Below are 288,358 nucleotides of genomic sequence, written 5' to 3'. Positions count from 1 at the left end.
CTCTTGATGTTAGTGCTCTGTTCCTTTACTTACAAGGCTAGCATTTCCCCAAAACACTTGCATAGCTAAAGAAGCAGGAAGTTTTGTTAGAATAATTTGGCTGGAAGTCAATAAGACTTTTTTTCACAAGTGCCTTAAATCACTCAAAAATGTGGCTGCTTTCATTTTTCTAAGTTTGATGTAAGAGACACAACTCAGCTTGTGTCAAGATATCTGTGCTAGCCTACCACTGCTTGTGCTAGTCTAGGTAAATCTGGTTCAGGAACTAAAAGAAACTGCACTAGTAAAAGGCACCTTTGTTGCAGTATCTTGTATTACTGTCTGAAGGTGCAACCATTGAAGGAAAAACATCACATCCAGTCCAGCATGCACCAGTGAAATTTTTCTGATGTAGGCCGTGGACTCCTAAGTAGCTCAGACACTTTTGAAAATACTGCTCTTCATCCAAATAAAGTAAAAGAGCAGCCAATATTCAGAGTAAGTGGCTTTGCTAGTAATGTTCCTTAATGCAACCTCCCACATGCTTCACCTTCAGTGAGTAACTCCATAACTGAAAAGTCTGGAGATGGTCCAAACAAAACAGTGTGTTTTCCATTAAAAGTAGAAAAAAATTACACAGCATATAAATTTACTATGAAACCATGTTGTTTCCTATGAACTAACAGTGACAAACGTGTGATTTTAATAAAGAAAAACATGATTTCATTAGTTAACACTGTGTGTAAGTCAAGCATACAATGAAAAACAAAGCAGATCCAGTCATTCATCAAAGAATTGTTCATCAATAAATCTACATGAACCTTTGCAATCACACTGCCAGTCTGGGTGGTCTTCTGCCTCCTCCTTCTTCCCTAACCATGCCCAGCCCATTCACAGTAGGATTTGCCCCCAGAGTCAGTAGTGGAGCAGGGTGCTGAGAAGGGCTGTGGTTGTGGTCCTGGTGCATGCCCCTCTCCTGGGGGCACAGGGCCATCACAACACACAATGCAGTCACTGTACCATCCTGTGCCTTCCTTTCTGGTCCTGCCTCTAACCCAGAGATGCCGGACACAGTCAACAAATGCAAGGAATAATAATATAAAGAAAAAGAAAAAAAAAAGAGGAAATACAGCCAGCCGAATAAAATATTGTGGAAAGACTCCAGAGAGAGAAATTATGTCTGGCTCTACCACAGATTGTATACAACTAGGCAATTAGCCTTTGGTATCTAAGGTTTCCATTACAGTAAAGGATTTGTGCCCTCTGCTTCCTTTCCACCATGATATGGGAAATACCTCTTTGTAATGTGTTTTTGCAGAACCCAGAGCAATAAATGAACATGTTCATGGGAAAGCATTTATACCAGCAAATGAGGCCATTTCTGGATCAGGACTCAAGAGTCCCTCAGTTAAACAACTCAGTCACCCGGCTGAGTGGGTGTCAACTCAGGCGTGAACTGGTTAGTAATCTATTTACCTCATTCTTCTAGAAGAGTTTAGACAGGAAAGAGGGAATTACATAGGAATGCAGTTGGAGAACAAAATCTAGTAATGAAGGAAGAAAGCAAAATATATGTTCAATGATTATAAACTAAGAGGAGAATTTGAGAAAAAAAGGTAAAAGTAAAGGATTAAATGTAAAGGTGAAAAACTCCTTGTGGTTAAGCTTTGCTGAACCACATCCAGAGAACTAATGGTCTGCAAGGCTTGATTTTCTGCAGGACTGGAGATGAGGAAGCAATCAAAGGACCTGCTGAAAAGTAGGATGCTGAAGTAGTGTTCATCAGGAAACAGCTATATTTCCTGAAAACCTGAAAGGCTTGAGTTAGTCAGCAGGTTTATCACTTAAACAAATCCAGACCCCTACAGCTGCTGAGGAGGGTTATGGAAAATCAGTGGGACTATGTGGTTGTGTGGAGTGCTGTTAAAGGGAAGCCTGTGGTGCTCTGGAGGAGAGAGGAGGGAATGGGCTTTGCCAGAAAAACGGAGCAGAGCCATTCAGCTTCAAATATAACTAAAACACAGGTCAGCATTTGTTGGAGCAGACTTAGTTAACAAGCAATCCATTATGGAGGATCTTGGCTGGAACCTACAGCATCAAACTCACTAGTGGGTGAGATGGCTGTTGGATGGGAGCATGAATCTGCAACGCTCTGTGGAAAAATAGGACCTGAATTTTCCCTGTTTTTCTCTCCTGGGTTTACGGTCCTTTCAGGCACAGTAATTCTCCAGGGCCAAGTAAGAATTTTCATTCATAAATATGAAGGTGAAATGTCTAATCCAAGGAAGAGAAGATTGAACTGACCCTCTGTGGGCCAGCTGCAAGCTCACTGGGGCTGATTTCCATCACACTGTGTGCGGGATAGAGCCCAAGCCATCCAGCTGCCAGTCCCTCTGTTTCCTGTTGTGTTGAGTTCAGTTGGACTTACTTCTTTCCTCTCCTTTGTGACAGATGGAAGTGTGTTCCTTGCTTCCCTCATCATAGCCAAGGCCATGGCCACAGCTATGTTTTGCTGAAACATTCAACCTGACACTCTCCTGCTGAATTTTATTGTAACAATCAAGTTCAGAAAGAAGGTAATATAGTTGTTCAAAATCAGCCTCACGTCAGAGTGCTCATGTCTCTGTAGACACAGACAGAATGGATTTTCCCCTGAAAGTGCACACAACTGAAATGGGAATGGGACATCCAAGAGAGACAAGGTTGATACTATTAGAAGGGATTACCTTCCAGCAAAACTGAAGTTACAGAGTCCTAATGGTCTCAGGGCACATGAAAGCCTTCTCATTTGTTTTGCAGGATCATTGAGTTCAGGGGCCTGCTGCCTTTTCCCAGGCCAGTAAAGGTGATGGAAAGGAAGTCCTGCTGACTTCAGAGACTTTTGGGTGGGAACATCCCTGCCACAGAGGAAAGCATGAGTCTCACCAATGGTCCCAGGGGCTGAAGCCAGCACAGAGTTTCCCACAGTGCCCAACACCAGATGCCTCCAGATGGGACATTTGGGATGTTCAGGATGTCGATACCCACTCAGTCCTTGGACATCTCCTTGGAGGCAGAAAACAAGGTGCCACATCAGGTGTTTAACTGGAATGCACAATGCCAGCCATTTTTGTCCACTTCATAAGAACAGTTGTCCGTGAGAGCAAACAAATGCTTTTCAGACGGGCCAGTGGCCATTCTTAGGAAGGAAGCAGTATTTCTCTTTCATGAGGTCTCCATCCGATTTGCTGCAATGTTCGGTGCACTGGTGGGAACTACTTCTGTAATAGGATCATTTACTTGTTTGTACGGTTTTACAGATGGCATACTCTGGAAAAATCAATTGTCACAGGTTTAAATTCTTACTAAAATAGATCCTCTAAACTGTTTACAGAACCATACTAGATGAAATACAGAAAGTGGTGTTGGTATCTTCCATACAGTTATGATCTTGTCTCATTTCTGTGTAAATGCCAGACAATCCTACCGCAATCAGAAAATCAATTCCAGATGTGTGTCTGTAAGACCAAGATCAAAGCCTGGACACTGCTTCTAATCTTTTTCAACTGGGAGTTAAACCTGTCTTTGATGTAATCTCTGAAAACTCATGAAAATAGAAATGAAGACCAAAGTCCATACTAATATCCAGCAAAGTTCTCTTGTGCAGAGCACTGGTATTAACTCTCTGAGCTATCTCTGTGACAGCAAGTGATCAGGGCATGGAAGGCTACAAGCATGGCAGTGGGTCACTGATAATAGTTGGGTGTGCGTTGGCCTGGAACCTGAATTTCCTACTGTCCTAATCATTATCCTCATAAAACATCTGCTTTTTTTTTTAACATAAAGATGAAGTCTGTCGTTAGAAATTATACTGATGCAGTGGCAGAGATTTCCACAGAAAAGCTTTCCACATTATTTTAGGTAGAATTAGTGTTAATGATGGGGAAAAATTTAACTTGTTCACAACCAGTCAGAATCCTAAACCAACACTGCAAATGTGTTTCAGAGAAACATTCCCACCCTACTTCACAATCTCCTACAAAACTGCCACCGCAAATTGTGGGCCATTCACAGCATACATGTTTATGAGACTTTTCAGAGTCAGGAGTAAGTAAGTAAGTAAATGTTCTGGTTGTCAAAAAATTGGAGCTCTGAAATCAGATAGTGATCTACATTCAGTGGGGGTAATGCCTGTTTCCTGGTATATTATCCTGTCTGAGAAAGCAAGCGCGCACATTTGGAGACCCAGTTGTATGGTAGCACCCTTGTCAAGAGACAGAGGTATTGTCAATACTATCAAAGGTAGGTTTCAGAGTGAGTGGATCAACCTGCTTTTCCTGCAGTTGTTTTTAAATAGTGTTGGACATTTAAAAATCCATGTTCCTAGAAGCTAACTACTGAAATGCATTTACTTTTCAATTTTTAAAAGGTGTTTCACTATCCATTATTCTTCTAGAAATCAAAAGAATAGCTGAGGACAACACTAATTTACCATTTAGTTTGATATTCACCCTTTTTAAACGCTACATGGTCAGGTATCTAGCTACAATAAATTTTATACTGGTATACAATGGTTTTCTTTAGAGTATTTATTTTTCAGTAAATAAGTTGGTGTTCAAAAGTAAAGGGAAAAGAAGGACTACCAGAAATACAAGTGCAGTGTTTGGCATGTAAGTTCCTTCTTCACCTCCAGTTTGACCATGTGGTGAATTGTTCTCAGGAGGAGTTTCCAAAGTTTGTACATCTGATGAAGGGCAACTCACTCCCTTGTGCAAAAATCCTCACTGGGTCGTGATGTTTATTATAAACAGAGGTCATGGGATGGTGCAGAGAGAGGAAAGCTTAGGGAATGTACAGGAGACTGGCTGAAGGATGCTTTTGGCATTTGCTCTTTTGGCCAAAGGGATGATCTTAATCAGATGAAGAATGCTCACAGCTCAGGGCATGAAGATGAGCTGTCTTCAGAAAATACCTAGAATTTCTGACCTCCAAGAATTATTTCGGGGAGTTAGAAGGAAGGTCCCAGTGTATCACCAGCCCATACAAATCCCAGAAAGTGCCTCTCCCATTTCCAGCTGCAGCAGGAGGGCTGAGGAGATGGACCCACTCTGTGATAACTTGCCCGCAGCAAACTCTGAAGCAAAAAAACAGCAAACTCTGACAGATTAAACAGAAATAACACAGTTGAACGAGGGTGGGCTGCTGGAGGTCTTTTCAGAAATGATCCATCATACATTAGCACAGATACATCAGGAGAGCTGACTGCATTTCCTATCATTTTGTGCATAAGCACTAGTAGTTGATGTGGTAAGAGTAGAAATGAACTGAAAGATGACTGTGGGCAAGGGGTGTCATTACAACATTCAGAGGTGTTAACTGCAGGAAGGGGAAATTCTTGGGAAAAGGAGTGCAGAAACCTGTAAGGAAGAAAGGGAAACTGAAAGCAGAGCCCACACAGACGGAGGATTTTTCTGTCTGATACAGGCAATGGTGTCTCTACAAAGTGGTTTGAGAACTATTGCTTTGGATATTCCAATCCAGTGCACACACTGTTTGCACCCAGGCAAATGTCTCTCTCATACAGTTGTTTAAAACAACTTCCCGTGACTTCACAGGTGTCTTTTTCCACAGGACTTGGCACTACCCTGTCTCTGAAATAGTTGCTAAAATTTCACTACAAGTGAGGAAAACAGCAAAACCAGCAAAAAGAATTTTTGTGTGTTTGTTTACAGTATCATTCATCACTACTACAGGATGAAAACAGCTTTTAAGTCCTATGCTGACACAAACCAAACACTAGTGGTCAGGAAATGCTTGTGAACCCAACTGAAATCTGAGCTTCCAGCAGACCTAAGAGGGGGAAAGGCAGGCAGGCATCTGTCCTGAGGCACCTGAGAGATAAAAAGAAACAACAATGCAGCAAGTAGAAAATGTCATCATCTTCTACTGAGAAATCTTTGGACCTCAGAGGACCCTAAAGCACTTAAAAACCATCTGCCTCAGTGCCAACCCCCCAGGATAGTAATGACTGCAGACCTTTGAGAAACAGACCAAGCCTTGTGTGTAGGAGGATCCACAGCTGTTGTCTCCCTGGTGAAACAGGAATATGGAAATCCACTGACATTGCATACCTTAGCTCTGTGTCCAGAACAGGTAGATTAATCATCTAGTCTATCTTCTAAATTATCTTGAAGTGAATCAAAACATGTGCTCCTGAGGAAACTGCACAAAGCATTATAGGCATGTGAGCTGTGCTGTAAAAAACTATCCTATTATTTGGGGCTTCTCACATTAACAAGTCTCTTCCTGCAGCTGGAAAATACATATTTCAGCAATGTGATGGCCAAGGGATTATTGGAAATTCTTGTGGGATGGATTCTTGCAAGAAGGGGTGTTATTAAGTGACCTTTCTCTCATAAAAGTCTAGAGGTGATCTGGAAAAATCTAACTGCCTGGAAAAACTCCAGGCTGCTAAAACTTAGCCTGACCACTGCAGAATTGTCTTCCTAAAAAACAGAGGAGAATTCCTCATTTTCCACCAGCTAGAGATGCTGATTGCTTCAGCTCTGTTACCACAAAACAGGGCTCTTCCCTCTCCACTGCTTCTTCCCCTCATCTTTCTTTGACCATGCTCCCCATTTTCCAAATGCTTCCTGACTCTGCTCTGCCTGTCAGTTCTACTCCCTGTTACATTACTTGCTTTGACCAGTGCTCCTTCAGGTTACTTTCCATTAGCAAATTTCTTCTATTGCTGGGTCATATTGTCTGCAAGAGCAGGACCTGAAGATGAAGGAATACTCAATATTTCTGACTTTCAGAACTTTCACTTAAGGGACACATTTCTCCATTTTGAGTTCAACCCTTAGTCTTGTGAAAAAAAAAATCAGCTGTAGCTCTGGATGTTCCAAGCACAGTTCTTCAGGAACATTCAGTCTCAGCATTTCTTTGTGTCCAAGTGTTGTGAGAAGAGCAGAAGCAGTTTACACCATCTAGGAAGAAACACAGCTGCAGAAGGTCAACTTCACATGACAGCTCTCAACAAATTAGCTGCTCTTGTCTATCTGAAAACATGCTTATATTGCTATCTTACTCTCTTCTCTCTCTCCCTGGCGTCTTGTTTCCCCCATCTGTTGCATGTTGTCATAGATACAGGGCATAGATACATAGATACATAGATACATTCTGTTTCCAGAATGCTTCTGCAGCACCTAGTACCATGAAGTCCTAACTTTACAGAGAGCCCTTGGATACCACTGGGATTTTTGCAGCAAATTTATATCTCTTACATTAGGGTAAAAGGATATGTTTTGAGGATTTGTTCCAGCAGGAAGAAAAAAGGTTTGCAGTTCTGCACATGTGTAATGATCATAGTAAAATTATGCTATTTTTTATCCTAAATAAGCCTACCTCACAGAAAGAAGTATCTGGGAGCCTCTTGTATGCCTGTCCTTGCATGTTAAAGTGAGACAAAAATCCTGTTGTCAGAGAAATGGCACGCTAAACTCATGAGCTATGTACTCAGTGGTTTGGAGTGTCACATGTGAGGTTACTAAGCTCTTTAAAATATTTTTGAACAAATAGACAGTTACTCCTCCGAGGACTCTGATTCAATTATAAAACTGTCTTTTGGACCAGTGAATATATGAATAAGGCAAGATATTTTCTGCTGTTCTCTGGATTCCACAACTTGAAATAATCTTGCTGGAAAAACTAAGTCGGGACCGTGGGGAGCGGTTAATGTGAGTTTGGGAAGATAGATGATAGATGTGTAATTCCTGGCCGTCTTTTCCCCACAGTAGTCTGTTCATTTTGTTGATGCACATTAGAATTTCTCCCTTTTGTATTCCTTAAGCTTTCCTCTTCTGTAGCTGTATGCTACTAACAAAGATGCTGCAGCCTCAGAAGAAATAGCTGCATAAATATCCCCCATTTATCAGATTCATTTGACTGTCTGTGACAGCCAGTTGTACTGGTTTTAGCGGAACTGAAAGAACAGCTAACTGTGACCTGGGCAAGGAGTCCCAGCTTGTCCGTATTGTAGGGGTGGAGTCACTCCTGTAGTCAAAGGCAGAAGGGTGGCTGTGTGCACGCAGTGACTGTTCAAATAATAGGGAAAGTCTGAGGATTACTTCATAAAATTCATTCAAGACTATTCCCAGCCCACTTCCTATCAGCAGTCTGGTTAATGAATCAAAATGCTTTGAGCTAGTAACTGTTTTCCATGAAACTGTTCTGGGATGAATTTTTGGCTAGTCACGGAGGCCCTTTGGTCAGAAATAAATTTTCTGAGCAAAGAACTGGTATGGGAATTTTATCACGTTGCAGTGGTACAAACATATGCAAAGATGAAAAATTTTTCCCAAAGTGACTCTGAATAAGGGAAAGAGTAGAATTACCTCATACCAAGTCACTCCTTACAGTCACATGCCTTGAAATTAAAACTACAGGAAATCATTAGCAGGTTTGGTAATAACCCATATTACTTTTAATGAAAAACTTCTGCAGAGCTACAACCACAATTCCTATTAATCAGCACAGCCCCATCAAAGTCACTCTTCAGTTTCTGAAACCCAAGGTTCTATCCTGGAGAAGACCACTGGAAAGACAAGTCATCTTATCCTATGTCGTCCTAATAGCATAGATCCATTCTACAGGTCTCTCTAAATATCTAACCAGTCAGGAAAGGCACCATACACTGCAGAACAATTTCAGTCATAACTCGCATGGAAGTTATGCTGGAAAAGATTCATTATAGGTTAATGCAAGATTTCAAATATTTCACGCTTAATGTGTGTAGGATTTCAAGTAACTCTGAAATAAATTATGGCCAGAGACAACTGATTGCCCTTTGGGCTCCTTAAAAATTGATTAGCTCTCACTAAGGCAATCTTTAAGCACCAATTAATAAACTTTTTTCGGTTATTTGTATAAAAGCCTCCATGAAAACTGTGACAAATATTTAATTTCTAAGCCTTCTTAATCTGCAAAAGCCCTGATTTCACAACAAATGATTGCTGTTCCTACTTACCTGGAGCTCATGGCGTGATTCACTGATTTCAAAGGAACTGTTCTCCAAGTAAAATAAAACTTACACTGATGAAAGAAGGCAAAATCTATCTCACAACCCCTGTTACTTTAAAAAAGGATTATTTTTTTCATAAAGAAGGGGAAAACTGGCTTCAGATTCGTGGGGAGATAGCAAGTGTGAGACATTTTCAGACAGTTGCAATGCAGAAGTCAGAGCCAGGATGGGTGAGGCACTGTGCCTGCCAGGCACATAGGCAGCAACAGATATACACTCCTCCAGATGACAAAACCACCTGCCTTGGCCTTGGAAAATGCATCTGTACTCTGACTAACTCATTAAACCTACCCTGCCTTGTCCTTACTGATCTGCAGTAAAGTAAAAGCAGCCTGTTCACTGTTACAGAAGGAAAGAACATAAAAAAAGGCAACAAGGTGGTTTTAATAACTCAGCTCACAAAGCTAGGAAAAACCCCATCACACAATTAGAAAGTCAGATTTTCTGCACATCAGTTCAGATTATTAGAAAACACTCTGTGGAAACCTCATGAAGAGGTGTTTTGGAGTAAACTAGTTTCCAAATTTTTCTCCACACAGTTGGGTGCACTACAAGCTTTTAAGGACTAACCATCCTGAATTATCACAGCAAAGTACCAGGGATGCAGCTGGACAGGGAGGACCTTCAGAGACTCACTGTGACAAGGGAGGGGTTAATAGCAAAAGTTGGTATGAGGGCTGAAAATTGGGAGGAGAAGTGTTGCTTTTTGGGGAGCATGAAAGAGAAGGGCTTTTCCCCCAACTTGTGATCAGCCGTAGGCTGAAGAGAGGAGCTCCTGTTTTGCCATATTGCTTTTTCTTAGTTAAATTTCTCTTGAGAAAGGTGTTGGGTTCTCTTTCCTTCTGTTTCCTTCTGCTTTGTTTATAGTCCCTTTCATGAAAGCCCAGGAGCACTGGCTGGGGCATTGCTGTGGAGTGGTCCTGCAGCTGCACACCATGGCTTTTCTCAAGTTCTGCATACAGCATGGCACTGTTTTGGTTTTTTCAGCTGCACCCTGCTTTTCATCCCCTCTCTGCTCACAAATCCCTCCACTATGTGTCACTCATGATCCACAGCTGGACAGTTTGTGCATCCCGACCTTGAAAATTGAGCCTCTGACATGTTGGCTTCACATTGTCCCTGTCCAATTCCTGCAGCCTCAAGTGGTCACATATCATCCTTCAGTTCATGGGCTTTTAATGGACCAGCACCTGGAAATCATGGGATATACAAGACCATTAGCTTCCATGTTGGGTTTTGCTGTATTTTGGTTTGGATTGGTTTGGTTTTATTTTTGTTTTTTTGGGGAGTTTTTTTGCCAGTTAGATTTTTCTTGGTGTAGGTTTTCAGGGCTTGGAGAACTTGGAATAGTGCCTTCTCTCCTCTCTCCCCTTTCCCAATATATGCTGCTCCATTCAAACGTATCTGCATCAGCAGGCAAATGGTTCAGCCTGTTGCCTGGTGTGACCTGAGTCTCGTGAAAGCTGGGACTTTGCCAACGAGCCACTTTCTATATCTTTTGGGCAGAGATGTAGCTCACACCATGGTTAATGCCTTGTACTAGTATGTTTCCTCTTGCAGTCAGAAACTGAACTTCTCCAGCAAAAGGAAGAAGCCTGATGAGGAGTAAAAAAAAGCCTTTACACAAAATGCCAAAAAGTATGAAGCAGTGGGCTGCCCAGGATGGATGATCCCCCCTTTGCATGTGATCTACTTGTAATAGCATAATGGAGATCCTGAGCCATTTGCCCAGTGGAACAGCACAGTCCTGCTGTTTGACCTTTCAGCATCTTTTGCTTCATTAATTTTCCGTATCTCGCCTCTCTTTGCTTTTATCTCTGGATTTTTCTCTCCCTCTCTTGTTTCATTCTTGCATTGTGCAGGAGAAAGCCCGGTGCAAAGCTAAAGGAGCAGTACAGTGGTTGTGACTTGTTCCCATAAAGACTTAGTGCAATGTAGACACACAGCAATAAAGCTGCTGGCTTTCATGGGTGTATATGTGTATTTCTTTCTTTTTTTTTCTTTTTTTTTTTCGCATTGAAGAACATGTGCTAAGTTCCTGTGTGAAGTTGGCCAGTTCTGAATTTTCTCAGGGTGTTTAGCACATTAATTTGATTATTTTGTGACACAGTCTTCAAAAACTGTCCCTGATTGTCTTATCATTTTAGTCAGACCATCTGGATAATGATATCTGTGGGTTTTGCCACTGTAAGACAGAGCAGGGATTTACTTGTCAGTTGGATCATTGCATTATTTTGGCCTTAGGCAAGAGACAGAGGAGGAAAAAAGGAAGATATTCGTTTTACATGTGCACACAGACTTCCAGCCATTTTCCATTTTCACCAGGAACTTACTCTGCTATTTTTCACCTACCTTGACGCTCCTTTGCACTTGACAAAAAAAAGATGCTTTCTTTTTAAATGGCAACATGATTGGGCTCAAAGACCCTAAAGTCAGGTCTGGAACAGCCCTTTTTGCTGAAATAAGGACCCTTCTGGCATTGCACCAATATTTTCAGCATCTCCAGATCTGCACTACATTCAGGATCAAAAAATATTCAAAATATTTTAGAAATTGTTCTTAATTGATGGAATGAAATAAACTGAAAGAGTAGCTCTCTGTAATATTCCTAGTTTGGATGAAGCCAGAAATTATACACACACCAGAGATCAGGTACAGTCATTTCTGTACATTTCTGGAAAGAACAATATTGCAACCTTTCGGGCTTTTCTGCAGTAGCCCTAAGGATTTCTGTCGTGCTTTCTGCTTTTCACATATGCTTCATTTTAACGTGATCATTCGATATGAACCCAGCAATTCAAGTTGCCTTTGAGCATGTGACCTTGTTACATCTTTTAAAATCATATATAATATTTAAGTTTGACATGAACTTAATGTCATTTCTGATTCACCTAATCATCTGATAAGAAAATAAATGCATACACCAGTGCTTTTTCTGTTGTGTCCCAAAGTAGTTATGTCAGATTTTTTTTAACCTTTGGCAACTTCTTTCTTCAGCATTTTGTAACTTCATATTGATAGGAGTTTTTTGACATAGATTTTTGTAGGTAATGAAATGTTCTGTAACAGTATATGCATACCATGAGACATTCAAGAAACGAGTAAGGGAATATATTGAGACACTAAAACCCTGTGGTGTGAAACTCAGCATTAAAAACATGTACAACTGCATCTGTAGTTATGTCAGAATTTTAAGGGGTGGCACAACCTCTGAGCAAAGAAGACCATGCTTGTTACACACAATATTTTTTGAAGACCCATGACTGAATGCATTGCTTTGGTATCAAAGCTCAGAAGTAATTCTAGACCCAGACTTCCACAAGTTACAGCACTGCATTAAAATCTATTAATAGTTTAAAGCAATGCCATTAGGACATTTTTGCCTCCTGCTTGTCCCTATTTCATGTATTCTAGACTTTTTCCAGTATTTCCCTATCAGCTACAGAAACGTTCAGAGCACATGTCCAGACTCGGACTTAAACATCAGCATTTGCTAAAGTTGTAATCTGAAACTGAATGAACTGGAGCCCTGTGTTTGAAACTAGATGAGGAGCTTACTTTGGTTACTTTCACTTGTTTAGTGCTATACCCCAAGTAATCCCTGTTCAATCAGGTCCCCTGTAGCCTGCAGAGAGCTAAGCGGTCAGATCTTGCAAGCTGCCCTGAAAGCCCCAATATGTGGTTTTAAACTGAGTTCATTGCACTTTTCTGCATCAAGGGCATCTCCGTGGTAGTCTGCGTAGTAAGATACAAGAGTCTCCCTGACACAACTCATACCTTTACAGACTTATGGACAGACTGTCTTTGCCCTCGTATTTCTGGGGTTTGTTGTGGAGTAGCAGACAGTTCTCACAGAGTACTAGCTGGGGGCAGTCTCTGCAGCTTGCAGTGAGGGCATTTACTGCTGTTTTCTTAAGGTAATAAGCAGCAAATTTTTTAAGTTTGTAGCTAGCAGCATCGCTAGAGCTTTCCTCTCTTCCCTTTGGAGGCATGCCCATCACTTTCAGTAGTGTGTGGTCCAGAACACCGTGAGAGGTGAAGAGGTGTCTATTACTTTTGCAGAACTTTCTGCCCTCTGGTCTCCGAGAAAATGCTTTCTTCAGGACCTTGACACAAAAGCAGTAACACTACAGAAGTGAATAATTTGAAGGAATCTCTTGTTTAGCATGGAGGTTGCTGACTTATTGTTGCCCCTTGGGATTTCTTTTGGCTCAGCACAAGTTCAATCCTCCAATGCCCTGAACATCTCCTGCCAGGAATAAGCCACGTTTTCTTTTCAGATGACCACATTGTTTTACAGAAGTACTGGAAAATTCAGTCCGACAATATTTTTTAATTGTTTATTTCTAAGTCTCCCTTGGCCAGTGGCTAGAGCTGAGGAACAGTGGGCATCCAGGGCTGCAAACATGAATAGCTTCACAGACAAAGCTTACTAACAGCTTCCATCTTCTGTGGCATGAAACACAATATGTGTTCCCCTCTGGGAGATGTACTTCCTCTACTCAAAAGACATTGTCCCCATTGTTCGAGCCATGTCAAGTCACAGAGGCTGTGACCCTTCTCTTGCATCACAGCCACCACTTGACCATAGATGGGACCTGCCAAACAAGGACTGTAAGACCTTGTTCTTCTGTCGGTGCTGCCTGCAGGAGCCCCAGTGCTTTACATGCTGGCCAGGGAGAGCCACTTCTTTTTTGCACTAAAAAATGCAGGAAGATCATGTCTTTAGGTGAGAGTTTCTCTCCCACCTGTAGCCAGCCAGACCTGAGCTGGAAATTTCCATGGCATCCTCACTGAAAAAAGCAGTTGGGAAGAACTTGATCAGGTACGTGGGAATGGAAGTATAGGCTGCGGGCATGTATCTTCCTGAGTTTTTGCCTGCTGACAAAGTAGGACACAGTGTAAGTTACATACACACAGATGATGACCTGTAATGGAAACATGTTTCAGAAACACAGGACAGGCATTTGGAGCTCATATTTTTTAAACAAATCCTACCATGCCTCTGTACTCTGTACATTTAATTAGGAGAAAAGTACTGGCTGAAGGCCTGTTGTTTTGGGTGTTTATTCTTTTTTAGAAAGTCAGTGCACATTACTGATGCAGAATGAAGGCATAAGGCTTAAGTGAGTCCAGGTTGTCCTCTAAGGACTCTTACTTCTATCAAGGCTTTCTTATGTTCTCTAATAATAAGTAACCTGGTACCAATACAGCCTTAAATGGAATATATATTGCACCTCCTGGCACACAAGTGTCCTGTGAAACTTTTATGTTCCCCCTATAGTGGTCATTTCCTCCTCCAGCTAGTCAGCAAGGAAACATTTGCGAAGTCCAGGGACATAATATCATCAACAATTTTATGGACCTACTGCTTCCCTGAGGGAAAAGGAAAAGATCTCACCAAAGGATACACAAAAGCTTTCAACTCCCATTTTTTATTAAAAAGATCCCTCTTTAATAAATTAAAATATTTTAATAAATTAAAATAATTTTTAAAAATGAAAATAAATTTTAAAAAATTAAAGAGCTTGATCCCTTAAATGTGGAGAGAGTCCCACAGGGAATAGAGTGAATTCCTAGATCTGCAAAATGCTGTGGGGAAAGATTTGCTGGCTTCCCAAGTGCTGGGGGGCCACAACAGTGCCTGCAAAGGTCAAATTCTACCAGTGAGTTAAGGCTCTGTAAAGCTCCAGCAAAGCATCTGAGCACATGGTTGAAATTAAACATGCATTTATGTGTTTTTCTGAGTGAGGGGAAAACAGTAGAATTGAGGCCAGTGATAAGGAAAAGTGATATTTTGAAGCATAATATAAAGGCCTGATTAAGTCATTTAGTTATAAACCTTTTTCTTCCTTTTAGAAAAGTACTTAGTGAAATTAGGCTCTGTCTCTTGAAGAAAGTGCATATCTTGCTAACAGATGGTTCTTATTTTACAAAATACCTGTTGAATTCACCGTGGCTTTTTAGAAATTTTCTCAGACATACAGTTTTATTCTTCACACATATGGTTTTATATTTCTCTGCCACTGCAAGAACACTGCAAACCAGTAGACTCTGGATAGAGACCTGCTGTTCTGTATTTCAGAAGACTGTGTCCCACCAAAACTGGTGGTATTTTTTTTCTCTGTCTCTCACCAAAGAAAGAGTAACACACTACTGAGTCCTCTCCTACTCAGGTATTGATTTTTGCAAAACATTTAAGCGTTTTTTATCATCACTGTTTTCCATTATTTTTTCCACTTTTAAATTTTTCTCCAAAATTAGTTATCAAATTTGTAGTCTCTTAGTACCCCACCATTTGTATTTTATAGGATAAGGCAAAAAGACATGTGAAAAGAACATGCTGGAGCCTGTTTCATTATTCAGCATCCTCCATTTTCTCTTGGAGACTCCTGACCACACACAGAGCAGTCATTAGGAGTCTCCATAACTTAATGCCAGATCAGAGCAAACAGAGTGTGCACACAGCTTTGGAATGGAAGATTTCAGTGGCACAAGCGAGGGACTGTCATGCCCACAGGACTCAGTCCAGGATGGAGGGTTTGATACTATGGGGATTCCATGATGTTACTTCAGCTGTGTTATGATTTGGCCCTGCAGATGTTCACCTCTGCAGCATCTACTAGGATAACAGAGCTGCAAATACCTTGCCTTTTACGAGTAGCCTCAGGAGTAGACAGCAGGGGCAGCATCAGGTACATTATTGTCATCTTTGGCAAAAATCTGAGATTTTGTATTGGATGCCTCCATTCCTGTTGCATCAGACACTCTGGAAACACCAGGCACATCTGTCATCTAGTCTCATCTCGCTGAACATCAGAGTGTTCCATGTGGTCACTGGTGAAAAAAAGTGTGTGTCATTCTTCTTTCACAACAGGCTGGAGAGGAAGTGTAGTGAAACTTCACAAATACCCAGGAGTGGATATGGAGGGATAATTTAAGCAGGACTCATGATTTTCAGACTCTACTGGCAGGGTTCCTTTGTTCTCAGTATGCTTTAAAAGCATGCTTCTCCAACACCTTGAGTTTCTGTACCTTGAAAGAGCCACAAAAAACTTAACAAAACTGCCTCTTTCCCAACTTTTTTATGCAGTTGAAAACTGGCAGCCAAAACAATCAGCAAAAAGAGTAGGACTTGAGAATCTTTCTACACAGACCCAATGATGTGCAGAAGTACTGATCAAAACATTCCTTGAACATGAGCCATGTCTTAAGGCACATAATTCCTTTACAGAGTGCTTAATAGATAAAATACACCTAGAGGCTGCTGCTCTTGGGCCATTGTTGCTTGACCCCTGTGCCCAGACTTCACTGGGATCACAGATCCATTAAGCTGAGTGCTGGAATAATGCAGAGTAAGAGGCAGCCTCTCCAAGAAATCTTGGCTTTAAGATCTAATCCCAAAATTAATTCTATGTGGATAGAACTTTTATCCTTGTTCTGGCCAGGACAGGGTTAACTTTTACAGTAGCCAGGAGGGCATGGTTGGCACCCAGAGGTTATTCTATACCACTTTGGATCATTGTCAGGGGTGGGGGGAAGGCAGTCTCTTCCAGGGAGAAGGAGTCCCTGCCAGGTCAATGGCATAAGGAGTGGTTGGGTATTGTCTGTTGTCAAGGGGTTTCTGTGTGAATCATTCGCTTCTTTCCTGTACCGTCTGTCATTAGTATTGTTGCTGTTGCTGTTTGTTTTCTTATCTCATTGTTGTTTCCAGTAAATTGTTCATATCTCAGCCCATGATCTTTACCTTTTGTGCCTCCAATTCTCAACTCCAGCCTGCCACAGGGGGAGGGGAGGAGAAGAGGGGGAGCAAGCGAGCAGCTGATCATGGTTTGGAGAGTCTCAGTGGGAGCACTAAAGTGTGGCATACCATTCCTAAACCGCAACAGCCTTGTGTGCTCCAGGTTTTACTTGGAGCATTATGTAAGGGAAACTGTCCCAAAATAGGTCAGTCAGAACAAGACCGAAGCAAATGCCACATACTGGGCCGAAAAGCACATCAACAATAAAGCAGAAGAGAAACAACTGGAAATGGAGTAATGTACCTTAGCTTTGCGCATTATCCATAGGCCTCAGGCTTCTCCTTGTCTGCTGGTGCTGTGGACTCCTGATCAAACTAGGAGCTCCAAGTTTCTTTCAATCCCTTTGCTGAGCTTCTTGAAGATCAGTCCAGCCCGTGCTCCCAGACCTTTGGGTTCTGTTTGTGTTTTATGTGGATTAGTTCAGAGAAAATAAGATTATCCCTATCATTTTCTCATATGCTGTAGTTTCTCACCTGTCCACTGTGGTTCGTCTTTTCCCTTCTAGTCCCTGGATTACTGACATGGAGTACTGTTGTTCAAAACATTGTTCTAAGCCTTGAGATCATTTATCATGGTCATTAAAAAGAAAAAACACCCAACCATCCAAACAAACAAACAAAAAGCCACAACATAAAAAGCCACAAACAGCAACAGCTTCTAGTTTTCCGCAGTACCCTTCTACTAAAGAAATCCTTGACCTCTTAAAAAAATCCATTTAAATTTTGGGGAAGACATTACTTTTTCCAAGAGCCTGTCCTCCAAGTGTGCAAGTTGGCTTCTTCAGATAAGGACAGCATCCAGCTTGCAGCAGCAAATTTCTGTTTCTGCAAAGGGCAGCATAGCCTTCAGAGGCTTAATTTAGTGCCTGCAGATGTGACCCAGCAGCAGTAGCTCCAAAGGAGATCAAAGCCTTTACCCACAGAAAAAGGCATCTTGCTGATAAGTCCCTGGACCTCCCTACCAAGGGAAGGGTAAGAGCAGCATATGTCCCTGCAGAAGATCCTCTGCATGGCTGTGTTTCCTCATCAGGAAGCAGGGCAGCAAGTCAGGACACTAGAGGGAACTTCAGTTCTCTCCTGTTGGCACTGGCTAGCACTGTGTAACCGGGGACTCTGGGTCATGATTAAGTGAGGTATTCACGCTTGATTTCCTAAAACACATGAGGCTACAGGGAGAAGTTACTTAGTCTTTCTAAAAAAGATGGATTCAAAAACACAGCCTCGAGGGTCACATTTTGAGCAGTACAGGGTTTTGCAACCACCCTCCAATGTATGCTCTTGCTTTATTTGTGAAGCAGAGGGAGGAAAACTGCTTTTCTTTTGCTCATAAATGGTTTTTCTGGGCAGATTAGATTAGTCAGGCATGGTGAAGTCCCATCTCCCTTATTCTGATCAGAACTGTCTTGCTAACAGTTCCACATCTCCATAACTGACAGACTTGTAAATATTTATGAGCTAATTCCGTGCCCTAAAATGCAACGGCTGTTGTTTTTAGAGCCCGTAGATGTTGCGTGTGGCCTGAGCCTGCTTGATTTGGCAGACATTGCTTCAAGCTTGAGAGCACACACTAAGACACACAAAGTGTGCTGGCAAAATAAAATGTGGTCCAGAAACAAAGAATGAAATGAAAGCTGTAAACCTTTATGATTCCCCTCCTGGAAGTGGTATCAGTTAGCCGAGAGTCAGTTTTGTCTTCCTCACAGGGAATGCAAGGAGAACTGAACTGAAGGAATTGGCAAATGACCTTCAGTCAGATCTTCCTCCTGACTTTTGCTTTTCTGGCTCTTCTGATTTCATTCTCCTCCCAGAAAAATATTCTGTGGCGTTGTCTCCCTTGTGGCAGCATATTCTCTGGCTGTGATTTGAGTGTGCATCATATTTTGGCAGACCAGCATGCTCTAAAAAATACACGCCCCAGCCAAAGCATCTGAAATCCACAAACCTGTTGTCACTTTCCCAGCCCTTTACTTTTTACACCTGTATAGCTGTCTCGTGTGTGATCTCTGCCCATGAGACTGCACAAGCCATGGAGCTCAGCACTTATAGCTCCACTTGGTTTTTTGGGGGAGAGAAGCTTACTTCTTCCTGACATTTAATTCCATGTACATAGATTTCTGTTTGGATTTTTTCTTATGTCTGTGAGTTTCTAACTTTCTGTGCTTCCCTCTGATAAAGATGCAGCCTTTAGCTTTATAGGCAGCCAAGAGCTGTCTCAGCCTCCACAAACCACTATGCTACTGAGTGCAATGCTTAGCCTTATCTTGTCCTCAATTTGCTGTTATGATGAAAGGGTGGAGAGCAAAGTAGCCTGACTTGAAGAAGCGCTGAGTCCTGTGAGTTATTGCCTTGCTTTCTCAGGATCTGAAAAGAGGAGAGAGGAGAAGTCCGTTACTAAGGACCGTGAATATTTTGAGCAATCGGTGTGAGATGCGCCCCCACTGCTCTTCTCTCTCCTTTGCATAACTAACACTGAATCAGAGACAGCACAAAGGTGCCCAGCCAGGACCACGATTACGGATGATGAAACTTGTGCGGTCCAAACCACTTCCAACTCTGCAGCAGTGTTAATTTTGCCCAGTATTCATCAAACAACAATGCTTTATGCCCTAGGACACCTACATTGCTTTGTCACTGCTTTTTCAGAGAAAGCCAGGGAATAGCCAGTAAAATTATATATATTAGAATGAAAGAAAGCAACAGATATCCTCACCCTCTGATGTCAATGGGAATTGGTCAACTGACCTGAATGAAAGCTGGATCAGACCCCAGATATATAATGGATGCATATAACAGGTAGTTTTAATGACACGTGAGCTATTTTTGTTTGCATTTAACTCGAGATCATGAGGACAAGTAATTAAAAAAAATCAAACCCAAAGTAGGTTGAAGAACATGGTTGAACCTCTTTCAGAGAACTATCCTGTTTTGTAGTAGGTTTTTGGTTTCTAATCAGGTGTTTATGGGCAAGTCTCTGTCAAACACTGAACTTTTGTGCTCAGAGAGGGATAAACTGCACACACCCTTAGGGAAAGCTCTGTTAAGTATTCTCACCTATTGGCCCCACAGCAGCTCTCAGCAGCTCATACAAAATACACACTAGGGATTAATTACTAGCTTGATCCCAATCCATTCACAATAGGAGTAGATTCTTTCTTTGTTCGCCAACAGGCAGACTATCTCATTTTGTATGAACCTCAAATAATGAGTTGGCTGTGGTGGGTCTCACAAAATTTCCATTATGCTACTTTGGGTGTATGTTTGATGCCTTTGTTTGGACAGAATTAGGAGAATGTTTTTTAGACAAAACTAGGCTTCACTGAACATTGCTGAACAAGTCACCATGGCTTTAAGACCGTTTGCTTGTTCAGGCTGGAGATGTGCTAGCTAAAACTAAGGGTAAAAGAAGTTGGACTCAATGATCTTAAAGGTCTTTTGCAACCTTAACAATTCTGTGATCTCCATGGCCCCAGCACCTGTCATCTTCTGGGTCTCCCATGGGGCTGGCATTATACATCTAACTTAACTAAGTCCTGGGGCTGATGGTTTGCCTGATTGGAGCCATGAGTTACAGCATGCCCCTTCCCACCACTGCAGGTTTAGGTGACAAAGACCTGACCTAGCAAGGTGCTTGGTTTCCCCATTTGCCCTCCTCCCCTTGTATTGATCAGTGCTGTGTCACAAGCACTAGGAGGCAGGGAACTTCCAGTGCTGTCCTGTCACTTTGACTTGGGAGACTTACAGCGCAAATTTGTTCTGGGGTAGGTGGCAAATTGCTGCATTTTGGCCTTATCAAATCACGTATTTAATTTTAAAGAAGACAAACCTTCTAGGAAGGGCACTTCCCCAGAATTTGCTGTAACCTATTAATTCAACCACTCAGCAGATACCAGGAGGCTCTTCTTAATAAACGTACCTCTGAAGCAAGGGGAAAGAGGTGTCCATCTGCCACCAAAACTGTACATCTCCCAAGAAGATGTTCCTTAGGCATCATCAGACTATTCAGAATCTCAGCTTACCAGAACTTTCTATATCTGGGATTTGCCAAACCGTTTGGATACAATCATAAATTTGCCACCAGAAGATCTCTAATTACATGTGAGGAGCTTCTGGGGGAGGTCAAGTACAGGTCGTTCTTATATAACTCCAGTATGAACATGCAGCAACTCAAAGAGCTGTGTTATGTGATCAAAACTGCCTGGATTCAAAGCAACATAGATGTTATAAATCTTTGCCTTGCATAATCACTGACATTATGAAAACCTTGCTGTCAACAGGGAGGGTGGCATTTTCAAGCATGTTCTGAGCAAGCCAAATTCTCCTGCTGGTGCCAAAAAAAAGGGAAGTTCAATTTCAAGGGCCAGCAAACAGCACTAAATACACAGGGGAAGGGTGAAGGATGAGTCTCATATTTCTGCCCCATTTTTCCTTCCCCAGGAAATGGGGCGGATCAGGAAATGATCCCTGCTATTTCCCACCATGTCTGTTACTCGGTAACAGCATCAACACACTTGCTGCTGCTTGGCTAGGACAAATTGTGTTCCTCAGAAGGAGAGAAAAGCCTTCCCAAAAGCAGTCACACCCGTCCTGGGGTGCCTTGCAGATGTTGTCCCGCAGTATCACAGTGCCTCTGCAACATGGATTTGCTCCACAAGTCCTGCTTCGTCCTACCAGCCAGCCAAGCACTGAGCCCAAAACAAACAGCAAGAAGCTTCTGCAAATGCAGAATTCATGCCAGCACTGGGGTTCATGTCCTTGCTGGGGCAGCAAGCCCTGGGATTACTGGTTTTCTTGGCTGTGGGTGGAGCTGCCTGCTGATCCAGGGAGCCATCTGCAGATGAATCACGGGTTTCCTTGGAAAAACGCTGGCCCAGGGGAGACAAGGCAGCCAGTTGCTTAGGTGGATGGTTTCAGGGTTTGGAACTGAAAGAATCGCATTTGGCCTCAATTATTTGAATCTAGGGGACTGAGAGTTTCTAGTGACTGAATAGAAACAGCACTTGCTAAAAAGTGCTGCTGCTGATACTGTGTTGGTGTTTCACAAGTTGTGGCATTGCCAAATCTGCGTAAAGAATATTAGGTGATACTGAAATGTTGGTGCACCAAATCGTTCAGTGCAAGGGTAGCCTTAGGGACACAAATGGACTTCAGAATCTTGTGGGGTGTGCATTCAGCTTTCAGCACACATTTCCCTATGGCTTGCTCAGAGATGAGGGCTACAAATGTATGTTTTCTTAATTTTAGCTTGGAAAATGGTTGTGTGCAATCCCAGCTGGCAGAGTAGGATTGCAGGGTCAGAGTCCCAAGTTGAAGTGCAGGTAATATATGAGGCTTCAGTCTCGGCCTCTAGCAACTGTCTCTGCAGGTAAGCTTGGTTCCTTGCTCTGTATCCACTGGTCTATTTGTCATTACACCTTCCAGTTATTTCCCTGCAATGTTTAGCAGTGTTGCATCTCTGTTAGCTGGAAAAGTGCTGAAGACTTCAAAAGTTACTGACACAAACCAGTGGATAGCAACACCTCAAGTTACACCATGAAGAGTTTTTTCCTGATCCTTTCAGCACATATGCACATATGGCATTTGCCCGTTGAAGGACACTCAGGTTTTGGTTCAGAAGGCATTATAACGTTATCCAAGACACATTAAAACACAGCACATGAAAACAGCAATTGAACACTTTTTCATCCAGTTACATGCAAGCGCCAAAATCAGGCCAAACAATTATCCTTCAGGTAAGAGACATCTGCGATATGAGTCCAGATTTTACAATCCAGGCCCTTTTGCAAAGGAATGTCACAAAAGCAGCAGTAAACCAGGCATCAGGACAGACATTTAGTATCTTGACTCCAACTGTCACCAGCAGATATTTTAAGAAAAGCACCAGTTCAGGTCACATCTACATCCATAAAGTAAGTTTTTTCTTATGTGTTTCTCTAAAATGTTCTAGAAAACAGCACTGTGAAGCACTGAAACCATCAAATTTAATGAAAATTGGCAGGCATCTCCTGTGTGAATCTGTCTAATCTCTGCTTTGTATTCTTTTTTTGCTTTAAACTTGTTCATACTTTTGGCAAGTGTAGCCTCATGTGCATATAACTGTGCCCTGTGCATGATTTTTTGTGTCCTTGTTGTTAAGTTCATTGGAAGCCCCTTCATTCCACTGTTGGCAGAAGCAGTGAAAAATTATCAGCCCCACTAAACTCTGAGTAAAGTTAGGAGGATTGCCAGTGAAGTCAAACAGGATCTCAGAGTCCCAAAAGGATGAACTGTGCATATTTTTATTGTAGACAGAGATACTTTCATATCACTTGTAAGATTTTAATCTAACATTTCATCTCAATTTATTTTTAAAATTTTCTTGCTAATAGATAATCCTTTGTCTGGATTGGCATAAAAGGGCAAATGTGTAGTAGCAGCTACTTGATTGCATAGTAGTTGTCCAAGAAAAATATTTGTGCAAGTCTTGCTGAGTCAGAGTATGTTTCTGAATAAGCAGTGTGTCCCTCTCATTGTCAGGATTTATCTCATGCAAGCCAAATCCTGGCTTGTCTTGTGCACTCAAGGTAATAGAGTACGCTGTTTGCAAAAGAGACAACAATCCTCAGCACAGTGTATAAGTATCATAGTGTTGTGTTTGTATGTGGTGTGTTACACAGTAAAATAGATTGGCCAAAAATTTTATTGCTTTCTCTAGACAGGTGCCACCTGGTACCCAGACAGTATTTCACAATTTTTCACATCTGAGATTAATGAGAGGACAGATCATTAGCATGCTTTGCTGTTGACTTGAAGATCTGACATGTAAGATATACTGATACCAAGTCATCTTGTCCATTCCCCTGCCAGTCCACGGCTGTTGGACTGAGACGTGCTACTGACACCAAGCTATAAATCAGAGCAGTTTCTCTTGAAATGTAGCCGAGCAGCAGCCTAGCGGCACGCAGATCCTCTTAACAAAACTCATCAAGGTGGGTAATGACACCCAAACCCAGATGGCCTTTTGTTGTTGAAGGTTTTGATGTGAACATTTTGTACAGTCCTCTCCAGGAGCTCTTTCTAAACAAGATGCAGCCTCCCAACCCACATAAACACTTGCAGCTATATTGCAGCTCAGGTACCCACCACAGGTAAGGATAGTGCTGATCTGTGCAGGGGGCACACAGCCAACACCTCTTCACCACTGTAAGAGTCATGGAAACATGCATCATGTTTGTTGGTGCTGCCCTGCTCCACAGAGAGGCAGTGTTCTGGACTCTGATCAGATGAAAGTGGTGCAGCGCTGGGAGGAAAGGAAGGGGAGAAGGGTTGTCATGCTTCTTGCCTTGAGAAGAGCACAAGGCAAGGGGAATTCAGGGTTTTGGAGTACTAAGAGAGAAGGTTAATTCCAGAACAGAAGAAAAAATAACAAAGGCACTGCAAGTAAATCCCAATAAAATCTGAGGTACTTCAGCATGGGACTGAGTCTGCCTGGTATTGCATCCCTCAGGAAAGTGGCATGTGCCTCTGTTGAGGAATGACCCTCTCCTTGCTGCACTTTCCATGCAGTGATCCTGTGTTACTCCATCTTCTCCCAGCCAGCCACAGGAAGTTCCCCATCTTCACAATAACCAAAGCCCTTCTGTTCTTCAGTGTCACTGCTATGAAGTTAGCACCACTGTAAATAAGAAGTTAAATTTAGCACAGCATGAGCTCAATGTCCAGGGGGTGAATAACCCCTATTCATTCATCTGGCACTCTTCATTTCTGCACAGATCCCCTTTTCCATTAAGTTGTTTGTTTACATATTAGTTTGCTAGCCTATACAAACTCCCAAAGCGTAACATCTCTTTTACATAAGAGTCATGGGGGAGGGCAGATAAACATACAAGTGCCTCAGGGTGTTCACTCATGCCCAGTAGAAATGTATAGTGTAGTTATCTCAGAGTCAAAGTAAACACACTGGCCTACAAATGGCATGAGATTTAAAGCATCCCAGCAGACAGAAGAAAAATATTTCTTCAATAAATATAATCAATTAATTAATAGATAACATGATGGTCCAAATCTGTCATAAAACATTCTGTCTATCAGTTGCTGATGGAATTCTTGTTTACTTAATACCAAATTTGTGGGAATTACAAAATGCTGGGTTAGCACAGAAATATGTCAGTGGTATAAAGTATGACCTTTGCTAAGGGCTACCACCTCCTGCACTGAAGAAAATTGTAGGTACTGGTTTTAAGGGCAGCTTTGAACTTCTCAGATATTACCCTTTTCACAGTTACCTCTGTACCATAATATGGAGAGATGCCTCTAGGGAACGCTCTTGGCTACACACTGAAAGACTGTATAAAAAAGGCAGTTTCTAAAGATTTTTCAGTGAATTAGTGCATAATTTCTCTCCCAAGACTGAGAAACTTGCAAAATATCATGACATCCATTACATCATTCTCTGTCTTTGGTGGAGTTGGTAAATTAACAGGATTTTTTCTCTTTTTTTTTACTTCTTGTTAATAAGAAAAATATCCTAGTCCTGTATTTGAATACCACTGGAAGCCTCAGACTTCTTTATGAAATATGAAAAGCTATTTCACATTACTTCAGATCTCCATACCAGCAGCAGAGAGGGGCAGCAACTCCGACATCACTGTAAACTTCCTAAAGGCCTCTTATGACCTCAAATTTCCTTTGAGGATGTGAGATGTCATTACATCCAGCTGAGGATGAGAAATTTTAAACTGACTGGAAATCGTTCAGTGTTTTGAAAGATGAGGAATTTGCATAGAAGGGTGACTGAAATCTCTTTCACCCTCCACACGAAGCATGTTTCCTCACACTACCTGTTCCTATACACACATACACAAACATAAGGATATGCATTCACAAAATCACAAATAAAAGCCAAGGAAAATTAAATTATCTATTATATGCTTCTGCTCTCTCCAGTCACGTTACTCTCATTGCTTCATGCAGGATAGCTGATACTACCACTGAATTACCCAAAATACTCAGGGTGACTCATGGCACTGAGTCCACTTGTGCTGTCTGGTTTAGGTGACCTTAGAGGGGGTTAGGAGGGAGGGAAGCCTGGCAGAGACTGTACTGCTGAAGACAACAGGTTCTATCATGGGATCAAACTGTAAACCAGGCTAAAAAAATGTTTCTCTACAGACTCAAAAACCACTTCATTTTCTGATGGGAAATGAGGGTACCACTTCTCCTTGTGCCTTGAAAAAACTTGGCATGTAACAGTCAACCCTTCTAATATGATTCAATATGATTGAAAGGGTAAAGTAACTCTTCTCCTAGTTAACTATTGACTTTCTCAGTGAGGACAAAATTTACAGAACACTTTTTTTCTAGGATTTCTAGTAAGAATATTTGCAGAAAACACTTTATAACGTATTTGGAAAAAGAAAAAAAGGAAGACTACTTCATGGTTTGCCTGGCTAATTGTAGTCAGAAAGTTTGGGTTTATTCTCCGTTTCTGATTGTTAAATATCTGCAATTAATTTTAAAATATTTAGAATTCCCATAGGCTTAGTGAGTGAGTTCATGTTTGAGAATCACTTGCAGAATATACCTTTTCAATAAACCCGTCAGTAGGAAACTCATCTCAACTGTTTTCTGTAGAGAACAAACTCAATTGCCTTTTGATTTTATATCACATTTTAATTCCCTGCACATCTAGGTGTGAGATCAGAATCCAGGCACAAATATCAGCAGATATTGGGAGGGAAGCATATGTCATTCCCACCTATGTGAGACATCTTTCACATTGGGAAAGTAGTCAAGGGGCTCCAACTCACATTGCTGTAAAAATGTCCTCCTTTCCCTTTCTCCCTTGATCAGGCTTAACGTGTTCTCAGAATGTGAAGTCTCTTAATGTGTTCCTACACAGTTTAACCCATCAAAACAATATGCCTTTGAGCACACAGAAGTTGACTTATTACTGCAATTGTCTGACATACAACAACTGTGATATTAAAGCTATAATATGAATATTTTAATAAAATTAAATGCATCCATTTTCAGAAGACAAAACAAAGCAACACAAAACCATGCTGAAGGAGGTAGAAAACAGAGAGAATAGAATTAGTATTATAATTTTTGATACCTCTTTATTTTATAAAATATTGCACACATGAGTTACACAAGTTGAGATGAGAAATGTTCATCTCTGCTAGGGATGTCTTTCAAAGCAGTTATTCATAAAATGTATAACATACAATTACAGAATAGTAACTAGTATGTACCCTTGGGGAAATGAGACAAGCTGTATATGTGTATGTGTATGTGCTGCAAATGCTCTAGGCAGCACACTTGCAGAGGGAATGGGTACCTCAAATGGGCTGCAAATCCTCTTCTTCTCGGGGTTCTCTTCAAGTGCCACTGACTGCAAGGCTCCCTCTGGCATCACTGGGAATGGGAACCAAAGCACCAAAAATGTTCATTTTAAATTAGTATATTGGCATGGCCCTTGCACAAGAGTAACATGAAAATTCATGAAGCATTTCATATTTTTTCGGCCAGTCCTAGCAGGGCTAGATGTAGACAAGTGCTCTACGCTGCAGCACAAACATGTTCAAGAATTAACACAAAAATGTCCATATTTGGTTCATCTTCTTTATCTGCATGAATTATAAATCTAAATTATAGAAGCAAAATATTTTTGCTTCCAAACAACTCCTTGAGTAACAAATTTTCCTTTCTCTTCTACTCTCCCATAACCTCTTTGTTTACTCCCATTCAAAATTATTTGTGTTATGCGATAGTGGTACAGAAAGTCTGGAAGAATCCAGAGTAGCACACTGTATAACACAGAATGAAGACAGCAGAAGTCTTAAAAAAAGGAGGAGAAAAGATATTTGTGAAAGAGGGCATACCAAGAAAGCAGTTCAACCTTCAGCTTTTAGCAAGCTAAAAAATATACAGCGGGAGGAAACAGTAAAATCCAGCTACGCGCCAAGGTAGCAGAAGTTCTGCCTACCATTTAATCCTCAAAGGACACCACCATTTAGGTGCTAAGCCCTCCTGCTGGATTGGTACGCAGAAACAGTTACCATCCTTGGAGAGCATGTTGCCAAGAGCCTCTCAGACTCTGTCTTGAAATGATCTCTTTCCTCTTGCAACGCAGGGAGTATTTTCCATCCTGAGCTGCAGTTACTGACTATCACACACTTCTTTGCCTGCTTATAATGCAAAGGCTGGAATGCTGGACAAGGAAAATCAAATTTTCCACTGTTGTTCTGAATATGGGGTCACTGAGATAAGGGTTTGGGCTTAGGACAATGTGATGAAAAGGACTATCCTTCCACATTTATGTGAGTCCTTTTTTTACAAAGAAGGTGAGGGAAGCTTCCAAGCATGTGACATTACAGAATCTAACAAGAAGACAGCTATGATTGTGGTTTCAAAGTCATCTCACTGGGAGAAATGGAGAGTGAATGACTGAAGTCAGCACTGGGATTGTAGAAGGCAGAAAGGCAGGCTGTCCTCCATACTGCAGAAGGCTGTGTTTGTATACATTAGCATGTGGTGCAAGTTTTGCAACCTGTTACCATGCCCTTTGCTTAGTGCAAGAATCATTCCAGATCAGGAGGAGGTCCTAGGTACTCGGACTCACATCATGACCCACACACAAGATCTGACCCTGCCCTCTCTAAAGACAGTGACAGAATGCCTGCTCGCCTCAAGCACTGAAAGGATCTCTAATGTGCACCCTTCCTTACAGAGATGGAGCAGATGCTGGGCTGCAAACTAGGTCTCAGCTCAGCAGGTAAAACCTGTACTCAGAGGAATACAATTTTCTCTGGCACTAAAGCATGAATTACAATGTGGAGGACTTTTAGCAAAGAAACAACATTTGGTGTTTAGAGGTTGGCTGCAGACTATATGTAACTGAGGCAGTCTCATCTTTGCCCTGCAGATGAACAGTCTGTAAAACTTATTGGGTGGAGTGTGAACTCCCACTTTTTCGACCTTCTCCTAACTGGCTGGTTGTCTCTGAAGACCACTAATGGCAGATATCCACCTTCCTTATTTCTGTGCCTCTAAGATGTAGCACAGGGAAGGGTGGCCAGCAAACATTGCAGTGCTGCTGTCAGGAAAGGAAAACCACAAATAGGAGGCAAAGATTGAAAAGGAAAAGTAGAGAAATAATTAACATAATCTGCCACATTTCTGCAAGAGGACCTGCATTGCTCCCTGCTTTTTGCACAGTGACGACCATACTGGATGTAGAGGCAAATAAATACACATCAGACACATATGAGGTGCAGGACCAGGTCTTTGGGATGAATTTCTCCCTTAGCATCAAATTGCCTCATTGCTGTAGAGGAAGGCAGGAAAGCTGGGATGCAATGCTTAAGGAAAGCTTTTGGGCGAGACCTTAACAAAGATGAAATGAACCTCACTGTGGATTCCCACTTTTGAAAATGGAAGGCTTCATGCTTGACAGGAGTTTGCCCATCTGTGTAATATGAGATGCAGGTGGCTGTCAGTGGTTCTGCAGGCTCCTGTTTCAACTCTATGAGTGCTATTGTCATGCAAGAAGGTGAAAGCTAAAAGGAAGAAGAAAGGGGCCTATGGCTTCAGAAACATCCTTTTTCTGGAAAAGGATAAGTATGCAAAAACAAAATAATAAACAGTATGCAAAAATAAAATAATAAACATATCCCCAAAATAAGATTGAATTCTGCAATCTTTTTTTAAACCATACTTGAAAACATATGAGGAAGGGAAGAAAAAGGCAAAAGCCAAGAGCATAAATGCAGAAAGATGTGGACAGACCCGTTAGGAAGGGAAGTGTCACCATTGAAACATTGGTTGGCTTTCCCTGGGGAACTCTGTGCTCCTGGAAATGCTTAATATAGGTACACCTTCACCAACGTAAGGAGTCTTGGCTTGGTGGCCAGAGGTCAGCCCTGTTGTTTTGGAGGTACAGTCCCACCCAGGGAAGTGCTTAAGGGGAAGCAGTCCACCTCTTGCTTGGTAGAGGAACAAGGTGTTTCTTTTCCCCTGAAGTGGGATTTGTGTGAAGCCACCATCACTAAGGAGCTCATGGGCTGGTCCAAGTCACCTGGATAGGTTGATACAGGAGACAAGGAAGGAAGTGCAAGAAAACACACCCCTCAGACCGACATGTTGGCCACAGCCCTCTCGTACATGCGCTCCAAGATGCGGTGGATGCTAGCGAAGCCCGGCCGGTCAGCAGGCAGCTTGCTCCAGCAGAGACGCATCAGGTTGTAGAGCTCCAGGGGACAATTGTCTGGGCAGGAGAGGATGTTCCCATCCCTCACGTAGTAGATGACCTCTTCATGAGCCATCCCATAGTAGGGCTGCATGCCATAGGAGAAGATCTCCCACAGCACCACTCCATAGGCCCACACATCAGACTCTGTGGTGTAGCGGTTGTAGAAAATGGACTCGGGGGGCATCCAGCGGATGGGGATGGCATCATTCTCGTTTGCTTTGTAATAGTCAGCTGAATACATGTTCCTTGAAAGACCAAAATCGGCAATTTTGACCACCATGTTCTCCCCCACCAGACAGTTCCTGGTGGCCAAATCTCGGTGGACAAATTTGCGCTCAGAGAGGTATGCCATGCCAGCAGCAACCTGCTTGGCAATGCAGAGTTGGCTGGTGCAGCACAGTGCCAAGGGGTTAGGGAGGCGAATCCTTGTGTCCAGACTGCTGTGTACCAGGCTGCAGAGGTTGCGGGGCGAGCGGTCACGCAGGTACTCATTTAGATCCCCATAGGCCATGTACTCGAACAGCAGGCACATCGGTTTCCCAACAGCACACACACCTGGAAGAGGACAGATACACCACACAGGTCACTTGGGTAGCAAAGAGAGTTCTGCTGTGCAAAACCCAAAAGTTCCAAAAATGCTTACACAAAAGGGAGACTTTCAACCGTGCATGAAGAGCCAGGGAGAAAGGTAACCATGCAAATACCATCAAGTCTGCATGCATCCATCATGCATGCTCTCTCTTTGAATCTCCTTCACAAGGGGTCTAACACTGAGCTCTGTGGGAAATGTTAACCAGTCATGCACTTGACTGATTTGTCTGGACATCCCAGGAAAAATGTATACTTTTGGAGCTGTGTTTAATTAAGAGCCAGATCGTGCTTAAGTTAGCATTAACAGAAATATTGCCTCTTCCCAGGAGCAACTGAAAGGGCATATTTTCAGGAAATAACCTTTATAGTTCTGATCATGTTATTTTTTAATTCTTTTATTTTTTGTCATTTTTGTACTAATTATTATAATTATTACTAACACATAGAGGCAATACATATGCAGAAACACTTCAAAAGTAATCACAAGAGGCATGTTCAAGGGTTCAGTGGGATACTTGAAATGCAAAGAGACTTCCACTACAACCTCTTCTGGATTTGTCTCTTTTTTTTAAATAGCTCATGGAAAAAATGTCAGTTGCAGAAATTACTTTTGGCATGAAAGAGACTCAAAAATTAAAGAAAGACAAAGAAAAAGCAGACATCAGAAAGGAGACATTTTCCATATCTGATAGATGCAGAACCTAGTTCCACTGAAGGGCACATGCTTGGTTTTACATGAGCTTTATTGGTAGGCCAGCATCAGTAGAAGACCACAATTCCACCAGCATTACTGAGAATATAGTGATATGGTAAAAATATTTGTGTGCCTCTCATTAAATTGCTAATGAGCAAAAGCCAATATTTAAAATGTATGTGTTTTGCTTTCTTAAGGCCATCATTTAGCAACCGGTGATTCAACTTACTTTGAAATTTGAAATTCTGGCTGATAGCATAACATTTATATCTTTGAAGATAAATAGATATCTATTCCCAATGTGATGAAATCAGGATCTGACAAGCATGAGAAGTATATGTGAGAGATTTACCATCTAAGCGGTCTTCAACAATGTGGCTGTTTTCTCCACAGCCCCATGATGTGATACTAGTTTGTTCCTGTACCTTTGCCCTTTCCTGACCTAAAACGTGTTGAGAATAAACATAAAGTTTATTTGAGTTTGAGGCATTTCCTGACTTTTCATTTCTGTAGTCTAACTACCTGTATCAACCCAGATTTCCCAAAACTGTGGTTTGTCTATTTCAAATCTAATTCAAAAATACTGAAATAAACTAAGATCTCAGCTACCTGCTCACAGGTATGAGATCTGCATACAACAACTTAGAGCAGGATTGCCAGGTGAAGGCGGCCAGCAGCATCTACTTCCAACAAAAATGGCAATTTACTGAAAGAAAATTTGGTCCACAGCTTTCTTCACAGAAGAATGCCATATTAGCCAAGCTGCAACATAAAGACTTTCAAAAAGAAAACAGTAAAGCAAGGTTCCTTTCAGATGAGAAGGGAAAGGGAAGGGGAAGGGAAGAGGAAGGGGAAAGGAAGAGAAAAGGACCATTTTTGTGGTTGGCTTTTTTTGTTCATTTGTTTAATTCTGGTTTTTGAATGCTGGTGAATGTTCAGACATCACAATAGTATGGGACCCATAAAGCTAACAAGACTGATGCCTATGTTTTTTAAGTACCCATAAAATAAATCACAGCTCCAGGAAGTTCATGTCTTCACTGTAAGACATCTGTGTCAACGTTATTGAAGTGGAAGCAGAGCTAGGCAGCAAGATTGCCAACAGAATACTAAATGCAGCATGAGGAGGATTTAATGTGATGCACCGTCCTGTTAAGACAACAGCATCAGACCCACATTTCGAGCCTCCTTTTGATGGACAATTTAGCAGAGCATACAATGGCACATGGAAAACGTCAGGTGTTTGCAGGAAAAATTTTATCTTTCAAAAATAGACCAGCACAACCACTTGCATTTAGCTCCAGTCACTTGCACCCCCAATAGCCCCACAGAAGATTTGCAGAAGGTGGCACCCTGTACATGGGTGCCTCACTGAGATACCTAAAAGCTTGACAATATTTGGATTGTCAAACTCTGCCATGAGAGCTGCTTCCCTCTGAAAGTCAGCCTGCATGTCTGCGGATGCTTCCTCCTTCAGCATTTTCACTGCCACCATTGTGAAAGGCTCATATGGCAGCAACCCTGGGGCCCTGCAAGGAGAGGAAAAAGAGGAAAGCATCAGCGGTGAATGCATACACTCTAAATGTAGGTTCTGTTTCTGATGCAAAAGGATGCACTGACAGGAAAAAAAAAAAAGAAAAATTAAAAAAAAAAATTTAAAAAATATGGGGGAAAGCCCCAGTACCAACTAAAGGAATATTAAATACCATCCTCACCATTTGGGCATGTCTGCATTGCATATTAGAGAGATGTATAATTTGGTTCAATGGGGACTAAATCCAGTATAACTTTTTTTATTACTATTCTTTCTGCTTACAGACTCATTACTGTAACTGGTAAAGACATAAATAAGTAACAGGTTGTTAAGCAACAACCTCTCCCTAGGTTGGAGGTCACACCCTAAAGTTTATAGAGGACAGGATGGACTCTTCAGTCCAGACAATTCACTTTTGGGGTGTAATGACTGAACTTATCAGAGTTAAAAATAAACCTATTTTATATGAAATTGATGAAATAGTCCCCTTTCTCCTACCTGGCACAATGGTGACTTTGGTACATCCATTTACTATTAAAGTGAAAGTACCAATTACAGTAAGTATGTCCCCCTGGTTTTGTAAGGAAAAAAGCCTTTTGTCAATATTTTCTGTGTACGTGTGTGTGTGTGTGTGTGTGTGTGTGTGTGTGTGTGTGTGTGTGTGGCATATCTGTGCCTGTAATTCAACAAGTTATAAACCCATTAGCTAATTTCAGCTGAACTTATTGTGGTGTAGCTGAGGTTTATAGAAAATAGTTATACTTCAGCAAGTTCTGTGGAAACGTGACAGGACAGAAGGGACAAAACATACCTGTGCCCTGTCTGAAGAACAAGGTAATCTGCAAATACACACATGTTGTGACACTGGTGAATCTTCAGCTAGAACTTATAGACAAATCCACAGGAAACAGAGCTTCCTGACTTAGAGCAATCACAGACTTGTTTTCTTACCCGCAAGTCACTGCACCCTCAAGATTAGTTAGATGGGCTTGCCAAAGATTTAGGTGTAGCTGTTGCCAAAGAAGAGTAACTTTCTACTCTTCAAACATGCATCAAACCTCAAATGTACATTTTGTTGCCCACGCAAACTCTTCCCAGGGGCCATGCAGATAAAGCACATTCCTTGTAGGTGGCCAGCCAGAGCCCATGGAAAATAATGTCCATTTATGTGTCGTGTTACTAGACCATTGTTCAAATGCCAGGTTATTTTACTGCTCAGTAGCACCAAGAGGAGACTCCAATTTCCAAAGCAAACTTCCAGTTTTGTTGTCATTTACTTCAGACATACGGCATTTGCAACAGTTGCACTTGGATGTTGGAAATGTCAAATGTCAGTGGATGGCAGGGGGTCCTTGAGAAAGGAATCTCACAGGTGGCTGATCACAGCTGAAAAACTCAGGCAAGGAGGTCTGGCATGCCAGAGCAGAGGATCAGACTCCACAGTTGTCTGCTACTGCCTCCATTGTGGTGAAATGTCTTCCTTTTTTTTCCCCCATGCTGGTAGCAGTGTCCAGTCTAGTAAAAGTACCAGCACCTACCAGCTGCTAAAGTCAGCACTCAAGTCAGCAGCAACAGCCTGAAGAAACCAGTAGAGCATTCAAAAGTAAAAATAGGAGGGCTTTTATCTCTTCCAAACAGTCTCATAGATTACCACTCATCATTGACTAGCAGAGACCCAGTGCAGTGCCAAAGCAGGGGCAGGTTTGGTTTTGCATGCTTTGAACAGAGAAACTCGCCCCAGGCTGATGTACGCCCAACCAACTTCACTGAATCCTGTAGTGTAAACTAACCTAAATATAACTGAGATTAAGCTGCACAAAGTCTTTAATTTGGCCTTCGGGCAACAGCAAAAAATTTCACCCTTGGTATCTCATGCTAATTCAACCCAGTTCTTAGCAGACCTGGGAAACTCACACTGATCTGGCAGAGACAGAGACTGTCTGAACTCTTGGCAGACCACTATCAAAGTTGGCCCATTTGGTGCCCAAAAGTCAGTCTTTGCACAAGGGACACATCTGCAGGGGAGCAAGGGGAAGCTGCTGCCTCTGCACTGGGAGAATTCAGGTGGAGGTCCAAAAAGTGAAGTGTTTTCTAAAAAATAGGCAAATTCTCCTCTAGAGAAAAAATAGATTAATTTTCTTCTAGAACTAGGGAAGCAACCAAAGAAATTATCTTGGGTTTCCTTTCTTGCAGTTAATTAAATTCTGAGGAGAAATGTCCATTGTTTGTGGACAGGATGGATAGCCACAGTCCTTGATTGTTTCACCATCAAAGGATTTATGCACCAGTGGCAGCATTTGGTTTTTAGGTACCTACCGTTCAAAGAACTAACCAGTGGTGCAGTTAGGAATTTCACCCTGAGCCTATCTACAGAGAGTGCCTGACTTAAGTTCCAAGTCAGGTTTTCTTTCCAGAGCATGAAAAGAAATGAGTAGTTTGAACCTGAATTTGAGATTGGCTCCTGTTCACATCTTCCTTGGCAGCACAGCTGGGTAACTTCTGTTAGATCATTAAATGAGGCAATTAACATCTACTGAGTCTGGTGGAGACCCACCTTTTCCCTATCCTTTGGTTAAATTTGTATGTGGGCAGCAGAGTGCTCTGAACTGGCAGGGGCTCATTTTGTCATTCTTTTTTTCTGTTTTTTGGTTGGGTTTTTTTGTTTGATTGGGGTTTGTTGTTGGTTTTGGAGGGGGCTTTTATTTGTTTTTATTGATGTTGTTTTCTTGGGGTTTTTGGTTGGTTGGTTGGTTAGGGTTTTGTGAGGGGTTTTTGTTGTTTGTTTTGATGGGGTTTTTGGTGTTTTGTTTTGTTTTTTAAATTAACATCCCTACTGTTTTTCAGCTCTATTTGAGACATCAGGTCAAAGTAACACCCTTTACAGATGGAGAGAACACCAGGAGACTTCTGTCAAGAAAATTCAGCCTTAGAGACCTGCTTTGTCTCTTGCAGGAACAACGAGCTATGCCTTTGCAGTGGAGGCCTACTAGCCTACTAGCTCAACATCCAGGCTTTTAGGCAATCCTGGCCTGCAGTGTTAGCCTGGACAATACAGCTCCAGCTCTGGCAGAAAACTTGCATGCTGGTCTGCATTGAACTGGGTAAATCTGGTGCTCTGGTGGCTTGAGCAGCCAGTGTGGTTCTCCCAGATGCAGAGTCCAGGACCCAGTTGGAACTGACCTGAGCTAGGTCCTGAATTTTTTTTTAAGCATGGTTACTTCCTCATCCTTCCCAGTGCGAAGCCATTCCTGGTGAAGACAGCAGCCTTTCAGGAGAAGCTAGTAAATGATAGCCAGACACTTCCTGTCCTAACATGTTGCTTGACCCAGGAGTGAGTAAACACTGAATCAGGACTCACAGCAAGCCAACTGGCAAAGGCATTGCTGGCACTGTGTGCAAAGCTGTGTTTACAGGAGAGGGAGAAACATGAGAGCAGGAGAAGTAAGAGTATTGCTAAACTTAGCTCAAGATGACCATTTAACACACGTAGGAAAGTACATTTTATCCTTCTGAGATGGGAAGGCAACAATTTGAGTTGTGATAGCTTCAGTAACCTGTAAGGATACGCAGCTTATGCTACTGGATCAGCAGTCTGCACTGATTCATCAGAGATGCACAGAAATGCCAGTGGCTTATTATAAAGAATTAAAATAATTATAAGTAATCATAAGGCCTTGGAAAAACTTTGGACAGAAATATTAATAAAAATAAGGAATTTCCTGAGAAGCAATATTTCTGTGGCTCCTTTCTTGAGCCACAGAGAGCAGATGTTTCTCCGGGTATGGTACTCTCCACTTGCAAATGCTGGATAACATCTGATGCTTTATTTTTCACCCCATCTCTTTCTCTCTGTTTCCACTGTCAATAATAAAAAGGTTTAATTAAAAGAAATTGCAGCTCTGGGGCAGATGAAATCCACATAAAAGGTTCCTACACCACTTTAGTATTTGCTTAACCCAGCACTTTTAGCAACATTTGAATGCCCTTTAAGAGGTTCTGCTTGATATCTATGAGAGTCATTTCCAGTCCAGAAAGGTCTGAGCAGCACTTATATCACATTAAAGCTCCCAGTGCAGGTCCAAAGTGGCACTTGGCAGGAAGACTGTCTGCCCTGCTTGCACACCACAGCATGATGAAGACTCTTGTCACACGAACAGGAAGGTGGTGCACCACAGGGCACCCCGAGCATTGTGCTGAGGCTGGAACAAGACATGCCCTGTGCCCCTGCACCGGCTGGCGTGCAGTGCCCCACAGCTGTCGTGTAGTTTCTACAGTTTTGTTCTTGTTTCAAGCTCAGATGCATTCGGCCATCCAGGCTAACAATCAATCACAGGCTAAGCATCTGTGACTTTCCCACTGCATACCCTTTGAACTTTGTTATTTTTAGCTCGCTCTGTATTAAACAAAAGTATGCCTGCATTTCTTCCATTAGAAATAATTTATCCCTTCATTAGAAAAATAAATCCATCACAGCTATTGAAACTTTTTCCCAGCTGCAACACATTTAACCTGAGCATAGCTCATTTCCTAGCAGATACTCTGACAGCATAACTATAAACATTAAAAATATCTACATTATGACTGCTTTTTGCAAGGAGAGGCCTTTGTCTTTGAAGTCAACAGAAGCAGTTTCACAAGGTACATCTTGACCCATGGTGGGATTCTGATATTTCCTTGGATTTTTTTGAGGTCATTGTAGACTAATCCAAATACAGCTACAAAATCAGCCACATCCCCTAGTTGTTAACTGTAAAGGACTGTCCTGAGTAAGCATAAAACTAGACAGTCTCTACACTTGCTTGCAGGAATTTGGAGATGAGACATCATGAGGAAACCAGTCCAAAGATTGTCCTGCAGAAATTATGGATTCTGTCAAGACTGTCAAGACGCCTTCCATCCACCTTAGTCTAGGAAGTATTGGGTTCATCTTTGGGTTTGTCAGTTAAAGATTTTTCACATTTCAAGAAGTGCACGATCTCACCTCCCGTGAGACTTAACAGAACCAGAATTTCAACTAATGCTTCAAATTTAAAACAGGTAACAGTGGCTGCAACTTCCAAAAATGAAAAGTGAATAACTAAAGGGGACACTTTAGAAGACAAGAAGATAAGGGGATTAATTTGTATGTCTCAAACAACAATAGCCAGATGGCTATGGAGCCAACCAAGGTGCCATATGGAGCTAGGACAGCATTTTTCTGGGACAAACATCCTTGTTCTGGCTCCTGGAGATAAACACAACAGCATACAGCACAGGCATAGGAATTAGGTCAAGAAGCAGACATGGACTGTAGGGTAGGATTAAGACCACCCAAGGCCCCCAAAGATCTCTGACCCATTTCCAAAAGAAAGAAGAAGAAGAAAGAAGAAGAAGAAAGAAGTTCTGGAAGAACGGACTGTGCATGCTAACTCATTTGCATAAAAGTAAGAAATTTATCTCCAGGGCAGGGAAACTTATCTATAAAAAGGTAACCCTAGAAAGCCTGTGCGCATGCACCCTAAGACCCTAAACATCCCATCAGCTGAAATGATGCTGGAGCCAGGGCTGGCGATGTCTCTTTCTTCCTTTCTTCCTTTCTTTTCCCCTCTTTAATCCAAATCTCTTTATCTCACTTCCTTTTCACACTATCCCTTTATTCAAAACCCTCTACTGTGTGCTTATATAAAAAATTAGGGACTATAACATACCAATTTCCATGCCAGGTACGTAATTCACTTATAAAAATTTGTAAGCTTTTGTGGACCCTCTGACTTTTGTTGTTCCTTTCAGCCACAAGCATCTACAAATCTTAGGTCTGCCCTTCCCCTTAAGATTGGGACACCACAGACACACACAAAAAAAACCCTATTGGCCTAGGTTGGGTTGGTTTTTAGGGGATTTTTTGGTTTGTTTTGGCTTTGGCACTGAATCAAATTGAAACTCAGTTAGGACTGAACTGTAGCATGACACATTGCCTTCCATGGTAATTACTGTCCAGTGTTGGTGTTTTAATGGAGGTCACCACACACAACTTGCAAATACTGGGAAATGCAAAAATTTCACAATAGGTCACATGTCACAGGCAATACTCTTGGCAAAAACAATGATGATAAATTTAGCTAAACTTTTACACTACACTTTGGTATGTGTGTGAAGCATTACTACTAGAGAATAGAACAAAAGAGAAATTTGTGACAAAAGTTCAACAAATATCAACCAATAGCAGTGGACAACGGAAACAATTATTCAAACCTGGGTGTACCATTTGGTATACATGCATTTGATCTTGGTTTAAGTGAAAGAATAGATGAATGAGTGATTTCCAGTGCCAATTTTTCAGAGGTACCTCCAGATAAAGAGAACTGACACAGAGACTGCTTACCTGGCTTGGAAGACTCTCCCAAATGCTCCTTCCCCAATATCTCTCACATATTCTATATTATTCCTGGGGTACTCCAGGCTAAGCAATTTTGGATTGAGGAGAAGGGGCATGCGTTGGTACATTGGGTTGGGGTGCAGCCGGTCCAGAAGTAGTTCAGAGGGCAGAGTGGTGAGCGTTGGTGTCTCAGACTCTCTGAAACAAGGGAATGGTTTTCGGTCAGTGTGTGCACAGCCTTCAACCAGAACATAATTAGCTGCCTCTCCTCCTGAGCTTATTTTTTCCAGGATGGAAAAAGAAGGTACAGCAGGGCTACTGCAAGAGCCTTGCAGCAATGTGTTATGCCATGTTCCCAGTCACCAGGCCACCTTCAGCTCTGGCACAGGAGTTCGCCAGAACTTGCACTGGGCTGCCACAGGCAAAGAGAGGGCTACTCCCCCCTACCAGGCATTTGCAGGACTTTGCTCTCAGAAACAGGCAAACCCTCTTTCAAAGCATCATTTCTTGCATTTAATTAATTCTCAAGCTTTACCTTTTTTTGGATTTCCACTGCTTTCGGTGGCGGCAGCAAACCAGGGTGACAATGCCGAAGATCACAACCAGAGCAAAGCTGGAGATAATCGATATGATGACAGTCATGGAGTACGTAGGGGAAAAGGGAGGAGAAGGGGGGAGATTTAGAGTCTCTCCATTTGGTTTTCTTGTTCCTAGTGATAACAATGCTGTAATGCAAACAAAATCAGAGGGTTATGCCTCTGCTAGTTTATAGAGCTTTCTCTAAGAGGAATTTATGGAGTTAACCCAATGTCCTGGGAATCACTGACACTACAGATACATCCAAATGACTGCATGAGAGAACCATACTATGGAAACCTGGTTTGCAGGAAGCAAAACACACTTGTGCTTGCCAAATGTGAAAATCCAGGATCTGGTAAAGAGCAAGACGTGGTTCTCATTCAACTGGGAACACAGTTTTGGTATGGAATGATTGCAAGAGTTACAGATGGGAGATCACATTTGATGGCCTCAACAGTATTCAAATATAGTTATGTCTGCACTGGGAAAGATCAATGGTCTACAATGTGAACCACAATGTATCATGTGTCCTAAAAGGAATCTGCAGGGAGGAGTGTAAGACCAAGTAAGTACACAGTGATACTTTCCTGAAATATCCTCTTGCCTCTAACAATTTACATCTCAGCGTCTTTATGGGGCAAATATGGAAAACACACTTGGCTTTATCATTAGAGGAAAAAATCACATAACTACCTGCTGAGAATTTTCTGAGACATTCTAGAAAATGGTACTCTGTATATGCAGTGATTGAGAACAGAAAGAAATTTAAACTCTTCTTTTTAAGGCCAGCTAAACTGAAAATTACCTGTGTTCACTTATGTCCATGAAACCCCTGTTCTCTGTGCAAGAAGAATTGTCTTATTTCCAAGCACTGAGATCCAGAAACTGTGAATCTCTGATAAAATATTTTTCAAAAATTATTCTGTTGTTTGGACAAGAAATAACAGAAACACTTAGTTTCAACATCAGAGAGAAAAGATGTTTCCATCTTTTCAAAAAAAATTTTTTTTAGTTGAAATTGGTTTTTATATTATTGAAAAAAAATCACTCAAATTAAAACAACTTTGAAAAATAGCCCAAAACCCTACCTTCAAAACACAGTGTGGCAAATCCATTTTTTCGGAATACCACAGGAAATTTTATTCCATCCTTTGGCATTTATATAATCTACAGCAAGGTGTTCAATTTGCCTGTCTTCATTTTCCTCTCTTTAGGGGCACATTATACCTTCTGGTCAAAAATGCTCTTTGTGAATCTTTGAGGAGACCCAGAACTAGCTGAATCCAGAAGGAGGAACAGGTCGGTATACTCAGGATGCAAATACCTCGTGTGGCACCAAAACAACCGCAGTGGCAGAAATCGTAGATTTGAGTTGCCTACCATCTCCACAGGGAGGCACACTGCAGTATTCCCAGGTCACGGCTGGGTCCTTTGTGTAGCACCAGGGACGTTCATTCTCACCTCCTGGGTTGCGACAGTAATTCTCAGCATCAGACAGCTCAGGAAAAACCTGAGGAGTCCTCCTGTGCAAGTGGGGAGCCTTGGGGGAGGAAGCAAATTGGATTAGTGTCGAGGACCGAGAATCGGAATGGGAACGATTTCAGAAGTGGAAAAATATGTACAGCAATTGAACGGACTTTATGATGCAGACTTTATAGTTATTATGTATATACACATTGTATGTTTCCCCAGAATTTGCATCTTCCGGGCATGTCCCGGCTTGTTCACCTCCCTGCTCCTCTGTTTCTCTGCCGATTGGCTGGAGAATCTGCAGAGAGGAGACAGCCCCCATTCGCCCTTTCCTTCCCCGGTTCCTCCTGCGCTCCTCCCCTTTTGCCCGTGTCCCTATCCTGGTTTGTTCCCCCGCCTGTCTGTCTCATGCTCCACCCTATGTTCTGGCGTTTTCCCCTCCGGAGCTGATGAAAAACCTCGTGCACTCTGGAATAAAGGATATACCTGCATCCTGCCTTTGTGTCCCGGGCCCGTGCTGTGCCACGGCCCCATCGCCCCTTTAGGACCACGGCAGGTTAGTGTTTAATATATAATTTTTCTGCTGTTATTAATAAGATACAAGCAAATAAAACAAATGAGTGAAGACAGGCAGAACTTTTCTTGAAGTAGCCTGACAGAATGACAGAGAATGCATCTTGGCACAGGAAGGGGAACATGCAGATTGAAATATGATGAGATTGTAAAACACCAGTGAACTCAAGAATGAAGGCAACCTGTCCCCTGCTCAGCCCTTCCACTGAGACTGGGCTGCCTGGCTCTAGGAAACATGTTGGAAAAGCAGACCATGAGCACAGCTCTCAATTTGGTGGATGTCACACTAGTGCGCACCTGGTCACTCCATTTCTGGCAGGGAATGCCGGAGGCCGTGATGTTGGCCCAGCCCTGGTAAAACTGGCCATTGCCACTGTAGCAAGTCCCTGGGAGGGAAAAAACACCAAAAACATTGGGTCAGGACTCACAAGAATAAATTTCATGTCCTTACATTAGAGCATGTGACAATTAGCATCAGATCTAAAGCACATAACAGGACAAGACAACTGCAGGCTCGGCACTGCTTAGCCTCTTGTTTACACTTAAATGGATTTTGAGCTTGATGCATAAGATCAAATCAGGTAAAACTTCAAAGAGGGAACTGGAGCTCTTTCAGATTGAGAAAATAGGCCATATGCCTGTAATGGTTGAGCTGCAACTACCCATGCACAGCACTTCCAAGCAGAAAGTGCAGGCACAACCACACTGAACCCACCCATGCCAAACCAAGGCAGAAGGCAAATTGCAGCACCAGTTCCATGATTCACAGCCTACGCTCTTAGAGGGGGACTACCAATAGGAATATGCCCATGTTCCTCTTGTAGATAGCAGAGGGCTGGGATACATAAAGTCCCATGATGGTATCCCTTCTCCTGCTTCTGCACAGTGCTTGTCCTTTTTGAGTATTTGGAGACAGCCTGTGGTTTCCAGCATATGTGGAAACCATACACTGAAGGCAACTATGATCGGAAAGAATAGTATCAGTATAAAAACAATGTTCTTTCTAATTAAGAATGTGTAGTTCACTTTCCATACACAAGGCTTGTTCTGGCTGCAGAAAAATTAAGCAGAAAATCTTGAGAGGATTTTACTACAGGAATATGGATAAATGTAGACACCACCCGTCTTCATAGGAGAGTTTAATGCATGCTGGCATAATCTACGAACCAGGAGGACAGCATAGGAGATGCAGCCTTACACACTTCAATACACGGTAGATAATCTTTCGTAAACTCAGCTGAGCAGGGGCCAGCATTCTGATTGACAGCATGCATTAGGGTCCGCTGCGTTATTAACCTTGTTAGACAAACTAACAAGCCAGCAAATACTGTTGTCATAATTTTATTTTCTATTATGTTCATAAACGTGCAGCTCAGGAAAAAAAGAAAAGCCAGAGGAAAACTGATGTGTTCCAAAATAATGATTTCTAAGCAAATATTTTTCAGTTTCATGTGAACTCTTTATAAGTTTCCATCCAAATTTGAGGCAAGGCTGTGTGTTTTAATTTATCCCTGCAGATTATCCTCTTTCTCCTGTAGGAGGACCATAGTCCATGCACTATGATGACTATCTGCTCTTTTCTTGTTGCATCACCCACTGCACTCAGGATTGCAGTTATATTTTGTTATAGACCCTTAGCTTTCTGAAGTTTCAACAGGCATCAGGCACTACACATGAGTAGGTAGAAAAATGACCATTAATGAGTTTTTCCAGGTGAGTGAGCTTAAACAAAGGATCAAGTTCTTGTAATCCAAGGCATCCAAACATCCGAGTACAGGAATGACTGTGGACTTCATGAGAGCACTTAAACCCATCACAAATAAAAAGTAAAATGCTCTAAAATGGACTTCTTTGACTGATATGTAAATGACATTTATGGCTCATATCTGCAACAGCCTAGCATCCCCCACATGACATAGCTCAGCAGAGGTGTAAAATCTTGTTAAGCTGCCCTGGTACATACTTGTGTACCTGAGCCCAGAATTTTACATGTCTCACATTCAAAGGAAAGGAAAGCAATGCCTGGAACATACTTCATGATGAACATGAGAAAGATTTCTGCAGATATCTGAAATAAATGTAAATGCGACACCCTAGAGGATCAATGTGGAGAGTTTTAGGGGTAACAGCACCACTAAGGAAGCAACCCTGAGTCCTTTGTACTCTAGAAAATGCAGATGCTTTCATAGGTGGTCTTGCTACAATAAGGACAGGGGAGAATAATAAAGGTGGTCCATCTGAATTACAATGAATAATTTGATGGCAAGCTAGAAGACAGTTTGGTTCATGTTTCCCAAACCCTTGTGCATACAACAGAGGCTCTAAAGTAAAAAAGAGGGGGCAATATTACTAAAATGTTGCTGTTATATCTTCCTGATTCATGATTGAATATTGCACATCTGTGCAATGCCACTCTGAGAAAATGCTGTGAAAGCTGAACAGAAAGGTCATGCCTTTACACAGGACACAGAAGCTATGTCCTGAAGTTGCAAACATCTCAGGGGAGCCTGAAACCACCCCATGAATGCAACACTCATTGGCTGGCACCGCTGTCTTGAGGTCCTTGCATCAGGGAGGGGATGGCTGCACCTGAAGGCTGTAGGCACCAGGCAGCACTGATGGAGAGATTCTTCTTTTTTTCCAGTGGGACAAATTCAGTGGCTGAGCTAGAAACTGCAATTGTGTGTCAGTGGAAGAGCTAGATGTGAGTGTTTCAGCCATGACCAGCAGCAGGGTGAGAGGCTGACAGAAGTCATAGCAGCACCACAGGAAATGTCTTGGTCTCACCATTGGTCATGGGGAGGTCACATGAGAAACAGCCAGACTTCAGAGATAATTTGAGGAAAGTGCTGGGACCTTTTGGGTATTAAGGTCTTGCAAGGCCAGCCTGACCTAGGTAACCTAGTGTGCAGCAGCATATAAGGCTAGGATAACCTCAGCAGCAGTATCAGAAATACCAAATATGGGTAAAGCAGAACTAGAAGCAATTGGTAGAGAGAAAAGGAAACAGCTGAACCTAAAACCACCATTCCACACCCACCGTCTTCAAAAGTTACTAGCCCACATTCTCCCCAGCCTCTGAAGAGCTGGAAATGTGTTTCCCCATGCCTTGGATGTGGCAACTCAGACATTCCCTGGTAATCACCAAAATTCAGCCAACCAGGCCAGAGAAAAACACAAAATGACTGTGCAAACTGCATATTCAATGAAGAATATCATGTCCACCTTTAAAAATACAGAGCCTGGAGCAGTCTACTTACTGGTTATATTCTCCTTCTTAAAATCTGTAAAAAGATAAGACAAGATGTAATGAGGGATTTTCCAGGATGCAGTATAAGTGGATGCTTACTTAGGAGCATGTCACAGGAAAAAGTTCTCACCCTATCAGTGCTTAAACAGCTTGTTTCTTTGCAAAGGCACCTGAATGGCAATTTTGCCATCATTAAGACTGTTTTATGAAATTGTTATGACCTTTTCAATAAGGATCCAGGTTTTATTTACTTGAGAGATTTTTCCCACACCCCAGTTGGGTGAGACAGGCAATCACCCAATGCAGCTGCCACAATTCCATGCACAGGTGCTGACAGGACAGTATCCATTATTGGCTTTTACTTTAGCTGCAAGTTATGGATCTCATCCTTCCCCCCTCCCTTACCAAGGACAGAGGTCTCTGGACAATGGGCAGCATGTGCCACCTTACCAAAGAAAGGGATGTGGGTGCAGGAGCTGGGGTCCTCATGCAGGCTGGGCAGCCTGTTGCATTCAGGAAGAGTGAGCAACATCAGCCCTGGCTTGTATATCCCCTTCTGAGAGTTTTCCTCCATTGAGAGCCATTCCTTAAAGCAGTAGAGATCCTTTACAGCAAGGCAATTCTCTCTACATTATTTTGCAAAAAACAGTGAAATACAGCAGTCAATAGCTTGATAACAATAGCTGCACTTAGCAGAGATGTGCAGGGGTTATGCAGGCTGACAGAAATCCATTAATGGAGTCACACATCTTTAAAGCCAGTCTGTCTGGCTCATAAACCATAAAGGAAACTGTATGAAATGTAAGAGCTTCCTTTAGGAAACAAACAAAACCACATTTTTAATAAAGCAGGGTTATGCTCAAGACACAACAAACATCACAGTCTGTTAGGAGTTCATTCTCATCTTTTCATACAGATTTTTTGATGTTGTCTACTAATAAACATCAGAGAATCATAGAATGAATTGAGTTGGAAGAGACCTCAAAAATAATTTAGTTTCAACCCCCTTGCCATAGGCAGGGACACCTTACACTAGACCAGGTTGCTCTAGCCCCATCCAACCTGGCCTTGGACACTTCCAGGGATGTGGCATCCACAACTTCTCTGGGAAACTTCTTCCAGTGCCTCACCACACTTACAATGAAGAATTTCTACATAATACCTAATCCAAACCTACTCTCTTTCAGTTTGAAGATATTCCCCCTTGTCCTGTCATTACATACTCCTGCAAAGAGCCTCTCACGTCTGAAGTTTGAAATTTTCAGTACATTTTGAAAATCTCACCTGTCTTTTCTAAATTAACATGTCATCTATTAAAAGCAAGAAGTGAGCTGCAATTCTTAGTCATCTTAAATAAAATATTTGCCTGTATTTTTAATGTCACAGAATCACTCATTCAATTATCTTCTTTTCTCCACAGACAACTTTCTCTTTTTTCTCTGTCAGCTGTCTGCAGCAAAACCTTTAGAATGCCTGGCAAAAAAGAGACTTGTCTATGTATTACCTACCACATAATAGTGTGAAACATCCACTGACAAGAAGTGCTTTGGATGTTTAAATGGGCCTTAGGTGACAAACTCTTTGTGAAGAAGGGCAAGGCAAAAATATCTGCTCTAGGGAAGGGAGGGGAGGGGAGGGGAGGGGAGAGGAGAGGAGAGGATACACTGTACTAGAAAGTTTGTGGACTTGTTGCATTGGTCAATTTATCACTCATTTGCTTATTTATGCGGTCATTCTTGAGAGTTTGAGTTGAAAAACCAATTTTGTGCAGAGATTACTTTTACTGAGTTCAGCTGAAGTCCTTCACAGATCCACAACTTTTCCAACCATCCCACAGTGATTCAGAAAGGCAGAAAGGTACTGTTGGGGTTCATGGGGAAGGATTTAGCCAAATTCATCACCTGATGCAATCTGCTTAATTATACAATGGTTTTGGCAAGAGCAGAGGGCCATGACATTTGGAAATGACTATCAACACTCCAAATACTCTAAAGGACCTGAAGGATGCAGGTAATTGGAAATTCTATCAGGGCAACAGCTTTTCTGCAACACTAATGGATGCCCTTCAAGTCTGCAGGCTGAAGCCATCAAAGCTCAGCTGCTCTTTGCTTGGTTTTAGCCAGTGCTGGTTTATTCTTTCCTCACTTCATGGAAACCAGAATGCAGCCAGATGGCATAATTTATCTTTTTTATGTTAAACAACACGTGGAACAGGAATGACCTTCTGAAGTAAAGAAATGCTTAGATAGGGAAATGAGAAAAACTTGCATTTGCTGAGACTTGGGAGATCTGGGTTGAATTAGCTCTGTTCACCCCTGGAGCCTGAGCATCCTTAAATAAGCCCTTTATTCAGTGTTCAATTGCAAAACATGAAAGACCCTTCCTCTGCAATGTTGTCTGCTTCAGCATTAAAGGAATGTTATCTTTACCACAAACCCACCCTGGATGCATGGTAAGGCAGACAGAGGGAGTGAGGGTCGGTCTCCTCTAGCTGTGTTCATACCATTGTTGTAACACTTAATGCTGAGCAGCGAGAGCTTGATGAGATCATATGCAAAGATAACTTCAGATTATTATTAGAAGTTTTATGTCATGTAAATGACACATGGACAAAGAACAGTAATGGCAGAAGAGAACAAGTGTGCCAGTGGTGTTTTTAGGGACCACAAGAGACTATTTAAGAGGAGGTGGAGACACTTAGGCCCAAACAAAGTGAGACATTTTCCAACAGAAGACAGTTTCCTGCAGCCTTGTCACTTCATATCAGCAGTGATTGAAATGGAAATTGAGAATGTTTCTTTTGCTATCACAATAGCAGCCAGTGGCAAAAGGCAGATGTAATCAAGAATTATGAAATGAGACATCACTTTTCTTAAAAACTCTCATTTTAATCAATTTACATCTTAATTTACATGAAGTGAAACTTTTCCCATGTTGCTTTTTTCTGTTTCATTTCATATTGTGTTACTCCCTGATCACTTTTATAAAAGCTTTACTTAGTCTATCAGTTGTTATTCTTGCTAGATAGCTCCCAAACCAAATAAACATTAAAAAAATGACATGGAGTGAGAAAAACTGGTGCAGAGAATAAATAGCAAGACAAAACTACGTGAAAATATGTCAAGGGGAATATGTCCCTCAAAAACTGGGACAATTCTCCCACCTCTGAGATGGTTAAATTTTTACTTATGAAGTATTTCAGCTGAAAACTTGTGTGGTCTAGCCAGTGTCTGCAGAGAGGTATAAAATTGTCAGTAAAAAGTAATCAAGATAATTGGAAAGTAACCAAGACCACGTGAGATGTGTTAAAGAGCCCCCAGACCCCTCTCAGCTGTTCAGAAGTACATATTAGATGTCTGAGTTTTCAAAAGGAGTATTGGGCTAGGGCTTTGGAAGAACTGCTGTCCAGCTGATGCGCTCTGGGAACAAGAATTGGGAAGGATGCTGTTGCAGGGCTTTTGTTATGAAGAAAGCTGCATTAAAATTGGGGGAGGGGGAGGGGAGCAGGGGAGGAGTGGGGAGGAGGGGGTAATAATCAAAAAAAACCCCAGCATTGACTCATGGATTTGAAGAAGGATGATGCTAGGCAAATCCATTAACATTTGGACATATTTGCAAATGCTGTACCTGTTAGCTCAAGATAACTGCAGATTTATGTTGATTTGTGTCACTCTGACTTTAGAACTGCCCCAGAAGAGCAAGCCTTCAGTCACTCACCATGAGTTCTGGTCCTGCAGGGTCAAGTTTGAGTAGCAGTAAATGAAGCAAGACCCTGATCTAACTGAAATGCTTTGTGGAGCACTGTGCGAAATCCTTTGCTGACAAATGTGCTATACATGTGTGGCTGAAATATAAATACTGACACACATCTTGAAAAAAGACACAGAGATCATGTACTTAAGGGCACAGTGACAAAGAGCAGAATAATGAGGTGGCAGGGAGAAGTCTGCCAGTAAAAAGCAAGTTTCAGTACTTGGCTGCATGATCATCTGTGGATACTTGCACATATGCTTTTTTTGTAGCATATATGCCACCACTCTGTTGATGGTGGAATACTGAACATCACAGATACCAAATAGAAAACTGAATGTATAGTTAAGCTGCATATTGGGGTTTTCCTCTGTGCCTTTGTTTTAGGAGACCTTAAAGGAGGAGCAACCAGTAAGGTCTGGATTACAAAAACAATGTGCTGCTATTGCCCTGAAAAGCCCCTACATAACTGGAAAAATGACTGCCAGTAGACCATATCTAGCCCAAGTCCAGCTGGCACTGTGCTTGGCATATCTGCACAGAAGACTCGTATTTTAGTTGAGACAGTAGAGTTGGGGCTGCTCTTACGACAAACAGAGATCTAAATAAAGTTTTAAAATGTGTTTCAAGGAAGATGAGAACAAAGCACTGCACTTCAGGCAAGGATGTCAGTTGCCCAAATGTGAAATGGGTAATGACTAGTCCTCCAGAGGGTGAATATGCTAGCAAAAAAGAAAGCTTCATCCTGGTATATCTGTGAGGGGCTGTCCTCAGCAAGACACACCAAGCAATCATAACTCCATTATAGTCAACAGCAACAGAACTTGCATCTGGCCAGAAAAGCAAGAGCTATGTGCAGAGCTTGGAAAAACCTGGTTTTTCTAGTCAGAGAAATGGGGAAGATTTAAAATCTCACTGCAAAGAGGAAGGGAAGAAACTCGCCTCCATGGCCCTGGTGGGAGGACAAGGAATGAGGGAAGGACTGCTCAGGAGGTTGCATGGGGAGGGAGCAGTGTCTCTGCCTCTGGGATGTGTGCACAAATATCTGTCAGCAGTGGATTAGTGAGAGATGCTTTGGACTCCTCAAGGTCCCTGTCAGCCCAGTTTCAATGGACATTTCTCTGCATATGGAAGGATATAAGAGCCAGACTGGAGTTTTGGTTTAGCAGGTACAATTACAGTGTCAGTATCTCTGATGTCGTCTTCTTTTGTTTCATCTTTGTCTTAGTGCAAAGTGCTAAATGATTGCCTTGGCCAGATTTGTTGCATACTCTGGGGCTGTATTTAGTCAAAGTTCAAAATAAGCAATTACTTTTGATAGTAATAGTAAGTACAGACTGACATAGGAAGATTTAACTGATAACAGTATGTTAATTATTTAAACCAACTGTGTAATTTGAATGAATACTTCTTTTCAACACTGTCCACTAAATGTCTGATATTATACAAAGGTCTGGGCCTGAAATTCAGTCCGTACCCTAGAAATGAGCACAGACAGAGCTGAATCAATCATCTCTGGGTGTACAGAGAAGAGAGCAGAGGGAAAACCTATGCAAACCTAGAGGGCCCAACTTCACTTAATGCTACTGCAAGCCTGGACAGTCCGTCACCACTCCACAGCTGCCTACATATCCCCATGAAATGAAAGTGAAATATGAGCATTTTTTTCTTCATTTACCTGCACACTGGTTTTGGAGCTGGCCCAGCTCCGGAGGGATTGCACTCCTGGAAGATGTAGTTACACAGCAGAGACTCAGCAGCCGGTTGGCAGAATGAACTCACCATTTTCAGTTCAGTCCAGGCAGTGTGCACAAGCAGCTCTTGGGTCTCCTCTGGGTCAGCATAGGAGGAGTTGAAGAAAACAAGAGCATTCTTCGCCAAGATAGCACTGCACACCTCACCTCTGTAAGTGCTGCAGTAACCTGCATCACCCTTGTACAGCTTGCTGTTGAGGACAAGAGCATACACACATAGAGTAAGCTCACAGCCCTAAATAGCTGCAGTCTCACAATGCCTAGGCTCTGTTTCTGAATAAAGTGGAATGTGTAAGGCTAACAGAGGGCAGAGGAGACAGCAGACAGTTATAACCACTAAAACCAGCTAATATATTCCAAAAATGAAACTTCTGCAAAGTACCCTGGTGTGAGCCCTAGTGAGTTCCAGGGATGAGGATCTGGCCAAGTGTTGTGAACTTTATAAAGTGTGCGAAAGACTGAGAAATCAAATACAACCATGGCCTAGCGTGGCCGCTCACCCTCTCCCTAGGCCCAATGGGAAACCATTTTATTTTCCCTGCAGTAGGCGTCAGCCATGCTTCTTTTGCAGCCCTGTTATAACTCAGGGTTTTTTGCTCTGCTGTCTAACAACTGTTTAATTTAGGATGGATTTGATGAGCAAGAGCCAGAAAAGTCCAACCCAACATGTGCCAGGGAATTTTTCACAAGGTCAGACCAAACTCCTGCCTGCCCCTCCTCAGCTCCTGCACCCCTCCTGACGCTGCCTCACTTCCACACGTGTTTAGGTGGGAGACACAGAGAGGAGGAAGGCACAGGTCTCTGAATTTTTCTTCCTGGTTCTTCCCTGCAAGGTCCGTCTTCTCCTCTCCTAACCATATCTCCCACATTGCAAACTCCTGTCACAAAGGATGGAGACAAAGCTATGCGGGAGCAATAAAAAGCACAGTAGGTCCAGCTCATTTGAGGGCCATTTGTTTATCTTTCCTGTGATTTTTGCATCTAGGAGATCCCTCCCTTCTTCCCCACAGCCATGAAAATGGAGCTGCAGGGCAAGGGAGGTGCACAGGTCAGCTGTAGCTGTAGCTGCCACAGTCACCCAACAGCAGCAAGGTCTGTGGGTGAGGAGGTGCCCTCTGCCTAGGCAGCCTGTGGGATGCAGTGTCCTTGGCGTGGGAGGGAAACCTGGGATAACAGACTCCCTGTGTGTGGGGGATGGCCAAATGGGGGATGGCCAAATGGGGGAGGGAGGAGGGCGGGGTGCAGCTGTCCCCACTGCTCATTTGGTCAGTGTAACTGGGGTCAGGGAGTTCAATTCACAACATGCCAACCATTTGGAGCAGTCAACAGAGCTATTTGTATCTTTGCCTTGTATTTCTTTCCCCTGCCGAAATAATCACCCATTGTTAACTCTGGGTTTTCTTGCTGTTTTTTCTTCAGAAAGCTGGAGATACATGGACAAGGAATTACACAGTATGGTCACATTTCTGCTTTTCAAATGCTGCTCTTTACAGATGACACTCCCTGGCCCTGTTTCAGCTACTATACTTTGGGTTCCATTTTTTTTAAATTATATTTTTTTCTATTTTGCGTTGGCTAAAAAATACAGGAAGGCACCAACCCCTTGAGTTATTACCAAAATGGCAGTGATGCTGTGACACCCTGCATCATCCCAGGCTCCATGGACACGCCTTCATGTGACACAGGTGTCCCCCAGCATGCTGCACCAGTCTCACAGCCCAAGACATCACTCTGGTGTACAGCATGTTGCCCCAAAGCAATGCAGTGCCCCCAGCACCCTGATAGAACTGTTCTTGGCATGCAGGTTCATGTTATTTACATTTTCCAGATCATACCCATTGTGCTTAATCTGAAAGTTGCTATGGAGAAGTAGCAACAACGTTTTTCTCACACTGCCTTGTCGCAGAAAAGGAATTTCATGCAGTGAGTGTTGAGAACATCTGTGGGACTGAAGGGCTCAGCATTTGAGCACTGTTCCCATGCCTGTCACACCTTCACAGGTGCAGGTGTAAGGCATAGGTCTGCCATCATCACTGGGGGTCACTTACAGACTTCCTGAATCAATCTAGCAAGCCCCTGTAATGGAGAGGCCTTTGCAGTGGGCCTGTGTCAGCAGACTGGCAAAGCCATCTGCTCAGACTTTCTCAGGCCCTGCTGATTTCTCTGAGGGCCAGAAGCTCCCAGCCCACCTCCCAAGCTAACCCTCTCTTTTCCTTCCAGAGCGATCTGCCACTGCAGCATGTAAAAATATGGTAAAACCAAAAATCCAGCTAAATTGTTCAAAAATTATTACACAGAGGTGCATTTCTCATCACATATAAGTGGCTTTACCATTCATAACTGCTTGGAACAAATTTAAACTTCTCTTGCCCTAACCTGGTCATCACCAAACCAAATTACATTTACTGACTGCGTATATGCAGGAGTTTAACTTGCAGTTAAGCTTTGCCATGTAAATTTATCAGGTCAAGAGAAGTTGTGGATCTGTACCTGTGAACAGAATTTACTACAAAATATTCTGCCCGCTACCATATTTCAAACACCCTTACTGTTGTGTGATCCATTGCTTGCTTGATACAAAATCATCCTTATCTACCTGAGCTCAGTCTCCAATTATGCCTCTATAAAGGAGCTCAGTGTTCCCTTCAGGTGAACCTCATCTGCATGCCTGGCATACAGAAACCCTCTCCCTTTATTTGAGCCAAACTAACCAAATCCCCTTGGTTCATCATTCTTCTTCTCCCTGGTCCAGAAAAAACTTCCACAAAGCCACAGAAAGTCATTCTTACCTCCACTCTGCCGAGAAGCACCAAATCCAGGAATTGTGATGAACCAGGAGAAAGAAGAAATGGAAAAGATATCAGTGACACTTCATTGCTCCCTCTGAGATGTGTAAGTTGGCATTTCCATGATAGGAAATCTATCTGAGAACGTAAACTCTCTGAAAAAGAATGCATCTAAATTCTGTCCATTTTTTTGTACCTTCTTGTGGGGAAGAAATATTGGGCAACACTGGATGCTGTAAAGAGAGAAGGAATGAGGAGGAGGAAGTGCATTGTTGACTGCAGTGCCAGCTGAAGTGGACTGTTGCACCCTAAACTCACATTTTTACCGTGATCCTTTGGGTCCAACATAACTAGCAGGTAGCACCCTCTGTTTAAACTACCCATGTACTCATTACTTCAAGCAGCAGCTGTAACAGGCAAGAGAAACTAGGGCTGGAGATGCAGCACTGTCACATGACGGTGCCCCCAGCTTGCCAGTGCCACAAGGAGCTGTGCCAGCCAAGGACCAGGACACCTCTGCCCTGGGACTCTTGTGAGATGGAACAAGGCTAAGGCAGACTCCTGATCAGGTCTAGGAGGCTGTTCCTCTCCTGCTGAACACAGACAGCCCAGAGGAGAGCAGTGCAACCCCTCCCACCAGCCCAAAGCACCTGCCCTCCCCATTGTATTTGTAGCACCTGCCCTCCCCACTGCATTTGTGGGACAGAGACTTGCCTGGGCTAAAAGCGGAAGTTGAAAAATACAAAAACGTACAGTTGAAAAATACAAAAAGTACAGAAGTTGTGAAATATAGCATCAAGTGCTGAGCCTCTTACAAGGCAGAGCTTGCTGCTAGGTTTCAATGCCCAGTATAAGAAAGAGCATGGTTATTTTCTCAACAAAGAAGCAGCTAAGGCACAGAGAGATGAACAGGTGCATGCCTGGTTAAAAGCAGGACCAGGGCTATCATCCCATATCCTGTGGGATTGCTCTTTCCTCTAACTACATCTCCCTGACTGTCCAAAGAAGGAAGGCACAAGATGCCACCTTTTTCTCTGTGTGCCAAATGTTGTTAGCTAGCTCTGACCTTTGGTATTTCTTCCCTTTGGAACATCCTTTTCACATTTAGGAGATGTCTCTGGAAGCAGAGATTACTCCAGGCAGGGTGGGATACTACTCTGACAGCAACCTCCCTGCTTTCTGGATGCAACCCCCTGTGAAGCTAAACTGTTCAAAGCTATTTTCACTTTGCTGTTAGGTGATACCAATGCTGGGTCATGGCCACGACTTCCTTCACATGGATGAATTTACCAAGTGCACTTCTGGGACACAAAGTACAAGACAGCATCAAACATTCAGGAAATGACAGCTGTGGCAGTTTCCAAAGTGTAAGAATATATGAGGAAATAGCCTGGTGGGGGATGCACTTGTACTCAAATTTAAGCCCCCGCACACCATCAGCTCTCCAAGGCTTTCCCTCTTCCTCCAGAGTACTTTACACCCCTTTCTTCTCTCCCAGCAGAAAAGCTAAGGCTGTGATTGCAAGAGTAAAAAACTAATCATCCCTTCTCTCCCCGCCTACCTGAAATGCTGATGGTTGCTGCTGCTTTTGCGGCTCCAAAAGTTTTGCTGTGTTTGTTCGTGGCAAGGCAAGTGAACAGGCCAGGTCGGGTGACGTACACCTGCAGTCTGGAATCAACCACTCTGTCCTTGACACTTTCCATTATAGACCCTGCAGAAACCTAAAAGAGTGAAAAGCCCCGTGCAGTGATATTTCCAACAAAGGGGAAAACAAGCAAACTAAGGTAAAATCTAAGAGGTACAGCCCTAAGCATTTAAATTAGCAGAGAAAGATGTGGCAAATAGATGGAGGTGGCAGAGAGCTAAAGCCACTGGGGTTACTTTTGTGCTTTTATAGCAGCTGACTTCACAGACAAAAGTAAATGTTAAATGTCTCTCCTATTTCACACTTCCGCAATATTTTTGCAATTATTTGTCAGTTCCAGAGGGCCACAGCCACAATTTGGCTCATGTAATTTATCTGGCTAATTACTTCAGGACTTCTTGTAGTAGATTGTTTGCCTCTTCATGCCTTAGCAAGGAAGGGCACAAGGTGACTTTGTGGACATCCGCTAGACAGAGGAAGAAAAGAAAATAGTTTGGAAGTCATTGATACTGGATTAATATAAACCACTGCCACACTTTCAAAGCAGTCATGAGCAAAGAAAGTGCTATGGCTCCAACGCTTCTGCAAATATCTCATAGATTTTTTATCTCACAACTGGAAATATGGAAGGGGCTGCAAATGTGGTGATTTTGGCCAGATCAGAAATTCCCAGGTAAATGAGCTTGGAGCCTGCTAATTTTGGTCAGTTGGGCTTGATTTCATCAAGTCTTTCTTACTCATATGGAATTCATTAAAGTAGGAGGGCATGGTACAGCAACTTTGCAAGGGCAATAGGAAGGAGCAGCATTGCCTGCTTTAATCTTCATACTGAGAGGAAGCATTGAATGTAATTCAAATGAGATGTGGTTAACTGTGGATCCCAGAGGTGTGACCTGACTCTAAGAACAGTGATAATTGTCTCCCTGGATCCATCTCAGCAAAGCACTCTACCTATGCCTCTAATTGAGAAGACAGAGATATCAATCTGACCTCCCAGAGGGTTGGTAGAAATGTGCTTTCAATGAGATCTTTCAATGAGATGAAATACCCATATGTATTAACAGCTATAATTGAAAAGCAAGAGGGAACATATCAGTGCTTTATCACATCTTTTGTAAGCAGATTGTATCCTCTCTAAAAAGAAAATGCCAAAAAGAAAATATTTGTTTTGCCTCACTCAAGTTCAACTTGGAATTGTGGTAAGAGAATGTGCATGGGAAGAAATCAGTAAATAATAAGACCAGAACAGATTGTAAGTGTTGCACCAGGTATGCCAGTCACTGTGCTAATACAGGGGTCAGTCTTCTCTCACTTCTTGATCTTCAGACCTTGGGTGTACCATGTCTGGCAGCACTGAACTGTGCCTGGTGAGCACAGGGAACTTGGATTTTTTGTTACAGCTTGGACGCAGAAGGAAGGGGTTGCTCAGGTAACTGCAAGCAGTATGTACCATATACCACGGAAAATCACAGGTGAACATGTAGGGTAGTGGTGCCTAGGATTTCCACACTGGCCAGCTGTGGTTTTCTCTACCAGGAACCTCAAGATATCCCCTTTAATTTATTCCCTTCCCTTTTCAAATACATTTCCTGAGATTTTGTTCCCAACAGATCTCTTTTTAGCCCTTAAAATACCCCCTCAGCCACCACCAAACCAGAGACTTCTTCACATCTTCACACCTGCTTCATTTATTCTTTGGAGTGTGAGAAATCAAATTATAAGGCCCATGATGCCCTGTGGTGTGTAGCAAGAGGAAAATGAATTGTATTTCTATTTAGGTAGGCAAGGCAACTGCTGCACAGAGAAGTTTCCATCCTTCTCTTCAAGGGAAGTTCAATAAGCTCAGCAAGAATCCCATTCTTTAAGCCTCAGGACAATTACAGGTCAGTGTTCAGAGACCATAATGCCACAGGAATGCTGCATCTTCTGATGACTCACTGCTGTTGTGAACCAGCCTTCAAATGCACGATCGACGGTCCACCCACTTCCTGATGGCTTTCCCAGAAACAGGCTCTCATTAAGGCCTCCTTGCCATATTTAAAATGAGGCAATTTGGACCACTACCCTCCTGGGACTGGGCTATGCTTTGCAGAGCAGGGATGGGGCAGAGCAGATATGACCAGCCAGGCAATGGCCCCAGGCAGGGGTTGAACATCATGTCACACACAGGGCTCCACACCCAGGGATCCACACACAGAGATCTGGGCAGAGCACAGGTCTGTGCTCTGGAAATACTCTGCCCCTGCCAGGTACCCCAAATCCCTGCAAAAGGTTTCAATCCCAATGGGAAAGAAGTCAAATAAACACTTGCAGTTGTCTCAAATTAACTTCTGTCAAAAACCATGTCAGAAACCACTGAGGATCCACAGTTCTCTGCAGAGGTTGATCTGATCCCTTTGCTGTTCTCCGTACCAACCTTGAGAGAATATTAGCCCTAATCAGACTGGAGCACACCATAAGGCTTAGAGGAGGTAAGGAAGGCAAGACAGCCTGCTGAGTAGCCCAGGGGCCTTAATAACATATTTTAATATGTGGAAAGAAGGAATACAGACCAGGATGGTGATAGACCCCTGAAGTAAGGAACTTGAATAAGAGGATTTATTGGTCCTGTTGGGCAAGCAAATCATGAATGGTCATGGTCAGCCTGTGGTCAGAAGGACAGGAGGTCAGTGAGGAAGGGTGGATGAAAATTGCCAGCCTGTAGTCAGAGGATGCTCCATGTGCCTCCACAGCATCACACCCTGGGGCTCACATGCTTTAAAAAGCTGTTGAAAGACCACAGAGAGTATAAAACACCTTCACCCCACCCATAAGAAGACTAGAGGAAACCCATGGCAGGCTCAGGCTGCAGAGCTGCTGCAACTGTGGTGCACTGCTCACTCCTGCAGAGGCACTATTGGGTATCAAGCAGCTCTTCAGTTCAGCTGAAGTGAAAACATTGCAATAGCCTACACACAGGCATGAAAACCATACAAATTCAAAGCAAGCACCTATTTTAAATGGTCGGGATCATTAAATCATGGAACAATTTCCTGTGAGATATAGTGGGTTTGCATCTCTTGGTGCCTGGCACTGAAGGAGTGTGTCTTTCTTGATGACATGCTTCTAGCCAGAAACAAATCGGTGACATACTTCATTGCATCACCTAGGTTAGTCTAGAAAACTTTAGGTCTATTCTCTTCTGCAAATATGCTGTGGAAATATGGCTATTTTACCTTAAGACAGTTGGCCCTATCTAACTCCTTGGTTTTTGTTATTTTCTCAAATAAGCAATTTTGCCATATTTTTGTTACAACACTAGAAGAACAGAAAGGGAAGATAGCTGCAGAAACACTTAAACCCACAATAAAGTCCTAGAAACCCTGGCTTGGAGGAAGGTTGAAAATGTCTAAACCACCCTGCAGCTTGGGCTTTCCAGATCCTAAAAAATTCACTCATGTGACACCCTGAAGAAGGGGAGAGTGTTTTTCAGAGGAGAAAGCTGGAGCAGAGAGGTGAAGTGGACTCAACTAGATTGCACAACAAGGTGCTAAGTAAGGCAGGAATAGAAACCACTGGTGCTGGCTCCCAGCCCTGCATTTTAATCCCTGGGCTGTGCTTCTGTCTGCTAGAATTGCTCTAGGGCCAAAAGCATGAAAAAGAGGCACTTACAGCTTTCCCATTTTCCAGCCAGGTGACAGTAGGGACTGGAAGGCCAGTTGCCGTGCACCGCAAGGTCACCACAGAACCAAAGGTGATATTTTGGGATTCAGGAGCCTTCAAGATTCTGGCAAACACTGCAAGAGAAGACAAAGGTGCTAGTTGAACAGTAATGTAAAGCTGAGTCTGGTGCTGGCATGGGGGTGCTCCCTCCTCAGTATGTCTTGATATAAGCCACAGCTCCATGAGTAAAAGAAAAGAATAGCACAGGCTTCCCAGTTAGTTTTGAGAGAGGGATGAGAAGGAGAAAGAAAGTGATCAGAGTGGTTACATTACAGACCAAAATTTTACCTCTGGAAATTTCCACATCGATTCAATGTAGAGAAGGTAATGTGCAAGAAAACCAAGGGCAAACTCATCAGTAGCATGCAAACGGAACAGCTTACAGCAAATACCCAAAGTTACCATGCTGCCCTGCCAAGGGTGACCTCCTGCAAAATTTGCTCAAAACCATAGAGGAAGACTATCAACGTGGACGCTCACCATGAAGGTTAAGGGTCAGACAAACTCCTCAGTCTGATCGCAGTGATTAGGACTTGCCATGGAGTGCCGCAAACAGCAACATTTTCATTGCCGAGACAAGCTGCCCTTAGGGAAGAGAGTCTAACATCGAGCTAAGGAGGAATGGTCAGCAAAGACTTAAAGAAGTTGAGATTACAGTAGGAAAGTAGATTTTTAAAGTGACTTCTCATTTCTACTGCTATTGCTTCTTTCATGGCAATAGGATTGCTGGGCAGTTTAAAGACAAGTGCTCTCCTGTCCCCGAGAAATTTTATTTTTTTCTTTGGTGGGGTGGAAATAACAACTGAAGTACTTTTACTGAAAACCTGCTTCAATCCAGAATCACTATTCTGATGGTCTTCACAAGCTGCTGTACTTGGATCACATAGAGGAAAGCAGAGAAGAGATATTTCCCACCTGGAACATTTGAGTTTTGACCCAAAATTTTTAATAGATATGCCATAATGTCTATACAGAAGCAAGTTGAATAACTCTGCCATTTCTTACTCCAATTTCTCATGCTTAGTGAGTAACATCTTCTGGACCGCAGAGCAATGACTACAAGTCTCCAACAGAAACTTTAGTAGGCAGAGGAGTTTCTCTTGGAATTGTCAGACAAGCCTGATATCTTGTTTGCCACTTTTTCTATCAGTATGTTATCAACATATCTGATCAAGTCACAGTCTTCTGTGTCTCTGTCTGCCCTATTCAGAAATAGAACATCTGATCCCAATATTTGGGACAGGAAGGCTTTGCAAAATTTCAGTTGGAATGAAAAAAATATGTGCTTTCCACATAGTCCTTTCACCCAGTTCTGACCTGGGATGGGACTGAGATTTGTTTTAACAAAAAGCCTAAAACCAGCTTTTCCTCATGGATAGGTAACACTGGGAGTTAATTTCAGCATGCAAACCTTTTCTTCTTAGGAGCACAGTCATTCAGTAGGCTCCTGGGCAGGGTTTTTTAGGAAGATTAAATTTAACGTCACTGAAGTGAAAATGGGGGGAGGATAAACATTATACTGAGTTTGTTAATTCTTCTGTGTGTTCCAAGCAGCATCACTCTCTGTGCTCAGTACCACTTGCTTAAAGTCAAAGCAGAGCAGCATCAGGCTTCTGCGCCCTACTACATCTCAGCGAGACAGCAGCTATGAACCTCCATCACTAACGAGTAAAGCTGCAGTCACTGGCCAGGGACTTTTCTGATGAATATTAAGTAAAACGAAACCTTTGCCTGAAGTTTTTCTTCAGGCCATTAGCACCAGATGGTTATGAATTCAGACCCGAGTGTTACAGGCCAAGCTCGTAATTACTTTTATACTTCATTTGGAGAAATACTAAACTTTGGGCCTATCCCCTGGCAGCAGTTACATTCTCATGGCTCCTGCTGAAGCCAGCACGTTAGATCCCAGAGTGGAATGCAGCCCTTGGTGTTTTTCTCATGCTGCTCAGGGTGGTGTTGGGATCCTGCCCACGTGATGACTCTGCTGCTCAGATCCTGCTCAGCTTAGTTAATACAAAGTGACTAACTACCAGCACTCAGTCATGCTGGCACATATGTCCTCCTCCTCCTAGCAGTACTAGCTGCTCTCCCAAGATCTGCTAGGATCTTCAAACCAGGAATAAAAAACGCACACTTCGAAAATGACAATAGCACAGGCAGCATGCAAAGCCACAGTGGGTGCCGTGGTTGGTCCAGCTTGTGCATGGCATCGCGCCTATGGAGAGGCCAGAAAGCTGCAATCCACTTCTCAAGGTCCTCCCACTAGCACTGATCACAGCACTTCCTTTAGTAGCCTAGCACGCTGCTGGCCCGAGAGTTGTCCGCCAGCATAGGGAAGGCAAAGGGCCAGGCCATTCAGTCTTAAAACACCAGATACAGGGATAAAAAATCCAGTAACAGCTGCTAAACATTCACATGTTTCTTGTGGGAAGTACTGCATGGAGGAATGGCTAAATAAAATTTGGCCTATAAGGAAATAAGGTGATTTCCAAAATGTTATTTCCAAAGTGTGGAGAAATTGAAACTGCTGCTATCCCTTGTGCCACCATGTTTACTTTCAGGACCTTCAGAACTGAAGTTACAGATTTAATTCCTTAACATTTCAAGTACTTACATTTGCATATTTTCAAAAAGTATTTTACTTAAAGTTTAGCTATTTAGCTTAAGTACTTAGCTGTAGATACTATTATTGCAATAACCGGGGGGTGGGGGGTTACATTATTTTATTTTTAAATGAGGCAAGGGCTGGACTCCCCAGGTCCCAGCAGTGACAGCTCATTGACATGCCTAGAGGCATATTTTCTAAAGGGAATTTTCTTAATGACTTTGGAAAACAGTATTAAAAATAATAGCATCAACTATTTCTCAGCCACATCACCCATGGGTGAATGATCAATGCACTGCCATTGTTGTCAGACTTAGGTGCTGTGGGAAAGCCAGGGTGGGTTGTGTAAGAGCAGCCAGTGTCACCTTCCACCCATGCAGAATAGGGTAAGACCCCAGGATGAGCTCAGAGTCCATTTTGGCAACTGCATCAGCAAGGAGATCTGTCCTGTGGTTAAATGGCAGAACCCAGCCCCCAAAACTCTGATTTCTATTTTTTTTCTCTCCACTGAATTACACAAAGAAAGAAAGAAGCAAAGGCAAGGAAGAAATACCAAATCTGATGATACAGCTGGTAGGAAGAGGTGGGTGAAAGGTAGGAAGAGGAAGAATCAGGGAATAGTAATAAATGTTTTTAAAATTCACATTATTTGGTGGGCTCAGGACATTGTTTTGTTCTCATTTTTTCCTCAGAGTGAAAATTCCCAACAGTCAGGTGACTTTTAGCTGCATTACTTGTACTCCTTTTCTGGATCCTCCTGAATGTGGATTTTGGCAGGACCTTTGCCTGTTTAGCCACATTGTCACTAGGTTAGCAACATTCAAATCAAGACCCCCAGGCTCTCAGCACTGGATTTACCCAAAGGCATGCCAAAAAGCAGTTAGGAAAGGCAGGCAAAGAGGGCTTTATTTATTTATTTATTTATTTATTTAAGTGGAAAATAAAACAGAGGAGCTGTAAATGAAATCCAGTCAGCTAAAAGCCAAGCCAGCATGTCAAATTTCACTCCCAAGCCCCTTAATAAACGTCCCTTCTTTTACAGCCTGGTAAATGATGTGCTGTGCACTGCAGGGCTTGCTAGGAGGTATCTGTACCGCGGCCAGCTGCTCTTGTTTCTGAGAATTGCATAACATCATCCAGTCCAAACAGTAGGGCTTTAATTCAGTCACAAAATTTTTATATCATGAAAAGATTAAAGCAGCACCCCCTTCCTCTGGCCCCTCTCTCCCCTGCCCCCACTTTGAATGGCTGACTCTTTCCAGGTGACTTTGTTTTCCCATTGCCTTTGACTGAGCTGTGTTTCATTTCCCGGGTTTGGGGCCTGATCCTGCAATCCTGCCAGATGCCTGCCCTCTGTCTGGATAAGGCCTGTTTTTTTGTTAAAGCAGATTGGATTGGGTCAGTCACAGACAGACAGTTGCCTAGGTGGCCTGGGACCATGCTGCTGCTTTTGAGAAAGTACAAAGTGATGCCCAGAGCATCAGGACCATTCAAACACTCGTTTTGGGGCGTGGGGTAGGTTGTATTTATACGAAGCCTACTGTGGCTTTGGTAAACTTCAACTTTCAGAGAACATGAGCAATACTTACTCAGGTACATGAATTAACCCCACCTGTAAACATTCACGTGTGTTCATGTCCAAGAATTTGTTGTTAGTCCTGGCACAGAGTAAAGCATCCCTGATAGTCCAAATCAAGATAAGACCACCAGGAGCTAAACTTGTGTTGGCAACCACCTGGCTACAGTAGGTGCACACTCCCTTCCCATCACAGCCCAAGCCTGCCCTTACCTGTCAGCCAGACCCACTTTGTCCATACTGCCAGATCTGATATCTCAGCCTGCTCCCCTTTCCCCAGTGTTTCTTTATATCATGAAAAATGGCCTTTTGGGTGACTGCAACCAGGTCTTATGTTTTGGGGTTTTTTTCCAGCTAAGCTGCAAAACACGGTGGATAAAGGCAAATTCTCTATGGAAAACACATTTTCCTCTGGTACAGCTGGTGCCATGTTGAGATCCCATGTGTCTACATTGCTGCAGGAATAAGCTATCTATTGTCTCAGAAACTTTCCTGGTAAAAATACCCTGGTAAAGACTTTGCACTGTGCAAAATTCATATGTAAGCACTTAGGAGCAAAAGTGCAAGCATTTTTTTGTTTGTGTTTGCCAGTGTTCCCATAGCTCTTTCATACTTTGAAGCATGAGAGATGGAAATAACTTCTCTACAGAGGATAATGTTCTCTGGGCTGGGACTTTGCTTACTAATCCATAAAAAATCATTTATGCTTGCCACCTATATGCTCTGAAGAACCATGAACTTGTGCCACTGTGATCACAGTCTTTTGCCAATGAAAAGTCCAGTTGTCTAAATCCCCATTCAGATTCATTCATCTCATATCCATTCACACTTCCTGACAAGTCTAAACTAGGCAGTCAAGGAGAGGTAACAAGTAGAGGGGCTACCATTTCCTTCCCACTGGTGAGAGATGAGGGAAAGTCTGACAAATACATTTTTAAGCACATAGAAAGCCAAGGCATTTGTGTTTTCTGCCATGAAATAACCTGTGTAAAATCAAAAAAATCCTTGAAATGCTAGGGCCAAGAACAGGCCACACACCATGTTCATGGATCAGAGGTCACAGAGACAGCCATGCCAAGCTATGCAGCAGCTAGTCACATTCCAAGAGCCAGGGCTGAACAAGCAAGGCACAGTCTCTGCAGCTGACATGACAGGACCAAATCCCAGCTTGGTGAACAAAGAAATTCTTCAGTAAGGATGGTTAACAGCTCCTCTCTCAGCAGCAGCAGCAGGCTCTGCACATGGCTTACCACTTCCAAAACTGACAGGTTAATAGTTAAATCCCAAGATAACCATGAGGTCAGTTTCACTTTGATCTCCAACTATTTCTTACCAAAAGGGCAATATTTATCTTTTCTGCAAGTCTACCAAGTAAACATGAAGAGGAGCAAAATGACTCAGGCAAAGCTGATGTGAGACACTTCCACTTATCTCTATCAAATTGCTTACCTATTTTTATTTAGTCCATGTCCAAACATGCTTATTGCTAGAGAACTATGTGTGTATCAGTTATCAAAAGAAAAAGAAATGTACAAATGCAATAGGAAATGCACACAACCACTGTATTATTTCTCAAGGAACAGCATGATTAGGTATGGGCCCAAAAAGAGCAAGCTGAGGAAGAGCTGTAAGCAAGCAGTACTTCATCACTCACTTGCCCCTCACCCTGTTATCATGGTTACCTGGGAGGATAACCTTCCAGTGCATCTGAAATATCCACATTTTGTACAAAATCTCAAAATTTCCAAGCTCTTCTGGCTCCTGATACATGATATGGTTGGCCTGATGCTTGTAGTAGTCCTTAATACATCATGCAGCACAGACCAGCCTGCACAGCAATACATAGGTACTCAACCTGGAGCCTGAGGCTGTGAGAGAGACAGCAGGGACAATTTAAGATCCGTGTGGAAGGGAAACAGAGCAAAGCACATCATCTCCATCCTGAAGCATATCCCTTCAGATTCAAAGCTCTAGTGTCTAAAATCAAAGAAGGTTTTTCTTAGCAAGGCAATAACTTTTCAAGGTAACTTCATGCTAGGATGAACTCCCAGATTTATGGATGGTGGGACAATTTGCATCAGCAGAAGGACTCATGTTAAACACAGCAGTCACTAACTTCTCAGCTGTGAAAGACTTTACATCGCATGTAGATGTCTCTGGAATCCTAAAAGGAGACATCTCAAATATGCAACGATATAATAACCAGGAGTAAAATGTAAGTTGATAGCTTATATCCTGTGTAACTATATAAAACCTGTTCTGTACAAGTGTTCATCTCTATATACAGAGCAAACACCAGATTCAAGGACAAGTGAGGATAGCATGTTCAAATTACTTCCCAAGGAAATGAACAAGGAAATTCTTTTCATGTCAGTACTGGTCTTATATATGTATTTCGTTTCTTTGAAGGAAAGACCCTTTTAAGCCTCCCCATGTCTCTTCTACAGTACAGAGACATATCGTGTGCCATTTAACTCTGACATTACCCATTACTGTATGTGAAATTAGAAAGGAAGTTCCCAGCCTCCTGAGTCAAGGAGCAATTCCTTTGCTTATTCCATTTGTGATCACAATCCACCATGACTGCTGCCAAGGCTACCAGTCTGTCTGGAGGTACTGAGATATCCACAGCTATACACAAGTCTCTCTCTCCCTCTCCCATTCTTAGGAATTGAGCAGGCCATTATGGGAATCTCTGGGATACCCAAAAATGAGATAAGTCTTGCAGTATCCTGACATCTGGTCTCCACCAAAGGCTAATAGCAGTGCCGTAAATCTAATTACATGCCATGTGAAAAGTACTTCCTTTCATCTGCTTTAAAGTGCTGCTAGCAGTACCTGCTAGGATGTTTCTTGTTTTGCGTGACAGCAATTATCCTGTTCCCTGCTCACCTTACCCATCAGGCATGCTTGATTTTCAATGCTGAAGACTCAGCTAGTCCCTCCTACCTTGGAGATCCATCTTTTTCCAAATTCTCAGCTCCCTGTCGGATATGCCCTTTTTGTGAGGGGCTAGCTGAGGCTGCAGTCACTTGAGGATAGTTGTCTCAGTTTGCTCTGGCCCCCTTTATCTGATAGCTACAGATACTCTTTATCCTCTACTGTCTTTGTTGCTGTGCGGAAAGCACATGCTTCTCAGCTAGCCAACAGTTTAAAACACAGAAGAATTTAATCTGCCATATTTATTTTTTTCTTAAAACCACAACTCATGCAATGATGTAATAACTTCATATATTTTTTAAGTGCTTTTCCAAACTCTTTGTTAGAGGTAAGAGTTTTTTGCAAGAAGAAATAGCAGGTTCAAATGCTTCTTAAAGAAGAATTGTGTGCTTATGCCTTGTCAGAAGTCTCATGCTCCCTGGAGGCCTGCACTGCAGCTCCTCAATGCAGGAGGCCACCCTGTGACAATTACTCAAAGACAGCGTGCACCTCCTGCCAGTGTCACAGCAGAGCAAGACTCAGGAGTAAATTGAATATCTCATGCTTGTTTGTTCATTTGCCGAAGGTCTGGGGCTGTTTTCTTTCTCCTGCAGCTTGCCCTGTTACCCTGTAATTAGGGATATGGTTGTATCTGCAGCATCTGAGATCCTTGGAACGACTATGGTGAATGCCGTAGGTAGGAGAAGATTTAATGAGATATTCTAGGCTTTCAGTTACACCCATGCCACCCTGCTGAGGCCAGTCAAATACCTTGGTGTAATTACAGGCAAGCTTGTTCTTTCCCTGTAATGATGCCTCTCCCAAAACCTCTTGCAATTTTTAACAGCAAACTGCAGCATTCACCACTTGCTGTTGTAGGACACAGCATTTGCTGTTGTAGGTACATACACGAGCATCAATGCAGATAGGGAAGACTATCCTGTCCCAGAGTTTCTTCCTCTATTCGCAACAGAGCCAAAGACTCTTCCTCAGTGTTGGCATCAGAATTTCCATGAGTAAATTTCACTCAATACTTAAATGAAGATCTATAAACTTCCTTGCCAGTCTGCTATTTGGCAATTCACCTCACCCAAAACATCCTACCTCAGAAGATGGCATAGATAAAAATTCTGATTTCACCTTGATATTTAATCTACAGGAAATGCGGCAAGAGTCATGGTCACAGTGCTGACAGACTGCTTTGGTGGTCTCTTGGTATCTCCCTTTCCTACATAGTCTACGCCAAGTACAGACAAGTTAACACAAAACTGTAAAAAGCATTCTGGATGGCACATCAGGAGTCAGCTTTTATTTGAAATAGAAACCGTCTCTGAATTGTGGGCCATCCAAATTGATAGATTACCTGCACTAAATACATACTTTCATTCCTGTTACTTGAATTTTGGTCTGACTTTCTCGTCTGTTGATTTATCTATGGTGCAAATTTGTCCCAAGACTACATAAGAGGTCCAAAAACCGGATGAAGGAAGCTAGTGCTTTACACTTTATGGGATAGTCAGTTAACTAAATACCAAAGGCATTGCTTTCTATTGTCAACCTCACTGCTGTCTCCTCACTAACACAAGAGTTAGACAAAATTGTTTTTAAAAAATCAAAAATCTAAACTAATTCTGGCAGATCCTTCCGTCTGTAGGAATGATTCTCCGAGGAAAACCTTCCTATTTTTAAGGCTAAGGCGGTTCTCAGAAGTGGCTTATAGGGGAACATTTTTGTGGCCTGTGGCAGGGTATTATTTTAGTAGCTAGTAATAAGCAATAAAGTCTGGGCAGGAAAAGACTTCAATCTGTCAGAGTTGGAATGTAAAATCAAATATCTAAGTCAGGGGAGTGTGGGGAGCATTGCTTCTTACCCTTGTTTTAATTTGATTGCTTTGTGTGCTGTCACATAATAACACAGGATGAAATAGAACAGCTACACTTCAGCAAAAAGGTGAATGAAACTGACTGGATAAAGGAAGGATCACTAGCCCCAGCTGACCCCATTCTAATTGTTAGAAATTGCAGAGAAGATTTGATCCAAAAATCTTGGTAAATCCATGAAGAATCCAGTTCGTTTCTTGTTAAACATGCTGGATCTTCCAGCACTTATCCTGGTTAATTTGTTTATTTGTTTCCTTACAGATTTATAATTGCTAATTTCTAGACATGTCTCTGTAGAGTGGCGGCTTCAAAATTAAACCTTATCACACTGTATAGTCCAAAACTCCTGAATTCCACAATTCTCTGGTGCCACAGGCTGAAGATCGAGCTCAGTTTCACGCAAGTCACAAGATGGAGGTTCATCTAACTCTGTACACAACCAACAGGACTATCTGTGTACCCTTTCCTTTAACATTACGGTTCATGTATTTATTCCTTTTTTCTTTATTTTTCAACATTAAAAATGCATCACTGGGCAAACTGGGAAGTCAAAGGTTTCACTAGCTGCGTACAACACCTAAAAAGGCACAACAGGAAGGTTGTTCTTCATCCTTAGGGAAAGAAAAACCTACTGCACACAAAGTCCCAGTGGACTACTCACACTTTCTTTCTGCATCAAGGGACTGCCACACACATGCTTCTGTTGGATTGGAAGGACACCTCTCGGAAGAACATTCTGCCTTCAATTCTGTTAGTGCCCAATCCATCACAACCCTTTGTGCATTTCAATGACAATAACTCCATCAGTTTCCAGAAAATGGTCTTTTCGTAGCTGAAGCTAGAAATAAGGCTAAGGATGAAATGTGTGGCTCATGGCTTTATGCCTCATTTTTTAACAGTTGTTACATCTAAATGGTAAGAAATTCATGATCAATTTTTCAATTTCCTTTGTGACTTTTTTATTTTGAAGAATGAAGAACATATAAGAGAGGAGCCCATTCTACTAATTCACAAGATGGCACTTTCCTTCTCCCAAGGAGAAAAGGAAACATTCTCCAAAACAAAGCAAAAAATAGAGCACATGTCAGGCAATGAAGCCTGTAAATCATCACAAAATGTAGTGATTTATGCTTGTTCATCAGTAGATACTTCCTATTTGATGCAGGAATGACATATACTTTGAATACTGGTTATAAGCACAACATCTGGAAAAGATAGCAAGAGATTAAAGCAAAACTATTCAGTGGAATTTATTTCCCATATTAAGGGAAAAAAAATACCAGGCAGCTTGTCTCTGTGTCTGAGTGACAGGCATGCTCAAAGCTGGAATGTTCCCATGCCTCTCACCAGGAAAGAGCTCACGGCTTTGAATTTAGTCTTTTAATATCACATAATTCATACACAATGCATATAAAGAACATCATTGTGATACATTTCAAGACCACAGAGGGTGTACAGTTTAAGGCAGAAGGCCCAGAAGCTGAACCTGAGGAGCTCGTGCACAGCTTTTATGAAACCGGTCCTATTAGTGGACTGTATCAATGTCACTGGAAATACCAATGAAAACCAAAATTCCTCCTGTTCTAGAGCCTATGCATGAAGGAAAAAACAGACAAAGGTCTTGCAAACACTACAGATTTCAAATGCTCAGACAAGGTCTAAAAAATACATTCTTGGCACAGCTGAAAAGTCTTTACCCTGCCCCGAATTTTCACTGACATCAATGGGAATTTCTGCACTTGAGGACAACTCTCAACACAACTCTTAACAAGGCAATAGCTGCTCTCATATTTATTTCTAAAGGAGTGATCTTCAGGTGAAACTGGATGGAACATCTTAGCCATCTCAGCCAACATCTTGTAAATAAACTTCAGCTTCAGACATCTGTGTCTGAAGGTAAGCCAGGTAAGCCAGCAAATGCTTCTATTCTACTGTAGTCCTGAATCTTGGATTCATCCAGGAATCCTTCAGCCAGAGATTCATTTTGGGCATCAGTACAGCAACCAACAGGAAATTTTTAGAAATCCTTTGGCAATGTACTATTTCATTGAGTATATAAATGCTCTTCTACGGTTTGCAGAAGTGTACATTATCAAAACTGATAAAGTAGTGATTAAACATCTAGTTAGCAAAATCCTTAAGGTAATAGAAAATTAATACAAAACTGCAGGTCAGAAATGTGGCGTCAGGAAATTAAAAACACATTTCCTGGTAAACAGCCAAGATTACAATATCGTTCCTTTATCTCAGTGCATATATTACCTTTTGTAGACCTCTCTGGATGTACATTAGCAAGAACAAGTCACATTCACACACTAATTTTAACTGACCCAGCAGACTGATCATTGCTTATTTGTTTCACTTTGCATAGTGTGGAGTAAGGCTTGTTTCTGCCTATTGCACTTCTGCTTCATGCAAGTACTTTTACTAGTCCTTTTTTTCATAATTTGAGTGGGTTGTAACTAAAGGAATCAAATGGGGAAAAGACAACCCAATACAATTATACAGCTTCTGCAGAGCTGAAAACCAGAACACTAGTGGAGAAGCACTTCATAGTGACTTCTTTCTCTCTTCCACTCTTAAATCCAACTCTCTCTCTCATTGCCTTCCCTTTCATCTCACCCCTTTATCCAAAACCCACTGCTGTGTGCTTATGTAGGAGGTCAGGAATTAGCAAACAAATTTCCATGCCAAATGTGTAATTTACAAATAAAACTTTGTAAGCTTTTAGGTTTTGCAAACTCTCTGACTGTTGTCATTCCTTTCAATGAGGATCTATGAATCTTGGGTGCTCCCTTCCTCTTAAGGGTGCGACACCACACAGGACTGATGCTGGACCAGTTAAAACAAAAGCTCACAACAGAAATCAGATTCTGCATGATCTAGATTTAGCTAGGTATAAATATTTGCACTGCTCTTTGAATGAGCACTAGCCTTGGAATTAAATATTCATAGTTATCAGCCATGCTTAGTCATTTTATTTTAATATTAAACCACACTGTGCAGAGTGGTGGCTCCAGTGAATACTAGCACCAAGATTTAAGGAAAAATATTGTAGTATTATTAGAGAAGCAATTTTCACAAGTTTTGTGAACACAGTGTATGCTCAAACACTAGTACTGGAGTGTAGTTTTCCTGCTTTGAGTAATTTTAGTATATTATTTACTTGGAGTTATTTTAAAATGCTGCTACTAAGGGGGTAGGAGAGACAGGAGGAGAGGGATACTAAAAGTAATAATAAAAGAGTTATGTGAGGGTGATGTGCGTGTGTGTGTGTACCTGCATGTGTACACAGGTATATGCATACATATGTATGCACGCTAAAGATCCATGAGAATTAATCTGAAGTACCATGAGAGGAAGGAATTTGAATACACAGCAAGCTGCAGTCAGATATAATAGCTTTGGATTTGGGAAGCTAAAAACGTAAACCAAGCATACATCAGTCTAGTTTGGGTGAGAGCCTGAAATTAGATATATTATATAGGTGTTCTACCAGAGAAATAAAGGTAAACCTGAAGAACAGCATTTCTTTGTTCACCCAACACACGCAGGGAATATGAGGGCATAGCTTGTATGGGAGCACTGAGTTCCCATTGATTAATTAGGAATTAATCTTCCTCATTTTAAAAAGAGCATTCATATGCTCTCCTTTTCAAGTAGAATATTAGTGTATTATTTTACCGTTCCTTGAATGAACAGGCCACTGCATAATTCTGGAGATGGGGACAAAACAAGATATCTACCTTAGCAGCCTGGATTTTTGGTGCAATTCCAGCCTGCTTTTAGGTTCCCTGACTGGCTTTGGTAGGTCTGGAGCAATAAAATCTCAGTGCCTGAGGCCCAGGGAGGGCTGTTTGTGTGCATGGCACCAAGTACTTGCCATTTACAGTTTAACCCTTGATAAGCCTCTGCCCATTGCCTCAGTGACAGGGGCAAAAACCGAAGCTGTTCACCTCAAGATCCAACCGTTTTCATTTTGCCTCATCACTTTTAGCCTGGGAGAAGCATAGCTCTGAATCTAGACTAAGAATAGCTACCTTCTGTATTTAAAGCTATTTAAGGAATTTCTGACACACTCGAAATCTGTATGTATAAATATTAAAAAGAGAAGGGGAAAAAAATCCACCTGAAAAAATAATGCATGTTTTAGGGAAACAGCAGACCTACAGTAATTTGTAGTTGGATCTAATATACCTGATCCTGCTCCCAGGTGTCAATGGTCCTCTTAGAAATGAGGTTGCACCCAGGCCAAATGTAACCCACAACAATCTTTTGAAGCTTACTAGGCAAATGGAAACCCTTCTGCACTTTCTAGAGTATGGTCATTCTGAATCAGAAATAAAAATTAGTTCACATACTGAATCAGTCATTCCTCCACCCACTCTACAAACCCCTGCAAAACCCTAATTCTCTTACAGGGTTCAGGAAGATAGAATGCCTTGTTGCCTATGTTTGGGTTCCCCTACAGTCCACAGATCTCAGCACTCTAAAACTGTTGATGATTTATACCACAAAGCAAATATCTTCTCTACATAAGAGATGGACACTGAGAGCATAAAAACCGGAAACTGAAAAATCAATCTGGTGTTCAGTTTAGTGTGCAGAAAATGTTCAAGTCCACAATGAGGAAAGCTCTCCCTCTCCCTCTCCCTCTCCCTCTCCCTCTCCTCTCCTTTCCTCTCCTCTCCCCCCCTAAGATCTTTTTGTTGACATCAGTGTAATACTTCAGGTTAATTCAAGTTAACCAGGTATGATGAGGAGCTGGCACATGGAGCTGGAGCCTGGTGCAAGGGTTACTCACCTTCCACTACAACAGTGGCGGGTTTCGAATAGGCTGTTCCCAGACTGTTCTTGGCTACACAACGATACTGTCCTGCATCTTCTCTCTGAACGTTGTGTATCCTTAAGTTCCCTGAATCAAGGACAGCAATGCGAGCAGTCTCCTGCCAGAGGAAGGAGCAATTGAGGTGAGGCCTCTACATGCAGGCTGCACACAAGCAGAACCAAATAACTGTTTACAAACGGCTTATATGCATGAACATTATTTGTGTTGTCCTACAACTGAAGGATTTGGGGCCAGCTCTTCCCTCTCAGCTTTGTTATGACAAACTCACCCATCCCTATTTTTGCAGATTTCTGAATTATAGCTTCAAAAGAGCTCTTATTTATGAGAACACTCACAAGTACTTTCATCAGCATTTGTCCACGCTTAGTGCAATAAGGATATAAAATATAAGATACAGATGTCCAGAGAGATGAGCCCTGGATTTTCCAAATGCTTGCTTTCTAGCAACTAAAAGTTACAAATACTATAACTGATGATAATATTTAACACAATACCTTTAAGAAATAATTACCACTACTTAAAAATCATTCTCTACTCACCTTTACAACTGTTTCTCCTTTGACCCATGAAACAGAAGGTTTTGGATTCCCCATTGTAGTGCATGGAAGAACAGCCTTTAAGCCTTCTATTATTTCCACATTTACAGGTGGTCGGGTTATTTTGGGTCCTAAAATTTCAAAAGTCCAAAATTAAAGTTGAAATGAAGCTAAGAGATACTACAACAAGACAAATTCAGAAATTACATCAAAAATTTTGATCTCTTTCTGTATATTGCTGAAAGGTAGAGCAGTCTTACTTCATCATGAACTGCCCTGGAAAGAAAGAACTTTCTTCAGCACAGCATTAAGTCTCAGTTTATGGATGCAAAAGCAGTTAACTTACATGGGTTATTTGTTTTCCTGAGTGGAGTTTGATGGTCATTTGAATTAAGGCCTGGGCTAAAATCCAAATTCAGATAAGAGTACTTCCAGTATTGAAGAATGTTTGCATTCCAGGTTTTGACATTCTTCACTGTGTAAACACTGTCTTGTATGAAAGTTCAGATCTGGATTGAATTGATTTTGAAACAGTTTTAACCCAGGCTTGCCTCTAGCTCAACAGAAAGGCATGTAAACTCAATTAATATCCCGAACGGAAGGATTTATAACTATGCTAATGAAAAGAAGAAATGATCTTTAAAAAAAAAAGCAATCAAACTCCCTTAAAGTTAATAACGGATAAATTTAAATTTATTTTGCCCAAGGAACCATATGGCCTAGCTTACTCTGAGCAGGGAGTAAAAAAGATTGTCATCTCAGTATTTTGGGAGACCTGACATTTTGACTCCCTTGCGTGATACTGAACCAGCAGAAAAACAAGCTTCAAGAGAGCATCACCTCCTAGCCCCCACCTGCCAGTGACTGGGGTGCTGTAGAGCTCCAGAATTACCAGACCCGGAGGGTCATGCTCATTAGCACAAAAAAATCCTTTCCTACAAACAGATGCTTTAGCCAGACTATACCTCTGCTGCCCTTTAAAGTGTTTGTGTTAGCAGTTGCAGCCATATGAGTTCAGTTTCACCAAGTTCAGAACCTACATTGCCCTTTGCAAGACTAAGTACTTTGCCTTCCATGTAAGACGATGACGTTTACCTCATGGTGCTCCAGACCGTTCCACACTACTACTGAGAGCACCTAAACATCATTTACTTGCTTTTGCCACCATCAGGCAGAAATCTGCTTAGTGAAATTTTACATTTAATATTCACAAGGGATTTATACAATATTGCCATGGAGGTCTAATTTATCAAATTGTGCCTCTTTTATGGAGTTTGCACAAAAGGCATACTTCAAAGTATTGGGATTTATCCCCTGATCCTAGCACAAGTGTGTGTTACTCAAAGTGAATAATAAGCACAGCATTAAGTTAAGATATGACCCATTATGCTGTGTCACTGCCTCAAAGGACTGCACCCAGCCTCACAAGAACATGAGTCTGCCCTGAACACGGATCATCAGGGGCCATACCTGGGGGTCTGCTCAGACTTTCAATTAAATACTCACATGGTGTTGGGAAGAAATTGCATTCTCACTTACGCATTTTCACCTGGAGAGCCCCACAGCTCTGTGCAGCTGCTCCAACCCCGTTATCTGCTGTGCAGCAGTACACCCCATCATCACTGTCCTCCACGCTCAGAATAGTCAGGAGTTGCCCGTTCCTCTGTATGCTGTACCGCGTGTCGAACAGCCTGCAGGGCACAGCACAGATCGTCAGGGCTGGGAGAACAACAAGGGACAGAGAGGGGGAATTGCATTTGAATCTACAGATGACTGACACTACTACAAATGGCAGTAAGCTTTACCTTTTATTTTCAACCTGCAGGGGGAAGGAAAGGTGCTGAAAATGTTGAGTTGGGCTTTAAGATTCACTTAGATTCTCACTAGACCATGCAGCTCCTGACTGCCACTGGTGTAGTGGCAATTCTTCCTCCATCCAAATATCGGTTAAGTAAGTAGGTATCATGTTTTGGTTTCTGACTGGCTAAGGACAGGCATGAGCACAAATAATCTTTTCCAGCTGGGTCCTGTTAGCTGTAATTGTCCCATGCAAAGGAAGGACTGCTTATATAGGAAGTAGAACTGACTGAAGTTGTTTAAAGAAACCTCCTTTGGAATAAAAAGAAAAGCTTTTTTCACTGAACAGATAAAGTTACACAAAGATTTATGCTGTTGGGAAAATAGACACAAACAAAAAAGCATGTATTTTTGTGTCTACCTCCAGGAGCGGTTTTGTCTATTTTTTTGGAAAAAAACCAAACCAACAAGCAAAAAACCAATTTGAAACAAGCAAAGGAATGTGATGAAGCATTCTCAAGGTTAGAGGATTCAAGGAGAGCTATAGTTTTAACAAAGCAGGATTTAACCTGGAGACTTCAGAGAAGACAAGAGAAGCCCTGAAGCTGGAACAATACAGATGTAGGATATTGTAACAAAATATGTAGAGCAAAGACCAGTTCTACATGTGAACATGATGGGGGGGGGGGGGGGGAGGGGGGGGGGGGGGGTGGGGTGGGGGTGAGAGCAAGGGAAAAGCAGAAAGGTGATGAGAAGTCAGAGGATTGAACTCTTGATTTTCATTACAAAACTGCAAAAAGTATAAGAAAAGTTCAGTAAAAAACATTTGCACAGCATTTCATAAACTCCTTTATGTTTGATTTTCACACCGTCATAGACAATTTTTGGAAGCATTTTCATGCACCTGAACTTTGATTCTGATGAACAGTAGCAGAACAGTTCTGACCTAAGGATTGTCTCCCAAGCTATCACAAATATCTGACACCTAAATATGTCCTCTTTTGTTCTTTTACTGTTAGAAATTGTAGTGTAGTCATTGAGTAATCTGAATGTGTCATTTACAGGCACATATTTCCTTTCAACAGCCTTTTGCCTTTCAGTCTTATATCTCTCTCCTCTTTTTCACCATGGGAAGAAAAAGTGCCATGAACTCATCCATAGTGTAAAAGATGTGCTAACTCTATACCCTTCTTTCCCTGAGAAAGGCTTATTGTGGACAGCCCTGTCCTAGGGCTTTTCAGTCAGCACAGGGCACCTGCTGGTCTCCTTGCACAAGTTTTGATGCCAAAAGGAAAGGCACATCCAGAATACTAGTGCTGACAGAAGTCTCTGTCCTGGCCCTATTCCCATCAAAGTTGAAAGTTTACACACTGTTTTGTTTTGAAGGTTAGCCTAGCTGTCTGTTCAGGGTGCTGAGACTTGGCAAGAGAAGAAAATCCTGTAAATAAAATAACTGATATTAATTGCTTGCAATAAGTAGGCCCTTTGAAGTTTGATATATACACAGAGGCACAGAAATATATTTATATGGAGGTTTTTTCAGAGAAAAAAGCCCACCGATTTGATCATTTTCCATTCTGCAAATATTTTCATCTGAGTTCTTAGAAAGTAGCAGAAATATATTCAGTTTATCCCTTTCCCTGTCTTTAGTCTGAGCTTTTGTACCCAGCAGTACTGAATATTAAGACACAGAGCTTCGTGAAAGTGAAATGGTTGCTGATATTAATGTTGTTCCAGAAGCCTTAGTAAAGGAATGAAGCACCTGAGCTCTCTGTCCTTACCAGCAGAGATGTTTTTATCCGTATTTTCCTTTTCGGTCAATGTTGTGGAAAAGGCACTCTATCTCAGAGAGAGAATTGGATGGCTTTTAGAAAGGTATGCTGGGCTTGTGGAAGTGGGGATTGTGGTGTGAAATGGTCTGGTTTTCATGTTATCTTAGAACACATAGAGAGTGACCATTTTAAAGATCTGGGGAGAGAAAGGCATGGCCCTGCATGAATGGCGTCCTCTCCCAGCTTTGATTTTCAGTCATGGTGTCACTGATGGGGAAGGGATTACGAGAAACATGACCTGATTTGGCAATAACATCCATGGAAGTTCAGACCTCCATATTGCAACAAAGCCAGAGTCAGAGGATTAAGCCCAAGGTTTTGCTGAGGTTACAGGCAATGAAAAAACTGATTTCTGAAGGCTAGCATGCGTATGTGTAAGTTTCTGCTTTCTTCCTATTTTAAAATTATCTACCTCCTGCTACCACTGACTTATTTGGAGTTTCCCAAGGCAATGCTTCAAAGGCTCTTTGGATGCTTGACCACAACAGTGAGAATCATGCTTCAGGTGACCATCTGCCTAACATGGACATCTCTTGTAGAGAATCGGCATTAACCAACAAAGGGAGTGCTGTAATTTTCCTTTACAGAGGGAATCACTAACAGCAATCTAGAATAAGAAACATGTGAAGGCATGTGGTAGATGTAATGTGATTTCAGAGCTGGAAGATCAAGTACAATTTACTTTCTAGAAGCCTGTCTATGGCAACAGAGCAAAAGCAATTATAACAACTTCCATAAGACATTTCCAAGACTGCCACCTTTATCTGCATCCTGATGCCTGGTGGTTAATGTTTGAAAGTGTAACAATGAGAAGCCACTTTCCTGGGGTCAGATCCAGAACTAGAAGCAAACAAGAATAGCATAGAATGACCCCTTCCACGCAAAGTTCCCAAGAACATTGAGACAGGCAACAAGTCTTGCAAAGTTTCTTTTCAAAGCATCCTCCCACTTCATAAACTCATAAACTGAGGAACAGAGCAGATTGAACTGTCTAAAGCTAGAAAGAAAATTCTTGCATAGCTTGGAGCAGAAACCAACAGTCTTCAAGCTCAAGTTTGTGAAGTTGCTCTTATCATTCTGTAAGGAACACAGATTCCTATATAATTACAGCTACTCACCCTCTACCCTACCACAGACCTATTTTTATAATTCCAGATATCTCCTTTATCACAAACGAAAGCACTGCCAGTTTTGGCAGGAGATGCTGGAGCGGGTTGGGGCTGCTCCCTACCTGATGGGAATGCTGTTGCGTGTCCACGTAATCTCCGGCTCAGGATACGACTCCACTACACAGACAAACTTGGCCACGTCCTCTACTAGGGCATCCACTGTTTCCAAAGGAGTGGTGATCAAGGGAGCTGTGTGAAGGAAGAGAAAACGAGAAAGCCTTATGGTGTCTCCTGGAGAGAGGCACATAGACTGTCAGACACCTTTGGTGGAGGCAGCCGTCCCTGCAGGGTCACTCAATGGTATTTTGCTTTGTGATGTCTCCACAAGGTGCAAGGCAGAGCAAAACAAGCTCCAACAAGCCCTATGGATCCTATGTTTCTAAACCTCCTCTCCCCCAAGGTTCACAGTACTAGGTGGCATACTGCAAGAACATAGATGAGGCTGCCCCTGTGCCAGGCTGCCCCCCTGGCATTGCGTAGGCTGGAAGTGCAAGGAGCAGCACACCAATTGAAGCCAAGCTGACCTGCCCCCAGAGTGGGCAGAGTGCCTCTTTATTATTGCATAATGCATGAGATTTGGGCTTCTTCGTCATTATTACAGGATTTGTTCCACTCAACTATTTATCTTTTTTTTTTTCTTCAAACATCAAACCTACTATATAGCACTATATTTTTCAAAGCAAGGCTCACGCAGTCATTAGGGTCCTTCAGATTTTTGTCATTACTAGTACATGTTCTCTTTTTCTCACTTTTTCTAGACAAGTAGCACAGGAGTTAGAAGTCTGATAGCTGTGCCCAATGCTTATTATCAGACCTGTTATCATACCTGTTGTGATACTCGAATGCATTTTTAGAAACACTTGCTGTCGCTCCAGTAAAAGACTTGAATCATAGCTGGAAGGGATTAAAGCATAAGCCTAGTGAATCACTTTCCCTGCACAATATGCATTGCAGGCACTGTCTCCAAAGACACTTGAATAACTTTTAATCTATGGCTGCAAGGGACACACACCCATACTTGTTGGACTGGATTTCATTGATTACTGTGCTGACATAAACTAATTTCATACCATATTCCTAAACACCACCTTGAAAATGCATAATGGATGCAGGAGTCTTCTTATTCCTCTCTGACTGTAACAGTATGTGGCATACTGTTTGTCTTTTCACAGGAGAATACCAACTGCTGTTTATCTACTGGCCCTCCTTAGTATACTAAAGTTTAATTCAGGCAAAAAAATAAATTATAACAATTTTACCCCTCCCTCCTAAGAAAAGGGAAAAATAGAAGACACTCAGATTTCAGTGATTGAGAATAATAGAAAATCTACACCTCAATGCTTTTTCAATTTACATGGGAGTCAAAATTAGAATGTCTTTGGAGTTCTGCTGGAATGAAGCTAGAGGAAGAAAGGAACAGCTTCCACTATCAGGTTTATGTAAAAATCTAAACACTTTTGACATTTTATTAGAACAAATCTGCATCAATAATATTTCTATATTTTATAACTTCAAGTTGCATCATTGATTACCAGTAATGACTGTACTTATATAAATCTCAAAACTATAGCTAAGGTAGTACTAAATATTATATTAAAGAAAAATTAATTGATACAAGTCCATGACACACTAATTGTTTAAGATCACTGCTTCAAATTGTATCACTCTTCAATGTATTGGGTCATTTTGGGTTACATTAGATAGAAATAATCTCTCTATTGCACCTCAGATAAATTCTATGCCAGTGAAACCAAATGGAAGATTTCCATAAAGCCTAAGTTTTCCTACTTTGAATGTTGCCTTAGAAGAATAACCCCCACTGATGGCTATCATGACTACTTCAAAAGGGACATTGCTATTTCGTGACAGAGTTTATTGGGTTTTGATGGCATTAACCCTGGAGTTTTGCAATCTAATTTCATATAGTATGTTTTATTGCTGTTGTCCGCATGCCTTGGTCTCTGGAAGGATGCTTCTCTAACCCTGAGAAATGTAAATTTTTACAGTAATGATAATTCAAAGCAACCAGTTTTATAACTGTTGTCTGCATAAGCACAGCCATTCTCACAAGGAATAAAGTTACATTTGTACCAAGAGTCAATATGCATAACTACAGTAACTTATTCTTTTGGGGAAACAAGACCCGTCAGCTTTAATAATGGCCCATCTTCGCGAGCGAAGATTTGGGGAAAGGTCTTTTACCTTTCCAGGCTGCGCAATGGATTTTTTAGGTGAGACACAGCCTGCGCTGAACTGAGCCCACCCTTTAATCCTAAGGTTCATCTGCCGGGGCCAAGCAAGCTTGGACAATGGCAGTGAGGTCCTCAGGACGTAGGTTTGTTTAGAGTGTCCTTCTCATAGATGGATGGCCACACAGGGCTAACGACCTCCATCAGGCCAGGAGACCGGGATTTGAACCCGTGGTCGCAGCAGTGAAAGTCCTGCACGCTAACCACTAGGCCACCAGGGGTCTCACAGCTTTACCTGTTAATAAATTATCTAGAAACAGTTAAATACTTTTATGCTGTGTCTTTAATTCAGTGCATGACAGAATATTGCCTACACCTGGTCTGATCTGGCACCTCCCAAAAGACAGCATACAGCTCTTCGGTCAGAAGTCTATAAGGCTCTTACTTACAGACGATATCGCCCAAACCAACAGCACAATGGTAAAAAGAAAAGGAACTTCTTTACAGCTGTCTCCCCAAATTCTGAATCCTCAAAGAGCAGCCATGACAGCAACAGTGATGTGGTATTTCCTCGTATGCTGTTTTTTACCTTTTGTGATATTAAAATCAAGTGGAGTGAGCAATGATGCCATTTTGTTGTGACACTGCAACGGAGCCCCAAAATGGCTGAGATGGTGCTTGCTTTTGCTTCTAAAAGCCATCCAAACTGCTCAGGTGTTGCTGTCAGTCCATGTTTTCTTCAGAAAGCACTCAAAACTCTCAAAACTTAGGATGCCTACGCTACCAGATTTTAACATGGGAAAATAAAATCTAAACAGTGTACGGACATATCTATCAGCATATAGAAATGAAGCCAATCTTTTTCATGAGTATCCCTTTGGGTTTTCTGACATTTTTAAGGTAACCCTGTGGCTTTAAGTAATATTGAAAATCAATTAACTTATATATGTGTAAATCCACATAGGTGCCCTTTCTCTGGATGTCAGCTGTAGTTTCCCGAGATAGCAAAATGACCCAAGGCTGGTCACGGGACTACGAGAAAGCAAATCCCCTCCCATCCCCAGCCCACCAGAAGCTTTCAGATTGCTTGGCTTTGGATTTGGATTCACACTTTTGAAACCAGACAAGCCAGGCAAACAAAATAATGCAGAAAGCAGAGCCAGTCCCTCCTACAGAATTGCAGACACCTAGAGAAATTGCAGTTCCTCTGGTCAGAAACTACTCAGTTGTGTTTCCAGCTAATGCTGCAGGACCTCTATAGGGCCATTGGACTACAGTCACCTTTCAGCTTCTCTCAGGGAACAAGCCAATTCATCCACCTGATGCGATGTTCTAGAATAGGATATGTGTCTGTTCATTGTTCTGTGACACCAGAAAAAAAAAAGGTATCCTTGTCCTCTTTGTTTTTCTTGCTTCTCGAATCCTGCCTTGCCACAGCATTCAAAAAGACTAGGGTTCACCAACTTATTTTAGTGCCTTAGGAAAATATTAACACTTTTATTTCAAAAGGTTTTTACGAAGGAGATACCTTTTTTTTTCCATTTTGAGAGCAATCTGACTAACAATTATAAAAGCACAGCCCTGCAAGAGCCGCAATGTTTACCTAACACGTGAATAAGATTTTGGTTTTTTTCTTGAAGCTGCAATGTTTCTAGCATGCATTGAATGGCTTTGGACAATCATTGTGCAGCAAAAATTATTGCCCAAAACATTATCAGATGGTGTGTCCAGAAGACCATGGTTGCAACTGGTACCTCAGAGAGTTTCCTAAACAGATTTTTTTTTTCCAGTTCTTTTGCTGGCTAAAAGTGTGTGTGCATATGTCCATATGTGTGTGTGCTCATAAGATAGGAAGAAGGTATAATATCTTCTATATTATATCCTATACAAATAATACATTTGTATTTATATACATACGCTTTGTAAAGACATAATAGCTATTTACTTCTTTTGAAGTTTTATGTACCTATAAGCGTACGCACACATGCCAAACATCACAAGTCTTGGGCTCTGCAGCAACAGGTACTACCAGCCATTAACTCTTCTGAGCTTCCTTTAACATGAGAAATACACATCCCACCCAGGCTGAACCCAAAGATCCCCCTGCCCATGACAACGGACTACGTGCACTTCATAGACAAAGAACCTTCAATTCCAGACATGAGTATCAGAATATTTTCACTGCTATGCTTCTAAAAGCAGTGAAGTGATCGCTAAAAGCAGAGCATTTTTGTCTTTTCTGGGAACGCTACAGCACCACCCACCCTGCCATTACCAGAGACACCCCCCTCTTTGGAAAACCTCTTTCAGCAAGTGACAGAAGAAGAAGACCAGGGCAAAAGCCCCACCAAGCAAACCTTTCAGGAGTGTCTCAGCCAAGCTGAGGGCTGCCAGGGTGAGGACATGTACCAGGGGCACCTTCAGCAAGTCATTCATGTTTGATCCAGAAGGCATCCGGCTCCTTCAGGCAAGGCGTGTGGACCTCCCAGCCGGCTGCATTTCGGAAGCAGTGCTCAAGCAGAGCTTCTCTGTTAGTGACAGAGTGGGGTCTGAGGGATCTAAGTATAATCAGGAATTCTCCCACCCAGTGGTGATGATGGACGTGGCCAGCTGGTGCGTATCCACTTTGGTCAGTGTGAAAGCGTGGGGCTCATGAAACAAGAGAAAGCAAATCCCTTCTGAATTCCTTCTAAGCAAACAGAGAGCAGTACAATGGGCAAATACATTTCCAGGGCAGTACCCTACCCCAGTGCTGCAACGTCAGCAGACCTTCATTCCAGCACCATGTAAGTGCAGTAGCGGAAAAAACGCTTGCCCCTAGATTTTCCTTCAGCTTAGTCACCCTCTTTTCCATTTTTTCTCCTCTCTCTCTCACACACACTCCCTCTTATTATAACCTTTTAAGATTGGCTGCAATATGCCACCTGTTGTCCTGCTGATAGCATTTCTTTTCTTAACATATGCATTTGCTGGAGCGGGAGAGTTTGGCATTGGTGGTTGAAAGTGCCTTTCTTTGCCAAGAAGGTTATCAGTGTTTGAGAACCAGTGCAGCATACTGAAAAAAACAAAGCCTTATTCTGAAAACAGACCCCAGAATAAGTAAATACCCACAGCAGAAGTTAAATTTATAGCATAGGAGAAAAGGACCATTCCATTTCAACAGCAGCAGCAGTCCAGGGGAATTGGGCATGGGTAAAGGCATTACTGTAGGGAAATATGACTGTTGGACATTGATACTAATCTTCGGAAATATCTTATTAACCACGGGGTCTCTGCCTAGGGTGAAAGACTGAAAAGCAGTTCTCATTTTCTAGGAAGATTTAGAGGAGTATTAGAGTCAAGCAGATCCCCTGACTCACTCTGTCTTGCCCCATCCTACACAGTGGTTTACATGTCACATTCTTATTCCAAAATATCAAGTCATTTGTACTGCCTGTTTTTCCAGCACATATGTATTTATACGAATAATGTTTGCAAAGGGGCTTACCACTGTGGAAAGGCTGATGTGGGGGCAACATCTGCATGAGCAGAAGAGAAAACAGTGAATAATCAAGCTGGAAAGAACCTAATTGTTGATGATGCTCATTGAACATGACTCCAAATAGATTTCATCATGTTATCAGCAGAGTGCATGACAGCTTTACACTAAATTACGTGGTTTGAGGAAAGGGAATGCACAGTCAAACATACCACAGTAAAAGGTACTTTGAGATCTAGGTAATTTTTTTTATGTACTGAAATTCTTCATTTCACCCACTTCTTAGCAGTCATTTCTGTGTGAATCCCCATGATTTGGCATGGCTTGATAACGGCAGTGTTACTATGGGGACATGCCATGGCTCTGAAAATGAATAAAGCCCAAAACACTCACAGAAGATGTCAAAGATATTCCAGGAATACTGGAACTAGCAATGACAACAAAGAAAACAAAAGACAACAATGAAACAACAATATTCCTACCAGGCAACAGAGAAATCCTGATTCATGGCTGAACTTACAAATATTTCTTTTGTTCAAGTCCAGATATAATCAATTAATCTGCTCCATAGAAATGCAACTTGGTCTTTTAGGGTAAAATTCTCAAATTTTTCGAGGCTGCCTGTATCTGAGAGGCCAGCAGCTTTGAGGAGGGAAGCAGCAAGGGTGCACTGAGGTTAGTGCATGCAGGGACATGTGGGTGCATGCTTTTCAGGAAAAGACCACACAGTACAGGTTTTCAGGCTCTCTGCTGGCTGGAAGTGGGCTTGGAGCCGTGACATGGGAGCTTGGGATTTGAAGACCACTTGTTTTTTGTGTCTGTACACATCTGCTACCTTAGCAGGTAAGGGTGCGCTCTTTTTCCTGACTTGCCTTCAGCAAGGCACAGACAATCTGGGTGGTTCTTGGAAAGCATTTACCTGCCAGACTTCAGATTGAGGTAAGGCTGACTGTCTGGCAGTTCGCTGGATCCTCTTACTTGCCCTGTGACTGAGTGACATTTGCTTTCTTCCAGTCCTCAGGCACCTCTCCTAGTCACCATGACCATTCAAAGGTTTGGTATGAGGTCCAACAGCACACCCTTTTTTGCTGGCTCCTCCGCCTCTTGTATAAGAAAGTTATCATCAATGCTTTCCAAGTACCTCCTAGATTGTTTGTGCCTTACTGAAGGCAAGTCAGAAAAAGAGCACACCCTTACCTGCTAAGGTAGCAAATCTGTACAGACACAAAAGACAAGTGGTCTTCAAATCCCAAGCTCCCGTGTCATGGCTCCAAGCATACTTCCAGCCAGTAGAGAGCCTAAAAGCATGTACTGTGTGGTCTTTCCCTGAAATGCATGCACCCACATGTCCCTGCATGCATTACTGCTTCCCTCCTCAAAGCTGCTGGCCTCTCAGATACAGGCACCCTCACAAAACATTTGACAGTGAAAACCACTGACCACTTGGGGCTGCACACAGGCCTTCTTACACAGAAATGAATCGAGGTCACATTGCCATAGGGTTGTGGTCACGCCAGTGCTCCCAGTCCACCCCGCCCACTTTGCCAACAGTACCTAAAGGCAGCACAAGCTCCTTTGTATGTCACGAAAGAGCACCTTTGACAATGCATGCCAGCACTAGGGGAGGAGATAAACGTCGTTTTAGCTCTTTTATTACACATTGTAAATCACTTCTTTACAGGGATCCTGAATGGAAGCAGCTGTTACAGTCACTGGCTCCAAGGGGTTTAACCCAACTTGCAACACACATACAGCCAGTAAGGTATCGTTGCTTGTGTCAGAAGAGGGAATGCTGTACTCAGTGTAACATGTAAACGAATAAGCTGTGCTGCTGCTATTCTTTACCCTGCACTTGAGGCTTTTATGTTTAGTGTTTTGGGTTTTTAAATGAAGGAAAGGCTTTTCTCTATAGTCTTTTAGGAAACACAGACCCATCCCAAAGCCCCACTTACTGTGTTTAAATTGGAGGGTTTCAGGCACATTTGGCTTGGCCTCTACCCTCAGCCATCTGGACCAGTCTCTGATCTCCTACTAATATTTCAACACTTACTGAGCTCTGATGTCTGAATCTAAAATGGTCCTCCCTTTTTCTCTTGAGATTTTGTGGCAATTGGGAAACCTAAAGTTTGCATTTATTTCTTGCTATCATCTTGCTGTAAAGTTTCCTGTAATTTTTCAGCCCATAGGATCTGACAGTACTGACTAAGGACAATCTAAGCTGCTGTACTATGTTTTGTGGTGGGGCAAAATTTTGTAGTGTTATGAGATGTAATTACTGTAGTGAAATGGTGTAAATACTGTAATGAACGAGGAAGATCCCTTGTCATGCATCTAGCTAACTCTGCACAGTGTATATAACATAGAGTTGAATATTACATTGAATGAAGTTATTGCATAATATATAGAATTAATTTCTCTGCTGGGAGACCTACCTCCTCTTTCAGCTTGTTGCTCACATTATCCAGTCCCACACCACAACAAGGAGAAAGACCCCACCTTCAGTAATCCTCTCCTCCACGAGAAGATAATGCTGTGACAGTGCTGAGCTGGGCTGAGCCGGAGATGCCCCTGTTTGCCCAAAAATGGATGCCACAGGAAAGTTAAACCGTTTTTCCCAGCCTCTGATTTCAGTTTTTATCTTCTGCTTGCTATCAGAAGAGTGCAACCTGTGGGGTCAGGATGGCTGCTGACACAGAAAACCTGCTCTCCATCACATGGTACCACAACCCAGCAAGTGAGAAACAAGACCTGCATTTAGAAACAGTTATAGCATAGCCCTGGCTTAACCCCCCAGGGAACAGGGGGAAAGAGGGACTTGGTGGGGATTCCCAGGCCATGGGAACTGCATGAAGGAGAACATCTCCCTACAGAATTCCTTCTTGCAGAAAAAAGGAGGTGCTTCAGGACAGCAATGCATTAGGTATTTAATATATCCCATTGATTTTGATCCCAAAATACTGCATCTTGTAAAATCTCACTCCCAATAAGAAGTAAAGTCAACTTCATCTTGATTCAACAGTAATACTGGTGGTTACTGCACAAACACAGTCACTACAAAATAAATTCTGGCTATTTAATAAGAGAACTCCTGTGAGTAATATTTTAATTATTGTCAACACCTCTTTAAAACAACCACAAATAAAACCAAGGAAAAGCACAATGAAATAAATATATGTACAGCGATATCTCGTGTCAGATTGAAAAATGCACAATTTTCGATTTTTGCCTGTCATTATTTGTTGATCTTGTTTGTTGTTTTAGATTGTGGAGTAGCAAAAGCCAAGAAGCAGGAGTTTATAGGCATGCCACAAGCAGCCAACCAATCTGGTTTCAAACATACAGCTTCCAGCACAACTGGTTTCAAGTGAAGGTCTGTGGTCCTGTACATAGTGTAGAAATCAACTGTCCTGAGTGATCATAGAATCACAGTCCTGTAACTACCTTTTCCTTCCATCACTATGGCATCTCTGAAACTCACAGCACCTCTCTGCAGCCAAATGGGATCCAAGAGGTATTACAACATATGGGTGTGATATGAGGAAACACTCAAGTTTCAAAAGTACCTGCACCCATGCAATAGCATGTCTGCCAGTGGAACTGGACACCTGAAATGGAGCTGCCGCATCCTGCCAGCTGATGGCGGATTGCCATGAGTGGTTGCAGGAGGTGTGCAACACCCAAGTCCCAGGGGCATCCTATCCCCTTTCATTTCACTAAACCGTGAGCAGCGTGCTGCAACATGCGAAACAGCTCCACGAGCTTTTTCCAGACAAGATAGCTTTTTTTTCTGTTGCTGTGATAGGAAGAACTTCGCAGCACGTGCACCTGAGGAGTAACTGGTGACATTTTTAGACACTGTACCATATGCTGAAAAGCATTTTGGGGGGCTTCGACTACACTCATTAAAAATGAGGAATTAAATTCTGCTCTGAGTTAACCCCAGGCAACCCCACTGACGTCAATGGAGTGTAACTGAGAGCAGAAGGTTGCCTGTGATCTTTATTTCTTAGAGTTCACCTGCTGCTCATTTGAAGCCATAATCCTTGGTGACATCCCAGTCATTTCTACAGGAGAGAGTCTTGCACTGCAGAGATGTGGTCCCAGTGTGAACTTCACTTAATGAGCAATTCTTGGCTACAGTGTATTGGACCATCCCAATATCTACCTGCTACAGGAGTCACATTGGCTGTTATTTAAAAACTGTTGTGTATTATTTGGAAGCACCACAACTAGCATAGCATGTGTGCGGATGTCTCCTTAATCAAATGGCAGATCTTTATCCAAAAGATGCATTCAACACATTCATTACATTTAAGAGCAAGCACTGCAATAGTGATACGTACCCAGATGACACGAGGCAAGAAATGGGAGGAGAACCAAAGACACAAACCTCAAGGAAATGTCCTTAGCAATGCACAGCTTCCCATGGAAAATGGGCCCCTGCATCAGCTGCAGGGGGACTGCAGACTTCTGCTTTCTGCAAGAACCACAGCAGCATTCTGTGCCCCTGTGAAGCTTTTGCAGCCCTGCAAAAAAGCCTGTGGGGCACTCAGAATGAGAGGAGGGAGCTCAGAAGCCCTTAAGATGTTACAAAAGAGGGATAGGTATGGGATTTTGCATGTGCTTGATGAGCTAGGGAACAAAACTAGACAGTGAGAAGAAAATTCTGCAGGTTCCTCATAACAGGCGGCATTTATGACAGGCATGAGATGTTATGCTCAGACTGGTGACCTGTCACTAGTGGGGTTCTGCAGGGCCCCATCTTGGGCCTTCTGCTCTTCAACATCTTCCTAAATGACTTGGATGCAGGACCAAGTTTGCAGATGATCCAAAAGTAGGAGGAGCTTTTGACTCCCTCGAAGGCAGGGAGGCCCTGCAGAGAGACCTCAACAAATTAGAAGACTGGGCAATCACCAACCATATGAAGTTGAACAAGGGAAAGTGCTGGATTCTGAACCTGGGATGGGCCAAGCCCTGGATGTTTGTACAGAACTGGGCAATGAAACTCTGGAAAATAGTGCCACAGAAGGGACCTGGGGGTCCTGGTCGATGACAAGTTGAATCAGAGTCAGCAGTGCCCTAGCAGCCAGGAGGGACAACTGTGTCCTGGGGGGCATCAGGCAAAGCATCGCCAGTCAGTCAAGGAGGGGATTGTCCCAGTCTGCTCTGCACTGGGGTGGCCTCATCTTGAATATTGTGGCACAATATGAAAAAAGATATATTAAGCTATTGGAGAGTATCCAAAGGAGGGCAATGAAGATGGTGAAGGGCCTTGAGGGGAAGCCATATGAGAAGGAGCTGAGGGCACTTGGTGTGTTCAGCCTGGAGAAGAAGAGACTGAGGGGAGACCTCCTTGCAGTTACAACTTCCTCTTGAGGGGAAAAGGAGAGGCAGGCACTGATCTCTTCTCTGTAGTAAACTTTGACAGGACCCCAGGGAATGGTCTGAAGTTGTGTCAGGGGTGGTTTAGGTTGGATATTGGAAAAAGGTTCTTTAGTCCTTTAACTTCTGTGGACTTGGGCTGATGGCCCTGTCCCTGCCTGTTGTTCATGTAGCACCATTAAACATGTTTGAAATAAGGGCAATTTGCATAGTTTGTAGGCCTGCCCCTACAGCCCAAATGTTTGGCCAGCATGATGTCCTTCTGTCATTTAATGCAATGTGAGTAATTAATTAATTGTTATTAATCAATTAATTAATTAATTAATTGTGCTTCAGCTGGTCAGAAGATAATAAAGACAGGGGTCAATGGTTTGCACCTAAGCTGAAATTGCCTCCTAGTCAACTAAACCAAAACACTTGCACTCGAATATCGTACAGGTCAGAAGCTACCCTGGATAACTCTGCAAGTAGCTGACACTCAGAAGGTAGGCTTAGAGCCCTTTCTAAGAGCCAAGGACCTGCCAAGGAGCAGTGACTTCTCCAATACACACCTGCCCTGCCTGACATGCTGTTCCCAGAGGACGGGTAGAGGGAAACATTTGCCCAGGTGAGGCTCCTTTCTCCCCTCTACCTCCTTCATTGCAACCCAGATGGAGAGGGGGTTTCTGGTCACTTCTTCAGCACATTTCCACTTTGGACCTTCTTTCCCCACCAGTGGCAGATTTGCTATGGGCAGGTGGTCATTGGGGAGAAGTTAGTCTTAGGGACACCTATATGAGTTCAGAAGTTCCGCAGGAGTAGTAAGATACTTAAGCATCCTTGTAGTGGTGGCCAAGATTTTACCCTGTCCTAGAAATCACTTGGCAAACAGCACCGAGGTTTGGTCCCCAAAATAGTTTACAACTCGATCAGTCAGTTCTTCCAATCAGTGCTTCCATGGAAAGCTTTTGTTTGGACCATTTTCATAATATTCACCTTTCTTCTGTAAGTAGCAGTAGCAACTCTGGAGCATCCAGCCAAATAAAAAATTCACTGGGTCAAATTCATCTCCTCTGACCACTGCAGCAGGCATGTAGCACAGCTGGAATTCCCCCTCCCCAACACCATGTTTAATGCACTGCAGCTGCTGAGCAGTGCCTGACGGCACGTCTGGAGGAAGCAGGGTCTTTCCCATGGCAAGATCCTTCTGTGGTTGCAGACTAGGTTCTGCCAAACTGCAGAGCCATCCATGCTGCTTGGACAGGCCACACAGCTCCACAGAGTGCAATCATCTGTGCCCTGGGGCCCTCTCTGCCCCACAGCAAGGGATGGATCATCACATTCCAAATCCATGACTCTTCCCTGGCCACTTGGGGACATGGGAGATGCCAATGAGGTATGCACAAAGACCCACTGCTCTCTTCGTAGGGCCTCAAAATCCCATTTTCACTGACATCAGGGGCCCAATTCCTACCTGGCTGATAAGAAAGTTGAAGATGGAAGACAAAAAAAGCAAAATGGACATGAATTTCAACAAAATGCCTGCCAACTTCCAACAGTGTAAACTGCTATCATTCCCTTGACAATAGTGGAGCTATGCCAGTTTGCCCTTGCTTGAGAACTTTATATATTTGATTAACATCACCGAGACTTCAGCTTTTTTCTTATCTGTGCATCAGAGTTTCCCTATGCAGTTGTTATTCTCTGTGAACACTCTGCTCTCCTATGCCCTAACTCCAGCTGAAAAAGAAGTGGTTTAGCCCTTGAATACATTTTAAATCAAATCTCTGTGAAGACTTGTGCCACACAGACTGTGTAGACTCTAAATTAAAACTTCAATGGATGTATCTTCCTACTTTAAACCAAATCAGGCCAGGAGCCAGATTTTGCATTTTGAATATGAAGTTTCTGTTAAAAGTCTGAATCTTTTGTAATGTGCCATGCGTAAAGCAAAACGCAGTTTCTTTTCACCAGGCCTAGAAGAAGTGAGAAGGCTCTATAATAGCAACCACCACCACTAGTCTACATCTGTACTATGGATCCACATGAGGTGGACAGCCTTCCAATAGCCTGCTGGCAAGGGCCCATTCTAAAATGCAAGCCACCCCAGAGAATTGTTTTAACATGGCCCAAAAGTGTGCCAAATAAGCCACTCAGTAATATGGACCTGGAGCTTCTAGCACTGGGAGCATGTCCTGCTGTGCAATCTACAGGTATATATGGAGCTACAACGTCCCAAAGTCAGGGACCCCCTTTTAGTGCAGCAAGGAGAGGTTAGAATTTTAGTCCAGACCAAAAAAATGTCTTTGGGATATCTGAGTGTTAGGCTTTTCTTCAGTTTACATGGACCCCAGAGCTGTTCTCCCCATTCATGCCAGTGTGCTTTTCACACCAGCAGGAGTACCCAGGACAGCCCTTCACAAACAACAGTCACTTTCCTTTCCACACCCAGCGGAGTTGGGCACTTATTAGGCAATTATGTACAGCTCTCTGTAGAGATCATAGCCCTAGCTCCAGGGGCTGTTGTCACCAGTGCCAGATGGGGATGCTGGTGCCATCCAGTATGCTTGTCCCAGTAAACTCCTCTCAAACACTGCTGCCTATCACCGTTAGCTCAGAGGTATAGGACAATAACGCACCCACACTTTGGTGGAGGCATTGTCTTCTTCCCACTCAGTTCTCTCCTTTTCCTCCTATGAGCAAGGAAAGCATTGCACCATCATGTAAGAGGCAACATCACTCACTAGCATTGTCAGGGGTCACACAACATGGGATGCATTTCTTCCAGAAGTTCCCTGGGTGGGAGGAAAGCATGCTACTGGGTAATGCACTATTTCATCTCCCTAGATACTGGGCCAGAAAAAGGAGGAATCACTCATACCTGTAAAGCCACAAAAGCACACAGGAAGGTTGCACAGAGAGTCAAGGTGCATATATGGGTGCATTACAGCAGCGACCAGTTTGGTCTATGGATTTTTGTTTTCTGTTTTTTTTTTTTTAATATGCATGATTTTGAAACTGTAAATGTGTGGTAGCACATTTGTTAAGGCACTTCCAATGACAGATGCATGACAGAGGCTCCTGGGGGCTTGCTTCTGGCATGTCAGAAATGCATTCCAGAGCTACATTGTTCAAAACATTCAGAGAAACAAAAATCCCTGAATTAGGCAATTCTGTCAGGCTGAGGAAAGCTGAAAAGCTGAAAAATATATTTTTGAGAATACACTAGTGTCCCTCAGGCATTCAAAAATCATGAGTCAGGCCTTAAAAAAAATCATAGTTGGCTTAAACATAATAGTTTGGGGGGGGTTAGTAACCTTGTGTTGTCTGCACTGTTAATGGTCACATTTTAAAATTCTTCTGGAAAAAATGGAAATTGAACTGTATTTTGTAAAAAAAGCAGAGATTCTTACATAACCTAACAGCCCTAGGGGCTGAGGCATTAAACAGAACACCAGATAATGTGATAAAATCCCAACGGTTGGAAATGCTGGAGCTAAACTAACTTGTGTAGCCCTGCCATAGGTTTGGGAGGTGGTTCGAGAACCCACATCCACAGGAGTAGTATTCTCTGGTGGAGTCATTCACAGACATAATTTTTCCAGGCTGCAGTTTTTCGATGGCGGCTGTCAGAAATTACGCGATAGTTCTGTTTCAGTCAATGGAAAAAATCTCTCTGAATAGGAAAAAAGAGAAGCCCCTGAGGAACACACTTATGCAGTGACAAATGAACTAGCAGAACAAAGAATGGCATTTCAAAGGACCTTCTGAGGTTTTAGGGGCTTTACTTAGGGAGAATGTCTCCCATTGTATTTGAATAAATGCACCGTATTCCTCTAAAACTTGTCCCCTGTGTATCTCATTGTGGTGACATTTATGTGTAGCATTAGGTTTGGCTAAAATACATTTATTTATTGCTAACAACTTGATTTTTAAAGGGGCATAAAGTTTGGTTCAAAAGCCAGAAAAAATCTCAGCTTCTGACACTTTTATAACTCACAGAATCAGAATCACAGAATCACAGAATAACCTGAGCTGGAAGGGACTCACAAGGATCATCGAGTCCAATTCTTAGCCCTGCACAGGACCATCCCAAAGAGTCACATCATGTGCCCAAGAGTATCGTCCAAACACTTCTTGAACTCTGTCAGGCTTGGTGCTGTGACCACTGCCCTGGGGAGCCTCTTCCAGTGCCTAATCACCCTCTGTGGGAAGAACCTCTTTCTAATATCCAACGTAAACCTCCCCTAACACAACTTCAGACCATTCCCTGGGGTCCTGTCAAAGTTTACTACAGAGAAGAGATCAGTGCCTGCCTCTCCTCTTCCCCTCAAGAGGAAGTTGTAACTGCAAGGAGGTCTCCTCTGCCTCCTCCAGGCTGAACACACCAAGTGTCCTCAGCCACTCCTCATATGGCTTCCTCTCAAGGCCCTTCACCATCTTCATTGCCCTCCTTTGGACACTCTAATAGCTTAATATCTTTCTTATGTTGTGGCACCCAAAACTGCACACAATATTCAAGGTGAGGCCACCCCAGTGCAGAGTAGATCAGGACAATCCCCTCCCTTGACCAGCTGGCGATGCTGTGCCTGATGCTCCCAGGGTATGGTTGGCCCTCCTGGCTGCCAGGGCACTGCTGACTCTGACTCAACTTGTCATCAGCCAGGACCCCCAGGTCCCTTTCCATGGAGTTGCTTTCCAGCATCTCATTCCCCAGTCTGTACGTACACCCAGGGGTTGGCCATGGGCTTGGCCCATCCCAGGTTCAGAATCCAGCATTTTCCCTTGTTCAACTTCATATGGTTGGTGATTGCCCAGTCTTCTAATTTGTTGAGGTCTCTCTGCAGGGCCTCCCTGCCTTCGAGGGAGTCAACAGCTCCTCCTACTTTTGGATCATCTGCAAACTTGGTTCTGTATCCAAGTCATTTAGGAAGATGTTGAAGAGCCCAAGATGGGGCCCCGCAGAACCCCACTAGTGACAGGTCACCAGTCTGATGTTACCCCATTCACTATCACCTTCTGTATTCAACTTGTGAGCCAATTGCTCACCCAGCCCATGATGTGTTTATCCAGCTGTGTGCTGCACATTTTGTCCAGAAGGATCCCATGAGAGACGATATCAAAAGCTTTACTGAAATCCAAAAAGATTACATCAACTGGCTTCCCTTGATCAATTGGGTGGGTTACCTTGTCATAGATGGAAATCAGGTTTGACAAGCAGGACTTTACTCTCATGAAGTTGTGTTGGCTCTGGTCAACAACTGCGTTGTCTTTCAGGTGTTTTTCAATACCTTCCAGAATAATCTTCTCCATCACTTTACCAGGCACTGGAGGGACTGACAGACTGACAGACCTGGAGTTCCTGGTGTCCTCCTTCTTGTCCTTCTTGAAAATCAGGACAACATTCATCAGCTTCCAGTCAGATGGGACTTCTCTGGATTCCCAAGACAGCTCAAAAATCATCAAAAGGGGTTTTGCAATGACATCAGCTAGCTCTTAGAGAATTCTGGGATGAATCCTATCAGGACCTATAGAATTGTAGGAATCCAGCTGGAGCAGCAGATCTTGCACAATTTCAGGGTCAACAGGGAGTTTATCATTCTCACAGTTATGGTTCTCCAGTTCAGGGCACTGAGACACCCTTGATCCATCATCCATGTTGAAGACAGAGGCAAAGACAGAGTTAAACCCTTCTACCTTGTTCTGTCCCTGTTTGTGTGGTGACCATCCTCATCCTGGAACATGCTGATGATATTTCTATACTGCCTGTTGCCATTAATATAGTTGAAAAAACTCCTTTCTTGTCTCCCACATTTCTGGTAGCGTCAACTCCAACTAAGCTTCGGCTGCATGAATTTTCTCCCTACAGCAGCAAGAAGCATCTCTGAATTCTGAGGATGGATCTGGGGTGGGTTCCCAAGTCTTTAAGGATGTTACCATGCACTTTACCCTGGGAGAAACACTTCCCATATTTGACTGGGGACAATTCCATATTTAAAAATAATTCCAGAAACATGGACTTACCCTGAATGTCATATCCTCCACCTGGTTTGTTGGGTTTTTTTTCTGGAACACAGTAACTATAATCCCACCCTTGGTTTGTTGCCCTCTATCACACAGTGACCAAATTTACAGCATGTTTTTCAGAATGCTTTTATCAACATTTCCAGCAAACATGCTTCATCACAATTTCTTTGCCAAGTGATGCTGCATCTGCCATGGCTCCATTACGAAACACAGAACAACACATGCACTTGCTAAGAAAAGGAATGAGGCTCTTCCTCATCACTGTCCTTTAAAAGGAAAGGTGCTGCCAGTATAGCACTCTGTGCTGAGGCAATCCTCATTGGCTGCTCCCTGCCTCTCAGAAGCACAGAATTATGCAATCCTTTCTGTGCAGCTGCTATTCGAGCAACTGTGGTAATGTCTAGACTCTCTTCTGTCTTTGAGCTCAGAGGCATTACTTTGCCCCAGTTCAAGCTCCCACAAGGCTTGATAAAAGGTCTGTGACCCTTCTTGTGTGCCAGTCAAGAACTTATATACATCAACCTGGTCCTCCAGCATAGCAGGATTTAGGCTGTCACATACAGTACCTAACATTCAGTTAGGTAAGAGACTAAGAGTTAGGTGCAAGGACTAATGAAGACCTGCTGTTTTGTGGTGATGACTCTGGTGTTCTCTCTGAGGCTGTACTACCTTCCTGTGACTATGCACAGCCTTCACTGATGTTCGCCTGGGATGGGACACGTTCCTTTGCCTCCATTCTACAACTACTGGGCCTTGACATCAGCACTGGGGGAAAGGAAGAGGGACATGTAACCAGAGATGAAATAGTGTGACTTAGCACAAGTTTTATGTGTGTTATATGTGTAAGGAAGGAATTAGCACAGCCAACAGTAAAGAAAGAAAATGAGAAACAAGCCCATTCACAGCAGACAGAGAAGGGGAAGAAACCTAAAAGATGTGGAGTTGACTAGGGGTGTGGGAAGAAGCTGATTTTAGTCTTGAAAGATGAAGGCATTCAGTGGGCCAGAAGATGGTCTCAGATGAAGGGTATTGTGCTAATGAAAAGAATTAGTGCTTGGTGATACCTGGCTGAATGATACTTGGTGTGTTTACCCTGGCATCATCAGCAGATGCAACCAACCTACCTGCTCTGTTTGGGAATGGCATCTCTGCAACCCAAGCAGGCTCACCCAGACTTTTGCACTGAGTGGCTGCACATCACATATTTCCAGTGCTGCCTACACTTGGAGAGGTCAGAAACCTACTCTGAACACCACTGCAAAAATAAGCACCTTAATTTCTTCTCAGTAAAAGTTCAGAGGATCATGTTTGTGGCATACAAGCTAAAAAGCATAACCTGGGAATCTCAAACTGAGAAACTAAGGACCAATCAAGGGTGCTTGAAGTCAACAGGAAGTCTGTTAGGACACAACCTACAATACATCCTATGGCTTTTTCACCATCCTTGTGCCGGTAGTCTGAGTCTGCTTCCAGCCTGCTGTTTTAGGAATGCTCTTTAACTCCTTGCTTCAGAATGGAGGCATTAATCTGTAAGTATCCACATGAATCACTGGGCATCACCAGCAGCCAAGTGACTGTGCAACCCATTCAAGAGGCAGTGATTAAATCTTGCCATAATAATAGCTTCTCTACTTATTAGCTGCTGTCCTGTAAGTTACCTTGTAAGCAGACATTTTAGCACTAGACTGAGAGTGTGGGAAAAGAAACCTAGCCAGAAAATCCCTGACTTTTGTGGCTGAAAGTGCAGGAGCATTTCCCTAGTGGTACCAAGCACCATGAGACAGCAGAAACACAGGGCTCAAGGCTCAGACTGCTCTGTGTGGGACACCAGAACAGCAATGAAGAAGTCTAGTATATTTTCACCCTGTTGTAGGTAACTGGTGACCTGGGAGCCAATGAGCATGGCTGCTGCCTCTTTCAGGGTCTTCCAAAAGACACCTTTCCCCCAGCAGTGTGGACATTAAGGGCATGAAGCTTTACAGTGGTACGCAGCATAGGAGGAGCTATATCACAAACACAGTATTCATGATGAACAAACCCTGAAAACCAGACAAAGGGATAGTTCTAAAACATCTGCCAAGGTGCCAAAAGTTTTGTTGTAGTGATGCCCCTTTATTTTGAAGTTTATATGCATTAAAAACATATTAAAAAATAAAGTAGCAGTTCTAATAATAATAAAATATATAAGTTGTTATTTGGAAGTGGATTACAAAGATCTGTTCCACTTCTTTGCAGAGATATGCATTCATTTCAAAAGGCTTTGAATTACAGCTGGGAGTCATCTACAGAAGCTCTTCCTATGTAAGTTTTTCTGTGCATCAAATACTGATCCTACAGAATCTCATATAAAAAACTGGCAATGAATGAAAATGCAAGGAAAGACTCCTGATTTGAAGTTAGATTCTTATTCAATCTTCAGATAACCATTCTTTAATGCTGTGTTAAGTGTGTGATTTTATCTAAAAGCTATCACATTTTAAAAGTCATTTAATATGGATCATAGAACATTGCCAAGTTAAACCCTTTCAAACACTAAGAAAAAAAAGTAAGGCCTTAAAAAGAAAAATGCAGTCTGGGACTAATTCCCATGAGATTTTTAGAATACAAAGCCTCTATTATATTAAAAGTACTGATATTTCACAGGAATAGGTCATGGATAATCTTGCTTTGATTTAATTATGCTTTTATTTATAGTAGTTTAAATCCAACTGTGTTTGGACTACTAAAACATCTGCAGGGTGGTTTCAGGTTGAGGAAAGGCAACATGAATGGGGTAATGTGGTGCAGTGCCCATTTGCTGATCTGAAAAATACCCTCACTTGGTACAAAACACGGCATCCCCTGTGGACTGGTTTTAAACCATAGTCCCTGGCAATGGCAAGTGCAAAGCCTAAAGAGACTCACTCTGTGCACCACAATTAGACAGAACTTCAGGTATAGATCTAAAATTGTGCACCTTATTTACCTCCAGTTAGCTCACTCTTTCAACAAGAAAGAGTATGAGTCAGAGCATCTGAATTTCCAGGGACAGAGGAGCAATATATTCCTCATAGGAGCAATTTTAAAAGTCCTGTTGCTCAGAGGAGCAATATGTTGGGTATGTGCAAGTTACTGAACTAGAGACCATTTTAAGAAGAGCTGAAGATGAGCTTGGGAATTTACAATCAAGTCAAAAGCAGGTAAGAAATTAAATTCTGCTGTAAGGTCTTTTTGGAAGGAAAATTCTGCCTATCTCCAGAAAGACCCATCGCTGTGTGAGTTCCCTCCTGAGCCCCTGTGCTGTCTAAAGACACAGAATTATCTGCTTCCTTTGCATACGCCCTCCACTAAAAGGATAGCACTAGGCCTTGGACATTATTTACTATTAAACTCCTACAGAGTAAGACATTCATTTCCAAAAGGGTCAAGCTTGAGCTGGTTGAAGACATTTCATGGGGAACACCCAGACTTGGTCATGTTTTCATTCCTTGTTGTGGATCACAGCCCTTAAGAAATATTGTTCAGTGATGTGAAATTACATACAGTCTGATGCGTGTCATAAATCTCTGTTTTGAACATGTGGTCTTAAGACCCATCAGTACTCCAAGAAACCAGTATCTAGCAAGTGGATAATACTGGGCATCCAGAATACAAGGATTAAATCAAAACTATTAAGATAATAGGTCTGGGGCCTTTTTGTCTCGGAAATGGTCATTATTATGAAATTTCATTAAGAAAGTCTGTTTTCCTATGACAATTTTTTTGTCAGGGCATGTTCTGTTTGGTTTTTTAATTGGATGATTCTGAACACTCTGGTATGAAACCACAAGGAAATCTATGCACAGGTTGTGGCAGATAATGCTGTTCTTCATGGCTGAAGAGCCAGGCCATTGGTAGCACAAAAAAAAACCTGTGAAAAAAATAACACAATTTGACATGTCTAACAGGAAAAAGAAAATCTTGACTGTTGGGACACCAGTTCCTCCCAGTCCACCAGGATAAACTGCAGAGTTGACTTGAACTGGATGGGTCCTATTCCTGCAGTCTCCGTCTGTGTTGTGCCTGGCAAAAACATGACAGCCTTTCTGACACAATATAATGATGCTGAAAGCCTTGTGCAAGTAGTCACTGGGATTTTTCATAACTGTTTTCATGCCTCCATCTCTGATTTCCTTCACAGGGCATGATCCTGTCAAGGGCACAGAAGGGGAATAAGTCCATTCTTTCAAAAGCAGAGAATCTGGTTTGTTTCTATATTACTGTTTATTTTATGACAGTGTAACAAAGCCTGTAAATGTTGTTAAGCCAGAGTCAGTATTAGCAATGGAAATCATTACTACTGCTTTAACTGACATTTTGTTAATGTTACTGTAGAGCTGTCTCATGAGTCATGACAGGATGGAAATTAATTTGTCACTGCTGTAGGTCTCTTTCTTTACTATAAAGCTAGAGTTTCTCCTCTTCATCTGCTCTAGTGTCTGTAATAAAACTAATAAACCAAAAACATGCTTGAACATCCTTGTATATGTTGCCTTCTCCATGGCCAAGGCATTTTAAATGTTGTTTTGCTTAGGTAATGGAACAGTCATGTGAAAACTGAGGCCCTGGAGAAGGCATCTAGCCTTTGAAAAAGTATATTCTTACAGTCTTCACAAAGAAATTTGCTTCTGGGGACTTTATGGTATAAAAGTCATGCCTCCTGTCAATTCACAACACAGCCAGCTGTCCCTGCCCAAACTCACCTGCCAGCATGGCAGTGTATAGAGCCCATGTGGTCCCCTTGGCAGCCAGCAGCAGATCTTCATTCCTTCTTGTGATTCAGAGGCTTCTTGACAATAAACTAAAATACAATGAGACTATACAAAGAATAAGCAAGAAGGTGCATATTCTACCTGGTGACCACAGAAGGTCCTTGCAGCTATTAGGGCTGGAGCATAACGCATATGAGGGAAGGCAGAGGGTGCTGGACTGGTTCAGCCTGGAGAAGAGAAGGGGAAGGATGGACCTTATGAACGGTCATTATGTAGCACACAAGAGGCAAGAGGACATGATTTGCAAAAAGTGTAATTCCGGTTTCCTTATTAAGAAAAGTTTTTCACCTTAAGGGTGGTCAGTCACTGGAAGAAGGACTTGGAGATGTTGCAGGATCTTCAGCCCTAAAAATACTAACATTTTGATGCCACAAGGCACACAGTAATCGGTCCTGCTTCATGCAGGGGGTTACACAGCCAGAGATCCCTTCCTATTTCATTTACTCCATGAGTTAATGAAGTCTTCCAAAGGTTTGTTGGTTTAGTTCTTTGTCTGAAGAACTGGTTTCTAATGCCTGTTAAGTTTTTCTGCCTTGAATTTAGGAAACTCACAAAGTTTCAAGAAAAGTCTTTGACCGACTTTCCACATAAGGGCCTTTATTCTAAAAATTCCAGCAGGAGAAAATAGGTAGATTCTGAGACAGAGAGTTTTAAAGAGGAAATTCCTCTTCAACTTTTCTTTGCCTGTTAGAACAGGAAATTCTTCTATTTGTGCAACCATTTTGCCATTGTCTGCAAATATGTTCGGCCTTTTCTTCAGTACACCCAGACTACAGCAGCCTGTTCAGTTTCTAGCCGGTGGTATAACCTGCATTTTCCAACGTGGATTATGACTGAGACAGCTGCAAACTTACCTGACTTCATCTGGCACTCTCCAGATCTGCTTCCAAACTCTCTCAAGAGTGAGTAAGTAGGAGTGCTCATGCTCAACTGTTTCTACTGAAGAGCTTTTTCTCATTTTCAGAGCTCAAAGGGGCCTTTCTCTATTGTTATGGGATTTTTATTTTATAAATTAAATTTAGCCTTTACAGAAACTTGAGTTTGTTGTTAAGTTGGAGGAGTGTACTTTGGGGGAGTTTCTGATGTTTCAATGTCTGAAAGTGACGCAGTCAGAAAAGCTGGAAGAAATTAGACTCAAAATGAAAAACAACTTTTCTTGAAAACAGACTCCATCAGTGAGGTCTGAGGAAGCCTAAGGCTCTCATCCACATGTGCAGGAATCCAGCTTTGTCCCTGGGGAAGTATGTCTACTTTCTGTGACTGATGAGGAATCTTAGCCAATAGCTTTCCTGCCTTGTACCTGAAGAGCAAGACCTGAGTCCACAGCACACCTCTGCCTGCTGTCTTTGCCCAGGCTGGTGTATGGCTCCATGGCCAGAGCATCCTTGAGAAGATGACAGCTCCCTTTCAGCACCATGCTATGCTCTCATAGCAGCTTGCACATTCAGCATATGCATCCAGCCATGAAAGGACCTGTGGACATAGAAGATGTTAGACTTCTTTTCAAAGACTTCAAACATGTATTTTAACACTTTAATGTTTCATTATGCCAGGATGTGCTTTGACAAAACACAGAGGAAACAACAGTGCGCTTTCTGTTTGCCAACTCTATTATTTCAGGTGAAATTTCAGCTCTTGAAACCAAATCCTATTGTGAAACTCCTTCCAAAGGGCTTTCTGTGAGCCTGATGCATATTCTGCAAGTTCTGAAGCAACACAATACCCGCCTCATGACACGGGTAAACTACACCACTTTCCTCATTTCACCATGACTGTCTGGTTTTAAGCACTACAGCAATACCGATGTGTATTTGAAAGTTGAGAAGAAACAGAACATTGACAGCCTACATGGTGTATTGGTCTACAACAAGGCTCTCTCACTTCAGGCAGAACAGTCTTATCAGAGAAGGACTTGAGAAGGAAAACACTGACTAGTACATGACAAACAGCTGCTCATCTTAGGGGCTAGGAGGGGTTGGCATGACTAATTTCTATCCCAGTAGCAGTTTCACTTAATTCAGTTCTCCTGGAAAATTATTGGACCTGAGGCTTGTTCCCAAAGCTGCATCAGGTTTCTCTAACCACTGCATGAGAAAAGGATGACCATCACACCAGCATGTTACCCACAGTTTTCACAGTACCCACAAATTAAGACCTGAAGGGCATTTTCTCATATTTACTGAGCAAGACTGATAGACATCATGTCCTGGCTCTTTCTTATCTTTTCTTCCATCTCTCCAGTCTTCAGTCTCTTGACCCATGACTTTCACTGCACACACCCACACACATTTTCCTAAATAAACAGATCACATCACTACTCAAAATACACACAGAGGAAGTGAGAAAAGCTACAAATCTCTTTCAGTAGATGTTGCATGTTGGCATCTGGACTTGTCAGAGGTTGAATGCTGTGCTGCAGAGCCGATGGAAACCAAGAGTGTACTTCCATAACACATGAAGATTTGCTCAACTAAGTAAAATGAGAAAACCTAAATTCTTTTTGTAGGTCACAGATTATTTCTGTTGACTTGGCATGAACTACAACAAAGAGCTTTAAAACAAACAGGATTTGGCTCCTAATACATTATTCAGGAATACATCATCTTGCCTCCTTCAGCTACAGAGAGGTTTAGCCACCCTTATAGACTGAAGCAATAGAGCAGAGCACATTCAACCTGAGACAGTTTCTAAAGCTCTTGAAACACCTGTTTTTCAGAAGTGCTTTACTTTTTCGTGGGTGTATAGACGCTGTAATTGAATGACAACGGAAAGCTGTCCAATGTGTGATTCAAGTCAAGGAGAGCTCTCTTGCAAGTTGACAAGGCAAATAACTAAGTCTTCTTTGTCACTTTTATCTTATCGACTTAGTAAATGTTCTCCTGGGTGGGAGAGAATGAGAGGACCGCCTAAGATATAAATAAGGTCTGAGATCATCCCTATTGCTTCCTCAAACTGTCTTTAAGCAGGCAGCTTGTTCTTTGTGACCATTACTTCTTGGCTTCTTGCATACTTGCTTTGCTTGTTAGAAGCAATGATTTATGAGATGGGGAATGTCTGTCCATGAGCTATTCCATGGAGATCATTAAATCAAAGGCACAAAAGACTTGTCAAATGTTAACAGTACTCAACCAATAAAATCTGACACAGGTGTGACTCAGCAATCTAGATGCCATGAGCATTTTCAGTAAACACCAGCTCTGATTTTCATCTCTTCTTCTGGTTTCTCTTTACTTAGACCCCTTTCATGGAGTATCAGCTATGGAGGGCAGGAAAACTGTTATATTTTAGAAATAGATGGCTGCTGCCTGAATTTGTGAGTAAAACACTGGTGCTAGTAGCTTTCCCTTGTGAATACAGAACAATTTTAATTCCCCAGGAGGAATCCCTCTCCTAAGCCATGTCATATATAGAAATTATATAATCTAAATATTAAGTTCTTAGGTGGAAATAAGTATCTATTCCTTTAAGTGTCCAGCACAGCTTAAAACCATCTCCAGCAGTTTGTTCTTTGTGAACATGGTGACATCTCGTGGTTGAGCCTGAAACTGTGACCAGTTCATAAACAGAAACAAAGTTTCTGCAAGGGATAGTCTAATATTTTTACATAAGTTGCATTGTTTTGGCTGATTCCAAGAAAAGAGGCCACAAGTAGATACTAAAAAATTAGACGCTAAAGTTAAAAAGCAGAAGGTTTGTTTTTAAAACAGCTGTTGCTAAAGTGGCCAAACAGACTCTGAAGTCTGAAGCAGTGCAGTTCAGGAAGTCAGTTTCTGGCAAAGCCAGCAAAGACTCAAATCTGCTCCCACCCTCTACTGCACTGTCTTCAGATAGAGGTAGGTGAAGTGATTGTCTGGGGGATGCTGACTCAGTGTGACTCCCCAGACCGCTGCAAGGGCACTTACACGTGCACTGTCCTAGACCACTGGTGTGATCTTGCACGCCTAGAAGATTAGTTCTGGTTATGCCAGAGAGCATTTTCAAATGTTGGCTAAATCAAGAATAAGGACAGCTGAGTAACATGTGACATTCAGGCCACAATAATCTCTTTTTTCACTAAAAATCTCAACTTCTCCAGACAAGGAGTTTTAACAAAGTATGTGTTTAGTATGTACATGCAATTTTTATTGTGGTTTTGGTTTTGGGAGGCTTTAAGCAAAACCAAGCCTCCTGACTGTGAACACCTGAAATATTTCGTTCAAACATGCTGGAGGAAGAATGGTCTGATGTTTTATCCTTGTTTTTCCTTCTCCATTCCTCACAGCAGAGCTCTTACTGATCTTTAATCGCTTTTCTGATAAGAAAAATGTCCAGATTTTACAGCTGCTGTGTTGTATTGATTTTTTGATCAGTATCTTAGGAAAACATTACTTAGTGCTAAACTTTCTAAGTATGTCTAACTTGGGTACATTTTCTGTGATTCTAGCCAATGAAATCCTATTATGCAACAATTTACTGTAAGTGAGAAGAAAGTGAGAAATGTTATTATAAAAACAAAAACCCCAAAACCAAACCAAAACAAAAACAAAGCACAAAAAACCACAAACAAAACCCCAAAAATAAACAAACAAAAAAACTCCCCACCTCTCTGCATATAGGGGTAAGTCATGTTCATGTAGCTAGCTCCCAGCCATTCTGCACAAGATATAAAAAACCTAGAGCAGGGGCTGAGTCTGAGCTCACCAAGGCATATTTGCCACCTGTCTGGTGAAGGATACTGTGGAAAATATTCTTGCATCTAACTTCAGTTAACTAATCTGTTTCAAGAAAATTTGGAAGTTGGTCCTTGATCTTCTTCTCCTTTATGTGTGAGTGGGGATTGTTGTCCCTCTTAGGGTTGCAGTGATGCTAGAGGCTTATGAAGAATGACGGAAGATCAAGATGGCCATATCTGCTTCCTCCACAAAGCCAGAAATAAGCAGAGTTGGGACGTTGCAGAGGGCTGAGGAGGACAGAGGAAGTGATTTTGAGGCTGTACTGCAGGCAACTCAGTGAAGGGTTTTTCACCAAAGACCTGAAAACAAAGTCCTTGCTAAAAGGCTGTGGAAAAAACAAATTCAGAGATTATAAATCCTGGGTTGCTGCTGACCCTCTCCTAGATGTAGTGCTGAGAAGGGCATTCTCACTGAGCAGTGATCCCAGGAAGGAGTCCCATGGGCATGGCCAGACTTACCTTTCCTCACCCCTTGGCAGGAGATGAACTCTCATGTCAATCAGGAGAGTCAAAACAGCACAGTGGAAGCTGTCATGAAAGGGAATAGACCAGGACATGAATAGGAGATTACTAATTTGTCATGGAGCTACTCCAACTCAGCCGTACAAGTTGTCTCTTATGGGCTTCATGGAAAAAGACCTTTTTTCCATGAAAGTGGTACTCACAGGAAGCAGGGGAAACAAGAAACAGGAATGTTTTTAGCACCAGTAAAGATTATGTCATCAATTTCTACCTCTGCCAAGCAGTGAAAAGTGGACCAGGTGTTCACAAAACAGCTATATATTATGCATGCAAACTACATATAACAATAGCTGCTGTGTTCACACATGGACCTTCTGGCTGAACAGAAGCACTTGGCAAAGGCCAAGCCCAGGGAGCCTACAGCCCCTCACCGCGGGGCACAGTGAGTCCCTCATGGGTCTGTGTGCCCTATGCAAACTGCAAACTGCTGCACAGGCAGCTGCCCTTCCCCTTCCCCTTCCCTGGCTGGCCTCCATCACTGGCCCCTGGGAAAGTAGCCTTCAAAACATATAAAGCCAAAACATGCTCATCTAGATATAGGCTCACATTTCTAAACCCTCTCTCAGCTTGAGACAGGAGGAAGATAACCATGTTAGGAAGGTGACCATCTCAGCACGCAAAGAACTGCTGAGACAGAGGAAAGTTCTGTCCCTTACAGTCTTCCTTTAGAAAGACAGTTTTCCCTTTCCCTTAAAAGAATCATATTGATGTCTCTTTTGGATAAATTATCTGGACTAATTTCTGTTTTGATTCAGCATGACCTCTTTCTTCCTTTTTCATATAATGTCTAGTCAATTCTATGAATACACTGACACCAGTCCATGTGCTGGGGAGCAGGTCCAGTATTGATCTTTGACCATCAGAACATGCAAGAATGTTTTGCCTAGAGCCAAGGTAGCCTTTGTGGATAATTAGGTGTGAGGCTTAGTATGAGGCTCAGGCTGTAATTGCCGTCCACATCCCTGTAGTGATGCCTGTTACACTGCAACTTAAATTCCCTCTGAGACACCCTTGTTACTGTTGGGGATATGATGCAGGAGGCAAACTACATGAGGCAGAGGGGTTATATAGTGTAGTACAACACGAGAAGTGTTGCTTCCTCACTTCAGTGCTTCCTGAAAAAAAAACAAACTAACAAAACACAAACCAAACCAGGGATTTTGTGAGGGAGACTATTCCAGTTTTCATATGAGCTCGCAGATAATACTGCATTGAATGGGTAGTTACTTCTTTCACTAGCCAGAGGACATTGTCTGTTTCCCCTGAAAAGAGCATTCCAAAGCTCAAAGTATTTACCCCAGAGGAAAAGGCTGGAGATTGTACTTCTGGTCACTCCTATAAATGCTTAGGGTGCCTTGGTCTCAATACCAGCCTTTCAGGAGCTGCAGAGAGTGTTTAGTCTAAGTCAGACTTGTGCAATGCCTCAGCTCATGCTGGGTCTGCTGCATTTTAGTTATTTTGGAATGGGTTCTCCTAAGAGCATAAGAACTTGCAGGCTTGGAGAAATGTGAGCAACCTTTGGAGGGCAGGAAGGTTTCCCTTAAAAATATGTGAGACTTCACTGTTTACAATCTGCATTTATAACGTGTCATAAAATCCATGCTAGCCCCTCCCGCTGGCTTTTCACCCCAGCTTGGCTGAACCTTAATGATGCCCACAACAAGAGGCTCTGGCAGGGTGCAGGGCCACCCACAGCAAACGTTGCCATGTAGGCTCCTTTGATCTGGATGGCAGGCAGACTTTGTGACAGAGGAAGCAACAAGAAAATGTCAAGCTGTCAGCTCTGGCCAGAAACAAGCTTCTAGTGAGTGGAGTGCACAGCCGGGCAGAGAGGCTACTCTCCAGGTTTGGCCACTCTCAGATCTCTGAGGTGCTCTCTCCACTCTGTAATTTAGTTTCTCATCCCTCACTAGTTGATCTCAAAGGCCTGTGGGGGAAGGGATCAAAGTAAAGCTACTGCAAAATGTTGTTTCAACTCATAAAGTCCCTGACAAGGGAAAAATAAGAGCAGAAAAGAGAAATCATACAAAATTGGGACTGGGAAAATATCTATCAATGGATTTTGGATCAGCCCTTCAAAGCCATCCATAACTAGATTTTGTCCTCATCGCTTTCAACATCATTCTCTGTCCCTTCACCTGAAGTGTTGTGACACCAACAATTCTGATGGATAACTCTGCACATCTATTTACCAGGGCCCCAAATGCAGGACCATTTCCTGCAGCTTAGCTGCAATAGAGGTGATAACATGCTGCAACCAGGCAGACAGAAGAGGGGACAAGAAAAGAGAAGGACAAAATATTTTCCTGTATCTTCAGCTGACAAGACTGTTTATTCTTCCAGCATCCCGAAATGGAGAGGAAGAAGTCTCAAAGAAAGAAAGAGTGTTATTGGGCTGAAACAAAAACAAATTATTATTGATCTTTAAATGAAACCGATATTTATGGAGTCAGATTCCCTTTGAATAAATATAATTTTAAAGTGTTGAAATAGCACAATTTGATAGCTCATGCTTTCAAACATCTATTTTCTTGCAGTCTCAAAACAGACTAATATTGCTTGAAAAGACTTCATGGGGAAATGCCACTTCTTGTTGCCTACTCTGCAGTGCATCACTTTACCCTGAGGTAAACTATGAGGACATATAAGATTATGCCAGCAGGCAGAAGTAGCTGTTTTTTTGACTCTCTTTGCTTCATTTGTACTGCTTATTTCAAATCACTTGTGGGTGGTATAAAAAATGTTTAATGATCTCAGTGACTGGTAGTTGCTCAGATTCTGCTCAGAGCCCTTGGGCACTAGAGTAGCATCAAATGTCATCTATAGTATGTAAATATTTTACTATTTGTAGCCTCCATAATTTAAAACTTTTCTCGTATCTATCTCTGACCAAAAAAAAAAATCATAGAACATGCAATAATGGCTTACAAGTTCCTTTTTTTTCTTTTTTCCCCCCCCAAGTATATTATAAAGCACAGCTCTGACTGACTCCTTACTTTTAATCAATCTTCATCAGGCATTGCAAGCATGTCGTGTTCAGCAGAATCAGATGGGCAATCATAGAAATTGATCTTTTTCAGGTTTGGATCACATTTTAATTTCTATTAGGACTGCCCAAGAAACTGCTATTGCTTGTGATCTGCCAGCAGTTTCTCCAGAGCATCACCAGAGGGTAGCAGGATGCTTTGCTGCAGCGGCTGCTCCTGGGTTGCAATGCTGAGCTTGTACAGACACCCCACCTCACCTTGCCCCGCATTTGTTCTCTTGATCCACCTCCTGAAACAGTAAATGTTATTTACTTTCTTTATTCTTTTGAAAGACAGCACAGAAAATTGGGACTGAAATCCCCACCAGAAGACTTTAAGTTCTCACTCTTACATGGCAAGAAGTGTGCATTGGGGCTCAGATTTAGTGGGAAGACCAGACTCACTCTTCACACACTCCTGAAATAGCAATTACCATTCTCTGATCCTCTAGTTTCAAGAGCAAAATCACTGAAATAGTACCCTGTCTTCTACACTTTTCAGAGTTGCCTCTATGGAAAGCAGTTGCTGGAATGCTAGTTTCCATCATGCAGTTTGCACAGCTTTGCGCAATTGCTGCTTATTTGTGAGTACTTGCAGGACCCAAGGTGCCTGCTTCTTCACAGCAGTGCAGACTTGTTTTCTTTCTCGGCATTGATGGTGTTAGAGGGCTTCCCACCTAGAACCAAAATGGTTCTTGTCAAGAAAGTAAGAAAGTAAGCAAAGGAGAAAGTCAAGGATGTCTCCCAAGAACTTCAATGCACCTAAATCGCTTCCCACCCATTGGCATAAAGGTAGAGAACACAGTGTTCATAGGTGCATGTTGATACTGCTGCGTTTGCAGGCTTGGTTTGGGAACGTCTAGGAACAGCTCTGCAGAGGGAGAGGACCACCCAGGGTGGAGACAATCAGTTGATCTAGCAGCTACTACACCAGTCTGTGTGTGGCTTGGCTGAACCAAGTCCTTCCTAGGTAACCTTTTCTCCCTGGAGGAAAGGGGATATTTTCTCCACCACGTAAAAGAAAAAAATTAAAAAATGCTATGGGCATTAGTTGATGTTCAGCAACTGAATCATACAACCTTGACCTGAATCGTTGTGGTCAGTTTCCACTAGATGATGCTGCAACCTCTCCAGGGAAAAGGGGCTATTGCTGTTAGAAGGGAAAAAATACATTTTTAATTTTAACTATAAATTTAGCTGAAGCACTGTTTCTGCTCATCCATTCATATCCAAACCCTAGTCTTTCATCTTATACTAAGGGTACTCTAAGTGAAGTATTTTGCATAAACAACAAGATGTTTATGAGCCCAAATACTCAAAAGGATATTCAAGCCTGGGTGGCAGCAGATTTCCAGTGCTAACCTGAAGTTCCAGATCTCTTCTATCATCCTACTTTCTTCTGCATGAGACATTATCTAGAGTATCCTAATATCAGAGTTTGGTGGTCTATTTCCAGCATATGTCTGCAGCAGTCAAGCAGGGCAGATGTCCAAAATACTGCTCCATTTAGCTGGAAGCTGAAATGACTCTTCTGGTAAATCTATGAAGTGGTAGCAATGGGGCTTATAATTTTAGGAAAACAAACCTAAATTGTCATCTTTCATGTTGTAGTCATTGGGGAAAAAATGAGAGGGAGGGAAATTGTGCGCACATCCTCTGTGACTTTCTTAATGACGTTCTCATTGAGAGTAACTTCTGCCAAATGCTGTTTACTTTTTGCTGTCAAATCTGTCTGAATTAATCATAAGCAACTCGACTGAAAAGTCAGACTTGTTCTCCTCTGCTTGCTAAGCGACACACAGATTGAGTGCAAGAAACAGCCTGCCAATAGCTCCATCAGGAATCCTGTGTCAGTACAACAGCTGAAAAATAGAACACACTTTGCCAAGTCTCCATCTTAGCCCATGGTCTCTCCTACTGCTCTCCCATGGGTACAGTTATATGGCCAGAGTATGGAGAAGGCTTTGTTCTGCAGAATTCTCATCTGTGTAGATGTTCTTGCACTGATGAAAGACTCAAAACAGAAATAAGGCAAGAATCTTATTTCAGCCCAGGCTGGTGACACACAGCTTAGGACTGAGAGAAATTAGGCCTGAATGGCAAAATATATGAATTTGGGAGGCTGCATGAAGCCAGACTAGTGGAGTAGGGAGTGGTACACGAGATGAAATTAATTGTGGCAATTTCCAGGATCTCAAAACTGTTACAGGCTTTAATGCAGTCTTCATGGAGTAGCTGGACTCTAGAAGAAGCAGTCCTCAGTCTCTCATCCTGTCAACACCTCCTTTTCTACAGTGATCTGTTTGATATAAATTGGTGGTATTTTTTCTGCCCTTACAGATTAAATAAGGAATTCTTCTTACCACTATTACTTACAGTTATGTCACAAAAAATAAATGCACTCTGAAACACAGTTTTTGTTTCCTCTCTTCTTTTCTCAAGACATCTAAGTCAAATGTGTTTACGCTAAGGTTAAAATGTCTGATTTGTCCTTGTACCTTCCAGGTACTTCATAAGGTGTTAGATCCATATCTGCCCAAGTCACGTGGTCAGTACTGTAACTTTCAGGAACTGGTTATAGCTGTGAAGATTTTCAGCTGACAATTCTTGATGATGCGCAAAGTCTTTTTGAGCTTGACCAAAATACATGACTTCTCTGTGCTCCAATTCACACAGCTGCAAAAAGTGAAGAACTCAAGCGAAAGTGAACCACCTTCTTTGAGGTCCCCATTCCCGGAAAAGCTGCTGACAAATGGGAAGCATAAACAGCATTTTTTAACTGTAAGCATAAAAAGAGAAAACTGGCATGTTAAGTGATCTCAGATGCTTCCACATGAACAGCCAAAGCAGTGCTCAGGAAGCCCTTTGTCTCCGCTGTGGGTTATGTATATCCTAGGCAACCACTGTTGCTTTTTTATCTCCCCATGCACTTTTTACGTGAGAGAGGTCTGTATGAGGATGAATTATAGGAGACAAAAGTTTTGTGCCAGCTTTTCACCATGTGACTCCCATTGGGGGGACATTATTGTCACTGTGTTTTCTCCTCCCTACCTGCCTAACTCCTCTATTTCAGAGAAAGGAACGAGGAAACTTCATAAACCAACACACTGGGACAGAAACACTGGGGATTAACTGTATCATGGTCTTAGAAATCTAGAGGATTTTGCATAGCCATCCTCTGCCTTTGCACTGCTAATGCTTTGTCTAAAAAATCCTTGTCAGTTTGACAGAAAGAGCTAATTCTCTGCAAAGACATTTTATGATTTAACTGACACTAGTATGGTGAAAATCTGTTTGTTCTCTGCACCTCAAAATCTCTAAGCCAAGTATCATGGCTGTGATCCAGACAAGCTTTTAGTATGAATGTACACTCTAAGCATGTGCATCAACTTATCTGATGCAAGCACTAGCATAAATAAGAGCTACCATAAGAGAAATGTTCTCTGGATTGCATATGTAAGAATTCATCTCATCAAAATGGATGCTGAATATCCGCTTTACATGCACTTTGCATTGTTCCTCACTTGCACGGAAAGCTTCTTTAAGAATTTTTTTGCAACCAAGTAAGTGGCAGCAAAGGGAAACAGATTAAGAAATGCCCCTGAAAACACGTACAATTTCAAGTTACCATGAGCTTGTATAAAGTCTGTACAAACCATTTATAAGTTAGCATAGTGAGGCTTGTTCTGCATTATTTTTGGAAACTGGGTGGGGTTCCTCCACTGTCATTTCCAAATCTCTTCTGCTGTCTGTACAGGCCTCTCAGACTATCCCATCTCTTGGGTGGTACATCCAGGTCTGTCTGCTATTCCAAGGCTCTGACATAACAATTATGTTTAAACAACACCTCTGGGAGTAAACTTTCCTTCCCTGTCTGTCTTTAAGATGGTTGGGAAACAGACTTTCAGCTCTCAGATATGCACAATGCTCTGTTCTTGCTGATTCTGTCCAGGTTAGCAGGATGCACAAACACACTCAAGAATACAACTTCTGCAGTGACAAGCTAGATATGGCTTACAACAGAACATGTCTTGCTGCATTAGTAAGTGGCTTGTTTTATGATAAACTGTAAAGCTACTCTATCACGTTTGTTGTACTTTGAGGCACCTGAATGAAACAAGACTTTCCACTGTTGAACAGCTGTGTTAAAAGTACTGACCTGCTTACAAGCAGGGAAACATTCCAGTTATGTAAACAGCAGAGAATTAGTTTTCTGCTCTGCATTCCTAGAGTAAGCTGGCTTTAGCTGAGTCCATAACTTCTGTGTGTGCTCTTCCCTTTGCTGTCTCCACACACATAAATTGATCTCTTTAGAACCACAGACTGTTGGTCACTTAAACAAGGGGTTTCAATGTGTTCTTGTAAAAGCCAGCAAAAGATTTTGAAAAGACTTTGAGTGACCAGCTCTAAAATGCATTTCCAAAATAAGCAAAAACTGCTATGCTGGATGAGGCCAAATGCAGCAACCATTTCCAAAAGCAGTCACTAATGAAAGTTTAAGAAAACCTTACAACAGAACCAGTTAAAACGCCTTTGTTTTCTCCTTCTCCTTCTCTCTTTCTTCTTCTTGTCCTTCTCCTTCACCTTCTCCTTCACCTTCTCCTTCTTCACCTTCTCCTTCACCTTCTTCTCTTCCTCCTTCTCCTTCTTCTAAGTTTAGACTTGAAGTACTGAATTCAATAGAGTTTAATAGCCATACATAGTTCTCTTCCTTGAACCTACTGGACCTATTTTAGCCCATGCTTATCACTGTCCTCCACCATGTTCCATCCTGGTGATTTTCAGAATCTAACTTCTGTAGTGTGTATAACAGAGAAGAGGTCAAAAAAAGGGGGGAAAGAACATAATTTTGTTGGTTTAAATTGGCTGCCTCACATTTCCAGTCTGTTGTCTTTAGCCCTTGAATTATTAGCTGTACTAATTCTCCATCCTCTACACTTCTACTTTATATAGTTGCATTCTCAATCATTGTGTTCCCAGGAGCAAGAGTTATTTCACATATATGATCACTTTTCTGTTCTATTGTTTTGTTTGACAATGAGATAAGGCAAGAAAAAAGGCATATAATAATATTGATGTGGCTTCATAACAGGTTTATATAGGACTGCAATTTATTTACTCTGTTTTCTCTCTGTAGCTATGAGAGGAAGCTGAAAGGATTCCTTTCTTATTTTTCCCCACAACATATACAGGAATTTGAAATTCATGAAGTGCAAGAATACTGTCACAACAATGCATAGAGGGCTCTGTTTCCCCTTCATTTGGATTGGACCTCCATGTGGACCACAACAACAGAAGGCAAATGGAAATTATGTTTGAAATAAAAATACAAATCTGGGAGTCTTCTTCTGCAGCTCAAGCTCATTTCTTCACTCTTCTATTTAGGAATGCTGTCTGCAGTGTACATTGCAGTCCAATTCTACATCCATCCCACTAAACTGACTCCACCCTATGAACAAAAATGTTATAAATTTTCTGGTTCATTGCCTTTATAAATTCAGCTTTAACAAATAACACTGGTCTTCTAACCTGCAATGCAACTGCTTCACCTTGTCTTGACTCTTTCAGATGTATTTCAGGCAAAAGACAGAGCAGCACAGACAGCTTCATTTCACCTATTTGATAACTAGTGTCTGCGTGGTCCTCAAAGTAAGGCTGCTCTGGAATGTTAGAGATAGTGAAAGCCTCACATAACTAAACAAACAGCTCAGAATAATAAACTGATACATGCAATTTCCTGTATTGTCTCTTTGGAGTCAGTGGACTCATGAGGCTCCTAAGTGAGCAGGAAAAAGACAAATAGCTCAGCCAAAAAGAGACGTATCATCATAAAACAAACACTCTGCAAAAGCCGTGTCAGCTGCAGTGGATGTTATTCCATCTTTTCAATCTGCAATCAAAATTGAGATTATCAGGAAAAAGAAGTGTGGGAAGTTTGAAGGATGTGTGTGTCAAGGCATGCTCAGAAGTAGCAGTTCTACTTTGGCCCCAGCATTAGCATTTATTCTGTAAATAAAGTGTGGAAAATACATTATGAAAATGCACTTTTCAGGTTTCATATCACATAAACATATGGAAATGGGGGCCATGGTCTCAAATGTTGAATACTGTCCTCATTCTACTCATAACAGGGAGAGTTGCACTGGTGGGTGCATTATTTTGCATGATGGAGCTTATCTGAGTAGCAAGTAGCATTAGATACTGCTTGCACTAATTATTGAAAAATTCATGGATTCATGGAATGACAATGAAATGCTTTCTCCTTATGTCTCTTCTATTCCTGATGGATTTTCTTTTTTAAAAAAACTGCATGGAAAAAAAAAAAAAACACACACACACACACACAAAAAAACACACACACACAAAAAAAAACACACACACACACAAAAAAACCCCAAACTGATCCCTTTTCCAATCTGGAGATGAAGTCTGATGCTTTTTAAAGAAGTAGCAAATGTTTACTTAGCCACACTGTGTTTGGCATTTGGGTGTAAGACAATAAATCTGATGCGCAGCTTAAGCTGACTTTAAAGGACTCTGTACATCCACATAATGCTGCACTTTCACTGAGTTTATAAATAAAATCAGAAGAATAGCATGAAGCCAATAGACCCACAAGCCCCTATTTCTATCAACATATATACTTGTCAAGTGTTTGGTAAGCTACTATGAATATTTGTTGGTCTAGTTAAAGAATCCAGCAATATTTGTATGGAGTAGCTAGCCAAGTGAGAGGCATAGCTTTAATTCAGACTAATCCAATCTGTGCACGTATGTAGCAAGACTAATTATGTCAGCACTCCTTATTCATAACTTCTGCCTCACTTAGTGCAAGCAATTTTGTCCGAAGAGTCAAAAAGACAAGCTAGCTGCGTTTTTTCCCAGCCTCTGAGTAACCACTTTTGCAACTTGAATGTATCCCTAAAACTTTTCAAGTGGTCTTAAATATAGGATTAAGGTAGCAGTCAGAGATTGCATGTTTCCCATGGCTCTCTGAAAAAAAAAAGGTGTTCTAGACACAATACAAACTTTAAAACATTTGGAAGGCAAAAGCAGCAGAGCTTGCCAGAAAATGACTGTTTCACAACAGCACTCAAGGTTTCAAAACTTGTTTTCAATGTGTGCTAAAGGAAAAACAAAGCTCTTCCAATGTTTTCAGGAGGCAGAATCATAACAAAATGGATCTCCCCAGACACAGAAGTTCTCTGCCTCTCAGCAGCAAATCTCTCACGTTCAGCTCAAGAATGCTCTCGAACTGTACGTAAGACTTTACCCAAACTCATGTTTTGTTAAATGAGGACATTTTGAAAGCCTTTGGGTACATCTAGTGGGTCTATCAGCTTTAAACCAAGTGTCACCTTCTGGATTTGACAGAAGCCGAAGGTTCCACCACACAAGCCCCGGCCCAAAGGCAAAGGTGACAATAGAAACACTCCGGATATGATTTTTTTTGTTATATTTCTTGGTCTTTTCTAAGTCCTACATTTATTGTCTGAATATAATTCTTCCTGTTTCTCTTGAAAATAGATTTAAAAAAAAATCCCATGGTGAGGAGAACATGCAGAAAAACCATGGCAGAAGAGCAGAGCCATAAGCTTTCCAGAAAGACACATGCACATGCTGCTTTTATTTGTTCTCATAGTGTAACAGCACATTTTGTATGTTCTGCATACTCACTCATAGGATGCCAGAACTTTTGCTGATGAACTTATCATCTTGCCATTTAACCTTTTGCCACAACTATGCAGACTATTTAACAACCCAGGCCAAGGAAGTTAAAGTTTTTAGGCATACTTGCACAGTGATCTTAGCATTTTAATGTGTAAGTGGTCAAATCTTTCTATATTCAAAGCCCAGAAAAATAAATGAGCTTTCCCATTTTGCTTCATGTGACTGTTAAAGATTGTTTAATGAAACAACAATCATTTTGACTTTCCAAGGTCATGTGCATGCTAGTGACAGAATTCAAATATAAAATGTCAATGCACTCTTAATTAGGTCAAGATGTCTGAACAAAATTCCTTCTGTCCAAGGCATCCTCTTATTCCATGTGTAGGATAATTAAAATAAATTATGCCCATGAGAAAAGCCATGCTCTATCATCAAAATCCCATATATCTAGATAAGTTTCAAATCCCTCCTTGTTTTGTTCAGATAAAGTTCATCTGTCTTTATTTGCAATTGATCTGACTTTGCTTATGCTTAGTGCAGTGGGTTATGGGGCTTTTTTGCCTTTGTGCCGTCCATGATTAGGTTAACATCATTGAAAATAGCAATGCTTAGCACCCTCTGCTTTCCAGCTGCCCTCATGCTCTTTATCTTAACCTTTCAGGACTTTTAGGCCTCCCATATTTGGCTATCCTTAAGAAGCAACAATTTAGAGTGATCAACAGGTCCATCTTCACCCTGAGGTTACAAGGTGAGGCAATGATTAGATTGCACACACTTTCCTCATAGGTATAGCAGTGGACAGTAACTGGTCTACTCTGGCCTCAAATCGGGAGGCCTGGAGACACACCATCTATAATGCTGCTGTTTCCTTTGAGAACACACGCAAGATCACTCTCGAGGAGAAAAGACAACGCAGAAAGAATCATGTCTTGCAGAATATACCACCTAAGGAGTTTTTCTGCTGTGCCTTTTGCAATCAGATATGTCTATCTCTTATTGGCCTCATTAGCCACCAGCGTGCTTGTAACAAATGTGGATAGAGCCTTCCTAAATCTTCGTTCATGAAACCTAGCCATGATGACTCTGGGGAGATGGCTTGAGACAGGCAGTTGTGCCAAAGACACTGGAAGAGGATGAAATGCTCTATTATTTATTTTTCTAATAGATACTTCATTTCCTGTTCTTCCTTTTCAGTGTTTACATAAGAAAGCACCTCCAGCTCCACTGCATTCTATGGCAAAGTCCACTAGTAGTAATCATGTGCACGCGTAACAGTATATTCAACACCAAAAAGAATAGTTGACCCTAGCCTTTAAAACTGGAAAACCACCCTCCCTTCTTTCCTATCATCTGGAGTAAGAAAACCAGCCTCCAAATGTAAGAGCAACTGTTCCTCTTACCCCTCACAACTTTCCAAGAGTTCATCATCCCTTTTCTACTCTGGGTCTTTCTGAGCAGTTGTCTGGGGGGGGGGGGGCAGTTTACACTGGAGTTTTAACACTGCAGGAAAACATTCCCTTACTATACATACTCTTACATGTGCTTGCAGGAGAAATAAGCAAAAGTAAACAATGAAAGGGAAGGGATGAAATGAAGACAAAAAACTTTCTTTTTTCCATTTAATGGAGGGGGGAAAACCCTAGTTATATTTGTTATTTTAGAAGGTTCTTGCTTGCTGATTTGTACCATATGCAGCTGATAATAAATTTTAAAAATTTGCTTTAAGAAATTAGAAGGTTTTAAACCTCACACTACCCTTTTGTGGAAAAAACATTTTTGTATTTTTGTACCCTTTTATTAAGGACAAAAAGCAATTTCCATTATTATCTCCATTTCAGTTCTGCAAACTTTACTTTTTGAATTAAACGTTGTACTCCTATAAATCCAACTGTTTAATGACTTCAGAGTGAATTTTAGCTGTCACTGAACTTGGCTTCGATTTCAAGGGTTTTTTATCATGTATGTCTTTCTTGACCAGGATTACATATCTGGACAGGAGAATTAAATGCATGTATGAATACCAATTTCTTTATGACTTTCTGTAGGCATGCTGGCAACTCTTGCAGCTGTGAACTTGAGCTTGCATAGGTCAACACAAAGTAAAGAAGAGAAACTGATAATTTTGGTGTTCATAAATCTATGGGAGTTTAAGAAACACACACAGTAGCATAACTAATTACTTTTTTAAGGACACCACAGTAGTAAAACTCGCTTGTAGATTTCATGCAGCATTAGGCTTCCTCTTCCCTCTTGTCCATACAGACTTTTTTTCAGGGTTTAACAAGTACAGGGAACTTCAAAAAAACCATGTGAATGTACTCTATGCTCCATTTTCTAACATTAACACTTTCCCAAGTTGTAATAAACAATGTGGATTTGTAATATACTGTATTTTCTCTTACAATTTTTTAAAATACAATAATATTACACTCCTGATCAGTTTATTTTTACAAGTGGAATATGAAAATCTGCAAAATTCCTGCTCATGGAAACTGGAAAACTCTTCAATGCAACAAGATACTTTGACTTTCTATAGTTCTTGAAGGCCTTATTACCTAAACGAGAAGAAATCATGGAAAGATTTTTTTTTTCAGTGATTGTGGTAAGAAGCACCATATTCCTGTTTCTTTCTTCCTCTAATTTTAAGTAAGATTTCTTTCAAATTTTTTTTATCCAAATCACCATGTCTACTTGAAAATTACATGAACAGTGACCAGAGAAAAAGAAAGTAAGCTTCTGCTAGCGTGGACCTAGCACATAGAAGCAGAGGAAAAAGGTGATCTTTAAGAAAAAAGTATCATTTTATGTTTGGATGCTAGTGAAGCTGGTGTGCTTTAAGGTGACTAATTACAGTCTAGTTGCTATGGGTACTGACTCTGTCAATTATCTTTGAAGAGTTAACTTATTCTGTTTATCTGGAAGGACAGGGACAGTCACTGCTGGGAGCCCGTCCATTCTCGAAGATGGACTGAAGACTATGTGACCCCCACTACTTTCATCGAGTAATAAAATCGCTTTTAAATATCTCACTCTTTCCTTTTTAAGTGATGTGGTATGATACAACATGTAAACACCTTAACCAGCTCTATCAAGCTAGTGTGACTCATGGGCTGACACTTGCACATGCACAAACAAAACAACACAGCAACAAAAAGAGAAGCAATTCTTGTATATCTGGAAAGCAAAAAATGTGTTCCTTGTAGACTGATCTTGCAAGTGTGTGTAATCGATTGAAAATAAATAGGAAAAGTTTATGTTTATAAACAAGAAACTTTGAGTGTAAAAGACAGTTTAAGCTGGGGTGAAAGAAGCCATTGCTTTCATTCACAAAGAGAGTTTTCAAACCAATTATGTGCTCTTATGACACTTTTGCTGGAAGACATTTTAGGGATTGTATCTAACATGGAATTCTGTCGTTTTGTTGGCTCATTCTGTGAATAATGGTGTCTTAAAGATATGCACAGAAATTGTCCCCGTTTTCTTGGTGTATATGTAAGAACAGTCTGTGTCTATTCCAATGTGGAATTTAGAATCAATGTAGAAGCCTATGGAGGTGCCATCTGCTATTTGGAGACCTGAAGGCGCTATTTGAAGGATTGGAATACAACCTGGTTACTAAACACTGATATCACAGTATTGCACTGATACGTTTAAAAGAGGGAGGAAAATCAAGAGTATACGTTTTGTGTGTACATTCAAATGATGAGGAGGGAAAATGCAAATGCTAACTTTGGAAGGAGAACTGAAACCACCAATGGGCAGGAAAGAAAATAACAAAACAGTACCAAAGTGCCTCTACATACAACTCATGATACAGGACCTTCAGTTCCTACCTAATGGCCATTAAAAAGCCATGGAACTTCCCTCCCAACATGTGAGTAGGCATGATTTATAACTTGTTGGATAACTTCTCCACACTGCCCTAAGTGATTCCATCCCATGTTTCTGGTAAAAATGTGTGCTTAAATCTTCGACTCATATAATTTTTAAAAGGTTTGATCTAAGCGAACTTGAAGTTGATTGATTCTCTTAAAGGTCCAAGAGCCATAAGACTTATACTACGATCCACCAGGCTATTATAACTCATCTAGAAAGTGGGGTTGTAGTATCCCCAATGATGAAGAGTGCTGCAAAAAGCAATAGATTCTAATTGAAGCACTTGCTCATGCAGTGCTATTTAGTGTATGGCCCTGATGACAGCTCTGTAATCTGGAATGTCTGAGAATAATTGCTGAAGCAGAATGAAGGTCTGCTCTGTTAGCTACCCTCACTCAAAGCTCTTCCCTCCCTAAGCACTTCTTTCCTTGCCCACGGTACTTGGTACAGAGAAGGCCTTTGTCTTCAGCGATGACAGAGACAACATCACAGCAAGAGAGTGGAGATCCTTAGACCAACTCTATCCAAAAACTTGGTGTTTTAATGCACAGTAAAAAAGAAGTTTAATCACATGAACTTCAGTCAACACAGGACTGAAGGCCAAAATGAAATCATACTTTCTTTAAAACATAGTTTCAACTACCTGTGTCTGCAACAAGAACAGAGCACAAACATACATATAAGTAGAGTAGCTTTATAAAATGAAGGAGTAGTACCACTAAGTTAACTAGATATGACTTTTCAACATGACTTAATTCTTTCACACCTCAGTAGAGAAAAATCATTTATTCTTGTTTATGTCAAAAATAGGCTTTGTACAACACACAATAAATTTATTCTACATCTTTTTCCCCAAGACTTGTTAGTAAGTAGTGACAGTACTGACACATACAGCAACTTTTTCATAGTATTACATGAGTTTTTAGTACAAGTTGCCCCTTGACAAAAACCGCACAACTCATCTTCTACCATACACTTTGTAAAGAGATAGTAATTAACTTTACTGATGTTTTTTCTGGTCATAATCATCCTTTTATTTCCGTTGAGGATCATACTTAACTTCTTGAGAAAGTTCATAAAATGGCAAACATCAAAAACAATAGAAATAAGAGCAGGTTCCTTTAACTCCCTCTTCCTCCATGGTCATGCAATACTGATCTACTGACACATATGCAGAAAATATTTGTGACAAGTAGATAAATATAAGACCATGGAAAAGGTAAACAGCAAGATATAGTTCCAGACGTGATTACTGTACAGAGACCAGAGTACACAAAACATATAGCTCATCATACTGATGTATCTTCCTGCACCAGGTGGAGAGACTTGGGGCCAATCACGGACACATGTATGTGGAGACAGAAAGACAATTCTTTCCTCTGTGCAACAAAATACAGGTATAACATTTAGGTGATTAGCTTCAGACTCAAATCTGGGCTTATGAAATGGTGTCAACTGCCACGTCTCCTTGGTTTCACTGATTTCCAGAGTCAGTCCAAATTTTGGGGTCTTTCTTAGACCTTACTATGACAAAATTTCCATCAGTAATAAGGATGAATTATGCTTGAATATGCACATAAGAATTAGACCCAGAACACTCAGTCTCAGTTTGAGTTCCCTGATGTTTTATTCTGCTTTGCTGAAATTTTAGTATTATCTAGCCTTTGTTAACCACGCAGGAAAGGAGACACTTTGGACGTTAACAATAGGAATGTCCCTTCAACCAGAAAAAAAGCCACGTGAACCGAATAGGTCGGACCGCTAAAAGAAGAACTAAGCTTACTCCAAACACTTTTTTAGTTTAACTGCTGCAAACACATAGACTTTTAGTGTGATTTCAAGTGGGCGAGGGAGCCAAACACAGAACCCAGCACATGCTCCTTTACGTTTGCTTTATCTTCTGATGGGCTGACGAAAGGGACATGGCATACTTCTGTGTGTGACTTCAAATAAGGGTTTGTAAGCTCTTGGGGTGCTGAGTGTACCTGCTGTTAGTACAGAAAAGATGCAGCAGATGTCTGGAAGAGGACAGGATGGAGGTTGACACTTTTCCAGCTGTCCCAGTATTGTGACATGACTGCTGGCTAGGATGCCCCAATGCTGTCCTCATTAATGTGTAAAAGAGGTAACTGGACCTTTATACTCCTCTAGCTCTCATGTCAGTTTTTGCCTGCTCCCATTTTAACATCCTGAGCTCAGTGTTAATTATTTCTGCTGTCCCCGAAGTTAGCTAAGGAATTCATACTTTTTTCTGTAGGAGAAAAAAGAGCATGTTCTTTCCCCAACCTTGTACATTTTCTTCCTCTTGGCACTGTGTTTTGAAGAGCTCTTTGTCCTAGATGCGTATCACAGTAACTCTGAAAGCACTTCCATTTTTCATGTCTTCAGTCCTGGCTTGGCTTAATTTCAAAATAATATTTTTTGTAACATGTATATGTACTCTCAGACATAGGAAGAATGAGTTTATATGAATATAATATGAGCCATACCAGACTAGACTAAGGATTTAGTTTTGAATCTTCTTTTTAACTAAAACATTTTAGGAAACAGTTTAAAGCTGGCAAGTGTAGTTAATACTGTCTTAAAATCTGTGATAGACCACTCCAAATTTTCAGAGATGGAAGAGATACCTTTGTACTATGTTGGAGAAACTGGCACTGGAAGGATTTTTATTCCACAGTTTTTCTGCACACAAACTTGTAGTATCCACTGCATTATTATATAGCTTGAGTTCAGTTGCTCAGGTGTACACCAATGTGTGAAGCATCTCCTTTTGAAAGAGGCCCCTGACATTTTCACTTAATTACCTGTGGTTTTTTTATTAGAAAAAATAGTGAAATCTCTCTCAATGCATCACCTCTGTTTTTTCTCATAACATACTATCTATCCTACTCTTTTGCCTATCACATCTCTTTTCAGTTATCTCTTCCAGGATGAAGATAATTTCTTGTCTGAGAGCAGTATTTTCATCATAATATCCTAAATACACATCTAAAATATGTTATATTCATACATGACACTAAAAGTTGTATGAATTCTAACGAGGAAACTGTGTCCTTGGAGACTGGAGTCCTTTCTTATCCACAGAGAAAAGTCACATTTGTCCTGCTTGTGAGTTTCTGCTGTAATAAGGAAGAACTGTTCCACATCCCCCAAACCTTCTTTCCTTGACTCCTTAAAACTGCAGTACCTCTGGAAATTACTGAAGTCCTCATTCAGAAAAGCACTTTCCAAACATCCTTGTGAAGACCATTTCTTAGATTCTTTGGGGCCCATTTGATACAGTGAAGAGAGTTCAGAAATTTATTCTCATTCTCCAGAGCACCATCCTGCTTTGCTGGGTTAGTGCAAATCATCTTGTGAAACACATATGTGCAGTGAGCAGTACCTATGCAATGTAAGGAAGCAGAGTGAAAGACTGATGGTGCTTTTGTATTTCAGCACTACAATACACAGCATGTTTTGAAAAAGCAACATGAAATAGCCTGTCTACCAAACCTATTTTTTAATTGTGCCAGCCTATTAAGGAGCAAAAAATGCCATAAACAGGCTTCACCCTACAGACCTTGTTTGTAGCTTTTCCTGCCACACTAGAGCCTGCAAAGTCTCCAGTTACCTTGAATATGAACCTCTCTTTTATGATCAAAGACATCTTCCACATTTTTCCTATATTCACTGTCTGCCTAGATCTTTACAAAAATCATACAGCACATACTTCAGGGTGCAGACTATGACAAAATATACTCACTTTAGCATGAATGTACAATGTACTAGGCCAAAGACAGACTGATTTGTGCTTATGAACTCTGATGAGCTTAACTTAAAAGTATAGTCAACATCTGCTGTGCAGACGGAGACCAGCAGATGTTTTGATTTTGCCTACCTTTTTTTTAATCTTGGAAGCTAGCCATATGATATTCTTATTGTGCACTGGGCTTGTCCACCAGTAAAGACAAAATTCTTATGACTAAACTTTGTCATTGTCTGAATACTAAGAAGCAATATGAATCTTGTTGGTTTTTTTTTTTTAAAGCTTGAACTAATAACCCATAACTTGGCTCATTAAAATGCTTGTTTGCTCTGCTGAAGTCTAAACCGCCTAGACCTCTGCCTGAAAGAAGAAACTTTTGGCAGACTGACTCTTCTCCTCCTACGTAATAATCTTTTTCCAAAGTCATGTGTACAGATATTTTGCTCTCATTTAAGGGCCATGTATTCTCTTCAGTGTGTGTCAGAACTCCCAGAGGTGTCAATGGGATTTGCATGTATAAATCAAAAGTGACTGCCCTCAATTTGTTTTGTGTTTAAACAAAGTTTATGTGGGAAATCTGAACTTCAAGTTTCTATTCCTGAACAATTTATCTTGAAATAATTAAAGCCAGTGAATTACTGATATTCAAAAGGATTGTGAAGTATCTATCCCAGCTTTTAAAAGTAAAACAAATTATAGTGTAAGAGATTAATCTCCTTTTTTCCTTTTTTTTAAGAGTATTCTTATATTTACAGAAAATTCTTTGTTTCTTCAGTATGTTTCCTCATGTTCTGCTTAAGCCAAGAGCTGAGGCCTAAAATGGAGGAAAAAAAAATCCACTCAGTTTTTATGAATAAGATCTTAATAGCTTAGCTTTGGTTCCTCAATACCGAATGTATAATGCATCCTGATCCCTCCTCCATGCTCCTTTCACTATTGCCACTTAAAAAAAAAAAAAAATTAATGGTCAGAAACTGCTGAGACAATGTGTTCCAGCAACACATTTTAACATAGGGAACTCCCCACAGCAGACCCTGCTTTGCGACAGGACTGCAGGCTTGCCTGGTCTTTGTCATAGTTTGGGGGCAGTGAATGAAAAGCGTAGTTAGAGCTGCAAGCAGGTAACGCACTACAGTGAAGGTTCTCAGCTGTGAGCAGAGAACACACACTCCAGAACTCAGGAGCTGGACCTGTCCTTTCTGCCCTTCCTCCCAAAAGGCACAGGAGGAAAGAGGAAGAAGTAATTTCCCCTTCTTTCTCCCCCTTTCCTAGAATAGCTCTGCTGCTTTCACTTAAGCCACCAGGACAGGATATAAGCTACCAGGGACTGGCGTTTTTCCGATACTGCATCAATCACTCCCCTGTGGCCAACTTCAGGGGTCATTTTCTGAGATTGGAAATATTTCTACTCCTACTCTGTAAATACTATTCCTGAAAGCTTTGCTCTTTATATAGAGCCTTAAACACCCCCCGCTGAAATATTGCCTAACATCTGCAAAGGGAAGTGGACAGCACCAAGTAATCCTGTACCCTGGCAATGGCTGAAAGTAAAGAAAGACTAGCTCTGCTACCTACATATTGTATGAGGTTTCCCCACATCAACACTGTGCACTTGAGCACAAAGAGAGTCTTAGAAGCAGCTTAAGTAACATCAGGTTCTGACTTGTGTTCTTAAGCTGTCATCTTATCTCTAGCTAAAATTTAGAATGCTGAAAGCTTTCTGCAGAAGACTTAAGAACACACAGAAGACATTCCAGTTGTGGCTGTGTTTCCGCTGTGGCAAGAAGTTGTTAACAGAACATCCTCACTGTAAAAACAAAAATTACCTGCATTCCTTCAAAAATTGTAGGGTATGTGATATTGCGGCGTTGTCTCTGCAGGCACAAATACTGTGTGGGTTGAGTACAAGGATATGTTCTGTCCAGCTGTATTTGGGGGAACACAAAGGGGGAGGAATACATTGCTTTTCTTCTCCATATTTGGAAAGATGCTTGGCCATGTTTCATTGAGTAATTCAAGCAAAAAGCTATTTGGCTAAAGGACAGCAATCCTCAGACTGTTTGTTTGCAGAAGGGTTTTTAACTGGGGGTAAAGATTTCCCTTTTGTTTAGTAAGCAGGGTGGTATTAAACGACCATATGATCTTGTGGGGAGACAGTAAAGAATTACTGGAATTCATGAAGTCTGTGGATTTTAATAAGACAATCAGAGAGATACAGTAATGTGATTGTAGAAGCAGCTTAAGTGCTGCTCTCAAGCTTTCCTTAAGACCAATCAGCCCTCTTCTGCCACATGACAAAGGCAGTTTATTCACAAGATCTAATGTTTTTTCGTTACCTGCTGGTTTGTAATGGAATAGAGTCACAGTCCAGCATCACCTTCTTATGCACACTGTCATCAAAAGCCACATGAAACCTGCATTTTCTGTTCAAATAATGAAGCCCAGGGCAGATATTTTGACCGTCAGGGACACTTGAAGTGGGAAAAACTCCTTCTGCTCTCCATTTTCCCATCTGCTACAGATAAGTATGAACCAAAGCACAAATAATATGCATGAATACAACAGGGAAAAGACCATCAAAAGAAGAGGGCTTAAGCGCACCAACATGGAAAGGATTTGTAAAGAGCTGGCAGGCAGGCTCGGAGAAGGCAATTTCATTACAACAGAGATTTCCCCTGGAAATGCTGCTTTCAGAAAAGCTTAGTGAACATATAGTGAACAGAATGCTTGCTGTTTACACACACACACACACACACACGACCTCCACCAACTGCAAGATGGTTTTTTTCTCTTGCAAGCACAGCCCCACAGAAAAAATTCCTTCTTGAGGATTTCACTGGATGAATTCAAGCTTTTAAGTTAATACCAGACATTTTTCTATAGTTTTCTTAAATCACATCAGGAACACACTTGAATACTTTGGCTGCCCTCACTCTCTCTCTTACCATTAGATCGTGCTTACTACAGTTGCTGATACTACCTTCTCAGAGTGTCTTGTAATGCTTTACTATCTCCTCTCTGCACAACTAGATTGAATGTCAATGAATGTAAAGAGAGCTACCTGTGTTATGTACAAGGGAAAACATATGAGAAGAGTTATTCACTATATACAGATCACCGATTCTTTTCAAAGTCTTTCTCATGCTAATTATTCAGGGACTGAAAGGAAATTTCTCCTCACTATTCAAATTTTCCTGGATTTTGCTTCACATCAGTACCATGCTAGAGCCTCAGTCTTGCATACACAGTCACAACTTAGCTGTTCACCTATTTACTCCTCTTCTACTGTGAACTCCCTGTGTGACAAATATGTTTACATCTCACACTGATGACTTCACTCTGCTGCCCTGTACACATACAAATACAGCTTTTCTTTAAACCACTAAGAGCTTCTGTGTAGCATGACTGCAGGAGCTGCGTGACCCAAGAGAATACACATTTTCACAAATTGTACATGTATCGAGGATTAATGTATAATTGCCCTGTTGTTTTTTGCATTCATAATTTTGATGAGATCACTAAGACTGACATTAACTGCTCTGTTCTCACAGTTAGTCACCCCTGATTGCATACTGGCAGTACAGGAGGTACATATGAAAGCTGGCCTTTGATATTAACTGTCTTTCCTTTGCTAAAAGTATTTCCAATACATTTTCCTTTCTTTTGCTTCTGAGTCCTAATATGTGTGGCATTTATAAATATGAATCTGGCTTTATGCAAACATGCAGAAAACAACAGAACTGGCAGTTAGTTTCTCAACAAACTAAACCAGTCTAGAGAAAAGTACTTTTTATGATCTGAAAACTCAGGAGTAGCAGCAGTACCTCATAACTGCAATGGTCCACTACAGTTAGGAGCATCTTGCAGAAACCAGACTCCTCTTGGCTATACTTTTCCATTCTTTCATTCTGGTTTGTGCAAAGACCAACATGATCTATAGCCCAGTACAGTGCAGAAGAAGGGCATTGTAAGATCTACTAGTAGTGTGACTCAGACCAGAGTGGATACAACTACAGCATCATTTCTTTAATCTTCCAAAGACCAACGATGCAAATCAACTTTCTGAGAATGTTGGTGGTTGTAGCAATTTTCAGCTACCTTTCCACAACAAAAAGTTTGCGGAGTAGCCCAAGTGTGACATTATATCCTTTACTTCACTAAATCATTAGCAGAAACTGGTCTGTCCACCAGCTATTCATCCTTCAGTACCAGAACTACTCTTCACATTTGACTCCGTAAGAGTGTCTGATTGCTATCTTCTCTTCAAGCACTAAGTAGCAGAAGTACACTTTCTGCAGAAGAAACAGATTTTTGTGAAGCACTTGGACTACTACATAAAGTAAAAAAATATGTTGGATTCACATATCAGATGCATCCTTTCCCTAATTAAATATCTTCTGTCACTTAGTCTCCTGTCATTTGCAGCCGAATTTGAGTATTGCTGGAAAGTCAAAAGGACAGTATTGGATCAATTTTCCACCACTGGGAGCCCCAATGAATAAGAGTAAATAATTCCATTACATGTAAAAGCGGGGTTTGACTTGCAAATGTACCAATGTACCTCTGTATTCCATAGCACTGTGATATGTCAACAAAAGTAAATTAAAGGAGAGTGAAAGAGTAGAAAATGTATAAAGGAAGGAAAAATACCAACTAAAGGCAAAGAGTTGCAATCAACATGTTTACATGGCTAATCTATCCCAGGGGAACGTTTCTGAGACTGAGTTACTCCTGGAAATTGAGTTGATTAGGTAGAAAACTGTTTTATACTAAACTAAGGGCTAAAATAAACCGAAGTTCTTCCCTCATAACAGTCTAGAGAATTAAATCTGTAGTGAGGTTGGCTGAAGGAGTAGTGGGTCCTGAGTTTGGGCAGGAGGTCTCTTCGGGAGGTTTTCTCTCTTCCGAAGTGATTCACAGACAGCAAGACAACACAGGAGCTCTTCCAAGAAATGGCTTGTAATCTCTCACACGTGGCTTTTTCACGGAATTTGTGAGGAATTTTTCATAACAAGCACAGGTTATTGTCACTCTTGCTACATCCATGTATAGCTCTCTATATATTTATGCACACATGTCGATGTACATATGCAAGCGCTGTTCCTACCTTTCACGCACACACCCTTGTGGACACCCACCCCTCTGTATCCAAACACCTCACCGACACTTCGGTGAGACGTACATCAATAAAGTATTGTACATACATCTTGAAAGTTGGAAAACTGATCCACACATGGCTGAAGCGAACAAGAGAGTGAAACTGTGACAGAGCCAGGAGCGGGACCAGAGCATTCGGACCCTTCAAACCTCCCAGCCGCAGGCGCATCCTCCGCGCAAAACAAAGGACTAAATTAACCACGATTAATTCAGCACGTGTCAGTGCAAGCCCTTGCTCCGTACCGGCGAGCGGCAGCTCCAGCCTGCGCGGCGGGGAAGCGGAAAAGGCGCTCCTCTCTTTTCGGGGGGGGGGCCTACCCTTTCGCCCCCCCTTCTCCCCTCCCATCCCCCACTTCTCGGAAGCCGGGCATCGCTTCGCTTCGGCTCGCCGCGTTTCCAATGACCGCCAGCTGCCGGGCTGGCCCCCGACAGCCGTGTGGGACCCATCGGGGCGGGACGAGGCGGCGGGAGGCGGGGAGGGACGGGGGAAAAACGTTACCGAAAGGCGCGGGGGGGGCAACCGAGAGGGGGGCGTGCGAGGGGCAGCGCCTCAGCCGTGGGGGAGGCCCGCGGGGGGATTAAAGGGCGCGGATACCTGCGGGGGCCGGCGGGGAGGGAGGAAGGGAGGCAGGGAAACAGCGACAGGCCGGCCGCCCCTCCGAGCAGAGAGGAGGTGGGGCGTCAGGGGGCGACCAGCCGCTCTCCTCCCGCGGCTGCCGGCGTGTCCCCGTGCCCGCCGCCCCGCCATGTGGACCCTGGTGGCTCTCTGCTGTTGGGGGGGGCTGTCGCTGTCGCTGTCGCCGTCGGTGCCGCAGGGCCGGGCGGGCGGCCCGCCGGGCGCCCTCTCCCGCGCCCCGACTTTGGCGTCACCCGCGCTGGCGGCGCCGGCGCTGCCCGATACGACGGAGAGCAAAGTGGAGAAGCTGGGACGCGCCTTCAAGCGCCAGGTGCGGCGGCTGCGGGCGCGCAGCGGGCGGCTGGAGCTAGTGTTCCTGGTGGACGAGTCGTCGAGCGTCGGGCCGGCCAACTTCCTCAGCGAGCTGCGCTTCGTCAAGAAGCTGCTCTCCGACTTTCCCGTGGTGCCCGCGGCCACGCGCGTCGCCATCGTCACCTTCTCCTCGCGCAGCAACGTGGTGCCACGCGTGGATTACATCTCCCGGCGGCGGCCGCAGCAGCACAAGTGCGCTCTGCTGGGACGCGAGATCCCCGCCATCGCCTACCGCGGCGGAGGCACCTACACCAAGGGCGCCTTCCAGCAGGCGGCGGTGAGACGGGGCGGCGGGCGGGAGCTGTGCCCTGCGCTGGGGGGCCTGGCACCGCGGTGCGGGGGTGCGGTGTGGTGAGGAGTGCGGTGAGGAGCGCGGTGAGGAGCGCGGTGGGATGTGTGTTGAGCGGTGCGGTGAGGGTGAGGTGAGGGGTGCGGTGAGAGGAGCGAGCGGTGGTGCCGTGAGGTGCGGTGCGCTGTGGCAAAGCGAGGTCTCTGCAGCGAGGGGAAGCGCGGCTCAGCGTGCGGCGCCGGAGTGCTCGGGGTGTTGGGGCGTGACGGCTCGGGGTGTAGTGTGCTGGGCAGTGCGTGTGTGCCAGTGTGGCTCTCCGTGCCGTGCGAGAGTGTTCAGCGTCTAGGGATGTAGGGCTGTATGATGGGGTGTGGAATGGTGTGGTTGGGACGCGGAGTAGTCTGGTCAGGGCAATTAGTCATTATCTTCCCGTGCTGTCGACGCCTGCGACTCCCATATTTTCTGCTGGCCTTGCAAACAAATGTGCGAAATTCACTCTCTGAAGGGGCATGGAGCCCATATCTCTATTTCAGAAGTGATATATATGAGACAACTCTGGCATCTGAAACGTCTGCCTTGTCTTATGGTGGTGGGACTTGGGTACCCAATAGCTATCAGCAGTCAGAGATACCAAATACTGTCGCCAGGAGACTGCTTTAGTTGCTGATGACTGACAAAGCTGCCCTTAAGTGTGTATATTATACCAGTAAATAGAAGCATGTCCAGGAACATTTTCAGACCCTGGAACACAATCATCTGTAGTGTTGTCATACAGACCCATGGCAGAAGTTTGCTTTAGGCAGCTCCTGGGCGTGTATTCGCACTTGATCATGGTGGGGAGGCTTCCAAGTAGATGGTTCATGGACGGCCAGTCCACTCTGGAAGCTTTTTTACAAGGCTGCTCCTTGTCATTTGCCCTGTGGGTGCAGGAGCAACCCCCAAAGCAAGTCTCATTTTCTGGGTTTTTTGCATCTAATTTCTGGTAGTGTTCTGTAGCGGAGCCTTGGGTGTACTTGTCTTGAAACATCTTATGCATTCTCATGTAGGGTTGAGGAGTGAGACTGCAAGAGGTGCATCACTGCTGGGCATATGAAATTGGCAAAGCTTATTCTCTTCTTCACATTTGGCAGGAGAAAGCAATTGTCTAATGTGCTCAGAGCTGCACAAGTCAAACCTGCTTTAGGAAAACACATCCCTGTATTAATTAGATCTTCTACTTGAAGTTATGTTTCAGTATAGATCCACACCAGGAGTGTTGTGTGAAATAGTTAAATGATACAAGTTAAAAATAACAGTTGCAAACAAAATATGAGCTTAAGAAATACCATCTGTTTTCTTGATACAAAATCTTGACTAATGATATCTTTAAAGTGAAATAAACAAAAATTCCCTTCAGAAACCTGCAATTTAGTTTCATTAGCCCAGCTAAACTTTGTGGCTGCAACAGCATGACTGTCATTTTACACTGTGATCTTATAAGAATGTGGGAAGAAAAATATTCACATGGTGACAGGGAGAACTGCAATAGAATGACAAGGTTAAATTCCAGTCTGCTTGCTGGCTCTTGATTAAAGATACTGTACTGTGGTTTTGTTCAGTATGATTTCTTCATGTCAGACAAATTAACATCTTCAGGAAACACTCTCTTTTCTAGACACTTTTCTGAAAATGACTGTTCTAAGTTTAAAATACTGCTATTGGAAGATCTCTATTTAAAGTCTAACAAAGCTGTTATTCCCTCTGGACTCTTAGACTACTGTCTTTTGTTTTTAACTGTATTTTGGTACAACTGTAATTATTTCTTCTTTCACTTTTCTAAAATGTCACTTTTTTTTTCTTATTTTACACTTTAATATGGGTTTTCTTCTGCTTCTGACCAGAATTCTCTGCTTCTTTTCCAAACTCAAAAGTCTCTGTGAAGCATTACAAAGTCCTCAAAATAGTATCAGTTATGTGTTCTAGTAACAGAAAATGAAGCAAAGTGCACTGTTAGAATAATCCCAGCACTTAAATCGTCATGCAGCACTCTTGATTGCTAAAGTGATTAATTCATGCCTGTGACAGTTCTACGGAAACTACTGTGGAGGGAGAGAGATAAGTGAATTCTGCAAAGTCATCAGGCTGGTTAGAGTTAGACCTGGGAACACCAGTGAACAGGAGCAAGATAGCAGTTGTTCAGCAGGTCTCAGAACCCATGGCAGCAAAACCGTTCATTTAACACTGTCCTAAAACCAGAACTGCTCAGTTTGACAAGCTGCTGCACAACCACGTAATGTCCATCTTCTTTGAAAACATAAGGGAGTTCTCCTTGGCACTGTAGTTTTGCATCCTCTCCAAAGGTGCTTCACAGAGCAGAGCTTCTCTGTTTTGTCAGAGCTGTCCATGCTTATTTTTAACACTTGGGCCACACTTTGACATTCCTACCCTGCAGATTGAAGATAAATTCTGTGATGTTTACAGAAATAGGCTGAATGTACCACAAGAGACAGTGGCAGGAGACGCCACCTTGATCCGGAGGGCTGATCAAGGTGGTGTCAGTGTTTGGTTTTGACACCCTGTTTGGGAATTTCGTGCCACACTTGAGCCAGCAAGTGCTTATGTTCATCAGTCTTTCTTTTAAGGCACACGCAAACCGTCTAAGAAAGGGGAAGAAACTGAGCTCACTCATGCAAAACTCTCTGGCTTCAGTTTTTCACAGCATAAGTTCGTGGGACAGCACAAACTACATGCAGCTTATGTTAAGCAGATTGCTTATTGCATTATGCTACAGAGATTGCATATATTGCATATATGCTACAGAGATGTTGTGACAGTGAGAAAGAACCAGAGCAGAATTGAAAATACAAACAGGTTTGAGCAAGCATTGGTGCTGATGACTAAAGAATACGTATAAACCCCAAATATCTTAGTAGTCATAACTTCTGAATTTCTGAGCTGGAGGCACCTGTATTAGAGCTTCTGATCCTAAGAGATGACCACTGCTATCATCAGCACTGTGCCTCATGGGAGGGATGTGCATTTGTTGCCAGATGAGTTCTGAAATAGAAATCGGGGGGTCATCATACAATGTTGGAAGTTTGATGGGGTGTTCTTGTCTTAGCAGCCAAGACTCCCAGTTACATATACACCAGCATTGATGTGCCATCTTTATTGATGAGCAGTTTAAACATCCTGAAACTGCACTGGTTTTTGTGGGGTACTCCATGTTGCAAACTCTTGACAAAATAACATCTGCTTCTAAGAGGACCGACTTGTTTCTGTCTTTCAGTGGAAGTAAAATGGGAAGCATTTCTCTTCAAAACTGAGCTGGAAGTTGTAGGTATGCACTACTGTTGAGCAGAAGTCATAGATAGCACTCAACCAGCCTTAGACGTGCCAGTTGTTCTAAATAATCTGGCAAAGTGGTAGCTGAGGGAGGCTTTGGGAGTCATTCTGTGTTGGTATAATAATTGTTGCATTAAAAAGTCTACTTGCTTTTGTATTTCACCATCACTCTATTGAAATCAGTGGTATATGTAAGCGGAAGGTTTGTCACAGCACCTACAGAATAAGGTGACACATTATATGGTCCCTGAAATCTGGTTTTGAATCTAATGTGGAGCATGACAAACAGCCAACCAGCATGTCAAATCCAGTGTTCTGTTGTTGTCCAATTAAAAAACATTTTAAAAACCCCCTCAAAAGAATGTAAGCACTTATCAATTGAGAATAAACAGTTTTAATGCTTATTTAATGCTTGTTTAAATAAATAATGATGGCTGTGTTTCTTCTGTATGTCAAAATCATGAAAGTACAAGATGCAATATTGTCGCCCACTAGGAAAATTAGCTTTTAATTTCAGTGCATTTGCAGATTCAGAATCTCATTTTCAAATTAAAAAAAAACAATTAGTTGGCACAAAGGAAATTGAAAATCTTTTCACAGAATCACAGAATATGCCACATTGGAAGGGACCCACATGAATCATCGAGTCCAACTCCTGACCCTGCACAGGACCATCCCCAAGAGTCACACCATGTGCCCAAGAGTATCATCCAAAATCTTCTTGAATTGTCAGGCTTGGTGCTGTGACCACTTCCTCGGGGAGCCTATTCCAGCATCCAAGCAACCTCTGGGTGAAGAACCTCTTTCTAATCTCCAACCTAAATCACCCCTGACACAACTTTAGACCATTCCCCGAGGTCCTGTCACTGGTCACCACAGAGAAGAGATCAGTGCCTGCCCCTTCTCTTCCCCTCAAGAGGAAGTTGTAACTGCAAGGAGGTCTCCCTTCAGTCTTCTCTTCTCCAGGCTGAAGAGCCAATTGCCCTCAGCTCCTTCTCATATGGCTTCCTCTCAAGGCCCTTCACCATCTTCATTGCCCTCCTTTGGACACTCTAATAGCTTAATATCTTTCTTATATTGTGGCATCCAAAACTGCACACAGTATTCAAGGTGAGGTCGCCCCAGTGCAGAGCAGAGCAGGACAATCCCCTCCTTCAAGTGGCTGGTGATGTTTTGCCTGATGTCCCCCAGGACACAGTTGTCCCTCCTGGCTGCCAGGGCACTGCTGATTCAGATTCAACTGGCCATTGACCAAGACCCCCAGGTCCCTTTCCAGCCTCGCATTCCCCAGCTTGTATGAACATCCGGGGTGGCTCATCCCAGGTGCAGAATCCATCACTTCTCCTTGTTAAACTTCATACAGTTGGTTGTTGAGGTCTCTCTGCAGGGCCTCCCTGCCTTCGAGGGAGTCAACAGCTCCTCCCAGTTTTGTGTCATCTACAAACTTGCTTAGTATCCCTTCCAGTCCTGTATCCAAGTCATTTATGAAGATGTTGAAGAACACAGAGCCCCAGATGGAGCCCTGTGGAACCCCACTAGTGACAGGTCACCAGTCTGATGTTACCCCATTCACTATCACCCTCTGTGCTCAACCCGTGAGCCAGTTGCTCACCTGGTCCATGTTGTGTTTATCCAGCTGTGTGCTGCACATTTTGTCCAGAAGGATCCCATGAGAGACAATATCAAAAGCTTTACTGAAATCCAAAAAGATTACATCAACTGGCTTCCTTTGATCAACTGGGTGGGTTACCTTGTCATAGAAGGAAATCAGGTTCGACAAGCAGGACTTTCCTCTCATTAAGCTGTTCTTACCATGTACATGGTTCAAGGTTTTTTTATTTTAAAAAAATGGTGCCCTCACTGAGAAGATGAACATTCAGAATCATGTATGTTGTGTGTTTATCAAGAATGCGTTTATGGGTTTTTATTCCTATAACCTCTGCAAAACGAGCAGCTGATAACAAGAGAGCAGCAGATTCTAGGCTGATGATCTTTGGCATCATGCTCTAAATATCTTAGGTCAGTTAGAGCTAACTGATTAGATGACAGCGTTGGGGCTCTCTAAGTTTTAATATGGCCTTGACGGTCTGTATTAAAGATACAGCAGAAAAAAATGAAGTCAGCCTGGTTTACCTCTGTGGTCACCTCTGAAATTGCAGAGCTATGAGGTAGAGATTACTGGTAAAATTGAAAGTAGAGTTCCTGTCAGCAATCACTAGTGTCAAATCTAAATCTAAAACACTACACTTTTAATCAGTGTAGTGTTTGTGAAAAGTACTGGTCCTGGATACTGCAGCCTTGCATGAGATTTGTTCACAAGATTAATGCATCAGGGTCAGAGGCAAGGTACATGTCTGCACATTGTTCATTGTGTTTAGACCTGGCCTGAAATGTGGCTGCTTTAAGAAACTATTAAGTAGTTAATTTTTTCTCTGACTTTTTGGCCTGGGCAGGCAAAAAGTGCTCTGCTTAGCATCATGTCTGGGGCTGCCTAATCAGGATTAATATTTTCTTAGGTCGAAAACCTGTTTTTTGGAAATTGATCTGTTTGTGCTTCCAAAATTGTGTCCTGAATTTGGGTCTAAGCAGAAGTTGTGATTTGGAAGTCTGGTGTTTAGCAGATTAGCTGCTTATTATCTTCCCTTTAACTTAAGTGCAATTTGTTTTTAAAATGCTAAAATATGTGCCTTATAAGAAGCACTGAAGGATTCTGCTACATATCCTTCAGCCTCATCTCTTCATTGAGGCGAATTGAGTTTATGACTGTGAGGTAGTAAAGAGAGACAGCCTGGCTTCAGGCACAGACTAAAGTGCCTCATCCTGTGAGTCTGTACTCCAGTAGAGAACACTGGTAGGGTCATCCTCATGTGCAGTGCCTCTATATGGCAGTTCTGCATTAGGTGTGCTGAAGCCCTTTATTCCGGTGCTACCCTCTCCACTGAGTGTGTAGGAGGCTGCAAATACATTGACACAGCACCTGACTCTATGCCCTGCATTAACCACCTGCTTAACCTCACTATTTTTTCATGTTCTTCTTTCTCCGGTATCCCCAGAAGGAGTACACTTGGTAGTTCTGATGAATAAAAGGCAAAAAATACTGGTGAGTGTTCTGTTCTTCATTGCTTTTTAAAGCATTGTTTTTCATGGCTTGAAAAGTCACTTGCCAGTTCTCTTTAATGTTTTGTACTGCCCCCCCACAACATGGGCTTTATACCTTTGAACATACTGCAACAGTATGTTCATGCTAGTACTAGGGATAATGCAAAATATTGTATAAAAAGAATTATTATTCGATGGAGTGATTTAGACTACTTTCATGCAAAATTCATGGCTTACTAAAACCTGGCTTGTCAGCATTCAGGTTACCATCTATGCTTATACTTTTCCACAGCTCCTGGCCAAGGAATTTGCTCATGCAACTTTGAGAATGGCAGATCAGCCCACAAACGTTACTGTTCTCTTGTTGTTCATTGATTTCTGAGTGCTTATTATGGCATATTGTTTATTGCTTGTTGCACTGCTGTGAGTTTGATCAGGAGTATTCAGAGATGCTAGTAAAGTAAGATTGGGTTTTCTTGTGCAGCCGCACCCCCACACTCTTCTGCAGAAGTTTAGAAAGTATATGAACCTGAAAGCTAGGCAAACCAATATGACACTTAAAGAAAGTAATCCATTCTGGAAGCTTTTCAAGATGACAGCTATAAGAGTGCCAGCATCCACTGTGTTGCATATCTACCAAGACAGACCTCCCTTAGAAGGCACACTCTGTATTTACAGTATGGTACTACAAAGCCTTTAACCATTTCAGGAAGTCTTCCATCATCCCCATATCACCATTGGCAAATCAGAGCTCAAATCAGTCCAGCAGTTTAATTACCTAGGCAGCCTCATCTCCTCGGATGGTAAGATTGACAGAGAGATAGACAACAGGTTAGCGAAGGCATATAGTGCTTTTGGAAAACTCCATAAAAGAGTATGGCATAATAAACACTTGAAGAAAAGTACCAAGATCAGTGTTTACACAGCCATAGTGCTCTCTGCTCTCTTACATGGTTCCGAATCATGGGTCATCTACCGCCACCACCTGCAACTCCTAGAACACTTCCATCAATGCTGTCTCCATACAATCCTAAACATCCACTGGTCAGATTATGTGACCAATACATCTGTTCTAGAACAAGCAGCAGTCACAAGTATTGAGGCCATGTTGCTGAGAACACAGCTGCGTTGGGCAGGGCACATCTCCAGGATGAAGGACCACCGCCTCCCTAAGATCCTGCTTTATGGTGAACTTGCCACTGGCTGCCACAAGAGAGGAGCCCTGAAGAAAAGATACAAGGACTCCCTGAAGCAACAACTCAGCCTTGGCCATAATGATCAGCATAACTGGTCTACTCTGGCTTCCAGCTGGGAGGTCTGGAGACAGACCATCTATAACGCTGCTGTTTCCTTTGAGAACGCACACAGGGTCACTCTCGAGGAGAAAAGACAACGCAGAAAGAATCGTGTCTTGCAGATTATACAACCTAAGGAGTCTTTCTGCTGTGCCTTTTGCAATTGGATATGTCTATCTCGTATTGGCCTCATTAGCCACCAGTGTGCTTGCAACAAATGTGGATAGAGCCTTCTAAATGTTCGTTCGCGAAGCCTAGCCATGATGATGATCACTACAAAGCCTTTAGCCATTTCCCAGTGTAACATACAGAGGCAGAAGCAAGAAACTAGGGATATTGCTGCAGGAATTGACACAAATCTTGCTGATATAATATCAGAACTAGCTGCACAACAAATTAAATCTTTCACAGCCGTGGTATCTGGATGACATCATCCTAAATGTTTCAGGAATAGAGATTCCTTTTCAGGATAAAACCATTTTTTGTTGTTGTCTCAGGGCCTTTGCCGGAGGGGTCTGATTATAAGTACCTTCTGATCCCCAGTCCTTAAAATTAGCACCTTCACAAAGAAATCAGTCCTAGCATGTGCTTTGCTCCAGAGATACGAAGACAAACCGGAAAAGCTACACAGTGATTTGTTCCGAGAAATGGAAATAAATTCCCAGCATTAAAATTTTGAAGAAGTTAGGACAAAATAAGTTGGTTTATTTTTAATGAATTTCCTAGACTTACGAGAGGTCTTTACAGCAAAATACAGCATGCTTAGCAGTAGTTCCTAGCACGAACTTCAGCATTAATATTCCATATGAAACTTATTTTGCCTGTTCTATGATACATATTTTATCCTTTGTCCTCCCGTTCCACGTGTTACTGGAATTTGTAAGTCAAATTTTGCAGTGAGACAAAATGTTTGTGGTGGTCAGAATTTTCTGACTGTTCCAGCTGCAGAAATTAAAAGCGCTTAGCAACAGGTAGGCTCTTTATATGACCAGGAACCTCTTCAAATCTTGGAGCAACTTACTTCTCTATGATGTTAACACAATTCAAAACAAAGGCTTTTGTTAGAATTTTGATACTCCCTTTGGTTCAGGGTCTCACTGGTAACTTCAACCAGGAAGACATGAGCAGCAGTCTTTAAAAAGCTTTAGCGTTCAGAGGCGTGGTGCTCTGCTGGGCATATACAGTATAAACACGTAATCAGGGACTCTTATTTATCCGCAGACACTCCCCAACACCCACCTGGTCTGGGACAACTCTTAGCAATGATAACTTTGTGTTAATGTTGCTCAATTCTAGCAGTCCTGGAGCAAAAAATATATATATATATATATTCAGAAGATAATTGAGCAGTGGCAGCTGGCAATAGATGGGCAAGATTATGAACTGTGTTTGTCCTTTTGGAATTGATTTTGCTATTCAGCTCTTTTTCCCCCTACTTTTTTTAAAGTAATAACTGTTTAAAGCAAACACAAAAGAAACAAATATTTGGCAGATGTACTAGTCAATAGTGTTGTGAATGCTTGGTCTGAAAATACATGGAGATAATTACATATTCAGTAAAATATTTTTGAGTCCCTGTTTTTATTATTAGCAGAAGACTGGAGCAGTACTGGAGAAATCAAGTCACAGCTTTGTTACTTTAATGATGGAAATTGCTCACAGATAAAGAAAACTAGGGTTTTTAGTTTTTCAAATCAAACTGATATCTATTAGCAAGATGATATTTTGAATATGGCACACAACATAGCAGCATATAAGGGCCTCCAGCAATTTTTCGAAGGCCTGATAAAGTTGTTAGAAGGTTGTATAGCACAAAGACCTTAGAAAATGGCTATGTACGTAACATGCTTTGTCTTTTAATGCCCTGTTTAGAAGACCTCAGAATGAGAGAAAGTGAAGGATATGTTTATTAGTTGTTTTCTGGAAACTAGGTACATTCGATTCTTTCTAGTTCAGGGCTCAAAACTGCAAGCCACACAATTTCAAGTCACCAGATCCAACAGTCCTCACACAACTGTGCAAGCCAAAATTCTATGTCATAGTTCCTGTTTTTGCAAAGCCAGTAGTGATTTTGAGTTATTTGTTTTTTCTTTAGGCTGCTCAGGACTGTGTCCAAGTTGGGTTTTGAGTATTTCTGGGGATGGAGATCCCATAAACTCTCTGGGAAACCTGTTTCAATGGTTTATCTCCCTTGTAGTAAAAATGTTTTTTTCAAAGAATCACAGAATCTCAGAATATGCTGAGTTGGAAGGCTCCTACAAGGATCATCGAGTCCCACTCTTAACCCTGCATAGGACCATCCCCAAGAGTCACACCATGTGCCTGAGAGTATCATCCAAACACTTCTTGAACTCCGTCAGGCTTGGTGCTGTGACCACTTCCTCGGGGAGCCTATTCCAGCATCCAAGCAACCTCTGGGTGAAGAACCTCTTTCTAATCTCCAACCTAAATCACCCCTGACACAACTTTAGACCATTCCCTGAGGTCCTGTCACTGGTCACCACAGAGAAGAGATCAGTGCCTGCCCCTTCTCTTCCCCTCAAGAGGAAGTTGTAACTGCAACAGTCTTCTCTTCTCCAGACTGAACGAACCAAGTGACCTCAGCCACTCCTCATACAGCTTCCTCTCAAGGCCCTTCACCATCTTCATTGCCCTCCTTTGGACACTCTAATAGCTTAATATCTTTCTTATATTGTGGCACCCAAAGCTGCACACAATATTCAAGGTCACCCCAGTGCAGAGCAGGACAATCCCCTCCTTCAAGTGGCTGGTGATGTTTTGCCTGATGTCCCCCAGGACACAGTTGTCTCTCCTGGCTGCCAGGGCACTGCTGACTCATATTCAACTTTTCATTGACCAAGACCCCCAGGTCCCTTTCCATGGAGTTGCTCTCCAGCATCTCATTCCCCAGTCCGTATGAACATCCAGTGTTGCCCCATCCCAGGTGCAGAATCCAGCACTTTCCGTTGTTCAACTTCATATGGTTGGTGATTGCCCAGGCCTCTGATTTGTCCAGATCTCTTTAAGTGGAATTTTGGTATTTAAATTTGTGCTTTTTGGCTCATGCTACCAAAATTCTTTATACATCTTCTTTACTCCTCCACTCATTAGGTATTTATATATATACATGGATCTAGGTATATGGAATATTTATGTACATAAATTATATATATATTTATGTATGTAATTCAAGTATTAATATATACATGGATATGTACCTTTTGCCTTCTTTTCTTCATCTGAACAATTCTAGATCTGTCAGTCCTTCCTTAGATGACATGCCTCTACTTGGCCTTTTTATCTGCGTGCTTTCATCCATAGATTGGGAGTGTCTGAGAAAGTTGTAAAATTTACTGAGGTGATACTTTGCAGTTACTTAGACCACTATTTAAATATCCAGGTTATTTCTATAGATACATCTTTTCTCTGAATTATGAGTGCATTTTTTGCTAGGGAAATATCTAATGAAAGCTTTAAAATTAGTTAATTTTTTTTTCTATCTAGGTGACAGCACTAGAGTGGCTCTAGAGCTTGTGTAGCAGTGCAGAAGAAAGTAGTAAAAGCTTGGAAACCAAAACCTCTGACTGTGGAATATCTTTTAGTTCATTTCATTGGAACAGTGAAAATAGCAGTGTTCAGTGACCAAAAGAAAAGGTGGTAAAATCAGAACTTTGTTGTTTTAGAGACGGAGTACAAGACGTATAGCTAGCTCTTTTATATAAGGGAATAACAGCATTTGTATCATCATGGAGGGGAACTGTACTTGTCACCCCCTGGCTTTGCATTACTCTATTGAGTGACCAGGTTCCTTAAGGTTGCTCTGGATTCAGCGATAAGATGCCTCATCTCCACCAAAAGCTATGGTTGATTCCGGTACTTGTTATTCTTTTGTTTATAGAATATTTATTTGCATAAAATTTTCTGCCAGATTTGGATCTTTCTACCTGCAGGAAGGATGAAAGCAAAGAAATCTTGAAACAAAGGTTGAGTGTTGCAAAGAGATTTAGCATTGCCATTTCCTTTGTGAATGACATGCAGATCTGCTTCTGAAGCCATCCGTGATAAATTAAGACATACTGTTTTAATATTCAGATGAATATATAGGTCAAATCTATGCAGTGCTTAATAATTAATATGTTGTATTACATATAGTTAAATTAATTCTGTTATATTATAAAATGGGAATTATTCCTTTTATAGTGAATAAGTAATCCTCTGGGAAAAAGGAATAATCTCATTCTATTCAGAAATCATCCCCTAGGCTGTAAGTTTTATGTTATTCCTAGAGTAAAAAGAAATTCAGTGTAAGTGGTCAACTGGTATAGTTGAGCTGAATGGCTCTTTAGTGGAGGGCTTTCTGTTTTGCTTCTGAGGTGCATTGGTGGTTCTTCCTGACCTATAACAAAAAACATTCCCTTAGGTAGTGTATTTCCTACAAGGTGAATGCTTGGATAATGTTATTTTGAGGGCTGGGTTCCAACTTAAGCATTTTAAGGCAAGCTTCTCCTAGCAAGGATCCTGGAGCTGTCTAACATTACCTAAGGCTTAGTTTGTAAAGTGAGAGAGGTTAACTCATTTCAGTTTGTTTCCCTCTAGACAGATTTATTAAAAGCCAAATCTGTATGGTCAGAATCTTCTTTAAAAGCAAACCACAGAGTAAGGACAGGGATCAGGCCCAAGATCGTATGTTTACATACTGGATGCAGATGATGTAATTGAGGCAGTAACAGAGAACCTTTGACAACATCCTTGCTGTGTCTGTCAAGTGACTGAAGGAGTCTTTGCCCTTGGATGCCTCTTGCCTCCTTGTATTACAAACTCCATGTTAATGTTAAAAACACTAAATTTAGAGGTTTAGCTGTTTTTGTGACTGTACTAATGGGATTTAACTTCCCTTACAGTAGTGAATTTCTAGAGGAGGATTTTGTACGACAACTCTTTTGTTGCACAAGGCTTCATTTTTTAATTCTAAGGGGTGTTATTGGCACAAAAAAATGGGCAAGTCTGCCAGATATTTGTGGACACTAAACAGACACTGAACACAATACAGATGGTAATAACTTTTTGCTAATGTGAAAGGAATGTTTTAGTTAAGATCTGGAAGGTTTACTGAAACTGACTGATCTATCACTCCTGTAAAGAAGTGTAGACAAGAAAATAGTTACTAAAATGGTAAAAGACTAGGTATTTCTAGTGACCCCGTGCATTTCTTGTCAATCATCAAGAGCACTAATTGTTTTGTTTTGTTTGTACTTACCCCTTATTAATTTATAGCATTGACCAAATGGGCTGTGTTCTCAATTAAACGTCATTCAGCACTGTATTTTGAGTTATGGTTTGTGCTCAGTTTCATTTGACGGTAAAATCAAAAGCAGATGTGGATATTCATACCAAAGAAACAGGTTCTCAAGATCCTTTTAAATTCCTAGTGCCATTTAGTGGGCTTTTAAACTGTATTTAGTGAAGAACATGATGATTTATGAAGGGACTGCAAAGCCTTGTCATGAAAAAAAGTCACCTTTATGTAGATACAGTCCATGAAGTTGGCAGGGACTGGTGAAATACGTGGAATGATCTCTGTGTGTGTTCATAAGTTTAGGGGTTAAGTGAACACACATTTAAAAATATATGATATTTCTGTTGGGGAAAAGAACAGCTTTCAAAACCACTTTCTGGAAAGGAAAGGAGAGAAGTTTCTCCGAATAGAGGAATGTGAGTCAGGGTTAGAGGAAACAAAAATTATCTGAAATGCCACACAAATATTGGAGAGAAGAGGTAGAGTAATGTGGAGTGATACCTGGATTGTCAGCAGCTCTGGATGGTGGCCTGTGTCACTGTGCCTTCACAAAAAGAAACAAAACACTAACTGGACCACCAGACATACACAAATTATTTAAAAATAGACTTTGGTCTCCCCTCCACCCCATGTTGAATGTTTTTTTCCTTCCCTCGTTATTTCCCTCTGCCGTTATACAGCAGGGATTCTGTGTCTAGAGTTACAGCTGTGAGACATGAGGGCCAAACTGTTCAGTGGTTTTGTTTTGTTTTGATTTCTAGGGGCAATATGTAGCAATCTTGTCTGTTTGTCTGTCTGTTTCTCTATTCAGATCCCCTGATGCCTGAATATTCAAGTCTTCGTGTAGCAGGAAGACAGCTTCATGCTCTTTACCTGTTAGCTCAGTTTGTGTCTGTGTGTGACAGAAGTGCTGTCCTGAAGACGTAATTGCCCTTTGAGATGCAGAGAATAAAAAGCTGTTTGCTGATTGCCTTGTCTGAAAATCATGTAGCTAAGGTGTATTTTCCCCTCAGAAATGGTCATTTGCTCCTCAAAAATGATCTTGTACTGATGCTTCCCACTTACTCAAACCCCTCATCTTTTAAGAGGGCTTGGTAAGCATTTGTTCATGGGATCAGGAACTTTCTTGATCGCATGGAAAGATGTGGAGAGTTTGTGTTTCAGCAGTTTCAGAGGACATTTTTCGCAGTCTAATTTTGTAAAGCAGAGACCCCTGGTAATTTACCAAGCAAAATTAAATCATTTATGAGATCTCTGTTGTCCTGGCTAGACTACTGAGGCACAAGCTAGTTGGTTCATTGTCCATGCAGACATGTTTCTGTATTTAAAGAAAACATGGAAGTTTGATTACTATCTATTATGAGTATCAACTGCTGAAGAACTAGGGCAATGTGTAATGCCATCCACTACCTTCACCTGCAAAGTTTGTGCACTTTTGTGTTATGCACAGGGAAACAGATACTACAGAAATTGCAAAGCTACCTCCTTCCAAAATTAAGCTTTGTTCCCCTTTCTGTGCACGTTATGACATAATCACCAGTTGAAATGGTATGCTGCTAGAGCAAGCTGCTTGTAGGGGGGATCTTCAGAGAATTGCACTGGCAATCTCTGTTATGTCTCTTAACTCTGTGTAAGTTGTGGTTTTTCCTCCGTTACACATATTCCACAACTTGAGTGTATTTGGGGCATACTTTTCCACCTTTATTATGTGATTTGCAGATTGAAAGTTCTTTCTTCAAAGCTCAGAGATGCTGTGGTTGCCAAAATCAAATAAGTATGGATGGAACATATGTTTTTTTCATCTTGTTTTTCAAAAAAAAGCCCTTTTCACTGAAACAGCGTGAGACCAACATCCTGAGTGGAGAATTTCAGCCTGAATACTTGGAGAAGTTGGATAGAAGTTTAAGTTGCTTATATTCTATTTTAAAATAGCACAGTTAATGCTAAATATGTTAATTTTATGTTAATTATAAATAGCACTACCCTCTCTGCCTGCAATGTCCCTTGTCTTACAGCATCAGTTTTACAATGCAATTTTAAAATAAGGCACTTGTACTTTTTTTCCTATTTGTCTTCATGTTGTCTTTTGTCTTGTCTTTTTTCTTCCTGATTCTTTTCATTCTAGCTTTCTACTTCATTCTAGTTTTTCACTTCATTCTGGTTTTCCACTTATGACTTAAACAGTGTGAGGAACAATAGGCTTGATTTGTGAAGGGTATTTTTGTCCAAGAGAATTTGGTTTCACTCCCTTTGGGTTTTGCATAGAAGCAGTAACAAAATCAAGTCCAACAGCAAAACATTTGCTTGGCAGTCTCTCAGGCCACAGTGTCAATGGTATATGCTTTGATTTGCGGTCTATGTACTTGTTTTTGTGTAGTATCTACCTGAAATCAGTGAACTGACAAATCAAAATCAAATGGTCCTGAAATCAAATCGTCTTGGCCTGGCTTACTGAGAAGGGGTATAAGAACTCTGCAGGTTAATTAGACCCACCTAGACTGTATGCTTTTGTTTGAGCTCAAAGGCAGACAATTTTACTTCATAAGTTTTACTTTAAGATTTTGTAATAAAACTACTCAACTCAGGTCACCTCCATTTTTGGAATTTGTGTTTGTTACGGTGACTTAAATACATTTACCTACTCATCATACAACAACATGATTTTTGGAGTATCATTCATAGGTCTATCAAATGTGGTCTTTTGTATTGATTGTATCATGGTACAACCTATTATTGAAATAAACATGGTAGTAATTTGCCTGCTACCAAATTGAAAGTTGGAATCTAATTCCTTCTACAGAAGTTCACAAAGGAAGGAGAAAGTACACCTTCACAATCCCTTGCTTTAGGGTCGTGGTCAGCACCTGACCACTGGTAGGAGATTGGTAGTGGTCCCATATTTACTCAGACTCTGACAGACAGTGGCTAATTAGCATGGTAACTCCATGGTTTCTAGTCCATGGCATGTCAACATTGCATTTTTGGAGATGCTCTGCCTGTCATCCAAAACCAAATGTACTTAGAGAGTAATTAGCAGTAGTGCACTGTCAGACTAGAGGGATGAAACGGGCAGGAATCTGTGGCGTGTGTTCTCACTCAGGCACTACTGAGTAGCGTCACAAGTGTTTTGTGTGAAGTATTAGAAAGAATGATCCTTAATCGGTAGACGGCAGCAGGGTGGAAGGGACTACAGGCAGTTTTGATGCCATAATGGACAACCTAAAGTGATGCTAGCAAACCACTGTAAGGGAGAAAAGGACAATTCAGCAGGGATGATGGGAAGTGCTATGATGGGGTTAAAATAACCAACAGTCCAAATGGTTGTTGAGAGGGACTAAGAATAAATCAGAAGTGTGGTTTATAATTTAGTGGATCGAAACGTAAGATTACGTTAAAATATGTTAGATCATAGTTTGGGTCTTGCACTAGATTTTCAATGTTTGGATTACCTGTTTAAGCAGAAGACAACAAAGTTGCTAAAGCATTGGTCAGAATCATTGCTGTCTGATGCATGGGTGACTATCAGTCAATGTAAAAAGTGTCTCATTTCAGATGGTGTTGTGATTTCTGTGATTTTGCAGACTGTGACTGACTGCAGTGTAAATCAGTGGTTGGCCTTATTTAACCACAGGCTCTGCTTGCAGCTGGTTGACCTTTGTTATAGTGGGAGATCTTGCAAGGGCCTAATTTATCTGTATAATTCAAATAAAAGGAGTCACATCATGAGGGAAGTTGTGTCCAGATCAGCCACTGTTAACTCTTTGCTGACGTGTGCAATTTCATTTTCTCTTCCAGCAAATATTGCGGCATGCCCGTGGAAATTCCACAAAAGTGATATTTCTCATTACGGATGGATATTCCAATGGGGGAGACCCAAGACCCATTGCAGCATCCTTGCGTGAATTTGGAGTGGAGATCTTCACCTTTGGGATATGGCAGGGGAATATCCGAGAACTGAATGATATGGCATCCCACCCAAAAGAAGATCATTGTTACCTTCTTCACAGTTTTACTGAGTTTGAAGCTCTGGCACGCAGAGCTCTTCATGAAGGTATTAATGTACTAACCTCAGAAATCTACAGAGAGCAAAGAGGTCTGAATAGAAAGATCTCCAGTAGTGTCTTACATTTACTTGTCATGTAGTGTTGATTCCCTTTTTTTTCCTCATACGTTCTAGCAGAGGTGTTTGTTCCTCCATTAAAAGGATAAATTTTGTTTGACTAACTCATCATAAACAAAATGTGAGCAAAATTCTCCTCATTGATGTATATATGTATTTACATCCATTCAGCTCTTCATTTTGTTCAGAATGTCTGAAGAACAGACTGTATTCTTAGCCCAATGTAGCTTGTGCTGGAATGGATGAACCTTACATGATTGCCCTAAAGAGGCACCTAGTATACACTTTAGGTCTAGACATAATACCTTTTGGTATCTTACATAACAACAAAATTTAGTCTGCTCACAACTGATTTAGAACTCTCTATGTAAGAGTAAATACAATTTGTGTTTATGACTTTATACATTCAGTAAAACTGGAAAGTACAAGCAATGGAATGAGTTTGGAAAGTGGTTTTACCCTCTTTTAATCTGCTAAATTCTAAAAAACAAATTCTTCCTGAAAAATAGAGTAGGTTTAGACAAGCAAGAACACACGGTGAAACATTTGTTTGCAAGGCTTGATTGAGGCTTAGAAAGGCATTTGCATGCCTTAGACTAGCCATTTGCATGTATTTGCTACAAATTTTAAAAACATGCAGCTTTTAAATAAGCAGGGTTTTACTGCCTTTCTGGTGCTTTACTGCTATCCTGTTTGCTCCAGGTAAGGTTGGATTGGTCTATGTGAATGTGCCAGAAGAAAGACTTGGGTTTTTTTTATGGTGTGACCAACTGGTTATACATGCCATGACCAAATACTCTTCTGATGCCAAATATGGCATCCACCAAAGCTGGGAGAAGCTGTCTCGACAGCTTCTGTTGGGAGTGAGACTGCGTTCTGGCAGTGTTAGACTCAAATGAAGCCAAGTGAAAAAATTTGAGTGCACTATGGATTTCAGTGAGCCTTTTTCCAGAACAAGGACACCAATTTATTTTCTTTATTACATTTTGAACATAGCAAGGCTCTGCTTCACGCTGATGTCGCTACTGCTTAGAACTGGAACTTAGGGTTTTTAACAAACATTCCACTAGTGGCATAGTATGAGGCTTGTGTGAGAACTTCTGTTTGAATTTTTTGTTAATAAGTTAATACTATTTCAGACCTACCCTCTGGCAGCTATATCCAAGAAGATATATCTCATTGTTCCTATCTCTGTGAGGCAAACGAAAACTGCTGCGACATCATGGCGAGCTGTAAATGTGGTACTCACACTGGCCAGTTTGAGTGTATATGTGAAAAAGGATACTACGGGAAAGGACTACAGCATGAATGCACAGGTGAGTCTCATGTCTCAGTATTTGGGTTTCTCTGTATGCCCTGAATACGTGGCTAATCTAGTTGAGAGTGAAAAGATCTGTTTGGGATTGTGGATATGAACCTGGATCAGAATGCGTCCAAGTCTGGAAGACACTGACTGAAGACACAGAATAGCTCTAGCAGTTAAACTCGCCTCATACCTTGTCTTCAGCAATAGCTTAAAGAGATGTACAGGAAAGAGGTAAGAATAGGGGAAATGTTCTGGCAAAGTAAAACTTCCTTAAAACACAGCACATCAGAAATTTGTTACTAGGAGTTTACCAAGTCTCAGGTAATATGTTTTGCTCATAATACCTAATTTTTCTGATCACATTTTGAGCTTTCATAAACTTTCCTGTTTGCAGAGGGGCTATATATGAGGATCTTTGCAGGATAAATTCTTGGCAAAACTTACAGTCAAGTAAATATGCTTTAATTCCCTCATGTTGACTTTCAATTACTGAAGAGGAAGAAAGCGTTTGGGTCACTAAAGAGAAACTTGTCATCACATTTTGCTGAGATTGTTTTTGTTACTACTTTTTGGAAATGTCCTTTTAATAGTATACATTCAAAGTCTATGGTTAAAATGCCAGCAGTTTACAGTTATTTGCTGAAGTTGATCAATTGTATTATATTCCCTGCCAATTAACATTCTAATTCACTTAGTGCTTCTGGAACACCTTTCCTTTGTTCTGTAGGCAGGCAGGAATTCACTGAGGTTTGAGTGCAACATCCGTAGAGGAATGTAGTTAAGAATCGATGTCAGCACTGGCCCATGGCATCAGAATCATATTTTATGTAAGTGGGTGCAGCTTCCTTGTGTGCTCAATTAACTCTTAACAAAGACTATTCCATTGTGCTTATTTTCAGTTGTAACTCTAATTTATGTTAAATCAAATTTTCATAGTATTTTTTTCATTTGTCATTAAAGTCAATTTCCTCCACCTCAGGTGCCCTAGTAATCTATTGAAAAAAACAAATACAGCATTTCTGCTTCTATTAGTTGCTTGTGTCATTAAATATTGTTTTGAGCTATTCCTAAAGATAATGGCCTATCATTTTAGAGTTGCCCTTTCTACATGAAAGACTCTTTTGACGGGATGAGCACACCTTTCAAGCGCCACCAAAAATGGTGAAAGTCAGATGTCTTTAAATGGGTACTTTGCAGCTGCAGACAAAAGTTGCATTTTTACTTCTTTGGCAGGTGCTTCTGAAATAAGTTTGTAGAAGGGGGTTGTATTAGATGATTGCAGCCGTCTGCTGTGTATATGAAAGTAATTGAAGTTGCATACACGTATTTTAGGGGGAATTTGACCTGAGTAACTCAAACCTGTTCTTTATGTCTGCTCTGTTCAACTGCTGTATTCTTCAAGACAGACAAAAAAAAGTACAGTATGTGTTCTTTGAAGAAAAAATGGCCTATTTTGAAATCTTTTATTCTGAAAAGGATTCCAACCTTTTTTTTTGTTAACATTTCGCAGCTGAGCATAGCTGTGGGTTTGTAAAGCTGTTGATTTGTAAAGCATAAGGAATCTTAAGAATGCATCTTAACTTTTCTTCACTGTATAATGTGCAAGAGGACTTGTGGCAAGTTTACAGTGACAGGACTTCAATTTTAATTGAGCTACTTTTAGCTTCTGTTTGGTTAAACATGCAGATAGTCCACTAGCCTATATTCGTTTAATACAGTAAGGCTTTTTTTAAAGAGTTTTCATTAAGATGGGAAATTGTTCTTCTGCGACATATCTGTTATTTTTGCTATTTTGTTTATTTTCTGTGAATATTTTCTGTATGCACTTATCTTCTGCATTATACCATTCTACGGTTTTAAATATGAGGCATCATAATTAAATCGTAATTATGAGGCAAAAATCATCATAATAAAAATTCATAACTACCAGAAATTACTCTCTAGGAAGCTTCTATAAAATAAAATAGCCACATGCTTAGTACCGAAAAGTAGAAATTGGCTTCAGTGCCCTCCTACTGTTCTTTGTAGTACTGTTGATGATGTGCCACAGGAGGAGGAACAGACTGACTGTTTTCTATTTCAAAAAGCAAACCAGACAAAAGCTTCTTGGCCCACATTAGGAGCCTTATGTGGCCAGAGACGTCTGTGACAGTTGTGGCAGAGGAAGGGAGAGAGAGGAAGAAGGGAGGCGGTATTGTGATTGTCCCAAGTATTGTAAAGTACATGAACACCTCTTCTTCAATAGTCTTCACTTTTTCTTCTTTTTTTCCTTGATTACAAATATTGAGTTTCAAACTCGACAACCAAAGAAAAATACAGAAATCAGCAAAAATAAATTTTGTGATTTTCACTAAGACTGTGTCTTCCATTTCACCAGTGAAAAGGTGACCCGTTAAAGGCAACTGCACCTTTTATTGAAGAGTAAAACAAATGTACAGATCTCTATTTGTATCTTCTTCTCTGTCACAGAAGATTAGGATATATGTTTTTAACACAGTCTTTTCACAGGTTGTGGGTTTTTTTGGCAAGACTTTTCTGGTAAAGTTCTATTTTAAGATGCAAGATGATGCCAAAAAAGGATGATACCCATCATATTCATCTCATCAATTACTCCTAAGCACAGCTAGTCATTGGAGAGATTAGGAAATCGTTGTATTATAAGTACTAGTTTCTTTTATCTAACATGTAGACTCCATTTTCTGTATCCATGAGGATCATGTGTAGTTCACGGGGCAGAACTAGTAAATTAATTCCATGTAATCTAAGCTAGTTTTTTGTTCTTTTGTTTATATTTGGTTCACTGTTTGGTTATAATTATTGAAATGTAGAATTTCATCATTGTATGAGTATTTAATAGGCTGCTTCGGCTTTTATTTAGGAATATGCAGCATATCAGTCATCATATGCACAACCAGTGCAACAGCTTTTTTCTTCAAAACACCACATGGTTTAGATCTGTAAAGAACCTTTCCAACAAAACCTGAAATAATATGAAGACTTTACTTTTTCTTTTTTTTTTTTACAAACTTTGATTCAGAACACATTCACTGAAAAGACTTTGAACTGAGAAAATGTAGGTCCAGCAAGGCAGGGGAGATTTGCATTTTGTGGTTTCTTGTATTGTGGACCCAATTTTCAGCAGAGCATTTCTTCCATGAGATTTTCAGGATTGTTTCTGTTAAGAATGCAAAACAAACCCTGTTGTTCATAAATTGGATAGCTTTCTAGTTAGAAAAAAAAAATTGTGTTTAGTATATTACTAGCAGTTCTTTTCTTAGTCACACAGGAAGAACTTTACTTCCAGTGGTGATTCCAAGAGCCTAGTCAAAGAAAAGTAAACGTCTCTTCTGCCATGCTGTCTCTTTCCTCCCTTCCTTTTGAGAGGAGCTTCTACCCCACTGGAGGCTGAATTGCCCTTTCTCAATATTTCTTTTTGGGCGGTGTTTCTTTAGCTACCCTGTAGGAGTGACTGGCTTAATGAAGCTTTGCCAACCATCTTGAACTTACCAGACAGTACTTGGAAATTTTCACTGAGTTTACAAGGTCCCTCCAAGTCCCAAGGGATCCATTCTTAACAAACCATGTAATAACATACCTGTACTCTTCAGTAGGTGCCTAGGATGGATCTGAAGGAGAACCACCAACAGCACTTTGAGATTCCCATAGACAGGGAGTGAAAAGAAAGCAAGAAAGGGAGTGTGAAAAAGAAAGTGTACAAAATATTTCCAGACATAGTAAGATTTCAGGCTAAATTTGCCTGTTGAATCTGAAGGTTTGAATTAGTTCACAGAACTGCAGATTTTTAAGCCCTTAGAACTTAGTTTCTTGCTCTCTCACAGAGCAATGCTATTTCATGCTTTCAGTCATTGATTCTGCATCTTAAAACTTGGCAGAAGTTTGTTTTGATTCCTCTTTTCTCCTTTGCTTTTAATTTATAAATCAGAAAAATCTCTTCAGTTCTAACTTAGCTATCACTCCAGGAAGACTCCTTGTGAGACCTGCAGCAGTTGAAAACTGACAAATTGAAAAAGGAACCTGTCCTTGAGGAAAAAGTTAAATGGCTGCTACTGTGTTGTTTTGTGTCACATAAACCTGCAGATCTTGATAAACAAAAAGAAGAAAGCAAATAGAAATTTTAAACAGGATGAGTTAGAAAAACTTGGATTACAGCTGAGCAAGGAAGTTTGGATGTACATACTTAATGAAACATTAATGTAATGCTTACAAAACCTGATCAGTTTGGAAAGACTTGGGGCTTAGACTCACCTACTGTAGGGACAGAAAGGCTTTATTGGAGAGACCTTTTTCTGTGTACATCTGTCAGTCAGTGATACACTCCTTTTATTGAACAGCTCTCTAATCAGGAACCCATTTCTGTAACCCTTTGGGGGATGAGATAATTTGTTACTCTTTAATTTGTAATTTATTTGTTTTTTAAAAATTATACTCCCAAATTTAGTCTTCTTTTGTTAAGGCTTCTATTGAGTGACTTCTTGTCTGTGACAATATGCAGAGATTCTGTTGTGAATATACTGTGTTAAAATGATGGGCTGTCATGTAAAGAGGGGGGATCTAAACCAAGAGGAAGGATGCAAACTACCCATGACTAAGCAATGGTGAATCAATGTCTAATTAATACTAGTAAAAATATTCCTTACTGCCATTCTATGTATTTTTTTTCTCTTTCTTATAAATCTTGTGACTCTTTATGGATAACAGTTTGAGGATAACATTATGATGGTTAAATACAGAAGAAATGTAAATGTGTTTTTCTAGTGAGGGTATCCTTTTGTGATTAAACTCTGCAGTAATATGATGGGTGATTACAGGAGAAATGTAAATCGATCTGCTTTTCCACTGAGAGTACTGGAAGACAAGTGGATGAGAAAGGTGAATATGAAAAACAAGTGCTATATACAAGGGTATGGAAATTTAGTAGGTTAATTATATTTTTAAAAATCTTTTCAAGACTTAATAATGCAAAACCATTAATAATTATTGTTTTCACAAAGACTGGAGAAAATGGCTTTTACAAGTATTTTGTGTGTAAAATAAATACATCTAGAAGCATGCAGACATGGTCTTCCAGTTTTTTTACATTTAAGTCTTCTTTCTCAAGAATTTGTTCCCTGAAGCCCAGTATTTCCTGCTTTGCTTTTGGAAATTCAGGTAGAGGTTCTCCTACTTGTTGCTATAGGAAGCGAAGCAAACAAAGGGAGAGGGAAAAAATTATTTGGATGCTGCAAGATTTTACAAAATGAAGCATACCGCAGAGAAAAATTCCTTTGGTTTGATAATTTAAAAGCGTGTCATTTCCCACTTTTACGGTATGCTTTATGAAGCTGAGGGTGGAAGCTTCTTTTGCTGAGTCCTTCAAGCCTTATGACCTTGTACCCATAGAGTGATACCAAAAATGTTCCTAAGGCATGGTGTGTATGAAGTGATAACGGATTTGTCAATTACTAAAGTGTTTCTTGTGGTACTGTAAAACCTGTATGATCTGCTCTTCTCCTGAGAAGTCTGTGGAGGGAAACAGAAGCAAAACAAGTGGGGTTTTTCCAGGAAAAAAAATGCTGAGGTTGGAATTTTATTTTCTTTCTTTTGGAATCTAAATACTCACAAGTCAGGTGGGACAGATCATGCAGATTTTCTTGGGGGCTTTCATTTGTTTTCTTGGAGGATTGTCACTCTGTTTAAGATAATGTGAACCCCGTAATTGCCAAGGTGGAATTTAAGTCCAGATCTAGTCCATTAGTAAAAATCTTTAACAAACTCTGGAGTCAGACACTGAGCTCCGCAAACCATAATAAAAACGTCAAATTTCTGATGCCTAACCCCAAGGGCTGTGCCTGCAATATTCTAAAGAAGGAGCTTTTCTTAGTTAATTTGGTAAAAGTGTTTTTGCATAAACAAATGGCACATGAAGCTACTGGTGGTTTTTAACCATATCCATAGCTTTGATAAGCCAGTTGAAGTGGTACAGAATTTCCAATAGTTTTAATGAGTTCTGGTCCTTGGAACCAAGTGACTCACTTTTCGCTCTCCAGCAGGCCTTGTGTATCAATTTATATACATTTTCTGTTGCAAAAGCAAAAATTGTAAGTAACATGATAGCTAATATGGGTAACAATGTTCCTATGGTATATATTTTTGTAACTCTGTACATATCACTTGTTTCCTTTGAATTTTAAACTTAACTGTAGTGGAGAAAACACACAAAACCTAAAAATCAAACAAATAAACAAAAAAAACCCTATCAACACAAAGGTTTTCCCTGCATTCTTGCACCATTTCTGAGGAAATTCTTTAAAAATTAAGCTGTAAGGTGAAGGTTCAATTTTGATATATGCAGACCAGAAAAGCAGAGGTGTAGTTTTACGTCTGTACAAGGTATTGAAAAACATCCCGTCCTTTCAAAGTAGATGTCATCTAAGGCTTTAGAAAATAAATTTCTATTCCCAAACTTTTGTTCTTTTGTAATAAGTACAGAACTCTTTGTGAAATAAATTTTTTTGTGGTGTCGGAAGTGATGCTCAAGTTACCCTTTTTTCCTTATCTTGAAAGTGACTTGTCCTGGTCCCCTCAGAATGTCATGAAATAAAGCCTCCAGACAAAGTACTTATGTTCAATTTGAGGAGAAAAATCAACCATTTGCAGGGCTTAAGAGGAGCAGAAACAGGCCTCTGATTAGAAATAGACATGACATAGAAATAGCCTCCAGCTTTCTGTGCCAATCAGACTTAGGCTCTCTATGGAGCATCCAAGCTGCCCTTTGGCCACAATGTAAACATTACATGCAGTCGTCCTAATGAAGAAAGCTCTAAGTGTAAATACAGCACCAGCTAGGTTTAGCCTTTGGTCAAATGCTTGTAAAACCCTTACTGTTAAGCCTGGGCTTTTCCCTGAGACTCCTGACAGGATAAAAAGCAGGTTCTCTTACCTTCATTCAGATTTTACATGGTTTGAAAACATTTTCAGCTGTGCAGTCATGGGAGAGCTGATACAGTTTACAAAGTTTATGCTGAACATGCCTTCTTTAACTGCTTGAAATGTTCCTCAGCCAGTTATCACTGATTTTTAAACAGTTTAAGCTCAAACCATTTTAACCCAAGGACCCAAGGGAATGGCCTGAAGTTGTGTCACAGAAGGTTCAGGTAGGATATAAGAAAAAGGTTCTTCATGTACAGCGCGATTGAGCACTGGAACAGGCTCCCCAGGGAAGTGGTCACAGCACCAAGCCTGACAGAGTTCAAGAAGCATTTGGATGGTATTCTCAGGCACATGGTGTGACTCTTGGGGATTGTCCTGTGCAGGGGTTAAGAGTTGGACTCGATGATCCTTGTGGGTCCCTTCCAACTCAGCATATTCTGTGACTCTGTGATCAAGGGCCTTTGATAAGCCTTTGATGGTCTTGCAGATTTGAAAATCTGTTTCAGGATTGGGACTTGCATCATATCAGGCACTTATTGGAATAGTTGTCCATTGAATCCCTTAATGAAAAGTTTTCTACTGCAACATTCTTTTTTTACCTCTGTGGATCCCTTGCCTTCTCTACCTTGTCAGAAACACATAGCCAGGATGTTTTCATAGACATGTGTGTACAGGTATTGTTCCTGAATTTGTGCTCTCTCACAAATTAAAAGCAGACATCTTAGCATCCTGTGAGCTTTTAAGTAGCTCTTGTCTTAGTGAAAAAAAAAAATCTTGAAAGAGTGCATTGAAGACAAAATAATATAGCAGTATATAGCAAAGAGTGTTAATTTTTGAAGTGAAGAGAGAGGTTAAGAAACTTAGAACTTGTTTTAATTAACTGTTTTGTCCATAGTGGCTCTCTAAGGCTCCAAAGCTTTACCTGTAACTATTTATGTCATCGCCAGGGTGTAACTTAATCTACAATTAACTTGTGATGTTTAATCTTAGTGCTTGTACATGTGAGGTTGTGAATAGATATCAGGATTTCTAGCTTATAAAGTTGCTCCCAAAGTCATGTCAAAGTTGATTCATTTAACTAGACTGGAGCATAATGCTCTTAATGTGATAAAATCAGGCATCCCCTGTGTCTCTGCATTTGAATTTTGATGGATTATACACAGTGTCTTTGTCACTTAGACAAATTTGACTCTTAACTCTCAGAATCAGTTTTGAATTTAACATGGAGTGTAGGAATATTTTCATTTTGTTTTAAATCCTTGTCTGGACTTATGCTGTGAAATTCACTCTATCCAGGCCAGTGAGTATTTGCAGAGCACTTTCTCTGTAAGAATGAGTTCTGTTCCTTTCAACATTTTAAACCAAATCGTCTACGTTTCTCCCAATATGAAAGAAGTATTTTGTATAAAACGCAATTTGCACCATTTGCGAATGTTCAGAGGTGGTCATCTGTTATTTTTCATGATTTCACTGAGAGGGAGAAGAAAATATAGAAGCAAAGGTGCACAAAGTTCGTTGGGTCAAAACCTGTAGTTAAATAAGAGATTTGTTTGCAGATTTTGACCTAAGCAAAGCCTTTCAAGGGATATGTACCCAAAAGGCAATAGAGGCGGTCCTTCCACTACCTTCTGTCCACTTGGCTACCACCATCATAAGAAAATAAAACACAGTAATGAGAAGGGTTGAGATGGCTTTTCTGTTGCCTCTTCTGTGCAGCCCTGTCCCACGGACTTCTCTGGGCGCTCTGTGGAAAACTGTCTGGCAGGTTCCTCAGGTTGCTTCACTTCAGGGAGGAACCCCTCTCTGTCTTCTGCAGCTGTGCTCCTCACTCCCTCCTGCTGTGCACATCCTCTGTTTCTTCAGCCACAGGAGTTCAGAAGTACTTCAGTTTCTGGTACCACTTGAGCAAAGGCAGTGGGCAGCAAGAAGAGTATGTTGGAAAAAACACCTTGATGAAAACGGGTCAAAAGCTTACTAAACTTAGAGCAGAATTAGGTCATGTGAGTTGCAGATATACTGTTATAAGCTTAATATATCTGCCAAGTACTCAACAGCCGGAATGGAGCAGTTTGGTTGACTGTCTTGTAAGCAGCCTTCTTTTCTTCTATCACTCTAAAAAATTCTCACCCAGAAACAATACTAATTGCATAGCAGAGTGTGGTCTGGTCCCTTGGGAATGAGAAGGCAGCAGCACAGATCAGTTTCATCAAACAGGAAATTGGTTTCTCCTGATTCTGTTCATGTTTTGATGAAAAGAGAATCAGGACTGTGCACATAAATGGGAACCTCTTCAGGCCAAAACCCTAGGGTTTAATTTGTTACCATGCAAAACAAAGCCAGAACAGCAACTCATGCTTCCAATACGGTTTGAGAAGTTGATTTTTTTCTCCCTAGTCTGAAATTTATTGAAAAGGAAGTATTTTAGTCAACAAGAGCAGGAAGAATTAATGGACCTTGGGGTGGGTGGGGCATTGAGAAACATTAAATTTTTGAAGTGTGTATAACATAGTTAAACATCTAGTCTATTTTAGTCGTGTCATTTAGATATAATTTGGACCTGATATATTTGAAACAAAACCCAATAAAGTTAAGCACTTAATTGCAGGTTTTTAGCAATGTAAAGCATAGAGGAATAGCAAAAATCTCCATCTGTGTGACTGGTTCTACACAGAGCTGCACCCATTGTAACAACCTAAGATCTGGCTCCTTCCCCCGACCATTACAAAAATCTGTGGGGTTGTTTTTTTCCATGGCATCAAAAGAAACATTCTGAGGATAGCTAAAAAAAAAGTCGAGTTTTGCCCCAAAAAGTTCAAAGAAAGAGTGTTCTCTTGTAAATGCTAGTAAATACCCATGCAAAGTTTCCATGTCCTTGTGGCATATAGTTTGTTTCTCAAACAAAATTGCCAGAAGATAAAATACAAGAACTTTTCTACATTGTGGCTGCTAATGCTGCATGTCTTTTTCCACAGGCTATTGCCATTAATTCCAGCCTGTTTTTTGGTTAGAGCTTCACAGATTAGTTAAGAGTATAACATTTCTATGACTATTGTCAGTCTTCACTTCAGCTCCAGTTTTTAGTTTTATGGCAGAAAAGTGCTTGCTACATTCTCCTACTGTATTCCCTGCTGGTACTGTATTCCCCTGAAAAAAACTCTTCACTTGAAAGTACACATAAGTATTTAAAACTGTATCAAGATAGAGACAGGAAATACAAGTGTTCTGGTCCAGTCCAGTGTGGAGGAGCTCTAGTAATTTTGAATGCAGCAGATAACTGTTTATATCTTCTGGATCTGTTTTACCTCTGTGACACAGCGGTACCATGAGTTTCAAGACAGCAGGTATGAAGAGCAGTCTTCTTGCAGGAGTATGAAGTGCTTCAAAAGTCACTCAGGTAACTCAGTTCATAGGACTGAGTTTTTCTAAATACAAGGAGGAGAGTGGGGGGCTGAGTAGCCTTATTCTGAGAAGTCATGGTGTCCACACAGAACATAAGGAATGCATGACAAGCCTCATGGTTATACAACAGAAAAGCTAGTGAAGCTGGTGTTTCTTTTAGACTTCTATTATTGTCTGTCTCATAGAGACATTAGTATGTGTACCTGAATATACTCCAGTCCTTTAGCCCTATTGCTGTTGTAAGCTTGGCAAAGAATATCACATGAAATGCAAATGTTTAGTTTCCCTCTTTTTACAGTCTAAGCCTTTGCCTCAACTTTGTGAGTATCAAAATATGCTGTCACTTGCAAATCTCTTCACTTGAGTTTTTATATCACTGTGAATTGTACAGGAGTAAAACATATATTTTTTTCTTCTATTATTTCTGAATGGAAATTCAAAATGCAATGCCTTATGAAATGCAACACCATTTAAAACATAATACTTCTGTGAGCACTCATATTCTTGCTGATTAGCCAAAAACACTTCAAAGAACTGTCACAGTGGCAGCGCAGAGGTGCAGGTTAGGTCATGGCATAGGAATACACAAAGGCAAGGGCACTTGGTCTCCATTAGTGACTTGATTTCAGCAATGACAGTAGCCAGGCTGTATTCATGTATAGCTTTTTAGGTGGACCAGTAGCCCACCTTGTGTCCACAGTCCAAACCCGTGAGAACAAAAGTAACGTGATCACAAAAAATTGGACTGAGAAGGACCATACCAGCCTCAGACGCTGAGGCACTCTGTGACAGTATCTCTTTAATGTACCAATAGCTGAGGTTTACCTTCTTTCCTACCTTTTCGCTACTTAGCAGTGATGCTCCTTTTCAATACTCATAAAATCATAAAACCATTTAGGTCGGATAAGACCATTAAGATAATCGATTCTGACAATTAACATAGCGCTGCTGAGTCCACCACTAAACCATTTCCCTAAGTACCATGTCTACATATCTTTTAAATACCTCTGGGTTTGATGACTCCACCACTTGCCTGGGCAGCCTATTCCTTTTGGTGAAAAAATTTTCATAATATCCAACCTAAACCTCCCCTGGTGCAACTTCAGGCCTTTTCCTTTTGCCCTCTCACTTGCTACTTAGGAGAAGAGACCAACCCCCACTTCACTACAGCTTCCTTTCAAGTAGCTGTAGAGAGTGATAAGGTTCCTTCCAAGCCTCCTTTTCTCTAGGCTAAGCACCCCCAAGCTCTCTCAGATGCTCCTCGTAACACTTGTGCTCCAGAGCCTTTTCCATCTTCATTACCCTTTAGACACACTCTAACTCTTCAGTGTCTTTCTTGTAGCAAGAGGCCCAAAGCTTATCCATGATAATGGCTCTCCTAGGGTAGGTGCCAGAGGAGTTTGGCCTAGAAGCAGTATTAAGCTACACTGTGGCCCCCAAAATGCAGTTTGCCTGGCCCTCAATTCCAGCTGACAAATGAGGTCTAAGGCTCTGCCAGCCTCCAGGATTCTGTTGTCTTCAATCTCTTGATAGCGCTTCACCTTCACCAGCATTTCTTCAGGTGCTGCCTGGAATTTTCCACTCTGTCACAGTCAAGAAGGCAACTTTGCACCCTGAGAGCGTGTGAGAAGCTCCTTATTGCTGTCTTGTTCCCTTGTTTCTTTTCATCTATCCCTCCCCTGTAACAGATGGAGGTGATAGATTACAGCTGTTACTCGTCTGGTGTTTGCTTCAAGGATGAAGCACAGACAACAACTAAAAGTAGTAAGTTCAAGGTCTATGAATGTGATGCTCCCAAAAGCTGTCTGTAACATCTTAAATTTCACTCCCAATGATGTTAGAGATTGATTTATTCTTATTACTTTTAAAGTAGTTTTTGGGAGGCCTCCTACATTGAAATAGAAAGTGCAGTGCCTCATACATTCCTACATCAGAGAGTTTATAATCTGTCACTTGCATCCCTCACTGGTTCACAGTCTGCAAAAGTACAAGCAACTAGCCAAGAACTTGGCTCCAACTCATGAAAAACTGGGATACTTTTAGACAGCATTAATTATCTTGTGATAACTAACTAATTGGAATCAAGTGCTGTTTAGAAATAGATTTTTCTAGCTAAAAATCTGTGGTTTAATAATCACTTTGGGTTAAGTCTTGGGTCTATTAAGCAGTGATTTAATAATTATTGCTGCTTACCTTTGTTTTTCTTTTTTGCTTCAGATTGCAGTTAAGAGTGTTCCCTCCTTCTTATTCTCCATCTCTGCAGATGTAGATGGTCTTATTTATGACAAAAGAGCTTAGAAAAAGGGCATGCAATTAAAGGAGAGGGTGGGACCAGAAGTGTGGCAGACCTTTTATCTCCCAAAACATGCAAAGAATATTGCTGCCCTTTAGAAAGAGAACAAGTGATTCTGCCTCTTAAAGGTGGAAAAATTACCTTTGAAGCTGAGAAGAGGATGGAGAAGTGGGACACACAGCACAGTTTCACTTAGGTGTGCAGAGAGGTTGAGCACCTGACAGTTCTTGAGACAATCTCACTCTGCTGTTTTCCTGCCCCCTTTCTGACCACAGCAGTGGGGTATTTCATTCTAATTTAAACAGCTGCCCCTCAGTAAAGACCTTGGATGTTACAAGTTGCTACTTTAGCACATTTGGTCAGTACTGACAGCAAGAAGGGGCCTTAGAAACACATGACTTGCTACCCAGGGATTCCTTCTTTATGGGAGAACTCCTGCATTGCAGAAAATGAGGTCTTTGCAGAGTGGCTAGGGGATGAAAACCAGTTTTTTGGCTGTCTAGTGGGGGATGCAAAAGTATTGTTCAGAAATGTTTTAATGAAAGTTCTTCACAGAAGGAAGCTTCTGTGGTCTGAAGTCTGAGATCTGAAGACTAAGGTCTCAGGGTGTGTGTTCGGTTGAGATACTGCAACATAATCTTTTTTATCTTTCATCGTTTTTAGTATAGTTTTTGCAGTGGTGAAGTTCACTTTGTTGGCAGTCACAAGACTTAGTACTCAAAAACCATTTCTTCAATTCAGATCTGAGGTGACCCTTTTCCTTGCAGCACACATTGCTTTAGAAAGAGTCAGATATGTTCTTAAGGACTTCCTTTGTATCTTGCAAAGAAATGAGAGGGGAGGGCAAGGCAAAATGGGGAAAATGAAGTGAGAAGCAGTCACTTTTCCAAATGTTTCTTGAGCAGTTAATAGTGAGCATAATGGTTTAGTTATCTCAGTGCTCTTGCGTTCCACAAACAAGACCTTTTCTTGATCTACATATTTAGATAATATTAAAATAATTCAGAGGATCCCGTCAATTTCCATAAGAGTTTTGCTTGAGGAATGGAGAATGGGATTTATGGCATTTTTCACAGTAAATCATGGGTATCAGCAGTGATTCCAAGAATTAAGCAGAAACTATAACATCAAGATTACAACAGTTTGCTGAACTCTACGCAGGGATAGCTGGGCTAGTTTCACAATATCTAAAAAAATAATTGGCAAACCCACCACTTTTTATTGCCTGGCTATGGGCCTGAGCCATTGCATGTGCTTCAGCCGTCTTAAGTTAACCAAAAGCTATGTTTCCTACCCTGGGCTGCTAAGTAAATAAACATGGAAATAGTGACATATGTTCTCCATCTGCACAGTCATGTGTTATATCTTCAGTGCTCAGAAATGTTACTTAATAGACATATAATCACTGTTGTTGAAAAGTATATTTGATGATAAAAATAAGGGATGTGTAGAAGAGGCCAAGTTTGGCACCTAATGCAGTAGTGACAGTTTATTAAGGGTCTGGCAGAAATGGCTTCATTTTCCTGTTTATAATAACTTTTACTTGCTCATCTGTGATTGAGCAATGGGAACTGCTCTGATCTGCAGAGAAAAGAGGCAGAAATAGGTATCGGGTTTGTTGGGGGTTTTTATCTCCATGATCATATGAACCAGCAGCTGCGAGGATTGGGTGTTGGAGGCAACAGCAGAAAGGGAGCATTTCACATTAAACTAGTAAAAGGATTCAGGAACATACAGGGCTCTATTCATATTTTGCCAGAGAGAAAATTCACGATTTTTGCCTGAATGAGAAGAGGAAAATCTGAGGATATGGAACCTGTCAACTACTCCAGGATTCCTCCCACAACTTGCTGCTCTCAGGAAAGCCAGTTTGGTTATTCAGTTTGATCAGAGAGTAATTTTTAGTTACATTAAGTCCCAAGAATCACTGAACACAAAACTATTCAAGTTGCTGAATTGGTGAACACAGTGGAAATGAATCTTGAACCACCAGGCACATTCTTCACTGCATAAACCTCCCAGTGCTGTGAAGCTTCAGGTGCATGCTTTGCCGAATTCTAAACCCCAGTCCCTTATTTTGTTTAAATTGAGGAATCCCAGGAGAAGGTGATGTGTAGATTTAGCTGTAACACGAGCCTCTTGCTCCCTGCTTCTGGAAGAAAGTGTGGGCTATGCTGAGCAATTGCTGGCTGTGTTGTGATTTCAGCATGTCCCAAGAGTCACGGGCAGTGGAGTAGATTCTCACTTCTGTCCAGGTTCCTCTGGGTGTAGCACATTAGGAGTTGTTCAAGAACCAGTATTTCCTAAATAGCAGGAAGCTACACAGAGCTCTTAGAATAGTAGTATTTAGAGTAGCATGTGCTATCATATCAGCAGTGATCAGGGTTTGCTGAGGAATGTGTGCCTGTGATCATGATAAACACCATGCCCAGAGGAGCCTACTGTATAGTAGTGCTGCTCTGAGCAAAGCATTTTCAGAATTTATTTTCCCTTTTAAGTAAGAGTCTAATTGTATGGGAAGTTTTAAACACAAAACCTTCATTTGCACATAAGTAAATTCTTAAATAATCTCTATTTGCATGGCAAACTTTACACAGTTAATTGAATTTATTTCCCAGAAAGACCTTTTTGTGTTTTTGAAATTTGTTTAGGACTTTTAGAAATACTGAGTAATATGAGGACAGAAATCAGTATTCAAGCTCTAAAAATCAAATATGCTGGCATGAGCTGATACCCTCAGCTGATAGGCATGTATATGTTTGCTTTGGGTATCCCCACCAAGTGTATCACCAAGGCTGGATTTTATGTCTGTGCAAACAGCAAACCTGTGAACTGTCTAAAATGCCACTAAGACTTAAAACAAAAGAGCTTCATTTCAATACATGAATGCCATTTCTGTATATATATATATATTGCACAAGTTGTCTAAATCTGTCTTGTGAACACGTAGCTTGAATGAAACATAGGTAGACTTCTTCTAAAGTTACAATACCATGCATGGAATCAGGATTTTCTTTTTCTATTCTTGAGTAAGCCACATGCTTTGAAACAAAAAGAGATGGTACCTTCTGTAAACACATATATAGTAGTCTTTGTTTCTATCATTGTAAAACATTTAAAATACATCTAAAAGCTGTGTGTCCTTACAGTGCATGTGTGGTTCAAGTATCTGTTTAAGGCACTCACCATGCTTCTAACGTGTAATAGATGGTCTGCTTTTTAAAAAAGAGTCTTATAATTGGGCATAAATGGATTTTCTATAAATTCTCAGTACTGCTGTGACCGAAGAGGATATTTTGCAGTCAGAATCATTGCTTTGCAGTAATCCTTTCTGAATGTGCTGGCCCCAGGCCTACCCAGGGATGCTCAGCACAGTTGTGGCTCACAGCTGGACCTCCCTGTGGAGAATGTCCATTTAGGCTTCCTAACTTTTACAAGCAGTGGTAGCTCTTGGGCTTACCATTCTTCAAGCAGGCAGATTGTTCTCCACATTGCGGATGCTTGCGGTACTGGGACAGGATGTTCACCCAAGGGACTGCATCTCCTTCCAGGCAACTTTACAATTCTTCTGCCCCATGGGAGAGGACCCATGGGGTCCTCTCTTTTTATCAGGAGTAATTTTTTTCCTCTGAAAGTTTGTTATGACTGTTTAAAGTGCTTAAAGATCTAGAGGTAGTGTCATTGCAAATTCTACTTGGTATTGGAATATTGCAGTTTGAATGTCTGTAAACTCAATTAAAGGGTTTGAATGAACCCCTCCCTATATATCATGTATAGAAGTACCTAAACTTCTCAGTTGTTTCAGCCTGCTGTGTCTGGTTGAGAGGAAATTTGTAAATCTAATAAAGAGATGGATCAAAATACATCTAGTGGGAACAGAGACGACATCTAACTTGTAAAATTGCTAATCATGTTGCTGTGAGAAGGATGCTTAAGGAATACTGACAAAGAACAGATGGGTGAGCAGGTTCAATGCTGCCTGAAATTAATGCAGAGCACATGCTGGGGATAACAGGAGATATTAAAGAGTTGGAGAACATGCTGAGACTTAGAAGAAATCTTTCCCTGATCTGTACACGTAAATACAAGCTACTCATTTTCCTTCACAATCTTTGTACAAGTCACACATGTCAAATGTTCAACTAAAGCCACTTCCTTGCGTATTTTTTGTAATCGTAGCATGCTCCTGCCTTGTTGTTTTGGGGTTTTTTTATAGCATTGTACATGTTGCAAACTGCAGAATGGTGAATTACAGTATCTGCCAAAGGTTTAGATTTCTTTCTCCTTAGCTTCCTAAAGGCATTTCATGAGCAGAATGTGGCCAACCTGACAAACCTACCATACAGAAGATCTTAAGAAAAACCACCTTCCCAGATAATGAAATGTGACAGCAATAGCTGTAGTTTCTGGAGGTGGTGTCTAGGATAGAGACCCAGCGTGCAGAAAGTCTTTGAGAAGCAGACTTAAACGTCTTCATGTGTAGGTCCAGTAAGATATATTTCAGAGGCCTATTTTTCTGCTAGCCTAAGCCAGGGGTGGGTTGTAAAATAGTTACAGCAACAGCCAAGAGATATCCCTGTGAAATACATGGAGATGGCAGAGGACTGGGGGCTATCATGCAATCATGGCTTCTGTCAGTATGCATCCCGTGTTATTCATCTTCCTCCCTTGCAGAGGCCGTACACAAATGAACGATGCAGCAGCAGCAGGATGGTTTTTGGAGACAGGAGGGAAGTTTGAGCAGTACTGCATGCTAGTACTAGAGGACATGCCAGACTCATCTTCTGCAGCAGCAGGTGTGAAAGTCTGTGGCTGCATGGTGTGGAACAGGGATCTCTGTTTTGCCCGTGATAGCATGCCTTATTCTTGTAAAGCATATATTCATTGTGGCAAATGTAAAACATGACTAATGGCAGATACAGCTACCAGAGCACTTGTTTCACACACATGTCAGGATGACATATTTTCTAATTTTCAGGGGGTTGGGGGTTTTTTTGGGAGTTTTTTTTGGGAGTTGGGGGTTTTGGTTATGTTTTTTGTTTGTTTTTTTTTTTTGCTGTTGCCAAGGCATAAGATTCTTAGATGAAGTAAGGCAGTGGGGTACAGACCCCACAGCTTCAGACTACAATTCTCCTCCAAGAACATAAATGTGAGTTAGTCTGAGGTTTTGGTTGTGGATCTTCCACATAACTTCCAATAAATGAATAAAAATACAAGGCAGTATAAGTCAGGTCAAAGATTTACACAACCAAAAATCTCCTGTCTCTTTATGTCCAGTAACAAAAACTAAGGAAACAGGGAAATAATTGAATATAAACATCCAGTGCTCATTGCTTAGAAATTCTGTAACGTATGAGTTGCGTCATTTTTTGTGAACAACAGCAAATGAACTAAGAACAGGTGTCCATGGAATACTCTGATTCTGGGATAGATCTGTTGAATATGTATGCATGTAATCAGTGTCATAAAAGTAATTACCATAGCATAAAACCAGTTTGATTAAGTGGAAAACTAGGCTTTCTTTCCTCAGAAGTTTGGAGGCTGAATTATAAAGATTATTTATGATTTGCATCAAGGTGTCATTTCATTTAGGCTTTGCACTTATTGGGAAAAAATGAGAATTACAGACTACAGTCATCAGAGTAGCTGTGTATGAATAGAGCTCAGGTTGCTGCGCGAGAGAGCAGAATATTGCCTAGCTGATTCCTGCTGTATCCCGCAAAAGATAAACTCTTAATCGGATCCTTCATTAGCATAAAGTGTGGAAAAAACGGCTCGTGTCAGGGATTACTTAGTAAATGTAGTTAGTGGGAGAAATTATGCATTGAAGAAAATACAAAATCCCTCAAATTAATCTTTGAAATACATGGAGTTTGACTCTCCTCTCTCTTAACACCGGGATAATTGAAGAATAATTTCATTTCAGTGACTTAGTGCACTAGTGTAGTTGGAGAGGAAATTGAGTTTGCCTGCTCTCCCAGGATTTTAAAAGTCTTACATTTTTAAGGCAGAATTGTTTATCCTAAAATCTGTACTTGTACCTTCAGAGGAAGAATTGTATCCTGTATCACAGAGTAGAATCCTTTGACACATGATCTCCAACTATTTAAATCCAGACTGGAGTCTTTATGCTATCATGGGGGTTCAATACTGCTTGGCTTAACTTTGCCACCAGTTTTAGTATTTGCAGTTTTAAAAAAGCCAGACTAGGTAATAATTGTTTGGTGAATCTCTGAAATATACCTTGGTTTATGTTGTCACTTTTGCAATGTTAAATTCTTCATGTGTGAAGATTAAAATGTCAGATGTTTCCTTATTGTAGGCAGGCAGAGCAGGATTCCTACTGAATTTATAAGTCTGTCTTTTAATTTTTTAGTGGACTTCCCTAACATTCCGTGTTCATTGTTCACCTTGAAGCAACATCTTGACATATAGTTATGCTGTCAATACAGTTAGTTGACTGAAATATTTTTATGTCTGCCTATGGGTCTTTGTTTTCTGGCAAACCCATGTCGTATTTCCTTTCTAGTGATTTCTTTTCTATGTGCAACTTAAACATAGGTAAGGAAGTGTGTTCCATTGGTGGCCTAAGGTGTCATGAAGCTTGTTAATGTTCAAAACCAGAAGAGACATGTTGGATTTTCTTAGAGTTTTTCAGTTAGTTGTATACCTAGGAGAATGTAACCGAGGAGGAAAATGCAGGAGGCATGCTGAAGTAAGCATATATTATTTCATTATCATTTCTGGTCAGAAGGTTATTGCACTGTCATTACCACAGATAATAGAATCTGCATGTGAATTGTTGATTATCTACCATTTTATGAAAGCAGATTGTTGTTGGTGACAACTTCAATGTGCGCTTTGTACTTTTGGAGAGTTTGGGCCTTGTGCTTGTTTGAGTTAGCACACTAATCCCTGCTTCCAGATATCCTGTAATGAGGAAGTAACCCTCTGGTGTAAGTCAGCATTCACTATTCTCAAGCGGAGAATTATATTGAACAAAAAGAATTTCCTTACCCCTCCGCTTGCCTCTGGGCAAAGAACAACATGGTTCAGATATAGAAAGTAGTTAAATCTTTTGTTGAGCAAATCATGTATGGAGATAAGCACATAAGTTTCCTTTCTGTTTAAAGCTAATACTATTAAATTTTTTTCCCCATTTTTTAAATTCCTGCCTTTTTTGTCACTCTTGAGAGCGCCAGATTGGTGCTTGTTTACGCTGGGGTTCATTCACACACTGTTTCGAGGCTTCTTGTACCATGACGTTGTTGGAAAGGGGAATCAAACCTTGAAAAAAAGTTTATTTTTACAGATTAACACTGGAGAATATGGTCAGTTTTTGACTGTGTAGAGTTGGTGGGTGCATACTGGTGGACTAGAATGCAACAAAAATTTGACACTGCTTGATTCTTGGAGGAAAGCCCAGAGAGATACCTGTATGATCAGTCACGGACTGAGCCACACATGCTCCTCAGATGTCCTTGCCCCTCAAGCTCTTGCTTAGCTTGGAATGCATCACTGTATGTAGACTTGGGCCATGCTGTATTGCTGTCTGGAGCAGGAGAGGATGGGTCTGCAGTCTAGCTGGGTCAAGTATGGACAGTTCAGAGCAGATGGCTGAATCTCTGCTCATCCACAACTGATTTTGGATGGTTTTAACATGAACTCTGGCCAGGCTAACCTTTGTGACTGTGATGGAAATTCACAGCGTGCTTATGCTCCATTCTTAAACCATCTCTTTGGCATAACGGGATAGACTGTGTAATCTCACACACTTGGAAATAGCTCTGTAACCTAGTGTTTGTTATCTTGTGAAAATTCTGAATGTAACTCGTGTGGAGTTTTGTAGTTGAATACATCTAGGGGATATGTGGGATCAACGAGCAGTTCAGGGACTCAGACTTGAAGAAAATTCTACATAAAAAGCTGAGATAGGATATAGCTCAACTTCCTGTAAAGGCAGTGATAAGCATTTGAAGCATTCAAAAAGAATCAAGACATTTGGGAAAACATGTTTTTCTCAGTAGAGACATTAATAACCACGTTAACAGTGTTATTTACCTCCTGCTGCTTCAGTGGAAAGAGCAAATTGTGTGATTTCAGAATTAATAATTTTCTTCAAAGACAGACTGATTCAAAGCCCTAAGCAAATTACTGGTTTTATTGTTAAAAATGCTCACATCAGAAAATGGGTGATTGTTTTCATACCAGAGTTCTCAAAACAGAAGCAGAAAATTGCTGCTGCTTCTTTATCTAAGCTGAGGTTGCAAGAAAGAGAGAAGTTAGGTTGGGGGTTTGTTGGTTTGTGGTGGGGTTTTTTTTGGAATGAAACACTTAGTTTATATGCCACACAAGGAACAGAAGAGGCTAATTTACTTCAACTGGCATATGGAGGGCAGCTTTGTCATACAGCAGGTCCCCTGTGATGCTTAATTTTCACTCTTTCCTGTATCCTTCTGGATGCACTTCATCACTTTGTGCTGCATACAGTTTTAAAAAGGATGCCCAGAGACTTCCACGAAGTGCCATATGGAAGTGTTTCAGAGATTTCAGAGTAATACCTCTGATACTTTGCCATTTTGGAGGTGATCATCTGAAGCATGAAAGAATATTTCAGAGAGATGTAATGTCCAAGGTGGGACTTTCTGCACAGAAGAGATGAAAGAAGCAGTAACAGACCAAGAGGAATGTCTTGCATGGGAAGAGCAGGTGAATTATAGGAAAGGGATTTTTTTTCCAAATGCTTTTCTGAAAGTCCCAAAACAAAACGAAAAATTCCCAGATAAATTTGATAGGATTTTTCTTCCCTATTTCCTTCCTTATATACTTTGTTTTGTATTTATATCCTTTACTGCATAGGCATTTTCATTGACTTCTTCAAACTGTGTTTAAAATACAAATTTGTGAATTCCACTTACAGCACACAAAATTGCCTCTTAACAGTAAGCCACTCAGTTGCTTTTTTGAAAATAAATCTGCAAAGTTTTCTGAAAAGTGAATAAAAGTATTTTCTTTGGAAAAGAATCATGCTTCTTCTGAAAAGGGTGCCAGCTGTTCATATGGGCAGATTTTTTTGAGGTATATTCCATAAAATTTGGCTTATAAAAATGAATTCTCTCATGACAGAGTCAGAGTATCTTAGCACCTAACTTGCAAAACAGATAGAGCTGGTCTAATATCTACCAAAGAAGAGACTAGTGCTGACAGAATCTCCAAACTCCAGGAAATATAGCTCAATAGGAGAGAGTAGGTCCAGAAGCAGGGCACACCTCATTATGTAAGGAGGAAGGCATTTGGGGGATTCTTTATACCATTCAGAGCTACATTAAAAGATACAAACTGATTGTACTGAGGGGAGAATATGACATCCTGACTTGCAGGCTGCAAGAGAAATTGTGGCCATTTTGTTGACAGTGAAATTAATGGAGTGAGAGCTTTTTTGGCTGGGTTTCAGTGTTAATGTTATGTAGCTTTCTCAGAATATTTTCTGAACTTTTCATTAGGAGTTATGTTTTTCAACACAAGTGTCCTTGAGTTCTGTTTCAAGTGATAATCTTATCAATCAAAACTTCACTTTAGCAGCACCTGTTGATTAGTCACTCCCCTATTTCACACATCATCCTTGTGAAATAGATTAAAATAATTGTGGTTATTTCCCGAAGAGTAGAATTAAAGGCAGAAAGCAAAAAGATCCTATTTCACCAAATCCCTGCCTTTGAAGACATCTCCTGAATTTTTTTAAGGCTTGTGTGTGTTGGTGCACAAAATTAAAAATATGAAATGCAACATAAATGAGTGCAAAAGCTTCAGGAAGCAGTTGCTTTGATTAATTGCTTCGTTGTTTGTGCCTCATACATTTTAGCACATGTAGGATATAGATCATATATAATCATAATGTGTAAATCAAAGGCAGGGAAGTTTTGCTGGCTTATGTTAGCTCATTACTACCCATCTGTATGCATTACACTTCTGTGTAGTCTTGAGTGGCAAGGATTTAGTCTGAACTAATTTCTTACACTTCTAAATCAAGAATGTCTTCATGAGGTCTGCCCAGGTTTTGTCAGTGAAAATCTGGTGTGTTTTCTGAGACTTGAGTTTCTGGACTTAATATCAGTCCCCAGACAGTCACTGTAGAGAAGTCCACCAAGTCTGGTAGGCATTAGATCACACCTTTTAAGAACTCTGCACTACTTTAAGTGGAGAATGCTTCTATCCTAAGTGACACTAGATGTATGAGGTGGGAAAAAAGTAATGTAAAACTGTAAAGCAACACACCTGAAAAATATGTAGTTGAAAGGTTAATATCCTGAGATCCTTTATACCATGCTTTCTTTTGCTCAAAGCTTGTCCACCAGGAACATACAAGCCTGAAGGTTCACCAGGTGGAATTGGTACTTGCATCTCATGTCCCGATGAGAATCATACTTCTCCACCAGGAAGTACCTCCATTGAGGATTGTACATGCCAGGAGGGATATCGTGCTGTAGGACAAACCTGTGAAGGTAGGTGTTGCCATTCAGGAACAGAATAGTCCTGGAATGCACAGTGCAGTGCTGGGACAATTTTATTATGTGGTTTTGCACTGTGAAGGACATGTCAAATTGCAAATTTCCTGTGTCATTCCAAAACAGCAACAATACCAAGCCACAGTTTGAGTTAGAAATTTTAAAAGATTGTTTTCCTTCAGTAGCCTATTGCATTCTGGCTGGTATCATAACTCTGTTGTGGTTGTTTAATTGTTTAGTTGTTCACTGCCCTGAACTGAAGCCTCCAGAAAATGGTTACTTTGTCCAGAATGTCTGCAACAATTACTTCAATGCTGCGTGTGGGATCCGATGCAAAGCAGGATTTGATCTCGTGGGAAGCAGCATCCGACTTTGTCAGCCAAATGGCCAGTGGTCTGGATCAGAAGCTACTTGTAGAGGTATGGATGTCACATGTTTGAAAAGTATTTTTCTGTTGGTTTAGTTTGTTCTTAACAGTGGTTTTCTCTACTCACTAGTAGTTGGGGGTGCAGATCTGATCCTGTGACCACTTGGGTGAAAGAAAGTTCCAAATGTAAAATCCCACTCCAATCACTCAATTTCGCCTCCTTCCTAAAATGGAAGAAGGACATCTACAATAGAAAATGCAGAGCAGGATTTACTAGGCAGACAATCTTTTGCAAGTGAATCTACATTCTCCTTCCTTACACGCCTCTTCACCTCTCTCCACTTAATTTCTATGAATTTTGTATCTACATTATGTAAACCCAGTGAACCTACCAGGTATTTAAATATGTAACCATATTTAGACCTTGCCACATGTCTGTTTTAGAACATCCACATTCTTGGCATAGAATAGCATTGGGAGACATTAGGCATAGAAGAATTCCATTTTTCTTTCTTACAGTTTCTGTTCTTACAAAAAATAGGAAATCCGGGGCCTTGAGCATAGTTTTCAGAAGAAATTTGAGTGGAGTTTCACTAAGGAACAATTGACAGTATCCTAGAAGTTTTATACTGAAGTATACCTTCAGTATAAAACAATGTCAGCTGTAAAAGAAATAAACAGAGGGTGTGAAAGGGAGAAGACGTGGGAAAGAGCATCCTGAGAAACATTATTTCTGAATTTTTTGATAGGAACAGAGTTTTGTTTTGGTGTCACTTGTCTCTGCCAGAGGTTGGGTTCTTGATGATTTAGAACAGAAGCTACAATCCCATATATGTATATCTGTCTGGTATGTCTTCCAAGGAGACCCTGAAAAAAATAGGTAGAGCCCTTATGTCCTCAACAGCTACAGGATGTAGTTCAGCATTTTTAACTTGACTTGAATACACTTGACACTAGCATGCTGCACAGGAAGCTAGTAAATACAAATTCATCAGCTCATTCTGTAACTCTTGCCCTGGCCTTGTGTTTGGGGAAAAAGGCAGGGTAGATCCTTGGAGGCATCAGCACTTCATGCCAGTACAGCAAACACAGCAGCCCTTAAAGAAACAGCAAGTCATGGTTCTGAAAGGGGGGATCAGATCTAGAGAACAGTTTCTCAGGACATTCTTCCTGTATTAGTTCACTTCTACTTAGATTTTAGAACTCTTCTTCAGATAATCCTAGAAAACTTGGTTTTCCCTTTTAGCTTCCAGTGACAGAAAGCAGGTAGGAGAAGCTTTCAATAGAAAATAAATTGTTGTCCTGTACCATGAGGGTGTCTTGAGAAGGACTTAGAGCTATGGACTTTCTAGCAGTCCAAACATAAACTGAAGATGCATACTGCTTCAGGTAGACTGGGATACTAGGAAAGAGCACCCACCTGTCAAAGTTTCTGTCAGACAATATGTGTGTAACAAAAAATCTGGGGAAAGCTGCAGTCAGCCACAAAGAAAGGATCCTTCATCTTATTTTGTACAGAGAAGTGGAAGATTCTAATACTTGAAAATCTTGCTGGAGCATTTAATGAAATTCACCTATTTGGTGTTGGTGTGTGATCTTCCTTTAATAGGGAATTTGGAAGATGGGGGAAGAGAAAAGTCTGCATTGAGATCCTGTCTTGATATTGAGTTAATATCCTTTGAAGCACTGAAAGGATATATTTTTGCTTTTTATATGTCGTTGTCCATCATACTGAAGACTTCCAATTGAAAAAAAAATTAAGAAATCCCACTGTTACATGTGCTGGATCTGCTAGTCTTGATTCACTCAGACTATGAAAGGGACCAAGATCAAAGGCACAGTTTATAGCTGTCTTGTTAATCCCAGGAGTATTTTATCACATAAATTAGGAAGGGAGAGTGATGGAAAATCCCTTTACAGTGCTTTGGATTTTGACATTAAATACTCCTCAGTTCTTCTGCTAGCTAAAATCTGCTGTGCTATTGGAAACTGATTAATGCAGTCATGTCATGCAATTACGGGTGACCCATGAAAAAAACTGCAAAGCGTGTATTTAATCCAGCAAAATGTATTAGGAGAAAACCCAGAGCAAGCAAAATATATACTGGTATTGGTTTTGTTGTTTCCACTGCCTTTATGGGAATATTTCTTGGTCTTGGAAAATGTCTGATTGATAAGAGGATGGGTTGGTGTTTAGTGCTTGGAAGCATTACCAAGATGACATGGGCTCAGTTATAGGTTTCTACCAGAGCCGTGCTGAGGCACTGAGTAAGCATGAACCTTGAAACAATTGAGGAGGCAAGAGCACTACAGCTGTGTAGTCCTTCCAGAAGAAATGGCTAGACTTCCCAGGTAGTGGAAGGGAATGCCTTCTCTGTAGGCACATTAACATTGCCAAGAGCCTCCTCAGTGCTCTTAATTCATTCAGGCTTTTTCAGTAGTAGAGTTTGGTAGCATTTGCTTCTTTTTACTGCAGATTGGGTGATAAAGACTTCTGTAGAAACTTTAAAAGAGAAAGCATGCTTTCTTATGTATAAAGCGTGTAAAAATGTTTTTCTTGCACCCTCTACCAAAGTTAAGATACAGCATATTATGAAGCTTCTCTGAAGCTCAGAGTGCCTCTCAAAAGATGGGCATTTCAAAACCTTTTTTTAGCTCTTAAACACACTCCCTAGAGGATGCCCAGGTATGTGCAAGCACAACAGTAGTAGTACTTTAAGAGAGTTAACATGAGTAAACATGGGACAGTGGTAATGTAAAGATATATTGGGTGCATCTGAATGGCTTTTTTCCATTCTTTCTTATCCTATATCCTATAGGTTTTGCTATGGACTTTTTTTACACTCAGGTGCCACCATGGCTTTTTTCAGAAGAGACATTATTTAGTGTGTGTTGTTTGTAGCTTTCAAAGGCTACTAAAACTGTGATGTAGTTACTGACATTTATACGGCTGGGTCTCATTTGAAGGAGCACTCAGGCTGTATGCCCATTTATTATTTTGAGGGTGTATAGTCATGTCCACTTGTAGGCACTGTTCTGTTTCATCAGTGTGCAGAGTAAATAATTACTGGGAAGAGGAGAGGTTGCCAAGGTGGCTTACCTTTGGGTGCATAGAGATAATGTTTTGCCTCCTGCCTAATAGCAGCAAGAATGGATTAATTGGTAAAATCAGCTTCCCAAATCACAGCAGAGAAGTTGTCCAGCTCTCTGAAACCACCCATCACTTGAGCTTGCCCTCTTGCCAGCAAGGTCAGTACAAGCTGTGGAAAACAATCAAGTGAGAACAGAGTTCCTCTTGTAAGGAAGGGATGGGAGGCTGAGGGAGCTGGACCTATTTAGCCTGGAGAAGACTGAGAGGGCATCTTGTTAAAGTATATAAGTATCTGAAGAGGATGGAGTCAAGTTCTTCTCAGTGGTGCCAAGCAATAGGACAAGAGGCAATGGGAAGAAACTGATGCTCAGGAAGTTCCACCTGAGTATGAGGAAGAATATCTTTACTGTGAGTATGACTTGAGCACTGTAACAGGCTGCCCAGAGAGATTGTGCAGTCTCCCTCACTGGAGGTATTTAAAAGCTGTCTGGACATAATCCTGTACAGCGTGTTCTAGGATGACCCTGGTAGAGCAGGGAGGTCAGACTAGATGTGCTCTAGTGGTCCCTCCCAGCCTCAGCCATTCTGGGATTCTGTGAGTTTAGGGAACTGCAGTCTTCTTGACTATATTTTGAGCAGTCATACAGTTTGCCCTTGTGTGTTTTTCTCCCTCCAATAGCTTATGAACATACTGAGCAGTATCTGCCAACTTCAGCTGAAAGCAGAATTTTCAACTAGAGTTTTCTACTCATTTTGGAAAATCAATAGCTGATTATTGACATATCATCATCACATAGTCATGCCCAAACAATAGGTGTGTACAGCTTAGTTGTCTGAGGGACCCAAGGGCCAGGCAGGGTGTGTAGCTCAGAGTCTTGTCCAGCAGGGAGCAAGGGGACAAATGCTGGAGTATGAGATCCTAGATGAAAAGAAGGAGGCGGTGCAAAGGAAAGAGGTTGAGGTTATGACACTGAAACAAAGAACGTAAGTCTAGGTCATACCTGTACTACTTTTTTCTTACTACAATCATTCAGCTGTTTTGTCATCAGTCTTAACTACAGTGTAGCTTTGTGCTAAATTGCAGCATGTAAATTCAGTAGTAAATCCATAAGACAACCTGAGGATCACATTCTGTGCCCTACTTCCTTTTCTGCACACTCATATTGCACAGGACTGCATTCTTATTGGCATCACACTACTTTCAGTGTTTGCAAGACATTACAGGAGAAAAGCTTCTATGCTGAGCAGCAGACAAGACTGTCTCTGTGCTCAACACATGGAAGGGTCTCTTCTGTCTCAGCAACAGCCTGATTTGTTCCTTTTCATCTCTTATGGACCTGGTGTATATAAATGGCTTGTATTCCTTCTTCCTCTTTCTGTGTCCTCCAGCATGATGAGTCTCTTCTCCTCTGATTTGCAGAGACTTGCATGTGTCTGTGTCTATCAGTACACTCCTGGAGCACCTGAGAATGTTCCTGGGCACCGGGACACTGTCATCCAACCTGTTAATAGGCTCTTAGTTTCTTCCCTGATGTGCAGTCAGCACATCAGCTTGCCAGATGGAAATCCCCCAAAGAACTCTCAGACACTGTTGGAGACTAGAAACTTCCAAAGACACAGACTTTTCCACAGGATTCCATTTGACTGCAGCTGTCCCATTTTGAAGGCTAATAGACATTACTAGCACAGGTCACACACTGTGTTCCAGGTGCACAGTTGGTTTGTTAGACTGGACTTATGTCAGAACTTTGATGAGCTTGGAGATGTGTGCCGAATCTCATATATTCTATGTAAGACTGTTTCAGGAAGAGGAAGGCATCAAACCTTTGAAAAAATCCACTCTATTCTAGCTCTATTCCCTAAATTTTTACAAACTACTGTAACTAGTGTACAAACCAGTACTTTCCCACCCCTAAAAACCTGGGCAAACTAGTGTAACTCCAGTAATTCTCAGTGCTGCAGAGTGAACTGGTGGGTTTTTTCTCTTTGCAGTTCGAACATGTCCCAGACTTCGGTCTCCTGAATACGGACACATCAATTGTTCAACAGCTGATATCTCTTACAAGACAGTATGTTTTGTGACCTGCAATGAAGGCTATGAAATTGAAGGAAGCAGCAAACTCACCTGCCAGGGAACCTCACAGTGGGATTCAAAGGAGCCAAAGTGTGTGGGTTGGTATCTGATCTAACTCTGTTCATGTCAGAGCGCAGCCTTTTCTGATGTGCTGTCATGGGTGAGAAATTCTCCATTTTTTGATAACTGGTGAAGCTGGGATAGGAAGGAGAATTGTTTATGGATGTTTTATACAGGTCTTTGAAGCTGGGGAAGAACAAAGGAATTTGTAAATGGAGAAAGTGGACAGATTATTATTTAAATCCAGCATGGACTGGTGATAACTGAAAGGTTGTTGTTGTTGTATCTGGTTAGTGTAAAGGCACTGTCACACACTGTGTTGCAGGAAACATAAATTGTAGGTTTATACTGTGGATTAAGTGTGAACAAACGGGGGTTTGAATTACCACCTTAAAGCTGAAGTTGATCTCCAAGCAAGGACTGATTTGTGTTAGCCAGGCACTGTGAATGCAGAGTAAAGGTGTGGCGGTTGTCACTTCTGCTGAACTCCCAGCAGGAAATAAGAGTTTAGACAAGTTAGGAACTAAGCACCTTTAAGTCAGGATTCAGAGGTCACATCAGTTGTGCAGGGGTAGGTAAGCACATATTGCTGTTCCAGAAATAAAGGACTGTAGGCAGAAGTACACATTTAGATCAGGGACAGATATTAAATTAACTTAGAAAAGTAAGGTAATGAAATACAGTTGAAACACCTTTAAGGGTAGACAAAAAAAAAAAAAAAGGCACAGGCTGAAAGTCCAGTAATTCAAAAGGTGATCCGGTGCTGACTAGTCAGGGTGTAGTAGGTGTAGTATATGTCACCTGGGTCCAGTAAATGTGAAACGTGATGCTGGGAGAGTGACTTCGCTTGAATTTGTGCCTAATTTTTTCAGTTTTAAAAATGTGGACTTTGCACAAGGCAAGAATAAATTTCTAAGTGTAGGTACATTCTTTAAAATGATGAAAATAATCCACAAGAATTAATTTATCAAGACAGTTTTTTAAGAGATCCTAATCTTTCTTCTGTTAAAAGTCAGTGGAAAAACTTCAATTAACTTCAAAAGGAAGGGACCCTGAAATCCTGTTGGAATATTATAATTGGAAGATTAACTGTATTCATCAGTTGAATTCATCCTTCCTAGCTTAGCATTTTGATTAATAAAATCCATCTCTACTTTGTATCAGAAGATTTCTTCACACCACGCAATATTGCCTCCATTCCTGGATTACGCATGGAAATATCTTTTTTTTGCTGAATCTAAAAGTCTAGTATAAAAGTTACTTTTGATTGTCACAGAGGGAAGAGTGTTAGCTGGAAAGCATCTCTGCTGCTTCTTCTCGTGACTGGTGATTAGGACAAGCTTGCTGAGATTCTGGTTCAATAGCAATGTGTGGAGTTTTATTCAGGGAAGGATGCAAATCAGAAGGCTAATATTGTGTCCTCCTCAAAAATTACTCTTTATACTCATTTTCTGAATGATCACCATTATCATGGAGGTTTGTCTGTTTATTTTTAGTCTGAACAGCTCCTAACTATTATTTATCATCTGCTACATAAAAGGTACCAGAAATCCTGCTGTATTTAGGCATTTGTAATTGATAATTTATTAATTTCAGATCCTTCTGTTAGAAAAATGAAAAGGAATTGCCTTCGGTCTGTTATTTTGAACCAGATTTCTTGGACCTCAGGGTATTCTTCTAGCTCGTTTTCTGAATGCCTTTCAGTTTGACTGCTCCTCTCTGCAAAGTTTGCCATATTTGCAAGTTATTCACTGAGACACCACAGCCATCTGTAGCCATAACTGACACTGTACCATAACATTGCCTGGATTGTTTACAGTCACTTCTGTGAAGTCTGTTCTCATGCATCTTTTTCCAAGAGACTAGAAGCTAGTTAAGCAAGTATGGATATTACATATGTTTTAAATTTTTGTCTTTGTCATTAAAGTTACTGTTAGTAATGAGCTACTTTTGAGTAGGCTACATATATTGTAGGTGGCTGACAAACAAAATATCTGCTGAAAAGGGAAGCTTTGTCATTTGTCCAATCTGGGAAAAAAAACATCCACAGTCATGTTCTTGTGTTTCCTTCCCATTGGCAGAAATTGAATATCCATCATGTTAAAATTAGTGAATTTTGCAAGATGCTGTTCTCTTTGCTTTGTTCAAGGTTTAGTGAAGAAAAGTAAAAATAGAGATGGCATCCAGGGTGTTGATGCCACCTAGCGTTGAAAGAATTACTGCCCCACACTTCTAATTGAAGCTGACCAATTTTTTCCCTGAAACAGTGCCTGCAAAGCAATTGAAGGAAAGAGGCATGATTTACTTTGTAATCCTCTTATTTGTCACAATATTGAAGTTCCTTTTGATGTTAAGACTTATAATACAGTGTTTTGTTTCATCACAGGTGGTTGCAGGTGAAAACAGATTCTTGTCTCTCCTTAGAAGTACTTTTCTCTTTATTAATTCCCTGTCAATATGACTAATATCATGGATATCACTCTGCTTCTCATGAATTCCAGACTTCTGGCTCAGCTTGATCAAATTTTGGAATTAAGCACAGATAGAAAAGCTAAACAACACTATTACAGTTGTTTTTCTGGTAAAAACCTGCCCCACTTAAAAGAGATTCCCTTGGGCTAGATATACCAAAGTTTATCCTGAATGTTTATCAAATATTTCAGGATTGTGCTGTACTAGGATTTTGCTAGTGTACCTGGAAGTGTCTCAAGCAAGAGACAGGGCTGTTATTTCTTCCCAAAGAGCTGCAGTTTCTTCTGGTTTTCATGCTTACACCTTTCACAGAATTTCTTATACTAGTTCTCAGAGTAGTATACATTTTAATACTTCTAGCTTGTGCTTTCAAATACTGCTTTTCTAATTTGTGATCTTTTTGCCATTTGTCAGTTACCTTCCTGTGGTGAGCAACCAAAAGATAGGGTTTGTTGGGTTCTTTTGTTTTTCTGATGAAGTTGTTCCACCTTGCAGAGTCGACAGTATCTGCCTGAACTGGACAAGTGTGTTAGCATTTGTGACCTTTGCATCCTATTGAAAAGAAGCACAGTTATTAATTGCTTGGACTTTAAACACAATTTCAGTATTGAGGGTTTAAATTTCAGGAATTACATAGAATTCTTCCAATCTTTAAATTTTGTTTCATGCAGAAGAACCAGTTTTCAGTTACTTGCTACATATTTTGGGAAAGGAGAGGAAAGAGAGGGAGGGGGGTGGACAGAATGGAAGGGGAGGGGAAGGGAGAAGAGGGGAGGGGAGAGGAAAAGGATATGAAGTGTTTTGAATGTGAATCACTTCTCTGTCATTAAACCATTGGTAAGAGATGAGCAGAGCTTCCTTTCTGTATATCTGAGTTGGGTTGTTTTTTGTGTGCCCTTGGTCTGCTCTCTTCACTGAGGAGCTATAAAGAGTTAAAAGTCTTGTCATTGACTATGAATAATGGAGAATTCTTCTTGTGTGTTTGTCTACTATCTGTTGTAAGAAACACTGCTGAAAGTCTATGAACTGCATTCATTTAATGCCTCCATGTTTGAAGTAAAAATGACATCACACAATATGAATGAAGAATTAAACCTCAAGAATGAAACAAAGCTTTTGTGAACCTGTTTACATACATTATGGTTTTTGCTTTGATACAAATGGTCTTCAGAATTTTTAGTGAATCCTAGTAATAAAATAGTTCAAACTTCCATTTTAAACCTTTAAGCAACCATCAGCCCTTGCTGATTATAGAGAGAACCTGTAGAGAGTTCACCGCAGGATATCCTTCTTCCCTCATTCTTATTTCAAGATAGAATGCAGAAGCTGTAGAAGGCTGCAAATACAAGAACATTCCCTCAGTCCTGCTATGATCTGGTTTTCATAGAAGGCAAGGGAATGTAGGGAAAAAGGAAAAAAAACCAAACCCAGAGTGTAAAATATAGTGGATTTACATGAAAAATACCATGTTATTCTTCCAGCGAAGAACATGAGCAAGAAAACAGAGGAACTAATATCCTGGGTGCTGTTTACTTCAGTCAGCGCTGGAGTACAAAGTTTTTTCGGGTCTTATTGTTTTGATGCACTCATACACGTACAGACTCTTAAAAAGACTGTGTATTTTGTGTTCCCGCTAAGTTTCCGTATGACTTTATTTGGAGATTTTTTTGATTGTGTACTTTGTGTGAGTTACAAGTCATGTCCTACTGTTCTCTTGCAGAAAAGCGTTGTCCCATCCTCCAGAAACCAGCAGGTGTGACAGTTCTCCCTCCCAGATGTGGGCTGGAGCCTGCTGTTTCTGGGACTGTGTGCCGGCTGAGCTGTCCCCAAGGATTCATCTTGGCTGGAGCTAGAGAAGAACTAAGGTGCATTTCATTTGGGAGATGGAGTGCAAACATCCAGGAGGCTCTGTGTAAAGGTAGAGACCAGCACAAAATCATGTCTGTGTACGCGTGTGCAGAATTGAAAGGAAGCACACAGCAGATAACTGAGTGAGGACAAGTTTGAACTGGGGAAAGTGTGATTTAAAGAGTCTATAACAAGTGTTGCCTGTACCTCTATAGCTTGGTTGTCAGATTTAATTGTAGTTTGTAATAAAAATGTGGAGTTCAGAGGTCACTCAAGTGTCACCTTATAGTGCTCATCATCAGCTGCCTTTTCTGGGATCCATCTCATGAGTCTGTTGTTGGGAAGCTGCCTGATAAAAGGCCTGATCTGCAGGGAAGTTTCAGATTTCAAAGTAGAATTAAAAGCTCTTAGCTTAAAAAAAGTCAAAGTGGAACCCACACTTCTAGTAAAATAGCAGTGATAATAATATTACTAGTGGTTTAGCACAGGTTTATGTAAACCCTCTAGTCAGAGCAAAACTGTGAACGCTGTGTAAACCCTGGCTGATAGACAGACTGTAGAGGAATGTTCATTTCAGTTGTCTTTGATCTGACTATGTCTGTTGACATGCCCCAAGCCACGGTGCACAAGAGTTAAGGCCAAAATTGTCTAACACAAGTGTATTGGTTGAGCAGGGAGTATAAAGATAGGCTGAAGATGGTCACGTGCCATGTTTACCCACCTCTTCTAGAAATGTTAGGCTGTTTATTCCTTTTCACACATGCACAACTGGATTGGAAGGATTCTGGGTTTGGATTATAGCAGAATAAAACCAAAAGTGCAGTTTGTCAGGGAATGTGCTATTCACCTCTTCCTGAAATGTTTATTTAGAATTATTATTTTCTCCCCCAACTGAGGCCCTCGACAGCCACTGGGTGAAAGAACAGTACAGAAAACAGTTATAGCAGTCATCATGCCAGGTCACTACAGAAACTGAGGCTTTTTTTCCCTGTAAAGGCCAGGAAGATTTTATCCCCCTCTTTAAACATACTATTTTCCACTCTGTGATGTACCACATTGTTTTTCTGAATCTTTTGTGTAAACCTGTGCCAAACCACAGCTTTTAATATTTGATGGGATCCTAGCATAAGATTACAAGCTGAAGTGTTCAGATAAAGGTAAAGCAGCATGGCTTGGGTTCAAGTTTTTACATATTACCAATGAATAAAGCCCTAAAGTAGGAGGCACTGAGAAACTATGAAGGTTATTCTTTTTGATAAAAATGAACAGTTGCATTTCAATTGCTTTCATTCTTGTTACTGTCTTTTTCTATTTTGCTGCAAACATAGTTGGCCAGTTCAAAGTAGCCATTTTCTTTATGATTTATTTATTACTAGTCTTTTTACAGAATTTCACTTTTAGATGGAATTTGCCCCAGCCTGGAGGCTGTGGTCAAGGGAGTGTGAACCATAACTGGTAGTTACTTATAAGAGTGCATTTGTAATAAAATTTTTGTCTGAATGAGTTCAGAGGAAGACAAAATCACTTGTATTTATTGCTTTGCATTCTTAACTATGGAATTTAATTGCCTGAGTTATGTCTTTACTGGAATTATTTAGTAATAAAAATGTAAGTGATATCAGTTCTGAGTTGTTTTAAAGCCTATTGGGCATAGATGAGTTCAGAGCCAAATGTGTCCTTGTCTCATGAGTCTAGAAACCATTTATCAAGAAGCACTACAGCAATGAAATAACCTGACCACAAATGTTTTGGGAGGCCCTGTGCCAGGAAACTGAAGAAGTACTTCAAATTTGTCAGAGAAACTTGACGCTAAAGTGTTGGTGGTGATGTTACTCATATTGTATCATCACTCCTTCGAAACCACCCAGCATTGTCACCTGTCACCAGAAGACTCCATTTGTCCTACATAATGCCATATAACAGGAGTTTATTAAGAAGCATTTCCAGCAGCTGCTGCCCAAATTCTTGCCATTGGTTCTTTCAAGTCAGTTCCACACCATACTCCAGAGAATTTCAGAGTCACTACTGTCTTGTTCATAGTATGCATATCATGTCACAAATACTTTAGAGGTTTTTTTAAGTCATTGATTATCAGAAGCAAGTATTTTTGTCTGTGTGTGTCATGTATGTGGATAGTGAAAGGATAGGGAAGGAAGGGATGAATAATAAAAGAAACAAATTAATTCTTATTTATTTCTTGGTTTTTGGTTCTGTGTAGAAATAAGTCTCATTGTGCTCAGTGATGTAAAAAAATACAGCAAAAATAAGTCCTTTCCCCACGAAAATTTGCTATTGAGGTATGAGACAATAGGCAAGAATTAAGAAGGGGCAGAGATAGGAAGTTTGCAAAAATATGTACATGTATATTCCAGGCAGTGCGAAAAACAGTGGTTTTAACAAGTTTCAGTCTAACCATTACGGACATTTTACTTCTGTGATCCCACATATAAAACTATTTTGTCTTTTCCTGGGTCAGATATTGAAGCACCTCGGATCCGCTGTCCAGACAATATTGAGACTGTGACTCTGGAACATCATAACTCTGCTAATATCAGCTGGCAGGTACCAACAGCTGAGGATAACTCTGGAGATGAGGCAAGTTAAAATCTGTATCTATTTGACTGGAGGAAGTCTTTCTGATTTCAATTAATTTTATGATTCACTAGAATTTCTTTGTTCTGATAAATAGGAGTAGAAGAAAAACCTGCTAGAAAGTTCATATCTTAAAAATTCACCATTTTCTCTCTTGATTAGAATTATGTGGTACAGGACACTGCATGGAATTTGAGTGCATAAAACCTCATATGGTTAATTTATGTGGTCAAAAGAAAGAATGTGCCCTTGTTTACAAGATGGAGACATCTGCTTTAAAAATGAGCACTTAGAATGTCAAGAAGTTTAATAAACTCTTCTCAGAAGGAAGCAAACCAGTTTATTAATCTGAAAGGTTAACAAGTACACAGTATGATAAGTAAAAACTCATTTCAGCTTTCTGAGTGAGAAAGAGAAACCTCATTTTCCTACGCAAGTTCAGAAGTGGGCCTTTGGCTACTATGGGTATCAGAGATCTGGAAATGGAGTTACAATGAAAACTTGCTCCAGAGCTGTTTCATAAAGAGTAACATTTCCTACAGGCTTACACATGATCCATTTACAGCAACTGAATGCTTTATCAGTAGTCAACAGAGGGACAAAGAGTCTGTGTGTGCTTTTAATTTATTGCAAACACGGGAGTTTTTTGCACTAAGAAGTTGAGCTATCCCAGTAAAAGATATTAAGTTCACACTTTCTTTTTCTGTAGCATAGTCATGGTCAGGTACTGTAGCTCTGCTGGCACAGAGTCATTCTTTGAACTGTAGAAGTCAAGTGCCTTAGCTCTTAGTTGTAAGAAGTTTGTCAAAATTGTGGCTGTCAGGTGAACTAACTGCTGTTTTACACATGAAACCATTTCTTTGAAAGGCAAATTCCTTAAGACAGTTCTAAGCCATATGAAAAAGCCACAAACAGTATCTAAGTGTCATTTACTCCAAATGTAGGGTTCCTTTGCTGTGTCAGAACATATTGAAGCATCTGTGGGCTAATGACTCATACACGTATGTAGATCAAAACTGGATATGTAAGTACTTATAGCCCGCGACTGTCTCCTCCACTAATTTCCCAGGTCTGCTGCCCTTGCAGCTGGAAAACTGAACTGCAGACAGGTTCTGAGCTGATGTAGTGTGTGTTCAGTGCAATTAGGCAAACGAGATTTTTTAATGCGCAGTGCTGTAAACTGCAGCAGGTCATGGTCTAAATCCTGACTGCGTAATTCCCTTGCTATACAGAAGGCAGACTTAAGAAAGGGCATAGAGCACTCTGTTGCAAAGTCCATCCTCATTACTTTGAGAGGCTATTTGTATTAAGAATGAGTAGGCTTAACACTGAAGGATACTATTCTGTCCATTTTTTGAAACATGAATATCATGATTAGTAACCAGCTTTGGTTTTTAAATAACAAGTGTTTTCCTGTAACAGGTCTCAGTTCATGTTACCCCAGCTTTCATACCACCATTTCTTCTCCCGATTGGCAAAGTTGACATTACTTACACAGCAACTGATAAGTCGGGCAATGAGGCAAGCTGTACATTCAGTGTCAAGGTTATTGGTAAGTGCTGTTAAAAGTCACTAGAGAAGTCTACCTGTCATGTTTGAAACCTTCTGGTTAGTGCAGAAAGAGACTGGGAGTCACTGTGGCCCTTACATATACAGTTATAAGCCCAGGAGCGTTATCATCTCCGCAAATCCTTTGCTGATCTTTGGTCACTGTTCGCACAGTGTGCAGTCATTGCTCACAATGTTTGGTTTGGGTTGTGTTTCATTCTGCCAATCATTCTGAATGTTAAGATTTTTCCTCACACTGGTATATTAAATGCTTTATTGTGTTGTCACTTACTGCCTTCATCATATATCTGTATTAAATTCTTGAAATACTCCAACAGGATTTCCAAGGTTTGCACACATTGCTGATGCAAATTATTGCTAAAGCGTTTCTATCAGACAGTTGTGTTATTCAGCAGTCCTATAGGTAGTCCAAAGTTTGCTCTGTAGAAAGCAAACACTGCAGAAACCATAAGTTCAGCAGAAGAATTAGTCTTGTCCATTCACTCAGCATCTTCCAATTGCAGAAGCTTCCAGGTGTGCACCTTTATTTTATCTTCTGATGTGAGCTTAAAACTGCTGCTTACCTAACTTCTTCTGATGATAGATGCCATTTGAGTTTGGCAGTAATTCTGTAAGCTAATGTCATGCCATCCTTTCAAATTCTGCAGATGTAGAACCTCCTGTAGTTGACAGATGCAGATCTCCACCACCCATACAAGCAGCAGAGAATGATTACCCAGCAACATGGGAAGAACCAGAATTTTCAGACAATTCAGGTGAGATAGTGCCCCCCAAAACAAGCATGCAACAGTAGAAGGCTACAGAACCTGTTCACCTGTTTGAGATTTTTTTATGTTTCTTTTATTTATTTGTTTTCAAGAACACTTAATTTTGAAGATGTGCTGCCATTTGCTTTTCGTTCATCAAGATTGGGTATGAGTAACCCTTTTTTGCTTACTGATGTTTTAGATTGTCTCTTGACTCTTCTAGGTGGTCCATTGACTGTCACTAGGAGTCATGCACCTGGAGATCTCTTTCCCAAAGGAGAAACAACAGTTCAGTACACAGCCGTGGATCCTTCTGGAAATAACAGGACATGTGAGATCCACATTGTCATCAAAGGTTTGTTGTCTTCATCTCCTGCTCAAGACCATATGGCATTGATCTAACTGAATATCATAAAGGATGCAGGAATGCTCCACTTTTTCATTTAGTCTCCACTTTTTCATTCAGTTATTTCCCTTTTATATTGGAGTCACTTGAAGGCAGTCAGGATATTTGTTAGTGTCAACGAATAAATTGTCTAAGACTGAAACAGCACAATAGTGAATTTGACCCTGTAAATTCAAATTTGAATGTAAAAGCATTAAAATTACAATTCATTAAGCAGTAAAACTTACGGAAATGGATTCTTTTTTTTTTTTGCAGTGACAGATACCACGTGAGCTGTATTAATACGTTGTTACTCCAGTCTTGTTTCAAATCTGTAGTTAAAAAGGAAAACTTTCTGCCATTTTTTTTAGTCATCTACAAGTATTATAGCAGATAATAGAGCACTCTTTAGATTTTAGAATCTGTTCTGTGCCTATAGATATACTACTGCATTTTGTGTACTGCATAGACATCTTTTCCTCACAGTTCACTTTCCTCTTTAAAGTCCAAACAATAATTTGGCATATAAAGTATTAAGGATGAAAATTCTACTTCATATCTGCTTTCTAGTTTTTATATCTCAGCTGGATATATATCTGTATAAAAAGATCAGTTAGTGAAGAGAGAATTTAAAATCATGCAGACTGACATTTTGGTTATAGCTTTTAGAAACCATAAGTTGCAGATTGATGTGCTAGTCTCTGATTTACTCTAAATCTTAGAAAGAACAAGCCAGTGCTTAGAATTGGCATTATTTCAAGTTCTATACCACCTTAGACTTTTTGCAGTTCAGTATTTGTGACATAATGTTTTCAGATGTTCACAACTTCCTTCACAGTAGGAAATACAAGCAAAAAATTTAATAGCTGAGGTTTTACAGTCAGTTCCCTCTGAGATTATTTGACAAGTTTATGTGTTGTTGCAATGTTGCAGGATGGATAATGTTTAGTTTCAGAATTCAAGATGTAATTTAGTTTACTAGACTTCATTGTATGTAATTCATGTTAAAATTTAGGTTAATGTTTTATATTATTTTAGTAAATAGTTTCTCATATGTATCACAGCTTTTTTTAACGTCTTTGTGTTTCTGGATTTCAAATTCCAGTGGCAGAATTTGGGAATTATTTAGCAGTAGCCTGATCCTGACTTTGTGGAAGTAACAAATAATACTTCAACAGAGGCAGGTTCAGGTAAATACTAGGTAGTTTTGGAAACCCTCTCAGTGCCGTTTTCCTGCGGGATCACTTACTTCACCACGTTCATCAATATATAAATCTTTGTATTGTTTACAGGTTCTCCCTGTGAAATCTCCTTTGAGCCTGTGAATGGGGATTTTATATGCACATCAGATGAAGCAGGAGTTAATTGCACATTGCACTGTGCAGAGGGTTACAGCTTTTCAGAAGGATCAAGTGAAAACTACTATTGTGCATATGAAGATGGTCTCTGGAAGCCACCCTACTCTCCAGAGTGGCCTAGCTGCTCTTGTAAGTCTTACTGTTACTAAAAGAAATCTGCAACTCACCGAACAGTATGTTTAACGAGAAAGTAAATGAAAATGTTTTAGAAATTTTGACTTCTATTTCATTATAACAAATGTCCATCCTCTGCCTCTGAATTGTTACAAATATTGTGAAATAATGCTTGGAAGTCTGTATATGTGTTACTTCAGAAGCTGTCTGAAACACAAGTATAGCAGTGAATTTGAATCCTAGGAATCACAAAATAGCAAAGATGCAAAGCAGACAGGTTAATTGAAACAGTTTTTTTACCAACACTGACAGGATCTTTTCAATAAGAATTACCACAGTATTTGCAAATTATTGATCCAAATGTATAGTGTGGACTCTATTTACATGTCTAATTACCATCGGATCAGAAGAGTTCATGTGTTTTCTTTGAGCTGGACACATGCAAAACTTCAGCTGTAGAATTTTCCACCTTTGGTGACATTTTTAAAATGAATGTATTAGAACTACTTTTGAAGCCAGTCTTGGTACCGTGTTGCATCCACTTCCATCAAAGTTGATTTCTTGGTTTCAGCAAAAAAAGAGCAGTGTTTTAGCTATAAACAAGCAAGAGTTATGTTTCAGAGCTATCTGTCAATTTAAAATCTGTAACTTGGACGCTTAAGAACTTAACTCTGATTGAATTCTGGCTGATAATTTTTCATATTTAACCTAGCAGCATTAGTAATAAGAGTTTTAATATTTATTGCTTCTGTCTCAGTAAAAAGTAAGTATGGAGTTTGTTGACAGCTTACGGGTTTCTTCCCTTAAGAAAATGCTGAAGTACATAAATAACCTTTTTTAATGTCTTTTAGCTTTTCCAGTAAATTTGATGCCTGCCAAAGGGTTGTATTAACTGCATTGGCTGAGGTATGAGTGATTCACTTAGGCCGCTGATTTAAAGACAGTGCTTCTTACCTTATTGTATTTCAGCCTGAATTATCTTGATTTTAGCTATAAAGCTCTTGCACTGATCAGTAAAAATTTATTTCTCCAAAATTTTTCAGTAAATCGTTTTGCAAACCATGGGTTCAAATCCTTTGAGATGCTCTACAAAGCAACACGATGTGATGACAACAATCTTCTAAACAGATTTACTGACGCATTCCAGAGTGCACTTGGTAAAATGGTAGGTTAGTAAATACTCCTTCCCTTTATATACTTCTTAAAAAATATACATAATTGTTATTTTTTCCAGTTAACTGATTTTGTACAAGGAAAGTAACTCATAAATGAGGTCTGTGCTTTTTCAGAAGATGACTAGTCATCTTTAAAAATAAAGAGGATTCCCTGGCATTTTAATGTAATTCAGCTTAGTCTTCAATGTGGAATTATATGAGACACCATATATGTCCAAGTAGCTTAGGGATCTGCAGGTAGATTTTCAGTAGGCTTCCAAATGAAACCTGTGCAGTTTTGAAAACCCCATCAATTGTCCCCTAACCTCAGTGTTGTTTTTGAAAGTTGGATGTGATAATAAAATAAATGCATTTTATATAGCATGTGTATGATATATATCCATATAATATGAATGAACATACATATACAAATGGATAAATTCCACATTTGGTGTGTATGTCTGGGCACTTAAATCCAGTAGTAGTGATTTGCTCAGGTTTCTTGAGTTTACGAGTTCTCAGTCTTATCATTCAGAGCTGCATGGCCCTGAATTTGAAGAGGTACTATGTTACTTCTCTACCATGTCTCTTGCTTTCCACTTCAATATCACAATCTCCCTTCTTAAACCACAAATCTGTCCTCAGCTGAAAAGCAGAAGCAGCAGAACTTTTAGTTGTGGTCTCAAGAGTGGGTGTCCAGGCCACGTGTGACAGCATTGTTCCAGTAGAGAACACTGGGCATTTACAGGCTTTTTGCAGAACACGGCTCATATGCAAATAAAAGCTTTTCTCATAACTAAAAAACATTGTTAGCACATACAGCTAATTGGCAAATTCCTTCAATTTTGGAATATATGACAGTAGCCCCTGTCCAATGGCTGGAAACTTACATAACATGTCAGACAATGTCTGATGCTTGGACCTAAATGTCTGTTAATCTCTTGCCTTGATTCAGGTTTGTTCTCTTCCAGTAGAGAAATCTTGACTGGTTTTATTTCTGTTTCTTTCCCCTAAGAGCCCAGTACAACCAGGTTCTAGTGCTTAGACAGTTATTATTGGGAAGTAGAAAATAAAAAGGAAAAAATACGTAGTGAGCTTCCAAGCAATTACATCAAAATGCAGCGGTCTGGGAAAACATTCAAAAAGGCTGTTTTGAATACGCTTATTCCTATTCCCAAGAATTTGAAACTCTAGCAGAGATCTGAAAGGAGGGAAGGAATGGGCAGGAGCCATCTTTCCAATGAAAGTTGATATGGAAAAAAAAGAACAATTTCAAAGCATGGCCTAGGGCCAACTTGCTTCAAACCTTTCTGGAAAAAGCAAGAAATACATACTTTATCAAAAATCATGCAGTCATCTATTCATGTCTGATCTCATGTCTCTGCTTTTATGGAGGGAAGAAATAAATGATACCACAAAGGGTTTCTGTTGAGTTTTCTGTTTTGTGATTTCTGTCCTCCTGAGATTATTTTCTCTGTCCTCTGTGGTTTTTTGGTGCATGAGTCCTTTTCCATGGATAGGGAGGGGTGGACATGAAGAAATAAGGTTTGAAAGCTAGAAAAAAGTGACAGCATTGTTGTCAACCTGACAGAATTACAAATAACATAGTTGGAAAAACCACAGATGCTTTTAAACACGTGAGCTCACCTGTCATCTTTTATAGGGAGAAACAAGCCTGAATTTATTTCTGTATTCTTGGATTTCACATGCAAGAGTGGTTAACTGAATTGACATCTCTTTAAAATAAAAGATCTTCTATAACAAAGAGTTTGCACAACTGCAAGTTGCCCTCTTATTTCCCAGTTTTATCAATAGAACATGCTTCTTTCAGCTGACCTTGCCAGAGACATGAAAGGGGAAATCTGGTGTCAGTGGCAGAAGCAGTGCTTTATATTGTAACTATAAGTTTTTTTAAGTAGGGGGAGAGAGCTATGTGGTTTTACGTTTTTTAATGTTATTTTTCTTTATCTTGGAAGGTCCCATCATTCTGTAATGACGTTGATGATATTGACTGCAGATTGGAAGATCAGACACAGAAACATTGCTTGGAATATAATTACGATTATGAAAATGGGTTTGCCATTGGTAATTATTGATTCCATAGATTTTTAGCCATCCAGGTTTAATATAGCATAATTCCTGCAAAAATGTCTTCTACGAGATACTTTTTTAAAATAACTGTGGCACTCATAATATAATAAGCAATTACATAATAGGTTTTATAAAAATATCGTGTAACTGATGTCTGGTATTGATGCTGCTTGCTGTACAGTGTAGAGGTTTCCTGAGATGTCTCATGGTGGGGAAGGGAGAAAAGCGCGCACACACACAGAGTCTTAGAAACCTGCTTGGTTAGCCTACAAGAAAGAAACTTATTTTAAAAACATGCAGTTTCAAACAAAAAGACTGAAAAGGTACAATAAATTGTTTTGGAGATTGTTATGAAAATGAGGAACATCTATGATGCTGGTTTGAATCTGCACAGAACCCTCAATGTGTAAAGTTATACAAGCTTAAGTTTGCCCAGTAATTGTGAAATTACGTCCTGTGTGCATGGGCAGGTTTTGCACCATGACTGCAGCTATATCAGTGAAAACAGTGACAGTCCTTGTGTCTTTTGGCAGTGATTGTTTTATGACAAGTAAGTTGTCATTTTCAGTCCATTTTCGAGCAGGTTAGTGTCCATGTTGTACTGCTGTTGTCCTTGGCCTTTCTGAGTCCCATGGGGGTGCTCAGGGCAGAAAAGCTGAAAATGGATAACTTATATTACCTATCTTAGCAGAAGGCATTTTGTCAGGTCCACATCACAATGTGTACTCTGTCACAGGACTGTGTTTCTTTTACAGGTTTATAGTGGAGTTAGTTGGTAGAGTTTCCTGCTTGTGCTCACCTTTTAGACATGGTTTACTCAGTCTGAGAGCACATTTGTTTGTGTTCAGACATGGGGCAGGGCTGGATGTTCAGTCTGCAGTTGTCATTAGGGTAAGGACGAATGCTGATGACAACTGGAACTAACCTGTAAGGGCATTTGGAAGAAACAGTGTTAAGGAATGGAATGTGGGGTCCTATTCTCTTCTGGTTCATTTCAGCCTCTTACCAGAGCAACCTTGTTGCTGTTTTTCAGGAATTTCTCATTATTTACACTGGGGAGGCAGGACAGGAGAACTCTCCTCAGGTTCTAAACAGCAGTTTAGAAAATTAGTTGTGGAATATTCATACAGTATTACCCTCAAAGTTGTGGGGTCAACTTGTCCTAGTTTCCACTGTAAATTAAGCTCAATTTTGTTCACTGCTAAGAGGTAATTGGCAGATTTTTTTCCTATGTTTATGGTTTTTTAAAAATAAGCTAGATCAATGAAATAGACCATGCCTCTCTACGATTAATCAATATGAAGAAGTAGATTATACACAGAACCAGTTGTTTGTTTCTGATTTAAAGCATGTTACAGGTGAAGGACATTACCCAGGGGCTGAATTTGGCTCTCTGCATAACAGGAAATGCCTGTCTGGGGATAATGAGCACATAAGGTGATGCCTTTTTTGAGAGGCCAGACAATGTTACAACTGTTCAGGAGTTGTGAGAAGATGCAAAGGAAACATGACATAGGCTGTGCTGTCTGTAATTAAGAAGGAAGAGGAAGAAAGACCAGTATGGAATTGTTTAAGATGTCGCTGGCAGGTGAGGGTGAATGCAAGACAGAGGAAGAGAGAATTGGAATATGTAACTTTTGTAACTATTTCTCTAAAGCTTTGGCTAACTGCACAAGACTCAAGATCTCTACCATATCAGTTAGGAATGAGATTGGTTTTTCCTTTTTGTTAGTCAAAATGAGGGTACAATAGGCACTTGTGAGAAGACAAAGTCAACAATCATCATCTGAAGTTTCAAACAGACCCCATTCTCTTGGAGTTGTATTTTAGAAATCAGTAGAGGTATTTATTTTCCACATGATGTTGTTTTCTTTTTGTTCTTTCTTAATGTCCCACAGGACCTGCTGGCTGGGGGACAGCAAACCACCTGGATTATTCGTATGGTGATTTTGTTGATGCAGCACAAGAAGATGACTTATCCAAGCATCTCTCTGCCTCTGTAAAAGCAGCACCTGCTCGCATCAAAAGGCATAAAGTGAATGTTCCACTGACTGACCAAAAAATCAAGTTAATATTTAATATCACAGGTGAGAGAAGTGAAAATATTGTCCTCCACTTTCTTTTTAAAAATCGTGTTTCAATAAATTCAGTAAAACTTCTTCAGTTCACGAAAGCCTGGTGAAGATGTAGATGACAGTTTTCTGGACATAGTCATAACCCCATTTCATCACAGACTTTCTGCTTGAGGGAAAGATCACAGCCTCATATTCATGGAGGGCTTTGTGCTTTCCACTTTCCACTGACAAGTTTGAGTGTTGCCCTCGATATATTCCAGAGTACAGTGGAAGTGCTGACTGTAAAATCTGTGTGTTTTTGTGTTTGCTGTTTATATTCCAGCTAGCGTGCCGCTGCCTGATGAAAGGAATGATACATTGGAACTGGAAAACCAGAGACGGCTCCTTAAAACTCTGGAAACAATCACAAACAGGCTGAATAGAACTCTCCATAAGGAACCCATGTATTCTTTTCAGTTTGCATCTGAACTCATTGTAGCTGACACCAACTCACTGGAGACGGAGAAGGCCTTTCTTTTCTGCAGGCCTGGTTCTGTGCTGAGAGGGAGAATGTGTGGTAAGCCAGATGACTTGTTTCTTACATGTATTTAGAATCTTTTTGCAAAGCAAGGTTTTAGAGGATGTTTGCAGAGGGTTATGATTTGACACAGTCCAGAGATTGTGTCTCTCATAACAATAAACTGCAAAAATGCTTTGCACAGTTTGACTTCCAGAGAATGTTTATATTCCTAACCAAGGCCTTTGGAAAAAAGGATGCTTTTGTACCCAGGATTCCACTCCCATGGGGAAATCAGGCATATCCATGCTTGGTCACACACAGAAAACAGTGTTTGGTATGCAGTCTTTCAACCCTGTTAGTCTTGTGAGTGATGCGTAGCTAAGATAGGGAATTGGATTCCATTTCCTGTGCATAGTTAAATTTTTGCAGTGTTCCAGAGAGATACCACATCTGCTGAAGAACAGAGTCACATTTCATATAAACACAGTTTGACTAAATGGGAACTTCCAGGGGCAAGATTTTTCACTCTGAGGGGAACTTATGTTTTCAACATTACAGTCAACTGCCCTTTGGGTACCTATTACTCCCTGGAGCACCTTACCTGTGAAAGCTGCTGGACTGGATCCTACCAAGATGAGGAAGGGCAGCTGGAGTGCAAAAGTTGTCCATCTGGTAGCTATACTGAGTATCTACACTCTAGGAGCATCTCTGAATGCAAAGGTGAGAACTTTTGTCTTATTCAGACAGCCACTTCTGAACACTTGGTGACATCCTTTTGTTCCCTGTGGTGTAAGTACTGGGGTTCTTCATACTGGTGTGAAATGAGGAACATTCCTAATTGTCCCTTGGTGCACGTGTATAGAGAAAAATCCAAGTTTTCACCACTGCTGTAGCATGCAGGATGCCTGGGTAGATGTTTTAAGAAGAGTTGGCCTTTGAAGATTTGCTTCATTTCTGTCTTTCATTTCTGAGAATGTGGGCCCATTTTTCAGTGACTAATAAACTTAAAATAATATCATTTTTGTCATTGCCAGCCCCACTCCACTACAGTGCTGAGGCATTGAACAGCTCAGAACCACTATCTCTTCATGACTTGTTCTGAAAAAGAAGTTGGTAGTTTTATTTCCTTTTTGTTGTCTTATCATTAATTTTTTTGATTGAAATGAGTTGCAGTAGATTATCTGTGAAGCTGATTGGAAGAGAATTCACTGGTTAATAATTCACAAGTACACTATCAGTAACTTACCACAGTTGTCTTTTTTTTGCTCTTTGTACCCATGAAGTCCTTCGGAGTAGAGTAAGCTCCAGAAATAAAAGTCCTTGTGACATGTAGAGTGATTTCAGCATTATTTTCAGAGATCAGGAACCATGTTTTCTGTTGGAGATTGCTTAATATTTCCAAATTCTTCTGCCTTACAGCTCAGTGCAAGCAGGGAACATATTCATCTAATGGTCTTGAGACCTGTGAAACATGTCCACTTGGAACATATCAACCGGCGTTTGGATCCAGGAATTGTATCTCTTGCCCAGAAAATACATCAACAGTAAAGAGAGGTGCAGTAGATGTCTCAGCTTGTGGAGGTTTGTAAAAAAAGGAGCAATGAGATTTTTTTAAACTCAATACTAAAAATTTCCAAGTTGTTGTTTGAACATCAGCTAATGTAATTCAATTCATTTGCCTGAGATTGAATTCCTCTTCTGGTTGAGTGTGGACCAAGCAACATTTCCCAGCAAAATGACAGGTCATTTCCTCATATCCTGATAATTTCAGTTGCCCTCCTCCTGATTTCCAAAGTGGATTCTTTTTTAAAGATAAATAAAATGAGATACATGATGGGTACCTAAATGAAAATAAAACCTTCTTCCTTACAAAAGAGAAAGGGAATGATATTTGTCACTATTATCTCTGGAACAGCTTACACATTTTCTCTGAAAAATACTGAATTTTAACAGAGTTTGTTACATAATGCTTTCCAAGAATTTCTCCTCATCTGTCTTGGACAAGCTTCGCCAGAAGGATTCCCAGGGTAAATAATCTGCAGGGATTGATGGTACAAAAAAGCCTTTTCTTCATCATTACTCCTTCTCAAAGAAAAAATTAAAACAGGTGTGAGAGATAAAAGAGAAAGCAAGTTCCATTTGAAAGCTGCCCCCAGAGCAGCAAAAGTAGTAGAATTAAATACTTCCCTGATATTTCCGTAGTCCTTTGAGAAAGACATGTCACCTCACAGAAGAATTTAAATACACATTTCCTACAGTTGTGAATTCCTGGCAGGTTTCATCCTGTTCCTTTTAAGTTTAAGGAGGGACTGTGAGGGGAGGAAAGTGATCAAAAAGAGGTGAGGGAAGGTAAGGTGGAGATGCAAGAGATCAGATCACTCAAAAAGTTGGCTTTTTGTTCTTGCAGTACCATGTCTTGCAGGCGAGTTCTCTCGTACAGGTTTGACACCTTGCTACCCTTGTCCCAGAGACTACTATCAACCAGACCCAGGAAAGTCCTACTGCTTGTCTTGCCCCTTTTATGGAACAACTACTGTCATTGGTGCCAGATCCATCACAGATTGTTCAAGTAAGCCAAATTACTTGGATACAGTGAATAAAGGGATAATATAAGGAGAGCCATCAGTGGTCTTAACAGAAAACATCCCACTTACTCTCTTGACAAACGTAGACCTTTGATTCCAACTAGTGAGGTTCACAGCTGGTTCTGCCTACTGATGTTGCCTCAGTCACAGGAGTGACTGTGTGAATCATACCCAGGCTCAATAAACAGACTATACATATGCAGAAAGTGAGTGTGTGTGTACACTGTGTATATATATATACATAAATATATATATATATGCTGTGTATATATATATATAAATATACACTAATATCTGTATACATGCATGTATCTGTTTATAAAATCATATAATTTTTTCATAAGTGCACACGTGTTTATATATAAACACATATATGTTTTAGAAATGTGTGTCCTTACAAATACATATTTGTGTAACAGAACTGTAAAGTTTGCTTTTTATTCCCACAAATTCACTTTTTTGCAGCATATCTTTAGATGCATTTCTAACATGCAGTTATAATGCCCTCATGGAATAGGGACCTCGTCTTAACAGTACTTTCATATCTTTCTTCTTTAGGTTTTGGCTCTACTTTTTCAGCAGCTGAGGAAAGTGTAATGATGTTACCAGCCTTTCCAGAAAATATCAGCAAACAGTACAAAGTCAGCAGTCAGGTAAGGACAAGTGTTGTTTATCAGTGCTATCTCAAATGAAAGAAAAAGTGCTTTATACAGCAGTGAATGACTAAGACCTTTTCTAATGTCATTGTTTTGCTGACAATATTTCCTGAAGAGATGGAAGTAATGGTTTAGGGGGGAACACTCAAACTCTCTTCATAATCACAGAAATACTTTCATTAAACAGAGGAGGTGGCATCAGCTGTTGACAATATTTAATTTTGGATTTAAAGCCTTTACCTGATGAATGAAATATTTATTACACTTGTAAACTACACAGAAGAGGTTCAGCCAATATGTAAAAAGTAGATTGACTGTACTCAGTCATCTGAGGTCTTCCATATACTGAATTCCAGAAACTGCTACCAATCATCCAAATCTCGGTTGTAAAGTCTTAAGTTTACATGTAATAACATACACTTGAGAGGAGGTAAGCAGAGCTCCCTTCTACTGTGAGTACCCCCTTTGAAACACAGGCAAGTCCTTGTGTGAAAAAACTTTAATGACAATGTTTGCCAGAGATGCCTCCCACCATCTCACCCCCAGTGTGCAACCCTTGACAAGGCTGCTTTGATCAGGTCTAAAATTGGGATATTGTGCAAACAGGAGCAAAGTTGACTCATGATAAATTTGGCCTGAACCATTATATAACGTAGGGACAGATGACAAACTTATCTCCTGTGGTTTTAGTTGATCATTTACTCAAGGGCTTTGATGCATTCAGGTTTGCTACAATAGAAGAAATAATGCCACACAGTGAAGTTCTGTGCCAACTGACCTGATGGCCAGTAGCAGGAAGTGACTAGCTGATGTCAAAGGAGGCAAAGTGGAGAATTCACAAATAAAGGATATCTTAATATAAAATGCCACCTGTGAATCATAGCTGAGAAAGTTATGAGGGAATAACTGTGACAGTCACATTTTGCTAGTTAAAAGTTAATTTTAAAAGAATGTTTCAGATGTGTGGCATTTTTCTGTATGAATAAAAAAGAATGGTTGGTGTGCTGCAGAGACAAAGAGGAAGAACTAGAAGTTAACGCTGGTGACCTTTTTATCCTATCTTTCCAAAGTGACTATAGGGTGTACAGTTTAAAACTGTATTTTGTGGCACCTTTGCTGTAATTATATCATTCATGCCTCTGACAGGTCTTTCATGAATGTTTTCTGGAACCATGCCACAATAATGGGACATGCAAGCAACTGGGAAGTGGATATATCTGCATATGCCCACTTGGATATACAGGTAAAAAACTGAGAAGCAGGTGGAGTACCTAATATGTCTCGATGCCTTTAACATGAGCAAGTGTAAAGGAGCAAAACATTTCAATACAGCCTAACTAATTGGAATATCCATCATATATTTAGAATACGTATTAAGAAAGTAAATACTTCTTCGTGTTCTTACTGAATTCTGTATTTAGAAGAAATGGTTTTGAATGGGATTTCTTCTAATGGAGTTAGTGCATTTGAAAATCCTATCACTTGGCAATATTTGTGATTAACAAAAGCTGGAAATTTGCACTCTAGACAGATAACTCAGTACTTGTACTGTGCCTGTACTTCTTTTTGGTTTGGCTTCCCAGTTTCTTCAAAGCAAACAGATGTCTCATAATTCGGCTGTTATCAAGCCTACTTGTGATAGATATTAAGTGCCACTCTCTGGAACTGATGAGTCTGTTACCAAACATGCATCACACCTTTCTAATAACATTTTGTCTCAGATCTGTTAAAACACAAACTAACAAGAAGATAATAAACATTAAGTAGTCACGACGTCTCTGTTTCTGAACAATTTCAAATTTTTCCTCCCTATTCTGAATCCTTTATTTTGTGTTCTAGGCTTGAAATGTGAAACACAAGTTGATGAGTGTAAATCATCTCCTTGTCGAAACAATGGAATATGTAAAGATGGCATTGGGACCTTTGTTTGCCATTGTCAACCAGGCTATTCAGGTAATTTCACTTCATAGCTTTTCTTCAAACAGGCATTGTTTCTGTGCCAAGTAGATAACACAAAACACAAGTGCTGTATAATTCCGCACCCATGGAATTATAACAGGAAAACAATCTGATCTACAGGTTAGAGTAAGGTTCTACTGCATGTGAATAGATTTTGAAATAAAAGGATGTGCATTTGAGGCTGCGGGGGGTGCATGTATGCTTCTCTTTTGTGACATTTTTGGTCTGAAAAAAGGAATAAAGTTTAGAGAAGTAGTGAACACTCACAGGGAAAGTGCTTGTGAGACTGAGTGTGGCCTGACTAGACAACACATTTATGCAGTTGCTTTACTGCTTCCCTATGAATAAGTGAGGGGGCTTTTGCTTATATTTTTTCTCAGTGTTTTTAACTGTCAGCTGCATGCACATTGAAGGTATTGAAATCTATGGTGAAACCAGTATGCTTGAGTACTTTGCCAAAACAGCACCTAATTTTTTAAATCTTGAAATAAACTATCAAGGAGATAATTTTGTGTGATTAAAAAAAAAACGCTTTCTGTTTTCCACCAGAAATAGTCTCCCTCATTGACAGCAGCACTAGCTGGATTGTTTTTTAAACTTTATAAAGACATACCACGGACTTTGCCTCTTTCACATCCCCGCATCTAAATAACACAGAGAATCTCTATAGGTGTTTGCAGCAAAGCAGTCGATGGAATTTTTTCATCTGCTCTCAGTGGCCTTTGTTATGCCAGCAGTATGGTATTGTTGTTTTCCACATCCAATCACTGCAGCATGCAGACAGTGACTACGTCTTGATCATGCCTTGTAATCCTTGCTGTTTGAAGGTCTCTTGTGTGAGGAAGACATAAATGAATGTAGCTCCAGTCCGTGTTTGAATGGAGCCCACTGTGTTGATGGCAAGAATGGTTACCACTGCACTTGCGCAAAAGGGTTCACAGGTACACCTTGTTTTGTTTAAGTCAGCCTTTGCTCTTTCTGACAAAACAATGTCTTCCTACTCTGCCCAAACTATTTCCATCTCATTGCTATATAGCAATATATTTATTTTATATATATATAATATGTTGATATGGATGTACGAGATTCCTTACGTCCATCTAGTCTGTCAGTCTCTGTAGTGTAATAATGGCTTCAGAAGGGTTTACTAAGTGCTAGGTCTTCTATTACTAATTTTGCCATGAACCTGATGTGAGATGTTGAGGAAAGAATAAGGACATTCATGTGGGTTCTAATTGTTGGGTTTAATTTTATTTTAAAAGAAAAATATTATAACAATAGACAAGATGGTCTATATTAAAACTATTCCCAATCCCCATACTTGGCTTCCTTCTGCTTTCATACATTCCTGTAACAAATACACATATCTGTTATAATGTTGCCAAAGAGCTCAGTTTCTTCATTCTTCGGGGATTGTGACATAGAGCTTCTTTCACATCAGAAATCCCAGAATTCTGGCCTTCACATCTCTCCTTAGAGTTAAGGTTTCAGCCAAATGTCTTCTGTAGCAGATTTAGTTGCTCCGAATAGTTCCTCAGATGATTTTCTGGTTCAGCCCAAATTACTCACATAATGGTCAAGATACATTTAAATTCCTCACAATTTGCTATGTGTTAATTTCTACAACTGCAAAGATGGTTCCGGAATTCTTCTATGTCCACTTAACAGTCCTTGAAAATGAGAGATGGGTTAGTAATTTTCTTTTTTAAATTGATTCAAACCAAAGCTATTACTTTATTCTTTTTTTTCTCAGGTGCTCACTGTGAGATGGAGGTCAATGAATGCCTTTCAAACCCATGTCTTAATAGGGCTATTTGTGAAGATCGAGTTGGCAGTTTCTCCTGCAAGTGCCTCCCGGGTTTTACTGGTGTCTTGTGTGAAAGAAACATTGATGAGTGTCTCAGCAGACCCTGTAGGAATGGAGCTACATGCAGAGATGGTATCAACAGCTTCAGGTGAAAAACAGATGATTAATGTAATACAATGTGGAAAGTCAGACAGATTGTGGTGTTTCAGACTTCTTAGATTTCAGCAAGCCTTTTGGTAGCCTGATCCAATATAAGTGGTCCCCTTATGAATACTAAAGGAGATTTTAAAAGACGAGAAAATATATCATAGTGTCTTCACTCTTAAAAAATTCCAAGGTAGATGCCAAAGGAAATATACAGAGTTTGGAATGTAAGCATGATAGGACTGCGTGGTTTTAATATTGATTTTCCTAAAGAATTCCACGTTCCTAAATTTCAAGGGCTCATCTTGCTTTCCATGAGAATAATAGGTGATGACCAGATGACCAGTTGTGTATTTGGTAATACTACATTTCTATAGCTTGGGAAGGCCTGTACATGTTGAGATTATACAGGTTAAAGTACAAACACCAGTGGTAACTTCCAAATATTTATTTTTATGTTTTAGGCTACCTGAACTCAGATCAGAAGTGGCAAATACCAATAGCAGTGTCATATCCTAGATCACTTTATAGATAGGCAGTCCAGCTGGTAATGTCTGGGTTAAGTAACTCTTTCCCTCCCCACATCTCCAGAAGTTTTGGTGCTTTTTAAGCATCTTGGTTTTCAAAGTAGCAGAGGTTTCGGTGCCTTTTTATGCTGCCTTATGTATCTGCCTGAAAAGTCAAATACTGGTTGATTTTTTTTTTCATTATATGCCACTCGCATTGGCAGATCCGGCCTCATGGCCAGAATTCCTTGTTATGATGGCTGCCACCTTTGAAGTGTGCTTCTCTTCCTCTGTAGGTGTCTGTGTGTGACAGGGTACACAGGACTGAACTGTGAAGTGAACATCAATGACTGTGACTCCAGTCCCTGCTTAAACCAAGCCACCTGTGTGGATGCCTTGAACTCGTACGTTTGTAAATGTCCCCCTGGCTTTACAGGCAGCAGGTGTGAAACAGGTACAAAGGACTAAGTCTCAGACAAAGGTGTCTTGACTAAGTCTCTGCACAAGACTTGCACTGGCTGGGCTGATTTCATACAGCTTCCCCCGAAAGCAGCTAGGATGGTGGGACGGAGGGGCTGAGTGAAGCCTGTGTGACTGCAGTGTTAAGTGTAATTGCAGATAAGTAACAGCATGTGTGCAGTGTCATTTCTCTTTTCCAAGGCTTGGCTTTATCATTTTAATACCCAGTAGGTCTATCAAATTTAATTTGTATTTGCTGTGTATATCTGAGTTAATTATCTCTTTCTGTTTCTTGTATTTTGTGTAGGGCTTTGCATCACAGGTTTAGTGTGTGGTAGTTTTAGCTTTAGAAGTCCTAAAGGCATCAAGTTCCCTACAGGCAAAAAGTTCCCTGTGGTTAGGCAAAATGGGTCACACCTAGTGCAGCTTCCTGGGGGATGCCAAAGGCATTTGAACTACAAGGCTCAAATCCATTTGTCTTCTGGTCACTCCATGAAAATTATAAATAGTTATAATAGTTGCTGGTGAGTCTTTAAACAGAAGTGGAAGAAGCCATGTTGATTTTACAGAGACAGTAGAGGACACTCAGGTCATTTACATCTGCCATCCTGTCAGAGTTTAACACCCAACTTTCAGTAGAGCTCCATTTGACAACATTTACATGTAGTATCCTTGTAAAAGGTGTCACTCTACACTGAACAGCAGCACAAAGTGCTGTTCCAGTAAGTTCAGAACAGGAAAAATCTTGGGTTGTTTTGTTGGATTTTTTTTTTTAATCTTGATTCTTGTGAATTAAATGGAACCAGCTGATCACACCTCTTTAGGTTGTTGGATGGTAGTGGGATGTGTCATTTCTTTGATAGAGGAAAGCAAGTTTCATGTTCATTGTTAGATAGTCAGCTTCTTTTCCAGTTGTTTGTCTTCAAACACTGTGTTTTCTAGCCTTGGAAAGCTCTGTATGCTGGCTGATGTTAGACTGCCAAACATTCTTTCTAGCTCTGATCAATTTAAAGTGAATAGTTTTTGTAGATGGACTGTGTTCCATTTTATTGCGTTTTCTTAGACTCCGTTTGATTATCTTTCTAGATTTGCAGGAATGTTGCTCTGAAAACTCTTTGTCTGTTGCAGAACAGTCCTCTGGTTTCAATCTTGATTTTGAAGTCTCTGGTATCTATGGATACGTCATGCTTGATGGTGTTTTGCCATCTCTTGGTGACATCACCTGTACATTCTGGATGAAATCCTCTGACACCACAAACTATGGGACTCCCATTTCTTATGCAGTGGAGAATGGAAGTGATAATGCATTTCTTCTGACTGATTACAATGGGTAAATCACATTTCTGCTTTTCTGTATCTTACAAATGTCTTGGATTGATAAAGAAAATACAGAACAGAAGTCTGAATATCAGCTTTGCCTACTTTGGCGTAGAAAAATCTGCATCCAAACTCCATAGCTGAAGTTGTCTCTTTGTTTTGTTTTTCTCCTCACTTTGTTTCCTTTACTTTTTGCCCAATAGAAGACTAATGGTGAGAAAGCAGTGAATTTAGAAAACATGATATTTTTTTGTCTGAACTACATTTACATCATATTTAAATGACTCATTGAGACAATTAATGGATTGAATTGGAGCTCAACGCTCAGAGTACTTGTGACATGACTCTGAATATGACTCGTATTTGTACAAAAGCAGAGTATGACTTGTAGCATGACTCCAAACTCAACCAGCTGGTTCAAGAATCCACTGCACAGCCATGACTTGAGTCTTAATAGTTTGGTACAAAAGCGCATTACTTATATCGTCATGCTTTGCGTGTGGTAACCATACCTTCCAAATCCTCTGAGACAGAGACATCTTGTATGATGATCTTTCAAGAGAGATTTCTTATATGGTATAGACTCAGTTACCTTGTTAGGCAACTAACATTTCTTTGAGTCATGTGAGACAGGCCATGCTTTTAAAGTTGCTGCATGCAACTGAGTATGCCTTCCTCTGCCTTCCATGCAGCTGGGTTCTTTATGTAAATGGGAAAGAGAAGATAACAGACTGTCCTTCAGTGAATGATGGTAACTGGCATCACATTGCAGTCACATGGACATGCAGGGACGGGGCATGGAAGGTGTACATCGATGGAAAACTGTCTGATGGAGGCAGTGGACTCTCTGTTGGATCAAAAATCCCTGGTATGCTTTATTTATATTATAGCAGATCTGTTGCCTTCATTCTTTTTTTGTTGCAGAATTTGCCATGCTTGCAAGAAAATGTTTATTTTGGTGGGGTTTTTATATCTTCACATTTTCAGCATTTATGCAGGGCTCATGTTTGCTGTTCTTGTTTGTGAGGACAGTTCCCCCTACTCAGCATCACTGTAGACAAAAGTGCACATTTCTACGGTAAACTAGTAGGTGACTTGTTTTATGGATGACAGAGTTTAGTCCACAAAGGAACCTGTGCTGAGGTGGTTCTGGAGTGGCTTCGTGAGAAAAAGTTTCTCACACAGCAAAATTAAATTTAACTGGAGTCTCCCTTACAGATGTGTGTGCAGAGTTGTTTGATTTTGCCTTCTCCCGTTCCTTTCAGATGTCTTTTTAGAGTTAGGTTTGCATTTTTTCCTATCAAGGCAGTTTTGCTATTTTATTATTTCTTGTGGTCAGTGGTCTTTACGTAATATCAGAAGACATGAAAAGGGGTATCTTCAGCACTGAAGAGCTGTAAAAGGCCTGCCGTCCTATGACTGCAAAGAGATTTTGGTTTCATAGTGTTTGCATGCTGCCACCACCCAAATTTACATATAGTTTCAAAAAACTATAGATATTTAAATAAAAAATAAAATATTGAAGCATTTTAGCCCATGTACCTTATACTTGCTCTTGTCCTTCACAATTACATTGGCATTATCTCCAGAGACAATACATGAGGAAGTGTGCTGTCTCTGTTACTTTTTGACCATGTCCACATTCCCTACAATATACAAAATGCATGTCCACATGCTACTGGTCGAGGAGAGGAAATTTAACTTGTATGTCATGTCAGAGCACTGACTGTCTAATCACTAGTGTGCTTCTGAGGGTATGTAATCGCATTTGATCTGTATGATTTGTAAGTTTTTGTTCAAAGCAGGAAGTGCAAGGTAGCACTGCTCCCCACCTGCTCCAAACTGCATTTTGCATTGCTGTGTAGTATGTTTCAAATGCTGAGCTAGAAATGCTGTCTTAGAGCCAATATCATTCCCGAAGCAGCCATGGGAAGTTTCTGCTCTCACATGTATTTCAGAGTCACTGACAAATTACGTTCACTTTCCTCAGTCTAGTATAAGGCTTCCCAGAGGTTCGCTGAGAGAGTTTGTTGAAGGTGGCTGGTCTTCTTCGCTGCAAAATCCTAGTAACACAGAGTAGCAAAAGTTTTGTTTTGCTTAGTTTTTAATCTTCCTATGGGATCCCTGCTGTAAGTCTTCATTTCCTATCCCTGTTCAAATTCTGAATTTAGGTGGTGGTGCACTTGTACTGGGTCAAGAGCAAGATCAGAAAGGAGAAGGATTCAACCCAGCCGAATCTTTTGTGGGCTCCATCAGCCAGCTCAACATTTGGGACCATGTACTTTCTCCACAGCAGGTAAATCCTTAACTGCAGTGTTTGAGTTCAGGGACCTGAGTGTGGGTGAATATTGGAAAAAGCATTCCAAGTTAGCATATTGGATAGACCCCTGCACTCACAGAAGTCAGTGGGGACCAGATGGAACTCTGGCTTAGAGTAGTAAGATTAGTGTAGTAAGTAGAGTAGCTTTAAGCAAAACTAGGTCTGGCAAAATCAACACTGAGTTGCCTTCTATTTTGACTAAGCCTTTCTGTAGTATGCGGCTTTGAAACAGAGAGGAAGACATGCACAAAATTCAGCAGTCCTGCTTGAAGAGAGAGAACAACTTAATGAAACAAGCTTATTGCTTGTTTTACAGATTACACTTCCCTAATCCTGTTTTGTGAAGGCAGTGGTAAAACTTCAGAGGGGAGACATCAGAATTTCTGTCATTAGAGACTATTAAAAATCTGAGCTATTTAGTACCAGGAAAGTCTGAATGGGCAGGATAACTGAATATTGGGCTACATTTATTCAGGTACCAAAAATAAAGGCATGGCAGCACTAAACTTCCACTGAGTTAAGAAATTAGTATAGATCAAAAGATGTCTGCAAGGACAGTGATCCCTCAACTTTTCTGGGAGATAAGCTTCAGTATTCAGTTATCCTCATAGTGGGATTTGTTTCTTTATATCTAGTTGGCACCTCCCACTTCCATTTATGAGTGCTGGTTGTCTCCCACACTGCACTGCTGTGAACAGCCTGACTCTAATCTGTCTGACCTGATTACCTTTCTCTGTGTACAGGGAGGGGTTGTTGTGAGGTGTCTCCAGAGCAGTTTCTGCTCTAGGCTGAACCAGCCTCCCCTCACAGAGCAAATGTTCCATCCCATCCATGGCTTTCTTGCAGTGCAGAGCCCAAAATGTAATGTAGTACTCCAGGTGTGATCTAATAAGCACAGAGAAGGAATAATCACTTTCTTGGCTTTCTGATTGTAACCACGTTCACACAGCCAAGCATGCTGTTGGTCCACAGCTGACCAGTTCTCAGTGCACTGTCTGCCAGAGGCCCTAAGTGTTTTTCCACAGAGCTGCTCCTGCTCTTACCTTTCCCCAGCCTATATCGTTCAGAGGATTTTCCTTCCCATCTTTTGTTGTTGAATCTCCTAAAGTCTGGATTGGCCCTTTACTCCAGCCTATCAAGGTCCCTACAGATGCAACTCTGTCCTTGAGCTGACTGGGCCTCTCAGTGTGATATTACGTGCAAACCTGATGGCAGTGTGCTCCATCACCACTTCCTGGTCATTAGTATTTCAGTCCTGAAGGTCAGGGGTGTTAAACTGTTGGTAACACTTGAACAGTAAGGACTAGCGTTCAAAGTTGGAGACATTTCTTGGGAGAAGGATCTTTGATTTAAAAGGTTTTGCTCTTCTCCTGGTGTTTTTTTAAAGGTTTTACCACTATTTGGTGGTTTATAGCTGTTTGTTATCCATGCTCCAAACAAGAAATAATAACGTGAACAGAAAAAAGAAGTAAAGCAGAATCTCAGCTTCCAGCATCCAGATGTCTCCTCTCTTTCTCTCTCTTTTTCTTTCTTACTTTGACTCTCTGCTAGGTTCAGAACTACCCTACCATCTTCTACATGCTTCTCTTTTGGGGTCACCAGCTGTTGCATTGCCAAGTCAGATCCTCAAGTTTTTGTTCACCAGCAGTTTTGAAGCTGATAAGCATACATGTGATTTTACAGGACACACTGGTGAAGAGTTTTAAGTGTGATTTTCTGAGACTTTCTCAGTAGTCACCTGTCTTTAATGACAGACTTGATTAAATTCCCATTTGCTTCAGATGCAGTACAGTTAGGATGAGAAAGAAAATCCTGCCCTTCATTTATGTTATCCATATTACTCATTTAAAAAGACAGATGTGACACCAGACAGGAAGCCGAGCCAACTAAGCTTCCTATAAAATTTTTACCTCATTCATTTCAGAGATTGGGATAGTAAATCACTATCATTATCTGTTATCATCAGTTTTATTATGGCCAGCTGGAACTGTTCACTAAGTCTTACCTTCCTATTTTCAGTCATAAGGGAAAGCAGGGTGACAGAGTATGTTGCCTAATGAATGAAGTGGAGGCAGAATCCAGTCTTTAAGATTTTTCATTGTGTAATTTTGTTGCTCATCCAGTAGCACCACCATTGTGTCATGAGTTGCTCATCCACTAGCACATTACTTCTCTATAGGTAAACCAGCAGTCTGGTTGTTTTGTTGTTGAATAGACAGATATAGGAACATGGTTTGTCTATAGGGGACTGTAAGGTCCTTTCTGGCCCTCCATCATATGCCTTGGAAGGGCTGATTCCCAAACTTGCTTTTCCCATGCTGTAAATTTTTCCATGTGGATTCCTTGCAATTTGTTTGCAGCCCTTGGCTTAAGTGGTTTCCATCAGCACATATGGCTGTAGTGAGATCTTTGAAATGGCCTCCGAATAAACAGAGCAGATTGGTTTATTCTCCAGCTATGCTGACTCTAGAAGAGTCTGATCTGCCTCGCTGAGTTCAGAGTAGGGGCAACGCGAGAACAAATCACTCTGAAGTTCGTGATTTACCATCCTTTTTCACAAGGATAGACAGTATAGCACATTATTCTTGGTAGTTGATTTCATCCACTGGAAACTTGACAGAAGCCAGTCTCCCATCTGAGAAAGGCAGTTTCCCAACTGGGCACACCTGTGCTTTCTAACCAGCTGGCTATGCCCTGAAGCCATGCTGCATGTATTGTCTGAGTAGCCTGGCTGTGCTGAGATGTACACAGTCCACTGGACTGCTCATCTTTCTTAATTCATTTTTTCACACTACTGAAGGAAACATTCCTTTCTCCCTGCCAGAAAGTTACTGGAATGACCTTCCAGGGGAAAAGAGCCAAAAAGTAGGAAGTATTCTCAGTAGCCTAATTAGTAATGTGTTCTCTTAACTGAATAACCATCTCTTCTCCATAGACCACTTCTCTCTTTGATATTTTAAAAGAAGAGGAAATTCTTAATTATCCCTTCAGTGCACATTTTTCTTCCTCGGGGCATGCATGGGGTTTTTTCAGCAGTTCCTTAGCTGAGATATGACTGCGTCTGCCCTGTTAGGAAGAAACATAATGGGAAGCACTGTGCCAATAATACGTACACCTTAATCCCAGTAACCTTATGGGGCTATTTTTCCTTTCTGTTCCTGAAGTTACACTGAACAAAGGTAATGCAGAGTGAATTCCAAGCCCTGGTCTTTCATTTGCAGTTTTAAAATACTTTCACGTAGCAAAAATCTCCCTGAGCATACAATGGAACTAAACAGCCTTCTATTTTATAAATGTTGGAGTTTGGACACCTGAGTTCTTTTTGAGGGACTGCTATGGAATATTTCTATGACATCCCAACATTAGGAGTCTCTCTGCATGTTTTTACTATTGCATATAGCTTCAACTAGTGTCTGAATAATTTAAAATTGCTGTACCACCTGGGATTGTAGTCCCCAAGTTTCTTCTGTTGGTGGCCAGATAGAAATATAATGATGTTACTATGTTTAATAGATTATCAGAGTCACTGTGAAGTAGAAATATTTTTACTTTACTGATTTTTTTTGTTTTCATCAAAATACAGTACTGAAACAGCTGAAGAATTCCTATTGACATTTCAGTTTCTTGTGATAAGAATGCAAAAAAACCCCCTTGTGGTGCCATTGAAGGAGTTCTGTTTTAAATGGAAAACTTTTCCGTCAAAGTCGTGTGACTACATCTCTCAAGATATTAATCTGCTGCTGACCTAGCAGGGTGTTCTTTTCCTTCTCTTAGCGTTAGTTTGCCTATACAGTTCCTGTTTAGTACACGGTTAGTTATGGCCCTGTCATGCTTTGGTTGAAGTCAATGCCAATGCTGCTGTTAGTTGGTGTGAGCAGGCCTTGCCTGCAGTATTTTAGAGAGCCTAGTGCATTCAATTCAGAAAATTTGGAAACAACAAATTACTTTATCAAGCTGTTCCTTTTTGTGTTTCTGTTCCTTAAATGTAGTGCAGTGCTAGCAGAGTCTTCAGAATGCATATCTTCGCTTTAAGTTCCTTTTGGCTCCTATTTGACATTTTCCTTCAAATAGATAAGTGTTCTCTTCAGGTTGCATTCTCATATCTGTCTCTTTCTGTGACGTAGATGTGTTTTTCTTTTACGCTAACAAATGCAATTGTGTCTCAAGACACAAGAGTTGTATTCCTTGCTCGTATGTCAAGTAGTGCTTAAGGTAGTGACTCAGTGTGGCCGCAGCTGGATGGCTTATAAGTACAAATAATTAGTACTTCAGCCAGGAACCTCTTGTGCTAGAAAGGATGAACATTACTCACGATTTGTTCTAGTGTTGCATGTACACATGAAAGGAATATTTTTTTACTTTTCTGTGCTTTGGTGTCCTTAAACATCACCTAATCAACTGTTTTAAATCCATAGGTAAAATCTCTGGCTACATCCTGTCCAGAAGAACTGCAAAAAGGAAATGTACTAGCCTGGCCAGATTTCCTGCCAGGAGTTGTTGGAAGAGTGAAGATAGATTACAAGAGTATATTTTGTGCTGGTTAGAACTTTACTTCCTAGAATCCTTTCTTTTTCTGAACAATATTATAAGACTCTTCTATAAAAGAGGTCCACTATGCTAGCTTGAAGCCTTTGCCTTAGCCTTCAATAAATTATTTTGATAATTTGACAGTTAGAACATGCAGTTGTTCATTCCTCAAATTCCAGGGTTTTGTAACAAAAGTTCATTGAAATCTCTGATGGAGATTTATTGCTTCCTGAATTGAGATGAGGAAAGAGTGAAGACAGTGTTGGGTCAGAAAAAAAGTTTTTCCTGCCTTTTATTCTAAAAATAATTGGATTATATTAAAATACCTACTGCCTCCTCCTTTCTTTTCCTGCAGATTCCTTTTCTGATGTTGTATGTTGATTATACCCAAAACCCTTTGGACCCAAGCAGAATGTAGCATGCCTAATACTTCCCAGAGCTCTTTCCTGGATAAACTTATACGGGATCAAACAATCAGATAACAAATTTATTCATTCAGCACGTATCTGTATCTCTCACTGTATGCATATATTTTGTCCACAGACTGTCCATCTTTGCAAGGATCCATACCACATCTGCGGGCCTCTTCTACTGATTTAAAGCCAGGGTCAAAAGTGAGCCTTTCCTGTGACCCAGGCTTCCAAATAGTGGGAAACTCTGTTCAATACTGCCTTAACCTGGGACAGTGGACACGGCCTTTTCCCCGCTGTGAAAGTGAGTTGTCTCAGTGGGTTGACAGGATTAGGTAACCCTAACTTTTATTTGGACCCTGTCATTATTCATGGCCTGTTTGTTTCTGCAGCTATCATGCACTTGAATCATCCATGTTACATCATATACATGTATACTTAAAACTAAACTCATGTTTTACTGAGCAGAAACTATATCACAATCAGATTCATACATGTTTTTCAGTTAGTTTCTAATGCTCAGGACAGAAATGAGTGCATTTGCATCAGCAATCTGGTACTCACAGCTTTCCTCCCCAGCAGCATCAGGATGTGGAAGATGCACAGGAAGTGCTACGATTTCTATGGGATTTTTAAATCTCACTGAGAATGTCTGATTTGAAGTAGAAGCTTTGAATTTAGTATGTTATAAACTAATTTCTTTAAAGGCAGCAGATAAATTTCTGTTAGGACTTAGAAGTACTCCAAGACTTACAGTATTTCTTCTAAGAAACTGGGCTGTGTGCATTCAGTTTGCCAAGTTTCTTTTGATTCTATGATTCCTGCTCCTGTCTTCTCCTTTCCTTTGGTTCTCCTCTGCTGTGACTGCACTTGTGACTGCAGTTGCATGTGTTGGACCTGATTATGTTTTTCATTTCAGCAGAATAATAAATTAGCTCTAGAAGAAGGTATTGCATGATCCCAGAGTTTATACACGATTTGGAGAAAATCATCCAATCTGTTAATACCTTTAAATTAGTTTGATCTACATTTGATGTGATTTTAATGTCTTCTTCTTTATTCAGTTGTTTATAGCACAAGTCCATGCTCTTTCTCATGTTCTGCATAAAGAATAGCGTGCCTGTGAGGATTTACCCAAAAACAAGTCCTGCTGGGCAGAAGGAAAGTTCACTGGCAGAGACAGCTTTGCACTTTCTTGGTGTGTGATCAAGGACAAGCCACCAGAATCCTGTTAGTGTTTCTGTTTTCTCTGTATTGGGGCAGACAGTTGAGCTCGGAGGGTTGACATGCCACAAACATGCTGAGTGAATGAAGGCCAGACTCATCCACTGGCCTTTCCTTTCAGTCTGTTCCACAAGTACCTGATGAATGAAAGTTGGTTGAAGATACCTATTTCCTTCACAAGCAACTACAGGCTTTATAGTGGACTGTGTGGTACTGAAAAAGTACTGACTAAATCAGGCTCAGTGTAATCACTGTCTTCACCCACCAGGATCCTTTTCCTCTTCCTGCTACCAAAGGCTCCCAAAACCACAGATACCTGACAGCTCGTCTTCGTTACAGGCTCTTCAGCTCTATTCCTCTGCAGCAAGCACTTGGCTTCCGTTACCACGGGCTTTAAATTATTCACAGTGTCTTTGCACACAGCTAGGGAACAACGAGTTACTGTAATCCATTTAGTTACAAAGATGAGTAGTGTAACTGTTGGAATAAATTCGTATCATCTCAATTGGGATGCACAGCAGCAGCTCTGCTAGAAAAAGTAGCAGCCTCTGGCAGGCGGTACAGGAATGTCTTCTGCTGGCACAACTGAGATCAGAAGGACTTACGTACTATAGTCAGTCAAAGTGATGCCGAGGGTTGTATGTGAGGTCAGTTCCAGTCTCTCCATCGTTCATACATTCCCTGGTCTAGGGCCAGTACTGTAACCTCTTAGCTACTGTTAGCTACTTTTGCAACCTTCAAACACAGTAACACTAAGCTTGCTTTTCAATTAAGGGAAATAACAGCAACCTCCATGAAGGCAAACTTACTTTTCATTTTCCCTTAAAACTCACCAAGGATCACTGACTGTTAGAACTGTCCTATATCTGAACGGCATCTGCTCAGATCTCAGTCATAGATGTCTCCTCCAGAGCTATCAAAACTCTCTTAGCAGGAGCTAAAAAGTCCTGCTAAGTCTCTTATTGACAGGTGCCCACAAAACAAGACCCTCCACCAGACTTGGAACCAATTAGCTACCTCAGGAAAGGACTGAGGCCTCTTGCCAATGGGATTCCATAGCTGCAGAGAAAAAATATCCGGCGGTGGCTCTCATGTGGAATTATTCTGAAGTTGATCTGTGTTTGCTGTGCTAATATCTGTGCCCTCTTTTTGCTTATGTTGCAGGAATCAGCTGTGGAGTGCCTCCAACTTTAGAAAATGGATTTTATTCAGCTGAGGACTTTTTTGCTGGCAGTACTGTTACCTATCACTGCAACAGTGGCTACTATTTGTTGGGTGACTCCAGGATGTTGTGCCTGGATAATGGAAGCTGGAACAGCATTTCACCATCTTGCCTTGGTGAGATGTGCCATACATTTGGCTGCATGCAGTGATGATCTTAGACTTCTTCTGTGCCCTTAGGTTTGAGTGGGAATTCATTCTGAAATTGTGAAGACTTACCAGAGTTACAGAATCATACTCCAAAATGCTAACTTTTCTGAAATGCTATGCTCAGCATTATGTGAAACCAAAACTGTATTCTGACACCTTTGTCCATCCTCTTGTGTGCCACACACCCTAGATTTATGAAACATATACTTAGTAAGCCAGCATTGCACTCCCAGCCTCTCTCCTTCCAGTCCTTGCATTCTGTGCTTATGACCTGTGCATTTCACCATGCTTCAGCATGTTGTCAGTGTCCCATGCTCTTTGAACAGGTTTTTAAATGTTTCACATATGAAGTTGTAGTATTTAGTATCAAATTTACTCACTTGAAGATAGTTGATGGTAGGATAGTTGTTGATAGGATTTGTGATTAAAGAAAGTGATACTGAATGTACTGCATAATATAATGAAAATAAATGCAAGTTGCGCTTAACATAATACAGTAATTGCAATACACAGTTCAGTCACAATTCCAATATGTTTCCCACTATCAAGCTCTATAATATGTTCACTATCATGACATTGCACATCACCAGTAGCTGGGAATGAATGTGTGGGTTAAAGTCAGCTCAAGCTCATTGCTAGTTGTCTGGCATTTACATTTCATGTTGACCTGAGCCACATATTCAGTTACCCCCACAATGCTACAATGGCTAACTCAGGAAGACAGTCACACTCTTTTGATGAACTCAAGGAGAAGCACTTAAACCACCAGTTGATGCACTCAACTGATGATAGCTATTTACCTAAAAGAAAAGCCACCTTCCTGTCCCCTTAGTCCCTGAGCTTCATGAGCAGATCACCTTTGCTGATGTCCTCTGAGCCTTCTTTCCATTGTGGGGATTTATTGGTCAGTCACACACGCCTGTCAGCAAGCAGCTGCAGCATTGAGAGGGCTGGGAGTGCCCTCATGGACACAGGTCACATAGTTGCCACGCTGTAACTTACCTGCTGGTGAGCCAGGTCTGACGTATCAGGTGCAGTGGCACAAGCTGAAAGGTGAGACAGACTGGCATGGTACTGTGTACAGGGGATTAGGTGTCACTGGTCTTGCAGGGCCATGTCTCCAGCAGATCCTTGCTGGAATCCACTAGCTAGTTGTGCTTGAATTGCTGCTGTCTTAGTCATGCCTGAAATGGGAGTTGCACAGTAAGAGCCTGGCAAGATGTGTGTTTGACTTAATTCTGTGTAGGTATAGCACCTAATTTTTTCAGTCTAGACAAGAGAAAGAAAAATGTCAACAGGATTTATTCTGTCAAAATTCACTTTGGAGTAGGTTCCATCTGGTTTCATAGCATCCTGTCCACTGGCACTCCTGCAGAACCTGCAAACAGATCATCCAGACTGTTGTTCCTCTCTGCTTTTCTCCTTTACACTTTATCCCAGGGCCTAAAGAAGAGCAAGTTCAGATCAGGTGCCACAAGGCTGTCAGAATAGTTCAACCTCTATGCAGTAGGAGGCACCATGTTCAGAAGGAAAAGGCCTGTGCCCCACCTTCCAGCTTGCCTTGTCTCTCATAAAGCATAATGGGAAAATGAAAACAAGAGTGGCTTTGGCACCATGATCCACTCTTTTACCTTTCTGATTCACACTTTAGGCAGGTGCTAACAAAGCCTAGTACACCTATGCCCTGGAGCATTCCTTTTGCTCTGTTATGGGTCTGATTCACAGTATACTTCTACTTCATTGCCTTAGAAGACATTACAGAACAAGCAGTCATTCCAGTTCTGCTGTGGTAGCACTTTGCATTCTCCCGGTGTTTGTGTAATTGGCAATTGATATTAATGTGCAGTTGTCATCCTGCATGTCAGAAAGAAACTCCTTTTCTTTTCAGGACATTGTTGTGTTCTTTTCATGCTGGTCAGACTCATTCAGCAGTGAAGAAAAAACACACCAGTTCAGCAGTTGTGTCGCTTTTTTAACCAAGTTGCCTGTTTTTGCTGCGAATTGGCAAAGAACCCAGGCTGTGTGTCTGCATAGTATACTTATATCAACAGGTGTCCTCTAGCAGGTCACGTAGATGAAGAATTGTTCTATCTAACAGTCTCATATATATAAAGAGTAGTCCCTGTTGCCAGCACTTTTCAGTTAGATACTTAGAAACTGACTCTTTGCAATGTTGACCCAGTGTTTACATGATTTGCATACTAAGGACATTTCTTTACAGTTAAGATCAAAAGTTGATATGAGGTATTCTGGAGAGAGGGTTTTTTTGGTTGTTGGTTTTGTTTTGATTTGGGTTTTTTTCTGTACCATATCAAACCACATGGATCATTAATCATCAGTTGTCGTTTTTAGGCACTACTATCATGTAAATAGTTATTTATAATACTTAATATATTTTGAACTCATTTTAACTTTTCTGGCAACTGCAGGCACTTCTTATGCTTAGTCTAATGCAATGCTCTTCAGCAAAGACGGGGCTCTAATATTTTTTGTTCAGAATGTTGATATATACAAGATTTCCCAAGCAAGTGTTTAATGCAAAAATCCTCCCTCATAGTGTCTGTCCAGACTACTAGTAACAATAGTTACAATATCTGTTCTTTCGCAGTTTGGAAACTAGATACTTTTTGTGGAAGTGCTTACTGAAGGTTAATAAGTTTTATCTTTGATTTTCTCATGTTTTGTGATACTGTATAGTAAGTTATAATTAAAGTTATAATGTAACTATAGTAAGTTATAAATATTTATTTAAATATTAAATCTTTTTACCAGTGGTTAAAAAGTGTGATTGCAGTATGAATGATTTTAATTATACTAAAGTAATTCCTTTTGACAGTTAGTGAGGCAGAAATTTAAAGCAAATACTTATTACAAATAACACACTACAGACATCTTTTTTGTTGTGGGTTTGTTTTTCGTTTTTTTTAGATGTTGATGAATGTGCTGTTGGATCAGACTGCGACGAGCACGCATCTTGTCTCAACACAAATGGATCCTATATTTGCAGTTGCATCTCTCCTTACACAGGAGATGGTAAAAAGTGTGCAGGTATGGGAAAGAAAAACATCAGGCTAACCTTTCCAAGGTTCTGTATAGGCCGGTATCCTGCCTCCCACTAGGGAAGACAGTTGCCAGTAATTGATATCTAGGACATGCTCTCATGTCCAGGTCACTTTGGACTGGATGAGGCTGTGATGAAGTGTCTCCTTTTGTTTTTTTGAGAACACATCTCTCCATATAGACAGAGATGTCACTGGGATTCTGCTCCAAGACATACACACCTGCTAAATGTTCTTGCACATGGAGCACAAGACCTGGGAAGGCCACAATGTGTCACTTCTCAAGAGCAGACCTGTGCAGTGAAGAAATGTTTTAATACAGGCATCTGAGTAGGTCTAGAGCTGCTTGTGAAAATGTTAAACAAGATAATTTGGATGAAGACAACAAGACAGTGGCATGGGTTGGAGTAAAAGGTAGCTGAGCTGATTTCCTGTTTAGAAATGGACATGCTGAAATGGGCTTTCCCTCACGGAGGGAAAAAATGCTGTGCGATGTGTTTGCTTCTGACAATGAGTGCAAACTGAGTTACAGAGGGCTCTTCCATGTCAAGATCAGCTTGCTTGCATGAGTCTTCAGTGTTTGTCACTTACATATAGAACAGAGAAAAGCTGGTAAGGCCGTAAACTACTTATGAGTGTTTTCCATGTGCTTTGCCGTCCTACTTCCAGAAAATTCCCAAGGATATCTCCTGCAATTTGTTTATAAAACCTGACACTTAATTATATTAATCATAGTTTCTCTCTTCCTCAGAACCAATAAAGTGCCATAATCCAGGAAATCCAGAGCATGGCCATTTATATGGGGACTCTCACAGTGTTGGCAGTGAAGTAACGTTTTCCTGCGAAGAAGGATTTCAGCTGACAGGGGTGACAAAACTTACATGCCTGGAGTCCGGAGAGTGGAGCCACCCAATACCGTATTGTGAAGGTGTAGTTCCTGGGGAGAATGCATATTGTAATGTGACTCTTTAGAAAGATGGAAGAGGGAAAGTAGTTGTGAAGGGCCTTTAGAGACCGTGGCAGCTTATGAGAAACCCTGTCTTAGCAGACTGGGGTCTCAGTGTTGAAGTCTCTGTTGTCTTAAGACGTGTAAGCACAGTTGTCATGTTTGTAGTGGTACTCTCTTATGCAGATTCACCAATGTGACAAAGTTATAGACTCATTTTAATGCAAGTGTTAAAAGTGTATTTCTTCTCCACCCAGCCTCCCATTTTCGAGGAACTTGCGGGAACTTAATAACTTAAAGATCATTACCTAGTTTTCACTGGATAAAAAGCATCCAGAAAGGACAGGATGGTGCACGTACATATTCATGGTGTAATTGCAGAAATTGTTTCTTTAGAAAACCAGAATAAATAAGGTAAAGCAATAGGGTAAAATGAAGAGGTATCTGTGTAAAAAAAAACCCAAAAAAACTCCAGTTGGTTACTTTGTCAATAGAGAGGAGTGGATATGGAGTCCTCTTGAGAGTCAAGTCTTGTAAAGCAGTTATAACTACCTGTTTCCAATTAGTTCAGTCTCTCAGTAAGGTGAAGTCAGATAAAGAGTGCTAAATGTCATTTATAGCTTAATCAAGAACTCAGTGTTGCCTAGGGCTTTACACCTCTTCAAACCTACTTAGAGAAAACAAAGCAGATCCTGATTTTCTGTTCTTTTGTATTTGTATTGTATCAACCTCTCTTGTATTCCTGTCTTTTTAAAGCTATATCCTGTGGTGCTCCAGTTATTCCAGAGAACAGTGCCATTTTCGGCTCAAATTTTACATACCACAGTAAAGTGGTGTACAGGTAGGAATTCAGTATGTTTGAAGTGCTATGTTAATAACTGATTGGGAATGTGGCAGCAAATATGAGTATGGCTGAATTGGGAGAGGGATCAAAATGTGGGAGAGGAGCAAGATGGGATTAAAATAATAGACATTTGGTTATAGCTGTGCCTGTTCATTAGCAGAGCTAAATGTTTACTCTAGTACTACTTTTCTATGTCCTGCAGAGAAAGGTGGTTTATGCAGGTGTGGATGAAGAGAGAAAAGGAATGACTGATTACGTTGTGCATAAAAGGCTCTGTGTTTGATAGCACTTCTTTTTTTCCTACCTCAGATGCAATGATGGGTACAACTTAGTGGGCGAGAAGGAAATTCTGTGCCTTGCTAGTGGCGTTTGGAATCATCCTCCCCCCTCCTGTGAAATGGTGATGTGCCCTAGTCCCCAGGATATCAGCAATGGAAAATACATTCTCAGTGGCACAGCCTACCTTTCCTCTGTGTCATACACCTGTGACAATGGATACAGGTAAATGCAGGGACTTTCCTGAGCCAAATGCAGGCAGCATGCTTGCTAGAAGCTCTAACTTATGTCTGAGAGAGACAAAACTGGAATCATTGCTCAGGAAGATAAAATACTAAAACCGAATTGAAAAAGGCTTCTTTATATCTTGAAGGTACTTTCTGTATTTTATCCTGAATTGGTGCAGTTCAGAAAAGTCACTCAGGAATTGCTATATGCATATATATGTAATGCTTGCATTTTATCATCAAGCTCAGAAAAATATTTTGAATATTCAGGAAAATAGTTGTCATAATTCTTGAAAGTTCTCATTTGTCTTTAAAGATCATCTTACCGCTACAGCTGTAGTGCACATCCAATATTATTTTTGATATTCTTTTACAATGCCTTTTATGAAGGAACCTTCTGGAAGTTACTAATTCACTCCTTGAACTCTTAGTAGTAGTAATTTATTCTAGGCTTTTATTCTGTTTTACATTTGTAAGCAATTATATTGGAAACACATTTTTAATATGCTGCAATTAAAAATTAATACAGTAGTGCTATATCCAAGGATGTGACTCTTACGTGTGGGTTTCTGCTTGTACCTCTAGCAGATACACCCTGACAAAAGTGGTCTCAAACAAACCTGTTTAGGTTTGATTTTTTCTGTGCTTTCCTGCTGCAAACGTTTCCTTGTCCTGATGCAGGCAGATAGGTGAGGTGTGTTCTTTCAGCAAATGTTTTAATCATGTTAAAACAAATGGATAGCTCAGCTGCAGTTGAGTGTAGTGTTGTCATAGATTCACATTGTGAGCTTATCTGTAGCCCTCTAAACCAGGCAGTGTTTTAACAATACGAAAGAGGGTTTTTGACTGTGGACTTTGGACATATAGGAAGAAAATACCACATCAGTTTTGACTCTTCTCCTTTACCTGTCTAGCATAGCTTGATGAGAGAGGTCTTCTCTACTGTGGTCACCATTCCAGAGGAAGCCCTCCCAGACAATGTCTGTCTTATGCATTCTTTTTGTATGTCTCTTCCTTCATGCACCTCTGAGGTGTTTTCAGTCTTAAACATATTGCCACAGGTAGGCAGAGCCCACTTCCCTGACAAGGGCCTGTGCCAAAGCTGTAAGGGTCACACAGGTCAGTGTTGCTCTTTTCCATTAACTGTTTGTCCTGGAGAAGAGGAGACTGAAGGGAGACCTCATCACAGTTTACAACTTCCTCATGAGGGGAAGAAGAGGCACAGGCACTGATCTCTTCTCAGTGGTGGCCAGTGACAGAACCCGAGGGAATGGCCTGAAGTTGTGTCAGGGGAGGTTTAGTTTGGATATTGGAAAAGGGTTCTTCACCCAGAGGGTGGCTGAGCACTGGAAGAGGCTCCCCGAGGAAGTGGTCACAGCACCAAGCCTGACAGAGTTCAAGAATCGTTTGGATGATACATCAGGTACATGGTGTGAGTCTTGGGGTGGTCCTGTGCAGGGTTAAGAGTTGGTTAAGTCATGTTAGAAGGGAGCCCTTCTAACTCAGCGTATTCTGTGATTCTGTGATTTCAGTCAACTAAACATGGGGGTCTAATACCATTTGAGACCAAGCTGTAAGGAATCAGACACTCCTGTGAAGGGATCCCTGGTATGATGTGGGACCTATGAGGAACCCATAGCCAGCTGATATAGCAGTTGAAGGCCAGGGGTTTCGCCCAGGACATCTCAGAGTGGTGTTGCACACCTCTGTTCAGACAACTGAGTCACACCCCTTGAACCAATGCATTGCTCTTCCCTCAGCTAAGGAAACAAAAAAAGACCATCAACTTCAAATGTTGTGGCCATTCACTCAAGCAAAATCCTTTACCTCCTGAAGGTTTGGGTTTTTTTGAACAAATCTGAGCTGGAGAATTTATTTTGGTCTTCTGGGTGAAGACAGTGGTATAAGTCCTTGAGTGAACAGGGTATCAGATGGAGGCCTTAGTTGTAAGTTTAAAGCCTGACGTGGTGCTGATGGCATACAAGTAAATCTTTCGGATTAAACAAATATTTATTTCTTTTGTGCTCAAAGATGGGGAAAGCTACAGCGAGACATATGTATGTCTGCACAGAGCATTGAGGGCCCACATGAAGTTCACCAGCTTTCTCTTCAAAGTAATCCGGAGACAAGCTTTTTTTTTAAAGCATCAGAGTGCTTTTTCATAAACAGAGGGTGAGATTCTGGCCTCTGCTGAAGTCAGTGAGAGAGACCCCTTGGCTTCACTGGGGCCGGGAAGCAAAACACCTCTCTTGCTCTCTGTTCCTCACTTGGAATGAAATGGCAGCCTTAATAATGATCTTTGTGTCTCAGCCTTCAGGGACCTTCTGTACTTGTCTGTGCGTCTTCAGGGAACTGGAACAGCACACCACCAGCTTGCAACATTGTGTCTTGTGGATCCCCTCCTGCCATCAAAGATGCGGTCATCAACGGAGATAACTTTACTTTTGGAAACACGGTCTCTTACACGTGTAAGGAAGGGTATGTAGATTAGCACTACTAAGGGTCAGGACAAGTAAAACTGGTGCACTGTTTCACAAATCCTGTATAACTGCACACTAATTCATTTTTACTACTTCTGTCAACTTTCTGGAAGTTAAATGTGGTGGAGATTTTTTTGAGGGCTGTCAAGTTGGTATGATATCTTTTAAAGTTGTTTCAGGGCAGCTGAATACACTCTGGAAGAGGAAAATGGAGAGTAGTCATGGGGAATGATAGATCAATTCACGAGGAAACTCTTTTCCTTGGAGTTACTACAGAACTAGTACTTCTTTGGTAAACCCAAGGCCCTGATCATAACAAGTCCCTTATGTCTCATTAGGCTGTAAGACCACTCTTTGGTGCAGTTTAACAACTACTTGTTGTGGTGTTCTAAAATTCTGCTTCCTTAAAATTATGATGTCTTGTTTATTGAGGTGCATTGTTTTTCATTTATTTCTGTCTACTCGGTGTAGTGACCTTTTCAGACCATATTTCGTCAATGATGAGGCTGAATTTTGATGATATTGAGGATCAATGAATTGCTGGACTCTGATCTTGCAAGAACCTTTGTACATGGTTATCTTTACGGCCTGTGAGCAGTTCCGTTGAATTTCCTGAAACTGCTCTGCCTCAAAGGCAGATCACATATGCAGAACTTCTTAAGCCTGAAGTGACTGGAGAATTTTCTACTCCTTCTTGGTGTTAAAGGTTATATTGGCAAGCCAGCATTTTTCTTATAAATTTGCTTTGCAATATTATTTGAAACATATACCCTGAGATTATCTCAGTTGTTTAGAGCATGGTGTTAATAACGCCAAGGTTGTGGGTTCAATCCCTGTATGGGCCATTCACTTTAGAGTTAGACTCGTTCATCCTTGTGGGTCCTTTCAAACTCAGAATATTCTGTGATAATTGAAGCAAAGTATCCTTATTCTGTTTTCTAGCCCGTATTATGGTTTTAAAAGCTGCTTCTCTTTCCTGTAGAAGCATTTTAAATGGGATAGAATAGCAGCGTTTAAACTGTCACAGCTGTCTGTCTGTGACAGTGGATCATATTAAACATTGGCATATAGTAGGCTCTTTTTCTGGAGTCCGGTCATGAGGTGTGGAAAACAAATCCTGCAAACAAAACGAACTGCTTTTAGAGATGTTGCCACCGAAATCTGAACAACTAGTTTCCAGCCTGCAGTTGGAAAGTCACTGGGAGCATTGCAGTAGTTATTGTTTCTTTGCTTTCTGTGAAAGCACACCACAGAGATCTCAAAACTAAAGGAAATAGCTGTCAAAGGTACTACACTATTGCCTGGTGCATGTTTAAGCAACAGTTTTAAGTTGTCATGGAGTCATGGAGCATGGAGCCTGTCACTGCATCTCAGAGACAGATTAGAGAACTACTACCTAACAATATTCATGTAATGGAGTTTTGTTGTAAAAGATGAGGTTTTTTCTACTCAGCATTGATTTTTTAATTGGCTTTTATTACAATTTTTACTGTGAGTTTTTAGGAAGAAGCTATTATGCAATTCCCTTGTGTATTATTGGAAAGAGTATCTCTGGGTAACTCACTGAAGGGCTTCTCTTTGCTGACAAGTATGATAATAGATTGATAGGGCTGGTACAGGAACCCGAAAGGCCCTTATGGGCTTCTGATCTCTTTCTTCTCCATTCAGTTTTGCTAAACAGAAATAATTTCTTGGTAGGATAATTTCTTTGAGGATTGTATGGACTGTTGCAGCACAATGCTAGGGTTTTTGTGGTAGTTCCAACCCAAATGGAAATTCAGAAATGGTAATCATATGGACAGATGAGAGAGAAGCAATATATACAAGGTGTGCCAGGATATCCATAATTGTGATACCTCACTCATGGATATGTGGGTTTTAAGATTTTCCTTTTGAAGTTGATCATAGCTTTTTTAAAGGATCCTGTTCTTCTGGGGTGCTAGCAAATACAAGGTCATACTGCGGGGGCTTCAGGAAACCATAAGAAGCGTTTGACAATGCTTGTCTTTTTGACTTCCTATCCACAGTTACACATTAGTTGGCCCTGCAACCATAGAGTGCTTAGCCAGCGGCAAGTGGAGTGTGAGCCACCAACAGTGCTTGGCAGTATCCTGTGATGAACCACCCCATGTGGAAAATGCATCACCAGAGAGTGGCCACCGCCTCTTTGGTGATATAGCTTATTACTTCTGCTTGGATGGTTACAGCCTGGCTGACAACTCTCAGCTGCTCTGCAATGCAGAAGGGAAGTGGGTGCCTCCAGAGGGCAGGGACATGCCCCACTGCATAGCTGATTTCTGTGAAAAGCCATCCACCGTCTCATACAGCATCCTAGAGTCCATTAGTAAAGCCAAGTTTGCAGCTGGCTCCATCGTGAGCTTCAAGTGCATGGAAGGCTTTGTTCTGAACACTTCAGCAAAGATTGAATGCCTTCGAGGGGGCCAGTGGAATCCTTCTCCTTTGAGCATCCAGTGCATCCCCGTTCGCTGCGGAGAGCCTCCCCACATTACCAATGGCTATGCCAGTGGGTCCAACTACAGTTTTGGAGCAGTGGTGGCTTACAGCTGCAACAAGGGGTTCTACATCAAGGGAGAGAAGAAGCGGACCTGTGAGGCCACTGGCAACTGGAGTGGCACTTTGCCCACATGCCACCCAGTGTCCTGTGGAGAACCACCGCAGCTTGAGAATGGCTTTATTAAGGTACAGAATGAGTTTTCTCATCTGCCTGGTACCATGGCAAACTGAATACACTGAATACACTTTCACAACTGCTGCTGTTGGGGTTTTCTTTTTTCTGTTTTGCTCTCGTTATAAAATTGAGGAAGCACATGAATGAATGGAATAGAAACAGGGGAAAGTGGGTGGATTTGCAGCAGAATCAGGTCTGAAAAGCATGGAGACTTCCATGGGATTTGCTGTAATAAAGTGGGATTTCAGTTAGGAGACTCAAGATGCCCTGTGACATTCAATTGATTTCCTTAATGTCTTATTCTGCATTTATTTGGTTCCTGGGTAGCTTTCCAGTGCCTTCTGGAGGCACTTGAAGTACTGTTGCCAGTTCACAAGCCTTGCTCTTTTAACTGCTATGAAAAAAAGTCTGATTTGCGAAAGATAAATCACCTTGGGATTTCTCGTCTTCCAGTGTGAGAATACTTCTTTACTGAAGTCAGAATTATCAAATTACATTGCAACAATGCCTGAAGTTAAAAATCTCCTTGTGGCAACCCAAACCAGTAACAACTGCCTAACCTATATTTTGCTTTGATGTACAAGGATAATATTGTGGTAAGGAAGATCAAAAACACTATTATAAAGGTTGAACTTTGAATTTTTGAAACATTTTTCTACTGAACATCCCTCATCCTTCCTTAAATCTAACTACCAGATTTACTAAAAGTTGGAAGGGGAGCAATTGGCATCCCAGTTCCTATTTGGGTTTCCAGCAGTAATAGCAACAGTTTCTGTTCAGACCCCCACACAGATACATCCTCTAATTAATGCATATCATTCTGTTTTGTCTTCCTTATGTGGGATCACTCCTTCATCTATTTTTTACAATTAGAGACATTTTTTAATACCTCAGTCAGAGCTCAGCCTGCATCTTTGAGGTGCTCCTCAGCTGCCTGCTCAAGGCCCTGTACCTGCATGTATGGCATTTATAAACGTCTCCTAGTAGCCATACATTTGAGGGCTCCAACCGTAGGTACAGCTGTAAGCTAAAGAATCATGACAACAATAGGCCATTTCATGGCAGCTTCTCCTGACCCATTTCTTTTCCATCTTCCTGTCCACACATTTTTTGGCTTCGTGGGTCAGGAAGGGAGAAAGCAGAGGAATTATTTTCTGACTTTTGCTTTTTAAGCCTTGAATTTTCTGTTTTCTTCTGGTAGTGCTCACAGATTTCCTGACAGCAGAGTGCATCATTTGAGGTGAGACATTCTGTGTCAGTTATTTGCCTTCATTCCTTTTCAGACATCCTTTACAGCTGCCAGGGATTTGGCTAGAAGCTAGACTAGGAGAACACAAGAAATTAAATCAGTCTCCTGTTGCCCTAATCTTGTATCTTCATTTCAGATGTGTCCCTGTCTTGTCTGTTTTGCAGGAAACAACTGGACACTTCTTTGAGAATCAGGCAAATTATCAGTGTGAGTCTGGTTACCAGATGGTTGGGAGCTCAATGTTTATCTGCCAAGCAAATCGGCAGTGGTACAGTGAATCACCTCCTTACTGTGCTCCCCTCAGCTGTGGAAAACCACCACCCATCCAGCATGGCTACTCCAAGGGAGAAACTTTTGATATGGGCTCCAAAGTAGAGTTTTTCTGTGATGAAGGCTATGAGCTGATTGGAGATGTTTCCTGGACATGTCAGAAGTCTGGGAAATGGAGCAAAAAGCGAAGCCCCAAGTGTGTGCCAACAAAATGTCCAGAACCACCCTTGGCAGAAAATCAGCTGGTCTTGAGGGAAGTGACTTACCAAGTCGGTGTTGTACAGTTCTCCTGCAAGGAAGGTTATGTTTTGCATGGCTCCTCTGTACTAAAGTGCTTGCCCTCCCAGCAGTGGAATGATTCCTTTCCCTTCTGCAAGGTTGTACAGTGTTCTGCACCTCCCTATATCCCCTTTGGTGACCCCTTGACATCATCCCTTCATTTTGGTAGCACTGTGAAATACATCTGTGTGGATGGGTTTTTACTGAAGGGTGAGTCCACCATCAGATGCCAGGCTGATGGCTCATGGAGCTTGCCTTTGCCAGAATGTATTCCTGTGGAGTGCCCCCAGCCAGAAGAAATTCAGAACGGCATAGTTGATGTGCAGGGCCTCACCTTCCTAAGCACAGCCCTCTATACATGTAAACCGGGCTTTGAATTGGTAGGGAACACAACTGTCCTCTGCGGAGAAGATGGACAGTGGCTTGGAGGAAGGCCGGTTTGCAAACCTATTCAGTGCCCAAGGCCTAAGAAGATCCTCAATGGCAAATATTCATTCACAAGCTTCCATTATGGGCAGACAGTTAGGTATTTCTGTGACAGAGGTTTCCAGCTCCAAGGGGAGGAAACGCTGAGGTGCCTAGAAACAGGAGAGTGGAGTACAGAGGTTCCTTCTTGTAAAGCCATAAATTGCCAACCCCCTCAGCCCATTGAGAATGGTTTTGTGGAGGGTGCAGATTATAGCTATGGGGCCATGGTCATTTACAGCTGTGTGCCAGGCTTCCAGCTGTCTGGCCTTGCCATGCAGACTTGTGAAGAATCGGGCTGGTCTAGCTCCACACCAGCCTGCCTTCCAACAGACTGTGGCCTGCCTCCTCACATTGACTTTGGGGAGTACGTGCAATTGAAACATGGGGAAAGACGTTCTAACCAGGAGGGTGTTACAGAAAGTCCCTCCCTTTCACATACGTTGTTGGCTGACAATTTGAAAGACTTACAAAGTTCCTTGAAGGAGGACAGTGCAATGCAGCTCACCACTTTCTTATTTGGAACTGTCATTTTATACACATGTTACTCTGGCTATGAGCTGCTGGGAAACCCTGTTCTAGCTTGCCAAGAAGATGGGGCTTGGAACGGTACTGCCCCCGCCTGTGTTTCAATAGAGTGCACCTTGTTGTCACCCCCTGAGAATGGTTTTTTACATGTCACTGAGAACACGCTCGGCAGTGCCGTGCAATATAGCTGTAGGCCAGGATTCACACTTATTGGCTCTGACACGCGACTGTGTTTGCCAAGTCGGCAGTGGAGTGACACTGCTCCGTACTGCAGAGCAATAACGTGCAGTTCACCTGCCCAGCTTATGAACGGGAAGATAAGAGGGGGAAACTACACATATGGTAGTGTTGTCTACTATGAGTGTGATCCTGGTTACCAGTTAAATGGCCCCACAGAGAGGAGATGCCAAGAGAACCAGAAATGGGATGGCAATGAACCGATCTGCATTCCTGTTTCCTGCAGCCCACCACCAGTTTTGGAAAATGGGCAGGTGACTGGAGAGGAGTACACATTCCAGAAACACACAGAGTATAGCTGCAACGAAGGTTTTTTGTTAGATGGGGACAGGAGTAGAGTCTGCCTTGCGAATGGAAGCTGGAGTGGAATCACTCCAGTTTGCAGAGCTGTAACCTGCCCCGTGCTGCTGCCTCTTCCCAATGGAAGAACTATTGGCTCAGATTTTAGCTTTAAGAAAGAAGTGCACTATCACTGCAATGAAGGATATAGCCTGCAAGGAGTGTCTACACTTACCTGCCAGAGTGATGGTACTTGGAATTCAGAAGCTCCACACTGTGAACCAGTTATTTGTGGACCCCCTGAAGACATCTCTCATGGCTTTCTGAATGGCTCAGGCTTTACCTATGGGCAATTTGTCCAGTATGTGTGCTTCCCCAGTTATGAGCTGCATGGCAATCCTTTACGGCAATGTCTGTCCAATGGTTCCTGGAGTGGAAGCCTTCCATCTTGCCTACCCTGCCTGTGTCCTACACCACAGATTCAGAATGGGGTCGTTCTTGGTACAGATTTCAGCTGTGGGATAAGTGCCCAGTTTCAATGCCTGGAGGGCTTCAAACTGCTGGGGCCTTCAGAAGTCACCTGTGAGGCACCTGGCAAGTGGAGTTCTGGGTTTCCTCGCTGTGGGCAGATTTCCTGCGGCTCTCCACCCGTCATCCCCAACACATTTATCAATGGGAGCAGCTCTGAAGATGAGAACACCATCATCTATACCTGCTTGACGGGTTTTATCATGAAGGGGAGTCCAGAACTGACTTGTGTGGAGACTGGTGTATGGAAGAAGCCATACCCAAGCTGTGAGCTGTTAAGTTGTGGCCCACCACCACCTGTCCCAAATGCAGAGATTCTTGGGATCACTTACACCTATGGGAGTAAGGTCCAGTACAGGTAAGGATGATGCTGCTATTCTGTTTTCATAAAAAGTCACTGAAGGAATGAAGATGAAAGGTTTATGTATCCTCAGTTAGTGTAAGTTTTCACATGCTCATATTGACAAATCTCATGTTCCCATGCACTCTATGAAATATTATTTGGATGACTTGTGAAAACTCCAGAAAGGTATTTCAACTGGTTGAGCTGCACTTCTCCACTGACTTTAATTTCCTGTTTGCTTTCCTCTTCTTCTCCTCTGAAACGCTGGTCTCAGCATACAGGTTTTGTTAGCAGGTAACAGCAACAGCCAGCAGAGTATGCAATTTTTCTCCCCTTTTGGCACTGCGTTCATGCTTTCCATCTGCTTCAGGTGCCTGTTGTAATACATATGGGCTTATCTCCCTCTTGTCCCATTTTCTGTGCTGCAACACTGTGCTGTCAGCAAGTTACTCCTTTGTCAGATACAAGAGTGAGGGTTTTTTGGTTAATTTCCTGAAGTGTGTATGCTGCAGAGCTCTTTCCTCCAAGGGGAGGAATGCCTTGTCAGAAGAAAGATGGTTTTCTGACAGAAAAAGCAAATAATGGAATGGGACAGAACTGGGAGATGGCAAGTGGATGAATTTAACAGTATCAGTTATTTCTATGGAGCTTTGACAAGGTGAACAGGTTACTTGTCACTGCCATTCTACAAGTGAACCCAGTTGTGCTAGCTCTTGGTAAAACACCATGTGGAATAGAACAAATCAGCCTTAAATGTCTAAGCAAATGGCCTGTTGTCAGCCTGAGGCTTGGTTTGTTCTTGGAAGAAAGTGAGATCATCTTTAGAATAACGTGGTGTTCCCACATACTGTTTAGCTCACCAAAGACCCTCCGTGCAAAGGGAGGGGCAGTATAGGAGCTGTACTAAGGCATTCAGTACCCCCCAAGCACTAAAAGCCACAAGATCACTTCCCACTGTGATGCTGCAGCAGCATGAAGCAACCGGAGATGAAGTCTAAAGTCTCCAGCTCTTGCAACAGAATGAACCCAGTACAGACATGGTCCTTACAGGCTTACCTTGAAATAATAGAGAAATCTCAAGGTATGCTTATTTATAACTAATGCTGAAAAATTACTGTCCTGACTTTCTAATTTATGGGTTAGCTCATTCCTAGCTGTGTCTCTGTGGTCAGGTCTGCATGCTGTGTTGCAGATGCCTGGAAGGCTACACAATGATGACAGAGGTGGATGTATGCATTTGCCAGGAAGATGGACAGTGGTCTCCTCAAAGTATTTCCTGTTGGCCCAGGAAGTGTCCCCTCCCAGGAAATATCACTAATGTAATGGTACTTGGGAACAACTTCACTGTGAACACAAGCATCACTTTGTCATGTGTAGAAGGCTATATTCTGGTGGGAGCAAGCACATCTACATGCAAGGTATAGTTTTGTTAGCACTGTTTTATTTTGATGGCTTTGTTGACTTAGGAGTCCTTCTTATACCCTTGTTACCTTTTGGCCCTTACTTGGACACAACAAAAAAATTCAAAGCATATCCTGCAAAATATAATATGTTTACTTGTTGCTCAGTAAGAACAATTATTAGTTTTCTGTGTATAGACTCTCAGAACTAGAAATTAATGATTCCTTCTTCCATCAAAAGCTAATGCTGTCCTCTTGTAAAGCATTTGTGTTATCACATTTCAGGCATTAAATCATGTCTGAGATTTTAAAAAATTATGTCCAAGATTTCTAATGTATTTTGAGGACTGTATACAGAGCAGGCAACACACATTTTAATCCACTGCACACCTGTAGAAACTTGAATCCTCTGTATGCTAAAGAACAAACATCCTCATCAGTTCCACTGTTAATTTCTTGTTACATTAGTTGTGGACAACTTTGTCTTAAGCTTGTAAATAGACTTTTAGTCAGTAAGTATGCTTAAGTGAGAAGAGCTAAGCATGCATGTTTTTGCAGAATAAGCACTTCACAAGGAAAGGTTTTCTCCTTATTTTGGGGAAGATCTGTTTGTTTCAAACAGATCTGGAAGTAGGAGTAGGTATCTTTGACAAGTGTTTCTTTAGGTATCAGACTTCCCTTAGCAAGTCAGGGAAGGCAGCTGAAGCACCTAGTCGTGGTGTTAGACATTCAGCCAGGAGAGAAATACAAAACTTGAAATCAGGCAGATGTACTTTTCATTCTCCTAATGTGTTCCCTGAGCAATTAGGTGACCTTGTACAAATGAACTTGCCTTTCCAAGCTGCTTTTTCCCGTTTTACTTTTTGTTCCTTCTGTCTTTTAAGTCTTAAGCTAAGCATTCCTGCCAAAATTAAGATCCAGTCTATGTTGACATCTTAAAAGCATTACTTAAATTACTGAGTTTTATTAAGAATTGCATAGATAGTATTACATTAACCACATCTGTAACCCACAGCAATTGGATTCTTCTACTATGATTTTTCATTTTCATTTAGATATGAATGAGCATATGAAGTGGGACCTTTACAATTCTCATTACATTCATTTTTCAGGAGAATGGTATGTGGGTGCCACCATTTTCTGATGATATCTGCATTCCTGTGTCCTGTGGAACCCCAGAGTCTCCAGAACATGGATTTGTGGTTGGCACTAAATACAATTACAAAGATGTGTCTCTTTATAAATGTGATTCTGGCTATGAATTACAGGTAAGTAAGCTCAAATCTCCAGCACTTTAAACCTGTAGTTGTCTTTTTCAGTTCCTGTGTGATAGCTGTGGACTGTCTGGTCCTCATTGATGTATTCCCTTAACTGGCACAGAAGCTGGATATCTGCTGGTTTTGTTATTGCCAGTGGAATGCTCCTGGTATGACTGGAATGGTCTTGAATGACATAAGAGTATAACCGAAGCAAAAGAAGAATCCTATTCAGGGATACATGTCCAGCAGATATCTTTCAGTGCTGGGCTTTTTTTTTTAATGGAAGCCCTCTGCAAATACAGCATTATACATGCTTGTGACCATAAGTGATGAAGAGTTAATTTCTCATGTATTGCTCCCTTTACCTGATTCTCGGGACAGACTGAGATTGCATTCTTCCTTCCATTTCATAATGTCATAAGCATTTTGTCTGCTGCATTGTGCCTTTTTCAGACTTAAAGCTCCTGATAAACTCCACTGCCCTCAGCTCTCTGACGTTGCTAGATGGTATTAAAGTGATATATAAAAGAGATTCCAGTTTGTTTAATGGCAGCTTTATTCCCTGATGGAGAATGAATCAAAGTTCTTTCCATTGTTTTTATTATGGCTTTTATCCCCACCTGAGCTCTGGAGGAGCACTGCTTTCCTGGTATCAGGACTCAGGCTAGCGAGTTCAGAGCTGCCTCAGGTGTGTTTTCAAAAGCTGCAGTGAATTTAGAAATGCTGAGCATGACCTCCACCATCCCCAGGTGATGGCAGTCATGAGGTGGTGAGGTGTTCTTAGGACAGAGGCTGGATCTTAACACTGGTTTTGTGAGCACCAAGCAGAATGCAAGATATTGCTTCCTTTGTACTGTCGTAACACCAGTAATAAATTGAGAACTTCACGCATGTGAATTCACTGAGAAGTTAATTCACTCAGTCACTTGGTATAAGAATAAGAAGACTTTGGAGAATGCTTAGCTAACAATGCATTTATTTTTCATTATCTTGCCAAATATGCAATATCACTAGGGATGGAGGTGTTGGTATTTAGACAGAAAGGTAGAGTTGCTGTTTCAAGTAATTTTTGGAGATAATAAGGCTGTGCTTTCACACAGTAGTAAGTTCTTCCAAGCTTTCTATTCCAGTTCGCCATCTAGTTTCAATCTGTCTCCCTGCTGCTTAAGAGAAGTTCTGTTTTTTCCTTTGGGAAGCAAAATCCATTGGGTGTGATATCGTACAACAGTAGTCGTACAACAACAGAAATAATGTCATTTATAGGCAAATTTAACAAATGAGCATTTGGGATGTGTTCAAATCATCACATCACATTTATAAAACACGAGTTTGTACTGTTGTTGAAAAAATTGCTAGTTAGATTTCCTATGAGTCCTGGAAGGAGAAAATTTGTCATCGTACCACATGCCTGGGAACAAGAATGGTAAAACTGACAAATAAAGATGATACTCCAGGAAGAAGGACAAGAAAACTAACTAACTGGTCCTACAAAAATTTGGTTTAGAATCACTTTGCAGGAAGTTCTACCCAAGTAGACTTGAGCTGTAGCATTTGACTTTCTCTTTACATGGGTTGCATGTAAAGAGAAAACCTCCTCACCTTGCTGGATACTAAAGTTGATGGGAGAAAAGAGTTAACTAAGTAAAGTTGTTCTTCGAGCATTTTCTTTTCTTTCACAGGGTGATGCAGAACGGACTTGCCAGGAAGACAAGCTCTGGAGTGGCACAGTGCCGGTGTGCAGAAGTACGTTCCACCTGAGTCTATCACTTAATGTTGGTCAAGGGTGATATTACACAACAGAAAATACTAATGCACGTTTTGCTTTATAACTCATACTGTCTGCATTTACCTAAAAATTTTTGGTAAGTACCACTGTTAACAACCTGGAAGAGTTGCAGAATTACTGGTATGTGCAGGTAGTAGTGTGAAGGAAATCACCTTTCTGCCTTGCTCCTGCTGTCTGCTCTGCAGACAGCTTCTGGGTTCAAATAGTTTTGATGCTTGAGGTCATGATTTCTGGGGTCACTGAGGGCCTCTGAACACATTAGTTGCCAGCAGTCACAGGTACTTAGCATCCTCAAATGTAACTCTATTAATTCTCAAAGGTACTTCACTTCTGTGAGATGTCACTGGCTGCAGTGCCAAAATAGGAGTTTCTACATAAATGTTTATGTGGACTTCAGCTGTTGGCTGAAAGTGGCAGCAGTTCCCTGAGGCTTCCTGCCAGCACAGCCACAATAGGTTTTTTCTTTTAGCAAGAACTGGAAACGCCAAGCACCAGTCTATTCTGCTACTCAGGAACAAATATCTGGCAATGACCAGACAACTGCTGTGCTCTTTCCCGATTTCTCAGAGTAAAACCTGTGGAGAAACTGTGAACAAAACGGGCCATATATGTTATGTTTGATTGGAAAGTATTGCTTGCATTACAGGAGTATCATGTGGACCCCCAGACATGATAGAAAATGGATCTGTTCAGGGAGAGGAGTTCCTGTTTGGCAGTGAAGTTTTTTACAGCTGTGACCCTGGCTTTGAGCTACAGGGACCAAGCCGAAGGATTTGCCATGTTGACAAAAAGTGGAGCCCTTCCGCCCCTATGTGCATGCGTAAGTAGCAAGCAGAGTAACATGACATCCAGGAAATTTAAGAGTGCTTTGGCTGGCTTCCTCTGTCTTCCCCTGCAGCAGGGGGGACTGTAAAAGGAGGAGCCAGGAGAAAAGCTGGCAGAGAAATTATCATTGGCAGCTCCTCACTGATCTGAAGGGAGCTCCTTTTGGCACATTAAAATGGCATAAACATAGAGTCGTGCTCAGGTCAGTAGAGCGGGAGTGAGGCCTGCTGTATTTGATTTGTCTTGCACTGTATTCTGCAAAGCCTTGGACATTATGTTTGTACCTGCCATGCCAAAGCTAATATATCCTGGCCACTTCTGAAGACCACGTGCTCTCCCTAGGATCAAATCGTAGCTCACTGTGCAGTAGAAGATGGCTAATTGTGGGAGCAAGGAAAGAAGGATTTATTACTTATTTCATACAGCTTATAAATAAAATTCCAATTATAGTCTTTATAAATAATGATTTTCCATCTTCTCATGGTGGTGTCATAGTCCTATCCCTTGCATTCTTCTCTCTCACCTTTGATGAATTTGCCTGGTCTCCACAGTGTGGGACAAGGGGTCAAGATCCTTCTTAACTAATGTCATTTTTCTTAAGCACATCTTGAGATGACCTTCCACTGTAGGGGAGCAAAGGAGACTGCAAATGCAGCATCTGGCCTACTCAGAAGAAATATTCCACATAGCTCTGTTGGATTGAACACCTCATAGCTTGCAACATCATCAGATACATTTGGGCACATTCTCATATGTCTGCAATGTGAACCCCAGGAGAAAGAGCAGGGAAGGCATTGTGTAACCCTTCTCCACATAATAGTTCACGGCTTCTTGCTTCCTGTCTTTCCATCAATTCAGTGTGCGAACAGAGCTGTCAGGCAGTGTGTAACTGACAGACAGAATAACCTTCATTGTGTGTGTAAACCCCAAAAGTTTTCTTCTCTCCTAGAAATTACTTGTGGGCTGCATCCTTCCATAGAAAAAGCAGAGGCCATTTCTACAGGAAGCACATACAGAAGTAATGTAACCTTCATGTGCAACTCCGGATACCATCTTGTTGGGCCCCAGAATATCACATGTCTTGCAAATGGGAGCTGGAGCAAACCCTTGCCATTGTGTGAAGGTAACTGTTTGGTTTCATGTCCTTGCGCATTCCAATCTGGGAAAAGCAATAGCTCCTCCCTTATTCATGCATAACATATGATCCAGGGATTATGTTGCTAGAAACTGTTCTGTAATGTAGGGTTTCCGGATTATCTGTCAGTGGCAAGAAAGAACATTTTACATGTTCTGCCCTACTGACCCTGTATGAAGTCATAAATGTGTCCTCTCTTCCCCATCACTGACACATTTTACTGACCTGAAAAAACATAAGGCTGCGGCTTTTCACCATTACTGGGAGGAGCTCCTTCTCTGGCTTGGCTGCATTTCCTTCCCAGGGCTACTGAACTCTCCCTTAATGTTCTTCATGACTTATTAGTCTGTGGCTGCTTTAAACATATTGTATGACTAATTTAGGAATTGTTGGAAGTCCAGGTCTAATATCAAGCTGAATTAATGAGACCTCTGTCTTTGCAGAGACCAGATGTAAAGTTCCAGTTTCCTTGATGAACGGGAAGGCAATTTATGAAAACAATACAGTTGGCAGTACAGTAACATATCTCTGTGAGAGGGGATACAGCTTGGAGGGAGAATCTGCAGCAGAGTGCACAAGAGATGGAAGATGGAGTAATCCCTTACCTCTCTGTAAACGTATGTGTTCGCTTTGTAATGGAAAAGGGGTCTTCTTTTGTAAGCATTGTGGGCTACTCTTCCTTTAAACTGACAGTAAATCAGAGCAACTTTCACAGATCTTCATGGAAATGCAGTGTAATTTTCTTCTGGACCAGCCATGACCAGTATTTATCCTTGTAGTTTAAGAAACAGGTTTGGCCTAAACTGGGAGATTTTTTGGTGCGCATCCCATTTTTGCAGAGGAACAAAGGGAACACCTTCTATTACTATTGCTTTTCATATGATTTGGTTTTGAAATCCACAGAAACTAAAGTATTCTCTTCCTTCCATCCCTTTTTCTTCCCTTCTCCTTTTCCCTCACACCCTTTCTTTGAACAGCAAACCCTTGTCCTGTGCCTTTCATAATCCCAGAGAATGCCCTTCTGTCCGAGATGGATTTTTATGTTGGTCAGAATGTATCCATCAGGTGCAGGGAAGGCTACCAGCTCAAAGGGCAGTCTGTGATCACCTGTAATGCTGATGAGACCTGGACTCCAGCAACAGCTAAGTGTGAAAGTAAGTACAAGACATGCAGTTCCGCAGGGGTTGGTACTTTCCAGAGAGTTTGTGACCCCAGCTGTATCACACAGGAGCTTGGCAGCACAGACCTGTCAGCAGAGCTCTCCACCCAGATGCAGGTATTCTGGAAAAAGAGAGCTTTTGTCTGCCATTGGGCTATTGAGAGATGAGTCACTCTGAGAGATCCAGGCACATAAAGATTACCTAAGAAGCTGTATGGAAGAGTTATGTTTTCTTTCTTTCCAACAGAGTTATTTCTTTAAAAGGATCCAGAGTACATCTGTGTGGGTTGGTGCCCCAAGAGCATTCCTCCTACTGTCTACTAGGCCCTTCTGTAAATTTCTTCTCAGTTTACCTGTTGCAAGCCCTGGAGCTAGGATTTGTTGTTGGATACCATAAATATCCTGAGAATGATTCCTGGGAGATTATGAGTGACAAGAGTTGTAGCGAAGGTGCTGCCTTTTATTTTATTTACTGATACTGATGGAAGACATCGTGTCCTTTTGCAAGCACTTCTGAAAGTCTTTTAGCTTCTTGCAGGCAATATTGTTTAGATTTGTGGAATCGTAGAATGGTCTGTGTTGGAAGGGACCTTGAAGATCATCTGCCATGAGTGAGGGTGCTGTTCACTAGATCAGGTTGCTCAGGGCCCTGTGCAACCTGGCCTTCAACACTTTCAGGGGTGGGGCATCCACAGCTTCTCAGGGCAACTTGTTGCAGTGCTTCACAACCCTCTGAGTAAAGAATTTCTTCCTAACATCTAATGTAAACCTGCCCTCTTTCAGTTTTAAAGCGTTGCCCCTTGTCCCATACCTATCTGCACTTGTAGAAAATTCCTCTCCGTCCATTTTTATGATTCCTTAAGATACTGGAAGGCCGCAATGAGGTCTCCCTGAAGCCTTCTCTTATCCGTGCTGAATAACCCCAGCACCCTCAACCTGTCCTCATAGGAGAGATGCTCCATCCCTCTCATCATGTTCTTGGCCCTCCTCTGGACCCGCTCTAATAGGTCAATGTCTTTCTTATGCTGAGGACCCCAGACCTGGACTCATTGCTCCAGATGGGGTCTCACAAGGGCAGAGTAGAGTGAGATAATCACCTCCCTTGATCTGCTGGCCACTCCTCTAGTCATGCAGCCTGGGATACAATTAGCTTTCTGGGCTGCAAGTGCACACTGCTGGCTCATGTCCAACTTTTCATCCATGAGAACCCCAAAGTCCTTCTCCACAGGGCTGCCCTTGATGACTTCTTCTCTCAGTCTGTGAGGAGAAGTGCAACCCATGTGCAGCGCTTTGCACTTGGACTTGTTGAACTTCATGGGGTTGTCATGGGCCCACTTCTCAACTTTGTCCAGGTCCCTGGACACCCTTTTACTGATTTATCATCACAGGTGTGTCTCTGGCTCCTGCCCTGGACAGCATTGTGTCCAGCTTTAGAAACTGTATCATAAAGGCATTGCAGCTCACCTACCTGTGGATGATTTCTTTTGTTTAGAGATATCTTGCGGCCCCCCAACTCACATAGAGAATGCTCTGATTCGTGGTAGCTTCTATCAGTATGGAGACATGATCACCTATTCATGCTACAGTGGGTACATGCTGGAGGGGCCCCTGCGGAGCATTTGCTTAGAAAATGGAACATGGACAACACCACCTACCTGCAAAGGTAAGACTTTTTCTATGAATGGAAGCATATTTTAACTTTATGTAAGCACAGAGCTTAGCTGCAATAAAAATTAAATTGAAATTTTTGCTAGTTTCAGTGCAATCATAGTTTCACTCAGGGCATTTAAAGTCCAGGTTGTTGCTTTATTTCCAAGTGAGAGAGAGCTTCCACAGTTTTGCTCTTTAGTCCATGGTAATCTTATAGTTTCTTTCACTACAATGTTGTATCACACAGGGAAGATCTTTTTACTGTCATCTTTTGTAAGAAACTGACAGAACCAGCCATCTTTTTGACAAGCTGAGCTGTTTCAGATAAGCGCTACCAGTCAGTTTTTCACAGTCAAAAATCAAGCACTGCAGAAAACAAAATAGAACAAATGGGTGCTTAATCCCTCACTATGTTTAAAGTGTGACAGCTCTAAAAAATTGATTTGCAATAAAACACTTAAAGACAGATTGATACAGCTCACTAAATAATACACACTAAGTACTGATAGAAAATCCATGAGTTTAACAAAATACCAAAGACAATGTCTAACCTGTCTACCCTTGACATACCAGCAGGTATATGTAATCTTTTGGTCTATTGAGCTAAAACATTCACTTGTTTAAGTTACAGAATTAACTCTTCAGTACAGAAGATTCAAATAAATAAAAAGTTTTGAACAGAAAATGGGGGAAACAAACACAAAACATAGGAGATAATAAACTCAACACTTAAAAATAGATATAAGCCTATTCAAATACTAACTTAAAACCATGGAGAAAGTGTAGCAAAAAGGTTCGGGGCTTATAGGGCATTGGTGGAAGAGATATTGCCATCTGCCATATCCAAATCAGAAGCTTGACTAGCCTTCTGCTGATGAGTTAGCTCCACCATGGAGTCTTATTGGGGAACAACCACTATATGACAAACTGACCTTTAGGTATTTTGTTTAGAAAGCAAAAAACCTTAGGGCACATCAGTAGCCAGTCACAAGAAGCCCCATTCTCTAGGCTTGAGAACTCACACAGAAGAGAAAAGGTTCCAGAACCCTCACCTGGGAACAGTGGAGCCATTATCGCAGTTGTCAGTTTTGTATCTCCTCCTCCAAGTCTCAGCTCCCCATGTCAAAATAGAAGCAACAATTCTTCCTCCCTCAGTGATTCTCTGTTTAGGTCAGAAGCCCTTTGGAGATGGAAGATTCTATACTGTGCTAAGCCTGACTAATCAAGAACCCCTCGTCAGGTTTTTTTTTGGTACAAATTCTGACAGCAAAACGTTATGAATGCTAAGACCTAAGCTAATTGAGTTGCCCTACTCTATGAAAGCAGGCACTCTGTTAAAATTCTGTATCTGATTATGCCTAAAAATCACTGATCAGTAGACCATTTTGAGGAGACCCAGAGCCAAAGAAGTGGGCTTGTAGCTCCTGAACATTTCAGGAATCGAGAAGCTGCTCCTGGAAAACTGGTTTCTCTTGTTTTCGTAAACAGGGCTTGCCATTGCCATTAAGAATCACCCACTGAGTAGCCAAGTAGAGAAGATCTACAGTAAAAGCACCAGAGTTATTTCAGATGTCATGAGGTATCCAAAAGTCCTGTTAGAAATTTACATTCCCAAAGCACCAGACCATTTTTGAAAAGTTTGTCACATGTGTCTTCATTTCTTTCTAAACTGTGATGGCTACAGAATTCAAGGGATCTCTGCGTAATAGCTACTCTGCCTAAGATAGAATTCACTAGCAAAATTATTTGGATATTATCTCTTTAAGATTGTGGCGCTTCAGATTCTTCAACTACCCCTTTAATATCGCCAGCATTACTTTTTGTTTTTATTTAATATTTATTAGTTACACAGAACCCACCTACTTTATGCCGAGGAATGTAATTTTGTGCTAAGAGAGGTTCTTGACAGTGGTTATCAACAACCAGGAAGGGCTGATCTGCAAAGCATTGTCCTGTTGGCAGTAGTGTGAAGTCTACTGGGGCAGTTCAGAGAAATATGTATTAGGGAAAATTATTTCAAAAAACAAAGTGATGACAAGGACAGAAGATGAGGGTGGAAAACAAAGCAGAATAACCTGTGTATTAAGGGAGGGGAATAACAATTTGCCCTCTCTTTCACCTGAAAGGGGAACTAAAAAGAACTAAAGGGGGAACTAAAAAGAACTAAAAGTGTTTCTGAGAGGACTGTCCTGCATTTTCATGACACATGGCAAAGTAATCTTTCAACTGCTTTTTAGTTCATGTGAGTGATTTGCCTAACAAAAGTCCTACAGGACCCAAGCCTTTGTGGTCTACATCAGAAGCAACATGAAAGCACTCTTTGTAATGACTCATGCTGCATTTCTTGTTTATGGCTGTATGAGTTGATTATTAATGTGTCCTAAGCCTGCTTGGAATGTTCTGTCCTGGTTGAACAGGTTAGTTAACATAAATATTATAATTAAAAGCAGACTTTGTGAACTTCTTTGGAAGAGCTCTCACCACAGCTGCACTTGCCTGAGTCACCACTGGTTAGAGGTTGCAGGCCAGATTCTGATCTGAGTTTCAGGGGTGAGAAGTATTAGCCTGCATCTGCTGACTGTAAATACCTGCAGGACTCAGCAGGCTGCGCAGATGCACACAGCTTACCTGATTCCAGTTTTTTCTTTCTAAAGTGCTCTAGAATCTGTCTTGTCTGTTTGCCCTCTGCAAATGTCTTGCTGACTGGGAGTGGTCAGTGTGTTGCTGCCAACCAAAAAGTTCATACCCCATCAGCAAACAAGAGCATATGAGAGAGAAGCTGAGGCCTGGAGGAAATTGTTCACTTGCAACCACAGGGAATCTTTTTGGCAAAGCTGAGAACAGATAAGAGAACTTTCTTCCCCCTTCTTACCCATGTTTGTCTTGCAGCAGTGTAATGCTTTTGTGTCCTGTGAAGATAACTCATAGGCATGGACTTACAAGGAGATCTCAAAAGATTGATACCATGGATGTGAGATTTACTGCCAGTAACTGAAGTCACAATTCATGGTTCCTATTCTCTCCACAGCACATCAGGACTGCATTTGCCCTGCTTGCTTTTAAAATAGCCAAAAAAAGATAATGAGATCCCAGCTTAACTTCCAGTCCTGAGCTTTTCTCTAGTCTTGTCTGTTGAGTTAAGAATACTCCCCACAGCTACAGACAAATAGTCCAGACAAATAGTCTCTGCTTGCCTTAATTGGTGTATAACAAGTGCACACCTAGGGATGATACTGTCTCATTCAGTTTCACAACCAGCACCTCGGCAGAAATCCAAGAATAGCCTATCTCTGCCTGAGATCCTGGATTGCACAGTGGCATGGAGTTTCTGTAATTCATAAAAATTTCTGTACAGCAGTTTCTGTAACTCTTGAAATATTTGCATCTTCTCCATTGATAGAGAGAGAAAATACATTTTGGAGACCATTTTTCATGGGCTTTGAATTTAATGTGGGATATCATTTATGCACAAATCTTTTATCTCATAACCCATTATACATTCATTGAATATTGTTTAAGTGGTGTGGATCACACAGAGCTTTAAGTGGGTTTTCATTGCACAAAAGAAATCTGTTTGGCACATTATTCTGCTTTAGTCAACACCCAGCGACAAGCTGTCTGTGTAGAAGTAGATATTTTTTCAACAAAAATTTTCAAAATCACTGTTAAGATATTGCAACTTCTGCTAACCTGCCAGAGCCCAAGGTCTTTTCCCATTCTCATTATCAGCTGACACTTGATGGGAAGGCTCTAGAGATTGCAAAGTAAAATGGCACAGCTTTGGCCTCATTTCAACAGAATCCAAGATGTAGCTTGTAGCTTGGCATGGCTTAGGTCCAAGAGTGACTCAAATTTGACTCTATGAGGGGAAGATTTGCATTCTTTCCAGTGTGAATTTCAGGTCTGAACAGTGTTTCAGTGTGCGAATCCATTGTCTGTATTTAATACTAATATTGAACGTGATCTGAAACACTCAAAGCCTAAATGCATATTTTGCTCACCTAGTAACTAATTAAAGATATGATGCAATTAGCAGTTCAGATTGAGTTTCCTGAGATTACTCTGTGCTCATAACTACCACTAATTAGATGTCAGTCTGATTACTTATTTGTTCTGTAGCATCATCTTGAAGCCACAGTTTTTGATCTTCATAGTATGTACAGCAGCACAAAAAGGATTATACTTCCTCCAATGATCTTTATGTCTAACGTGTTTGTACATAGCTTGTCACCTGATTTTGTAAAGTAGTCCTGGTTTCCCTGGATGTGTGAGCCAAGATAGGGTGAAATGTTATAGAAAAGATGATGAAGTCCAAAGTCTATTCAGTCCAGGCAGCATACTAGGCTATCATGATGAAGTCCACTCCAAATTCCTCACTTTTATGATCATGTGCTTATTAATAGGTATGCAAGCCAAGCAGTCACACTTCGGGTTCCAGCATTAAACACTTCCTGTGCCACTGCTGCACCCGTTTTGGTCACTTCTCATTATGCTGGATGATAGTGCAATAAAAATTGCTTGTTTTGCTACAGTGTTTAATTTCACTTTCAACAAGCCCTATATTATGCCAGACAGCATTATCTTGGTGTTTCATACCAAAGTCAGAAGAAAGCTTGATTCTATTCTAGAGTTGAATTAGAAGGCATGGGGGGAGGGGGGAGGAGGGTAATAGGTTTTTATGAGATAGAGTATTTTTCTCGTTTTACAAAAGTTAGTGGGGAAAGCAGATAAAGCACAGCATCAGCCTTGAAACATTGTCTAAGTAATTTCCCCAATTTTGCTAAAAACATCTACGTTTGCATTCTTCTCTTGGACAATTTTTGATTGTCTTAGTGGTTCCCACACTCTGGCTTACAGTACCTAATCAGACACACAGAGACAGAAGTAGCCCTTGAAATCAAAATCAAATAATGCTTCTTTGGGAAATGCAAATGCACTTGTTTGTTCTACTCTAAGCTTTACAACTGCAAAGATCTGTGCAAGATGCTGAATGACTAAGCTTCTAATTCACCGTGTTGAGTTTGTGATGAAATTGTATTGTTTTTAGCTGTCTGCCGGTTCCCGTGTCAGAATGGTGGCGTCTGTGAGCGACCAAACGCCTGCTCATGCCCAGACGGCTGGATGGGTCGTCTCTGTGAAGAGCGTACGTATATCATCCCTTAGTGTAATTTTAAGGATGTTGTAGGTAAGACAGGTGAATTCACTGCAGTGAACCAGCTAGGAAAAAATAAAGGCATAAGAGCCAAAACTAGAAAAATCATAGCTATATTCTCCTTGACAAATGAAAGAGAAGAGAAGAGAAACTGGTGGCTTGCTTCTATCCCCTGACATCTCCAAACCAAAATAAGCACTTTTTTAATTGATGTGATTTTGTTTGTGGGTACTCTTTCACTATGGTTGAAGAACAGGTTGCATCAGTTTTCCAAAGTCTGTTTTTAATAGCAATACATGATAGTTTTGGGGAACAGGGCAAGAATGAAAGAGGTATGAGTGTTCTACTGGTGGCTACATTAGTCTCTTGGCTTCCTTTTCTATCAGTCTATGATTATGAACCTGATCATTAATGTTCAAATAATGCAACATGTCCCCTTTTCCGCGCTGTCCTTCCTGGCCTGTGTACCTGTACCCCACAAATTCTGGGCTGGCTTTTCATGTCATGGTTAGAGAAGTGGATCTGTTCTGGCTAAAAGAGTAAAATCGAACTTAGCTCTGTCAAAGATTCCCTGGGTGACATTGGGAATACCAGTTTGAGCCATGTTTCCCATTTTCTTCATGGTGGTCTTAGCACAAGGAATTTGGGAGGTTTAACCCTTTCATGTTGGCATAGCTGCTGCATGAGAAGCCTTATTGCTGTAGATATAGTAAGGCATGGGTCTCTGTGGATAAAAAGTGTGTAGTATTTGGTATGACCCTGACATAAAGCTTTAGCATATCCAAGAACATCTGCAGCAGGGGCGGTGTCACTGTCCCTGACTCTGAGTATACATGGAGACCTACAAAAACATGTGCAGATTCTCATGTAGTTCTTGGAGAAGAATGTGGTTCAAGCATTTAAGATGTATCACATCTTAAAATAGTCCTCTGAATCTGCCTTTGCAGTTTTCAGGTCTTCTCTGTGGCAGTGTCAGTTCCACGTGAAAAAATACAGGTATGATATGATACAGGTAGATACAGAATGAGGAGAAGATGTTCACCAAGTTTTGTCTTTCTACAGTTACAGCAACTCCAGCTATGTGGTGCATTCACACAGCCCCTCTTTTTCTGTGCCTGTGTTGTCTGTCAGTATCACCATAGCCACACATGCAAGCTCAGCCCTGCATGTTTCAGTTTCAGCAGAAGAGGATTGAGACTTGTGTCTGACAAAATTGTGTTTGGTATCCCACAATTGAGTTTATTAGCTTACCATCAGTAATGATGCTTGAAGCATTCTCCAGGACCAGAGGGCAAATTTTTTTGTCTCAGTCATTTTGATCTGTTGTCCCAACTCAGACCCTGACAGCTGACTAACCAAGATCACACTTCATGCAGATACAGGCACTAGCTCTCTTCTATTTTTTGCTTAGGCATGGGCAATTAAGAGAAGGGAAAAGAATTTCTACAACTAGTTAGTGCCACCTCAATTTTGACAAGCATTGCTTGTCAAGCAAGGTGCACCAGTGAACAGGTAGATAGGTTTAGTCGTTGGTGTTGAGGACCTGTTCTGGAAGTCAAAGGCATTTTTGAGTGCTAGCATTGAGCACTGATCTCTCAGGATAAGGCCACAGTGAGTCCTGACAGAATTCAGTCATCTTGTAGTTCACAGTAAATTTCACTGAAAACAAGATAGATTAATCTTCCTGAGAGAGTCTTGACCACTCTAAAAAAATATACAGAGCACTACTAGTTTAATAACACATACAAGTTTGTCTCGGTGATACAGGTTAGTCCTGTGAGCTCCATGGGAGTTCGCTATTATTTTCTTGTCCAGGCTGACTGCATCTGCTCAGCTGGCCCTCTGCTGTGCAGCAGAAAAGGAGGAACTCTGCATCAGTGCTCTGCAGCTCCCACCACCCTCCCAGTATAAAACTCTGCTGAAAGTGCCACTCACAGATCCAAATTTGAGACCCAGCTCAACTCTTGCTCTTGGTAGAGCATTTTTACACAAGTACTTCATTCAGTTAGGGTAGTGGAGATGATAGTTTTGTGAAGGTACTTAAATCATGAACACGTTGAACAGTTTTGCAGATGTGCTCACAGGAGCAGCATAGCTTGATTGGTGCTCAGTCCAGAGGCCATCAGCTGCTTGGTATATACTTTGTTTTTTCCCCAGAGCTTCCAGCTATAGCCTGTTTCACCCAAAATGCCTTATGTCAAAGCCATCTTTCCCTGGGGATCTTGTGGTGTCACCTGTTGCAGCACATTTTCACTGGCCCGGACCAAGTGCTTTTCTATGGGCAAGGCATAGATTAACTTGTTTTTGATATTACACTGTGGGAGCCCAGAGAATCCATGCATGAACTGATTTTGTCAGCCACCGTCACAGAAGTGGGCAGTGTCTATGGATATTACAAGTGAGAAACAAGCAAACAGCCGTGGCTCATTTCCTGTGAACACAGAGCCTACAAGCATCTGAAGGACTCTAGCAACTTCCCCAGTCTGTCCATTTCTTTGTCATTACTCTTTCTCATATCTGGTTGCCATGCCAGACATATTTACTTCTGCCTTGTGGGTAGATCGTGCTCAACTCTACTGATACTGCATGCAAACACTTTGAGGGGTAGTACAGTCTCTAATTAAACGTAAGTTGTTTTCTTGAACACTTTGTTCTTTATTTTCATGGGAGATAATTCTGTCTCTTCTCCTTAGCAATATGCATTCTGCCATGTCTCAATGGAGGTCGCTGTGTGGCCCCTTACCAGTGTGACTGCCCCCTTGGATGGACTGGATCACGCTGCCATATGGGTAAAACTTTTTACTGTGTTTTTTTTTGCTTTTTGTGACTCTACTAGCAATAATTAGCACAGTTCACTAAGGACTCATAGAACTCCCAAGCTTTTCACAGGAAAACCCAGGCCTGCAATAACATTCCTGGAGGATTTGCTGTCCCCAGCTGTAAACTACTTTCTGGGAAGTCCCTGATGACTCTTTAAAACGCCCAGAAAATCTTGCTTCCAAAAAGGACAGATAGCGTTCACAAGCAGTGCAGACAGCAGAGGATTTCCAAGAAAAAGAATAAACCTAGACTGTCCATTCCAAGATGTATTTGAATTTCATTTTTATCTTCAGCACATGCAGGTCACCATTCAACTCACAGACAAGCTGCAGGTACTACAGAGGTTTTTCACCACATAGCTGTCTAGTTTGGTGGATTCCCACTTATTGCCTGAGTACTGATCCAGGGAAGAGAGCAGAGCAAAGCAAGGATTTAAGGGTGGTTGAGTTTAATGGGTACTTGGTATCTGGGTACCTTACTTCAGGTATCATATAAGTTCTCTGAACAAATTTAATGTGTGGTACATTTTACTAAAGATCTTCCTTGCACCTAAACCAAGTCTGAAGGGCATGGAACACTCCAAAATAGTGAGGGGTAGCGAGAGGAGTGATTCTAGGGTCCAGATTTGTGCCCTAGCAAGTCAGCTTGTGTGAGATGAGGCTGACTGCAATTATGGATAATATTTGAACTCAGGTTTAGAATATGTGGTTCCATATCAAGACTGAGCAAGTGTCAGTTTTTGAAACACTTGTGCCTGTGAAAACAGACATAAAATTTAGCAACTGAGTGATCACTGAAATGTCTTTCAATCATTATTAAATCTCAAACACCAATAAATATTAGCTCTTCTCAAAAAATTATTTTACATTTTCTTCACTGTATTTTCATTGTCCAGGTGCACTTTAACTGATTTTTAGCAGAGACTTAACATGAAAGCCTAGTTTTGCTTTCCTGCAAGACTTTGAAGTGGCTGATAGGGTGAGCTGGAGGAGGAATCAATGCCTGTTAATGAATGTTTGTATTATTTGTTTAACGGGTAAGAATAGTGAGTCTGGTGGATAAGCTGTGTGATGCACTGCAAACACAACTATCCTTCAGCAAACTGAAGTTCCAAAGTGAACATTTTAACTCTGAACTACTGTCTTTTGAGTACATAATGCATCATTTCCTCTCATATTTCACAAGCTTTGCAGCTTAAGGAGGATAGATGGCTTCTTGGCTTTTGGGTCAGCAATTCAGATCTCTTCAGGCTTGACTTGTTTTTCAGTAGCTGAAGGAAAAATTGTAATAAACAAATGCATCTGCGTCAAGGCCCATTCATAAAAGCTCATAACCACTGCTTATGACATTTTTAAATCAATTCCTGGTTTAGCTACTGGTATTGACATTTTGCCATAACAGAGAAATATTTTGATTAACTGGTGGTCTCACAGGAATAATTATGTGCATAAAGTGAGAGCTAAAGATGTTTCAATCATATGCTTCATTCCAGAATCAGAAGTAATTTTCAACACGACATGCTTGGTGCACTTAACTGCATTGGCATGGTCTATCTCTATAACCTCCTACCACTGTTCTTGTTTGGCCCAGAGAAATTAGAGTATTGTATTGCTATCTCCTTTTGCATTCCTGTGATTACTCATTTCCATTTCCTGTAATTCCGTATTTATCAATGTTTTCTGATGCATATTCCTTGCAAAAATATTAACCTGCGTTTGTCCTCACTGGTATCTTTAGGACTGTCCTCTACATATGGCATTATTGGCTTAAAATTCTTTCAGTTTTCCTGCAAGATAAATGTCTGCATTTGAAGGACCTCATTAAGTGAGTCTCCAAATCTGTTCTGTAAATTGTGTGCTTGTGGCAGTTTGAGCCACGTTAGAAATCTAAAAATCCAATTTTCAGGCTTCTCCACCCCCTCCCACAATTATCCCAACACTACTGAAGAGAAACTTTCAGGCCAGAGGCTTCTATAGGGGAAGGGGAAATATATACATTTATTTACACAAATAAATACTATACAAGCTAAAGACAACTATATATATATTACATCTCTATCAATCAGTCCTTTCAAGCCCCTCCTTTAAGTTTAGTCCAGGAAAGAGCCTTTTCAAGGCTGGAAAGTAACCAGTCCCTCTGTGGGAGTGTTCTGGGCCCAAAACGCTCCCCCCTCACCAAGTTCCAGGTGTTTGTTGCAGTCTCTCCTCCTCCTGAAGTCCAGGAAGATAGCTCTGAGTCCTTGCTCTCCTACCGCTGTGTGATCTCTCTCTCTCTCTCTCATACCTTGGTTCGTAGGCTGCTGCAGTGTGGTTCTGCTCATCAAGTGTCCACGTCCTGGCATATGTATTTCTCCTCAGGTTTTCGGTTGTCCTGCGTGGCAGAGACATCCTCCGGGCCCCTTCTCTCTCTCTCTGGGCGGGGTCCATCTCCAATTTCGCTTGGGACTCTTTCTCCCAAGCGCCGGGCCTACCTCCACAGCCCGTCCACTTGGCTCAGCTTCAATGCTGAGCCTCTCCTCCACTTTCCAGCGGAGGGAAAGGAAAAGCCCCCCTCCACAGCTTAGCTGTAGAAAAGGAGGGGGAAGAGGCTTGGCTGCAAAAGCCTGGCTCTCTTCTCTTACCTCAAGTCAGGTTCAGGTGGCTGTGAGTCTCTTCCCTCACTGCACACACTCAAAATGCTGCCTCTAACTCTACTCTGGCTTAGGCAGAGCTGGGGGGGCTGCAGGGCTCCCCTCTCCCCCCCGGAGGGGAGAGAGGGAGCCCAGCCACCCCCTGGCCTTCCACACCTATGCAGCAGACACCAACAGCCCAAGTGCCAACACAGAACTTTTGCCAACCACTTCCGGTGGGCTGTGTATATATGATTTTTGAGCAGAAGCGAACAACATGAGTGGTGATTGGCTCTTCAGGGAACACTGCCCTGGCACTCAATCACCTCTGAGTCCCCCTCTTCTTGAGGGGGGGCCAATCTCAAACCATGACAGTGCTTCTTTATCTTTCAGTCTCACAATTGATAGGAAGACTTGAAGCTTTGACTTTTGTTTGGTTACTTGATATCCTTCGGTTTGACTGTCACACAAAAGCGTGTGCAGACATTTCACTGCTGGGTCAGCACGACCTGTAAGGCAGACTAGTGTTTGTTCTCTAATTCAAGTGCCTTGTAACACCTAGTCTCACCTCTTCGGGCTATCCAGTGTCTTTCAGGAACTTACTGTCATTCTCTGCTTCCTTTCCTTGTTTCCATGCAGGTGCCATTTTGTGAAGTCTTACTCCTTGCATGCTGTGATCTGCAAAAGACTTTCTTCTGCTTATTCTGTCTATTTTTATACTTTTTTACCATGTCTAGTATGTGCTTGCCCTGGCTGCTGTTTAGCTGTCACATTCCTTTCAAAAAAACATTTTATTCCTAGAAATTCTCCTGTTCATCTTTGGACTCTTGTAGTCTCACCTCCTGCTTCCACTTGCATTCTTTTTTTTTGCTTTGATTTGCAGCAAAAATGACAGAATTTTTAAGCCAATGTAAAATTATACACTGTCTGTTTCATCCAAGTCATACACTCCAGCAGAGAGCAAAAGTAGTGGAAGTAGTGAAATCACATTCAGCAGAGGTGTACTTCTAAGGCTGCCCTTTCCAGAGCAAAACGTCTTTCACAACAGACTGACAGCTGATGTTTAGTGTTGGAGTTTTGAGAGCAGTCCGTTCTTAACAGAGTAATGTCAGATGGATTTTCAGTGCCCTGTTCCTTAATCAGCTTGTTGTGGGTGTGCTCATTAATGCAACTTTGTGTGTGTGTATTTGTATGCAGCTGTTTGCCAGTTGCCTTGCTTAAATGGTGGGAAGTGCATACGACCAAATCGGTGCTATTGTCCCCCATCGTGGACTGGACATGACTGCTCTAGGTAAGTGTTGCTGTCCCATAGGTAGGCTGAATCACACCCTACTGAACTCTAAGTATGAAGAATGTGCTATTAATGTTGAGCATCTCTAGATCCTGTGAATCAGTGACCTTTAGATGCCTCATGATTTATGAGCAGTCTGGAAAGACCTTAGAAAGTACTCTGCAAAATAATTGCCAACCTTCTAGAAAACTCAGAAAATGGAACACTTACTTGTAAGCAGACAGGCACACCTGCAATGCTGAGACTGATTTTTCATAATGTAAATGTAAGTGGGTTTTTGAAATGTAATACAGAATGTTCTTCAGGAAATTTTGGTGGCATACTGTTTACTAATGTTCATTTTGAACTGTATGTGCTTCAGCTGGGTCCATGTTTAGGACTAGGGTCATGGAAACAGATGTTATAAATAGTAGGTCTTCTTATACCCAGTGTTGCGTGATATAATCATCTAAAGAGTACAACACTGTGCCTCTGAGGCAAGTCCCAGTTCTAATCACCTGGCAGTGCTAAGGCCATGAAACACATGGAAGCAAAAATGCTTATACTTCAACTCACACAGGCTGCTGCTGAACACATTGGTCATTATTCTGGAGAGCTAAATAAGAACCAGATGAATATTAATATTTTGCTCCAGGAGACAGACATTGTAATTTTGGTTACTTGATATCCTGTGACATTGTAATTTTTTTCTAGTCTTCTTTCTGGACAGATAGTGACAGATATTCCTCCCTATTTCTCTGATATGCAGTTTATCTTAAAGCTATAGAAAAGATACTTGCTTGAGAAACTGTATTGTGCAAAATGAATAGTTTTCATTTGTCAGCTGTGATTATATATGCCTTAGTGAAGCAACTTAAATGTATTGCCAACAAATAGTATCCGGCTTTAGACTGAAAGGTACACATCTGAAGTCTAACAGTATTTCCATTTAGGACATGAAGCAGAGAAGCCCAGTGGATATAACAGCTAAAAATAACGGATTTTATTTCTGAGGCAAAGCAAAGTTTCAGGTTATTACCAGACTGGACTCTTCTTGTTTTGTCATTTTGTTGGGGTTTTTTGTCCAAGTCCATAGCTCTGTGCAGTATTGTGAAGTCTGAGAGAAGAAGAGTCATTAATCCTGCAGGTTTGCGGTCTAGCAGCTTGTCCCTTCAAGAGCTGTCTGAGAGAAAGTTTCCCAAACAGAGCTAGGTGAGTGAAGGGAATTAGGACAGAAACAAGCGCTGAGATCCGTTTCATAATTTGTTAAACTTTGGCCTCATCTGCTTGTGGCTCTTCATGGGGTATGATACCATTCTGAGGACTCAAAAACCATACAGGCAGAACAGGAGTAAATGCCATGAGAGCAAAGATTTGCTGTTGCAAGTTAACAAGGTATGATTTGTAAGGGAAAGCTAAAAGGGCTAAAAGCTTTTATCAGCATCCAGGACAAGATTAGCTCTAAACCACACTGTGATGAGCCATGACTTAAATTAAATGTCAGATATCTCTGTTTCCCATGCCCAGTGTCTTCCCATCTCAATATGCCATCTTAAGCTGTGACACTCTAATCCCTGATATAAGTTAAGACACCATCCTCTTGTGGCTCACTGATGATCTCGTTTGGTATGTTCAGTACAGCACTGATTTTATTTTGTTTGGGTTTTTTGATGCAGGAAACAGAAGGCTGGATTCTATCCCTTTTAACATCAGAGCAGCAGTTCTACATTCAGATATCTTTCTTCAGGCTAGGCACCATTGGAATCTAATGCATTGTAAATCAAGTCCATTGCTTCCCTTCCCCACCCTCAGCTCCCTTGTTTTGTATTTTATTTTGTGATACGTTTTTACAATACCTTTGAATTTTTAAAGAACTCCTCTGTATTTTTCATTTACAAAAGTATTATCAAATATATGCTGCTACACAGACATCATACACACATACACATACAAATGTAAAGATTCCTACAGTCCACTGAAGGGTTGTGTAAAGTGAGGTCCCTCCCATTTCTGTCTTATACTGCCAACCATGATTAAACAGAATGTGGCAATTCTGTTTACCAGCTACCAAAGCATACTACTGTCCAGCAACTCAACAGTAAAGTGTTACACAGGGCTAACTGAGGCGCCAAACTGTGCATTGGGCCTATTTCTGAACTTAAGTTGATATAAATTATAACTACATATGATAAAGTCTATGTTGTAACCACAGTTTCTGGTGAGCATAAGAAGAAGATTCTGTAATGTATTTTGTGTGACATCAACTTAGTTGGAGAATTATTTAATGGGAGGCATCGGCATGAATTCTACCTGAGATGTCTTGGTAAAATGTAAAAGAGACAAGAGAATATCATGTCATTCAGTGAAAGATGGACCAAGCCTAGCCAACAAGAGCCTTTGAAGCTTTTTGGCCTACAGGCAGTTCAAGTGTAGCTCTAAAGCTGGAAAATCTAGGATCCAGCAGTGGGAAGCAGGTGGACCACTGAAACTTGCACTTTCCATTTGCCATGGGATTCACCATTGGCTTGTAACCACCATCCCTTTCCTGTGTAAATGAAGTACATATCTAGCAGCTATCTGCCGGGTGAATGTTTTTAATACCTGGGGTTTGGGTCCCAAAGTTTGACTGCCCTTAAGATGGAGGGAGAAGGCACCAGTTGCATTTACAGGTGAAACTTCACTGTTTGCTTGCCAAAAGGCTGTATTTTTGTTATGCAGAACCCTCAGAAAACTGGAAAAGCCCTCTCTTGAGTACACACATGGGCAGAAATGCTCAGCTGGCTGAGAAATACTGAGAGCACACATGCTGTCAGATTTCTTATTCTCAGACTGTTGATCCCATTACATCTGAAGATAGCACACACCTGAGCGCCATCATTAAGTCATGCTCTGTTGAACTGAGATGCTAAGATTTACCTATGATTAAGTAGGGTGGTGGAATTACAAGGCGGAAATCACATGCATTTTTCAAAGTCACATGTTTGGTAATTGTTGTCAGTTAGCAAAAAGTCTGATCTATGAAAGAAGTCGTTAAGAGTCAGAACCTGAGAGTCATTGATCAGAAGCTCCATTTTTCCCAGTAATAATAGAAAAGTGTAACTTGCAGTCAGCATTGGGAAAGAAAAAGGAGAAATAAATTTCACCTTCTGTAGCATTCCTGCTTAGTTACCACCCCCCCGAATAAGAGTGTGCACAACTGCCCCAGCCCTCCTCCCTTTATAGATGTACCTTCCTTTTATGCATGAACTTGTATACAGGAAAGTGATACGACACCAAAATGAGCTCACAGTAACAGGGCTCTAGTAAATACTGACACGTAACCGATGGCTGTTAGCCCAACGCCAGAAATGAGGAAGAAAGAAATAAGTGAATTTGTGAGCCAGTAAGAGCTTTCAGCCAACTAAAAGAAAAACAGATAGGAACGAATAGGAGTCATTAGGGGATCAGATTAATGTGAATGTAGATTCCTTCTCAGTGGGAGCTGCAACCAGCTGAAGAGTTGTGGTTTTAGCTCCCACAACCTTCTTTTTCTAATGGACTCTGCTAGCACGTAGCAAAAATTTTCTGTCTCCCAGCTCCACAACCACCAGTGTTTACAGCTTCAACTGAAGTTAGTGTTCAGTAAGTGATGTCTGCATTTCAACCCATGATCACCACCATTTGTAGGCACTTTGTTCCTTAACCTCCTTGCTGCCTTAACAGCAAATGAAGGGAAGCTGCAGTGAGCCACACCGGACTTCTCAAGGGAAAGAGTGTAGAAGTGAGAAAAGCAGATATATGTCATTCTCATGGTTTTGTCCCTTTTCCAGTGTGTTTCTCTGGTATGTCCCCTGACTCTGCCCTGGTCATCTCCAGAGCAGAACAGCAGTGGTGAGGAGAGAGCTTAGAGGTGGCAGGACATTGTTGGAGAGTTAGGGCTGCAGGATGGCTTTTAGCACCCCAGCTTCACAATAGTGACTAGTACATGGAGTCCCGAGATCAACCCAGTCAACAAGTTTCATAAGGAGACGTGGTGTTAGAACAGAGTAGCTGAAACTAGAGGCTGTTATATTAGTGTTATTGATGATGCTTTGATACTTGCTGGAATACTTTCCCCTCCCTACCCAGTACTGTATTGTCATTTATGTCACTGCTTGTTGTGTGTTTTAAACAACTTCCATGTGATGCACTTTACACTGTAAATAAAGTTGCACCCTGTTTAGTACCCATATGGAGACAACATTGCATTCTTTTCTTAATGCCTCACAACAACAATATTAACCTACTCTTTTGGACCTTCAGGCAAAGCCCAAGTATCAGGAAAATGCAACTCCACTCAATGGAAAAGACAAAATAATTGCCAGCAATCTTAAAAGGATATGCTGGATTAGTCTAGGTTTGATCTTCAGATAAAAATGCACTTAGCAGCTAATTTTTCAAATCCTATCTGCTGCTAGGGCATATTTTAAAACCTGTAAGGGCCAAATTTACCATTGGCATAAAGAGATGGGTTAATACCTGCTTCACTCACTACTTACACCTGATGGAGATATGGCTTGTTTTGTACTGCATCAATACTGGAATTTTTAAAGCTATGGGGACACCATATTCATGAAGAGACATAAATTTGTACTGTAGCAGAAAGAAAATTTTGTAACTCCAACACCACTCCTACAAACAAGGACTGCATATGATATAAGATTTAGGGTGTGGAGTTTTTGGAGGTAATACTGTAAGCCTTTCAATGTTTTGATACATAGGCACCAGTGGAGACTTAAGCGCAAGAGGTGGTCAGTGTTTCAAAGCCAGCAGCCCAAAAGGTGGTGTGAGGTTACAGATAGTTCTGTTAAAGAAGCCCTGAAACTTGATGTGTATCATATAGAAAAGATAGACATTTACATCTCAGATTTGCAGTACTTTAAATACTGGTGATAATCCTGAGTGGGAACAGCTGGGCTGCCTTTGCATGTGGACTCAGATCTTGTGCATGCTGTAGAAATACAGAGCACTGCCATATTTAAAAGGAAGTGTGGTAAGAACAGCCTCTTTCCCTGGCCCTGTTCTCTTTGTTATGAAAATTCAACAAGCTAAAATGCTGAAGGGAGTCTACTGACACCTATGTCTCTCTGCTTGGAAATACACTGGGAAAGATTTGAGTGTTGGCTCTGATCTCACAGTGGGGCACTGGACAGGCTTAATGTGTGCCAGCAATTGTTACTGTGAGGAGTTACCTTTTTACCTTAGCAGTTTGAGCAGTGATCTCTTTTGCACCTCAGCACAGGACGGTTCGTGCATCTCTGAATTGTTTTAAAGGAGTTTGGATCCTCACTGCAGAAAGGATCCCTGCTGCTTTTACCGCACTGCAGATTCTTTGCTGGGAGAGCATACCCTGACTACACATTTCCTGCAGCGAGATGGGCATTGCAGTACCCAGAGGCAGGCCAGGTAGAATATGCAGTACCATTATTGATCTATTTCTCCAAGGTTATTTCCATTCATGCACGTGATGCAGAGCACTTCTTCATGTATCCGTCCCATTTATGGCAAGCTCCTCTCCAAGGAGCAGGGCTGCACTTCCATTAGCCTTGCTTTGTAGGCAGACATGTCGCAAGTACCTACCAATATCAAAGTCTGCGTGCTTGCCACCTCTCCTGCTGAGCCTGAAGCACTAAAAAAGCTGATACTCTTCACAAGCTGATTGAGGTAGTTCTTCAGTGCAGGCTGGTCCATCCTGGCAGATGTCACTCGTGTAGGTGGACAGTGTGACCACTTTGTGCTACAAGAAGTACCATGCGTGGTCTAGTGAAACAGACACTTGAGTTTCTCCCAGTGGAGAGACTGTGTCACCACAAGAAAGTCACTTCAAGTCTTCCCATTTTATGGGTGAAATGAGCCCCTCCTTCTCCACTAAGGTGCTGCAGATTTTAAAAAGACACATGAGATTTAAGCATGATTATCATCTTTACTTATGGTAGGTGTTCTGCAGATGTCATTCGCAGAGCTCATTCCTAGCTCAGTGGACCACCACTCACCTTAATCTTTCCAGTTTAGTGTCTTTGCTGAATGTAAATCTTCCTCTTTCAAATTACCACTTGCAACCAACATCTGCTGAACAGATTCTCCTGAAAATTCAAGTTCTCTCTTTATCTCCTGAAACTTTGAAGCTATGACAATGTCATTCAGCCCAGACCAGCACCAGTTCTGTTTGCACTCAGAGCTTGCGTGCATGGCCAAGGCCAGAAAAGGAGGCTGCTGTGCAGGGACAGATTGTCACTGTGATGCTCCTGTCCTGCACCACCTAGCAGGCCAGGAACATGGTAAGGACTGACCCTGTATCTCCACTCAGCACTCTTCTCTCCTTGATGACGATTTACTGTGCTTTTCCCAGCAGCCTCAGGAAATCAGTCTGTCCTTATGCAATCGGGTGGTAAAGAACAATCACAGCAGTCTGCCACTCCCTGCTCTGCAAACAAACCCAGGGCTTTTCCAGTTGGCTCTTAGTCATGCCTTCACCTCCTTTCCCCTCCTAACTGCTTCCACAGCACAGTCCGTTTATTTTGCTTTGTGTTCAATATCCTGGCTATAGTGCTTCCTTCACAGTTGGGAGTGGCATGATTTCTTGCAGCTTACTCAGAAGTGACCAGGATTCATTGGATATGAAACCAGCAGCCTCACTGGCTGGGAGGAACGCACAGTGGGAGGAGTGATGAAGCTGTCCAACTGATGGTGCAGGCAGGCTGGCAGGCTCTGCAACACACAGCAACAGCCCTGAGGAGCTGAGCTCTCCTTCAGCTGTTGCTGCCATGCCTTGCCTTGCCTTGCCTTCCTCTTGCACTCCCTGGCCATGCTTTTCATTTTACAGATACGGGCTATGTTTGCAGCTGTAGGGGGGGGTGTCTGCGTTTTCCAGGCAGACACCAAAAGTATGGATCAGAGGCACGTCCAGATGGGCTTGCAGTAGCTGGAGAGAAGATGCTGCTCTCTTCTTCCCCTGCTCTGCAGCAGTCCAGGTTCACCCAGTGTGCACCTGCTCCATTGCTGTGGCTCACATCTGATTTGTGCAGCATTGTCCACAGGGCTGCAGCTTGATAGACAATGTCATGAGCAGTGTCCTCGGATGGTACACAGGTCACAGGAGTCTAGCGATGTGCAGAGATCCCAGCTACCTCTGTGCACAGTAGGCAGGTCCAAAATATTGCTCAGTGTCAAGGGAATTATAAAGGGGATTACTGTCCTTGGCTGTTTCTGGAGTGCTGTAATGTCAGCTGGGAGCCTCCAAGCCACACAAAGCACCAAAGCCAGGCTACATGACCATCCCCAGCTCAGCCAGGGAGACAAATGATTCCCCAAGCAAAGGGTTGATTCACAACACGCTCTACAAAAACCAAAACCTCTCAGTTGGACCTTGTCCTGGCTCTGCTGCTGCCTGTCCACTCTGGCAGAAGAGGGGTGGAGCCAGGCACTAACACCAGGCACCAGGCATGGGAGCCCAGGAAGGGCCATAGTCCATCCAAGGGAGTAGAATATGGGCAAAAGTGCCTGCAGTCATTACTGGCAGTGTTTAACAGAGACAGCCTTGCAGCTCTGCCCAGGGAGAACCTGGGCATGACTCCAGACCCATGTCACCTGGCATGGGGCATTAGGGGAATTCCAGTAAGGGAAGGTTTTTCCATGCTGGAAAAAAGGGGATGGCAAAATGGGAGACTGTGTGGTATGACAAGAAGAGAAACCTCAATAAAGCTGCAGTTTAGAAAGCACTTAAGTATATAGTCATGTCATACAACCATTAAGGGTACTTAGCTGCAAGTTTAAGCATTCTTCTGGACTGCAGCCTTAGTCATTATGGGATTATAATAAATATGAAAAACTGTGTCTGCCCTACAGACACTGGTGAGATGGTGCTAAGTGCCTGGCACTGAATATTTGCTGTCAGCTGAATGCAGAAGGCTGATAAAAGAGGTGGCTGCCCAGTCAGGCCAGATGTCTGGCTTGATTTTATTAAATAGCTTGGTTAACAACCTGGTGTAAGGGATAAACAGCTCATTAATTAATCCTGTTTATTGCAGGGAAGTGCTGTAAGCACCTATGAGAATAAATTACATGAAGGATAATCATATTAAAGGGAAGTGACATGAAATTAAAGTTAGAAATGACAAGTCAGTTCTTCCTGAGGTAAAAGAAAATTAATATACCCTTGGGGAGGGAGGGAAGTGTGAAGGCAGGCTGATGTCCTGGCTATTCGCACCCACACCTGCTTGGGAAGAAGCAACACTGGCAGAGTCCTAGGCAGGAAAGAGAAGAGCAAAACAAATACCAGCCCACAGCACAAGGGGGATGCAGCAACAGACCTTCTGTGATTTTTGTTTAATCTCAGTTTTGGTGCCACAAGGTTATGATTTCTCTCTGGCTAGCACCAGTGAGATAATGTTGCCGCCAATTCTGTGTATGCTGGCATATGAAGCTAGCAACTTCTGGCAGCTGCTGTCCACGTGGGAGGAGAAGGAATGTCTAAAGGGCTGGAATCATGACACTCTGAAACAGCAAATAAATAAGGGAAGATAAACACAGCCAGGCAGGAGGAAGTAGACCCTGATTGTGCCACCAAGGATCACACTGCACAGCACAACGGGGGCAGCCCAGCCCTCCTTCTCAGAGCGTGATTTTGCAGCCTAAATGTTCTAAATGTTGTCCTGATTTCATTCCTGGTAAGACTACATAAACCAGGCTGCTGTGTATAAATACCATGTCTGAGGACACTTCAGAGAGGAGTCACTGAGTGTGGCTGTGGAGATATATAAAAAAATAGGATTGAAAATAAGTAGAGCAGATATCCCATTGCACCAAAAAGCATATGGGCTGGGCTTTCTCTGAGAAAACACTGGACTTCATCAGTTCAGTTAGTTTAAAACTAGACATGATATCACATGATAAACACACCATAAAGTCAGAGAGCTCAAGCAGTAGGTTTCTTATATTTCTGCTTTCGAGAAGCTTCCTGGGTTTTTTCAGACTTTCAGGGTATTCATGAAAAAATGCAAAAGCGGTAAAGGATGAAGTCTGGGTGGGGATGCATCACATGTTACACGGATTGGCACTTCAAAAACCATCAAGCAGTTAAGCACTGAGGATTAGAAGGAGGAGCCCTGTCCCTCCACCTACATTTCCAAGAAGATCTATAATTGGGCCTTAGGGCAATAGAGATAAAAGCTGAGCAGCAAAAGTGAAGCATAGAATCATAGGATTGTTAAGATGGAAAATAGCTTTAAGATATTTGAGTCCAATTGCTAACTTTGCACTACCAAGACCAACACTAAACCAAGTGCCACATTTACACATCTTTTAAATACTTCAGGGATGGTGACTCCACCACTTCCCTGGGCAGCCTGATCCAATGCTTGGCAACCCTGTCTGTGAAAAAATTTTTTTTAATATCCAATCTAAACCTCCCCTGGTGCAACTTGAGGATGTTTCCACTTATCCTGTCACTTGTTACCTGGGAGGGGAGACCAACCCTCACCTGGGCACAACCCCCTCTCACATAATTGGAGAAAGTGATAAGGTCTCCCCTGAGCCTCCTTTTCTCCAGGCTAAACAACCCCAGCTCCCTTGGCTGCACCTGATAAGACTTGTGCTCCAGACCCCTTCCCAGCTTCATCATTCTTCTCTGGACAGAGGCTCCTGAATGTCTTTCTTGAAGTGATGAGCCCAGAACTGCACACAGGACTCAAGGTGTGGCCTCACCAGTGCCGAGTAGAGTGGCACAATCCCTGTCCTGCTGGCCACAGTATTGCTGATACAGACCAGGATTGCCCTTCTTGGCCACCTGGGCACACTGCTGGATCATGTTCAGCTGCTGTCAACCAGCACCCCCAGGTCCTTTTCCACTGGGCAGTTTTCCAGACACTCTTCCCCCAGCCTGTAGTGCTACCTAGGGTTATTGTGACCCAAATGCAGGACCCAGCATTTGGCCTTGTTGAATCTCATACAGCTGACCTTGACCCATTGATCCAACCTGTCCAGATCCCTCTGCACAGTCTTCCTGCCCTCCAGCAGCCAACTCTCCCACCCAACTTGGTGTCATTTATGGACCACTGGGGTGCGCTTGGTCCCCTCATCCAGGTCATCAATAAAGACTTTGAACAGGACTGAACCCAATACTGAGCCCTGGGGAACACCACTAGTAACCATTTCCCCTTGAATTATAGGGGCTTCATTCTACTCCACAGCCCTGTCTTCCAGCTCAGCTACCATGAGGACAGCTGATCTTACTATTAAAGACCAGGAAAAGAATACATGAAGTAGTTCAGCCTTTTCCTCATTTTTTGTCCCTATGTTTCCCCTGCATCTAATGAAGTATTGAGATTCTCCTTAGCCCTCCTCTGGTTGCCAATATGTTATATAAACATTTTATTGTCTTTTACAGCAGTAGCAGTTGGGCTTTGGCCGTTCTATTTTCTCCCTGCATAACCTTATGACATCCTTGTCAGCCTTCAGAGTTACCTACCCCTTCTTCCAAAGGTCATAAACTCTCCTTTTTCTCCTGAGTTCCAACCAAAGCTCTCTGTTCAGGTGCAGGGGGAGGTTCAGGCTGGCACAAGAACTTGCCTTCACAGGTGTCAAGTTAGGCTCTCCTTGTCAGACCCGAAAAGGACTCTGTCACATTTGAGATGTGATTGGGTGCTCTGTCTCCCTCAGTTCTGTTCTCATCACCAGCAGATGTCTTTGGACTCAAAAGCAGCTGCAGATAGCCCCAGCAATCAGTGTTCGCAGTTGGGCGAAGGTCCTTCCTTCTGTGTCGTTTAATGAAATTCAAATCAAATCAAGGATCAGGATCTATCTGAGGCATCAGTGGGCTAGAGCAGGAAATAACAGCCAGGGTGAATACCTCTCAAAGGACAACAAGAGCACAACTGGATTTTCCACATAGTCCAACACCCCAAAAATTTCCATGGGGAAATTAAGTGACTTAGGTGGCACCTAATCCAAAAAATCTCTGCTATTAGAAAACCTTCATGTCTGATATCCCCATCACATTCTGTACCTTCCTCATGCACATAACCGTGCACAGAGGTGCCAGGGTCCACCATGGGTGGGGAAGTAGTGGCAACTCCTGCCAGTTCCACATCTCCCTGCTCTGTACCAAGGCATGGATGGAGAGTGGGGCTGCAAGGCACAACCCAGATCAGCTGCCCATGGTTCAAGTGACTTCTCCTAATTTAAGCATCAAAAGCCTATTGGTGAGAGGTTTAGTTGTGCCCTGCCTGTGCAGGCAGGGCATCTTCAGGGCTACAAACCACTGAGCCAGACCCACAGTAGCCAGTGCCCTGCAGCCTTGCCCTGCCCCACAGTAAGACCCCTTACTCCACACAGCAGCCACATGGAGAAGCAATGCCCAGTGTGTTGTCTCGGTTACTTTGGAGGATCTGTATTCGAGGTGCCTATGTCCACAGTGCAACCAGCCTCCCAGAGAAGTGTTTTAAGGCCAAAAGTGAGGCCACACCACCTGCAGGGAGCAGGGGTGCTTTCACCTGGTGGGGAGCAGAGCAAATGGGACCCTGAGCAGACAACCTAGTGGGTCTAGTGGGGAAAGTCAAGAGCCTCCCCAGGGCAACAAAGCTGTTGTCCCTCTGCAGACTGACAGGAAACTGCACTGGCCCCTATTTCTCAAAATAGCATGTGGCTGTTATGTCAAAATCCACGGTTGGCCTCCAAAACCAGTGCTTTGTCCTTTGTCACATCCTGTTGTACCATGATGGGGCTATAGAACTGTTCAGTCTCCTGCACTCAAAGGCAGAGTTGACTGCCAGGACAGCAGCTCAGGCTTTTACATAAGGGTGCAAGAAGCTCCAGCTCTTCTGCCATCCCTGCTTAGATATGGTAGGTAGATGGGATGGATACTGCTGCCATTCTCAATTCCTCCTGGAACCGATGTGTTGCTGCAGCTGGTTTGGTTTGACACTCCTCTTCTGCAAACACTAAGCATGGATGTCAATTGATGTGATGCTAGGCTGCTGTCCTGAATATTACAGGTCAGATCCTCTACAGGTGGGTGTGAACTTGGCCTGTTTGCAGCCCACAGACACGTGTAACTAATTTCCATAGCAAGACTTGCAGGTATTGATGTCATCTACAAAGATGGGGGAATTAAAGCACAGGCATCAGGTAATCTGCCCAGCCATGCAGAGGAGATGGAGAGATACAGTTGGGCTGGAGCTGGGACTTTCCAGCTCTTCTCCCAGGCTGTACTGCTGCCAATCCATGACTGCCAAGCAGAGTTTGCACTCAGTGGCTGCTGGGGCACTCAGAGGTGTGCTGGGAGGTCTGAGGATGCAGGAGGAAAGATACCACATGTCACCACTACCACGTACCTCTGCCTCAAAGGCAGACAGAGTATACAAGAAACCCTGGGGAGGCCACATGTCCAGTCATATAGGGGATTACCAGGATCATAAAAGCAGCAAACAACTGGTAGCAGTGAGAAATAAAAAAGATTTGCAGTGGGTAACAAAACTGAGGCTTGAGATGGCAGTGAGTTTGAGCTTTCAGGTTAACAGTTGCTTTTTGCAATTGCTTGCAGATCCTCCTCTGGTGCAGCTCTGCAGACTGACAGACAGGGCAGGCTCTGGGCTGCTGAGTCCTCACAAAGTTTCTCTAGAAAGTGGCAGGATTTCAGGTTCCCTCCGGCTCATTAGCCAGTGCATCAGCAGCACTGCTCACCAGATCAGTTTGTGAGACTGATGCAACCAGATGTTAAGTACTGCAGCTGCATATCTGCTGCTGAAGAAGATACCTGTTAGGACAGAGGAACAAAAAATACCCTTAAACTCGAAGCCAGCTGCATCATAAGTTTATTTTGTGATGTTCAGGCTTGTCTGGAAAGATCCAGGTGAGACCTGGTGTATTCCTGCTTCCTGGGAGGAGACACTGGGCAGCAGTCGCCCTTACCCTTAACTGCCTGCCTCAGGAGAGAGAGTGGCAGGCCTGAGAACAGACTTTTAGCCCTGCTGATATTTCCCATAGCCACACAGCCTGTCTATCTGGGGTCCCAGTAGCCTGTATTTTGCCTGCAGGTGCAGCTCTTGACTCAGACCAGCTTTGCGGCCCCACAACAGAGGGCCCTCCACTTTGCTCATGAGATTTTTTAGGGGATTATTGGACCCTGCATCCCCACTGAGCAAAGCACTGCTTCCATGCCAGTGCAGAAAAGAGGCGTCCAGTGAGAAGTTCCTCTGCCCTACCACAGAAAATGGTGCTTGCATCTAGGCACCATTTGCAAACAGGGTCCCCCAGGAACTGCTAGGCTGCAGTTAGCAGTTACGGCAGTCTAGGCTGAGTTGCATCTGCCCCTGGGTGTGCACCCATTGCTTGCAGTTTTGGGGTGGGTACCAGCAAACCAACATCCCAAGGGCAGACATCAAAACACTCTCTGCCTGCAGCCCCAGTGGCTGACCCTGGAGAGGCCAAAAGAGGGACACCAGGGCTGAGTTGGGTCCTCCCCATATGAAAGGGGACCCTGAAGAGCTCTGCTACCATAGGTAAAACAGTCCTTGAGGATCCTTTTCTGAGGGAATTTTGCTCTGCTCTTGGTGAAACATTTAACCACTGTCTTTTTAATTTAGTGTTGTTTTTTTCTTTTTCACTGGTCTTGCTTCAAAGCATCTTTGGGGGGAGGACTGCTTTTAACATATGAGCAAAGCAAGTGTATACTGCTCCAGCTTGACCAAAAAAGGTCAGATGAAGATAACTGTTTCCCTGCCAACCCTGTGATGTTTCAGCCAGAATTTGATGCAGTCTGACTGATATGTCCAAATAAAATTCTCCCATGAGAATGTTCTTGGACTCTACCTTCAATCTCAGTAGGACAGCAACTCTCGTGGGAGTCCAAAACTGCTGCCAGTGACCTGCCACTCTCTGCAGAACCCTCTTTACCCCCAAACCCTCCCACCTTGGTCTGTCCATGCCCAAGCCAAAGTGGCAGACATAGAGGGGATGCCCAAGACACAGTTTGGCTTCCTCTGTGCTGTGCATAACTGCAGCTGTACCTTTCTCCTCAAAATCATCAACTCCCAGTTGACCCTGAAATTGTGTGGGATCTGCTGCTCCAGCTGGATCCCTACAATTCTATAGGGCCTGATAGGATTCATACCATAATCCTCAAAGAGCTGGTTGATGTCATCACAAAACCTCTCTTGATGATTTTTGAGTGGTCTTGGGAATCTGGGGACGTCCCAGCTAACTGGAAGCTGCTGAACGTTGTCCTGATTTTCAAGAAGGGCAAGAAGGAGGACCCCAGAAAATCCAGGCCTGTCAGTCTCACTTCAGTGCCTGGTAAATCACAGAATCATAGAATCATAGAATCAGCTGGGTTGGAAAGGACCTCCAAGATCATCAAGTCCAACCCTTGATCCGCTACTGCCGTGGTTACTAGACCATGGCACTAAGTGCCACATCCAGTCTCATCTTAAAAACCTCCAGGGATGGAGAATCCACCACTTCCCAGGGCAGCCCATTCCAATGTCTGATTACCCTCTCTGTAAAGAATTTCTTCCTAATATCTAACCTAAACCTCCCCTGGCACAGCTTAAGACCATGCCCTCTTGTCTTACTGAGAGCTGCCTGGGAGAAGAGACCAACCCCCACCTGGCTACAACCTCCTGTCAGGGAGTTGTAGAGAGTGATGAGGTCTCCCCTGAGCCTCCTCTTCTCCAGGCTGAACAACCCCAGCTCCCTCAGCCTCTCCTCATAGGACTTGTGCTCAAGTCCCTTCACCAGCCTTGTTCCTCTTTTCTGGACCTGCTCCAGCACCTCAATATCCTTCCTGAACTGAGGGGCCCAGAACTGGACACAGCACTCCAGGTGTGGCCTCACCAGCTCTGAGTCCAGGGGAAGAATCACTTCCCTGGACCTGTTGGCCACACTGTTCCTGATCCAGGCCAGGATGCCATTGGCCTTCTTGGCCACCTGGGCACACTGCTGGCTCACGTTCAGCTTCCTGTCAATCCAAACTCCCAGGTCCCTTTCTGTCTGGCTGCTCTCCAGCCACTCTGCTCCCAGCCTGTAGTGCTGCATGAGGTTGTTGTGGCCAAAGTGCAGGACCCGGCACTTGGCCTTATTGAACCTCATCCCGTTGGAATCAACCCAACTCTCCAGTCTGTCCAGGTCCCTCTGCAGAGCACTCCTGCCTTCCAGCTGATCGACACTCCCCCCCAACTTAGTGTCATCTGCAAATTTGCTGATGGTGGACTCAATCCCCTCATCTAAATTATCAATAAAGATATTAAACAAGACTGGGCCCAACACTGATCCCTGGGGGACACCACTAGTGACCGGCTGCCAACTGGATGCAGCACCATTCACCACCACTCTCTGGGCCCGGCCATCCAGTTATGGAGAAGATTATTCAAGGAAGTATTGAAAATGTAAGACAGTCATTGATCACAGCCAGCACGGCTTCATGAGAGAAAAATCCTGCTTACCAAAGCTGATTTCCTTTTATGACAAGGATCACCTAGTTGATCAAGGGAAGCCAGTTGACGGAATCTTTGGATTTCAGTAAGGATTTTGATACTGTCTCTCACAGGATCCTTCTGGGCAAACTGTCCAGCCCCCAGCTGGATAAACACATCATGGGCTGGGTGAGCAATTGGCTCATGGGTTGAGCACAGAGGGTGATAATGAATGGGGTGACATCAGACTGGTGACCTGTCACTAGAGGGGTTCCACAGGGCTCCATGTGGGGCCCTGTGCTCTTCAACCTCTTCATAAATGACTTGGACACAGCACTGGAAGGGATACTAAGCAAGTTTGCAGACAAAACAAAACTGAGAAGAGCTGTTGACGCCCTCAAAGGCAAGGAGGCCCTGCAGAGAGACCTGGACATATTAAAGGACTTGGCAATCACCAATTGTATGAAGTTTAACAAGGAGAAGTGCTGCATTCTGCCCCTGGGATGGGGCAACTCCAGATGTACAGACAGTCTGGGGAATGAGATGCTGGAAAGCAGTGCTGTGAAAAGAGACTTGGGGGTCCTGGCTGAAGGTAAGTTGAATATGAGTCAGCAGTGCTCTGGCAGCCAGGAGGGACAACTGTGTCCTGGGGGGCATCAGGCAAAGCATTGCCAGCCAGTCAAAGGAGGAGATTGTCCTACTCTGCTCTGACCTGGTGCGGCCTCACCTGGAATATTGTGTGCAGTTTTGGGTGTCACAATATAAGAAAGATATTAAGCTATTGGAGAATGTCCAAAGGAGGGAAATGAAGATGGTGAAGGGCCTTGAGGGTAAGCTGCATGAGGAGCAGCTGAGGGCACTTGGTCTGTTCAGCCTGGAGAAGAGGAGACTGAGAGGAGACCTCACTGCAGTCTACAACTTCCTCTTGAGGGGAAGAGAAGGGGCAGGCACTGATATCTTCTCTGTGGTGACCAGTGACAAGACCCAAGAGAATGGCCTGAAGTTGTGTCGGGGAGGTTTAGGTTGGATATTAGAAAGAGGTTCTTCACCCAGAGGGTGGTTGGGCTCTGTAAGAGGGTCCCCAGGGAAGTGGTCACAGCACCAAGCCTTACAGAGTTCAAGAAGTGTTTGGATGATACTCTTGAGCACATGGTGTGACTCTTGGGGATGATCCTGTGCAGGGCCGGGAGCTGGACTTGATGATCCTTGTGGGTCCCTTCCAAATTGGCATTTTCTGTGATTCTGTGATCTCTATAACAACTCATACAGGTTTTTTGTCTTTTTCCCCCTACCTTTATCCTGCTTCTGCTTTTCTTTTCCCAGAAGACCCAGCAACCATGTCCAAACAGAACATTTTGCCTTTATACAGGTGGTATTAGCAGCTGCGCATTCCAACTAAGTGCTTCAACAAGTGCTGTTCAGAGCAATGATGCAGCCCAGTGAGCTGAACTGGGGCTCCTGCCAGCCCTGCTATGGGCTTATGATGTGCTTCTGGACAAACACCTCATCCCCCATCAGTTTCCTTGCAGACCTTGGACATGAGACGCCTTTGCCGAGCATGCACAGCCAGATCCACACCAAAATATGGGTTCCACAGGGGCTTGCACTAAGGGAAAAGTATTTTCCAGCCCCAGCTGAAAGCCGAAGCCGAACTCCCAGTCTGCAGCTCCATCTCTCCCACCACCCCAGGCAGTTGCCTGTATCGATGGTGTGTCTCCATGGCTGCCATTCTCAGAACACATAAGCCCAGGTTTGGACATACCAACTTGTCCTTAAAAGCAGCTGTAAAACATACTTTTCCACTTTCTAGTGGTTTTGGTTTGTGGTTTGTTTTTTTTTCCTGCAGTACCCAGGAGGCTGCTACTTAAAAGCCTCAAAGCCCCTGCACGGCACAGTAGGAAGATACCCCGATCCCATAGTCCTACCCAGTGCCCTGGTGTCTGTGGTGAGGATGGCAGACTTCCAAAATAATCTGTTTGCTACATTTTTATCACATGTTTATGGTCTCCCATGTGTTTGGGTTCCTGTTGATCTTAATTTTATTTGTACAGAAACAAGGTGAAAGGAAGGAGGAGGAGAGATAACGAGACAGGGAGAAGGGAAACATCTCTGCTCTTCCCCTCCACACTGCTTGCCTCCAAATCTAAACTTCTCCAAGGCCACCTCTACATGTTCAGATGGCTTCAGGGCTACCCAGCAGCCAAGGACTTGACATCCAAAGGCATTCTTGTGTTTACCGTTTTCATGGATGAGGATTCCTAACAGGCACCCTCATGACTCCTGCCTCTGGGACATCTCTGGTCAGCACATATGAGCAGTATGACATACCATGTTTTCATGTCCTGGGCTGATAAGTTTGGGGTTTATATTTTTCCTTTTCTACTCTGTGTGCCCAGGAGCAGCTTGTCAACCATCAGAAGGGAAAAGAATTTTCCCAGACATACTGCAGGAATGCAAATGAGTTGTTTGCACAAATAAGTGTTTGTGCCTGTTCTTTTTCAGAGTAATTCCTTTTATTAACCAAACCACTTTTCCAGTTTGCCAAGATGATGTTCAGTCCCACCCTCTGCTCCAGGGCAGTGTGTCCCAGTTGACGTCATCTGTAGATGTCAGAAGCACATGCCACAGTCCAGCATTCAGGTCAATAACAAAAATACTAATTGGGATCAGACCTGGGGGGGGAGGGGAGAAGCAATCCCAAACCTTGCTTGAAGTATCTCTTCAGTATGGCAAGAAACCACTGGCACCAGATGCAATCAGCCAACAAAGTCTGCACTCACCTTCTAGTAATCTCATTTAAACAGTGCTCTGGAGAACCTCATAGGAGAAGCTGTAAAAAGTCTTGGCAGTCCCAAGAGATGTTCCAGGTGTCCTGTTGCTGCATGTCAACGTCACCTCTTACCTTGTTACAGGTTGGTGTAGTACAATCTGCTCTCCAGGTGCCATGATGCACTTTTCAAGTTTTTTTACATTTCCTGCCCTCATCAAATATTCAGTGGTAATTACAAATAGTTCTGGGATTGACTGAGCCAAGTCTTGCATTGTTTGAAGATTAATTTTGTCAGGTCATGATGACCTGTAAATGTCTAACAGCTGTGGTTTCTTCCTCTCCTCTTCTTGATTGAGATCTCATTGTTGCTATTACTGTTTAACAGCTAGATCAAAAATGCAGCCTGCACCTCAAAATGAACTGATGCAAATACAACATTAATCAATTTAGCCCATCCAGTGCCAAAAGTTGCTGCCTGTTTTCCCTCTTTGAGTCTCACGGGCAGCTATCACTATATATATTTACTGGGACTGGCAGTATACCTGCTTAGGCTGTGGTACTGAAACCTTGCATGGAGTAAACAGCGAAAATAAGACAAAAAAGAAACAGAAAGAGCTTCCACTCTTTTCTTATAAACTGATTTTCTCTATGGAAAATATACTTTTAATAAGCAGCAACAATCTGGTCTTTTCTTGGCATGTCCATGAACCCCTAAATTGCACAGAAAGCACAAATTTAAGTTTTGGGTCTTCCTGAGGCATTGCATAATGAAACAGCCTCAGATGTGTCACACACCTGTTCATATACTATGAACATATATTTTGCTTTCAGACTCTGCTTATGTGGAGGTGCAGGTTGTAAACTCCAGACATTGCCTTTACCTCCCCATTTTCATTCATCTGGCTTCTGCTTGATTTAAACAGCCAACTGCAAATGAGACAACCTAGCGGGAAGTTCAGCTGTTTGGCTTTGTTAATGAGAATGAGGGTGCCTGAGCTTATGCCTTACACTGGCAATACAGCAAGGACGGGATGCTGCAAAATGCAGACCTTAGTCTTTACCAAAAAAGTGTGTTTGGTAAGAGACATTAATTTACCAATGCTCCCCCAATGGATAAATATCCTGCTGGTACTTTTTCCCTCAGACAAGATGCAGGTATGAGCTTCATTAATTAGCCTTTCCACACCAAGCTGGGCAAGATCAAAACCATCATGCTGCTGCATTTCTGTAAGAGAAGGCACTGTGTGCAACATGCTTTTAATGAAGCAGGACAGGATGTGAATGCCAGACTCAATGGATAGCTCTGGGATTTGTCAGACAGGCAAAAGCACTTCAAATGTGTAGTACCATCAAAGTAGTCAAGTGGGATGAGTAAGACATTTGCAGAATGCCCTTTTTAGCAGGTCATCACCACCCTCAAATTCAGCAAACTCCGCCTTAGCCAGTGGACAGAAAGCTTCATATGCCTCTCCCTCTTTTGACCAGCTTTTTGGTAGCAGCATGGCTACAAGGTTGGCTTCTGTAAGGAGATGCCAGAAGTTCCCCCTGTGTCTGATGGAGCCAATGTCAGTTGGCTCCAACACAGATCTGCCACTGGCCAAGCCCGAGCCCACTAGTGATGGTGGTAGCACTTCTGGGATAACCTATTATAGAAGGAGGAAAAACTGCTGCTCAACAGCAGCTGAAGAGAGGAGTGAGAATATCTGAGAGGAACAGCTCTGTAGAGAGGGAGAGACAGGAGGTGCTCCAGGTGCCAGAGCAGAGATTACCCTGCAGGCCATGGTGAAGACCATGGTGAGGCAGGCTGTCCCCCTGCAGCCCTGGAGGTCCACAGTGGAGCACATATCCACCTGCAGAGCAGGTGGATGTCCAAAGGAGGCTGTGACCCTATAGGAAGCTCTGTTTTTTTCCTTTTCCTGACAAAGGTCAGCACTAGCATGGAAAGGTTATGGGACCCTAAAGGCCCATCGTCTGCCCAAGACCTTCAGGGAATGCTTTTCCCCCAGACTCCCCACCACCAGAGGCATCAAGGTGCATCCTCAAAGCTCAGTCTGCGGTGAGGGCTGAGATGCATCTTGATAAACCTTATATCTACCCATTTCAAGGAGCTTTGGCACAGCTCCTCCCATTATTGAAGTTTGTCAGTGCTTCTTACAAACAGGAGTGATGTGTCAAAGCAACAGAAAAGCTGTGGGCTCTAAAGTAGCTCTGTGTGTTGCCTGATAAAGCTCTTCATGAAGCTGTTAACTGAGCTTCTGGACCTGTTGTTGGTGACAAAGCAGTGGAGGTGATGCATTTCAAAAAATAACTCTGTGCCTCATTTAAAAAGTGTTTGTCCCATCAAGCTGCATTTTCTAGCCACTCATCCTTCAAAGAAAATGGTTTTAAAATACAAGGCTAATTCATCTCCTGCACTACCTGGGGTCCTGCTCTAATCCAGTTGTTTGAGCTGATTGTGACTGCTGGCCACTGCTGAAGTCTACCTAAAAACACTCCCTGCATTTAGAGAGATGTTGCATAATGGCGGCCATCCACTTGGGAAAGAAGCAGCTTTGTTTCTTTTAAAACATTCAGAGCATCGTCTCCATCTGCCCAGCCATTGGAAGGCAGAACTCTCCCACAAAGCCCCTCAGAGTGCACTCCATGTTTTTCTGAGATGCTAGCCAACAATTGCTCCCTACCAGCCAGGTCAAATACATGGTCTTGTTTAAACCCAGTGACAAGGATTTAACCCAAGGATTTAACCTGCACAGTGCAGGTGGGATGTTGTCTTCCAATTTTGTAAACCACTCTGCCAGAGAAAGGGTTTGCTCAGAAGCATTCACAGCAGAAGCATGTGGGGGGAAGCCCCACAATTAAAGTTTGAGGTAGTGCAAAAGTGAGGCCATGTTCCATGGGAGCAGTGGAGCTGGTTAGATGGTTTCCATGGACACGGCCTTGGGTTGCAGGGAGTACAAGGTTAAGACGGTTTGATAATGTGCAGGTGCTTGGATTCCTGGGTGTTGTTGTGGGAATATGTTTGTGTTGTGTGTGAAGTTGGCAAACTCAATAAAGGCTGCCTGCTGCACTGAGCAGGCAGACATCTCGTCTCACTATCCTTGTGTGTCTTGTGTGTCTTGTGCGTCTTTCTTCCCCCACCGGACCAGGCCTCAAGACAAGATACCCTGCGACAGAAGCACATGTCCAAAATCCATTCAGCTGTAAAACAATAGAGATTCTCAGAACTTGGTTTTACTCACACAAAGGCACTGCCTTCTAAACTCATGAATGTACAAGTAAGGTAAGGAGACACAGGTTTACAAGGAATTTATCATTGAAGGGTAAAGATGTGTTGATATATTGGGCAGACATATTCAGGTAACTACATGAAAATATTGGGATGGTGTAACCATGGTGATGGCAATAATTTCTTGCACCATCAAGTATCTTTGAAGTCAGCACAAAGTGGTGTTTGTAAAAGAGAAGAGGAACAGACTTGCCTTTCTTATTTTTTTGGCAGCAGAACAGCAAGAAATGCAGGTGAATATGGATCACAGAAGGGCAATGAGAAATGTTCACCATCTTGGCTTTAACTTGGAGAATCTTTTACTGAGTAAAAGGGAATGACGTTGAAAAGCACCCCAAACATTGAGAAACAAAAGGTTTCACCTTTCCTTTTGCATGCCCTGTTTACCCAATGCCCAATTTTTTTCTAATGCCAATTTTCATAATGAGTGGCACTTTCTCTCTTCCTAACACGAGTGAGCTGGCCCTGTCTCCCCCTAGACATCTCAACAAGGGTCACCACACCTTAAGCATAAAATGCCAAGAAGGATATTTAATTTCTACTAAAAGCAAAGGTGTTGGACATCTCCAATCAGACACCACCAACAGGCCCACCAAGCAGTACAGGAAACTCCAGCATCACCACCCATCCCTGACGGACTACTGCTCCCCTGCCAAAAGTGGATGGGATCATCTGCAAGGACAAATCCTGCCACTGCTCTCCTTCCCTGATGCATATGGCCATTGGGACCCAACAGCTGGCCTGAAGGCATTGAAAAGTATTGTCCTTTGTTGGCAAGCGGAGTTAAAAAAAAAAAAGAAGTGGACTTCAGGTGTTGTCAGCAACTCAACCCCAAGCAAGAGGGTACTCACACACCAAAACCTCATGCAGAAAAGCTCCTGCAAAAGACAGAGCTCCTCTCCATGGAGCAGGGCAGCTATTTTTTTCCTAAAGTGAAGCCATGGTTTGAACTGCACCTTTGGGCTGACTTATCTTGCCCTATCCCAGGCAGTGGGAGCACCAATGGGAGGAGAGTGGCGAACAGACACCTCCAGCAGCACAAGGCTTAGGGCCTTCGTTTTTGCAACCAAAGTCACAGGGGCTCAGCTTCTCCACCAATCAGATGGAGTCCTTCTTGGTTGTCATTAATTTCTCATGTTTTCTCGGGGGGTTTTTTTTGGGGGGGAGAATAATCTTTTGGTTTGTTTAGGGGTTTGGCGTTTTTTTTATCTCTCTGCTACATGACTTTCAAGTCTCCACTGTGAAGTGAATTTCAGCTGGGTGGTCAACAGCAGGTTTGCTGCCTGCAGACTCAGGCAGACCATCCCGTATCACACTCCCACGTCTGTTGGATCTTGAGAGGTTGGCATTATAAATTAGCTTTCAGCTAAAGCCTTTGGTGCTTCAGGCATGTGGTGAGGGAAAAGCCAGCCAGGCTGCAGCAGCTAGAACATCTCATTCTGCACTTGGAGGACTTGACTTAAGCTGAATTTTCATCTGCCTCTGCACCTCAGTGGCAGTGAGAGGTCCCTGTGTGTGATCCGCACTGCAGCTGGCTAGGCGGTACTGGGAATCCAGCCTCTTCTTGGATGAAGCAGCAATAGCTAATCCAGCTGAGCAATGAAAAAATCATTTCCACAGCTGCCGCTTTGTTGCAACAGCAGCCTCGAGGTTCTACAGAAACTCACAGAAATAGCTGTAACTGCAAAGGTACTCCTGCCTCCCACCCCTGGCTCCAGCACGGCCCCATTCTGACCTGCCAAGGTATCACTGCGTGTCTCTGTCTGCAAAAATCCCTTGACACCACTGGCAATAAGAGCTTGCAGTAGCTGGACCTCTGGTCTGGTTCAGCATGGCCTTTTCTGTGCTCTGACCTCAGGTAAACGATTGCTGCAGATACAAAGTCACTCCTGTGGCTCCCTTTGAAACCTCCCTGTTTTAAGTATCCTTCAAGGCACTCCTAGGGATGAAGGAGCCCCAAACAGTTTTTTTAGCAGAAACAATCTCATGCTTGTTCCCTGTTTGCCTTTTGTATTCCCCCATTTAATACCCTTAGTGCATGACAGCATGGAATATACCTGTGTCTTGCTGAAAAAGACATCAAAGACCCAAGTATAAGCAAAAATATTGACTGATCACCTCTGTCTTCTGAGTCAGAGAAATTTTCCATTCTTAGCTCTTTTCCATTCATACCTTTCCCATCACTCTGTGACTCTGCATTTAAGGAGCCTTTCTCGTTGTTATATCCTGCTTGCCAGAGATTTTGATCATGCATTCAGGAGCCTTAATCAAAGAGCAAGCCTGCCTAACTCCAGCTCTGCACTGGTTGCTGATGATACCAGCTTTTCTTTTGATTTGTATTGGATTCAGTTTGTGAATGCCATTTTCTTTCCCTTTCACAATCAAATTGGATTTCTAGGTGAGGAAGCCCTGTTACACTGATGCAGTGCTAGAGGAGATGCTCGAGTCTAAAAAGCCTTTCCTGGCCTCTCTCCAGCCAGCACCATGCTCAGTTTCACATTTCCTCTCCTGTAAATTTGATTACATGCATGCAGCCATACATACATATGCCCACGCACATACACACACACATGCATAGGTGTGGTCAGACAAGGATTTGGACAGATCCCCAGCTGAAGAGCCCCGGCCTTCCTGAGCCTGCAATTCAGAAAGACAACCCAGACCTGGAGACTTCACAGCCTTGTGTCCCAGGCCTGGTGGGTGTTATCAGGAGTAAATCTTGCTGTGCTGCAAATGAGAACACATGACCCAGAAAGGCTGGTACCAAAACCTTAGAGGCTTCAGGGTGTCCCTCCTGAGGTTGCAAGGACTCTAGGGAAAAATATCCTTCCAATAAACCCAGAGTTTTGCCTGCCACGCCCTGGGCGCAGCCAGCTCCCAGGCCATGGGGCAGGGTGGCCCCCAGCCTGACAGATGTGTCCACAGAATGAGAGTGATTGAAGGATGTGATGATTGAAGATTGCATGTGTCAGCATACAAACACTTTACCCTAAAGCCCTCAGAAAAGAGCATTTTTTAACAACTGAGCTGATTTCTCAGGCTGTCAGTCACAAGATATTTTAGTGGTGTTAAAACCAGAATAAGGGGAAGAAAGACCAACCTTATTTCTCCGCAGGTCTGTACTTCCCTGTGGCTGATGCAAACACCTCTGGTACCTTGTCATATTTTATATCACTGCTCCTGACATTTGGGTGGGGCACAATGTAAAAAGAGTCTGAATAATTTATTATTGACCCAACAGGGGAAGAAACAAATAATGAACAAATTGTTATCAAGGAGCCTTTAAAGTAAGGCAAAAATAAATGTCTCACCACAGATCAGAAATTCTTTTGCTGGTAAATGATGGCCAGCAGTGACCATTGAAAAAAAACCTTGTTAAGTCCAATGTCCCAGCTCTGAGGTCTTCCTACAGTGCCAGTACAGTCGTATTTGTGGCACACACCACCACTTACTGGATACCCTGTGTGTTATCCAGTGGACAGACATGCATGGAGGCACACCTGTGCACAAGGCATGTGCTGCTGGTGCAAGGAGCCTCCCAACAATTCTGTGCCAAGTCTTGTTGTCAAACTGGGACTCTCTTTTTTGATGTCAACACCTGGACAAAGTGTGTCGTCTGCAGCAGGAGCTTTCTTGAGCGTGACTGTCAGGATCTGGAGCATGGGGTTTTCATTATAGCTAACATTCCCAGGAAACTTGCTAAATGAGGAAAAAAAAATGTTGAACTAGACTTGTTTTGCTGAGTCAGGATGATGTAAAGGTGCTTGAAAGGAATAAACACTCCCAGTTTTGAGTCATCTGATAAAATCACATCCTTTGACTATTTCTTAATTCTGCTGATATCAAATTACTTAAACAGCAAACACTCAGTAGTTTTGCAGATTGCCAAGCTCAGGAAGGCTGTTGGGAATACACAGACTGCCTGGTAGATGGGCGTGTGCTGCACATTGTTTCTATGAATTTACACAAGCTCTCCTGATCTCACTCGTTGGCAAAGGAGGAGTGCTGCTACACTGACAATAAAGCTGAGCTGGTATAAAAGTCAGGTATGAATAGAGCCAGATGCCTAGGATTTTGCAAAGCCCAGCTAGCACAAAAGATTTTGTACCAGGGCACTTTTTTCAGATCTGGGGCATTGCCCTAAAAATATGCTACTTCTTGGTAAGAGCAAACTCAACCTGCAAAAACAGCAAGTTCCCCAGGAGCCAAAAACCTGAGGTTAGTGATGTGGAAAACACGTAGAGGCTGGAGAGCCATCCTGCATGACCTCAGCCCGTGCCTGAGAGGCTCCTTTGCCCCTCAAGGGCAAATGGGCAGCGCTGTCATGTGGATAGTAGTCATACATGTCCTGGACATTTGTGAATGAGCAGCATGGAGTTTCCTATGCAAACTTCTATGAGCACTCCCCCATCACCTATTGTCATATGATCTTTCCTCATAATGCATTGTTTGTGGTTTCCCTGATTTGTCGTTTGCCTCTGGGCAGCAACAAGGCATAGGGTGAACCCATGAGCCTGTCAGGTAGGTCACTGACAAGGATAGAGTAGTTTTATCCAGGTTATGGGATGATTTTGAGGTGATAGATCATTGCAGGGTATAATGTTTAACCAAGGCTTGTAGGAAGTAAGGCAACGGCTAGGGCAACTGCCAGGACTGTATCTGCACTGGCCAGGCTTGTGGATTTGTGTGCTCAAGTGTAGAAATGGAGATAGATGGGAGAGGATGTCTGTGTCCCTATCTATGTACTATTCAGTTTCTCCCAGATCAGTGTTTTGTTCATCTAGTGTGAATTTGACAGCCATCTTTAGCCAAGAAGCTACACTGGCTTTTAGCATTCTTTTTCCTCTCGCAAGGAATGCTCATTTCCCAGTGAACATGAAGGTTTCTGGCTCAGAATGGCCTGCTGGATTGTGCTCCAGGATGAGAGAGCTAAACTGTAGCAGAAAGGCACCCAGCAGAGCCCCTCTGCCTGCAGAAGCAGAGACCCATCCATTCAGGGAATTAGCCAGACATTGCTCTTGCTCCTTAGGATGAAAGCGAAGCAGAGTCTCAGCTCTTGGGGGTTAATAACCATCTGCAATAAAGACAGCTAAGGCTACAAAATAGTAAAACAACCATCAGTTAGGCTGAGAATGTCACTAATGGATATTTTTCCAGCCCTGCTTCAAAGCACAATGATGGGCTTTCAGCAGAGCAATTAAAGCAATGCCCAGAGTGGAAATATCTCATGTGAACCAAGTCCCTCTGGGTGATTTGGCTGAAAATTGTGCTCATGCCTAAGATTCAAAGGCTGTAAAAAGGGTTCAAAAATTTGAGGAAGGAGGATGATGCATATTTTCAAAAAATACCCTCTGTCTCTTCTTAAGAGGGACAACTCAAGGAATATGGTGCTAAGGCATGCTGGAGAGAAGAACATACCTAAAATCTATCCTCCAGAGGAAACAGACAAAAAACAACTTCATCCTTGTCTCTCTGTCCCTGTATATCGCTGTGCTATGCTACACCTCCATGAAGAAGGAGGCTCCTCTCCAAGCATCCCATAGCTGGGGGGGAAGGTTTGAGTTCTGCTCACCTGGCAGGAGGTGGGGGGCACCAGGCAAATAACCCAGACCCCTGGGAGCACCACGTGGTGCTGGGGTGCTGTGCTGCACCGTGTTCTGCTGTTGCTACGGGATCAGGCAGAGACCTGCTAATGCACAGTACACAACAGATAAAAGGTGGGATCAGGTGGAGGGAGCAGCATTTTCTGTTCTGGAGGACAAAGGGGAAGAACACTGTGCTGCAATGCTCAGCCCAGCAGCAGCAGGAACCCTGATTCTGGCAGAGGCAACCAGGGTTACTGCTCATGGTGTCAGCTGTGCAAGCCACCCCAGCATGGGTCAGGCCTCAGCACCATGTGGGTCTCACTCACAGGCAGCTTCTCTGATCCTGAAGCAAACCCTAAGCCCTGAGCAGGTCAGGCCATGCCACCTGTGGGGCTACAGGGTCAGATAAAGGGAAATGCAGGGGGAAATGCAGCATCTGGACTCAGAAGCAAACTCTGAAGTTCCCCAAAGCTTGGGAAGATTTGGTCTAAGATGTTTTCCCCAGCCAAAAGCAGGACAAGCATTTGTATGGACTCTGGTGTATTGTTCACGGAGGAAAACCCTTACTGGCAGTGCCATAGACCTGAAAGGATCCTCTATCCTTAGCAAGCACAGCACATGTCTAAAGAAGCTTCCTGACTCTGTCTCAGTAAGTGGCTTTAGCAATAAACTGCTGCAATCATATCTCTTCTGGGGAGGAAATAAAGTTCAGCTCTCAGCTCTGAGCAAATCAAGAAAACACACTTTGGAGAAATGTCTGGTTTATAAGTGCTGTACTTTAATTGCAGCAGAGCAGCCTGTCCAAATTCATCCACATTCAAGGATATCCTGCAGCTCTTCTCTTCTTACAAGTCTACGGACTGAAGATAGTGTGCTCAGATAAAATAGCACAGCTTCCATGCTGCAGACAGTGTGCTGCAGTGCTGGACTTGTTACTTGTCATTGTGGCAAGTCCACTTATTCTACCTACTCCAAAAGGAATGAACAACACAATGTTCTGTAATTTTGAAGTTAGTTTGGTACTGGTAAAAGGCTGGAAAACAAAGACTGAGTCACCTCTATTTATAAAGTCCAACAATATTAGATCTAGAGCACAAAACATAAGCTACTAAGACCATCTCCTCAGACTGTAAGAACTTAAAATATCATCAACTCATCCAAGTAAAGTGGTCCCATTGATTGCAAGCAGCTGCCTTTCAAGTGTCAGACTAATAAGTAAACTGATTTCTGCATGTAACATTTAGCAACTTGGGTATAAAGGAGATGTAAAGGTGTGAAGAAAGAGACATTTCCATGGGTTACTTCCCGTTCCCAAAGTCTCCAGCAACTGACCTTTGCTATAGAATGAAAAAGGAATCAAACTTCTCCTATGTTTGATTCATGCACAGCCAAAACCTCAGATACACTCAGATACTAAACACCACAAAATACCCACTGATTCAGGTTTTTTGGAAGTATATACTGGGAAACTAATGCAGTTCTTGTTTCATGTCCTGGAAGTTACCTCACAGTTAGGTCCTACTCAGTAGAGATATTTCCTGGTACAGATATGAGCAAGAAAGGGGGGTTTCAATGTGCACTTGTTTTATTTTATTTTTGCCAATCTTTGGCCCTTTTGTTTAGTGGTATACAGCAACTAAACAGGTAATATATATACCGATATATACCAAATATGAAGCACATCTTTTCCTTTGGTCTTCTGGCAAGGATCCTTAGTTTCTGGAAAACAACCCTGTTCTACTGAAGCCACCAGATCCATGCCAGCTGATAAAGAGGGCTGAGCAAGTCCAAATCAAATACAGGCCATCATGTTTTATTATCAAAAACAGGAGAAGGTTTCTGACCATCTGCCAGGAAAGTAATATAGGATTAGCTGGGAGTTTCTTATTTCAAAGCCTGATCTTTTATCACTGTTTTAATTTCCACCTAGGTATACACCTTGGAGAGGTGGCTACTTCTCATCATGATCAAATCTCTTAATTGTTACAAACACATAAAACAGAAAAGAAATGAGGAAAAAGAAATTAGGGGGAAGAATCAGGAAAAAGCAAGTCTGAGAGTGGGGAAACAGACTATACAGGATTGGAAATGGACACATCTTGTACTGTAGGAAGGTGGTGCACTCTCTCCAAAATATGCTTCACAGCAACCTTTCATGGTCTCTGTATTTAATTGGCACTTATTTCCACCTGTGTCAATTAGTAACTGGAGTCTCAACTTCTCCAGGCCTGGACGTCGCTTTCTTGACAGAAAAGTGCATGCAGCTCAGACACACTTCTGCTAATATATCAGTCCTGAGGGCCCAAGATAGACAGGCCATGGGAGAAAAGGGCAGAAGCATTTTGAATGGACATAAGACAGAAACTCAAAATTTACAGTCATGAATCAGTAATTTAGAGTGCTTAACAAATCACCATCAAAGGTATCTGGAAAAGCAGGTTTAGTATATGTGTGAGTGAGTCCAAACTCAGCCCCAGAATGGTTTATATCTAAATGATTTAACATCTCTTAATCATTGACTAATTTAACACTTAAAAAATTATTCAATAGTATTTACTATAAGCACAGCAGTAATTTAACTATAGATCCGAGATGGCAACAGTCAGACTACACTTCCTATAGGGTGTAGGTTGTGTGAACATGCATGCACACACATAGAAGTACGTTCAAAGGTATCTATGCCTGTTAAAAATTCCCCTCGAGTTCCATTAAATACATCAAATGCCTTTGCCTTTCTCCATGGGCAAAGGGTCTAGCCTCAACGAGTTGGGGGTATCAGCCTAGACCTCATGGTCAGCTTCTGGCAATGGTCCTCTGAGAATCACAAATGAGAGCTGGTGAGCTCCAAGAGTCATCCCACTCAGAGAGTGTGGTGGGTTGACCTTGCCTGGACACCAGGTGCCCAGCAAAGCCACTCAATCACTGCCCTCCTCAGCTGGACAGGGGAGGGAAAGTATAACAAAAGGATCATGAGTCGAGAAAAGGACAGGAATAGATCATTCATCAGTTGCCATCACGGGCAAAACAGACTTGACTCAGAGAAATTACTGGAATTTATTACTAATCAAAATCAGAGTAGAAGAATCAGAGGCAAAACAAATCCTAAAAACACCTTCCCCCTGCCCCTCTCTCCTTTCTAGATTTAATTTTATTCTTGATTCTCTACCTCCTACCCCACAGTGGCACAGGGAGAGAGGGAGTGGGGGTTATGGTCAGTTCCTCACATATTGTTTCTGTCGCTGCTTCTTCCTCAGGGAGAGGAGTCCTTTTCCTGCTCCACCTTAGTGTTCCTTCCACAGGAGACAGTCCTCCGTTAACTTCTCCAGTGTGAGACCTTCACACGGGCTGCAGTTCTTCATGAACTGCTCCAGTGTGGGTCCCTCACTGGGTCACAAGTCCTGTCAGTAAACCTGCTCCAGCATGGAGTCCTACCTCCATGGGTCTTCATGTCTCTGCCAGGAACCTGCTTCCAGTGCAGGTTTCCCACAGGGTCATAGCCTGTGCATGCTTTTTCTGGGTATCCACCTGCTCCACTGCAAGGCCTCCAGGGCTGCAGCAGCAAATCCATGGACTGCAGTGGGACAGACATGCAGGTCTTCACCATGGGCTGCAAGGGAAACTCTGCTCCAGTGCCTGGAGCACCTCTCCCCCAGCCTTCTCCACTGACCTTGGTGTCTGAATAGTTGTTCCTCTCACATAATCTCACTGCAGTCTTCTCTGGCCACAATTACTTCTGCACAATAACTTTTTTTTTTCCTTCTTAAATACATTATCAGAGGTGCTACCACCATTGATGGTTGGATTTGCCTTGGCCAGTGGTGGATCCATCTTGGACTGAGCAGGCACTGGCTGTGTTGGACATGGGGGAAGCTTCTAGCAGCTTCTCAGAGAAGTCACCCCTGTAGTCCTCCCACTACCAGGACCTTGCCACACAAACCAAATTACTGATGGAGATGCTGGTTGCAGCCCACTGTAGTCCAGGAGAGCTCAAAGAGCTTTACTCAGGACCGCTGTTCATAGGGTTGTGAGATGACCAGCTTTAGTCATCCCAGCCACAGTTCAAGAGTTTTAACTAGAACTTTCCTCAAAAAAATCCAATAGCAATAACATTGTTCCACTTAGGCTGTTATTTAGACAAAAATGAGGTTTCAAGGCTATTCATTAGAAAACTGGAGTCTGTCAGGCAACAGAACAGATAGCAATTCTGATAAGTTTAAGGGGAACTTAACTGCCCAGGAACCACCAATCAAAGCAAAGGCCTATCAAGAATTCCTTCATATAGAGTGGCAGGGAGGAAATGGGGGGTTGTACACTGCCACATACACCAAGTCACCAAATCTTCTGGTGTCCTGCTCCAAGGCTGATTGGTGTTTAATTTCGGGACTAAATAGACAAAGGCTTAAGATTAGGCATTTTCTTAGCCACCTTTTCAATGAGATTGCATCCCAACAAATACCATTTGGCTACTGAAGGCTTGAGCTATGGTCTTGAGGCATTACTAGTATTTTGGGTTTAATTTATGTTAAAAATACAAACAAAAAAACAAAAAAGAATGAGGACTGAGTTGTTTTTACAGGCTCCTGAATGGCTGTATATAGTGTGAAGGCCACAGAAATGAGAGCCTTGAGAGAGTTAGAAAGACTTCTTGATGCCTCTCAGCCCAAGATAATGTACATCAGCTGATTTCCAACCTATATGGCAGCCTAAAGCAACGTGAGCCAGCTGTAATAAAAGAGGTACACACACAAAAAAAGGCAGGCTACATGCAGTTCAAGAGACTTTCCTCCCCACCTCCTCCCACTCCACACCAGCACACAACCCAAGCCTCAGTTCCAAAAAAAAAAATACCCATGACCAATCATCATGAATTAATGCCAGATGTCCTCTTGGAAACACCAGCTTTGTTTGGAGTCAATGTGTTCAGGCTGATTCATGTCAACTGTCCTTGGATGCGCGGGTCTGGTCCAGAGATCACAGAGGGTTGGAAATACTCCCAAATATTGCAGTTGTCAATAACAGCCCAGACCTGAGTGCCCTCACAGCCTTGTTTTCTCCAATTTGGCTGCTTTAGCAAACTTCCTTTGCCCTCCCTCAGGCAGCTGCCCACTGGCCTTGCTCTTAAGAGAAGCAAGCCTAGCCTGGGTCCAGACGAAAACCAAATAGCAAAACACAGCCTAGCTTTCTGTTTGCTCCCCCTGCCAGCAGCCAAATGAAGGTTTGCAAAAACCTACTAGTTTCAGCATTTTGCTGAATTGTAGCCTAAAACCAGTGACCCAAACCTCACTGTACAAGCCTGGCACCCAGACAGCTACAGGGCTGTAGGAACTTGGTTCCTATCTCCAAGTGACTTGATTTTCAGCAGATCAGGAGCAAAGCTTCCAAATAACAGTACTTGGGAATAGGGCCAGGCTTCCCACTGGACCATTTTCTTTTTACACAGAACCCTTCCCCAAAACTAAACCAGTTTGTTGCAACGACAGCATGCTCTCCGCAAGAGTTTGTTGACAAAATCCAGGCCTTTATTCCAATACTGAAAGGAAAAGTGAGTCAAGGGAGCCCTTAATCTTGTTAAGATCTCAGAGGACTCTCAAACATTAATTGGCCTGTCTAGACCAACTCTGTGTCTGGATGCTGTTATTGCAGCCTCTCTTGCAAATGTTGAAGCTAGAGCTTGGGACCACACCAAAAAAATTGAATTTCCACTCTTTACATTGCATTACCCTATTTCCTGCCTTTTTTCTTTCAGTTCTTAACAAAAAAGGACGCACTTTTGCATTTTTATTGGATTTAGTATTGTTAAGTTTCCATGCTTTGTAGCTTCTAGGGGGGAAAAAAAAGCTAGGGTTGTGATTGCCTTAGAAGGAAAATACATAAATATGTTAAAGAGTAAACCTAGGACTAAGGGTGCTTGTCTGGCACAAATGTCATTGTGCAACACAACCACGAGGGAAGGCCCTCTGCTGACCTCCACAGTCAGGTTCAAGTTTACGTCTTGAATTTGACTAAAATCTAAAGAAAACAAAAAGTTCTGAATGAGGCAGAATTTTCCCCCAGACCACAGTCCATGGATTCTTTCTGGAGAAGAGGATGCCTCATTTATCCCTGTAGACTGGTGCTTGCCTGGTGCAGTGCTGCAACACTGGTGGGAAAAGCCAGGGTTTATCTGAAAGCAGATGACTGCGAAGAAACCAACCAGCCCACATAAAGCCCCCAGGTGTCCCCCCTGCAGAAACCTCTGCTGCACCAACACCATCCACAGACCCCAAACATGGGCTGGTCACAGAAGAAATTGATGTCTATCCTTGCAGCAGGGCAGCTGCACCCAGGTAGGGGTGTCCAGCCCATTTGTCTCTGGTATCGGCATCGGTGCACTTATGCAGAAGCATCTTTCATGAGGCCGGGGGCACCCAAAGGCTGTTAATGAGTGTCACACTTCTCAGAAATGATTCATAAGTCATTCCAGTGTTGCCAGGATAAGAAATTGCATGACAATAAAGCAGTATTATTTACTTCCGGTTAATTAGCCAGAAAGGTGGTAAATATCAACTACTCATGAGAATCATGTGATGTATACAGATATTCATGGTCCCCTCTCATCTCAACACTATTTTGGTCTATTTTTTTTCCTTTGGATGTTTCTGGAAGTGGGTTGCCTCGAGAATCCTCTAGGATATGACAGCACACTGAGGGCAATCTAAATGTGCAGCACAGGAAGGAAAAGCAGCAGCTATGCTTCCCTGCTTCATTAATCACTGTCATATCCTTTGCCCTACAGTGGTTCAGAGAGTTGGTATGACAGCACTGGCTGCAGCAGCATTCACCTTTCCAGCAGAGCATAAAATGAAGGGTAGATCCACGCATTCCCCTGTGCCTTCACTAAGCATGTGACCAGAGCTTAACTGGGAGATGCATGATCTGCATGTGGCACAGCCAAGTAACTTGAAAATCTCTTCTGGTCAGAGGCGGAGGTTCAGCCTGGTTATAGAGAGGATGAAAAGTGACCCACTGCTCCTCTGTAGCACACCTTGTAGGGAAAGCCAAGGCTGCGTCTTCTTCTCTTGCCCTGTTGGTGACTGGGAGAAGGTTCCCTGTCTTCCTCTGCTCCAGTAGACAAGACTGGTGCTGACATATGCCTGAAACACATCACTGGCATTTGTGTGACCTGTAGTCAGGCATGTGGGTACCACCTGCCAGTGGTCACCCTGCTCAAATGGACAGACTCACAAGCCCCATATACATGTTGGTGTATTAGGCAGGAGGTGGAGGTTCGAGGATATACGGAAGCTTGAAACCATGACACTGTTGAAAGCTTAACAAAAACCAAGATTTATTACCGAGAGAGTGGCCAACAAAACAAACAAACCCAAAAGAGAGGAAGGAGGAGAGAAATAAGCCTCAGTTACCCAGCTGTTGCCCATAACGTTATCTTACCGACCTAGCGTGCCTATATTTACCCATAGCAGAAGCGGCATCCTTGGAGAGTCAGTAAGTTCACAAAACTGGCAGGCATCCCCACCGAAAGGCAACGTTGTCCTTGATGTGAAGTTAACTCCCTCCAAGAAAGCACTATCTACTTTTATACAACTAACTGAGTGACCACAACCTCCCAGGTGTGGCCAGCACTGCCCAGCCAGAGGCCCTCAGTCCCACCTCCCGGTTATGTAAGTGCATCTCTTCTGCGCATGCATGAGGACTTTGGAAATCCCCTCACGCAGGCGCAGTATGTTTTGGGGGTCTTTCTTAATTGAGTCTGGGGGTGAGCCTTCCTCCCCTCCTCATCACTTTGTCCTCCAACTGCCCTTGACGAGCAATTGACCAATCACAACAGACCAATTACAACAGTTTACACAGAAGTTCTCCCTCCAAGGCCAAGTTCACTGCTTTATCAGAGCACTTGGCAGGAGAAAAACGCAAACTTCTGTAGGTGGCTAGGGCCAAACACAGACCAAAAAATAACAACATCCCAACTTCGACCCGATACAGTTGGCCAAGCAGCTGTGAAACCTATATGAAATAGATGACACCTGCCACCAGTCTGGATGTGACAACATCCACAACATCTCTTCTGCACAGATGTAGCAGTGCCTTGAGATGGCTGATGGATAAGTCTAAGACTAGAAGGGACTCCTCTGTCCTGGAGCTCTGGCTATGTGGTTCCTCAAGCCTACCTGTCATTCCATGAATCACAGCCACCTCCAAGCCTGTGGAAAAGGCAAGAGTGCATGTCTCATGAGGTAGCCAGCCAGTGTTGTTTCTTCCTGTCTGCTTTAGGGCATCTCAGCACAAGTCCTGAACTTGTTTTGATCTGGCAAGCAATTTCAGTTGCTCTGTTTTCAAATGCTTTATTACAGGTGCCTTAAAGGATAGTAAGTTTTTCCGGGATGTGGTGACCATCTTCCCACCCATCCCTGCATAATTTGCACACCTAAAAATATAATTGCTTAGAAAAATGTCAGCTGGACATCCAGGCCAGAGAAAGGGAAGAGTGTGAGAAGACCTCCCCTGCAGAGGAAGGAAACGCAGAGATGTGTGCTGAAATGAGTGTAGCCCTCCCCATACCCCTTCATTGCTGGGGGGTGAGGTAGAGAAATTGGGAGTGAAGGTGAGCCCAGGAAGAAGGGAAAGATGGGGTGGTAGGTGTTTTTTTAGCATTTGGTTTTATTTCTCATTACCCTACTTTGATTTGATTAGTAATAAATTCAATGGATTTCTCAAAGTCAAGTCTGTTTTGCCTGTGACAGTAATCAGTCAACGATCTCTCCCTGTACTTATCTCAAACCAGAAGCTTTCCATGATATTTTCTCTCCCTTGTCCACCTGAAAAGGGGAGTGATAGAGCAGCTTTGAGGAACATGTGGCATCCAGTCAGGGCCAACCCACCACAATGGACCACAGAGGTAACCATACAGCATTTTAAAAGTCTTATCAACCCCCACACTAGGGACAGCCATGGTGCAAGGGCACAAAGCAGTGCTGAGGCAATGCTTTAGTGCTCTGAGGAGCACTTTGCAGAAGGGATGTGATGCTATCCCGGGGATAAGGTGATGCAAAGGCCCTGAGACATCCTGGGATGGAGGCCCAAAGCCAGTTTGCCTTTCTCTTTCCATCATTTTTCCTTCATGCTGCTGCCAGCTCCTTTATTACACCTGCTAAACTCTCTTCAGACACTAGATCACCCATTGCAGAGTCACAACTGGAGCATGCATGGAGATCCTAAGAGAGATAACACTCTGAACTGGTGAAGATGCCCCAATGCCCAGCATCCATTCTGGTTTTTGGAGCAGAGAGCACCATAGTGGCACTCAGAGTTTAGGGACCCTGTGGCCAAATTTATCTCTGTAGTGGCCCAGGGAGTGTGCAGCATGGGAGAGATGGGGGTATGTGAGCTCCACACCTTCCTGATAAGGCCCTGAACAACTTGCAGCATACAAATCACATTTTGTATTTCTGAATCATACCTGGCAAATGCACCAATGCTGAAGGTCAAAGTCTCTGCAGAAGAAGAAATTCCTGGAGGCCCCACATCTGGGTCACTCAGCCTGCTGATGGTGCAGGTAGGTGAAGGTTTCTGAAGCAGATTCAGAATACATAGAAATGCAGTATTTTGCTTCCATAAGAATAGATACAAAGCATAGTGAGGAGAGGGGAAAAAGCCCTAGGAGAGGTCAAGAATTAAGAAAAAAACAAGGCAGGAGAGTGGGTGAAGCTTAAAGGGAGAGAAAGAGAAACAAAGCAGAACAGCTTTGGATATCAGATAGTCAAAAGCAATGTCTGTCACTGGTACCAGTTTGTAATCTGAATGTGATGCAAAGCAAAATGAAGAACTGAAGCTCAGTTATCCCCATGCCCCCTTTCACACGCTGCTTCCTGTGAGCGGCACAGTGTGGTCTGCCACAGCCAGCTGCCAAAAGGCACTGGACCCACACACTGATCAGGAGATCAGAATCTGGCTTGATGTGAGGACACCTGAATAGTGCCAGTCAGAACAAACACTTCAGGAAACCACAGGAGCCCACCCTGGTGCATGGGGACTTTTTCTGTCTATGGCCAAGGCTTGAGAAGGCAGCTAAGGATAGTTAGAGCTTGCAACTTCTCTATATTACTTTACAAAGCACCTGTGTGTGACGTCAAGGCTTTTAACACAAACCTGAGTGTTAGTTCATTGATAACACACCAACCTATTGTATTTCATTCATAAACTTGTATTTAAGATGAAGAAAATTATGAGCACCTGGTAGACTCTCCTAGTGAATACTGAGCAGGACCTGCCAGTCCTTAGGTGGGCCGTTGATTTCCTGGAAACCTGCCCACACAGCAAAGAGCAGACTTATCTGGGGTGAAATGCATACATTAGTCATTTCCAGGAACTAATTTTAATTTCAGATAAACTTTAAATGAAAAGCACAAGACCCAATCCCTGGTGTATTGAGTTTATGTCTGAAGGTTTCGGTAGCAGAAGGGCTGCAGGGGTGGCTCATATGAGAAGCTACTGGAAGCTTCCCCCATGTCCAATGGAGCCAATGCAAATCAGCTCCAAAACAGACCCACCACTGGCCAAGGGTGGGTGAGCCCATCAGCATCTGTGCTAGTGCTTCTGGGGTAACAGATTTAAGAAGGCATCAGTGAAGAAGAAGAGAGAGGAGGTCCTTCAGGCACCAGAGCAGAGATTCCTCTGCAACCTCTGGTGAAGACCGTGGTGTGGCAGGCTGTCCCCCTGCAGCCCGTGGGAGTTCACGGTGGAGGGGGACCATCAGGACCTGCAGCCTGTGGAGGATTTCATGCCCAGAGCAGGGGCATGCCCAAGGGAGGCTGTGACCCCATAGGAAGCTCACACTGGAACAGGTTTCTGGCAGAACCTGTGTGTGGTCCCATGGACAGAGGAGTCTGCACTGGAGCAGGTTTGGTGGCAGGACTTGTGAACCCCCAGGGGACCCAGGCTGGAGAAGTCTGTCCCTGAAGAACAGCACCCCAAGCAAGAGACCAATGCTGGAGCAGTTCACGAAGAGCTGCCACCTGTGGGAAGGACCCACACTGGAGATGTTTGTGGAGGACTGTCTCCCACAGGAGGGACCCCGCAGTGGAGCAGGGAAAGAGTGTGAGGATTCCTTCCTCTGTGGAGGAAGCAGTGGCAGAAACAATGTGTGATGAGCTGATTGCAGTCCCCACTCCCCATTCCCCTGTGCCACTGAGGGCTAGGAGGTAACAAAAACCAGGGCTGAAGTTGTGACCAGGAAGAAGGGAGGGGTGGGGGAAAGGTATTTTAAGGTTTATTCCTGTTTCTCCTTATCTTACCTGTCACTTTAACTGGCAATAAATTCAATTCATTTCCCCAAGCTAAGACTGTTTTGCCCATGACAGTAACAGCAGAGTGATTTCCCTGTCCTTAACTCACAAAATTTTTGTTATCATTTCTCTCCCCTGCCCAGTTTGGAAGGGGGAGTGACAGAGTTACTTTGCATGCCAGCCAAGGTCAACCCACCACAACTGGAAGCAAAACACACACCAACCATTTTGTCCTCCAAATACACACCACATACACACTTATTCTTCATTACTTGCTTCCTCAAAGACATCTTCACAGGTGCACCAACAGCTGGTCCTGACGCACCAGCATTTGCCTACAATCAGGCCAAACCAGCAGATATTCTCCCCAGACAAAAAGCTGTGAAAATGCACACATCCCCAAGAAGGAAAAAATTTCTCGTCTCCTCTCCAGGAGTCTGTTGGTCTCCCACTCTGCAGACACCCAGCACAAGCAAAGTGCTACACTTCAGCTTCGTTCTTTGCCACAGCCTTGAAATTCTCTTTCCCTCTTTGGACACAGCTGCTCTCCAGCTCAAGCACCTTGCAATACTCCTGGGCATTTACCCTTCTGCTCCCCAAAGAGTCTTGTTCCTGAGTCACAGCAGAGGACATTGGGAGCACATAGATCCACCAGCATCCCCTAGGAAAATGAAGGATCCTCTAAAAAAAAGTCAGGACTCTCTAGAAAGGAAAAAACCACAACAGTGTCTCCTGGGAAAAATGCAGGTCTGCTTGCTCCAGCCTGCTCTGCTACCCAACGAAGAACAGAGGCTATGAGTACGGAGGAGGTGACTGAATTTCTCAGGCTGAGTTTGAGATACTTAAGGCAATTACACAAGTGTAAGTCTCTCAGCAACAGACTAGAACTGTCTAGATATCAGAGAGTGCAGATGTGCATTCCCATGTTTGCAGACATCATGCCAGTGGTATCTTCCTTTCTGGAGACCCACAGCATGCCATAGACCCAGGTGAGCTCATAGAAGCTTTCTTTAAAAAAACCCCAAACAGGTTCCTTCTAATATAAGTCCCAAAATACCAGCTTTATCAGCTCTGGAGTGCTTTGAGATTCTTTTCTCCAAAGAACTTAGCAAAACTGAAGCGCAAATGGGGGGGGGCAGTAACGTGG

At 41.8% G+C, this 288,358-nt stretch overlaps 2 protein-coding genes and 1 long non-coding RNA gene across 3 annotated transcripts; 1 reads left to right on the top strand and 2 right to left on the bottom strand.

Annotated features, from left to right (window-relative positions):
- Positions 1-28,632: 28,632 nt before the first annotated feature.
- Positions 28,633-82,561, bottom strand: MUSK (muscle associated receptor tyrosine kinase). The gene is made up of 17 exons (XM_027709036.1): positions 82,465-82,561; positions 77,981-78,107; positions 74,660-74,811; positions 73,124-73,251; positions 72,540-72,681; positions 58,705-58,829; positions 54,970-55,129; positions 53,412-53,418; positions 50,547-50,813; positions 45,569-45,744; positions 45,129-45,152; positions 42,166-42,254; positions 41,206-41,365; positions 39,782-39,971; positions 39,253-39,444; positions 32,738-32,886; positions 28,633-30,627 (listed from the first exon to the last, which is right to left on the bottom strand). Exons 1-17 carry the CDS (start codon positions 82,559-82,561, stop codon positions 29,951-29,953), a joined length of 2,862 nt encoding a protein of 953 aa, XP_027564837.1. The 3' UTR covers positions 28,633-29,950.
- Positions 82,562-129,153: 46,592 nt separating this feature from the next.
- On the top strand, positions 129,154-250,869 carry SVEP1 (sushi, von Willebrand factor type A, EGF and pentraxin domain containing 1). The gene is made up of 50 exons (XM_027709012.1): positions 129,154-129,741; positions 146,563-146,818; positions 148,027-148,203; positions 171,159-171,317; positions 171,560-171,739; positions 176,771-176,950; positions 181,105-181,302; positions 183,709-183,827; positions 185,247-185,376; positions 186,041-186,148; positions 186,363-186,494; positions 187,817-188,011; positions 189,040-189,161; positions 191,127-191,235; positions 193,140-193,328; positions 193,639-193,872; positions 194,374-194,535; positions 195,235-195,396; positions 196,223-196,384; positions 196,959-197,053; positions 198,203-198,299; positions 198,896-199,009; positions 199,843-199,956; positions 200,769-200,970; positions 201,769-201,926; positions 203,060-203,261; positions 203,941-204,116; positions 205,420-205,544; positions 209,984-210,107; positions 210,639-210,809; positions 212,894-213,067; positions 216,029-216,148; positions 216,911-217,087; positions 217,862-217,946; positions 218,259-218,450; positions 220,763-220,930; positions 222,960-223,632; positions 225,035-227,814; positions 228,992-229,217; positions 230,312-230,467; positions 232,138-232,201; positions 232,891-233,064; positions 234,019-234,192; positions 234,648-234,821; positions 235,182-235,358; positions 236,856-237,026; positions 242,061-242,156; positions 244,859-244,954; positions 248,791-248,884; positions 250,540-250,869. Exons 1-50 carry the CDS (start codon positions 129,223-129,225, stop codon positions 250,568-250,570), a joined length of 11,073 nt encoding a protein of 3,690 aa, XP_027564813.1. The 5' UTR covers positions 129,154-129,222; the 3' UTR covers positions 250,571-250,869.
- LOC113981579 lies at positions 237,167-239,962 on the bottom strand. The gene is made up of 3 exons (XR_003538462.1): positions 239,886-239,962; positions 239,642-239,737; positions 237,167-237,379 (listed from the first exon to the last, which is right to left on the bottom strand). It is a non-coding gene; the product is annotated as an uncharacterized LOC113981579 (long non-coding RNA).
- Positions 250,870-288,358: the final 37,489 nt, after the last annotated feature.

This window comes from Neopelma chrysocephalum, unplaced genomic scaffold (genome assembly GCF_003984885.1).
Source record: "Neopelma chrysocephalum unplaced genomic scaffold, ASM398488v2 Primary Assembly neopelma1_96671, whole genome shotgun sequence".
NCBI classification, from domain to species: Eukaryota; Metazoa; Chordata; class Aves; order Passeriformes; family Pipridae; genus Neopelma; species Neopelma chrysocephalum.
This window is presented reverse-complemented; position numbering and strand designations above follow the sequence as displayed.

Coding starts and splice junctions, on each gene's coding strand:
- MUSK (XM_027709036.1), bottom strand. CDS start 82,561: ATGCCTTCTGGATCAAACATGAATGACTTGCTGAAGGTGCCCCTGGTA. Junction 55,130..58,704: donor GGCTGGAAAATGGGAAAGCT/GTAAGTGCCTCT, acceptor TCACTCTTTTAG/GTTTCTGCAGGGTCTATAAT. Junction 39,445..39,781: donor CAGTGGAAATCCAAAAAAAG/GTAAAGCTTGAG, acceptor CCCTTGTTTCAG/AGAGTCTGAGACACCAACGC.
- SVEP1 (XM_027709012.1), top strand. CDS start 129,223: ATGTGGACCCTGGTGGCTCTCTGCTGTTGGGGGGGGCTGTCGCTGTCG. Junction 196,385..196,958: donor ATCCATCACAGATTGTTCAA/GTAAGCCAAATT, acceptor TTTCTTCTTTAG/GTTTTGGCTCTACTTTTTCA. Junction 244,955..248,790: donor TGGATCACGCTGCCATATGG/GTAAAACTTTTT, acceptor ATTTGTATGCAG/CTGTTTGCCAGTTGCCTTGC.